General features: G+C 41.4%; 7 protein-coding genes across 14 annotated transcripts; 3 read left to right on the top strand and 4 right to left on the bottom strand.

The window, feature by feature from the left end:
- Positions 1-32061: 32061 nt before the first annotated feature.
- On the top strand, positions 32062-54111 carry alx4a (ALX homeobox 4a). The gene is made up of 4 exons (XM_037095877.1): positions 32062-32424; positions 45751-46070; positions 51610-51738; positions 53233-54111. Exons 1-4 carry the CDS (start codon positions 32073-32075, stop codon positions 53551-53553), a joined length of 1122 nt encoding a protein of 373 aa, XP_036951772.1. The 5' UTR covers positions 32062-32072; the 3' UTR covers positions 53554-54111.
- A 4083-nt stretch (positions 54112-58194) lies between these two features.
- On the bottom strand, positions 58195-80399 carry ext2 (exostosin glycosyltransferase 2). 2 transcript variants are annotated; one of them, XM_037094382.1, is made up of 15 exons: positions 80180-80399; positions 79241-79581; positions 78933-79156; positions 78406-78495; positions 76717-76833; positions 76319-76514; positions 76072-76211; positions 75878-75971; positions 70177-70308; positions 65337-65526; positions 63079-63245; positions 62371-62514; positions 61241-61369; positions 60503-60585; positions 58195-59664 (listed from the first exon to the last, which is right to left on the bottom strand). In XM_037094382.1, the coding sequence occupies exons 2-15, from the start codon at positions 79553-79555 to the stop codon at positions 59526-59528; spliced, it is 2160 nt and encodes a 719-aa protein (XP_036950277.1). In that variant the 5' UTR covers positions 79556-79581; positions 80180-80399; the 3' UTR covers positions 58195-59525. The 2 variants fall into 2 exon arrangements, with proteins under 2 accessions (XP_036950277.1, XP_036950278.1); XM_037094383.1 differs by lacking the exon at positions 80180-80399 and adding an exon at positions 79948-80087.
- A 1557-nt stretch (positions 80400-81956) lies between these two features.
- Positions 81957-117971, bottom strand: dagla (diacylglycerol lipase, alpha). Of its 3 annotated transcripts, XM_037094379.1 has the most exons (22): positions 117837-117971; positions 116915-117296; positions 102067-102168; positions 101762-101973; positions 101470-101571; positions 101251-101389; positions 101035-101122; positions 100359-100493; positions 100190-100267; positions 99547-99671; positions 99098-99248; positions 97452-97535; positions 96545-96622; positions 96206-96286; positions 95816-95958; positions 92833-92901; positions 92668-92740; positions 92044-92252; positions 90706-90832; positions 86362-86528; positions 86071-86088; positions 81957-85588 (listed from the first exon to the last, which is right to left on the bottom strand). In XM_037094379.1, exons 3-22 carry the CDS (start codon positions 102159-102161, stop codon positions 84514-84516), a joined length of 3249 nt encoding a protein of 1082 aa, XP_036950274.1. In that variant the 5' UTR covers positions 102162-102168; positions 116915-117296; positions 117837-117971; the 3' UTR covers positions 81957-84513. The 3 variants fall into 3 exon arrangements, with proteins under 3 accessions (XP_036950274.1, XP_036950276.1, XP_036950275.1); XM_037094381.1 differs by lacking the exon at positions 86071-86088; XM_037094380.1 differs by lacking the exon at positions 116915-117296 and having other exon boundaries at positions 117837-117968.
- Positions 117972-124925: 6954 nt separating this feature from the next.
- Positions 124926-126355, top strand: polr2l (RNA polymerase II, I and III subunit L). Its single transcript, XM_037094384.1, has 3 exons — positions 124926-125046; positions 125610-125714; positions 126056-126355. Exons 2-3 carry the CDS (start codon positions 125620-125622, stop codon positions 126162-126164), a joined length of 204 nt encoding a protein of 67 aa, XP_036950279.1. The 5' UTR covers positions 124926-125046; positions 125610-125619; the 3' UTR covers positions 126165-126355.
- A 584-nt stretch (positions 126356-126939) lies between these two features.
- On the bottom strand, positions 126940-133732 carry LOC119018373 (cleavage and polyadenylation specificity factor subunit 7-like). 2 transcript variants are annotated; one of them, XM_037095974.1, is made up of 9 exons: positions 133196-133732; positions 132393-132596; positions 131363-131466; positions 131104-131249; positions 130670-131000; positions 130306-130403; positions 128702-128846; positions 128313-128572; positions 126940-127260 (listed from the first exon to the last, which is right to left on the bottom strand). In XM_037095974.1, the coding sequence occupies exons 1-8, from the start codon at positions 133280-133282 to the stop codon at positions 128317-128319; spliced, it is 1371 nt and encodes a 456-aa protein (XP_036951869.1). In that variant the 5' UTR covers positions 133283-133732; the 3' UTR covers positions 126940-127260; positions 128313-128316. The 2 variants fall into 2 exon arrangements, with proteins under 2 accessions (XP_036951869.1, XP_036951870.1); XM_037095975.1 differs by having other exon boundaries at positions 128313-128569.
- On the top strand, positions 133197-138359 carry sdhaf2 (succinate dehydrogenase complex assembly factor 2). 2 transcript variants are annotated; one of them, XM_037095977.1, is made up of 5 exons: positions 133197-133328; positions 134030-134135; positions 135316-135539; positions 136205-136314; positions 137679-138359. In XM_037095977.1, the coding sequence occupies exons 2-5, from the start codon at positions 134109-134111 to the stop codon at positions 137807-137809; spliced, it is 492 nt and encodes a 163-aa protein (XP_036951872.1). In that variant the 5' UTR covers positions 133197-133328; positions 134030-134108; the 3' UTR covers positions 137810-138359. The 2 variants fall into 2 exon arrangements, with proteins under 2 accessions (XP_036951872.1, XP_036951871.1); XM_037095976.1 differs by lacking the exon at positions 133197-133328 and having other exon boundaries at positions 133933-134135.
- A 4925-nt stretch (positions 138360-143284) lies between these two features.
- syt7b (synaptotagmin VIIb) lies at positions 143285-254783 on the bottom strand. Of its 3 annotated transcripts, XM_037096225.1 has the most exons (13): positions 254011-254779; positions 202433-202536; positions 193414-193493; positions 190676-190810; positions 186777-186977; positions 180500-180847; positions 174019-174141; positions 155522-155645; positions 150421-150688; positions 150145-150314; positions 149712-149826; positions 149298-149497; positions 143285-147543 (listed from the first exon to the last, which is right to left on the bottom strand). In XM_037096225.1, exons 1-13 carry the CDS (start codon positions 254042-254044, stop codon positions 147439-147441), a joined length of 2007 nt encoding a protein of 668 aa, XP_036952120.1. In that variant the 5' UTR covers positions 254045-254779; the 3' UTR covers positions 143285-147438. The 3 variants fall into 3 exon arrangements, with proteins under 3 accessions (XP_036952120.1, XP_036952121.1, XP_036952122.1); XM_037096226.1 differs by lacking the exon at positions 186777-186977 and having other exon boundaries at positions 254011-254783; XM_037096227.1 differs by lacking the exon at positions 202433-202536 and having other exon boundaries at positions 254011-254770.
- Between the last annotated feature and the right edge of the window lie 12147 nt (positions 254784-266930).

Raw genomic sequence — 266930 nt, 5'->3', positions numbered from 1 at the left:
CCTCTTCATCATTTATTATTTCTCTTTGTTTGAGCCCCTTACAACAGCTCAAGCTATAACCTAACCTGAAACACAGTATCACAATAGTGAGAGCGTCTCATCAGCTCCACACTGACCTGAAATCGATCAGATATCCATCCCTCTGTTAGAAGACATACACCTGTATGTGTACAGAAAAGTTTACCTCTCATAATTGGAACTACACAATATTTTTTTACAGACCATAATCACACAGCAGCCATTTTCTCGCTCAGGGTGGTAAGCTGAAATGCCGGGATAATGTTAAAGCTCTATTCCAAAGTTAAATATTTGATACCCATTGGGCTAAAGTGATAGTCCAAATACGTATGATTCAAATCCAAGCTAACATTACATATGATTACAGTGTGTTTCATTTCCAAGCTTAAATTAATGTGCCCAAGATGTGTGTTGATGATTTAAAATGTATAATTTAATGTAATACTGCACAATACACACACAGTAATTTTAGCTTGGAAGTGGTTGAATCCTAACGTCAGCTGATGTCTAACAGAAGCTAATGTGATATTGAAAATGTTGTTTTATCCTGAAATATGGCCTGATGTCCCTCCAGATTTTCACTTTCTATTGTCTTTCCAGTAGCTACTCAATCGTGAAGTGACACGATGACAAGAACTAAGATGTTTGTGGATCTTGGAACCTGGAACACAGTAATACAACATTTGAGCTTCCCATCCCGAGCCTGATGTCAGATGAAAATGGCCGCGTGTTAATATGGTCTATTGGGTTATCCTCCATAACCTCATGGCTTCAGAGGAGGACTTGTCTCTAAATCAGCCAAATTGGGTACAATTATATCTTGTACAAAACAAATTGGATGGTACACATATTATGACATTCAGGTGACACCTGTAACAGGTGAAATCAATTATGATACATGTAATTAGTTGCGCATCTGGCTATAATTAACACTCCAGTGTTTCAAACATAGAATTGAATGTCATCAACTTAGTACATTTACTGTTTTACCACAATTGTTGCATTGTATCTTACTGAAGCCCAACACACTGGAGTTGTATGTGTGTATACAGTAGTCGAGTACATGGGCCATTGCTTATTGTGTGGTGTGTAGCTTTCTATTTACTAACAGAGAATATGTACATGTCTGACAAATATTCATTTTATTTCTTGCTACTTTTTAAGATGCCAATATGGTGCCCGACATCTTGTGTTTATTTCAAAGTCAAATTGGTAGCTTGTTTCCACAACAACAAAACAAAGTTGGTAGCTTGTATACTTCATACGTTTCAGCTTTCAGGTTGCTCTTCCAAGCTGCAAGTGTTCCCATTTTCCACTTGTTTGCATGTTTAGGTCTTCTTTCATCACAATTCCATAATCTGCATCAGAAAGCCACAAGGAAGTCACTGAATTCAGTCAACCCATTATAGACATCAGGGTTTGATATGCGTGACAGATTCTTGAAAAGTGATTACGTTGAGTGTCAGTTCACAACATCTGCTTTTCATATTACGTACTTCAGTTTGCATATTCTATATCTTGTTCCTATCAACTTAAAAAAAAAAGTTTGCACTTAATATAAAATATTAAGTCAGAACCAGGATTAAGGGTGGAGATCAGTGAAACTTGCATTCTGGCCAAATTTGTATTCGACACAAGAAGTATGTAGCCATGACTCACTGAATTAGACTAGAAGTAGTTGCAGCAGACAGGAACATTTGTTATTCTCCACTTAATTATACCAAAAATCCACATATTCTCCATCAGTGTCACTGGAAACTGGGATGAGAAGAATCTGGCGTATTTAAGTGGCTGGTGTCTGATGCAGATTCAAATGAAATTTTGGATCTAGTGGGTTTGAAAATGTATTATTTCAAAACAGATGGCTTGTTTGAATTTAAGGGGACTATTAGCCCTTGTGCCATTCTAGTTTGTAATGATTTTTTTTGTCCTGTGTGTGTGTTCCAACATAACACATATAGCATCTCAGCAAAAATCTAATATGTCTGACTGAAATATGCATTAGACTCATTCAATCCAAACCTTGGCTGAAAAAGCTTTCAGAGCATCAAAAGTAGTCTTATTAGCTGTGATTAAATGTCATGGTTTCAAACTACTCTTGCTCTCCAATACTATAATACTGAAACATCGTACATGCACGAAGAGAAGTTTGTTTTGTTGTTGTTAGATCGTCAGCTATCCCCACAAGGACTGAAGTCAGTGAGACGGTGGATGAAAGGTAAACTTCGACCTTTGACTTCCTGTTCTGCATTGCGTGACTAGTGTTGGCTCCTGAAGCCCAAACTTTGGTACTGGGTCAGCGCTAACCTGGTCTGCTCAGTAACAGGAATTCAACGCACAAGCTGATCTTATCTGACAGTGTGAAACCAGAGCAGACCAGGCACTCCTGTCCCACAGAGGCGGGCCCAGAGGGCATCATGGGAACTCATGTGAAGCCAGCTCAGGGATGAAACACCAACAGCGATTTACAGACCTTCGACCACCTCAGAGATTTAGAATAACATCTGTCAGTCATGGACATCGTGATGGCAGCTCTCCAATTTCAGCCATATGATTATAAAATGTCAGAAGTTCCACCATTTTGTAAATGCAGGAGAGATTAACGAATATTGCACAATAAACCTGAAGTTCTTTTACCTGAGTAAAATATTTTAAATGAAATTAAGGTCCTAAAAATTAATTCTGGGTTATTTCAAATAACATTTTCAAAGAATACTCATGAGCAGGCATGTTAATGTTAATATATGTTGAAGAAGGAATAACGGGTGATGACAAGATGTAAAATAAGTTAACACATATGAGCAGACGTGACAAGCATAGTGTATTATGATGCAGTCATGATGCTTTATGGCAGCACTCATAAACACACAATACTTTCTGATGCACTAGATCACCATTCATCATAGATGTGACTTAAAATGATTGATATGTTCAAGTGTCTTATGGAGACCCGTGACTACATTTAAACTTGAGGTTGACTAAAGGAGTTTATAATATGTTCTGACTACCTATACTAACTTATAAATTATAAACATCCAAACAATCAACTCTAGTATAGTAACTATAATAGTCTGTGCAGTATCACAAGTTATCTTTGTATGTGTTAATTGAAGTGAAGTACATATCAATGCATCATGAGCTGTCATTGTTGGTGGTCAGTAAAATCAAATGCATTTTCATTAATTTAAAAGAATCTATGCTGCATCATAAGTGATTATTACACATTATTATGTATTATATAAACTGCAGAAAAATACAAGTTAAATTTGTCTGATTTCGGAATGCACACAGAAGATTTATTGATTGGTTGACTGATTGATTAACTGATATTTTTCATTTGTAGCAGATAGAAAATAAAAGGGGTATATTAGCACCTCATATCAATATAAACATATCAGTGATGCCAAATGTTATGCAATTTTTTTAACTGCCTTATTATTCAATTTTTTGGTTAATCATGAATATGTATGCATATCTATGAAACGTGTTGAACGTTTTGAGATCAGAGAACTGTTTTGACCATGGACATGATATATGTTTGATGCAAAATCAGAGCAGGCTATTTAAGTAGTTAAAAGAAAAGAATAAATTTACTTGAATGATAAACTTAACAACACAAACTAATTACTTCATTTTAATTTCCCAGCTCATGTCTTTCCTTATTCAACTGGACCAACAAAGTCCAACCCATATTGAGGCTACTAAATGGCTAAAATGTAATAATGTCAGTCTTCTCGTCATTTTCAAGTAACAAATTATTTGTGTTTTAATTAAATACATCTTCTCAAACCAGTATTTTATATCTTATTTAGGTGTATTTAATAAGCAAGTACTTGTAACAAGATACCTTCGATGTACTTTTGCCCACCTGATCATCAGTCAATAGATTTTAATCAGTTCAATTCAATTCAATCAATGAATGATTATCATTAACATCCCTAACACATGTATATACATATATAACAAGAATAACACAGAGGCTACACACAGTCAAAATAGTAAAAATAGACAGATGCCAGATTGAAGTAGATCCTCACCAGAGATGACAGGAGATGACATGATCTGAAATTCATATATTGTGCACCACTCAGAAACATTTTTTTTTTGTTAAAACTCAATCCATTTTTGCTGTAAAGCAGATGGAATGTGTCGTGTTTACTCTGCGTTTAGATTCAGATCAATTTGGATGAAAATCTAAACCTAAATTCAGAGCCAAATAACTTCCCCTGTCAGTCTGTGTATTCCAAAGTTATAGCAGACTCTTGGACTTCCACTGTTACCTCGGGTGAAATCCATCCTCGCTCAAAAACCAAAACAAAAGCGATGTGGAGATAATAATACAGCATGTTTCATCCAAGCAAGTCAAACTCGAAACATACTTGGATGTAGCCTGACCGTGAAGATGGTATCAACCACCAACTGCGAATGGCCACAGAAATGTCCGACCTCCGCGAATATTAGCTCAAATCAAACTGCTTATGTTTCAACAGTAGAAATAAGTCAGTAAAATCTTAAGTGAAGGTATTACTTCAAGGTATAGAAACATAACTTTCAGGTCAGGACGAGAAGAGGCTCTCATAAACAGAGCTTCAATAGCAGGCTTAAATCTAATGTCTGGATAAATAAAGAAGCAGACAGGAGATGAGAACTTGTACAGAAACAGCCCATATGACTGGCCTGGAAACATGGAGCCTAAATGAGAAATATAATACACATTCATCATGTGCCAAGTCAGAGCTTAGACAAACAAGTACAGACCTGGACAATGACAAATGTGCGACTGTTTTAAACGAGTGTGCGCGGAGCTCTGATACATGCACGATTGTTTCCCATAAGCACTCGTGCCACATCAGAACACACAGACGGTTGACGTCTGGTTTACATCCTCAACAGAAGTGTGTGTCACGACTGCCCCGTATCCCAGAATCCACCGTGCTTCTGGTGAGACTTTTGCTCAGAAAGAGAGAGTATCTGGACCCTGTCAGAATTTCCCCAAAGACCTCAATTATACAGACTGGCTAATTAGATCAGCTTTGATTGCTATTTCAAATGACAGGAATAACATGAAGCTGTGTGTTTGTCATACACACCCGTCTCTCGCTGCCGTTGCGCCGTGTACAATTCTGTCCGGTTCCATGTCTGTCATGTCTGGAGCTGGTGAGCGAGTGGGCGTTGTGCCGGTGATGAATGGCTGATGTGGCAGGTGCTCTGCGGATGGTCTGGGGTCAGACTCTGGATTGAACCTGAAGAGCTTTTAAGGAAAGGCAGGCTTTATGTCATTATGCACCCGGCATCTGTCACAGTGCGTGGAGCTGTACAGACCTTTATAGTACACCACAGTGACCAGGACTGAGTTTGGTCACCCGGAGTTCCACAACAGGTCTTCATCTTGGTTATATCCGTGTGCATGTGTACAAGAGGCCATGTGTTTTTGGTCTAACAGTAAATACACTATATGTTATGCTGTGTTCTGTTTAGTTTTGCTGCCTGCCTTATATGTGTAATGAAGACGACAAGCACATGTACTACATCAGCCCAGTCGCCAGGAGATAATGTTGGCATTTAATGTTTTTGCACACTACTGATGTGTTCACATCTGTAGGTGTCTTAGGCTACATACCAAACTGACATCTCTTCAAAAAGTATCGGATCACATTCACATTAAATGTTAATGACCTGACCTTCATACTGTGGAGACGGAGGGGATGGTGGTGCCAAGCCACTGACCGCAGTTCAAGACTGCATTTTAACATTTGTAATTGTGACATCACTGGATATTATTTAAGAGGACCTCGGGACAATTTCCAGTTGTGTTTGTTCTGACAAAAAACTAAAACTTTTCTGGCAGTAATTTCGGGCATTTTCCAGCTATGTCTGTGGCAAACACATATTTTACACCAAAACATAAGAAAAAACTTAACCAATCTTTGTGCCTTAACCTCACTTGACATAAGCCACAGAAGAGTAAAGTTGCAACATATCCATGCTTTCCAGAAACATTCATTGCCAACATTTATTTCGGCAATGGGTTTTGGGCTTCCAGCAAGGGTATGAGATGAGGAAAACAACACTATTGTGCAAATATATTGGTATTTGTAGTTACGTATTGTTAGTACTGGATGATAATCATTTAAACACAATTTAGTGGTGATAGTTACACTGTGTATCTTAGATTACTTTGGTATTCGTATTAACTCATTCCACCAACTTTCCAAGACTATCAAAATTGTTGATGTATAAATCATTTAAAAATGTGCTGTTAAAGAAATGGCACATGGTATTTTATCCGATATGTATTTGTTGATCCTCTGCTTCAAACATTGGACCAACACTAATTAAAAGCACACATACACAAAATACAATTGTATATCAAACTAATTGTTAATTCTCATTTATGAAACATTCAACATGGATTGGTGTGTAAAACAAATCAAACAGACTGTGATCATTTGCCAATCTGTTTTGACATAATTGAAAACAGTAAAGCAGTGTTCATGTATATTTCTATATTAAGGTGTTAACCTTTCATTTTGTTATACAACCGTGTATTGTACCTTGTATAAAGACAAGCTGTAAAGCTGTTTCAAAACACAATGTTTTCCATGCTATTTACTTGTTACTGTACTTTTTTAGTACAACAGTTATAGTCTTATATTTAAAAGTGTTCCTGCTAAAAAATGAAATAAAATATCATATCTTTGGTTCTTGTTCATAATACAGTAGATACTGTAGATGCATCAAATACATGTTTTCATAATAACTCTATCCTTGAATAGAGACTGTGGATTGAGATACAGGCAGGGAACCAGTGGGAGAGGGAGACAGTGTGTGACTGACATCTGAGGCCAGCAGTTCATTATGTAGTTAGAGCTGCAGATCAAGTGGTATTGGTGGTGGTGTGACTATGCATTCATTGTGAGGCAGCTGTCTGTTACATCAGGTAGAGAAAAACAGGCCACAGAAAAATTGAGCTTGGCTGCGTTCCCATCGTCAACCATTTAATTGAGCTGGTTTATTAAATCTGAGGCAAAGATACCGTCAGCGTTTCATTTTAAAACTGATAACAGAGCAGATCTTACAGAGAGCCGCCCTGTCCTCAACGCCCCCTCTAAAGCAAATCATTTGTGTGCGGCAACCATCCTGAATATGAATTGAGTTGAGCTTTGGGGTTAAAAATTTTCTTTGAGCAAGTGACCAAACACTACATATTTCTTTGACTAATTAAGCCCACTAAACTCGATACAGATGTCAACAACTTTGGCAAGAATAACCTAAGATAAGTGCTGCATACGCAAGTAAGAATGCTTGGAGGAGACATATCACACTCATTTTCAGGCTCGTTATTTATTTAATTTTGGGTCACCACTAGAGTAGGTTTTCATAATCTAATGCTCAAAAAACTAATCAGTTTTCTTAAACTGTCCAGTGCTGCAGCACTGTATTCCCCCTTCTGCGTGAAATGCTTTATTTGAATCATGCGAATATGGGACATGTTTACACGGTGTGGTGTCAGGGAGTCACAGAATTAAAGAGACTACTGATGAGGCGTTTAAGGTACTTCAGGAGCAGTGTTTTCTGTGGGAGAGAGGAGCTTCTGTTGGTGCGGACTTTGACCTATTTAACTTAACAAAACCTTCTACATGCACAATAAACTATATAAAATACAGGGGTGGAAAATGAAAAAAAAAGCATTATAGGTCCTCTTCAAACGAATGAATAAATAACTGAACAAAGAAATTAGGCTTTCGCAAAATAATATTTTTCCTCGTCCAACTGCCCTGTAATGTGCCGATGGGAGAGCTGCTTCTCTCTGGCTCGATAAACGGCTGGCTGTGTCACTAACCAGACCAATCATCACGTATCGCTGCAGTAGCCTCCATATGTGCTAACCGTATGTATCTTGGTCAAACTTGACATCTGCTTGGCTTGTCTTGCTTTGACTCGTGTCAAGCTGCGGCTGAGCCCTCCTGTTGTTCTGTATCTGCATGGTATAGAGGAGGCTACAGAGATGCCTGGGTATTTTGCACAAGCTGAGGCCTTTGATGTCCTTAAAATAATTCTTTATTGTTTATTCGGCGATTCTTTTTTTTTTTCTCTTGATTTTAGCCTCCAAAAATGAACTGTCACTCTCACTCCTTCTCTGTTTTCCTGCCTTGACTCGGACAAAGAGAACTCTTTCTTTGCAGAATTATAACAAAGCCTTCATCGTGCCCACTATGTTCATATCAATAAACATTTAAGGGGGTCAGGGGGTACGCGTCTGGGACCCTCAGGATAGGAACAGAGCTGTGGTTCTGGTTTTAAACACACTGTAACTACCACAGGAGGAACAGAGAGTTCTTCAGAGAACGCAGACTCTCCTGTCAGTGAAATAAGGCCAAGCCATGCAGATCGCCAGCAGGGCTTGTTTCCCCCTGTCAGTGAAGAGAGGAGGCCATGAGCAGCGTAAATACAGCACTTCCTCCTCCTCATGGTTTTCATTCTCGGCGGCATTCTCCTTCCACTCTGTGCATCTCCTCCCAGATCCTACACAGACAAAAAAAAAAAAAAACAACACCCACCAGATATATATGCCCACGCTCCCAATTAGGCAGGACGTTGTGTTCCCTCTTAAGAAAGACATGAAAACACAGTCCAGTCACATGCTGACGGAACTAAACCAGCGAGAATTAACTTCACATATTTGATGTGTGCATTTTTTGGGGGGACGAAAAAAACAAAGCTATCTCCTCCATAATTAGGATTGACATTGTTCTGCTGCAGTGTACTTCAGGACAAAACATGCAGTAATTACAGTGACCTTCGAGATGCAATCAGGAGCCCAGTGTCCTGAAGCACTTCTCTTCTCTTTGTTCCACAAGACCGTCTTAAGCGCTTGTGTTTGCTGCTTGTTCTGCAAAACAAACAAAGACAAGCAGAGCTGGAACAGTGATTAGAGAAATCAACAAATCCTCGACAGGACATGAGCGCATGGGCCTCTGGGCCGGATCGGGTTCTTCGGAAAGGGTGAGTCAGTGAGGTTAAAGGACGAAGGGTGAGAGAGGAAGGGGGCGCAGGGGGGAGGGGGGGGGACCAGAGGTGTGAACAGAGCCGCCTCTCTCAATTCAGTTTACCATATCCGTCATGGGAACATCACCTCTATTTTCTTTTCATTACGAGACCAATCTCCTCACAATCCTTCCAAACAACACTGGAATAACAGCTTATTTTCTCTGTGTGGCCTCGGTCTGCAGGATTCTCTTTGTTGTCGCTCTCAGTGCGCGCTGAAGGTGGAAACAATCTTTCACTCATTGTGAAATTTTAATTTTTTTTCCGCAACGGCACTCAGCGATTATACAGGTGCACATGATGCTGCAAAGAAAACAAATAAACAAGCAAAATAGAAAAAAGGAATAACTAGAGACGTGCAGTGACCGTGATTTCAAACACAAAACAGACAGTAAACAGGCAGCAATAACGATATTACGACCATATTTTTGTGATTAATGCTCGCAGAAGTTAGTGATGCGACGTCGCAGCACAAAGCTAAAATAGACCATGTTTTTGCTGCAAAGCTTCAAAACCCCCCCAAAATAAAACGGGACAGACATTTTTGCCCAGTTTGAAAACATGAGCAGATGTTTCCCTGTCTCGGTTTATTTGGCCAGACAGGTGAGTGATGCATTATGCCACGGCTTGGCACGCCCGAGCCTGGCTCAACGCTGCCTCTGCCTAATTGTCCTTCCCACACATAGCCTGGTTCAGATCAGATCTGACAAGAGTGTGCGCGGCAGACATACAGAATCCCTCTCTGCGTACGTGTGAAACACTTTGGGGTCTGTTTAGAGTTTCCCTGAGGAATTGTTTAAGATGTGTTTAACTCTTCAGATGGCCCTGGCTTTGAGGCTGGGTGGGGTGGCTTCTAGCATATCAAAAGAAGATAAAGACGATGATGGCGGCATATCGGTTGTGAGACAAATGGCGCCACTGAAGGAGTCTGTGGAGCTGTCAAGGATAGGATAGGACTGACTGGTAAATGTGATGACAGGCCTTAATGCCGTATGGAAATTGCATCAAAATGAAGGAGTTGTCGGAGTCGAAAGCCTCCATCAATACACTCCAAAGATCCACCGAAAATGGATTTAAATGAGTTAAAGTAAGGGTGACATTCAAATCTGTAGAGATAAATCTCCACATGATCAAAAGCGTGTGTTCCTCAGCGAGTGTGGTCTGAAAAAGTTAATAAATCAGTGCCGTATTAGAGGAAATACAATAATCCTTAAGGATGGTTTTTCTGTGTGATATCCAGTGCTTTCGCTTGCTGAACTGTGTACGGTGTATCTCTGCCAGGAGTCCTTGAGATAGTTTCCTGCCATGTGTGAAAAAGAGGAACATGAACCGCTCATTTTGGAAATCACGTTAACACCAGAGTGGAACTGGAAAATGTCTGTTTTGAAATAATAAATCCAGGACTTATCTTATGAGTGAATCAAAGGCATGTTTTGAACATTATGTCTGCAATTATTGTCTGCTGACTGTGGTGCTATCCTGCTATTCAACGAGCCAGACACTCCGTGTACCCCGTTTTTGTTTTTTTTTCTTTTTTTGTCCCGGCTTAGCTTTTAATGTAGCTGCAATCAACCACAACAAGATTTTTGAGGCCCAGCATTCATCCCTCAGAAATCCCACCAAACGTGAGTAGTATTGGAATTCCGGAGCACCATGCCAACCGTGAAGCCTCCCTGCCTCACACAAGCGCTGCACGGAGGGGCAATTTTCCTCCGGCTGAACTTCCCAAAGCTGCCTCACCTGGAACCAATCTGTAACACAATCGAAGGGTCCTAACTTGAAAGCCCATTCCTTCCCTTTGATAGTCTCTTCTTGGTAGCCTGCGCGGCGCTGGAAACAGGCCTTTTGTAATCGGCAGATACAAAAGAGCCAGGGATTCAGATGAGTATCCACCCATCAAAGTGCATTATGCAAATAACGGAGAAACAAAGCTCAGATGCCCTCCGTGTTTTTCTGTCTTTTTTGCCGGGATGAGGGTGAAATTGGGCTGGCGTTTGGCAATTTTCAGTGTAGCTGTCGTCCACTATTTTCCCCCTCTTACAATTTCCTTTAATATCAAAACTCCTGTGATGAACGACGTTGTGTGGATGATTGTCAGCGCCTCTCTCTCCTGACCTTTTAGCGACAGGTGTTAGTCAAGCCGTGAACTCTTTCAGCAGCTCTTCCTGCCCACAGTAGCTCCAACATGTACTCCACCAGGGCTCTCACAGCTCTACCAATTGGCAATTAAACTTTAATAGCTGTCCGTTTATGCCTCCAGGGAAATTTAGTCTTGAGTCAACATGCCAAACCTTATTTCCTTTTTCACTTCCTTCAGTGTAAGCCGATGCTCCCAAAAGCAAAACTGTATCAAAGCCTTACTGAAGGAATTTGTGGCTGCCCTAGTGTCCCGTAGTCTGGGGAAATAAATACAAATTAGACTGTTTTAGACTTGATAAACTACGAACTTTCTCGTTAAGACGCACCAGAACCCACTTCTTTCTCAGCCATCCGAGGGAAGTAAAAGTTATTTCTGTGCACAAGCCTTTGAATAGGTTATTTACTTGCTCATACATGTGATTGCAATTGAGTGATTAGCAGCAATTGAATCAGCAGTGTACGGGTGTAAAAAGCATGAAATGAAAAGGACGTTTGTTCAAGGAGCCGTGCTTCCACACAGTCACAGTCACTAACTTTGACAGTCAGTAAGTCACAAGCTGGTGTCAGCACTCGGCCAACAGTCTGCCCTTTGCTGCTCTACCCAGAAAAGAAGTCGGGCTAGATTGTACACCGCTTTGTTCATTCAGCATAATCAACTTATTCCGTCCGCCTTTCATGTTCCTCGTTCTCACATGAGAATCCAGCACATCTGTCATTCTCTCTCATACCAAAAGGCCCTAAACTTACAAAATAGTTACCATCTCTCTGTGGGTACAATTTGTGTTGATTTGACATGCTGAGGAGTGAATGTCTTGAATGATGAAAACGAAAACGGCACAGAGTGTGTCTACATGTGCAGCAATAACCCATTAGGGTCAATTTTTCGGAGTGTCCCCCGTTTGTTGTTGTTGTGTATGTGAGTATCAGATCACAGCCCGTCCCGTCCGAACTGTTCAAGCAGCGTAGCACAACCCATGTTTGTGTTTATTGTTAGTAAAGTTGTCAGCTCTTGTTGTTTGGGTGAATGGATGATTCAAACAAACACAGGGCTGCTGTTCATGTCCCGCTGTAAACCAGAAGTCAACGGTGAGTGACATATTGTGATGTAACCCAAGGTGTGATCTTTTTCTAAACTACCTATGACTAGGTGTGGATGTGTGTTGATCAGAGTTGTGATTAAAACTTTGTGTGGACCCCAGAGGATATTCCGATTTTGAAATTGGGCAGCATCTCTCTTAAATGTTGGAATGGCTGTGTTACTTGAAGTAGGTGCATTACTTTAATTACCCTCAACCATGGTTCTGGTCATTTTCTGCCAATGTGCGTGCATCCTCAGCACACACTCTATAATTATAAGTTAATAAAAAGAACATATATACATACATATACTTGGAAATGATGTTACAAGGTTACAGATGCTTAAATAAAAGTGAAAATCTATGTTTTGTTTCATTAACTACCACTGGTCAGCTCTGGATTTTGCTGTTGAATTGTCAAATTGGAATCCATTTTTTTAATTCATTCCGTAAAAAGACCACTAAATTAAAACTTGACTGTAAAATTACAGACAAAATGACACCAAAATAAACTTAATGAAAACACAATCCTAAAGAGCAGTTGACCTTGGCACTTGCAAACATTTTATAAACATGTCAGCTCTGTACAGAATAGGCCCCAGCTGGCCGTTGGAAGCTGGATTCTTGATTTGTTTTATTGTGTGGCAACTGGGCTAACCACCGAGCCACCATGCCATTCATATTTTAGAGTTACAACGTTGGGAGTTCGGCTGCCAACAATAGAAAACTAACCCTGAGAAAGTCTTTTATAATGACCATCGGTGCTGCAATATGTCTAGAAAAATCCTTAAAATGTATGTTTCAAGATAGCCATAGCCTATTTTGGGGGGGAATCTGCAGTAGAGCACAGCGGAGCTCATCTGGTGACACTCACTCTTTGTGAATTGAAATAGCACAATTGAACCCTTTGAGATGCCCTGCGCACTGCATGTTTTCACTTGTCATATAAAATATATGTTCACGAATGTTTTCATCTCTAACTAGTTCTTTTTGTGTTTGTGGCATTTTCTTGTCTATGTGACAAATGTACCTTTGAATCTGTAAATCCTTTAGACCTTAGATTTAGCTTTATTTTGTATCACTGCCACTGAGCGGTCAGCACTGCGAGGGGGAAGATGCAGGACTTTGACCAGTATATGCTGCTTTGTTGTGTCATTCATGTAAAGGCACAAACTCTGAGATGTTATGGCTACAAAAAGTGACACAGCTTCATGAGCAATAGTTCAAATGAAGCTTGGACAACAGAGCGTAATGATAAGATTCTGCCAGAGCATCTGTAAGCTCCATTTCTCAGTGCTGTGTATGTTTTTTTTTCCTTCAGGCACTCTAGACTTTCTCACAGTCAGAGGAAGCCATATTGTATAAAACAATAAAAGATTTGATTTGTTTTCCTTTTTTTCTGCCTCTGATCAAGTTCGCTGATAGTGTTTGAGTTCCGTTCAGTTGGTCGGTCTCGTTTTCTGTATTTCAGAGGCGGAAGACTGGCAAGCATGGCTGTTTATGCATTTGGTGCTGTTCCTTTTAAGCATTTTAAGCTGTAGGGGCACTGCGTATGGAAATCAAGTAGAAAACGTGCGTACAAACATACTGTGAACATTGAAACGGACTGCTTTAATCGCCCGTGTTGAGAAAAGAAAAAACAGACTCCAGTCAGACTGATCCAAGGTTCTGCTCTCTACCAGTAAGATCAGACTCATTCAGGTTTGACTTGCACGACCCCAGCCTCAGTAAACAACACATGCAGCTCTAATTGGAATCACTTGGTCACCCTGAAGCGGGATGAACAGGGCTTTGTTGTCAGCATGGCAGCTCCCACAACCTGACGTGCATATCTCCAAAGATATGTTGGACCACAGAAACCATATGGAGGTCCTACCTATGCTCTCAACAATCCTAACCTGGAGCAGCACTTATAGCACTACTGCTTCTACTGCCAGTAGTAAACGTATTACAACTAATAAAGATCAATGTTGATATCATGGGCATTACTTATATTTTATTGACACAATTATTTTATTCTTCAGGCCTCTGACCTGAAATGTACTCCTGATTTACAGAATACATTTTCGGAATAACAAAAGGAAAGCATGTCTTGTGAGTGGTTGAGGGATCACTCAGGAGAATTATAGGATCATTCATCAAATAAACATATAAATAGAATTTTGATTTTCACTGAGCTATAGTACGAGAGACGCCAGGAAAACAATGCAAGACTTTTTTTTTTTTTTTTTTTTTTTAAGGGAAAACAATGACACAATTTTCCATGACTAACTCCACGGAAGGATGTTTTCAATTACGATACGCACTTGCTGGTAAAAGTGGACTGTTACTTAAGGAAATGTTTCCCTACTGAAATAATGGCGCAGAAGAAGCAGACACAACTGAATTTTAAACACAATTTAAAGGTTTAATCCGTGTTGGATGTGGACCAATCTTTATGCTTTTCAATAAAGGTTTTACACAATGTTTGTGGTTTGTGAGGCCATATGTGCATATGAATAATTACATATATGCTACATTATGATAGTCGTCATATGATAGTCAATTCAAAAGTCTGTTTAGGTGCAACATTGTCTTAATTAACATGTTCAAATCACCTTTACACACAACAAAGCCTGAAGAAGACGATGAGCTAGGCAGTACTTATAATATGATTTGATTTATGAAACACAAAAGGAACACGTGTCTCTATTGTTATTGCTGCTGCTGATGCATGTGTAGGACACAATGACACACAATAACCTGGGCAATGTAAGAAAATACAATGGAGTAAATCATCACTTGGTGAAGGTTACGTAATGTGTGTTGATTTTTTCAACTTATTTCAGACCAGTGACCTCTAAGCTGATGGCGATGCAGAGCAGGGACCACCAACTACATATACTGTGTAAAATGATGTTGCATATTAAATGGAGCCTACGATAATGGGTAGCTAACCGGCTATCATGGCCAGTATATTTTTGAAAATGCATAGTTAGCCACATGATCTCATCCCAAGTAATCCAAAAACAATCAGCCCTTTGGCAGCGATACACACACAGCCTCCCTGCGCGAAAGCCTCATGGAAGACGACAAAATCTCAGTATTTGACACCCTGGGAGCGAGCGCGACCTGAGGATCTGCTTCATCTGCCTGTATCTGTTTCACATCGTTCTTATCGTTTAATTGAATGTTTGGATCCACTGCAGAAGAATAAGTTAAGTTAAGTTAGGAGGAAAGGCCTCAGGACGGACTTATGAACACTGAGACACCATAGTGTATGTGTGGCAGAAAATAGCAGCCATTCATTCTCTTATGATTCCTTAAACTTCCTTAAGTTAATAAATGGAATGGGGCATCTGCGTCTGTGTGACTCAAATCTCAAATTAAATAAAGAACATGACTCTGATTAAGACCCTGTTTGAATGCCGCGCCCCCCCCCCCTTCCAGCTTCCAGGACATTCCAGGATGTTAGACCAGTGAGTGAGCTCTCTGTTTTCTCTTGCTGCTGACCTTTGCTCAGAAGGTCACTCGGGTTTCACTGCTGGTCATCGATGCTGTTTCCCCGCTCGATGTCTCATCAGCTCAACAATGCATATGACCACCAATTCTTGTCACTGACTCTCGTCAAAGAGGAATAGATGCGCTCAACTGATGGGAAGCGCTAAGAGAGATTTTGTATCATTGGAATTAATTTAAAGAAACAGGGTTTCTTACTTCCTGTGGATGACTGCGTAGGGCCTGGTCTCATTTTGTGGCCCCTTTTTTTGAGTTGAGCATCAGCACGGACATGAACGAAGCACACACAAAATGCATACATTTAAAGCATTCAGCGCAGTCATGCACCTCTTAACGAATTCTTGTTTTTACTAGACCATGATAGACGGTGAAGATAAAGCGTACACACTGTAGATAAAAGGAGGATTTCCTGATGCAGCTGTAAGCAGAGCTTCTGACATGGCATTTTTATGAGACAGCATAAGCTCCACGACTCTAACGATACTGAGATATAAGCTTTAAACACTGCCTACCTTTTTTTTTTTGGCGGGGGTGTGGGGGGGGGGAAACTTCAGTTCTGTTTTTCCATTGGACAATTCATGATTGTTGAAAACGGCATTTACGTACGTATGTTTTCCACTTGTCGCCCTGGTATTTATGGCCGGACAACTTGTGCTGCCTCTGGTGACTTTTTGCTCTTGTGATACTTTGTTGAAGCTCGTGATTCGTTTTTTCGAAATCTCCTATCATTCCCGAGCCCCTGCTACCTCTGAGCTCCAGCTCCACTGCCTTTCTGCTGCCCAGCCTCCTGCACCTCTGCCGCCAGACGGAATTTCTCCGTGGATCCACCTGCGTCTCACTCACCTGTGCCTCCGCCGCAGCCTCGACCTCCCAGTGCTGTGAGCCCCAGCTACAGCCTCTGCTGTGCCACCAGCCTGAGCCCTTTATTTACAACCCTGAGCAACATAAATAAATACCTTTCAACCTTTCCCCTGTCTTGGTGTTCGCTTTTGGGTCCAACATATAAAACCTAAAATTTGTAACACCATCATACTCATGATGCAACAGAAGAAACCAAACCAATGACATTACAGTGACTCTTTTCCTCTGTTGTTTGTAGACTGAATCAGCTCCAGTAGTTGCCACATAAAATGTTTACTGTGCCTCCATGCTTGTTAAACCAAAGTGAACAGAAACAGCCACCATGTCAAAGCCTTTGATAAACACTCTGTGGCACCATACAAGTGCTTCACGTGGAAACCCTGTGTAAAGTTATAGAGAAAACCCTTTCAACCTTCGCCCAAAGGGTACTAATAGACAACACCCACCACAGCCAGAGCCTGTTCACCCTGCTGCCGTTCAGAAGTATCCTGACGATGGAGTGGCTTCTTTCACCACATTCAATTCATCTTCATCTTCGGCCCACCATAAATAAATAGAAAGGGTTTTGTTTTACCATTCATTCATCTATTTACGTACCCAAGGAGACTACAACATAATCATATCATTGTCTGGCTAGTTGCCAGGATATAATGTTAGACGTTGATGTTTCTGCAAACCACAGATACATTCAGGTTTAAGGCTACATACCATGCTGACATTTGTGCTAAAAGAGTTGTGAACGTCAAGGCGGCAGCATCGCACCACCGGCTATTTGTAAGGTAAAATGAGGAACTGTTTGTGTCGATCAGAACTGGATATTTCTGATTGGAAGTCTGGCAATGTCTCCTTTTGTTTGTGGTGATAAACTGTATGTTTCTTAAGGAGACATTTGTTGCGACCAAAACTTTTCACAGGAAGTCATCACTAGCCGTGTTTGTTGTATCAGAAATCAGTGTTTTGAAGGAGACCTCAGGACATGTCCAGACATGTTTGAGGCGGCCAAAAGAGATATTCTAAGTCCAACCTTGACATTAAAGCAAAGCATAAACATCAATTGAACAGAGAGAAACTTACACTTGCAGCATAAAGAAACATACAGCTTGAACTTCTTGGTTTTACAGAAACTTGCTTAGCTTAACATTGATTCTATCGATTGGGTCGATCATCATACAAGGCTGGTTGTGTAATCATAATTAAACTTTCCTGGTTGTTGTGTCAAGCAAATAAACGGATCAACATCAAAATGCAATGCTGGTTCTGTGAGTTCAAATGTTCACTTTCATTCAAACACAGTGCTGTCAAGTGACTCTTTAACGTCAGCGTCCCCCATTTCAGGCTGCTGTTTCAGCTAGATGGTTACTCACACCTTCACAACCAAAACTGCACGAATTCAAAGACAATTCAGTGAAGCTATTTCTTGACATCTGTGCATATGTGCAGCAGCAGCCCTGCCCTTTGACCTCTTCACTGAGCATCCCACATGCTGCTGTGGTCCTCTTCTCTGGAGTCTTGGTGATGTCCGGCGGCCTGAGGTTCGTAGGTCACGGCGATGACAGCAAGCACCTTGCTGGGAGACTCCTATCTGCCCACCAAAATAAACACAGCGAGGCCTGTTCCAGCCCTCCCACAACACCCCCCGCCCAGAACTGACTGAGCCTTAGACATTAAACGCGCAGGATCTTGCCTCCTCTAATCCAAATACTGTCAGGGCCAAAGGTCGAACTGGGAGATCACAGTCAACTTTTATCCCAGCGACATTGTTCTGGAGAATGGGGCCTTAGTCTTGGGCTGTTTTTCTTTCCTGGACTCCCGTTTGAGGAGCTTTTCAACACAACCTGTTTGTCTTTCTCTCTTTTATCTGCTAGTACACAAGCAGCCAGTGTGCCGCATGGAAAAGGTTAAACATGCATTGATGCATCATCATCATGCGGTACTTGATGGTCCAAATCAGTCACTGTCCTGAAAAACATATCAAAAACAGCCCTGTAACACATCTGTAGCATGTGTCACTGTACTGTCAGTGAGCCAATTACACCAGAAAAGTGGAAACACAGTAGTACCATGTGTGAAAAAAACACATTCACATTGAATTGATCTGGCAAAAGATACAGTGACTGGATGAAGGTAAACCTCCTCAGGAAAAACTGAGAAAAGTCCAAAAGAGGGAAACAACTTGGCTTGCTCTCACTCCCCCGTGCACTGTCACCTGTAATGAAACACCCAATTGTCCTCACACAGCTCCAGTGATTTTACAACTGACTGAACTGTTTGCCTCTTCTTGAATGAGCTTGTTGGACTTGTCACACAGTAAAAACAAATAATAATAAAACAAGACAACGACAGTTACAGTGCAGTTAAAAACTGATCAAAGCCTTAAGTATCTTCAGCAAAAGGCTGCATCAAACAATAACGTCTTCGGAATTGATTTAGAGGAGGTGGGAGTGGGAGCGAATATCTGGTGGGAGTTTGTACCAGATATGTGACACAAATAACTCAAATCAGAGCTGAAACAAATCAACACCCTTGGCCTTGAGGAACACCTGATATCTACTGAAAAGACTTATTTGTAAGGGCTGCTGTCCTCCACTGTCACCTGAAATGAAAAAAAAAAAAATTGCCCTCACACATTTCCAATTAATTTTGGCTGACTGAGCTCTCAGCCTCCACGTGTGTTAACTTGGAAGACTTGACACAAAGACCAGATGTCCTGTGGAGAGATAAATAATGGAACATCCAGGGTGCAAATTGAATCAACTTGGTATTAAATGGTCAAATTTCATTCAATAGATTATCATTCTTTCTGCTCTGTGCTCTGCAGGGCTCAAAGTAGACAAACACAGGGTTGACAGTAAAGGTGCATTATGTAGTTTTTTGGGGGGAATGAGAGAAAAGGGGAAGAATACCATCAGTCAAAAACACAGTACAACTTCAAATGTGAGATGGAGGGTTTTGTTGGGCATCAAGACATGGTTTTATGACACCTTTCCTTTGGTACTGTCCTGAATTTTCAGTAACAAGGTTGAGGATTGTACGAGGCAGCATTATTATTTACATGTAAAAGAATGAAAGTGATAGAAGGTTGTTCAGCATGTGAAACAAACCTGCATAATAAAAGAAGAGCCAGTGAAACCAAAAAGCTGACAGCATCAACCAACACTTAAGCATCTGGACATTTACCAACACAGGGGTGGTAGGGAGGGAGACAACAAATTGCAGGTCATTTGTGTAATTTATTCAGAATACAGTGCCCTCTAGATTGCAGCCTGCAAACTATTTGCACAGCATTATCTCTCAGAAGTGGTTGGAGTTGGGTGAGGTGCCAGTACAGTGTTCCTGAAGTATCTTCATACTGGTGCACATTAGTATCACATGTCTCTACTGCTTGGATTTTTTGTTCGTTTGTTTATTTCATTTTTTACATAGTATGAACTTAGTTATATATATATATATAGTTATATACTTATTTATATATATATATATATATATATATATATATATATATATATATATATATATATATATATATATATATATATATATAAAGAAAAGACAGTTATCTGGGAAAATGTCCAGTTCACGTGGCATTGATTTATTTTCACATATTCAAATTTAAGTTCTTCACACATGAAATAAGCAAATTTCATGGGCTTTTTGAATGTGTGAAAGTGGAGCAAAAGTGAACTTGTGATTCCAACATGTGACATTTTCATAAGACAGGGTACGAGTTGACCAGTTCTTGACAATACACACAGTAGCACACACAATGTGATAGCAACACTGCTATCACATTAGTTGCAGCAGAATCACCATGTTCACGTGTCAATATCCTATGTGGAGTCCTGTGGACATACTTGTGGCAGTGGTTTTTCAGAGATTGTAAAGGCCAAGTGAAAACCTCCAGAAAAGCTTTCTGCCCTGTAGAGCCAGCATGGGTGTTCTCGGGAACTAAATTATAGGTGGGGGAACGCTAGGAACGAGAGGATACCAAACATGCCAAGCATCAGACATAAATACTGGTGGGTGATTGCAGAATTTGATTAATGGGAACAGATTTTTCTGTCTCATCTGTTATTAATAGCTTTTTTGTGGTGTATTCCAAGACAGCAGTCACAAACAACTGTGTGTTCTGTGGCGGGAGTGAGCTGCAACATGGTGTGAAGGCAGCTACAGCTCAGGTGGAGGGTTCAGTCCTGCAGTCAGAGCCAGATATCAAACCCTAGACTGGTCCCACCGAGCAGGGGAAAATAAATGCTGCTCGAGACAAAAAGCATCTGCTGAATTTATGCGAGCCTGATGTGAAAGCTGGGCAAGTCTTGACCTATCTTAATAGTGCCTTGTCAGTGCTGGAGAAACGCCTGGCTGCACCAATTACCATTCTAGCGAGGGGGGCAAGTTTATCTGTATGTCTTTAAACCAATCACAGTTGTCTTGGGCGGGGCCAAACCCAGGATGTCCCTGCAAAATAGTGCTGGAGAGAACTTATCTGCCATGTGGGGAGGTGTGCCCTGACATTGAAATGGCTAAATCATTGCAAAAGAAAAAGTCTAGCGGCCAGCTTGATTACGTCCATACCATTAGCAACCAGGTGAGTGTACATAGAAACTATTATCAGTGTGTAAGCTGCTAGGATAGAGGTTGCTGTTTTCTGCTGCAATAGGGATGTTGAAACAGTAACAAGCAGACAGTTGAAGGCAGGAGGATGTAGCCTTAAATTGGTGCCCAATGGCAGGTTTATACCAACAGTCTAACTGGCTAAGTCAGACTTTAATGGCACGCTACTAGGAAATAAATAAATGATTATGATGATCACTTCCTCAATCTGCGAATCACAACAACATGCCTGGCAGCTCAAAAGGTGCTTTGAAAGGAGGCACATTTAAAGCTTGATTATATCACATAAAACACTTTAAATCAGTCAACAATGCCACGGTTAAACCAAGGCAATTGGCAGCTTGTAAGCAGCTTAATCCTTGACTGCAGGCTTCCATGTTTTTCTCATCTTTGGAGATCAAATGCAAAGAGGCTATAAGTCAAGTTTTTCCCACTAACAGCTTCTCTTCTTCAAGCACAAATGAGCACAGCAACAGTGCAGGATGGCACAGTGGACAAGTGAACATACACTCTCCCTAAATCTGCAACCTACTAACTCAGAACTAAATAGTTTTCTGCTCAGAGACACACACACACGCAAACCTCCCTGTGTGTACGCTGTGTGTGCCAGCCCAGCTGGGTGTGCTCTGAATTTGATAAAGCAGGATAATTCTCCCAACTGATCATATCACCGAAGGAGGAATCCCAACATCAGCACCAGATCGGGGGGGGGTATAGTCACATGTGGGAAACATTTTTTCGAGATCCTATTAAACTTTCATCTGTGGATTTTGTGCATGTAGAGGGTCTGGATGGGCTGGGCACCGTCTCATGGCCTCCTGCGAGTTTTGCAAGAGCCTGAAAGTCAAGATGTTTTCAAGAGGGAAGATTGAAAATAACAAGCTGGAACATACACATGCATAGGAGTGCTTGCACACACTATAAAAACAGTGTGTTTGATGGGGGTCCACGATGTGGTAAAAAGTCATACTGCGATTATTTTGACAGATAATGCTTTTATGATATGATTCATGACTAGTTACTTCATTATGAAGCTTTTTGTCACACATTGTACTATACATACATTATTTTATGTCAAAATTGCAGCATCTTGTGATTTGGATACTTCACGTATTGCCATTTGATAATATTTTAATTCATGCCTAAACATGTAAGACAAAGGACAGAGTGCAACTGAATGAAAGATCTTAAATCATGTTATGAAAAGTGGTGCCCTCACATTTTCTTTTAGATCATATGTGCATTTACTGAACCACAAGAGCACATTTGGAGATCCAGTTGTGTGCCTATGACCTAGAAACACGGCAGTCCACTGGGAGTTTACCTGTTCTAACTTTGAACCTGCCATACATACAGCACCAGATGTTGGAGCTCCTCCACAGGAAGTCAAGCAGATGTTTTGCTGGCACTGTGAGCAGTGGAGGTGCAGACTGTTGCCCTGACTGAGCACCTACATTACACACCAGCCAGACACTCAAAGTGAGGAAGAAGAAAGCAAGACCAGATGATTTTTTTTTTTTTCCTATCTCTGCCTCCCTGGGCACTTATATTAAATTCAAGATAAGTGCAACCGCTGGGTCGTTTTTTGTTTTTTGTTTTTTTACTTTCCCTTCTTTCTTCATTTAATTTGATCAGAAAATCTGCTGATGCAGTTCAATCCCCCGCTCATGTGAAACCAATTTCAGCAGTGCATAAAAGTCTGCAGCAGTGCCTCAAACAGGCCGAGGCTCATCTCATCACAACCCAGAGGACCCTCGGTCAGACTGGGCATGCGTGTGTGTGAGCCTGCAGGTGTGTTTCTTACCACCGCTCACCGCAGGGGTCAGAGAGAGGGAGCTGAAGGCGTGGGTGTCACATGTTGAGTAAACCCCGAGTTTATTGCAAAATCTGACCCACACACGAACACAAAGCAACAGTGAATTCAGTACGTCTGGTGTCACGCAGTCAGGGCCACAGAAAGACGATACTGTGGCAAAGACAAAACAAAAAAAGAAATCTGTGTACCACTGTGAAGGGGAGACAAACCAGACCACCTACCAGATTAACATGACACTCACACACACACACACACACACACACACACACACACACACACACACGCACACACACGCACACACACACAGAGCACTATGGATCTCAAAGCTAAAACTTAGGTCTGAACAACTAACAGCACATGAACTGTTGCTTATTACCATTATTACCATTACTAAAGTACCTGCACTTTCTCCATTTTGAAGAAAAATATTGTACTTTCACTCCACGACATGTATTTGATTAACTAAAGGGATCAAATACTTGTCATGTTACTTTGGTAGTGTAAGTATGCATAATTTCAAACTGATTTATTTAATAAGCAACTGGATTTGAACAACTAATTCAGATAAGAAAAATGCTGAATATTGATCCAATAACCAACTGACCCATAATATGCAGTGTGCTGTATACATACATGTAAATATATATGTATTTTTTAAATTTTACTTAAGTCTACTCAATCAGTCACTATTTGTACGGGTGACTTTCACTTAGACCGAAGTAATATTTTAACACAATATCTCTGACTTAAAGGGAGCTTTTAATGATGCTGCTTATTGCTCAGCAGCTTTTCGGTTTGTTGAGTTTTTAAAGAAAACATTCAAATGTGCGAGACCTTAAAGTACACAGAGAAGGCAGCTGAACTTTAATCCCAATCAGAAAACATTCATTTGCTGCAGACCCCTTTTCTTTTCTCATGGCAGTAAAAAGTACAGATAAAATACTATTATGAAAGGTACGTACTGGACAAAGTGCCCTGAAATAACTGCTGGTATGATCTGGCGCCACATAGATAAAACTGACTTGACAAAGAGGGTGGCTGAAAATGTCTGTAAACACATTTCTATTTGTGGGCAGTTTGTTTATTTGAAGTTAAAAATACGTGTTTTAATACAAGTTCAGCTTTAAATGGTTATTTGGATTTGGCCTCATCACCCACCAAATGAACATCAAATGATGTTGCAAATACACAGAGATGAAAGACATTAAATTCAAAAATGTAATTCATTTTATCCTTTCTTCTGCTTGCTTGTTTTAGGAGAACTGAATCAAAGTAAGATTAATATTCATCTATCTGTGTTTAATCTGGTGAATCAGACAGCTTCGATTGTGATCTATTGTTCACTGATGTACGAATCAGCTTTCATACAGCTGTGTGGAGTTTTCTTTCTCTGACATTCATCAACACACGCAGCGTGTTAACGCAGCCCGTCGTGCCAAAATCCACAGCGAGCACTCACACAGAAGCACAGCTGAGAGTCAAAACTGAAAGATATTGACACCATACAAATATGAGTGCCGTCGCAGAAATGTGGTCACATGCCGATAAAGAGTCGGTTCCCAAAAGTTACTTGTAACTTCTGGCTGACATCAGCGGCAGTGTTTCACTACAGCTTCAGTATTTAAAGCTGCTGCGAGGAGCTTTCATTTCCGTTGCCTCTGGCGGCCCCTGTGGACAAATCTGGTATGTGAACTGCTGCCTCCTGTAGAACTTGACCTGGCTAGTGTGTGCATTTGCTTTTGACACAAGTAAAAGAAAAAATTATTTTGATTTGTATTACTTCTTTAAACACAGCTGAGGGTGTGATGTAAGATCAATATCTGTAATATGGTGATAGTTTCAGTTATGTTACCATTTATACACCTGAGCTACAGCTAAAGTTACCAATATTCCCTTATGTATTGATGATTAGCCAAAACCACCATACAGCCAGCTTGCCTCCCCCAGTCTCTTCAATTCATCCTCAGCATGCCACCAAAAAAATCCTCTTGCTTGTTTGCTTATTTAGCACAGAGGTATCAGTATTACATTAAGGATGTTTCATAACCAGTTTGAAACTTGCAGTATGTTTAATGTAGAAGAATGTAGAAAATATAACATTTTAGTATATTTGGAGAGTTTGATTGAGCCAAACTAAATGGAATTTTGAAAGTGACAAAATCTCCAGTGCACTGTAAAACATTGTAAGCTTTAAATGTTACTTTAGCCAGCTGCCTTCATAGTTAACTAAACTAACTAAACGTGAACGATTACTTCATCGTCTGCTTATGAGTTGACTGACTTTTATTCACAGGGTCTGAGATGAAAACCCTCAATGAATCTTCTCACACACCAACACATTTTATTCAGACTTGCCCTCCAAATTCATTGTTCTAGTTGTTGTTCAGTTGCTGCAGATGTCTTACAGCTGTGGCAGGAGAACGACACATGTGGCCGTTGATTTTAAAACAATTACTGGTAGAGATTAATATGGATTCCAAACGTCATCATGGTTCACCTTCATCAACACTCAAACAACGCACGCTGGGAAGTCTGTGAAAGTTCAAATAATGTTTTCTTTTGATCCGTGTTTCAACGAGCGGCTTGGAAACACAGCAGCGAATTCAACCAACTCATCATTCAGGTCGAAAGTCTCAGATGTTTCGATTGGCTCTGATAATATCAACTAGACATTATAATTTGACATGATTGAATCATGTTGACGACAAAAGACGAGCAGATCCCAGTAAATCCCTGCAGGTATTTCTTTTGAACCCAATTTGTGTCATAGAGTAAAATCACATTTAGCATCTTTATCTGCACTATTGACAATATGACCACAAACAGCATTGTTAAAGTTCATTTTGTTCAAATGTAATTACCTCTATCTTTTGAGGTCCATGTTGTGTTTGTTCTCTGCAGGGTGAGTTGTTAAGAAAATATGAGATTCAGAGGTCTCTGCTCTTAATCCTCAATTCAGAGAGTCTGTCTCAACTGACTCCTTCACAACCTCAATCTCTAACAGTGTGTTGTGTTCAACTTTGGCTTTGAAAAAGATTCTAGATTCACTCTCATTAGAAATCCCCCCGTGCCGCATCCATAACAAAGCACGAGACGTTCATGCAGTTAAGGCCAAAGCAAGAAAATAAAGATGGAAGTGTTCATATGTCAGAATACACGTGCAGTCAAAAGATGTTGGAAATGGATTGTAAAAACAAGCCTGCGTTGAAAATACAAGAACTGGTTTGACTCAAGCCGTCATCAAAGAGTCCGACGCTCCACCACCGCAGCGCTGTTGTTCCACACTCAACAACAGTTTAAAAGGATATGACAGCAGGGTAATCTTTGATTCAGTCAGACACACTGCAGATATTTGCATGTCACGAAGATGAAACACTTGAGCAGAGTTTAGCTCATTCTCCACACTGTAAAAGACAGAGAATGTGGTCAAGACTAATTTACAGATGTTTTGCCTGTGGGCAGGGCCGTCTGTCATTATACCAGGTAGTGGCTCCAAACTCTCCTGATCTGGCCAGCGCCACTGACATTTCTTTAACTGCCATGTGGGATATGTTCAAAATGGCCCAGCCTGTGCTTTTTTGGCTTCATAAGCTAAGCTTAACAAATCTCTGCTGTGCATACACACACACTCACACGCACACCATATACGATCCCCAGTATGTTGAGGGAGTCTGAAATGCCCAAACAGGCTCTGTGAAGATGGAATGCCTCTTTTATGTGAAATTAAATAAGATCAGCTTGTGGGCCTCTCTCCTTCCTTTTCCGCTTTCCGTTTTATGTTCACTTCCATTCCCGAACAAAGCCGTCTCTCCACGGTGTATTAATGCCCATCAAAGGCCTCAATCAAGTTGCTTTGCCACAGGCTAGAGCCAAACGGCAGAGGCTAAAGTTTAATGTTGTCAGTGCAGTGAGGATGTGGGCTCATGTCTCCTCCGTGTCCTCCTTGTGTTTTCTTTTAACCCCCATATGCGCAAATATCTTGCATGTTCACTTAGTGGAACCCTGGCTGTGACAACAGTCTTACCCATTGTGCCGTTAGGACAATGTCTTTATGTATTTCACTGGGAGGAAAATTCAGAAAATAAAACATAATTACACACGGCTTCCTAAAAAATTTGTCACGGCCGTGAGTCAATAGGCTCTCAGTTCAGAAGTTTCCGGCGGTGAGAAATATTTAGGAAGACGCTGACGACTGTCTGCTGACATTTTCTCTTCTTGAAAACTTCCTTTGCACTTATTAACCCCGTCTATTGTGTGCTCTCACCAGAGGTTTTCTAAACAGTGCATGCACAGTTTATGTTTTTAACAACAGGGGTAGATTTCTTTTTAGTAGCAGATTCCCTTTTTTCCCTTCATTGAACCGGTAAACTTAAAATCTTGTGAGTATAAGTCATGGCAAGAAATGCTAAAAACACTAAACATCACTGATGATCCATTCAAATAAAAATGCATTAAAACAGTCAGAGTCCTCAACCAAGCAGTCTGTCTTTCTGCTGCCAATGAATGTTTAAGTCTTCATAATAAAATTCAGTAACATGTATCATACGGTCCTTGTAAACTAGCAGATTTCAAACTGTTTTTCTCCTCACAGGAGAATTAACAGTCAGATTAAATGTACAATTTTATGTGACTTCCAATCACCACAGTCAGTGAATTTAGATATAATAAATCTGTCATGAATGGTTCCTTCTTTTTAAAGGAATTTGGCTGAAAATCGTCTTTCTCAATGTAAAATATGATCATGTTTATTTTCTTTGTGTGTATGCATGAATTAATGCTGTGAGTGTATATCTGTATGCGTGTGTGTGTGTGTGTGTGTGTGTGTGTGTGTGTGTGTGTGTGTGTGTGTGTGTGTGTGCGTGTGTGTTTTAATGCTCCCTTATTCACTGCAGGTGGGCCTACTACTGGGAAGCTTTCACCCACAGCGCCAGAAAACTGACACGTAAATAATTTTTAAATAGCGAGGAACACGGTCCCTTTCTCTCTCTCTCTCTCTCCCTCTCTTTCTCCCTCGCTGACCATCCCTTGCTGAAAAGGAAAAAAAAAAAAGGAAATCGTGGATGGTTCTTATAACAAAGCAATTACAGCCTGAGAAACTGGGGACACATTTCCCTGTGAAATAAAAGGAGATCAAACCGTGCTTGTGGCCAAAGCATGAACCACATTCTAAACATGCCAATGGAAATATAAAGCACGCTATATTCCATCTTTATTTACAGCGGTCGCAGACTTCCTGGAGCTACACTGGAGATAAAAACAGACTGGACGATATTCAGGCACATACAGCGTTTCAGACTCCTGCTGCACTTCCTGCTCGATACAACGTTTAACCTATAAAATGACTCATTAATGACCTTTCAGTTTAGGTGGAAAAGAGTCTTTAAATACATAAAACCACACCAGACAAAGGCGACAAACATTATAAGAGGGGCCTTTCCGCTTTCTTACTTAAATGGTAAATTCACCCAGAAATGAAAATTCTGCCATTATCTTCTCGACCTCATGTTGATGGAAAACCGGGTTGAAGTTTTTTTTCGTCCACGAAACATTTCTGGAGCTTCACCGCAAGACAACATCGCAGCATTCTCCTACACAACTGAAATAGACGGGCTATGACTTGGTTAGAAATGTCAAAAAAGCAACCAGAGAAAAACAGGAAACTGCTCCAAACAGCTTGTCTGCTGTAGTCCAAGTCTCTGGAAGCCTGGAGATCCAAAACTGAGTTGAAAAAACGTTATTTACACGCTTGACGTCAGTCAGGCTCATGCACCTGTGTCAGATTGGGTACGCGCTAACGCTTTTAGCTTAGCAGCTAGAGTAAAGTTTTGGCTTCAAAACATTGAGCAAAAACATATTTTTTTGCAAACCAATTTGAGAACTTGGAGCTCACCGAGACTGAGCCAGTGAGCTGTATGAAGCCATTTTATGATTTTGGTTTTTTTGGCTATTTTTAAAACAAGAGCCCATCTCCAGCAGTTGTTTTGAAGAGTTCTGCGACACTGAAACGTTTTGTGGACGATAAAACAAATCACCTGACTCGAGCAGATAATGACCAAACGTTCCCTTTTTTGGGGTGAACTTATCCTTTAACAGGTACACCTGTGTAACATTATTACATGACATCATCATTACCTAACATCCGCTCACGGCTAAGAATAGCACAGACAGCAGAGCACCGCTCCAGCAGGTTGCAAACTTCAGCTAAGTGATCATTAAGTCTGGTTCACTGCCATAAATCATGCTGCTGACATTAGGAGAGAAAGTTCAAAGCAATTATATATTTGTTCAACTGTATTAGAGGAAACATGAACGGATGTGAAATTTAATTTAATTTAATTTAATCCCCCCCTCTGCGAGACAGTCACTCTACTGCCGAACTTGAGCCAGTTTTTTTTTTTTTTTTTTTTACAGAGCATGAACATTACATCAGACGTACAAGTATGGACACCTTTCAGCCTGATGGACTTCATTTGAAATCAAATTATGCAAACAGAGCAGACTTCTACTCCTCTTCCTCTCTGCTGCTGCTGCCTTCCTTTCCTCTCGCACATGTGCTTGTATGTGTGCATGTGTGGACCATGTGTGCATGACTGCACGGATATGTTTGTGTGTTTGTTGCAGTGCGTGCACGACTATAGCGCACCAGAGTCTGTCACTCTTTTCTGCCGGCTGCTTTAAAGAGTGTGTGAGCGTTACGGCGGATCTGCTCATTCTCCAAAGGCGGAAGACCAGCCGGTGTGACAGGGGACGGACAAACACCTGCAGCACGGGAAGGATCAAACTGCTCACTGTTTAACTCTCACGTTGTCAATCCAGAGTTTTAAAAAGTCTGGACGAACTGACAAGTTTCTGAAATCACAGTCACCTTCAGTCCCTGTACACACTGACAAAATGTGTCTGAATGCACCACACAAAAAGATAGATTGCTGCGTGATCGTGAAATGTACTCTTTGAAATAAACAGAGGATTGTGACTGTAGGCTGCCTTTTATAAATCAAGGGGTGTTTTGCAAGTGTGGTATATCATTTTTTTTTTTTTAAATTATTATTATTGACTGATGCACAGGTCAGAAGAAGTCAAGGCAAAAGGCAAAACTGGTCATTCAAATTAAGACTGAATGATTTTTCACTGCACATTGAACATCGTCTGAGTTTCACCTTATTCTCATTATATTTCTGTCCTCTTGTTATTTTTCTGACTGTTTAACTTTTAACTGGTGTTTTTCATTGTAAAATGTGTCTTGTGCTGTTTATCCTCATTTTCCCATCCTTTTAAATAACATTAACTTTCTCTAGATTAAATGGACTATGGGAGTCTTTCAGGAGCCCCTCAGAGGGTTTTTTTTCCCTTTTCTTGCATCTCTGGCTCACATCGCATGCACATAATCTGTATTATTTCTTCTGTTGTAATCGGTTTTCTTATGATCTGCTCTATCTTGTCTATTTATATTCTTTAATCAGTTTTGCTGTTTGAATGGCCTGACGCTTCATTTGACCTCACCTGTTCAACACTTTGTGAGCTTGCTCTGTGAAAGGTGCCATTTCAGAATAAACTCACTTGTGTAAGTGGAAACCCAAAAAGGAAACACATTACAAGAAAAGCGTGTCTTCCTTTAGTTTACTGACGTTAAAACTGCTTTCAGAAACAATTGAAAAACAGGTAATTGTGGCATTGTGTCGATTTGAATTGCACCAGTTCACCTACTGAACATGAAATGCCCACATGAAAACTGTAAAAAAAAAAAAAAAAGAAAAGAAAAAGAAAAAACAAACAAACAAACAAACAAAAAACTCTGGATTCCAGTTTTTTTTAATATATATAAAAAGCAGAAAATAAACTGATCATCCGATATCATGTGTTGATGCACGTTTCAACTTGTCTCTTGTTATTATCCAGTTAACTGTCCCTCAGCATTATCTCATTATCTATAAAGGTAATCATTCGATTTTTCGTGGCAGGGTGACGTCACCCTTTCACTTAACGCGCGACGTTTAGGCTCCAAACAACTTATTTCAATGGCTGCACGTGCAAAACAGTATTTACACATAACGAACCACCTCAGCTGTAGATTCACACCGATCATCTCATCTCACGACGACTTCATGTTGCATTTTTGAGATGATTTGCCGTCGGTCAACAAAGATTCCCAGCGAAAATATGTTGGGAGAGTCAAAAAAAAAATGATATCATTAATTGATAATCGAAGTCAAAATACAAAATAATTTCAGTGACAACATTGTCATTATTTTATGAATATATCATACAACCTCCTTTGTTTGGCATCACGCCAAATGATGCTTCAAATCAATAATTGGTATGCAAATGAGCCTAAAATCCGTTTCAGATGATTATTATCAATGTATTCAAAAGATGTTGTAAACGAACTCAGTTGTGTTCGGAAGCCACACAGTTGGCGGCGGGGACACAATCGGCTCAGTATGGATGATTTGCCCCTGATGAACCATCGCGAATGAAGCGTGAAATCGTGCCCTCTCCGCCCCAGTGCCATCACTCACGGGCTATATTCATATCCAAATTGCATTAATGTCATGTGTTTAACCCGCCCCCGCCCCAACTTTGCGAACTTTTTTTTTTTTTTTTTCCTCCCCCACCTAATAAGCGACCTAACTCGTTCATGTCATCAGCATGACCACTTGGGAGAAGTCCCGCAGCCAGCAGATCTCGGTCCCCTTTCCTCCGAGGAGAAGACGGGTTTGTGTAACTCTGCTCAAACCTGAGGGGGAGTTCGGAGTGTTTGGTCAACGACAGTGGTTCCTGGAAAAGATCTGAATCGTTTTATAACCAAAGCCAGCTGCGGTGTGGTGTGCGCTGCAGTCTCTGCGTGCGTGCGTGCAAGCGTGTGTGTGTGTGTGTGTGCGTTCATCTGTATGAGGTAGAGGAGAGGAGAGGAGGGGGTGTCTGCGCTTCCCTTTCCAAGAGAGAGAGAGAGAGAGCAAGAAGAAAAAACTTTGCTCCTTTTTTCTCCCCCCGACTCGTTTTTAGGCATGAACGCCGAGACCTGCGTTTCATACAGCGACATGACATCCATGGATTCATATTATAGCCCCTCTGCAGCGCAAGGTAGGGATCACCACGCGGACCACTTTAGGACATTCCCAGCTACTGACACCAAATACAGCCCCACCGCCTTCCTGCCCAACAAAGGTCAGGCTTACGGAGAAAAGTCCCGGAGCCCCTTCCAGCAGGAGTGCCAGTCATTGGATGCCGCCGCAGCTGGGCAAGGCACTTTCAGCAAATACCACCTCTTCATGCAGAGGTCTTCTTGCAAAACACCCCCCGAGGAGGGCAAACTGCACCAGGAGAGCGGACACAACGGAGCGCTCGTCCCGTGTTATGGTGAGTTCAAAAAAAGAAAGAAAGAAAAAACGCGCAGAGGGGATTGAGTTACAGTCCGGGGCTGTTTTATCATAAAGGAGACGAATAACCGTGAAGATATCAGCAGAAATGTCCCATAAAGATGTTTCTCTGGAGCTGCGCTGTGTCTGATATTCTCTTGTACCTGCGCGGATCATTTTTTTTTTTTCAGCCAGCCATCGCTCTTCTCTGCTCCACTTGTTACCACAAAATCCGCAGATGTAGCCAGATTGGTTTGGAAGTTTCGATGCGTAAAACTCGACATTGTGGTTCCAGAGCTCAGATGCTTGATCCCGGATGGTCTCTCTGATATCTGACTGTTGAAATTGCACTTGTTGCGTGTTTAGTGCATTAAAATAAATAAAATAGAGTAACATAAAGTTTAAAAAAAAAAACTTTCGTGTTGTTTTCCTGACACGGGAAACCTCCTCCGCGCGTAAAAAGGCATCAGGGCATCCCGGCTCGTAACGAGGCGGCCCAGCAGTCATGTGCGTAACACAGTTAAGAAGAGGCATAATCTTCCCGACTATCAAATTGGCCCTTTGGCCATCAAAATTAAATTAGGGCGCATTTAATGCGATAATCTGCATTACAATCCTTAATATTGGAGCTGAGTCGGACAATTGAATTAACAGGTTTTCAGATGACACAAATAGTGAGCTCCAAACTGATAATATTTTCATTTCATTGCTCTGCCTGATTGGCCCCACTTAGATTTAATTGCGCGGGGACGCTGCTGTAACGGCTGAATGATGAGGGTGTAAATAAAACTTTGACCCTCGCGAGGCAGGCGGCCACTTTGAAGCAGCTTATTCCTGTTTTGTTTTTTTGGGTTTTTTTTTTCTCAAACACACACGGCAGCAAAATGAAAAATGGAAGATTTAAAAGAGACGCGTAAAAGGCCTTTAAATAAAAAATGGAGGTTGACCTTCAACTGCATCCCCTCCTGCTCTCTGAGGAGAACACACACACACACACACACACACACACACACACACACACACACAGCCGTCAGTCTGACTAATAAATGATATCGTGAGAGTAAATTCGTTGTGTTTTAATCCAGATTTGACTCGTCTTCAGTTTTGAGCCACAGGTTGTAAAGCTTAAGCGACAGAAATCAAAATAACTCGATCTGATGCGTAAAGGATGAGGAGATACATGCTTCATCATCTTCATTTCATTCGTTTCTTTGTTTTTAAATGAAATTTTGCAAAACGCACGTATGCATCTGAAGTCTGAAAGTGTCGCAGTTTTGAGGTTTTGTGCACAATAGAGCCACTCTGGACGTGAATGCAGCCACAAAGCCTCCGGGCCTGTTTCTCTCACACGCTCTCTCTTTACATTTATGAATGAATTCAGGATACCTCACATGTGAATTTAGCCCACCGAGGAGTACATTTTTGTAAATAAGAGATTAAAGTAGTGTTTTAAAAAAAAAAAAAACATCGTCAAATTAAAATCAGATCAAGATCCAATTATGTAACAAGATTAAAAAAACTTTAAATGGTTTGTGTGACCAACCAGAACAGGAAGATGCAGTTACAATAATAATAATAATAATAATAATAATAATAATAATAATAATAATAATAACGTCATTCTGCCTTTACGCACGGCGTTATCGCGCCATCGGTGTCCTCGATCTGTCCGTCTGTCTGTCAGTGTTAAACTGAAACGGTTTAAATATGTTTTGGCAGTTTCTGGAAATCGGCCTTAGCAGAAAAAAAGAAAAGAAAGAAAAAATAAGTTCATTGCTCCAAAAACGTCAAGAACGGTGATCAGTCTTCCCCAAAGAGTCTTTTTTTATAATGGCTGTTAAGTTTTTATCACCCATTAACCCTGAAACAGATCCGGTAAATCCAGATGGAATAAAAATGTTATATCGTGTTGTAAATAAACCGCAGTTATTAGACTGAGAGTGAGCTGACATTCTAGTTCGGACAATGAAGAAAGACAGAAAGCAAACGAATTATTATTATTATTATTATTATTATTATTATTATTATTATTATTATTATTATTATTATTATTATTATTATTATATGTTTTAAATATCGGCTCTTCCCAAAACATAATTTAGAGAAGATAGAGGAAGTCATGACTTCGTGTTTGGAGCAGATTTTAAGTTGTGAGTTAGTTAAATTACATACAATTTTATATTTTATGTCATTTATAAATTTTACTTTACCACCAGGGTTGGACTCCAGGATGGGTCAGGTTGTCCTTTTACAACAAAGACCCCTTAATAATAATGATGATGATGATGATGATGATGATGATGATAACAATGACTGGATCCACAGTGGATAAGGCAGAAAAACAGCTCGGTGCTGCAGACAGCAGGAGCTCTGGCATTAATCCGACTCAGATGTCCACTTCTCTGTTCTCCTGCTCAGTGACTCGGCCCGCAGAGATAAAACTCCTTCAGCTCTTCAGCCTGGGATCACAGGAGACGCTGTTTTTGAAAAAAATCACATTTTTAGAATTCATGTTTTTATCACCTCGTATTCGACACATTTCTTCAAAAACTAAATTTAACTTGTAAATGTGACTTTGAGACTTTAAAAGCCAGATAGAACTTGAGAGTGGTGGCAGTTTTCCTCTCACTGGAGTCTCCAGTTAACTTTATCTTTTTACTGACTTCTACAGTGACGACTGGACCTAAATTGAAAGCAGCAGTGAAATATGCTGAACGCCCAAGCTGGGGAGAAAAATGATAAATGATTCCTGATGTGTTTATTGGCGAAAAAATTCTGGTGTATTTTACTTCCTGCCCCATTTCTTTTATCAGCCCTGTATTTTACACAATCAGCGGGGAGTTTCAGATTGTCAGAGAGCGCTTCCTTGTTTTAATTTGTGGCTTGATCCCTGCAGTCAAAGGTGATGTGATGGCTGGTGTCAGAGTTGTCAGAGGTTCGGCCTGCCCACACTGTGACAGAGACATTCCAGGTCAGGTAAAAAACAGAGCGTCCGCCTGATAAACATTTACATACACTGGAGTGACTACAAACACATCGCCAATCACGGTGTTATGTGAAATCAACAGGGCAGCTCGGAGAGTGAGAACAGCTCTCAGCTCAGCTCTGACAGCAGCAGACTGACTAGAAGTGAGAGAAATGTGACGGTGTGGTTCAGAAGGCTGTTGGTAGGATTCCTAACATCAACAGCGATGGAGGTATTAGAGCCCAAAAAGCAGCAAAGGTTACAGATTGATGAAGTGCTCAGACCTGTTTCCTTCAATAAAACTGGCAATACAACAATGAAAAACTACTTTTTATACAAATGAAAGTCCGGCGTTCATCATATGACTTCAGTGTCTAACATTTAAATATCAGAGGCAAAACAAGCAATACAGCCATGTACAGCTCCTTTAATATAAATAAAAGTCCTGTATTTTATGTTTTACTGAAGTGAAAGTACAGAAATATTACCGGCAAACTGTACTTAAAGTATCAAAAGTAGAATATGCTATATAACAAGATTAAACTACTTTATCACAAGCAGTGTTGTAGAAAGTACTCACAGTCATTGTGTTAAAATATTACATCAGTAAAAGTGGAAGTCACCCGTATGAATAGTACTTGAGTAGAAGTTCTAAAGTATCTGATGTACTTCAGTGATGTATGTATGTACTGTAAACTATGAGGTCGGTCATCTGATCTGATACTCCGCATGTCAGAATCAGTGTTTTTTGTTTTCTTTTCCAATTTCTCATGAAATAAGTGAACTGAAAAATGTGCTGCTTTTGGCTCTGTTACGACATGTAATCAGCAAAGTAACTTGTAACTTAAGATATCAGAGTATCTCAATATTGTATTTAAGTACGGTACTTGAGTAAATTTGATTTAGTTCCGTCACTGATTACTAGTAAAGGCCTATTTCTGACATATATGATTTTACATTAGTGAAGGTTTAACATTAAAATATCAAAAGTAAATCAAGTAATACAACAATATTGAACTACTTCATTACAAGTAAATGTCCAACATTTAACATTTTACTAAAGCGAAAATATTATATTAAAGTATACCCCTCAGAACACTGTTTGAGGCTAGCAAGGTGGCAGGGTCCGCCACATATAAACACAGTAAAACAGTGTGACAATGTGCAGTCCTTTAACGTCAGCACAAGGCCATTTCTGTTGTTTAGGCATAAAATCAGTCAGTGAAGCTCTTTCTCTTCTGATTAAACTGAACAGTGCACCTTTCAAATGAAAGTATAATATTTTCAGCAAAATGGTCTTAAAGTCTCAAAAGTAAAAATGCGCGTTCGGGAGGCCCATTTTAAGTACATGTAATTTGGGATTATCATTATCACTGAGGCACATTTTCACTAGATGATAAAGTCACTTGTAACTACAGCTGTAAATAAATGCAGTCATTTAAAAGTATTTCTCTCCTGAATGCAGAAGATTAAAGTCATATCAAGTGGGAACATAAGTAAAAGCTATATTTCAGTTAAAGACACCAAATAGTAAAAAAAAAGAAAGAAAACATAAACTGTAAAATGTAAGCTAATGCATTTACTGTATCAATATAAAACTGGTTGAAATGTAGAAGGACTTCTTCGTTGGATAAAACAGGCCCCAGAGAATGACTCGATCAGCCACCTTCACGCGTCCTCTTTTGATGTGTCCGTCTCTTCCCTCAGCGTCCGACCTTTGGCTCGGCTCTCCTGCCCCCGTCTGTTTGGAGGGCAGGGCGAGTTCCCCGGCATGCACACAGCAGAGAGAATCCATTCGAAACCCTCTGATTGAAACTCTCCGGTGTCAAGGTCGAGCCCTTTGCAACATTCGGGATCCAGTTTTACGTTGTAAACACTCGACTGCACCAATAAGACGGAGGACGCTCCTTTGTTGTCGCATGGGTTTTAAATCGCAGGTCTAACTGCAGCGGGATCGTGCCTTTTTATCCCCTTTTTTGTGTTAAACGGCGACTGATTTTGTAGTGTAATGACATCTTAGCACCACGAAACACACACTGCTGGTGGAATTTGAAGACATAAAAGGCTGCAGTTTATTCCAGTTTAAACCATAATTTATCTTTAGGGCAAAGCGAGAATTCGATCCAGCTCTTCTGCCCTGCATGTGGAGATATTACTTTCCCTGCTGGAGCACTGAACGCACCAGTATTCAGGACATGATTGCACTGGCTTGTAAGATTTTGTCACTGCCATCCCCTGGCTTTTTTTTTTTTTTTTTCTTGTTCCTTCACCATCTTTAACCCGGCACAACCATTTCAGCCTCTCGTAATGGCCGTCTGTGCTGATTGGTTCGAGCAGGGAGTAATGGGAACCAGCCATGCGGCCCAGACAACTGAGGCACACTTCAGCCAGTCAATGACATGAGTGGAGGTGACAAGGACTCAGGATCATTTTACCATTTAGCTTAAAGTTTGGCAGGGCAATTTACATTAGGCTCGGCTTGCATGGCCGAGTGAGAGCAGCAGGGCAAAAAAAGGGCTCACGCGGTCCAGGACTCGCTTTGGTCTCATTGACACCGCGTCATGTAAACCGAACGGCGAGACAGAAACCAACCGTGGACGACTGATCACAGTGTTTCGGTAGGTTTCTGTGCCCCGTACAGTCGATGACTTTCTCACTGCACTCACTTGACTTTAATTGGTGTGATTTAGAGACTTATATTCTATTTTCCTCGCCAGGCTGAATTTTCTTTTTTTTATTTTTTTGGTATATGCTCATCAGTAATGGCCCGACATCTTAAGGTAATACCTCAAAGGTTTCTCAAGGCCTTGTGTACAGTCACCAAAAAGCTTAATCACTTCTTGGTTTTAGTACAGCTGCGCAATCGCTTTGACTATAGATTCATCTTAAGATTGTTTTCTTTGATTTATCTAGTTGTTGTTTTTCTTTAAAATGCAAGAAAATTGTTGAATATATCGATCTGTGTTTTCCAAAGCCCAAGATGGCGTCCTCTTGTTTTGCCTACAACCTAAATATATTCAGTTTACTGTCACAGAGGAGTAAAAGAATTTACATTTAAAATGCATTCACAATTCACATTTTCACTTTATTACTTAAGAAAATCACTCAAACCAGTCAGTCAATTATAAAAAATAGCTGACAACTAATTGATTGATCAATTAATTGTTACGACTCCAGTTTCTAGTAGACAAAAATGTTTAAACACTGAAGGCAATTGATTTTCGAAACTTGACTTTTGACAAGTTCAGTAGTGACTCGCCTGACCACTTAAAACAGGATCGGATTGAATATGTCAACTAAAGATACACATGATTACATTAACACAAATGGATTTAAAGTTTCTCTTCAGCAACAGTAATACTGATTCCTGCAACTATTATGTTCAAAATGTTTCCTCCTTTGTTCAATTCTGATTCCACCAGTAGTTGGACAGATATGTATACTATATTACTGCTAATATTTAGTGTTTTGCCACTAGTTATTGGCAAAACACGTAAGTATCTGATATGATATGTATTGAAGTATCATGTTGTTTCTATGTAATTATTGGATTTGATATTCAGCTGTTTTCTCAGTTGCATTTCTTTGACAGTTAACATTTCTAATCCATAACTATGAACTCGACAGAGTGAAGAGTTGTGATTCATTCTTAGGACTGACGTCTGGAAATCTTGCATTCTTTTTTTTGTTTTGTTTTACGTGCGTGCGCACGAAATACGTACTCTCGCAAGTTTTTCCCACTCGCATGGAATGTTCACTTTCGATCAGACAACAAAAACACAAGATGAAGGAGATTCTGCTCCAGCAACGTCTGAGAGAAACATTTGGAAGAGAGCGGGAGGGAGCGAGGGAGGAACGGAGGGAGATACAGAGGGGGGAGAGCACAAAGAAGACAAAGGGTGCGTGAGAGGTGATTTATCAGTCCTCAGCTTTATGGGTTTTTTTTTTTTTTTCTTTTTCGCAGTCTGAGTTTTGCGCGGCCTGCTGAGATGGATCATCGCAGCGCTCAGTCAGCAGAGTTAAATTTCAAAGTGAATGGCAACCTATCAGATGGTCACTGAAGAACATTTTTCGTAAAGAAAAAAAACAATAAATGTGATGTGCTGATGTCTGCTGAGGTTCTCTCTGGGAGACACATCGACTCCTCTGTGTGGATACGCACTTTGGCGTGAAGGGCAGTTTGTGTCCGTGTGTGTGTGTGTGTGTGTGTGTTTACAGTATACAAGAGTGTGTATTGTCCAAAAATGTTTTGATGAACGCACCTGACACCACACGGAGCAAGAATAGTATCAGGCTATTTATAGTCATCTGATATCTGCTTCCAGAAGAGACGAGAGTAGATTTCACGAACAGAAGGTCAGAGAAACTTTGACTCCGTCTTCAGCTGTGATGGAGGAAAAACTGAGATGCTTTACTTAGAGTGGCTATAATAGCTGATTTTAGAATATCAAGTAACAATATGAGCAACAGGCATGCAGAGAATTATCACCTGACTGAGCAGCTCCCAGAAGCATTACTAAGCTTATGGAGAGTTTCAGCTCATTGTTTCGCTGTCTGGATGCAACTTTACTGTTTGGCTCTGTTATAGTCGCTTGTTTTTTCTACCTGTTCATCGCCAGGCAGCAGACGGATGATGTTTGCGGTGATCATAGCGGAACATTTAGCAGCTGAAAAGCCAGACACTTCCCTCAGGAGTTGGTGGGGACCAAAAACAGAGCTAAAAGAGAGTTAACATAATAGCTAGTAGACGTGCGTTCATCAGGGCCCAGAAACAGTTTTAACATTGCACTTATAAAGTTGCCCAGTAACCGCGGGATGTCAAATTAAAATGTGACGATGAGTCGATGGGTTTGCATCTTGCCCCCAAAATGTCCAAAAACTTGCCAATGTAGAAACACATTTAAAGTCCTGCTTTCTGAAGGTAAATAGACATGTTTTTTTACTTTAATGTATCATCATGAAGTCAATTTTAATTGCACAATATAATGGATATAAAATAATGACACTGTGACACTTCCACTGTGCAATCATGCCAGCCACAGGCTGACTCCTGATCCACCATAGCACCATTTATATCTGCTTTCACGTCTCCATTATTGGCTGAATGAGTAATAAACTCGCATCTTCTTCTGCATTGTTGGTAGTGACTACTTTGATAAAAAAAAAAAAAAAAAAAAAAAACCACAAAACAATCCGGTTGTCTTTGCAACAGTGGCACCAAAATAATACCAAATGCTATAAGGGCAGCAGCTATCTGTTTCATTAAAAAAAAAAAAAAAGGTATTATCAACAAAATAAATATAATGATAAAAGATAAATAATAAAACATTTTAACTACCTAATAATTACTCTGTAACAATAACACCAGTCTTCTTGAGCTAAAAATTTGTAAAGAAAGAAAGAGTATAACTGTCAGATAAATGGAGTAAAAAGTACAATGTTTCCCTCTGAAATGTTGTGAAGGAGGTGTAGATAAACAAATACAGCAAAAACAATTACATGCACATAAAATTGTTCTCAAACTTCAGATGTCATGTTTAGCATATCAATACTGCCTTGGCTTGATTGTCAGGTCCACAGAGTGTCAGGCGAACTGTAGATTATAAGAGTTGACTTTCCTTCAAAAAATCAGGAAACCGATTACCTCAGAATGACCAAGAAGACTATTACATTTAAGCTGCACAAGCTGAGGAGCTTTAAAAACCTAAAAAAAAAAAAAAACATTGTTGAGTAAAGTAGACTAATAATTTTTACGTACGATCGCCTTGTCAGATTTTACAGTGCATCAGTGTCGCGGCATGTCTCTGTCTCTACAGCCGAGCAGGACTTAAGAGTTATCCACTGTTCAAAGCTCCATGTTACGTCCCGATCCACATTTTTAAGTCAGTAAAACAAATCCCAAAAACATGTACAAATAAATACTCTGCTCAAACACCTCTTCTCTCCTCTCTTCTCTGCGTTTCGTTTACATCCTCTCTCTTTCCTCTCCCCTCTTTTCGCTCCGCTGTTTATGTTCCCTCCCCCCCTTTTCGGATATTTCTCCTTTCAGTTTGAGCAACATGTTGTTAATCTCTCCCAGTCGCCGCGTGGTGCGTAATTTATAGTGTTTCCTCTTAACACCGTGAGCTGACCCCAGTCATCCCAGTCAATAAAGAGGCAGGGAAGGTGCCCTGTCGCTTTACAGCCAGTTAAACTGCACTTTGATGTTGCCCCCTCGTTCTCAACTGTGAATTAATAGCTGTCCGCGCTGAGTGTCTGCCCCGCAAGGATGTCATTTTGACTCCATGATCCACAGGGGAAGTGCCACGCGATATTAAAAATGAGGTGCGACGGAAGGTCTTAAATCAAACTTTAGATTTGATGTCAGTGCCAGCAATGACATAATAATGTGTAAAAATAAATATTGCCTCGGATGTATGTTTTAACATGAATTTTCTAGACTCGGGTGGAAATATTCACACGACTCGAGCTCGAGCTTGTTCCGAAGAAGTTTTGGGTTTTTTTGTGCGAGGAGCTTTTCTCTGAGCGGCGGACTCTCTCGCTCTTCTTTCTCTGTTCGCTGTAATTGGAACAGATGCTGAGCGCTGGATCCCTCCAGAGCACTCGCTGCAGTGGAAATAGAACATTCTGTGGTTGCAACTCAAAACATTTTGCATGGCGTGTTCGCCTGAAAAGAAAAGGAGAAGAAGAGGAAAAAAAAAAAAATAAAGACTTTTGGTTTGTGAGTTTGCTGGATGTTTGTTGGGACGTGCTTTTTGTTGAAAGGCAGAAGTGCAGGTGTAAGCTGAAGTTGTCATTTGTGTGATGGAAAGGGAGCCCGGCAGAAAGAGGTTTCGACGTAGCGTGTGTTTCACAGATCATTTCCTGACATGCTCGCGGAGAGACTTTCTCAGTTCTTCATACATGTGGCGTTCGCTGCAGGGGGGCCCACTGCTGTTCACCTTGGACGGCGTTGGCGCGATTGTCACAATATCCCTCTCCTGCAGAAAAAACATCAGCGACATCCGATATAAACAATGTGCTTTGATCAGCGAGAGGCCTCATGGTTTCAAACAGCTCCTGCCCTTGTGGGGACTGCGGGTCCAGGCCAGGGAAATATGATGAAATAACCAGAGCGTATTTACGCTGGGATAAAACACGTTTGCTCCCTTCGAACCTAACAGGATGTTTTAGTCATGGACAGCAGGACGATGTTTCAGGCCTTTAGACCCCCCGGCGAGCAGCCTGCCACCAAAACGCGGCCTGAGATCGAGGCTCGGCGAATCTGCAGGGCTGAAATGCATCCGGTCTGATATATGGTTCTTTAATACCATACAACAGAATGCACTCTGTACGGAGAGACAGGTTTTATTAATCCTCTCGCAAGGCTGGATCAAATAAAGTCGGTGTGATAACTTTATTTTACAGTGGGCATCTGCAGGCTCTCCTCAGCGAGGCTTCAGTTGGATGGAATAAAAACATGAACCATTTCTCGAACCCTTGTACTGTTCTGGTACTGAGCAAAATGGGATTGTAGCACTGAGGGTCAAAAAGTGTCAAAGCTGTGTCAACTACTGAAAGCTGGTATTTATTTTCCTTCAAAAAATGTGTCCATGGTCTAAAATGCTTTTTTGATGGGTTGTTATTCCTCAAGACAATAAGGTATAATTCGTCTCATAAAGTATTAACCCATTTTGGTTTCCTTAACTTGGGTATTGTTTTGGCTCTGGTAGCATAAATCTTCATGCAAACCCAGCCCTGACCACTCAATCACAATCACAAGTCCTCAGTGAATTCATAAAATAAAAGTTCACTGACATCAGTATGTCTAAAAAAAGCATAATTTGCCACCCACCAGTGATATGCACTGTCAATCTGTGCTTGAGTACAATTTTGAGGTACTTAGTCTTCTCTTTCATACTTCCACTTCACTACATTATGTAGAGGAATGTTGTACTTTTTACTCACAGCATTTATTTGTTAACTTAAGTCAACTAGTTACTTTGCAGATTGCGTGCTCCATCAGAGCCAAAGTGAGGCACTTTTACTCAGACCAGCATACTTTTAAGTATATTTATTGATAAAAATGACTTCTGATGGTTTGACTCGAGTACTATTCATATGGGTAAATTAATTATTTTACTTTATTTTGACTCAACATTTTACAACACCGACAACAAGTTCACGTGACACTGGGCCTCTGCATTCAAGCCTTAAAGGAGGAAAGAGGGTCAAAGGTCCCATGATGATGATGACAGGAAATAAAACTAAAGAATCCCCAGAATATAGCCACAAACAAATATATGCCTAAAAATAGCCTACATCTGGGTACTTTGATTTATATGATGACATCACTAAGAGATGCACTTGAAATACACTCATCCGTGCACGTTTCTGTGACAAACGCTGTCAGCCTATGACAAGCTATCCATTCGCCTCACCTTGCAGCACATTACCCAACATGGCAGTGGACTGGGGGTCACCGGCTGTGTGAGATCTCCTGTGCTGACTGTGCTCTCCTGTGTACTGAAAATCTGCTCACACCGACGCACACACCTCCGGGTTCTAACCTGACAAATCGCTGGATGGGCACATGAGCGGAGACGGCCTCCATCCTGAAAATAACCTCACCTCAGATGGTGTCGAGGCAGCGGGAGCGTGCAGCGCTGCGAGTCGCCACTAGACTGAGCCAGAGAGAGACGGCCTGCAGGATGTTGTGGATGTGTATTAATCCAAAGATGTGTGTGTGTGAGCTGGATTGACTGGCGAAGGGAGAGAAGAGCTGCCAGCTTAGACAAGAACACTGGCAGGGACACGGCTGTGGAAATTTATAATCAGAGAGCTGCCTGAGGTTTTACAGTTAAGCTGCAGCCATGAAGAAAACAAGTGTGTGTGTGTGTGTGTGTGTGTGTGTGTGTGTGTGTGTGTGTGTGTGTGTGTGTGTGTGTGTGTGAGTGTGTGTGACAGGGGAAGAAAGAGAGAGTACAAAGATGGGTCTTTCTCCCGTTTTGCATGCTTTCAAATCACTCCCCAGTTAAATTAATTGCGACAGTCTTGCTGCCAGGTGACTCTGCAGCCACATGATAGACCTCATCCACATGCAGGACTGATAAACAGCTGAGTGGAAGAGAGTGTGTGTATGTGTGTGTGAGTGTGAGTGTGTGTGTGTTCACAACTTTTTGTCAGTTATGGCCAGGATGTCACAAGATGATCTACGAACTACAACTGGATCCTGTAAGCAGTCAGTGATCCAGGCCATCCATTACACAGACAGACAAACAAATCGACACATAGTCGAGAATGTGTGCCAACGGATTTCACAACTGTTTTCCCTTTGTTCCATCCTATCAAACCCCGTGAATTATTATACCAATCCTACAAACAAATCTCCAGTTGTGACTATTCTGCCAGAGGCAAGCGACTGAATATTAGAGACCCAAAAATATTTTTAAAATGTGTTGGCTTTCTGAAAATGAATGAAAATGTCTCTCATTTTTGACAAAGAAAGAAAGAGAGACTCCTCTTTCAGCGATCTCGTTTTACGATTTAAAGGAGACCTATTATTATTTTACTCCTTTCTTTCAGTGCTCCTCTCTCCCACAGAAAACACTGCTCCTGAAACTCCTCACACATGGTGACATAGTGTGATGTCACTAAGTCGCGCCTTTTATTCCGTGACTTAGTGACATCACACTACGTCACCATGTCACACATTTGCTTAATTTATGCTTAGTGGCTAGTTTATCACATAAGGATTAACTTAGTAAAACTGCTTTATTGTTATTAGCAGGTGGCTCAAGCCTGTGTGAGCTGACCAATCAGAGCAGACTGGGTATTTTGGATGGGGGGGGGGTCTTAAAGAGACAGGAACCAAAACGAAACATTTCAGATAGAGGGGAACACAGTGCTGCAACACTGGACAATATGTGAAAATCAGTTGGTTTTTTTTAATTTATTAAAGCATGTAAATCTGTTCTAGTAGTATCCCAAAGTAAAATGATGTGTCTTTAAAAGCAGTATGTTGACAAACTGAAAAGTGAAAAACAGCTGTCATTATTTTTGACTAAGGCACCATGAGTTGAGAATCTTTGTAGTCTGACTATCAACAGCCTTCCCAGCTCATTTTATCACCTTATTCATCTGAAGACACATGACAGCTGAAATCCTGAAGAATAGCAGTAGAATGTAAGGCCTTAGATAGGCATCTACCTTCGTTTAATTTTGTAGGCTAAAACAGACAGATTGTAAAGTGAAATAACAATCTTACACTTTTTTCTGAACATCATGTCATGATCTTCAGACTTCTAACACATTTACAGACATCTATTTTGAATCCATCCTGAACCTCTTCTAACAGTTTCCATGTCCTCCCTGTGCCTACAGGTAAAGACAGTTCAGGCTTGACAGACTCAGACTTGGCTCCAGACTCCGACCCACCTGGGATGGACACCAGCTACCTGGCTGTGAAGGATCAGGGCGTGAAGGTTGCCTCTGATAGGCCACCGGGCACAGACTTGTCGAGCCCTCTGGACAAGGGCGATGGGGGCGAAAGCAACAAGGGCAAGAAGAGGCGCAACCGCACAACCTTTACAAGCTACCAGCTGGAGGAACTGGAGAAGGTTTTCCAGAAGACGCACTATCCTGATGTTTATGCCCGGGAGCAGCTGGCGCTGAGGACTGACTTGACGGAAGCTCGTGTGCAGGTAATGAAGGACGCTCAACAACAGTGTTCTGGTCAATCTCATATGCAGCTTATCAGGCAAAAACACGGCTGATAGCAAAGAATAAACGTTGCCGCAAAACCACAGAGAAGCTCAAACTAAATGTTTCTTTATGTTGCAACTTGATGGTTGTTGAGGCTGAATTTTCTTTTTCTCTCCTGTCACAACTCCATGTCCTGTTGTGATATGTGGCTAATAAGCACATAATGAGAACATGATATGCCACACTTGGCACGAACGTCAACCTTGGAAGTATCTGTGATTTGCAGAAATCTTTACTGTTAACATTAGATAAACTGTCTAGAAACACTCTTAAGAAACACTTGGTTAGGGTTAGGGAAAGATCGTGTTTTTGCTTAGCTGGTTCTGTTGCCACAAGCATGTTTAAATTACTAGTTTGTTGGCTCGAACATGCTCCAATGCCAGCTGAAACGCTGACTCGTACAGTGGTCCCTCGCTTGTCTCGCTGGCTGTATGAACATGATATGACACGTATTGTGGAACTGTTGATATGGTACACATGAAACTTACAACTATAATACATCTATGGTTTGCGGAGGAACGTACAATGCCAACATTTTTAGTCCTGCAACTGCATCTCCGGCAGTGACGTGCCTGTCCTATCCACAGGTAAAAAAAAGTCGCTTCGTCACAGCAGAACAGACGATGTTTAAACAACATAACCTCATGGATCCTTCAACATCTGCAGCTCGGCATAGATAACGTCACTCACAGAACAACATGAGAGATTTATCTGGTAATGTGGGAGTGGAGGGGGAGAGAGTGGGGGAGTGGGAGCTCACAGAGGCCAGGGGGCCCATGGGGCTGAGGTTTGAGCTGCCTGGGCCTCATATGTGCAGTTGCAGGAGAGCAGACTTTCATCAACATGCGAGGAGGCTTGTTTGACTGTGCTGTGTGGGATCGATGGGATTGTTTCCGTGGCCTTTCTCTTTGTACCTGTAGCTGTTTGGTTTCCTGAATTTGTGAGTTCAGTTCTGCCGGTATTAGCCGAGCCTGGGGCGTACAGCACCACTCTGACTGAACCCCTTCCAGTGACCTTCTGGCCCAATTTACATACAATTCGTGACTGCCGCTGTAATGCATTCCGGCAACGGTGAACATAGACAGGCCTCCGCCATTTCTGCACATATGTGTGGTGTATGTGTGTGTGTGTGTGTGTGTGTGTGTGTGCACCATGAACTACCAAAGCCCCTGGATTTTCTGTGTTTTTCTTTCATTAACATCCTGTTCAGACAAGAATGTGTCCCTGCTGTGGCGTCCAGGGTGGGTGTGAAACCTTTCCCATGAGCTTTGAGCAAGTTAGCAACTGAGATACCGAGTCATATCTGAATTTCGTGCATTTTAGGAGCGCGTGATGAATTCTAGTACGCTACAGTCCTTTATATTGCTGCAGTGCTGTACACGGGATAGGGATAAGAACCACGATTAAAGCCAATCTTTTACATGACAAGCTGGAACGGTGACCAGAAAGTCTACGCAGTGAAACACAGGAAGTCTGTGCAGCCACAGGGTTATAACTCAAGGGTATGGTGCTCTGCTCCGCAGCTCACACTATCACAGACCTGCCCGCCTCAGATGGATGCAGCTTTACAGCCCTCGGCTCTCCCAGCGGCCCTCTTAAACACTCAAGTTAAAAAGATAAAAGACACGAGATGCCTAGTCTGTCAGAGGACGGGGTTCTGTGCTCTATTCGGGTCATTCACAAGCAAAGGACTCACAGCTCATGAATTCTGTGTCTGGAGGAAAAAATATCAAGGAACCTTTAAAACTTTAAGCATATTGCACTTAAAACCAAAAAAAAAGAAAAAAAAAGTCTATGTGAGTGTAGTTCTGAGGAGGGTGATATTACACCTCACTATCTGATGGTTCTCACACAAAAAAACAACTTTGAATAAAAAAAAGGGGAAAAAAAATGTCAGGGTCTGGAGTTGTTTGCTTTTTCAGTCTCAGTCTTTCAAAGGGAGAAAGTAAGTTCAGATCCGAGTCATATGCACTACAGATACATGGGAAGGTCAGGGGTCAAGGGTCGGGGTTTCAACAACATCGCATTTCTCAGATTTGGCGTTCTGTTCGCGCAGAGAGCTGAGATAGCGTCTGACATGTGGAGTTCAGCACGCAAACACAGGTGTCCGCCAGAGTTTATAGATCCAAACAGTTAACGAAAGATTAAATAGCAGGAAAGCCTGATCGGACCAACGGGGAAGGAGACGATGGTTCCTTCAAACACCGGATTAGATCAGCTTGCAGATAGAAAAAAAGGGTCAAAAATAGTTTGAAATTGATAAAAACATTTTTGAAAACCAAGAAGCGAGAGGAATCATGACGAAGACCATCATGAAGACTAAAAATACTACTGAAACGTGCTTTAGATATGTATTATAACACATTCATAAAGTTTTAGACATTTAGAAACGAATTGACGTTTCATAAAAATGTCTATAACCAGCCAGACCTCTTGCTATATGTTGTTGGATTTGTGTGCTCACATTATAAACAAATGTTTCCAACAATGTTCAACCCCCCAAAAAGTTATTCAAGGTAATGGTGTTTTTCATTTGGCCGCCTGTTGTTTTAACTTCCAGGAGAGAGTCAGGAGTGTGAGGAAGGAAGTCGGCGAACATGACTAAATGTAACATGAATAAGAGGCAAAAGACTAAAAGATCTCACTGTGAACATTTTTGGCCTGAGTCACTGGTTGTTAAACAATGAAAACATCAACTCTCACGATCCAGCGTGATTTATGGCAGAAATTACATGCTGTGTGTTTGACATACTACTATTCTAAGTTAGGAATTAAATTCATTGATGAAGTCATCATGATATTTGGATAATATATAAATCATTTAAGACATTTTACGAATAGTCCCTGGTGTAAGATTAAGTGCATCTTTTTTTGTGATACTGCATGGATTATTTTTAAAGGGGCATGATGTGGTTTTGGAAAGGAAATTCTCAAAACATTCAGAAAGGTAATATTTACGATATCAATAAGGTAATAACACAAAACTCATGATATGCCTCCGTAACTGAGAAAACAATTTTCCTCTGGTCCACAGAATGCTGTGTCCAGTCCAGTCTACTCAGTCATGAAAATCAATCAATGAGGATTTTTCACCTCTGATTAAAATGTTACCTCCCAAAACTACGTAGTGCACCTTTAAGGTTTGAACAGTCGAACAAAACCAGCGATGAAGACATCGCTCAGGCCCGGGGGAATGTCCTTTCTATGAACATGTTTGGACAATTTATAGACCAAAAAATTGTAATCAGCAGTGAAAATAATTGTTACCTTCAGCCATTATCAGATTGTCAGGAACGAATCAGGGTGAGCTGAATATATAAATGATTGGGCTGTTAACAACTAGTGGAAATGACGACGGCAGCATCAGGGGAGGCAAACCAGTCAGACTTTTGGGGACCCCACCAAAGAAATTTGAAAAAAGAGGCCCCTGATGGCCGCTCATACTGGCATATTTTACAATAATAGAAATACAAATCTATCAACCCCCTGAAACATTCAATAAAGACACTATACTCTGCACTGCTGCTGCCTTCAAATCAACGCTTCATATGATGATGATCACTTACAGCCTTATAATGTGGCATATTTACAATCTGACAGTTTGAGTATCAGTTGTTTTGGTTTTTAAATACAAATGTTATTAATTTTTGAGAATCCTACTAATGTGAATGATGGAAATAAAAGGAAAAAGGTTTGAATTTCGTGCATTTTGTTTTTTCAATTTTTTCACTGGTGTCAGATTATTGATAACATACCGGTGATGAACGATGGTTGGAGGAGCCTCCGGGGAATTTTTATGCCTCGGGTCCCAACAGACTCAAGGATCTCCACCGGACAACAGGTCCATATTACGTGCACGAAAAAACTTCTGTGCACCATTTTGCACCGTGTGAATCTCTTTGTGTCGCTCCACTTACCTTCAATTGACAGGGAAAATAAGACATTATGTGCTGGGGGATTTTGGAGAAAATAGAACAAACCTTGTTTAATGAACAACAACAGCGGTCAGAGGTGTTTCCATGATATTTTTAGTGCTTTGGGGGTGTTGGAAAACTGAAGCCAGGCTCAGCCTCGGATTTCTTTTTTACTTTGGTATGGAAGCTGACATGAGTGACAGCAGAGGCGGGTTATCAATCCTCTGAGCCGCTCTCTCACTTCAAAGTGTTTTCAGCCCCATACAGCTCTCCTGCTGGGGCCAGTATGGCATTTCTCTGCTCTTTCTCTCTGGGGCTGTAACATAAATAAAGCCTCATTGAAAGTCCACCAGCTACTTAAGCTGTCAGGGTCTTTACCAATTACTGTCACGACGCAGTGTGTGCAACACAAAAATATGTTCTCCCTGTATAATAGCCAACAGACTGGGCACAGGGTGGAGAGAGAGCAGATGAGAGCTGCCGGTGCCACCGTATGAAGAGAAATAGAGACACCGCACAAGCATCTTTAATGTGCAATAATCATAAAGCAACTCAGGAGCGATGTTGTTCCAGACAGCGCTGCGGAAGATGTATGAAAACATCAAGGAAAGAAGGATTACATCCTCTGGCCTGTGTGCTTCTTTAACTTAGGAGGAGACAGCATCTCAAAGCCAAGAGCTTCAGGCTTCAGGAAATTAAAAAGGAAAATGCAAACAAACCCCGGTTCTAATCCCATCTCGCTTTTCAATTTCCCATAATACCTCCTTAGACTTACGACAAAGTGTGCGAGCAAGGAGCAGATGAAATGAAATTAGAGGAATCCTATCAGAGAAAAGTGAGAGAGAAAAAGCTTTCTGTTGAGTAATTTGTCCGATCATCAGTCCAGTCGGGGGGCAGTTAAGGCTTGTACAACAAACCATTATGTTTTGATGTAAGAAAAGCACAAGTTAATGTATTTGGAGTACCCTAACACTCTCTGATGGTAATTTAAACACAATAATGCTTTCAATAAACAAAAGTTTCAGATTTAGATGTCGATGACGATTGCAGAAAACATCGGTGGGGAGAAAAAGTCCCTCTCTTGTCAGACAACAAATAGTCAAAGGTGAGGGGGAGGAGATCTGATTACACTTTGTTGAAGTGAAGCGAAGGTTGCGGCGCACTGTTTCTCTGTTTTGTTTGCTCTCTCAGCTCTGTAATGACTTAATGTACATCGCCAGAACTTCCACTGCTCTCTGAATTGTGTCTGTTCGCGTGCACCGTGAGAAAAGATATTTGATGTGCTGCAGATTTCTTGATATTCAACCTTCAGTCTTCTGGCTGTGCTGCACGGGATCATTTTAAAGGGAAAGTTAGATTTTTATCTACAGAAAAGTATTTCCCCCAGATTTGGTGGAAACTTCCTGTCGAAGGGTTTAGGTGCTCCATTTTCCCTCCTCTTGAGTTTTAAACCTCACATTGGCCCAGGACCAAGGCTTGGTAGGTGAGAGTACAGATCCTTCATTCTTTCAGACAAAACGATCCTGCCAGTTGTTGTGACGTTCACACATCTTTCTATCTGCAGGTGTGGTTCCAGAACCGACGGGCAAAGTGGAGGAAAAGGGAGCGTTTTGGTCAAATGCAGCAGGTCCGGACACATTTCTCGACTGCATATGAGCTGCCGCTTCTGACGCGTCCTGAGAACTATGCACAGGTATAAAATTATTATTTTTTTATTTCTTTCAACCCAAGCAAGAGCAGATAAGGTTGATTGTCCTACTTACTTCCTGCCTTGCAAATTTCATTTCTACTTGCAGATTGTAAATTTAAAAGAGCTGGTTAATAGCCCACTTTTTGTAAAAAGTAAGTCATTTTATTATAGTGTAATCATGCAATTATCAGCTAATTTATGTATTTATTTGAAAGGAATGTTTAAAACGTTGGGAAATATGCTTATTTAATTTCCCTCCTAATTGATATGACTGTTATGTTTGTACCCAAAACATGAAGTTAAGTTCATTGTCCTGCAGACAATTAGCATAGCTTAGCACAAAGACTGGAAGCAGAGGGAAACAGCTAGCCTGACTCAAAGGTGTGCAAAGGTAACAACATCTGCCTATGAGAATCCCAAAAGCTCAGAAATTAACTTGTCAGATGCCTTGTTTGTCCAATCTATAGAAAAACAGAACAGAAAATAAAATATTAACATCACATGCCCTCTCAACTGCCTGGCAATCATCATCTTACACTCAGCAAGAATGTTAACACCTATATATCGAAAAAGTTGAATTATTTTGGATTGTTCAAGAATTTTGCTAACACATTATGGTGTGATGTCTCATAACTGCGAAACCATGCAACAGTAACAGAATGATACTGGCAGACTTGCCTACTCACATGGATTGCTTTTCTAAAGCAAGTCTGAAACCAAATGGAAAAAAAAAATCCTGCCAGTGATAAACTGGCTCAGATTTGACCACAGACCTCAATCTGATAGGAATTTTGCTTTAAGCTGTGTTATTACAAGAAGTGTAAAACCAGTAACCAAAATAGTCATCATGTCAGCAGCTGCATTTACATGGAGCCTAATATTTACATTGTAAATGGTTTAAAAGCATTAAACGGAATAATAATTTTTTTAAAAAAAGCTCCATATAAACACCTCCAAACCAAATGAAATTTCGATCGGTTGCAGACGAGAAGTTTAACTGTGTAGTGACGTTTGTTTCTTCACTTACCAAAGATGGCGGCTTCTGAGGAGAGCTGGTCTGCTGCGGAGAGTTTGTCTCTAATACAAACTCTTAGAGAGCCTAACATAATAGGATGCCTCAGTGGAATGTATGACGTAACGTCACTTTTGCGCACGTCACACAAACTGCTCCGATAACAATGGCTGTTGCATGTAAACACCAGACCCCATTAATCCCATCACATGTAAACAGTTTACCCCAAATTTCAAAGGAAGACATCCATGAAAACAAGCTGCTGTGTTATCTACAGATAATCTGTGACAGTAAGCGAAAAGTGAAAATAGATTATTGCACTGCCCCTGGATCCCACTTGCGGCCCTCACATTCGACACCACTGATCTAGTGTATACACAAGTTGTAGTAGGTTCCTCTCTGTCTAGATGAAACAGAACAGTGTAATATGTAAGAAACCAGTGGACCTAATGCCAGTCAATGTTGATTTCCCATCAATATTTCAGATTCAGAACCCCTCCTGGATCGGCAGCAGCAGCGCAGCGTCTCCTGTGCCGGGCTGCGTCGTGTCCTGCGACACCGTGACGCCCTGCATGACACCTCACCCCCACTCTGCCAGCGGGGTGTCTGATTTTCTCGGCGTGCCGAGCCCTGGCGGCCACATGGGACAGGCTCACATGGGCAGCCTGTTCGGAGGATCTCCCGGCATGCCTACGGGCATGAACACGTACGATCTAAACATGGACCCTGACCGCAAGTCCTCCAGTATCGCCGCCTTGCGCATGAAGGCCAAGGAGCACAGTGCAGCCATATCTTGGGCCACATGATGTGCTGATACCTGCTGGATGGGGGACCTTGTCGGCCCCCCGAGATGTCTGCAAACACCCCAGCGTGGGGTGAGGGAGGACTAGACTGGAAAACTCTAAAGGCAACAGTGACTACCTTCATAAATGTTGCAATAAAAATAATTATGTAAATAAACGGATGGGTGAGGATTAATGGAGGAGAAAACAACGAGAGATCTTGCAAAAGATAAGTGATGTGACACCGCCATGTTTCTCAACCCCACTGGTGGGAGGGTGAGCTCTGTGGAGAGCTGGTGGGAGGCGATGCTGTACTGTATTAGATGTGTTGCAGTGTAGAAGTGATGATAGGAAAGGAAAATGTTAGGAAAAGGTTAATAATTTCAAACAAATCCATGCACTTATTTGATAAAAAAACAAAACCAAACCAAAAACAGGAGATTTTGTTTGTACAGTGCTTTCAGTGTCATAGTTTTCTGTTCAGGTGCTGTTTTATTCCTACCTTATTATTTAAATTTTGAGTGTTTTTTTTGTTTGTTTGTTTGTTTTTTTGTCATTTTTGTTATGCAAGCATCCTTAAAAAAAAAACTGAAATTCAGCTTTATTCGTTTTATGCTTTGTACATATTATTCTAAGGCAATCTTTATCAGCAGTAGTGTGTGACAGTCTATCCTGCAAATCTGTTGCATCTTGAAGCCTCTCGGATTCAACGCAAACATTTCAGCTGCAAAAAAAAAAAAAAAGAAAAAAAAAAAAAAGCTAGAAGTGGTTGGAACCTGCCGGCACTTAAAAGTCAAACAGATTCGCTGCGGTTTGTTTCAGCGCGGTCGGGGTGAGGGATCCACCTGCCGCACTGACTCAGCCTGCTGATGGCCAAGCGAGAGGAAGGGATGGAGGGACGGAGGAGGAAGTGGTGTGTGGGAGTACGAGAGGGGCACAGCGGGCCTGCTGCTCTCGGGGCTGAAGAGCCTGGGAGCGCCAGCCCTCCGAACAGAGCCAGCTCTTGTTTTCAGGAGAACATGACTTCCAAGTGGACATGACTGTGCCCCGTGCGTTTTAAGGTCTCGGGAGTTTGGGAGAGAGAAGTGCCTACTAGTCAGTCGGGATTCTGCCAGAAATAACAGCGAAAAACCAGCAGCAGCCACCTTTGAAACAGAGGAGGCTGGCGGAGTGTGTTGACACTTTGAAGCACTGAAAGGATGTCAGTGTTCAGCAGCCCCCCCCTTTTTTTTCTGGACTTTAGACCCAATCAGTGAATGGCAACGAAGCGGCGCTGCCGTGTTATTGTTTTCTTTCTCTCATTATTTTCTGTCAGATCCAAACCAGAGGAAGACACCGACCGGATGACTCAGCACAGGCTTGAGAAAATACCAGCTTAATCTTCCATCTTCAGACACCCTCAAGTCCAGTCTTACCACAAAAAAACATGCTTCTGTTCAAACGGTAAACCATGTTGGACGGCAGATTTCAACTCTAACGAGTGAGGAAGAGTTTCGGCGGGGTTTACGTTACAGCTCCTAGATTTGCCGTGCGTGTCGGCCGATTTTTGGTTATTTGATCACTTTAACGTTTGTTTGTGAATTCACACCACATACGACGCTACGTCAGCTGTGACCTGCAGCGCTGCCAGATGGGAAATGTTAAACTACCATGCCGTGCCATTAACCCAATTTGGGGAAAATAAGCATATGTGAGTCATAACCTGGAGAACAATTAAGGGGGTGAGGGGGGGATCAGATTTTTTTATCGACGCGTTGTGTGTTCCTCGACTTTGTGTCTCCTCGGCAGGAATTCGTCGGACCTGTCCCGTTTGATCACAGTATCATCAGCCTCGTAAAAAAATAAAAAATAAATGCTGCATTATTATAATGTGGCCTGATCTTACAAAGGAGCCATGTGTCAGAATCTAGTTTTACAACCTTCATTATTTTTTTTATTTCACATCGTCCTCACATGGTGTTTGATGAACTTACTGGACCACAAAGTTATTCCCACTAAAGAAATCTGGGAACAGGGAATATTCAAGTGTAGGTGTACTGGCCGGTTTCTGGCTCTCGGGGCGAAATGTAATGAAGCCACTCTATAGCAAGCTGTGTGCACTGTCTCTGAGGAAAACCTGGAGAACGCCTACAACCAGAGCTAACCCCAAACAAGTTAATCCTGCCATGTTTACAGATAGAAACTTTGTAGACACAGTGACTATGCAGGTACTGTCCCAAAATGTCATCTGTTAGAAGTTTGAGCCTCTACTGGAGTGATATTTGAGCAGGACCCGTTTTTTTTCTGTGAAACCACGAACATGACAAGGTAAAACACCATCAGGAATTGTCCCCCCCGTCCCCGCCCCCGTCCCCGCATCTTCCTGTTTACCTCTATCAAGGCCTGGAACAATATGCCTGTGTTTGTGTCTCTGTAGAAAGAGGAGGGGGCAAGGCAGAGGTTAATTGAGCTGGACCCAGCCATAGACCATCTCTTCGAGCCCATATCATTTTCTTCTAAACACAACTGTCCATCATTCAAACATTGAACAGTAACGCGTGTTTTTCCCCCCTGGGTAACAGTAACTGCCTCCTCCGGTGACAGAAATAGCAGACGAGGTTTACTTTGAGGTGATGCATGTTCTTCCTTTGTTTCCAGGCCCTGATTTAGGCCTTAGGCAGAACGAGGGCTGTCATGGTTTTGGAAAGCCAAAACGAAACCTTGTAGTTCACCTCCAGGCAGAGCAACCATTGCTAATTCTCTAAACTGAACCACATTCACCGCCCTCCTGGCCAGGTAGGCGACGCGGGGCGCGGGCTATAACCTGTCAGCGGAGCAGATCACCCCGGAGTCCTCCAAATTACATCCAGAATTACATCCAGTTTGACCCAAATCGAACACATGTGCATGATCCCTGCTATTGAGTGCACATCTCAAAACTGAGAGGGTCCCCTCTCTAATGTGGATGCGGGGGCCCCCAGTGCTCCGGCTGAGGGGGCTGGACGGAGGGCGAGCCGCGAGGGCGTCTGCTGTGTTCCGGTGTTCTGGGAAAAGGACAGTGCACACAGCTGCGCTCGGGGGGTAAATGCAAAACAAACATGCCTCACACATGCTTCCCTCTCAGCTGTCATGGCTCTGCTTTCAAAAAAGATCCTTCCCCTCCTCCTCCTCCTCCTCCCGACCCACCTCTACACACACATACACATTGCACTGCGCCTCTCCCTTTTTTCGCTCACTTCCACCACTATAGTCCACCGGCTCAAAGCTGCAGGGTCCGAGGCACAGCCGTGCGGGCCAGCCCAGGAAGGCTTTTTAATTAACACTGAGCCGTGTGGAGGTTCTGGACTGCAGTATTGTGTGTCAGGACAGACAGGGCCGCCTGTCTTCTTGTTGGCTGCGCGCACATAATGGCATTCGGTAGCTCAGGTTTACACAATACAGCTCGCAGTTTTGGTTTTTTTTTTTACTCTTTTTTTCTCTTCATTATGATCGAATTGAAACATCTCCAGTGAACAATCACACGAGGTCCGTTCACCTAACGATTGCCTAGAAAACGCTTCTTCCTCCAGAATGCTGTGTAACTCCATCCATAAGTGATGATCATTATCCTCCTTTTCTCATTTTTCTAATACTACTGAAGTCGGGCGATCAGTATAAGAGTAAATATATGATAAATGCGTGTGCCGTTGTGTGCATGTACAGTGTTGTGCATGCAGAGTTGGTTGAAGTGTTTTTAAGACTCCTGGAAATGTTACTAATTAGATGTCACGTTTTATTCTGTGAGACAATTTATCAAGTATTTGAGTGCCTGATCCCCCTCCCCATCATGTTAAAATTGCATTTCCAGTTGCGTTTGAACATATTTCTCTCGATATGTAATTCTTACGAGTTTCAAAAGTTTGTTTTTTCCAAGTTTTTTCTGTGGCTTCAAGCCGTCTTTTGAAATGAGTGTATGAATTTTACCCATGCCTGTGTTACATTTCGCGTGTGATTAAAGTACAATAAGTTATTGCTCTTCTACTCAGAATCTTGTCCCTTAATTTGTTTGGAAATTTTACTCATGCCTGACATGGTTTATACAGCAAAAGCCAGAGTTTAAAGGATAGAATTTCGTGCAAGGTAATGGTGGTTGCCTCCGGCTTTCTCTGAGACCACAGAATTCTGAAACCGCCGTTACCACACGGTACAGAGTAAAAGCAGGACAACTATTCTTCTATTAGTATTTAGAGGTCACTCAAGTCACTCCCAGTTTCAAGAAAAGCCTTTCAAATCATCAGCTAAACATACTGGTCTGGCCACAACTTGTAAAAAAAAAAAAAAAGTTGTCTGCTGCTGCTAGAAAACCAATGAATTTGCAGCGTCTTATTGCATCGCTCCACCCTGCCAAAATATTGTGTCATCCCTGCAGTCGCATACTAAAATCCCCACGCATTTCAGTGCCTTTGAAGGGACTTGAGTGGTGAAATGAGATCGCACAACCCGCAAGAGTATCACACTAATTGAAGCTGACAAAAATACGAACTGCGCCCTTTTGAACTGCTGACATTGAACAGGGAGGATTAAGCAGCGTATATTAACAACAGGTGACAGGCTGGAGGGAACAGCGGAGCGTCCGTGTCACGGAGGGTCCACTCCGGACGGGTTTGAGGTTGGACATGACAAAAAAAGAAAAAGAAAAACGTCATCTTCAGACATATTAGTGTGGTCTTTACTTATGTATTACAAAGTCATATATACACTTAGATACATAAACTCAGTCAAAAAATTTAAAACAATTTCCCCGACCTTATGAAAAAAAAAAGAAAAAAAAAAAAAGAAATTGGGCAAACAAAAACACCACGAGGCAAAGTTAACATGTCAAAGACTGCGCTGCTTTCAGTGTTGAAGCCTACATACCAGAGATGGTGATGAAAAAGACAGAAATATAAACACACACACACACACACACACAGAACAGGCATAATGGAGAGAAAAAAAAAAAAAAGCATTGCATCAACAGTTTATACACGTGTTTTGAAAAGTGTGGATTTGTCCATTATTCCCTGTACATTATGTTTTCAAAGGCATGGCACATAACACTTGTTCAACTCTTGAAATGAAAAGATGGATGCTTCAATTAGCTCCGCTCCTTTTTTTAAAATATATATATTAATATAATGAAAGGCTTGCTCAGGCAGTATAAAATTACAATTCAAGATGTTCCAGTAGCTTAGCATCAACATTTCAAAATCAGCAGTTACTCGCCCTGAAAAATAAGATTTATGGCGTCAGCCTGGCCCAATCTGATTGTGTAAAACAGACCGTATGTGAGACGTTCACTGTACATCATCTGTTAGCCACCATGCTTGGTTTTATCACATTAGATAAAGCCCTCATAGATATGTCACTGAAGCATTTAATATATCTCATGTGAATTAAACATTTATTACGTTTCCTTTTCAGACAGTACAGCTAAAAGAATCAGGTCTGTGTCAGCTTTTGAAAAGGAGAGATAGAAAGAAAGACAAAAAGACAATCCTAGTTGGTGCATCATAAATTATAACTATTATACAGCACTGCTGCAAAATACAAATATATACACTGTATACGCTGATTCCAGAGCAGCTGGAGCACAAAGTTTCCAGCTCAGTAACAGTGAGGGAGCGCAAGACCTCAATCAGTCAGCCTGTCCATCAAACTTCAGACTCCAGTAGCAGTTCATGTAACTTTAGTCTAGGTATTGGCATTGGTTAACCTTTATAATAAAATCATTTACTTTAAGCCTAATTATTCCCATCACACTCACCACCATCCCTAGATTTCAACATCCTCTTTCATTCAAGATTTCCTGTACAATGCGTTTTACATTCATTTTGGAAACTCAAAAAATCTAAGTAAAAGTAATTTGAGCTGAGAGGGGACAACACGCATGCACCACTTTAGTCTGAATGTTGCCGTCCCGATATGAAAGATGATGTTGGTGACGAATTTTGAAGTCTTGAGGCTGTGACGAGGTCGACACATCTGTTACAGGCTGGTCAGAGGCTGCCGATGTTGGGGAAGCTCTTGAGCTTCTCTGGGAAGTCGTCTTTGTAGAGTACTGGGTCTGCACGGTGTTCCACCACCTTTAGAGGCATTGTACCAAAAACTGAGGCAAACTTGTTGATGCACTCAGATCTAGGGGTGAAAAAAAAAAACAATTTATTCAATTGAAAAGCAGGAGAAAAACATGGATTTATTTGGCAGCTTATGACTAGTAATGTTTGCAAGTGTGTAGGTAGATGAGGTGTTTTTCTTTCTTTTTAATCAATGTAAGATGCAGTTTTTCCTCAAATACAATTTCCCACTAAAATATTCACGTCTTTTACAGGCATGTGGAGGCTATAACCAGGCAGTGGTCTTGTGTGTTTATATTTGCACAGCTTGTAGATCATTCCCTATATATATAAATCATCTAGGTCTTTAATTTAGTGGTTGCATCTAATGGTAAAGTTGTAACTAGAAAAACAAAAAACTTATCAAGGTGTAAAAACTTTTTTTTTTAGTGTATGTCCCAGATTAATACTGCAAGTTTTCTTTATAAAAAGGGAGCAGATTGTTTAAACACAAGACACAAGATAGTACTGACTTCAGTTTACTGTAAACAAGGTTCTCTTGCAGTGAATATTTTCTAATTATATAAAGTGTCCAAAAACAAATGGTGGGGATAAATGGAAATGCACAAAGATATATGTGCAGCATTCCTAAGATATGATTTCTACTCTGTTTTTCACACAACACATTTAACTGATTATAACATGTTTTAGCATCCAGATAAAATTTTCATAAGATAAAAAGAAATTTATTACAAGATTTTTCTACAACTAAACCTCTGCATAAACCCAAGCCAAAGTAATGTCAGAGGAGTAATACACATACAAGAATGCTTTAGCTACAGACAAAGTAAAAAAAATAAGGAAACAAAAAAAGATTATTGTGCTCCTTTTATACTAGACTTCCAAAACAAGTGTCATACCTCTCCACCATGTGTGTCTGATCCAGGGACAGTCCATCAATGGCAGTACACTCGGGGCACTTGAACTTTTTCCTGGGGGTCACCTACACAGAAGCAGAACAAAGTCACACCAGTAACGTCAGCTCACTCCTGTGTTAAAACCTCAGCAACTGTCCAGTGTGATGAAATGAGTCTGTGACATCCTACAACAAGTTTTGTCAAACGCAGTGTGTGTCTGAATTATCATCGGTGGAGATGGAGAAAGATGATGTATGGCTTTCCTCTGTCTAACCTCCGTCACATCTAGTATACCCCTGACACATGCCTGGACCAAACGCTCTGAACCTGTGAATGTACGTGTGTGTGGAGGAAAGTGTGAGACACAGAGAGGAAAGACAGGGATGGCTGGAGACGGTGAGTGTTTCCTGAAGGAACCGGTTGGAGATATGGTGGGAGGTGGGTGCAGGCGTAAGGAAGTGAGGAGCTTGTGATTTGATGGCAGGGTGTGCGTGAGCCTCAGTGAGCTTAAGAAAACACACTCAGAGGGGGAGTGCCAGTGAGTGACACCCAGATAAGGGAGGTTAAGGCCAGGCTTTAGCTCAGGCCCCTGCACCTGGGCACAGTCAGCGTGATGGGGAGGAGGGTTAGGGCCGAAGGGTGAGAGCTGATCAAACCCAGAGATGCTGGTCCGCTCTGTCAGGCTCTCAGCCTCCCCCGGTAAGCTTAAAGCACACAGGCCGATCAGAGCCGTGAATGTACCTTTATGGGGGCTTTGCCGGTGATGTTAGCCACCAGGAAGTTCATGGCAATGTCCTCGCAGTTCATGTGAGCGTCCACCCAGTTCTTGATGTCTCCAGGCATCTTGTAAGTGTACAAATAGTTGAAGTACTGGAAAAGAAAACAAAACAAGAGATTACAGGGTGTCATATAAAGAGTCTGAAGAAGCGTTACGTACAGACACTGTCAGAAGAGTATGTAGGAGGAACCACTGCGCTAGAATTTTCTTTGAACTTAAATGAGTGTGTGAGGTTTAAGAAGAAGGGAGATAACCTTGCTCTGCCTTTGACACTCTGCTCATCTATCACTGCAATCTCCACATACCCAAAACAGAGGTCCTTCATTTATCTGATTTATACATATTGAGCAATTCAGGGCTCAACAATAATGATTGACTGATAGCCCAGAACATGTTGAGTGCCACTTTGGACTAATAATTCGATTGCTTTATCTTGTATATTTTTGTTGTACATATTTCTTTTTACGTTTTTGGCATTCTGTGGACAGCAAAAGAAGAATTTCATTGTACAGGGAACCATATTTCCTTCCTGTGCATATAACAATAAACACTTTGAATATTGAATCATTCAAGCAAGTCACTTGTCCAATCAGGACATCGGTGAAAAGGAATTTGACACATTATTTTTTTCAAGGGCTGATAATGGAAGTATAATGTGGGAGACATCTCGCTTGCATCTAATCTCTGTTGAGAACTGCAGATGAGGCACTTGTGAGAATATGAGAGAAATAGACATGACTAAGCTAAATTGCAATCAAACATTTTAATTATCCTGGAATGAGGAATTAACATTTGTGATTTGCCAGAATGTTTTTTTTTGCATCACATTCTTGTTGATTCATCTACTTCAAGATTAAACATGATGATTAACATTAGCCTTTGTTGTTACTTGTTAACTGGTAATAAAACTGTTTGCACTGGTACAAGTAAAAACTGCCATTGGGCAACAACATTTATTTTCTGAATTGGCTCTGTGTCCATCATTATTTATAAGAAAAATTCTAACATGAGCCGCTCTGAGGGAAAGAGTGTGAAAGTAGCAGAGCTCAAGCAGCAAAAACTACTCAATTTCAGCCAAGCGTTTTCAGGTCACCTTGTGGTAGAAGGCGGCTCCTGTTAGAACCATGGAGACCTCGTTGGTCCACTCTGACTCATACTTCCACTTCCCCATTTCATGGTCCCAGAGGTGCAGTCGGCCTGGGTAGCCCACCAGCCTGTCTGGGAACTCCCTCCACACCTGGAGCAGGACAGATTGTAGACGTGTTCAGGAGAAACAAACCAAGATAAGAACTGGTGGCTTACAATGTGATCGGTAGATTTACAATATCTAGTCTTGTGTTTCCAAATATTTCTGAATATTTTCACAATACAAATTCACATGAAAATATTTTTATTTTCAAGTAGCTTTGTGATTGGCTGAATATAAATGGCTCGACACCAGCAGCCAGTCTGCGGCACTGTCATCTATTTAGACCGACAGCTCCTCCATCCCGCCTGCAATTCCATGTAATTATCCTTAAACTGAGCACAATTTTATTAAATGGCTCCTAAATGGATTCAGGTGAATGTGCTGAGCTAAGTGGGGCCGGGCAGGTATGTTGGCATGGAAAGCATCAGCTCTATACCTGTCATCATTCATCACACATCAAACACATTCAGCCGGCAGTCAAATCCCCGTCTTATGGAGAATGAGCCTGCAATCTCCCTGAATGACTTTAAACACCGGGATCAACCTGAAATGGCTCCCTGCCAACAGAGGAAGGACGGGTGAGTATGTTTTTTTAAAATGTCTTTTTCTCACCTCGTAGCCAAACTGTAGTTCATCTGATGTCAGCATGATGATGTCATCATCGATAGCTAGCACAGCCTCCGTCTCGATCTCGTCGTAGGGGAAGAAGCGGTTGCTCAGCTTGTTCTCTTTGGTACGCACGACTTTGAGAGGAACACCGATCTTCGGCCAAAGAGACTCTGCCAAACAAATAACAATAAGCAACCAAATCTCTACACACACAGATCTAGAACCTTAAATTGTCAACAATTCTGATAATAAACCATTTTTTAACAAATAATGTGTGAATTGTTACTTTTCATAAAGTATTTTTTTAATCAATGGATTATATACCTTTAGACATGTTTTATTTATAAATGACCAGTTGACAAAAAATGTGTGTCTTTAAAGTTTTCAAATGTGAAATTTAGTAGTTGTGATTGTCATTTATGAATTTATTTAGATTCTGGACTGTTTTTTGAACAAAGAAAGCCATATGAAAATGTCACCTTGGGCTCTGGACAATCCAAATGGCATTTTCACTTTGTTTCACCTATCTTTCATTTCAATTACTTAAGAAAATAATCTGCAAATCAACTAAGTAAAAATTGTTTTCAGTCGCAGCCCAACATCAATACATTTATACAGTATGCAACACGATGATACTCATTTTTCATACACTTTTAGTGGTTTCACAGGATTATAAATATGGCCACTTTCAATGTCTAAAGATGGGCGAGAGATTATGATGTCATTCACCACTGACAGAGACATTTGAAGTCTCTCCTGGCAGTGGAAAATAGTGCTCTGAGAGTTTAACTTCACTCACTGACTCGTATAGCTACGCTAACCTCAAGCACGTGCAAATCTAACCACAGTACGATTCATGAGGTAGATCAACAAAGTCGTTTTTTCAGGGGAGCATTTCAAACATCTTGGGCAGTGTCCATGGCACGGACTATGGCACAGACAGATCACACACACTGTGTCCCCTCATTAATGGGCTAACTGGGGCTTGGCAGCCTATAAGAGGAGCTGTGGGTCCTTCTAACCACGTCTGAGGTCTCCTGTCAAAAGCTATTGTCAGGAAAAGTGCTATGTTAAATGCCCAGATTTTCTTCTTTCAATCCATCCATGTTGCTGTCATCCTTTCTTTTATTTCCAAGGTTGGACAGAGGCAGTAGGATTTAGGGAATTAAAGGCTATTATCTTTTTTGAAACTTTTGCTCCACTTTGGCATGGGTCAAATCACAGCTATGTTTTTAGGAATACTCTATGGCTGTTATGCACGACTTCTGCATTTACAGATGCTCTGTGGCAGTTAATCTTGTCAACACAATTTAACAAACATAATGTCATCTGAGCCTGTTACGCAACATATTTAGACTCATGAACACAAAAATACTTGATTGTGTTAGAAAAACATTGTTACTTGGTCTTTATTGTCTTAAAAGAAATCCAGGAGGAAGTAAAAATAGGAGCCTGTAAACACATCAGATCAAGGCCTGGTGTGAATGGGGAGGAACTCTGCCTCCATGTTGGACTGAGCCCTGTGAGTCTGACCCGTCAATGGCCCCTTGTTAATTCTAATGGGTCACAAAGCTCCAGCCAGGCGCCGCTGATGCCTCTAATGAAAAGGCAAGTCACAGCCACGAGGGAGCACTTCAAAGTCCTCTCATTACTTCATTACATTATCCAACTCTTACAGCGGCAGGACCGATTTAATTCCTGGTGCAGAACAGTCTTGGTCTGAGTTAAGCCATCAGTGGGGTATGGCACGATGAACTGTTGTGTACTTAATTGCAACATTAAGGTAAATAATTACAGTGCAAGGTGCAATAAATAACCACTAATAAGAGCTTACTAACTATGACACAACTCTGACAGACTACCAGTGACATGGACAGTAATGAAGACAGAAAAAACATTGACAGACAGGTAACAAGGAAAATATGTGAGACAGATCTGATGGTCAGCCAGAACTAAGACCTACTGATGGCTTCTTTGGATTTTATTAACACAAATACCTTTAGTATGGATACATGTGCTCAGGGTTCCTAGTAAAGTATTTAAATCTAAGCTCAACAGTACCACAACCACAGACAAAAACATTATAACCTTTTCAAAGGTAGGATTTATTGTAGCATTGTGACATGGGACTGCAGAGGTTTCATCTAATTTTGTTAGTTTAACCTCATAAACTGGCAAAAAAGTGTATATGCAACCATACATTTTGTAAAAAGTTTCATGAACTTGCATTATTTTTTTCGATGAGAATGTGTTATACTCACCCTCAGGAGGACTCTTGTTCTGGTTATTCCACACCACCAGCAGCTTAGCCAAGCTGGGCACCTTTGAGATTTCTGTGATAACCCGGAAGAGACTCTCAACGCGATCGTAGGTCAGCACCACTGCTGTGAACCCAGGTGCCCTTGGTGGGATAAGTGGCAAGAACAGAGGGCTGTTCACACTGGACCACTTCTGCATGAGACAGGAAACAAAGGAAAAACACGGTGGTTGTTGAGGCCGCAAACATCTCGTTTCATTCATTCCTTCAGTTTTTTCATTTTCATGAGTAGAGCTAGCGTCATGTCTTCTATGTCCACCACTGTCTGTCATGTTTTCCATGATTTAATACACTATAATAGTGCTTCAGTGGACAGTGAGGTCACCTGCAGTAATTTCCAGATGATGGATTTTATTGTGGAGCAAGAATCATTCAATAATGTGTCTCAGGGGCTAAAAGAGCGACGAAAGCTTCCAGTAAGAAAGCCAAGTAAACCTTACTGAAGCAGCAGTACAGAGGGATAAGAAAGACCACGAGGGAGACTGCAAACAAGACGGGCTGTCTAGCCTCTTGAGTCTCCTGCCCCTGTGATGTTATTATGATGAGTCTTCTGGGATGTAGGAGAAACAGGAGCAGTGAGGGAGTAAAGTTTGCAATGTAGTGAACAGTGGCCGTCTGTCGTCAATGTGGAACTTGGCTTTTCTGTCAATGCTCCCCTTTAAAAAGTCTCATAAACCCTGGAAGCTGCACTGACTTCAGCTAAGATCGAGTGACACCGTTTAAAGCAGAAATCCACAGGAGATGGTCTCTGATGGTCTGTGTGTGCTACATACAAAACACAGTCATCTGGATCAGAGGAGACAACTAATGTTAGTCTGTAGGCAGCAAAAACATTTTTCTTAGGTGAAGTAAAATTAAAAGACAAAGTGTGTCTGTCATTTACGAGCACATGCTACTGTAACACTAGCAGATATAGGAGCATCAGGGTTCGTAAGTGTGTTAACTTCATCAAAGCCTCTAAAACTGTTCCACCCTTGTTACAGTGACAATCTGAGAAGGGCAAAGACAGCATATCTAACACAGTAAATCTGTGGGCTTCTTGAAGTACATATAAAACCTGTGTCTCCTCTGGTCCCAGGTGGCCACACAGCGATTATGTGGCTCCTTCCATAGCATCAACACAAGTCTGTCAACACAGACACAGCCGCTGCCTTTTACACAACATCAGTCACTCCTCCACCAATAAAAAGTCACTTTATTGGCAAGTGGAAACTTCCTTGTGGTCATTCTCACATTGTCAAACAAGCGAAGGGGGAAATAATTAAACTAACACGTATACGCAGCAGAGGTGCATTAAAACAGACTAAAAAAAGGCAGAGACCACTTAAGTCATTTGTCAAACTGAATAAACGGGATGAAAAGAAAGCCACAGCTCAACGTAACCAACAGATCTGAAGGAGTTTATACTTTACACTAAGAAAGAAGAACCTTATCTGGTTTTTTTAAATGCTTAAGTGGTTCTTTAATACACTTGAGCCCCATCAAAGATATGTAGATTATAAGCAAGAGAAATATAGAAGTTAAAAAGCCTGTCTCTCCTGTCTTTTTATCTGTATAAACATTTCTACATTTACATTTTACGTTAATCTTTTAACAGCACACACAAGTACCACTATTCAGCCAACTGGATTCCAAAAGAAGTGAGTGACTGTAGTGTGAAGTAGACCTTGGAGCCCAAATCAATTCTATAATATACAGTGCTATGAAAAAGTATTTGCACCCTTACAGATTTCTTTGGTTTTTGCTTTTTTGTCACACTTACATGTTTCAGATCATCAAACAAATCATATCAGACAAAGATAACCTGAGAAAATACAAAAAGCAATTTTTAAACAATAATTTCATTTATTAAGGGAAAAAAGCTATCCAAACCAACCTGACCCTATGTGAAAAAGTGAATGCCCCCCCCTTCTTAAATCAGGAATTAACTGTGATTAACCACATTTTTTGGAGAGCCGAGTTCAATTTCACTAGCTGAAATCTGTCTGACAACATAAAGTAAGCCACAAGATCTCAAAAAAGCAACACATCATGCCCCAATCCAAAGAAATTCAAGAACAGATGAGAAACAAAGTCACTGACATCTATCAGTCTGGAAAAGGTTACAAAGCCATTTGTAATGCTTTGGAACTCCAGTGAACCCCAGTGAGAGACATTATAAACAAATGGAGAAAACATGGAACAATGGTGAATCTTCTCCAGACTGGCCAGCCCACCAAAATTACTCCAGGAGCACATCGACTATCATCACTTGCCTCAGTTAAGGTCAGTGTTCATGATTCAACAATGAAAAAGAGACTGGGCAAAAATGGCATCCATGGGGGGATTCCAAAGCGAAAACCACTACTGGCCAAAAAGAACACAAAAGGCCCATCTAACATTTGTCAAAAAACATCTTGATGATCCCGAAGACTTACAGGGAAATATTTTGTGGACGGACGAGACAAGAGTGGAACTTTTTGGAAGGTGCATGTCCCGTTACATCTAGTGTAAAATTAACACAGCAATTCAGAAAAAGAACAAACCTGTCAAACCTGGTGATAGTAGTGTTATGGTCTAGGGCTGCTTTGCTGCTTCAGGACCTGGATGACTTGCTGTAATTGGTGGAGCCATGAATTCTGCTCTCTACCAGAAAATCTTTAAGGAGTCCAGCCACCAGTTTGTGACCTTAAGGCCAAGTGCACTTGGTTTATGCAGCAAGAAAATGAGCCAAAGCACAACAGCAAGTCCATCTCTGAATGGCTAAAGGAGTGGCCTAGTCAAAGTCCACACTTAAATCCGTGGTGAATTAAAACAATACTGCGAAGAATAGTGGGCCAAAATTCCTCCTCACTGATGTGAAAGACTCATTGTCAGTTATCGTAAATGCTTGATTGCAGTTTTTGCCGCCAAAGGATGGCACAACCAGTTATTAGGTTTAGGGGGCCATTACTTTTTCACATAGGGCCAGGTGGGTTTGGATAGGATTTTTTCAACTACTAAATGAAATCATCATTTAAAAACTGCATTTTGTATTTTCTCAGGTTATCTTTGTATGATATCAAAATTTGTTTGATGGTCTGAAACATGTAAGTGTGACACAAAAGCAAAAACCAAAGAAACTGGTAAGGGGGCAAATACTTTTTCCACAGCACTGTATGTTTCATCTTTATTTTGACGGTGTTCACATTCACATCTGATGAAAGTCTGCACTGTGACTTCATAGCAATACTTTTCATTTTCAAATCAGATGTGTATGATGAAAAAAAAACAATAAAATCCAAATACTTACAGACTTCACCCAAACTGTTAAACCAGACATTGATAAAGTAAGATTTCCATATGAGTGGGTGCCAATCACCACAAAATGTTAAACTCTGGCACCTTCATAGGTCTGATATGCCTCAATTCTTGTCATGTAAAACCTTGCAAGTATGCCCACTACCTACAACTCCAAAACAAAAAGCAGCTTGTCCCTTATTCTGAACCCCCGTCTTCCAACGGCACCAGCAATCCTGGGAAATGTGCTTTCAATTACCAGCCTTAAGACTACAGGAGGAGAGGGGGAGAAAAATGTCTGCCTGATTTATTTAGTGCTCTGCGCAAGTTCTTCTCACCATCCATTCACTGAATCCATCGAGAAAACACTTCATCTCCCATCCCAGGCAACAGTGGCCAAAGGTCTCTACCCTAACACAATTAACCTACTCTGGGTCTGGACAAACACTGAGACCTGAGTGATTCTGATTGACTGGCCTGGAGGTTTGACACTCTGACAAAACATTTTGAAATAAGTGGCCAATTACAAGTGTAACTGCTGATTAACAAGCTACCTGTTCAGAGTAAAACAGGCAACCATGGTCAACATTGAGAGCCTACTTGACTATAACCCTTGTGATCCTAAGTAACTGTACAGTTTGTAGCAGAACTGAAATAAAACATCAGAAAACAGCACTCGGAACACTGATTTGTTTTGACCGCCATCTCTCTAATCTTAGCATTTCAGTGGAAATTCAAATTTCAGTCTTATAGTGGGATACTTCTAGACATTTGACAGATCCTTTTATGCATCCACACACATTGCTCACATGCACAAGCCTCTACCCCACAGGCTGAGGATGGAGGAGCCTCTACATCAGACCCGGCTGATTAACAACTCCTGAGAGATGGTCGCCCAGCCAAGCTGTCTACAGCCACAAACTCCCACAACCGCAGGGATGCTTAACACACACACACACAGACACACACACACACACTATTCTTCGCATTGAGCGCACTCTCTACAAACACAATGACTCAGACATGCAAGAACTTATTTTTCACCACAACGGAGGAATCCTCCTAGTGCAGAACTGCTGACACAAACTGGCTGCCTCAGAGCTAGCTGGGTGTATACCAAACTGTGAAGCGCAGCATGTGTGGCGCGCTTCAGAAAGAGCAAAGGCATCTACTGTCACTCTTCCACAGAGGCATGGATTTACAAGGCACAGGAGAGTGGAATAAGCTTAATGTGGCACTGTGAGCGTATGTATGGTCAAAGCTACATAGTGTCAGATAATAACAGACAACAAATAGACTTCTAGGAATACAACTGAGTGGCTCAGCACAGTAGAGCATAGATCTATACAGACTGTATAGATTATGTGGCTGTTTGTAGAAAGAGATCAGTGCTGGGGCAATAAATATACTTTTGAAAGACAACAATGAAGGGTTAGAGTACAATAATACAATAAATAATGTTCAGGTTCAAAGTTTAAAACAATTGAAAAAAAGCATATCAACACTGAGTCGAAACAATTACATACCACCACAGGTGGATTGTTCCACTGCTCGTACGTGCGCGCAGCGTATGGGTAGATGCGGTCATTGATGATCTGGAGTGTTGTCAAACCGATAGCCTTCATGGAGCTGAAGTAGGCCTCCCAGAACCAGCGAGCCTGTGGACAAATGGAACAAACTTGTTTTATACCGAGAAAAAATCAAATGGGCAAAAAGAAAACGTGATTTGAGGACCAACACTAAACTGCTACTGTAACAAATATTAACCACACATGCTTTTTTTTGCTCAACTTTCAGAGATATTTGCTTTACAGATAGTGATAATACGGAAATGCAAAGTTGGATATTTGCAGTGATTGATTGAAAGATTCCATGACAATCTTGTCATTACCACAATATGTTGCATACAGGTGTAAGAGAGCCCTGTTGTTAATATCAATTACAAAGTAATACAGAACAATTTAACTTTTTATGTCTCCCCTGACGGCAATGACAACATTTACATGAACTACATTAAATGATCTTAACTTGAAGAGGTTGGTATTTAATTTAAAGGGACTCTGTAACAAATTGTAAAAATTAACATGCATTAACCACTCTTTTTAAAGGCCATATTAGAGAGAATTGTACCGTGACATGAAAAATGACACCTTCCCTGTTTGTTTTCGTGGCCATTAGTAGTCTGTGGGTGATTTGTTTGACTTGATTTGTTTGATGCTGCTGGACTGTGTATTTCTTTGTGAAGGACTGAGGTCAGATATCCGTGACAGAAGGATGTGACTTTATGCACATTCTCGGTCTCGGTCTCACTGCCACTCTCTGCTCCGCTAGCAGAAAACAACAGTAGCTAACAGCTTGTTGGGAATCCAATAACAAACTAACAACTGGCTTTCAGCACAACTCACAAGTTCCACAGAGCCCCCTTAACTGCTGGCCTGTTGTTATTGCTTTTTTAACACCATTTTCACAGTTTTGGAATTTTTATTTCATGATATAGTCATTACACGACTGAAGATAACACAGCAGTGTGAAGTCATGACTGTAAAATCCAGATTTTTTCCCTCCGGTCCAACTCTTAAAAGCCCACTTTGCAGCTCTCTTCAAGCTCTTGACCTTCAACAGCTCTTCTTCTGAGGCTCTCTAAAATCGCTTTTGACAGTGCCTGTTTCACTTCAACAGAACTCTGATGTGAAAAGCAGACTTTAATGATAACTGAACTCTTAACCCATAACTTAATGTTATCACATTGGCTGCTGGGATACCAATCTCACACTGCCTTCATTCGTGGTTCATTTCACATCGTCTTTTCAGCTGAGGCCACAAAGATGAAAGAGAATATGTACACTCAATTTGTTTAGTCAGTTGCAGAAAATAAGAAATTCAAGTTGAAGTTATTGCAACAAACCTGTAAATTCTGGGGTTCATTAATTCCTTCTCACTTTTTGTACCATAAAACACAAAAGTTACAATGACCTCATTGATCTAGAATGGTGTTACTGACCAGAAGATATGTGTCTGGCCTTCTTGCCTCCTGCAGGCCACTCTTCTATTAAGCAACTTCAAGGAACATCTTAGGGCAAGAGAACCCTATAAGAGTTAATGAAGCTTCAAACAACATTGTCTCCTGCCAGGAAGCACCATGTTACACTGACCCGACTCTAGCTCCTCAATGGCCAACAGTTCTGGGGGGAAGAGGATGTGAATATCTTACTTGTTTGAGCTAAATATCTGTCTCTTATAGAAACGAAACAAAGACAGCCCTTAGTGGCACATGACCATATGACCACTGCCTAAATCACCCATGTCTGATATATAGGACGGAGCTTCAGAGATGTACAACAACACAAACACAGCATTTATTTTTACAGAGGGGGTGAGGAGAATCCAAAAGGACTTTACTAATCTCAGGGGGGAATCCCAACGGCCCATAAATCACTCAGTGATGAAAGTTTCTTTTCTGACCGGGAGGCATAAAGAAAACTGTGCTGGCCCGAGGGCTCATCCCTCCACCCTCCACCCTCTCCCAGCGCCTGCAGGAATTTTTATGAGCAGGGAAGAAGAACCGGCATTGCTAGAGAGGAAGAGAACCTCTTACTTCATCTTCCAACAGCAGCATCTAGTCTGCAGTTAATTCTGACCTACAGGATCCACAAACTATCTAAAGTGTAGTTCACCAAAAAAGAACATCAAGTGTAATTTAAACTGTAGCTGTAAATATTTGTAGAGAAATATTGCAAAACAATCCTAAGACCAAACTGGGTCAGAAATCTATTCCTCTGTAAGCCAAATGTACCAGTCATCCAATGTAATGCTTGGTTAAAACTACATTAACTCATTTCCTTCTAGTTTACATATCTCGCCCAGCAACTGCCACTCTTTAGCGGCTGAAATTCAGTTTAAATAAAAAGGTCAAACAGATGATCAGAAGCAGTTTAGATCACAGCAGTCTGCCTCACTTTCTTTAACTCAGTGGAAGTTGTCAAGTGCCTGATAGATGATTCAACCTATAGAGCAGAATTGGCAGCAAGTGAGCTGTGGACAGAACCAGGCAATCATTAGTGTTTCTGACATAATCAGAAACAGCAGTGAAACCGAGCCCGCTTCAATCATGTGGGCTGCTCACTGGGAATATTGTTTTGCTCGAGATTTATTAGCACTTTACTTTTAACCGTGATCAAAACATTTCTACACACACACGCGCGCGCTCACACACACAAAACAAAACTTGCCCAAATAATCATCCTGTCTCCAAGGTGTAAATCGTCCTTATTAGAGCGGCTTCAACAAAAACTAGCAGGATTTGGGATCTTGAGGATCTTCAAGCTTTAGCAGCAGGTTTCATGTGGGATTACACAGTCTTGGTACTACTGAGCCCCAAGGTTTTCTGGATAATGGAATACCTCACAGACATGTCATATTTTGTGTGGCTCTAAAGATTCTGCATTGCAACATAGATGCACATATACGTACACTCATATTTAACTTTAGGCTGTGATATTCTGACAAATCCTGCCTTTGTGAGGAAAGAGAATTGTTTACTTCTGTATAGGAAGACTGGTCTGAAGAGAAGCAAAACAACATTTTCTTTAAATCAGCTGCAGAAAGTGTACAGTTTTGCACAGTGGAGAGCTGGGGAGACTACAACAAAGCTGAGAGGACAGGTACAATCAAGAGACTAAAAGAAAAAAAGATGGCTGTCCGGTTTTAGTTCAAGGCAAGAGTAGCAGAAAGAAAGTTGGACTCTCTCCTCCCATTTTCTACATTATAATCTAATAACAGAATGGATTTGGCTGTGCTAATCTAATAAATGTGTCATATTTTGAGGGTATGACCCAAACAAGGCTCATGAAAGTCAGTACACAAACACGGGCTCAGCGGTCTCATCTTGCAGCTGTTTACTGTGCGGCCTTTTAATATTTGACCTAAATGGAGGCTATTACATCATCTCAAATCTGAAAACGAGTTGTGCTGTCTGGACCAAGTCTGCTGACTACTGATGGAGGTTCAACAGTAGTCTGTCACAATCTGACCTGCTCTCTAATAAAGTTAACCATAAGTTCTGTCTCTGCAGGATGAACTGAATACTTAACTGATGAAAAACACTGAAAACCACCTTTTTAGGTTTGTTGTTTTTGTCGATTTCTAGCCTCAGACAGGTAAAAAAGTAACTTTAATTTACTTCACTAAAACCTTAAACTAAAGCAAATACATATGATATTGCTCTTTATTACATTGCATCTGTCTATTTGATTTTTTTTTTATAAACTACATGAGAACGAAACAAAAGCAAAGACTGTTGAGCCCTCTGCTGGCTAAACCAATGAAATTCATCAGCTCAACCACAAAAGAAATCTTTGTTAAATTTTTCCTACACCAGCTGCTTGGAAAAACAAATGGCACTCAGTAGGGATAAAAATGTTTTTCGCATGAAGACTAGAGTATTTTACAGAGTATCCATAAGGAACATCTCCAGATTTATGCTGGCAAGAGTACAACATACATCAACCAATCCTTATAGAACTACATATATCTCTATATTTACATTTTTATATACATTTCTGTCCCTGCAGTGTGCTCTGGTAATAAACAAGTACTTCCTAGGCCAGGAAAATACTAATACATAGTCAACTTAATAAACACTTGATGCAAACCTTTCCTAATACTGCTTCAAAGGGCATTCAGAGTTAGGTCTATCCTACAATTCACCACTGTTTACAACACCACATTAGATTAGCTTGAATATTATCATTTGTGTTCAGACATAAACAAAATTAAGGCAGAACCCCCACAGAGGGTTATCATGTAATAGCAATAATCTGTTGTTATTTTGTAATACCTGAGTGATTCTAGATAATGTAATTGCCCTAACTGAGTCTTTGTTTGCCATCATCCGATTGTAATTAGAATACCGTATGGTTGATTGCAATTATTTGTTTTTATTTGTTTCAACAAATCATATGAGCTTCACTGAGCCATGTACGGTAATTGTACTTGTGTGACTGACCAGATGTTTTTAATCCATCAAATGGATCCTGGTGAGCCTCGCTTGGAGTCTTAGCACTTGGGAACTGTTACCAGAAATGTGTGACACGTGTGTAGGTACTTGACTACTAAAAATTACTACGAGCGCTGATATTATAATAGACCCATTATCTTCAAGAGATAGATCTATAATGAGGGGTAAACAAGCTTTTAACATTTGGATTCATTTTTAACATGAAGTGCTCTGTAGGCCCATCAGGTCTATCATGTCTTACAAAGTAAAAATAGCATGAGCACCTAGCTTTCAGTTTATGCAGTGCATTTATCAACTCGTGCTCTTGCAGTGTGAGCTTAACATTTCCATCTGTTCTAGTCTTACTATTTCAATAATAAGCTATGTGCTGAAAGGAGAACACACTTTAATGCTTTTAGTGTCTGTTTAGAGTGTGACCTGTGCACAACGGTACACAGTGATATAATATTACTTTCACCAAATTCATAGTACAATTATATACGTCGAGAAATGTCTTGGATAACAATCAACTTGCAACCAAGTCAATCCATCTGTAGACCATTAAAGCAGGCAGAGGAGTACTGTGATCAACAGAAAACAATATAAAATCTATGCTACCATGTTAGCTGTGAGCTACACACAGCAGAATACAATCCCATCTACAGGCTAGCCATGTATTTCAGCCTGTCTGGTGTAATCCAACCCTGAGCCCATCACTGAGCCCTTGGCCTAAAATGTGTGTTTGGGCAGTATAATTAGTAAATGGACTTGAGTTGATACAAGGGAATGAGGAGCAGCTGAACCAGTGCACTTCTCTCATAGCTGCTTTCACTTTTGTTTATTGTGGCTCAGCGCAGATATCAAATGGAGAGCGAGGGAGAGCAGTCTTCCGAGCATTTCACTCAAGCTAAAATCAACATAGTTGAGTCTTCTGAAAGCTGTTTAAAATCTAGACTGCGCAATGGAGGACATTCAAACGTACTAAAAGTGAGGTTGGTGTCCAAATTTCTGTCTTTTGGACACATCAAATAAAATTTGTTTCGGCTTCCACACACTTGATTTATTGGTTGGTACAGGCATAACTTAGATGTGACATCCAAGCGCGCTAACCCAACTGACAGCACCTCTGACCACAGAGTCAATCTAAGTCACAATGTCACTTAGTGTAAGACACTTGAAATAAGCTGTACTAAAAGATGTTTTTGTCTTCAGATATACATTGTGCCTGTTACCTGTCTCTGCATCTCTTCAACCTGTCTGTGAGGAATACTCTTTAGGATGGTGTACATCTCTGACAGCTTCTCCTCTGGAATAACCACAGACGCCCTGTGCAGGAACAGAAACTTTAAATCAGTCAACTGAAAAGGGCTGTCAGACTGTCAAACCGTTTACTTGTTTTTCCCACTGCTCAGCGATTTTGGCAGACCTTTTCCAGTCAAGTACTTCAGAGAACGGCAGAATGTAGGAGTCAGCGAGGATAACGGGGACACAGCCAGCCTGCAGCACGTCACTGAGGGCAGCCTGACCCAATCGTGCCCCCCGCAGAACCACACAGAATGAAGACTCCTGAATGAGGAAAAATGAAAGATTGAACATTTACTTTTAATATTTCACATGAATCACTTGCACATGCAGTTGAAATAAATGGTTTTTAATGCAGTTGTGCTTCCTACCTGCAGGATCTGAGGGTAGTCATACACCTGCCCCTTGTAGCAGCGTTTTCGTGCAGCGGCGGCACCCTGTGAAAGGTTGCTACACTTGTCCAGGAGGAGCAGTGCTTCTCCATTTTCTTCCTTCAAGCGCTCCAGTTCAGCACGGTACTCTCGGTGGATGGCAGTTTGAGAGGACAGAATAAAGTAGCGTCTTGGCCTGGGGGAATGGAGACAGGAGATATACAGAGGAATACTTCACTGCTGACTATAAATAACTTCTTGATAGGGATTAGCCTAAAGAGTGTTGATAAACCACAATTATTTCCACAGTCTGTGAATACATTAGATAAATAAACTAATGTCGGCATGATGTGATCCTAAAACAAGATAATGGGAGATAATGTGCGAGAAGTGCTCACCCAGGCTGTCTCTCAGGCAGCTCAACATCTGCAGAGAGGGGGCTGTACACCGGGATGCTGACATCATAACCTTGTCTGTAAGTCCATGTAGAGAAACCACCTCCAGCAAGCAGAGCTCTGAAACAAATACCGGTAGACCTGGTTTATAACAATGCTTCAACATACTTGGGACTCAACAGAAATGAGCTGCAAAGAAAGACTTTAAAAACACAAAATCATAAATTTGTTATTTTTCTTCCTTTGAGAACTTTTGCGATGGACAATGTTGATGTGGAGCACAAAGTGACATCAAACAAGGCTGAGTGCCCTGGGTAATAGAGCCCATATAGTCCCCTAAGTGGCAAAATGTATTTTGGATTATATTCTACTCTCAGGCAAGGTGAATATAAAGTGGAAACACACTGTCAGTCAAACACACACACCTGGTTCTGATGAGGCTCCATGTCAAATGGACTCCAGCTGGATGAGCCCAGGAAATTCCTTGCAGCTAAAGATAGTGTTCATTGTCTCAAGGCTGCCTGTTCACAAACCCAACCATCACTCCATCCTACAGGACATCTTGAGACATACAGGCTCTTTGCTGGTAAATACAACCAGATTTGAAACGTCTCCTCAAGGACTTTTGACAATATGTTATCTCCCAATTGCTTGTAAATATCTCTTTCATCTTTATCAAATAATCATTCTTAAAATGAAAGCTCATTCCAAAATCAAAACCCCATGTGTTCACTCTAACCTGTTGTGACATTTATCAGTCTAGATCGAGTTGCTGAATTTTTGAGATATCGGCTGTAGAGGTGTCTGCCTTCTCTTGAATATGATAAAAATAACAAGAGATTAGGCTAACTGAGCTCGCAAATGTTAAGTTCAGCAGTGGAGGATGATGTTTGCATTCTGCGCTATTATGAGCGCAGGATTCTCGTCCACGAGTGGATAAATACTTCCTTCTGCGCGGTAATGCAATTAAAGAGCTGTAGTTTAGTCCCAAGAAAATAGTTCTTACATGCTCACAACAAGGCCTATGGATTATCTCAACTAACTGGATCATTCATTTTTGAGAGGGAAATTGGTGTTGAGGTTTTCAAATGTACTTTTTGGCACCTCATGCACCACATGACGAGTACTATCTTGTTCCATTATAATCAAGAGAAGGCAACTCTCAAACTCACACCAAAACAATCTAGATGGACAAGAAGCACATAAGATAATATTTAACCATGCATTTTTGTTCTTGGGGTGAACTGTCCCTTTAACACTTTGTGACAGCACTTCTGGTAAATGCTACTTACTTTTAAATGATCTATTGTAGCATAAAAAATAATTTATTTTGTCCAACAAAAACGAACATAGTTTATCCTTTTGATTTGTAACTACTCATTCAAAGTTGCTTGCTTCCCTCCTGTCTAGTATTAGGGACTAAAGTTTGCAGTTTCAGATCATTTTTAGACTGGAGGTGTATGACAGCTGATCAACACTATCTGGTGGTGACGTTTACATTTGATCTAGACATGTTTGTTTTTGTTTCATATATTTCCTGCACCTGGATTACTACAGTGTACTTATCATTTATACAGACTACACCATAGTGGAAGTGTGCTACTTCTGAAGATTTTAGATGTGACAATGATTCAAATTTTAATGAACCCATTCTTAATCAACAGGATAGCTTTAAGGATGTACTGTAGCTACCTGTCTCTGGGCACATCCAAGGCAGTGTTGTAGTCTGGAGGGCCTCCAGGTAACATGTTGAAAAGTAGATGATTCATTCCTTTGTCCCATCTACAAAAACATACACAAGATTTGATCAGTTAGTTTACAGAATAATTGAACAAAAGAAAATTAAATGACGGCAGTTTTGCAGTTTTTGTGTAAAATTGGCTTCTTTTCTCTATTTCTATCTCCATTTCTCTATTACTAATGTGTATTACAAAACATTGTGTGTGTGTCTTAGTTTTTGTAAGCTGGCCAGAAAATATACATTTCAAAGCATTACTTTGGTCTCTTGTGACATTTCCATCTTATACAGGCAGTGGCTTTTATTTCTGACATTTTAGGATGTTAATGATGAATTTATATATTATCATCTGGTATTCAAAAATAATTGTTCATTTCTATCCTACACAACTATATATATATATATATATATATATATATACACGGTGTGCACAGCAAAGTGTCAAAGCTGTATAACTTTCAATAATGTTTTCATGACTAACCTGGGTAGCAGTGCCAGAGCCTGGGCAGTCTCTCTGATTCGCAGGGAGTTCTGATTCAGCACATCAATAGATGGGATAAAAAGACAAGCCCGGGTGACATCATCGGTGTAAAAGTCACTGTCAGAGATGGCACTGAGCAGGTCATTGTATTCTCGAGACAGGCCGGTGCTGCTGATGGGAACCCCCAGTTCATCCACAAATTTCTGCAGAGGGTAGATATAGACCTGCCAGAACAAACATGTCAACAGTGAGCCAAAATTTCACCCGGAAATGAAAAGCTGTACAGGCTTGCTCTGAGAGTCGGTTACCTTGATTCTGTTTTTGGGATTGTAGCCACATCTGTACACATCAAAACAGGTGTGCATGCGACAGCCCAGGTCACCCCTCTCAGGAATGGGACTGGACACAGGCAGGCGGACCAGAGGTGCGTCGTGAACGCTGCGTTTATCGAGGCTCCAGTCAGCTGCCGACTCTATGGAGTGGGGCCAGAACTGAAACATCCCTGTGGCAATCAGTCCCAGCAGCACCACCGAGAAGAGGGTGATGTAGTAGATGCGGTGCTTGGTTTTCATCCGCGGGATAAGGGCTGGGCCCCGAGAGCTGTACTTCCCAGTGGCGTACATGCCTGACACCTCTCCTCAACCGGTCACTGTACATATAAAGCCAGATTTTGAATCAGTGACAGCTCAGGATACTGTTTATATGAGGAAGTGAAGAAACAGATGTCCCTACATCAAAAAACAATCGTTGCCTGTAACGTTAATTCACAAACTAGATAGGTCCATAAGCCACGACACAAATCTTAATATGTGCGATACATCATTTTAAGTTCACACTAATCGATTTTATTAATACAACATCAACGTTACTAATTTCAACGTATTCGCTGTCAACGACTTGAATATCTAATTCGAGCTAAAATATCCTTAGCCGCTATTGAGCCAATATCAACAGCGGAAATCCCCCCAAAATTTATCAAAGCCCGTAGGAAATATCGCACAAATCGTGCAGCTACCTGTAAATTTCCAGGTGTTCTATAAGAGCAGTGATGACAGTAGCTGTTTTATCTTAAATGAACAAGGAAGCTAACTTGACTAACCGCAGCTCACGTAGCAGTTAGCTAGCTAAACCAGCTGTGTAAACACTCCTGCTATTAGCGCTTAAGTTAGCTTACTAATGTCAGTTGGCATAATCAAACGTTATTGGACGTGTTCAAAATAATACAATTATTCTGTATGTTTACTCACCGACACGTTTAATTGAAAGGGGGGTCGACAGTTCGGTCTTAATTCATGGCAACGATTAGAAAACAGGCAACACTTCTACATACAGTGTTAATGTTAGCCTAGCATCAAGCTAACGCTAGCGTCCCAGGAACTCTTGCAGTGATTTCCGGAAGTCATTCTTCTTCACTTCTGACATGTTTGTGACTCCTGTGTTGATACACTGCTTCCCTCCAGTGGAAGAGTTAGGTACATCTTTTATACGTTTCTTTCTTTCTTTCTTTCTTTCTTTCTTTCTTTCTTTCTTTCTTTCTTTCTTTCTTTCTTTCTTTCTTTCTTTCTCATCAACGGTTTTGAAAACATTTCATGTAATTGAAGCTGAGGTCCTCTTTTCTGATCTTTCAATCACACCTCGTGGTCTTCCTCAACACCTGACACTGGTTAAAAATGTTACATTGTCAAACTAGCAAGTGATTTTGTGATTTCTGGAATGGGCTGATCAGCCATTATCCTATATTCAAGGATAACTCCCTGGAGTGAATAATCTTGTTTTCAAATGGGGTCCTTCCTTACTAGATCCTTCCTGTGATATTTTATTGCAAATTCAGTGCTGACGCTATAATTGGGGTCATTAAGTATAAGTTATTCCCTAGTATAATGTAAATTACTGGCAGTAAAACTCCGGAAGTGTAGAATAAATTACAACAAGTTTTACTGGTCTCTACGCTGCAACCAGTCCTCACATCATCATGTTTATAGTTAACTAAAACAGAGATGTTACTAATCTGCACTGCCTTGAGTTGGGGAGTGATAAAGAGATTTCACAAAAAAATAGCACATGTGAACAACACTACTTAGTGACACAGGGCCATCCGAGGTTTGTCATCTTAGTCATCAAACAGACACCTCCCATCCACACTGTGTCTATTGACCCCTGACACCTCTATAAGGCTCAACAGTAGATTCTGATCACCTGCTGCACACTCATCATACACCGCGGCACCCACACATGGGCTTAAGTATAGCTCTGGACACCTCATGCCACCTTTACTCAAAATCCACCTGCACTCAGCAGTTTTAAAACTCTTCTTTACATCTAATCTAAAGCACAAATGTTTTCAGGATGGGTTTATCCGGCTTATATCCGCAGTACCTGGCAGAATATGTAATACCTTTAAAACTATAATCTTTCAGAAATGAGTCTTTTCATTTTAGGAATTCTAAATCATTCCTATATTTTCCCTTTAACCTACACAATCGAACCTTGATTACACATTCATAAAAAACGCATTTATAGTCTCATTACAGTTTTGAATCTCAGGGTATGTGGGAACTGAAATTGGAGCCATGTCATGTTTTTAAAACAAGTCCCCATCTACCTTGGTTGCTTAAGAGAATGCTGCAACTCTAGCCCATTTCACACAGGAGAAGAGCATTATCTCCGCAGCGGTGGTTCGCAAATTCTCTGCCGATGGTGAGATGGAGGCGGGCAATTGCCGCATTAACCCTGCATCCAAGCGCCAGTGTGAACGGGGCTAATGTTTCACAGTGAAGCTCCTGAAAAGTTTTGTGGGTTACGAAACTTCACCAGACCTTCTGTCGGCATGAACAAGAGATAATGCCTACATTAAATGTTTTTGGGTTAACTTGTTCTTTAATATAAACTACATCAGTGGCAGTGAGGAAAACAAGCCGACCAACAAAACTGACATGAAAAACAGTTTGTGGCTTATTTTCAATGGCAGTCATCAAAACGTTGACAGAATGAAATCAGCAGTGAACATATGACATAAATTCATAGTTATTTTCGTAGTTTGCAGTTTATTCCATTACAGGCAGGGCAGTGCGGGGGAGGGAGTAAATACATTCTCATTGTGGGGCAGGAAAGGAGGGGAAGCAAACCAGGTAAACATGGACAAGACATAGTTGAATTATTTCTCTTTCAATATAGACCAATTTGTAATTCTGCCAATAGTTTGAATAAATAACTTTCAGATGAAATATCTGCTTTTTTTCCTATATGTCAATACTGATATCTTTTAATATATTCTTTATCTCCTTATTGTTATATAGTTGTTTTCTACATGACTCTATTGGAATTCATCTTTTTTTTCCTTAGACATCTGCATAAATAATTACACATAGAAGATGGTGCTGTACACATCATGGTGGAAAGTATTACAGTGTTTTTTTTTCCCCCTTCCAGCAGTGTTTAGTGTATGACCGGCTGCGAGCAAAGCTACTGAACGTAGGAAATCGCTGGCCCAACCTTAGTGTATTTTGTGAGAGACTACTGGGACAGGCAGCATGATTTGAGCAGTGTCAGACTGTAAACTGGCTGGAACAGTCTGCTGTGAGTAACCACAGCAAATCTTATTCCAAATAGAGAGTGAGCAGATCACTATGGTGACTCCGGGCTTGACGGTGGCGCTGCACCAAAAAGGTCACTGTGAGCAGGCTGTCACTCAGCAGCATGTCTCACCACTAATGAAACATTTGTAAAAAGAGCATATTGTCACCATGCCATGGCAGAATGTCAAATAGTTTTCCACTCGGACAGAAAAAAAGCTGAAATATATAACTCCTTACATTTGGGAAAGTCTTAAAAAGTTTTGCCACACTGTCCCCAACAAAAAAAAAAAAAAAACTGAGATAAAAACCACTGACATCAAACCAATCTGTTGCAAGAGCAATAAGGATAATAATACCATCAAATATAGCAATAGAAGTGATAACAACATTAATGGTAATAAATAATGCAAACGGTGAGCCACCTGTTAACACCCAGAGTGATATGGAAGATTTGGATGCCACGTACAGTATTTAGAATTGGCTGACGAAATGTTCCAGCCCATATATTTGTTCAGTCCAACCTCAGAGATGTTCCAGATCAACCACATTAAAGGGAAGCAAACACCTTGACGTCCAAGATGACGGAGAGCACCTTGAGAGCAACAGAAATGATATCCTGGGACACTTTTAGGATATACAGTTTGGACCTGTCTGGTGACATTTAACAAGCCTCTCCAGAATGGTTTGACTTTACATATAATATAAATTCTGGACATGTTTAGAGCTTATTTACTGTAATTTCATGACAAGACTTGTTCTATACCAGCCATGCTACTCTGAAAATGCATAAAAGCATGCAGACCTTGACCTGGGCACATTGCTAATAGCTCTCTAAAGAGAAAAAGTATAGTAGTTATGAGTCTCGGACAACTATTAGCAAGTTCGTTATTGGTTCAAACCCAAGGTACAGAGGTTGTATTTTAAAAAAATGAAAGCCATGGCAGTGTTTTAAGGTCAGGATGGCATCTTCTCTGTGGTGTTGCTGTGTAACAGTCTATATGGGAACCAACATAATGGCTAGGGCAAGAGATAATGAACTTAGCTTGTGTTTAAATAAAGCAATATCCATTTACATATACAAAAGTACATCTCATAAATACATTTGGCAATACAATGTATTAAATTTTTTGGCAAAGGGGGGGTAAATTGAGCAATATGACATGTGCAAGAGTATCCGAATGTCAATCTATGTGGCTTATTGACAATTTCTCTTTAAAAATAAAAGGAGAAAAAAAAAAAAAAAAACTTTTTCATGCACTATAAAGAGTAACCAAAAGACTCAAAAACATCCATAGGCGTCTGTAATAACTTTTGTCACAATCACTACATTTTTAAGACACATGAATTCTCACCAATGTAACACACTTACTCTCTTTCTCAAAGTCAATTCATTATAGACCTGAGGATCATTTCATAATGTCTTCTCACTTCTACTGATTGACGAACATGTCCATCTTCACATTCCTGATTTTTTTTTCAAAATAAAAAATATAAAGTAAAAGCTGGAGCTGCTGAGGGTGCAGGAAGTTGTGCGGTACATCAACCGAGATGCTGATGTGCCTACGCTAACCTCGTCTACAGTGTTAGTTTTTTTTGTTTCCCTGCTCAGTTAACTGTTCTCCCTTTGATTTTGTTAAGTCAGGGAATCGATGTAATGCTGACACGTCCCTACGTGGGTGAGACGGCATTGTTTTGGAATGGCATTGTGAAGCTACAGTTAGATTATATTCACCCAAAAGCAGTACAGCCCCCTGGCATGCAGAGAGAGGTATCTTTTTTTTTTTTCTTAGTCATTGCAATAGTGTGAAAATGCTATAAACAGCGTTCGGAGGAGACACCTGAAGAATGGAAACAGTTTGTGAGTTGGTCCGTAGAGTTCTGTCACTGGATCTCTGATGAGTGACTGCATTCCATCGCATGCACATACTGTGATATGTTTTTAAAATTTGGATGACCGCACCTCTTGATTTAGAGCAAAAGGACCCGCTGGAGTCTCTGGAAGCACACTACACCATAGACGATAGTGTGTTCTCTTCAGGACAGTGGCAAGGGGGAGATGTTCGTAGGGAGTGTATGGCTGGCGGGGCTCCCTCGCCGGGGGAAAGGTCGTTGAGCTCCTCTGACGATGAGAGAGGGAAGGATGGGGACAAAGAGATGCCCGAAGAGGGGTCAGCAGATCCAGCAAAAGTGCGTGGGGGTTTGGGGACGAGGTTAGGCTCCAGTGTTGCTCTGGCCAGGAGCTGTTTGTCATCCAACTGCTGTCCGTCTCCGAGACACTCACCCTGCCCAAAGGAGCCCCGGCCAGACTCGGACTCCCCGTCAGACAGCTCAAGAGGCGGTGAGCTGCTGCCGTCCAATCTGAATAGAGAGTCTAAGTACTGGGCGAACTCCAGCACTGCCTGGCTGGGGTTCCCATTGGATAGTTGGGGCGGAGGAGTAGAAGCCGGTAACTGTTTCTCTGCTGTCTCCAGCTCCCAGTCATCTTTTTCTCCATCGACTGGTCTCAAACCTGCTTGCGGGCTGAGGGGAGCGTTGGGAGTGCTCCCCGGGCTGTAAACACCCGGCATCTGTTGGTGATCCCCATCAGGAAGCATGTTTGGGTTGGCGTTAACCTCTGGCTTGAGGACGCTCTGGTTTAGCAGAGCTGGGGAATGGTTTCCACTGTAGCGAGGTGTGGCGGGAGACAGCCGCATGGGGTAATCCGGGGTGGATCTGGATTCCACTGGGGTGAAGAAGGGCCCGACCTCACCAAGGTGCTCTGGTGTTGCCGCGCAGAGGCAGTCGGCAGCCAGGAGTTCAGTGCGAGAGCTGAGAGACGGGTTCTCCTCTGGGATCGGCGCATCCAAAGGGAACGGGAGGCTGCTCAGCATTGGTGAACCCCTTAGCGCCGCAGAGGAGCGTCGGGAATCCAGACTATAGAGCGATTCGGCGTCTGAGAGACTCTCCATGACGGCCAGCGGAGCTTTGCGGTCCCTCAGCTCCACGGCCAGCCGCTCCCGTGCTCCACGTAGCACTACAGGCACTGGGGGAGGAGGGCACTCAGAGAAACCATCCAGAGATATTTCAGACTGGGCACATGAACTAGAGGAGAGTAGAAGAAGGGGTTGGAGAGCAGCGACAGGGAAAGGAGGGGGAGAGGGGATCCAAAACACAAGACAGACGTAAAAAAATGGGTCAACACAACTCATGGGGGGGTTAAAGAAGGGAAATGGGTACTTGTTAGTATTTCAAACATATCTAGAGTCGACAGACTAGGTGAACACCGGCAAAACATAACAGAAATGGAATAAAAACTGACAAAAGGTGAGACTGGGAGGCCAGGAGTGAATCCTAGTAACAGTTTTGCTCTTGTATTAGCATCTAATACAGGAGAGGTAACATCATAATCCAGCCATCACTACCAGGAGTTCACACTGACTTTGGACAGGGGCTAAACCAGAGAGGGCGAGGTGGGAACTGAATACTACCATACGTCGCAACTGCTCTGTGGTCAGACAGCGTGCATGCGTGCATGAGAGAAGGGAGCACATTATGCAAAATTAGTATTGGCATGCTTTCCTTACCGTAGCAATGTTTTTTGTCTTGTTTTTTTTAAAACCAAACAGAACAGACAGAAACGATGATTTTGAGAAAACAATAAAGTAGCAGTTAGTAGCAGTCGTATTGTTTAGTTGTGGCTAGATCATTAAATAGAAAATAGACATGTCCCCATGATTATCCCTACAGTTAAGGCAGAGATTTGCTCCATCACATGTTAAGTTAGAGGGGGAACCAACTATACAGAGGATCAAACAATCTGTTTCATATATTCTTGTAGGCTCCAACACACCCACAGTGGTGCCTGGTGTACTAACCGAACACTACTGTTCCTGCGGTGGTGGGTTGTAGGCGTCGGCTGCTGAGAAGTTGTTGATGCATCCATGAAAATGGACTCTGGGTTCAAGTCCACTTCTGTGGGGCTCACCATGATTTTGGCTGCCGACAGCAAAGCCGTTTTCCCTTTGTTATAGTTCTCCAGCACCTGTCACAAGCACAGAGGTATACACAGACACGTGACTGGACAGATAGAGGTACAATGATCGCAAGAACGCAGGATGATGAACAGAGAAACGATGCACAAGCTCAGTTCTAAATGGAAAAAAAAAATATCCAACTTTTATTGGTTTAAATTCTATTACTGCTGCATTAAACAGACAGATTTTGCTTACTAGTTGATTATTTTTTACCAAAACCCCCCAAAAAAAAATGTAAAAAAAAAAAAAACAGATGTCTATGCATCTCAATTTACAACTCTTTCGAAAAACAAGGTTGAGAAAAATCAAGAGATCAATATCTAATCCACTGGCCATTAACGGTTCTGGAACGCATCATCAACACACACAGTTTTCATGATTAAGACACTTGTGTCAAATGTCACAAATGTCTCGTTATGCATTTGGACCACCTCTGTTGAGATTATAATGGTTTTCAGTGACTTTTGCCAAGAAACCACTACATCTTTATTCAGCTGCAGATATGATTACAGCTATTATTAAAGTGCAGCGACTTTCAGATAAATGTAAGTGCAATCTAAAGGTGAGCTTACACCTACTCCAACTGACATTTAACACCCACGATGGAGTCATAAAGCCTGAGCGAGGACCAACACTATGATAAGGAATAGTAAAGCATAAGCCAACTGCATGTGCAACTTCAAAAACATTCAAGAAAACAATGTAACCCACTCATTTCTTTTAGTTGTGTTAATACATAAGTGAGGAGAACAAACACTAACACCAAATCACATCAACACACAATGACATATATTTGGTTAACTTTAATGAGTTGAAATACTTGGTGGAAGCACAATGTGATATTAAAACAACTGGAACAGTAACGGGACATGAAAACACCCAAATAAACATACAACTGATGTGTCACAGGAACATGAAAGTGTTAAATTAAATGGAAATGTATGTATATTTTTATTATGTTTGGAGTTATGCAGATGGTTGTGGATCACAAATGAAAACATGGCGATGTTACATGGATGAGTGTGAAGTACAGAGGAGATAGACTACAGAAGATATTTGGCACAAACAATATCAAACATTTCACCTGCAAGTGTAGGCACAAAAAACACAAACTAAACTAAAAAAACTCTGCACCCAGAGAGAAAAAAATCGTTCTTGGAGTTTTGCATTATGCAATAATGTACTGCAAACCCCTACAGCCAAGGATTCATATGACATATATAATTTATGAAGGCACATCAAGAAATGCACGATGGAAGGCATAAAAAATATATACAATTCCAGTTCCCAGAGTCTCGTTAATAAAAGCCCTCCACTGTAACAAATCAGTAATAAGAAGAAATTAGAAATTTGTCTCTGAGCAATTTTTCAGAATTTTTCAATTGAGCAGAGTACTCTATATTTACACATTTGTTCCTTGTGCCATTCCATCTGCTGCTGATGAGTAATTGACTATTCCTTGAAGGGATTGAAGATTGAAGGAAAAGCTGAATATGCACTCACAAAAAAAAAAAGAAAAAGGAGAAGAGCTGCAGCTACTGAAACACCCAGCCAAGAAGGAAGAAAGAGCAGTTAATGTGGAAGAAATTAGGTTACCATGGAAACCTCGTGAATACAAAGAAAACTTGTTAGCTCGAGGAATGGGGTTAGCAAGTTCATGCCACAGCACTTGACCAAATGTACCAGAGCTGTGAGATGGATGGAAGGAAGACTGAAGGGTTGATTTGAGCAAATTCATCATTAAGGGGAGAAAGAATGCAGGTGGGTTTGGACTCATCATGCCGGGGTTAGAAAAGGCTTCTCTGCTGTACTCTAAAGTTTAACACGATTGCATATCCCTGGTCTGTTATATACACCTTTAACCTGTGAAATGTACCACATCACATCCATTGCCTCAGCTTGCTTCCCTGAACGCCTTTACATGGCATTCAGTGAGCTTGTCTGGACATGCTGCACCCAGCCACCAGCTTTATGTGCAAGTGGAAAGAAAGCCAGGAGGAATTCTTAATGGCAAGAGAGAATGTTTTTCCAGAATTTCCTCAAGTGCTATACCAGTTGTGCTGCTTTGCATCCCGGTGTTTTGTGGCTTCTTTTAGAAGTGGAAAAGGCGCCGTTTCCGCCTCTATGATGACTTATTAAATGTCCTTACCAGTCTCTTAAAAAAAAGCCTTTCAGACACCCTATCCTGAGTTTTACTGAAGAGCAATACTGAGTATCATAAAGTCTATGCAAGAGAATAAGAAGGACTGTTTGGCACTTCTTTTATAGAGCTATGTGATGTTACTATCTCAAGAGAGGGATTTTCTATCTGAGTGCTGTCCGACTCATCAGATACGATTTCAGAAAGAGGAGCAGCAATCACATCGACACAAGAGTGAGAGTTGGGTGGGTCTGACTGGGTTTGTGGTGGTGAATCATCGTGAACTGAAAGTGCTGCTGGCTGAGGGTCGGAGGGACTGTTAGAAAGTGTGGGGACAGACACCGAGCTCGGCTGTGAGGAGGAAGTAGAGTCTGACAGAGGAGGAGTAGGAGGAGGAAGATCAGACCCAGTGTCTGAAAGAGAAGGAGAAGCAACGACAGTCAAAGGCACAGAGACAGCCTCGGTCTCTGTGAGGGAGGTGACGGAAGACTGGTCGTTGTGTGTGGGAGCCGAGGAATCAGAGGGAAGAGGATGAGAGTTTAATTCGGTTTGTGAGGTTATCAACATAGTGGTGCTGCTGGCATGATGATTGACCTCCACGTCCTCTGGTTCTGAGCTTTCCTGCTCAAACAGGGGACAAAATGGTTCCAGTACCTGCAGAAACACCAGAGGTATCATACTACAGACTAGGCACAGCAGTCAACAACGCACACACACACACACACAAACTCAAACTTAAACAAGACCTATTATGCTTTTTTATTTGCATAATTTATGCTCTGTTGTTGTTAGCAGTGCTGGCTCATGCATGTGTGAGCTGACCAATCAGAGCGGACTGGATGTCCAGGAGGAGGGGCCTTAAAAAGACAGGAGCTAAAACTGAGCTTTTTAGACAGAGGGGGAATACAGTGCTGCAAAACTGGATGGTATAAGAAAACTGATACGTTTTTTGAGCATTAATGCATTTAAACCTGTTCTAGTAGTAACACACAATAAAATTATGATCCTGGAAATGAACATCACATGTCTCCTTCAAAACATCCATCCAGACACATACTGACAAAAGGACAAACAAGTGCAAAAATTAAGTACAAACACATTATACACACAGAGATGAACAAACTTACAACATTAACTCTTCATTCACAAGAAAAGTGCAATTCCCAAAGTGAATCTGCCACATGCAAACATACACATTAATACCCAGTTATCTGAAGAGATGCTCAATGCTTGTAATTCATACACTCATAAAGACCAGAGGATACAATGAAACCACCTAGGTGTGAACATTTCCCATGCTTAGAAACCGAAGCAACGTGAAGAAAACAAAAGGGTGTTTGGTAAGTTGTATGTTAATGATTGGTCCCATGCAAAATTAACTGGATACAATACTCAGATTCAATCCAAATCATTCAAAAGATATTCTTTAACTGAACACTTAAAGGGCACAAAGTTTTTCCTGTGCCTTTACAATAGTGTGTTTCCACCAGAAAAAGTAAATAAATCACTACAATGAATCTGATAATGGTCTTTTTGAGTTCCAATGTGCAATCAGGAATAAGAAGCTTCGTAGGCCAGAGTAACAATAAATTGAACAGCCTTCAAATGAGTTTTCTCTACAAATGACAGCAGGCCTTCCCTTCAATCACTAATATTAACTGGAACTCTCTATAAGAAAACATATCGATAAATGCAATACATTTACATGAGCATGTAGCTAGATAACCACAGATTGTGTCAGTTTCTAGTTTAGGATAAAGTTTTTTTAAACAAAGTGGATCAGTTTCAATCTGTCTGCATTAGTTCCTACTTCACACAGTACAAAATGTGTTTTGGTATGGTGGTATGCCCCTCTATGAACAATCGTTAAAAAATATTTGTGAATGCATCTGGATTTTTATAGAAAGAGACGTTTCACATATACTCGTCATCCATCAAATTCAGTTATCCAGTGGTGGAAATCAGGGACAAGATTTAAAAACCATTTCACCAGCATTTCAAAAACACCCACACCCATCAAATCCATGCACACGCATAAAACAGACCTTGTTTAGGCCCTCCATCACCATGTGGGGCATGTGCTCATTAAGCATAGCGGGTGATATGATGACCTCATCGAAGGCCTTGTTGTCCCCCCACAGGGCTGAGTAGGTTGGCTCCTCCTGGCTACAGCTGCAGGGAGGAAGAGATAAGGTCTGTCAAACATGGTTGAAGACAAATGAACACACATATTGATTGATTTTCCCTCATTTACAGTCCAGTTCATGTGACTCTATCACGCCAGACTCGCAAGTTGGGGCAAAAAGCTCAGTAGCTAAATATGGTAAACTGAAGAATGACTCAAATCTGATCAGATTGTTGCACCTTCACCCTTTATTCAAAAAAGAGAGAGAAAAAAACCACTCTTCATTTGTGCTGCTACACATGGGTTGCTACTCACATGGGTAGCTCATTCTTTAATGCACTTCATAGAATTTCAGTTTGAAATGACCATCTAAATAAAGGCTTCTTTTTTAACCTTTTCATCCCACCTTTTGGATTTTTCTCGTTTTTGCAGGTGCAAAAAACAAACAATACTAAAAATAATCAAAAGATATAATAAAAATATAAATAGGAGTGTAAATATAGTATAAATAGCATGTGATTGATTTTAAATAGGTGAAGACTGTCCAGATTTATGCAGTAGTGCAAAATCTTTGACCTGGATTATGCAATGTCACAGTAGAGATGGATATTGCAATGTGCAAAACAAGAGTGTCTGGTGACTAAAAATCACTTGAATGTATTGTAGGTGAAGGAAGCCACACAGAGCTAAAATCTGACAGTGATATAACTTGACAAGAGCATAAGGTAAGAAAAATAAAATCATTTTCAGATGCTTAACAACTGTATCACAGATACCTCTTTTATCTTTTTTAAGATTAAGAATGACATCCATCTGTTAGTCATAGGATCTTTGAATGTATTCTGGCCTTGGATTACAGCTCAGTTGATGGAAGATGTGTATGTTTGATAACAGTGTCAAAGAGAATCTGGAAAATGTTAATATCTCTAAACTCTCTGAAAATATTTCCACACTGCACAAAATTAAAAACACTAGGTATAAAGAAACAGGCACAAGAAACAGGAAGACTATAAAATAAAAGATATAAGACAGTGCTGCAGAAGGAGGAGGGCAGCGCCACGTGAACACTTCAAACCCACACTGTCCCAAGTATTCAGTGTATACCTTTTCCCACTGAGCTGCCAGCTCTTTTAAGTCACAAGTGTGAAACAAACATAAAGATTTGCTTTGAGGTAACTGTGTCCACGCATCAGTTACACAACCGCTTCAGCAGACAGCAAAACAGAAACAGCCACAGCTTTCAAATCAATTTCCTCACCATGTCTCTGGAGGATGGTTGTGCACCACGTGGATGATCCTGCCAGGAGGGTAGAGGGGGGTCGAGGCTGAAAGGGCAATGCTGAGGTCACTGGGGTGGAGCCAAAGGCGACTACTTGGGGGCGCTGCTGGCTGAGACTGAGGATCATCATCCTCGAGTGGAAGCTCTGATTTTGGGATGCATTTGGTGCCTCCCGCAATGATCCTCCACTGGTGCAAAGAAAAACACAGTTTAGTTATGCAACCTAACTTCTCTAAATCTGTCTTGTGTAGTTTTATATGTATAGATTCAGCAGCAGGCTGGGGTTAACTAAATTATGTTTTAATTACAGCAGAGATATTCTAATTGCAGTGTTGCGAGAGGTTGTTTGGAGGCCTGTAGTTTCTTCTCATCAGACATTGCAAAACGAGTGTGACGGTGGTGGAATTTGATGATTGTAAATGCAACCTGAACCTGATAACTACTCAATCAATCATTAGCACAAAGACAAGAGATATGACTTTTTACCCATAAACAATTCCCCCAAATTACTGTGAGACGGCACAGTGTCAATTTCTTTTCTTTCTTTTTGATATTTAAGGGTTGATCCGACTCATTATGCAAAGTGTCAAGAGATGAAGTCACCTTTGGCTTGTTACTTTTCTGTAAGACTTCCAGAAGGTGGCGTCGGAAACCCTCCAGCTGTGACAGGCCGAGCCTAAGAGAGAGTAGCAGCAGATGTGTCTATTATGGAATTACTGCAGCAAGGTAATGTTAATCACAGTGTACTATATATATTAGAAGAGATACCTTGGTACCAGGTCTTTTCCTAATACCACAGATGTGACAAACTCTTTGGAGTACTCCATGGCCTCCTCGCTGGGTAAATAAAAGAAGAACACAGATAATGACAACAGGACATGAGGGGAGATTAAATGATGTGAATGGAGAAGAAACCATCTTCTCTGCACACATTTCAATATATATATATATATATATATATATATATATATATATATATATATATATATATATATACATATATATATATATATATATATATATACATATATATATATATATATATATATATATATATACATATATATATATATATATATATATACATATATATATATATATATATATATATATATATATATATATACATATATATATATATATATATATATATATATATATATATATATATATATATATATACACAGTAAATGTATTATGTGAAGTAGAGTAGCACAGTCTATCAAAGAACTTTTGGCATTAGTTGGCTTCTGGTTGTTTTGAGTTTTGGATTAAAACAGGTGTCTTTATATATATATATATATATATATATATATATATATATTTATATATATATATATATATATATATATATATATATTTTTTTTTTATACATAATATATATCTATATATATTTTTTATATATATATATATATATATATATATATATATATATATATATATATATATATATATATATATATGTATATATATATATATATATATATATATATATATATTTATATATATATATATATATATATATATAAATATATAAAGACACCTGTTTTAATCCAAAACTCAAAACAACCAGAAGCCAACTAATGCCAAAAGTTCTTTGATAGACTGTGCTACTCTACTTCACATAATACATTTACTGAATATATCCACAATAAGAGATACAATATTGGAAATTATTGACGGAGGAAAGTGCAGTAAAATAATTACTGAAACCCTGCCCCTGCAGAAGAAGTGGACCCTCCCTTCTAATTTGCTTGTGTCATAACAAAAACAGGTGCAAACAGCAAATAAATTTCCACAGGTGATTTGCATTTGAACAGAAGACCTGAAAAAGAGCATCAAGCGTGATCTCACAGACTTTGAACAAATGATCAAGGGCGCCTGAAAAACAGGTTTAAGCGTTGCTGCTTTTTGAATGGGGCAACCAAGAAAAGAGAATAATGAATGCACTTGAGCACAGAAAACATTATCAAAGCTTTTGCTATGTAAGCAGTGGCTGTTGATTGATATATATGGGTAGCCACAGCACAGTGCAGCTGTGGTGCACAATAACAGAAGCATTTATCTTTTGCTTTTATGGCCTCTAACTGTTGATGACTGAAAATACGTTGCCCTGTCTGATGGATGGGGCTGCCACTGTACCACTTCCGCAGCACTGTGTGTGCTATAGAAGTGGTGCAGAAGTGGCCTATTAATACCAAAGATTAAAGTTTTGATACCAGAGTAAACCTTAACATCATCGTATACACGAAAATGGGGATTGTGAATAGAATAGTGTTCCTGGATCCAGGATGTTACCTGATTATAGTATGTGTAAAAATGATTAGTTTCAGTATAGTCTGTTCTGACTATTCTGATAGTTCCTTATTTTTTTCATCTTTTGATGATGGAGAGTCTACCTGATATCCACATGTTGGGGTTGATCCTAAAAAATAATCAATGTTGCTACAGGACCACAATTTGTACTTAGTAGTCTACTTTTTGACAAAGCTTCATTGCCTCATGAGTTGAGTACAGGCCATTCACAAAACAGAGTTTCATACCACCAATGGAACACGTCATTATACTGTTCACTTATCATTTTTACGCCAAGCTCCCTTACTTTATGTTTCTTTTCAATTATCTGTTGCTTTTTTGGTCAGATTTGCCCAACAAAAAAACTTCAAACAGACCCTTTAACACATTTAACACATTTGACAAAGGACAACTTAACGTAAATGCGTATTTTGCATCATCCCTCAGTCTTAAAGCAACATATTACAAAATTGTGATTGTTCAGTTTAAATTATAGTCCTGGATAAACATTTATTATAATGTTCCAGGAAGAACACGAACACAGGGATATCAGATCGCTGCTTAATCTGAATTTGTTATGGTTCTCCGCTGATTTATTATTTACATTCTTTATTTTGTCACTTACCTAGTATTGTCTAATCAAAGCCTGACAAATAATATGTCTTAACTTTAAGGAAACACCAAAGGTGCACTCAGGATGCAAATTAACTTTTTGGTCCACTGGCCAAATGGCTAGTGATTGTGAATGTTTAAATACTGATGGCCATTCACTAGATTATCACTGTTTTTTTTGTGAGAGAAATCTACCTGCTACTTGTATGTGCTATTGTGCCAGTATTTGGCTGGTGGCTGTTGCAAATTTTGAGCCCTTGGTGCACTGCAGCATTTTAGTTATCTCTTGGTACAGGCTCTCTTCCAGCATGATTTGCATAGGAAACACAGCTAACCACTGCAGCCAGCTGTATGGCAGGGTGTTGGATTGTGCTCAAGTGTGCTAATGAACTCGGAACCACTGGACCAGAAATAAACTATATTAGAGAAATAAAAAAAGGAAAATGACAGTGCACTCCACAGCTTGTGGGGACATTGTGAGGTCTGAAACACACACAAAAAAATAATTACTCCTGTTTAGTCCCCAGATTAAACACTGCAGGGATCATTTCTGATTAACTTAACATGCGCAGTTCTATTGAGCAAAAATATTTACACAAGTGTGCTTGAGGTTTAGCTATGCTGTGTACTGAGAAACAGATACAGACTCTGGTCTTTAGTAAACAGTGGTGACCAAAGTAAACCCGCAACTGCAGTCTGATCTGAAACTTAAACATAAACACGGGATTTGTGAGTGAAAGTGGCAAACAGGTATTCAATAACTTCCTGCACAGTGTACTCAGCAAAACTGACTGATGCTCTCCTGTAAAGTCTTCTGTATATACACACACACAGATTGACTCACCTAAGAAGGCCACCAGGTGGGGAGTAAGAGTAGCAGTGAAGTGTTGGGTACTGAGGTCTCAGCAGGAAGGAGAGGATAGCAGCAGTGCCTGCACCGAGAGAGTGGCCGACTATCACCAGCCCATAGTGCATGGTGCCCTTGTTCTGTGAGAGACAGCAAGAGTCATTTCACTTGCAAAAGCACAACTTTGTCACCACAGTGAGCATAATCACTTCAACAAGTTGCCTCGACTGCTAATTGTAGAATTCTTCTCATACAGTAGGAATAATGTGAATAGTGCAGCCTTGAGTAATGGACTACAGTGGTGTTGACACAAATTCAAAGTGCAAATGAACAGAAAATGTTATTATTGAGCCCACTATACTTTATATAATATATTGAGTCTTTTACCAAGTCTCTTCCAAATGCTTGTGACAAGATCATTTCCTGCTCCAGTTTCTTCTTGATGTATTCTGCTGAGTAAACCATCCCCTGAGAGAGTGGAAAGAAAGAGAAGTGAGTGGAGAGAAGGAAAGAAAGAAATACGGACAGGAAGTCTGTGTCATTAATCTCTTATTAAAATACCCATGACAATTACTCTTCTATTAGCAAGTGAAATGACCTTTGGAGTCTGGTATAATGTTACTTGTTGAACCTGCACTATGGAGAACATGAAACCTAATAGGAAAATCTAAGTGGAGCATACTGTGCGTATAATATAGTGAGTGGTTTTAGACAGTAAGCTCTGACCTTATGGCCGAGCCAGGTCCCATGCTGCTCCTCTACAGGCAAACGTTCAGAATCCCCCGTCAGATCAGTCAAGGCGTCCTAATACACACGGGACAAATTTTGTTAAGACAAATCCACAAAGACAGAAAAAGTGTTTGACTGTCATATGCACACAGTGCAATGAATGAACAATTACAGTGAAGGACAGTCGTAATAACCTTTTTTCTTTGAACGATATGTCCCAGAAAAAAATAATATTTGTCACTTTTAAATGTGCAAAGATCAGGCACAGGAATCAAAAATAACATCTATCATTTCCAATGCAAATTTGTTATTTTGTGTCTACTACACCTGAACTGCTGTACCAAGAGCTAGAGATGATGTATACATGTCTTATATAAGAAATAACCATTAACAATTCCAAAGCATTTGGGAACTACTCCGCTGCCACTTGAGGCAGTATCTTAGATTTATATATTCAAATCTGTAATCTAATTCTTCTTTAAAATATGTACTCTATGGATTTTATAAAAGTAGCGGCTTTCTGTACATGTGATGTTGCAAACTGTTTGTCGAGTTGGTAGCTAAACATCAGCAGTCAATAAGATGAGAATTAATTGTCCTCTTGTAAGACATTTTCCCTTTGTTAAAATGGCACGATTGGTTTGATCGAGTTCTCAAACCACTACACAAACTTCTCACATGCTTATGTAAAAAAATGGAGAGGACATTTATTTCTAGAAGTGGACAGTCATGTTTCTGCTCTATCTGTGAAGGGTGTAGGAGTTTGAGTACACTGCATTAAACTTGGATAACTTCACCTGCTCTGGAGGTGTTGGTGTTGTGAGGGACTGAAGGGAAAAGGGTCAGCTAATGTTAAGAGGGAGAAAAATTGCTGCATACACAAGATCAGAAAGTTAAAATTCACCTTTGGCGATAGGGTTCCTCTGATACTGATGACAACCTTTTTTTTCGCGTGATCCACTGCCACAAAAAAGGGAGTTTCATAAACCTGTATGGAGGAGCGGAGAGTAAATGGAGGCTAGAGAATTAGAGGAACAGTGAAGGGAGACAAATGCTAGTTTATCATAGTTTCACTTCCACTTCTTAAGTATTTGACGTCAAACCTTTCACCACTTGGCACAGTATGCCACTGTATAAGTCATTCCATGAGAGAAATTTATAGGTGGAAACTCAGCGCTAACCTCACTGAGAAGTTCTTTGCTTTATAATTCATCATGTGGCTCAAGTGCAGGAGTGAATGCTATGGAAACTCTGTATAAAAATAGTTATTTAATATCCACCGTGATATGGAAAAGAGTTATGTATGATTGAACCACTTCAATAATAAAGGTACTTAAATGCTTTTTTTTGTTCATTTTTTATGATCATTAATTCCATTTGTATTTTTGACCATCATGCCAACCAGTTCGATATTTACACACTGACATAATTGCCTGGACACGAGGATTCAGCAGCTTTACTAGATACAGCTTTACAACAAAAGTGGACAAGGCAATGTTAAGGTAAGGATACATTAAATCATGCAAGCAAAAATAAAGACTCATCAGGAGGTGAAATCAAAAAGTGAATGAAAATGTCTGTTAAAAAAAAAAAAAAAAAAAGCAATACAGTTTCAACTTCTTTACTCAAGTAAAACTAAGGACATACAGGCTAAGTAAGTAAAAAAGTAAAACGTATTCCTCTAAAGGTCATTTTGACCAGCCATTGTTTCTTTGCGATGTTTCGTCTTTCTATGTCTGCTGTGCGTAATCACATTAAAATCTGTATTGTGATGTTGTGATAGCGGTCTGCAAATGTAAGGTGTTGAAAGTAAAAGTAGTAAGTAAAGTACAGTTACCTGAAAAATCAATGTAAGCACAGGAACAAAGTGTTTGTGTGTGTTACTTTCCAACTTTGGTCTTATTGATAACTCTGTGATCATGAATTGTTTTTGCATGGACCTCAGAGGACTAGCAACCATTTTGTGGAAGCTAATAGGTTTCCACGAAGAATATAAAGAACCTATATGACATTCTCATGGCTGCTGACAATGCAACAAAAGCCAGCAATACTGAATCAAAATTTGAGAGCAGAAGTGGGCCATCTCTCCTCTTCAGCTACACCTTAAGATTCTGTCCATGACTATCACAAACAGCCTTGGCGGAGTCCGACACCTACTGGGAACAAACTTGACGTACTGAAGAGGATGTGGACACAGCAATTTGGCAACCCATTTCTCAGCAAATAATCTGGTCAATCAAGTGTAACCAAAACAGATTAAAAAAAATCAAAATGACACAATAAAACCACAGGCTTCTAGTTTGTGGATGTGCAGCACTGCACCACACTATTGTGTTAAGTGAAGGATTATTGTCTGGTTTTCAGTCAAGGAATGAGGAAGGGACAGGGTAAGAAAGGGCTGTATTGTACAAAAGGTGATATACATTAACAATTTTAAAAAATCCTGACACTGTTCCTCAGACTCCTCCACACAACCCATCCTTTGTCTTATTCAGGAAGTAAAGCCAAAACTCCTCTAACAGCATGTTAGCCAGTTGTCAGAATACTCACAGCATCGTGGCAGGAAGTGTAGACAATGTGGACCTGCTTGAGTTCCCTATCCAGGAAGTGTCTTCGTATGGCCAGGACATTACAGCCGCAACAGTTGTCCTCCTCCACTGTCACAGACTGAGACAACCGAGAGCCAGACACTGATGTACACCTGGGAAGGGGATTGGGAATGCAGATTCTTATGTAAAAAAGCAAACATTAGAACAAAACAATGAACAAGTAAGACTACAGAGATTTAATCTAGTATTGCAATGCACGAAATCTGGATGAGAGTTTGTGATTAATTTTTGCTAGTGTCAGTGAGTGAGACTAACTAGAGTGTTATTGTCTCTGTGGATTACCACTTGGCAAGTGTTGACGCATGTGAAATCTGATCCGCACTGAAGAGGCTCAAGAGACACAGAAGCCAGATAGATCAAAACTGTGCGGGCGAGTGTTTGAGTGCTTACGGGCAGGAGCTGGCGAGGCGGCACAGCCCACAGGCAGGCTTCCTCATTAGGTACATGGGCCAACCGTATGCAGCCAGGGCAAAGAGCATGTAATAACACACATCCTTGTACATGTTCATCTCGCCCTGGGAGAAAAGCGAGGCAGACAGACGGACACAAGTGTCAGAACAACTGAGGAATGAGAGTAACAACAAATTTAGAGATCCTGAGTAACTCAAATCTGCAGATATCTGCTTGGACGAATACATCATTAGTTCTCATCAGATCAAGTGGTGGCTCTGGTTCACTACTATTGTTTTGTTTGTATGGTGTGAAATTTACACAGAACAGCTTTGTATGGTGCCAAACACAATTGATGTTCTTTTTTAGAAAAATAATGATGTCCTTTTTAATTGTTGTCAGCTACAAGTAAACCCTCTCCTGGTGTATTGTTTGCTATAATTTACCACACTTTAAGCAATAAAAATGATTAAAAGAGCTTTTAACAATTAGATTTAGAATGCATGCTGTATTTTTGAAATCCAGCATTTCATTGTTAATCTGAATTTGAAACCTTTCAACTTCCAGTCCACTGTTCATGTGATTTAGCATACAGATAAAACCACCTTGATTTTACCCATTTGTCACAAGGATTAAAACTCACCGAGTTCTTAAGGTCCAGGTATCTAGTGTTACGAGTGACAGGCATTCCAGATAAGAAGGCCAAAATGTCATTGTTGGCCTTAGAAAGAGAAAACAAAATAGCAATGTTATTTTCATCACAGCTGCACAAACATACAGACATCAACATTCTTTTCCACGGATAACGATACCTGGTCCAGGATAGAAGATCTCTTAGACCTCTGTCTCTGTCGGAGAAGCACCAGGCCAGCAATGATATCACTTGGCACAATGTCCAGATCTCTGAAGAACTCTGCAAAAAGGCTCGCCACTTCTGAATACGCATCCTGCACAAGAGAGTAGCGTAACAAGAGTAACAAGTAGTAGATTTAATGTTTCTACTCCCCTAAAATGCAGTGTTCTAGGGCTTATAGGTTAGGCTTACAAACTATAGCTATAGTTTGTCATGTCCCCTGGATTTGAACCTACTCACAGAGGACTGCATGCCTTGCTCAAGTCTCAGTTTTAGGAAAATGCACTGGGTTGTTGGCTAAAAGCTGACAGCAAAATTCAGTTCTGCAGTCTAGCTAAGTGAATGGTGAAATGTCCATGGCTGCAGTTGTGCTTTATTTGTCTGCAGACAGCTTATAAATGGAATTAGCCTCCAATGAAATAATTTCCCATTCATATTTTATATGAAATTCTTTATGCTAGCAGTAAGCAGTTGAGCAATGAGCTCCATTGTGTCACAGTTTTGATTCATCCTGTCAGGGCCTATTTTAATGACTCGCTCACTGGACGTTATGCCTGACATATTTCTGGTTTCAGTCCTTTTCGAGTTTACTTTCAGCACAGAGAGGAAATGGGTAAGCGTGTGCTGTGACTCACTGATTGTGTATCCTGGGCTCTTGTGCAGCACATGAAGAATTTTAGTCTCCTGCTCCAGCTGCTGGCTTGGCCTTCCTCTAGCCTGTGTCTATGGAGAGAAAAAGGCAAAGAATACTGTTAAGACTAAATTTGTTTGAACAAGCCTGGAAGCTGTGTTTTTATCTGACACAAGGTAAGAGAAAGAGAAAGAAACAGGATCCATGAACCCATTAATACCTGAGTGTGTATGTAGTGAGGTTACGCTGGCGCCGACGGGTGGCTTTCAGTTTGACAAAAGTCCGACCCGTAGGATCAAAGGTGCACATGAGGGTGATGCAGACGCTGAATATCACCAGCCAGTTGCATGCAACAATTCCTGCAGAGAACATTTAAACATATTTCAAACTCAAGCATAAGTTGAAATGCCTCATTCCCTTTATATCCTCTTGCACTCACCCAAAGCCAAGTTTTTGGCAGTGACATCAGAGCACGGCTGGTAATACTGGACAAGCCAGGCAATTCCCACCACAGCATATACCAACTCGACCAACAGAATAGCTACAGAGAGTCAGAGGGAGACGGGGTGAAGAGAGTTATAATCAATAACTGTCCAGTCAATATAAACAGTATTCCAATGATAACTGGGAGACACAGTAAGTAATCCTCACAACCACCTCCTCCAGTTCTCCCAAATATCAAGAGGTAATCCTGTTTCAAAGAGAGCCTTAGACAGAATAGTGAATCTCACCTAGCCGTATATAAAGGACATACTGCACAGCTTCTCTGGGCTGCGTGTACAGAATGCTGCCTCTCATGCTCAGCCACATGATGGCGCTCTCACAGATAAGGCAGCTGACCAGGATGCCCAGGTACCCTCGGCCATGGTCAACCAGCGTTACAGAGCAGGACTGGTCTGAGCCATACGGGAGACCGAACAGAACCACGGACAGAACCACCAACCTGAGGATGAGAGTTAAACATGTAATCGTTATTTTAGAATAAAATATGTAAATATGAAAAAAGGCAAAAAAATTGTACAAAATTCAGACTCACCAGACGCAGTGTAATAGAAAAAGGAAGAGGGCGGGCAGCACCAGGTCATCACTGCCTACTGACCAGCGCCGCCGAAACATCACCATGCCAGGCATCACTGCCCTGTGGGACGACCAGAGGAAGAAAGAACTTCAGAGACATGATTTAAAATCTTTGCCTGAAAAGTCATTATAGCTTGATTCTGCACAGGTGCATGTCCGAAATCAGCTGTCAGAAGGTGTGTATGCATTTGTACACAGTTACATAGAAGTTATGTGTTGTTGCAGTACTCATGTCTTTTATTCTGCGGCTGTGGCTCAGGAGGTAGAGCGGAGCAATTGGGTCAAAAAAGCTCCTGATGGCTGTTCCATTGGTGGTGTGAGTGTGTGTGAATAGCTGAGAGCAAAAATATGGTTAGGAAGCGCTGTGTTGCTCATGTTGAGCAGGTCAGCACCTTGTATGCCTTTGAGGGGATGATATAGAGGCTACATAAATGCTAGTTCATTTACCATTCACAAATCAGTCCGGACCTCTACAGCAAACACTTTCATTAATAAATGAAATTAGTTGTTCAATTGCTTTCTTCAACACTATCCACTATGTCCACTATGAATCTATAAAACTGTAATTTCCCACCTTATCACACCCTGATTAGATTACTACAATCTGCCCTATTCCTGTCTCACTCAATACAATCTTATACTACTACAACTAGGTCAAGATGTTGTAGTAAGACTACCCAGAGAGAATTGAACAGAGTTCACGTAACTCCTCTTTTAGGATCTCCGCATTGGTTACCTGTTTGTTTTAGATTTGGGGTCAGCCCCTGATTATATCACAGACCCCACAATGCCGAAAAGAAAATCAGGCTGGCTAGCTCTGCTTCTGCTTTTAAATCTCTCTTAAAAACACATCTTTTCAGAATGGCTATCTCCTCAATTTCTCTCTTCCTTTTTTGTTTGTTTTTATTATGTTTGAGTCATTCTTACCTCACTTCTTATATCTATTCTTTTAACACTGTTTAAATTGTGCTATTGTTTATCAGTTTTCTGTTATCATTCCTGTTTTATGTCTTTGTAAAGCACTCTGTAACTACGATAGTTTTTGAAAAGTGCCAGATAAAGTTATCATTGTTACCATTATTACTATTATATCATCATTATTATCAAAGTTCTTTCCTTATCTTACATGCAGTTGAGCTTCAAAACAACTTAAGAAGTACACATGATAATGAACAAACACACTCCACTGATGCATCAACTGGTCGGATCTTGCTAATAGCTTGGCATCATCAGGCCAATGTTTCACTTTCTGTTTAAACACATGAAAACTGAGAGAGGGCTACAGGGATAGTAACGGAAATAGACTTTCACAGAGGACAACAGTGAAAGATAATGGGATGTGGACAAGATGAGGCTAAGTGGGTGAAGGGATGCAGAGAAAATGCACCACTTAATGAACAAAAGAAGGAGGACCAGCATCCATATATGATGGCACCACACTGGTTATGGTCCACGTGATAAACCCTCTTTTACGTCACCATGTTGGTTCTATTTTTTGCAATAGCATTGTGAAGTTGCCTGTGGGTGCAACTGAAATGAAACGTAAAAGGCATGTGAGGGAGGAAATAGTAGGGAGAGAAAGAGCCACAGAGATGCTGATGTGGGCCTTATGGTGCTGATACAGGCTGATACAGCCTTTACTGTTAGCTGCTCCTACATATTTGCTGAAAACACAAGGACACTTTTTGTTTTACTTTTGGTCAAAAAAGTATGCCATTCATCTTGCCAAAAACACTGTCTAAAAAACATGAACCATCTCGCCATAGGGTGATAATGAAGTAGGACAGAGATGAGTTTTGCAGCAGACGAAGCCACTTAATTTCAAAAGTTCTCGCTGGTCATTATCCAGCACTCCTCTGCTTTTTAGTCTAGTTTCAGAACACTTTTTCACATTTTTTTAGTTATCAAGAACCTGGCAGCACCTTCCCTGTTTCGCCCTTAAATACCACACTCATCAAAGTTGTTAAAGTCTCACTCTGCATCGTGCCTGCATAAAATAGCACGAGGGACAGTTGCATCATTCCTCAGTGTGGTATCATACTACACCAAGAATGCAGTATTATGAAGAACTTCCTGTTTAGAATGGATAAATACCACAGCGAAGGGGCAGTGATCTACATTTCCACAATGGCCGTAGCTGCTGAGGCAATATCGTAGGTGTTAACTACAGTGGCAACTGGTCAGATTGGACCGACATAGTCAAGTACTGATAAAACAACTTGGAGGTGCAGAAAAACACTTCCCTTGGCATTCATTTGTTTTTCATGTTTTGTTTTTTTTGTTTGTTCACACTTCTGTTCCCTGACATTGTGTGTCTTGTTTGCGTTGAAAGTCTTACACCGATCTGTTGAAATTACCTGGACTAGAATGTATGATTGTGTTGTCTTTTCCTTGTGCATGTCAGCTAGCGGCCAGACAACATGTGTACCATTCCACTTCTAGTGTGAGTCTAACCAGTGACGTACTCTTTTATAGGGCGATACTGTAAGGTGAGAATGCAGCTGAACAACTGTTGAAAAAAAGCTGTCTTCAGAACCTGTGGTCCTTGTGATTTGTATTTCATGATGTCCTGTGTAGTGCATCCTTTATGCATCAAACAACAAAGAAGATCATTTGCTATGGGTTTTTCTGGGTAACTGCGAGCCTCAATAGTGATTATAGATGCCCAGATGACAGTCTTTGAAAGCACTCGCTTTTAAGCAAGATAACAAGTGTCCTCATCGCCCTACACGAACATGAGTAAGAATTTGAAAAGAAAAAGCATCTGCGCTGCTAATTATAAATGATAGGCTAACTGCCAAGTTACAGATCAGACTTTGAACAGACCAAAAGGAGCTTCTCCTTCAAATATCCACATAAGACTTCAAATTCTTCTACTGCTCTATACCAAACCATGTATTGCATGTGTCCAAAATGCTAGCTCAGCACCTCTTCATAAATTAAACGGGGTCTAAGGTTTCTTTAAAAAAGGACAAGAAAGGACAACACTCACCCGCACTAATCTAGAGAAATACCCATAAAATATATAACAATTCTTGTGCAGAGAGTATACTATTCCCAGTTTGTACTTCAACAACATTGAACCTCATTACCTCTGAAGGGAAAAAAAGAAATGAAAACATTCATTGAAGCATTTGTGCTACCACCTACATGGCTCTCAGCAGAGACGTGTGAGTATTACAGAAAAACATTGGCATTTCCTCTGTGCAGATCTGGTGGAGAAATACCTTTTTACAAGCCTTCTCTTTTCTATCACTAGTCACACAGAAACGGAGACCTGGCTTAGAGCAATGATCTAAACCTCCCAAGTTCACTGTTTTTTTTTTACTTGGAACAAAATTCAATAGCCACAGTCCTAGAGCTTTGCATTGGCCAAATATAAGTCTTAACGTCATGTAAGGTCTATAAACATGTTAAATCATAACATATATTCTTCTTGAATTTGTACCCCACATGTTTAATGATAAACATTTGGAAAAATGTGTTGTGCCAGTTCCCTTAATTCTCCAGAGGGTGCTTATTGAGCATAAACACCTGCCCTGATTTGCATTTTGTCTAAAAACAGACCGAAGCATTTCCCTGGTTGTTGGGTTCTTCCTGTGACTGTGACTTTTCTCTGTCAGACCTATCACTTGATTTGGATTGACTATGACCAGCCACAATTATTTTTTCACAAAACAAATGTGGGCCTGTTTGGTTCAGCTTTTCCTGTTTTATATCTATATGTGCACAAACACAAGGTGATGTAGCCTAGCAACATATGCTAGATGTATGGTTCTTCCTTCACACAGATCACAAGCAGTTTCTGACAGCTATGTGTTTTGCGTATTGGAGAAGAGAGGACAAGAACAGTTACACAAGTTTAGAGGGAAGAAAGACAGGTTTTTAATGTTCTGGCTACTGATGATTTGCTTTGATGATTGCTTTGTCGGTCCTAACAGTCGCTTGATGTGCTCTTCAGAGCAGTCTTTGATGAACAACTTAATAACTGTGTCTACAATTACACAGTATATTGATTATCTTTGCACTACAACATAAAAAAATAAAGGAAAAATATTGAAAAAAACATCTTTTGTTCTGGACTGTTATTTAGGCAAAGGCCAATAATAGCACTATGGATTTTTCAGGTTGTAGTGAACCAAGAAAGTCTGCAATTCACCAGCAAAGTCAAGGAGTACTACACAGACGTAAACAATAGAGGTTGAAAATTGTTCGAAATCTGGCTTCTCGCTAGTTTTATCGAGGAAGAAAATGCATTAAATGCAGTTCTTTTTTTCTATTGTGATACTCAATTGATCGTTTAAACTCTTTTTAAAGAAAAAACATCCACACTGTTCGATTTCTGCCTCTCAAGTTTCTTAAGTCTTATGGCTATGACAGTTTATAGTGGATCCTTTGGGTCCTGCATGCTTTGGGGGGTGGGGCCTCCATGGATTGAACTTGTTCTGACATGTCCCACAGAAAGTGAATCAGATTTTTATCTGGGGAATTTGAACGCCACCTTGAGCTCTTTGTCATGTCCCCTGAGCCATTCCTGAGCAGTTTTTGTGGTGTGGCAGGGTGCATTGTACTGCTGGGGTGGGTCAATGTTACATCACCTGTTAGTGGTTTTAATGGTGTGGCTGATGGGTGCATATGGGTTGTAGACAAAACAAAAGGACGTCTTCGGGTTTTGGGAAACACTAATCAACATCTTTCACCATATTCCGACATTTAATTAACAAACTAACTGATTAATGGAAAAAATTTGAACAACATATTAATCAATAATGAAAATTGTTAGTTCAAGGAAACCCATACTGTCTTTTGGTGACAAACACTGAATGTAAATAGGCCCTCGTAAACATGAAACATCAATATGACATTTTTTAGCCATATTACCCAACTGTACTATTGTGCAGCACTGAGCTTGAAATTAGTAATGGACTTAATATGCACACATGTATTATGGGTCTGGCTGGGTATCATGACAAATTATGCATAGTCATGAGCTAAACGTGAATCACAGATAATTGGGTGACATGCACTTGGCAATTATCATCCCCTTTTCTATTCTACTTGAAACAAAGAAATGACTGGTGGAACATTGCAGGTTGCAAGCATTCAAAAGAATCAAAACTCTCAACCACGGAAACACGCACGCAGTCTGTAAACAAGCCACCAGGACTTCTGTAAACTTGTGATGTCACAACTATACAGTCACCACCTTCAGCCATGCCTCCAACATGGCTGTGGTTGCAAAAACACAGACAGTATTTGACACGTCGAAGCTCAGGAGGTAGAAGCTCAACAGTAATGAAAAATCAAACTCCTCACCTTCTTTGAATAATGCACCAGAAGGACATGATAACACACCAAGAAACTGTGATTTCACAGAGCAAGCCCAAATATTAAAGGACAATCTAAGCTCAGTAACAGCAAAATGTTTCAGTGTTTTAGTAACACAAAACTTGTTTTCACAGCAACTTAGACTGAGTGGTGTTGGCAGGTGATTACAACTGGCTAACTGTGTCAAAGGCAGAGGGGTGAAACCATGAGCAGTGTGGTGACAGTATGAAGGTTTTCCTTCCAATCAAAGCACCACAGCTGGCAGGCCAACTGATTGGCCTCAAAGAGGCAGGACAATGAAGTGAAATCAGCTGCAGGAGTGTTTGGTTGAAGACAAACCTGTTTACTCTCAGCACTCCACAGCAAATGATTGAATGCCCAAAGATAAAGCTGAATGTTTGCTGTTATTATTTCTAAAAAGCCAATGCTTCAGAGGAGGCTGGGATCCTGAGGAAACACTATAGACATAGAGCAACTCTTTGCCAACAGATTCCAGATCTTAAGATTTATCCTACTATGCAGCTCCTCAGATTTAATGTAACATGAGAGACTTGAAGAAAAAAAAAAAAAAACAGGGATGTGTGAATGGGTTCATGTGACTGAGGCCACTTCACAGCTACTTGTAAAACTCTATCTGGGTTGGAGTGACATTAAAGAGGGCAGTAGAAGGAAGGAAGAAAGAGGGGACAAGAAAAGAACTCCCCCTCAAATCTCATTAAGGCCAAAACCAATCAGGCCGGGGAAATCAAGCAGATCTCTTAAATGCAGAAGGCGTGCATGCACCAGACCACCAGGGACACTCTTATCAGCACAGTCCTTCAGGCCTGTTGTTACAATATGGCTAAAACTCCCAGCAGAGACCGGAGAGAACAGTGGAAAAAAACATTATGACATAATTATAAATTGCTTGGGATGACCTTGTTGTTACAGTAGAAGTAAAAAGTCCACTGCCAGGTCCCCCCATCTATCCATACATCCATCTCTGACACCTACCCGTTCAGGATTACAGAGGACCGAGCCTATCTCAGCTTCACACTGGATGATTTATGGTTTCCAAATTAAGATTTTTGTTGCACGGCAAACTGCCTTGTAACTAACTGTTGCCCAATCCCTACAACAAAACACTGTTGGAACAGATTATCTTGTCACTTTTTAAGCAAATCATTATTTTAGCTTGTACTAATTTACACTACTGTCCAATCTGTCCAATATAATGCAATACTAATTACAACTTTGCATTATGTAAACATACATATCAATTCAGTTTTATCAGTGCTGAGCAGGTTAAGTCATTCATAACTGCTACATTCATGGAATCAGGACCAAAACTTTGGCTGTAGTATAGTTGTATTACAAGACGTCATGACTGATTCATCTGCAAACAATTTCATATTTCTCTAATTATTTGGACTGTGTCTTCCTCATTAATACCTTCTATTGGTGGCCTATTGTTTTCCAACTTTTTTTGATTAATGGGTAAATATTTTAAATGCCATGACAATTATCCAGATCCCTCAGTGATGCTTTTAAGAAAGGAAGCATATCTTCATTGGCGCTGCTGTTGAATGTTTTATGTTTTTGCTTAATTAGACAGTGACAAAATCAATCAAAAATGGGAGATTGGGATTAATCTACCAATAGTTTCTGCTAATATGAGCCACTTTGTAAATTGCTTTGAGACATGAAATATTATAACCATAATGATTGTAATTTACAACCATTATCATTGTCAATTTTCTTTGGTGCAATGTAATCAATAACAATCAAGTTAATCATTTTTAACACAACCAGAAGCAGGCCGGACTATGCTACATTTATTTTGTCTGTATTCTCGCTTTTTAGGCCTGTGTCAATAGACAACGTTAACCACAGATTCTGAGGTTGATCAATACTTCTGTTTCATTATTCCTGAGGTTCAGAGTAGATCAACGTGTGAAAAACACCTAAAAAAAGTGTACCAGTGAACTATACTTATAACTAAATATCAGTGAACTATCCACATCCAGCTGCAGAAGAATTGGATAAGCACAACAATTAACCTTGCTTTTTATTTCTATTTACAATAGATTAGTACACTATCCCAACAATCTCAGTATCATGAATCTATCAGGTTGCACAGTGACGGAGACACATTCCAGCCAAAAATCAAAATCAGCTCTTCTAGCCTGAATTTACAGAGGAAGACTCTGGCCAATTTCACGGAAGAAGGCTCTGGCCATCAGTACACGTCTCCACCCAGCATCCTCACTAATAGCTGTTGCCTCCTCAAGGGCTTTCCCATCCATCAGCCCAGGGAATGTTAGCCTATTAGTGGTGCTGTTTAGCCTCCACTGTAGACATTAGGAGAGGCACTTAGACTTTTGATTGCACCACAGTGAAATCCTAACAGATCACAACGGCATTAACAGTAATGCACTGACATGTTACATGGTTGTAGTAAACTCCCTTAAACCACTGATAATTTGTGACCAGGAAGGTGGAGATATTTATTCACTTAGATAGATGTTTACAATCAGAAACTGCATATCTTCATAAAATAAAGACAATGGGTTTAAGAGTAGAATAGTTTGCAAGTAAGCCTACCTACTATCTTCAACCAATGACACTTAAAATTAAGAAATAGACAAGAATGCTACCAAATCCAATCTACAAAAAAGATTTCTACATGTTTTTTTTTTCTTTACAATGTTTAATCGAGCCAGCAAACACCAGAATACACACTTTCTGACAGACTAGCTGACTAATGCTGTTTCAGCATCCATCCACTTCACTCAAAGAGCAGAATATACACAGCTTAAGTTGGATACCTGACACTCTGAACTGGCTTTTTAAGACATTTTGAGAGGCATGTTTGTTGATGTTTTAAAATGGCCCGTGTCTCCTGTCCTACATATTAATACAATTTATTGTCATCTGTTGATGTTAAAGGCAAATACTGACCCTCTGGGTTAGCGACTAATTGAGGCCACGACCCAAAGCATCAGAATTTGAAGGGGAAATTAAAATATCGGGTTATAAACTATATCATGTATTGCAATATAGCCAAAACATATTGTAATATGATTTTCGAGCCATATCACCAAACCTTCCTCTAAAGCAAAGAATACATCCAGCACCTGAAGCTGGCCCACACCACACACCCTGCTGTGTTTCTAACCTGAGATCAAAGAGTGTCTAAATGCTTAAAACCTGACCTTTAGGGCAACTCGGCTACACAGACAACTCCAGGAAGCGCTCCTGTGCCTGACTCTACTATGATAGTGCTTTCTGCATACGGCATGAGTCATGCACACTCTTGACTCTCAATCTGAGCTAGTGACTCTGTCTGAATCCAAAATGACATGTGTTCTGTCAAAAGAGTATGACATATTCCTGCATGTGAGCAATGCTTTTGTGCTTCACACAGCGTGCTACTGTGTGCCAGGCCCAGGCTCGTACCCACGTGGTGCAACAACAATGATGTAACAACAATGACAGGGCTCCCCGACCGTCATTATGGCTTTGTCTTTGACATGGACTTATTGAAACAGAGGCACAGGCATGCAGCACAGCCTCCAAAATGATAATGCTTTTGAACTGCCTGCTGCATCTTCTACACATGCTGTAACAGCAAAATCCATGATAATCTGATTTTGTCTTGCATGTGGTCTGACTGCTCTCTTATCTCTTTATTCTGTTAGTGGACACTCTAATCCAACTATGCTTATAAAAAGTTAAAACTCACCTGTCTCACGGTTCAAAGGATTCCACAGAACATCTTCAAGAGACCAACACACTGTTTCTGAGGTCTGAAACTAATATTTGCACCAATGGAAAAACTCGGCTCCCATCTGAACTCAACATATATTTCTCATGTTACAGACAGCGGGTTGCTCTGATTTGACTAGCAGCAGGTGTTTAAGTAGTCCCACTCTTCCATCTCACTTGCAGCAAGCGTGCTGCAGCAACAGCAGCATGAAGCCAAGCTGTGTCACACAGCCTGTTGGTTATAGCTTCTTTATTTCCATCACATTCTCTCCCATCCATCACCACTGTAACTGAGCTCTGGAAGAGGAATATTTACATTCTCAAACATATCCTTTCAACACACAGGAGAGAGAAAAAACTGGTTTAAAAACAAACAGGTGATCAATTCTGGTCCATTATAAGACCCAGCTCTTACAAGGGATTAAGATGTTACTGCAATATAATCATTTATCTTAAACTGTTATATTTACATTAAATATGATAAAACACTGTTGTCTTAAAAGATAATTGTACACAGTGCTTCCTCAACCTCAAATTTGACTTGACTGACTTTGTTAGTTATTCTTGATTCAAAAAATATCAAAGTTTTCTATGTTGGAAAAAGTAAGGACATCAAAATGTCCATATCAACCTTCCGAAAACAATCAAGAACGATATCAGAATTTTGTAAGCATATTTTTCTTAATGAACTGGCAAAATAAGCAGCTTCTATAATGAATTACTGCCCCTAAAAGCTTTGAAGCTGCTTGAACTCTTGAGGTTATGCACCATTGTGAGCACATTCATGGACAGTCAAGTTTCAGCAAGTTTCTAGATGTTTTTGACTTTTCTTCTGCTATGAAAACCACTTGACTAACAAGCAGCTTTCTGGCAACAGGTACAGATACTCAAGACAGATTTGGGGTTGAGCACCCCTTCTAAAAGCTTTGGACTTATTATTATAGTTCAAACATATTTATGCTGGTACAGCCACCAACAAACAACAGCTGTCTTGCAGGGAAGCAGTACCAGTGTAGGAATGTGCAGTCTATTTTGTAGCACTTGATTAAACAAACATGAAACTGTTCCCCTTTTGCTTTGTCAAGTGGGTGATAGTACTACACACCATTCTGAAGCTGTGTGTGTTTCCGTGGGTGTCCATCTAAAATAGGGATGATCTGCTCTGATGCAGTCAGCATGAATTGCCTAAGGTGTGCTTCAAAATGCATCACATTTTGACCTCACTTCTTCTCCAGGAATCATGCATGGATCAAAAAGGTTTTCGCAGAACATTTCAAACATCTATTCCATTTCTGAAATATACAACTGCAGTAAGGAGCTGATTAATCAATTAGTCTAGTGGAAGAAAAGTTGATAACTATTTCAATTAAAGATGAATTCTTTGGCATTTTTCAAAATAAATGTGAAGCATTTGCTGCTTTCAGCTTCTTAAATGAAAAGATTTGTTACTTTTCCTTGTAATTCATGCTTTTAACTGAAGAGACTTTTTATACATAGATTAAATATAAATCAATTAATCATCAATATAGTCTGCAGATTAATAACACTGAGGTGCATTCCCTTGCATACGACAGAGCTACATTTCTGAATTGTCTTTGACCAACGGATACAGAAATCCTTGTGGACATGTTTAAGTAATCAATAAGGATGTGATTCTTTCCTCACAAGTGCCACTCTTTCCACACTCTGACTCTAAATGTCAGTATTGAATACTGAGGCTTTCACTCACAGCACCCTGTAGGGGAATAGATCATCTATGTAAACTAAGGTGTGTCTGACAAAACACAGGTGAACAAAGATCCGGAATTTACATAAGCTTCTGAACACATCCTTGTATAATATACATTTAGTTTCTGCTGCAGATAGGGATGTCATGTGCTGATCTATGGGGTTAGAATGCCAACATAGGGCTTTTATTTTCAAAGTAGGAGTATGTATGTATTTTTTATGTCAACGTCATGGTGTCAGTACACATTATACTGACAGACCATGTGCAGATGTGAGAGTCAAAGTTCAACCAGGACTGACTCACATCAAAATACTGTGATAAAGGGTTATAAAACTGTATTAAATTGTACTGTATTAAACTTTCTTGTAATTAAAGGAATTAAAAGAAAGAAGAAAAGCTTAACAGATGTGTGTATGTCCACATAGTGACTTCCCTGTCTTCCCCTATCCTGCAGGTAGCTTGTTATGGTGTCACGATCAATAGGACTCAACAAGGAAGGGGACACATTTGCTCGGTGGGGTTAAAATGATGAGGCTATGCCGGGGTTGGCGCGGCTGCAGCACAGTCCCAAATATCTCTGTCTCCTGCTCTCTGTCATACATCCATCTGTTCCAGTCTCTCTCTTTTTCTGCCTGGGTCAGTGTTACACTCAGCTCGGATCAAGATTGTCTCCAGCATTTGTCACATCCCTGGATCCGCTCCTGCTGTCTCTAATGATCCTGTCTCTCCCTGTTCTGTCACACTACGGCAGTAATTCTGTCCATCCTCAAGAATGTCACCCTCTGCTGTCTCCATCTCACCTTCTGTCTTTCTCATCTTCTGTCTTCCCATCCTCACGCTCTCTCCTCCTTCTCCTACCATCCACACACACACGCTCATTCAGTATTCATATTTAAGAGGACATTTATGAGCATGAAACCGAGCATGTGCATCTGCACCATTTTCAGTGCGGGAGAAACCTACATTTTCTCCTCGAGCCTTCCCTTGTCCCCTTCCTCTTCCTTATCTAGCTAATCCAGATTCTGGTTTTGGTTTCGTGTTGCTCATCTTTTTTTAGACTGAAAGCCATGTGCCACTCACTCCTACTCTCCCTCTGCCTCTTTCTCCATCTTTTTCTCCCACTGCCACCCACTCAATCCCTTTCACCTCTTCCCACTCCATTTTCTCTTCTTTCAGTTGATGTGATAGTATGTGCACTGCAGATTGAATGTCTGTGTTTGTGTATACATTCATGTGTCTTTATACTGGGTGGTTAACATATGCGCTCTGCCAACCTGTCTGTGGCTAGCTGCCACTAACCATGTACAGATCTGTATCTGGTCAGTTGCTGAAAATAACTGCAGCATCACACTACTGCAGCCACAGGTTTTCAGCAGTGTGCTGAATGTATTGTGGTACTTGAACAGCTTTCTATTAATGGCTTCGCTGTATAATCACATGATTTCAGTTCTGCGGCTTATAGATTTTGCAATACGTGCACGTCTGTCAGGGAGGGGACATGCACGAACACACTCTCACTTGCGAGGCATCTGCCACAGCATCAATACTTTCTCACGGACGTTATCAAGACGTAATGCCATTTTCTATATGGCTTTTTTTACCCATGATGCACTGTCATACTCAAAAAAGAGCAAGTCTGAAACTATGATGCATGCAATGACACCTACATCTCCACAAGCCAAAGCAAAGACCTTACACAAATCATTGGACTGGATAGAACACAACTGTAAGCGCTGTTAACTCGGCATGCTATCTCTCATAAACTTGCATATTCAAGCTGTCTGTCTGACAAATGAGCACAAATTAAACCAAATTTTCAGAACAAACTATCTTTGCTGCAAGTTTTACAGAAATAAGGGTTGCTTTTCATGCTGACATGTGTTCAGCACACAGACAATCAAATTATCTTCCGTTTCAAGGGCCTGTGGCATTATATTCACAGACTACAAGAATATCACATTTTGTCTGAGGTAATTCTCTCAGACAAAGAATTACATTTACACCTGAGCTGAATATTTGCAGTGTATCTATGAGTGTAAAATTTTAATGAAATCACTCCTCAGTTTAGCTGATATGTGTAAATATATCAATTTAGTAGAGGCATATTTCCCTGAATGAGGGAATAAACGTGTCTTGGTGTTTTCCTATATCCATTCTCCTCTCACGAGCACTCACCTACACATCATCACGACATGGCACGACAATAAAGACAGTCTGTTGAGGTCATACAGGCCTACAACTTTTCCAACAAAACATATGCCCATTGTTTGTCGATAAAACTGCAACTTATATTCTTCTACATGGTGTTTGTTACAGCATATTCACGCATATACTGTGCATCAACATGAGTTTATGATTATTGAGACTTCACATATACAAAGACAACATCCACGTTGTATTAAAATTTATATGATGGTCAATGAAAATTACAGTACGTGTGCATTATTTCCAGATAATTGCACGGCTCTAATGGAGTGTGAATTATTTTCTTAATAAAAATTAGACCCACTCAAATTGTACAAGTAAGTAATTTCAAGTTACAATTGCAAGGTACAACAGCAGATTTTAACAAAGTCTTTGGCCTTTCAGGCTAGAACAACATATATGATAAAAGGTGAACTGAGGACGAAACAAAAATTAGAAAATTAGAAGAGAAACCTTAACACAAAACAAATACCAGCCCAGGCAGCATTTTATCACAGGACTTCTTTCTTTTTGAAGCAGCGACCTCACATCTGCAGAATGATTATATCTAAATCTTAGGCCACAGTGTAGTCGTATTATACTCTTTCTAATCCCACTGAAACAGGTGGTTCTGAAAAGCTGCATTATGCCATGTCCATGTCACATACCTCTGGATCCAAACTCTTATCATCACTGATGAACACACTCAACAGGATTTTAAAAATGCTTTTCAGGGCTGTTTTCCAAATTGCTTTTATTTTAGATTTGCTCCATCATTTTTGATACTAGTCACTGCTGGACCAAAGCATCACATATCGCAAAATTAATTATTCTGCTGCCGCTTCATCCCAAATCAGTGCCATTCCTAAACTACATGATGTGGATGGGCAATATATCCATACTATATTTTCATCAAGATATAAAGCTATATATGGTCTTAGATTTTGCAAATTTCTGTATTGTGATACAGTGTTTTATTTTCCTGGTGTTGAAGGCTGCAATACAGCAAAGTGATGTAATTTTCACCAAGCTGTTCTGATACTCAGTGACCCACTACGTCATTATATCCACATCATTGATGATCATTTATCAGAAACTGTATTATTTCCAGTACAAAACAGTCATCCCTACAATGTTGTTGCAATATCAGTAGAGGTATTCAGTCATAAAATAAATCTTGTCGCTTGTGAAAGTAAGATCAGTAGTCTGTCATTTATACATCCAGTCGTAGCATCTGTGATGTGCTTTTCAGGAGATTTCAAAGCATTGACACACATATTGCATATCAACATATAGCCTAATGATATTGTAATAATATCTTAAGGCCATATCGCCCAGCCTTACTACCTGTTAACAGCCAAATCAAAAAACCCAAAACAATAGGTAAATATTTGAGCAGAGGAGAAGGTTGCCTGGCACAAGAAGAGGTCAGACATGCACACTGCAGAGGAAAACAGAAAGAGAACACACTGTATCTGCTAGCACTCCCTGGAGGTTAATGGTATCCACTAGGGCTGAAGCCTTCAGGGAAACCAGAGAACAAAGCGTAAACACTGGTGTTGATTGGCACTTTATCAACGGCTTGGCTTGGATTGATTTTTTTTATATATTTTATTTATCATTTGCAGACATCCATTTTATTGTACAAGACTTAGGGACATAGTCCCCTACTTATCTGTGTAACATAAAAACACCCTTTGCTCATAACAAACTTATCCGGTGCCTCATCATATCACAGGAGACCACAAAAGGTCTAGACTACAGTTTGTGTAATGACTGACAATTCCTACTGTTCCACATTCTTCTTCCATGAACTCACCTCTTGTCAGCTCTTGAAATACCATATCATTCATGGTGTCTTATTCCTCGTAGCTCTTAGAGGTGTTCACTAAAGGCGAAACACTGCTTAGTGATGGCATTTGCGCTTTGGAGCGGCATGAGCATAACGACAACAGGGAAAAACAGTATCCACAACTGGGAATCGTGAGAAAAGGAGGGCCCAAGTTATCAGTGAATATATTCTCGGTGTGCATGATAAACAGGTGTGACATTCCCCTTACTGTCGCTGTGCCAGCTCCTTCATTTAAAAGGGAGGCATGTCATCTATTGCATAAACCAAGAGCAGAGAGTCCTGATCATGGGAAGGCTATGGTTTATGTCTGGTTTGTCAAGTCTTCTAGTGATGTTGACTGATCAGTCACCTAAAAAAAAGAAAGAAAGAAAAAAAAAAGGGTTCACACCTATATTTACTCATTCATGTGAATGCTTGGGGGTAATGAACTGCACATCAACAGGCCAATAAACTGCCACATTACTTTAGACTCTTGCAAACTTGTGATTGGCATCTGTCATCATTATATCCTGTATAATAACTTACAATTACACAATAACTCAGAAGAAATCGTAGTGAGCTGCAGCCTGGGTGTTTAAATGTGCAACAGCATTCAAATGTACGATTCCGACAAGTCCGACTGGCAGCAGCGGCAGTAGTGTCTAATCTGATTTAAATCAGGACAGCTGCTTAAGGTGGCATCCTGTGGGCCTAGCTAATGTGGATGTGGCCTAAGTAATGTGTCTCAAACGAGCGCTAAAAAAAAAAACAAAAAAAACGTGAACGGAACGGGAGCCGGGTCACGCTGTCCGTGCCGCTGGCTTGCCCTGCATGTGCACAAAACTACAGGCAGGTAATCGCTCAGATCCGTCAGTCTCCGGATCCGGTAGCTGCTGCTGCTGCTGCTCACCTGAATTTTGACGATGCCTTGCCAAAGCCCACTGCATTGGTTCCGCTCGCTCTCCCATATCCTTCCGACTGCCGACCCGCCTCAGCCTCGCTTCTCCCCGACACCGGCTCGGGGTTTTTTGGGGGGAGGGTATGAATTCACAAATGTCTCACGGATAGAATTATAATAACCGTACAGACGTCATTACAACGGCGGGATGAATGGACCAGGAGACATCAAAGAGCCGGGGCTTTCCTCGGTTATCTGTCGGGTGTCAGGCAGACCCGGTACATGCCATCAAGGAGCCGAATCAATCACACGGTCGCTTTTCAAACCGCCGGAGACTTGACGGCTCGCTCCTCCGCTCAGCGGCAACACGTCGTCGGCTGCTGGCAGTCCAGCTGAGTACGGGGTCGTCTTCAAGTCCCTCCGTCGGAGCTCTGCATAATTTCTTGTCCACAGAAAGATGACAGTGCCTCGGGTTTGACGAGCAAGACGAGCCCTTCGGTCTTCACGTAGTAGTCAGTAGCTTGTGTGTGTGCCATCAGCCGGACAACTCCCGAACCTCCGCAAGGGTAGCCTGAGCGGAGGGAGCATTTCCCGTGAAGCTGACCCAACCCCTCGGACGTTTGCTCCCGACAACAAAAAAAAAATAAAAAAAATAAATACGTAAGAATTCTCTGTATCCCCCCTTCCGTGTTTGGCTGCGCAAATCCCATACAGTGTTCTGTTTACGCACACCTGACTCCGTCTTCGTAAATGGCAGCCCGCAGACACTTTGGAGAATCCTGCGGAGAAAGGGCGCCACTGGTGGTTTGTGAATATCAGGGATTCGGTGGCTGACTCAAAGAGAGCAGTGTTTTTCGAGAGGCTGCCGCTCCCCTTTGTGAAGTCACCCAGAGAGACCCCGGGGGGATTTGACGGCCTACTCTGCCTGTTTGTTCGGTTACTTGAACATTTTAAGGGAGACGTCTGTTTGTAACACTACCTATCATTTAAAAAAATGAATGACACTACCTTAAATTCAAAAACAAATGTAATCGTGTTTGATGTTGTGATGAAATGCGCATGCGCAATGGAGCATTTTATTACAGAGGTCGTTGCCACAGCGACGGAAAGGCGATGCATGCAAAGATTGACTCGTGCGGTGAGTAAACTTGGGTTTTTGGCAGCATTTTGTACAAAACATTTACAAACTATCGTTACAACTATAAAAAGAAAAAAAAAAAAAACCCTCTATGAAAGTCCCATCAGCCACATGTATAAGCTGCCTTATATTATCTCAAAACTAAATCATTTAATCAGCCCGTTCTCCATATTGTCTACATTTTGTTCACAGCCCTTGTATTTTCATCTTCGTCACACATTTTCTCATGCGATATTACACACGTATATTTCAAGGGTAAACATATTGACACACACAAAAATAGGTTCGATTTTGATTGACTTTAGAATTCTTTTCGACACTGTGGGGCTTCCATCTCGTCTTAACAACTTTATTCTACTTTATATAATCAAAAAATACATTTGGGAGTCCCGATGACTCACCGTGGCAGTGTGTTTTACGTCATCCAGCAAGCCTACGCGTTTGACCGTCAACTCTATCGTCATTTTACCGATTACTATCTTGGCATTACAACGTTCTTTGGGTCTGCGTATACTGGGCGTGGATCTGCGTCACGTCATAAAATCTACACATGAAATAGGTGTAGTGTCATCTGTCAGAAATGCGGGCGAGCAAGCAAATTATACGCCAACAATTTCATACAAATATAGATTTTTTTTCTTTGTTGTAAAATCAGAGAAAAAGAAACCCTCATCACAAATCTCGTCCTTACATTCGCAGGGATTTCTCACTTTCACATGACCTCCTGCTAAGACTGCTGACCTCATGGCGCGGGGTTATGTGGCACGCATCTGCTGTCTGCAAATAGATTGAAAGCTGCCTTTATCTGGTGTGTCAACAGCAACAAGATCCATTTTCTATGATGAATCCATGAAATGATTGTTTGTGGAAGGAAAGAGTATAATGTCACAAACAATTCAACATTTCCCACAAAATAAAGCTGTTTAAACAGGGGAACTATGATATAGAATGGATCCCCTTAATAGCTAAGATTAAAACATGGCTAATTTCCTTATAACATGACCTAATAAGTTTTATGGGAGGATGATGGTGAGTGGTGTGCCTGGGGTGTACGCTGTTGGGCTGCACATGCCCATTGCATGCTGGGTATAGAAAATAAATGCATAATAGAGAAAGAGATTTGCTTTTATTCATTTAGCACATTGGCTTTGAAATGCAACAGCGAGGCTAAAGTTCTGATTTTCAGCTTTAGTTGAGAGTTTACATCCACAGATGAGCAGTATATGACCTGCAGCCCTGTCATTCTGCCCTTTAGCAGAAAAGTATGGGATTGCGTATAAAATTGATTGATTCCTTCACATTCCTTCCAACATTGTGGACCCTTAAACCCATCCAGGGGTGAAGGTCAGCACTTAAACCTCAGCAAAAACATGAAAAATGTAATTTTCTGGATACTTGCTTCTTCTGCACGATACCTCAAACATCACAGTGCCAACTTGTTTTCACATAAATCAAGTGTAACACGTATTATATCTCTAAATTGGAAAGCTAATTGGACAAAAAGGCTTAGCCATCTTTAAATAATACTTTCTCGTTTAAGATTCAAGAAGGCTTTAAAACCCAGGATGTAATCAAAGAATAGTCTCCCCCTATTTTGTGGACCAGGTGGTACATCCCAGTCTCTCCTCCACTCCCTTGCTCATTCTCCTCCCTCCTGCTCTGTGTCCTCCATCTATTCGCTTTCCCTCATTTTCTTATATTAAGGACATTCTCACTCCCAGAGACCACTGCAGTTCCTCCCGTATCTGTTATCCTTGTCATCTCTACAGAGCTGTTGGACAGGTATGTAATTCTCATAATTTTTCCTCTCAACACATCACTGCAGGATTTAGTGGGAAGCATTTTTATTTAAAGTCAGCCTACATTCTGGAAAGTGCTAGCTGCTATAAATGTCAGCAGTGCATACTTCTCTTCATTCTTTTTCCCCATTTGCATTTATACTGATTTCCTTAGTCACCACAGTCCTTATTCTCTCCTCCATCTTGTCCTCCATTTATAGCACAAATGACTCATGCAGTTTTTACAGTGAGAGAACAGAGCGCAAGACAGAGGAAGGGCTCTGTTTTTTCTCCCTGCATGTTATTGCATCTGGATTACTTTCTTGTCGGGGATCAAAGAAATAGAGATTCAGTTCTGGCTATGTATACGGTCTGCAGCTGCAATACCATTCCCTCTTCCTCCTTTACAGATCTAGCAATTGAAAAAGCTTTACACAGGAAGCTGTTGTAGCATCTTTTTTTTTTTTTATCAGTGGAGGTTATGTCACAGCTGCTGTGACCAAAATAAACAGTTCCTTGTCCTCTGAGCATCGGAGTGTTCCCATCAATGTCATCTTTTTCCAAGGTCACATTTAAGGCCTCGCTGCCACATGACTGCTTCAGTGCCGTGCAGTGATTCGTGGATTTCATGGGCTCGCTCCTATGTCACTGTCTCTACATTCAGCAGAGCAGATAACATGAACATGAGCCAAATTTAGTGGGATCATCTGGCTGTGTCTGTTTGCTGTTTTTCCTCAGTGAAGCAGCACAAAGCTAACCTTATAAAGACTCCTGCTGACCAGACCACACCTCTGTCCCTGAGTCCATGGAAGCCAAGGCCAAGACCGGGGCTCCAGCGCCCAAAGCAGCATCCAAAGCAGAGAAGCCGACAGCCCCACGCAAGTCTGAGCCTGCCCCTGCAGCCCCCGAGCCAGAGAATCCTCCTCCCCAGGATGGGGAAGCAGAAGCTGAAGCAGCAGCAGCGGCGGCAGGTGACGAGGCTGCGTCCTGCTGCACAGACTCTCTGGAACACCTGAAACCCTTTCTCATTGGTGGTGCTGTCATTGCTGCAGGAGCCATCTTGTTGGGAATGTTGCTACTGGTGAAGAGGAATTAAACCAAACCATTATCTCAAATTAAAGTGTTTATTGGTTGATTAGTTACAGCATCATTGTTGAGTGGTTCACAGACTATGATGGTACACATGGGGGATGGGGAGCCACTGTGCAACTTTTATTTTTGACCTGCTTTCACTTGTAGTGAATCGAACCATTCAAGTTTTGATCAAGGCTGTATATGGAGCATAATTACACATAGTATATGCATGAAGTTGCTTCAGAATCGCATCTGAATTGTAATAATCTTTAAAAAAAAAAAAAAAGCCTCACACTGTAGTACTGGGCTTAAAAGCCTAAACTCTCTAAATATAACTTTTCCAACTGCTTTATCTCTTTTAATCCAGTTTGCACAAATATTGATACAAGCTTGCAATATTTGTGCAGTCTCACACTGAAAATGAGCTTGGTTCACGATCATGAAAAACTGTATAAACTTCATAATACTGAAATGTATCGATATTAATACTGGCAATTAGGAGTTGTAGGTTTTATTTTACTTTCAAATAAGACAATTGAAAGAGTATGCCTGAAAACAGGTGGGAATATGCATTGTGAGGTATTGCACATTCTGGCCACATCATTGCCAAAGTGAAGGGATTTCACTTTCTCTTTTTTCCCAAAGTACCAGAAGAGAGACACTGAATCCCTGCATATCTAAAAACAAAAATCTGATGGAGAAGAGCAAAGTGCAATTTTAAAAAATCAACCTTTTCTGAGAGAGAAAATATTAGCATGCAGTGGTTTAGGAAAGGTACGTAGAGGACTGTTGGAGATGCAAGTGTGCTGCAGAGAATAATAGTAAAGTTAGTTATTGCTTTAGAATAAGAGAGTTTTATTTTATCGTCAAATGATGTCACAAATCAATAACCTTTCATGTCGTACAACAACAGCCACAGTTATGCTGGTTTGATCTGTTTACATCCTACAGTCGATGTAGCTGTAGCAGGCTGAACGGCCATTAGTGTTGCAGTATCAGGTTTAAAGCCTGCTGCCAAAACATTAGAGTTGTTTCTGTCTTCACTGTGTTCCCCTCATGTGGTTTTAGGAAAAATCCTTGTTTTTAAAAACCTCATTAATAACTCAGTACAACTATAATGTAATGACAGCATCCTAGGGCTGTAGGGAAAGTGGGATGTAGATGAACTACTGTTGTGTAGTTAACTCAAAGGTTAAAAAAAAAAAAAAAAAAAAAACCTGAACTAGTCACGATGCTGATGCTGCACACACTCAACTGTACAGCTGTACACAATATTGTCGACTCATATGTAAAGCTCATGGAGACCTTGCATAAGTAGATAGCGGAAAGAGAGCTGACGCACCCCATTACTCGATTTTAGTTGTAAGGGCGAGTATGAATTTTACCACGCATTACTGGCCAAATATATTGTACAAACATAGCACATTCACCATAGTCAACACCCCAAACACATCCAAAAGATAGTATGCCAACACCAAACAAACTTCACCTCACATTGTACGATACAGTTTACCAAATGAAAAAAAAAGAAAAAGAAAAAATCCTATTTTCATAATTTCAACAGCGTATAAATGCAATAATTCAGATAGGACTCCTCATTTAGCACATGTGCTGTAGCAAGTTAAATTACATTAAACATGTAATAATACTGTAGAAGATGATGTATGATGTTGTTGATGGCAATGACGGCGATGTAAGATGATGATGATGGAAATGGTTATGTTTTTTTTCATGATGACTGTAATGATGATAATGATTGGTTATGATATATTTTTGATATATTTCTAACATATTTTCCTTCTGCACACTCCCCTCTGCCCCCAAACGCCGAAATGTAAAATGTAAAAAAAGAAAGAGGTTATAATCTTACCTTTATTAAAGTCAGTGAACCAGTGACTATTTATTGTCTAATAATTTTCAAATTAATTAATTTGGCATCATACCTTTGAAGACAGAGCCTCAGCTCTATTAATCAGTTGGAGGTAAAAATGTTTTTCAGTTACACTCATCAGTCATTTGAGTTAACATGATTAATTTACACCAACAAACAATTCCCTTTTGGAATTTTTGACTCAATCTAGTTTAATTATCTGTACTCTGTGATTAATGGTGAGTGCTTTTTGTTGTTGTAACTACATCTCCAATTTTGAATTACAAAGGACAAGTCATACCGCCATGCTGACAACCATTAAATCTTTTAGAGTTGGTAATTTTTATGTATGACATTTTACTGGATGGCTCTTAATAAACCTTTCTCTAAGCTTCAAAAAAATATTTCTAAAAAAGCACAATCCTCAAAACTCAGCTGAAAAGTCATAGTAAATTATAATTAGGGGTGAGCTGAATTCGTTTATTTTTCACAACAGTTTGTGATTTAACTTTAATCACTCTTTAATGACCACATGTGAGAGATACTTGCTAAAATATTTATGTTTGGTCAGTGTGGGTATTTCTGTCCTCAATTGTCAATATGTGCTACGGATGTGCTGCTCTACTGTGCTCTACCTGAAGAGCCATGAAGATGTTTCTTTAGTCTTGATGATAAGACTTTTCACTTGGGAAGAAGCTGTGTGAGCTATGCTTTTCTGAGGTTGAAACTTTTAAACTCCCATTCAATACCTTTAGGATTTTTTTGTGTATTCTCAAAAGAATACACACAAAAGAAATCAATAATATACTGGCCTAGACTTTCCATGACAGGTGCAGCAAAACTCAGCGATTTTTCAATAAAGCATGCACGGTCTGTATTATATACTGTCACACTTCTGAGGTGTACTTGGCCAACAAAAGTGAGGATTGCACTCCTGGCAGGATTATTTGTTTGGTGACATCTGCCAATTATCATTCTACTTAGCATATTTACAATGTGACAGCTTTGGGTAAATTCCTTGTGTGCCAGATTTTAACTCAATTGCCTTTTCAGTAGTTACAACTGTTTTAAAGGATTTGTTAAATGAACCTTATAGTGATTTGGGAGGCTGTAGTTAAAATGTATTGCGTTACACTATAAGCTGTTTCAAATATTTTGTCCATCCAATCCAAAACAATGATATATAATTTGGTAAACAGTTCAAATATACTAATAATATATTGTGGAAATAACGCTTTTATTCTGAAAGATGTAGACCGGAAGTATTGCTGTTGTTGAAACTGGAGAAAACGAGGGAAGCTGCGAGAACTCTCCCGCAGATAATTTCATTGAAAATAACATAACATTTAAGCTTTGGTGACGGTGAGTAAATACAAGTCGTCGTTATTGTAGCCACTGCTTTTTGACCGGCGAATAACATTACGTCAACTCGTGGAAACATGCAACTAGCGGCTAACGTTAGCTGACACTCTACTGTTGTGCTAATCTCGTGGCTACAGTAAGGGCTAGCTTGAAATTGCACCATGGGATTTAGCTAACGTTACATGTTAATCCGCTGTGAAAAAACAGCTTTAAAACCCTCCTTAGTATAGCAAATCCTGTGAGTAAAGACTTACGTTGGGTTTATCCTTTCAACAAAAACAAGTTGTAGAACTACTACGCAGAAAACATTTGGCTAGGTAGCATTGCTAGCTAACAGACAGACGTTACCACAGCTATACTTCCGCTCGTTTTACTTCTAAACGTGAACACATACAGTTTAAACATGTCTATATGCTAACCTCAATGGTACTTTTGGTATGGAAATCAAATTAGTTGTTTTGCTAACATGAATTAACTAATTGATGCCAACCGGCTGAATTAGCTACTGTGAAACTATACACTTGAGTGTGAATGTGAACAGTCTGACGTGCCTCTGTGTCCAGGTGTCCGACAATGATCATCCCTGTCCGGTGCTTCACTTGTGGGAAGATCGTGGGTAACAAGTGGGAGGCATACCTCGGTCTACTCCAGGCAGAGTATACTGAGGGGTGAGATGAACATCTTTGGTTTCTGTCATTCTGCTGGTGGTAGTGGTTCGTGGCAATGTAATAAGGCTTAGCCAAGTCAAAACCCAAACAGTGTCATTTGCCAAGGGTGAAGCTGTGCCAAAAGAAGCTTCTAGGAAACAGTACACCACAGAGAAACCTTTTATCCTGTTCAGCTGTCTCAAGCCATGTTAATTTCATCCACAGTTTAGAGTTGTCTAAATTTAGACACAAATAATGGTGATTACCTGCAGTAACTTCCATGGCCTTTGCTTCTACGTATTCATTCGTGATTTGTATCTCATGCATTAGGACTAACATTCCTTCCTCTCTCGCTTTTTAAGAGATGCCCTTGATGCCCTTGGCCTGAAGAGATACTGTTGTCGGAGGATGCTCCTATCTCACGTGGATCTTATTGAGAAATTGTTGAATTATGCTCCACTGGAAAAATGATTCTGACTAGCCACCTTCAACTATTGCAAGGACTTTGTGGGGCTGTGGCATGGACAGATTAATGTTATATTATTGATGTGCGACAACAAACACCGACTACAGTGAAGACGTTTTGAACAATTATGTGTGCACAAATGTCATGTTTTGTTTTTTTTTCTAAATAAAGCTATTAAATGAAATGTGTAACTTGTTACTGGTTTGTCTATTTATCACACATTTTTCTCCAGAACTATGAGGTGAAAATGACCTCTCTGTTGCACCTCAAGTCTTGGAGAAAATTACTGCAAGTAATTTCACATAATCTCTGTCTCGGGATCAGACTCTCTGAAAATGAATTTATACTGAGTGTGTCAATTACTGTCTCAGATAAAATGATAAAGGTGTAAGAATGGTCAAAAGTATTAAGTTACTGGGGTGTTTCTAACTGCACTGACAATACCATATCAGTGACGTATAAAAATCAAAATTTGGATCATTATTAGATAATCCATGAAGGTGCACTGTATAGTATTGAAAAAATATCAAACTCAGAAATTGTGTTGATATATTTTTCTATACAAACAAGCTGTCTTTGAGGGAATAAGGTTGCCAGACAACTGAACCAAGAAAGGTAGCTTTAGAAGGCCCCTCAAAGTAAAACCGTATGAAATGGTTTGTTCAGTTTTTTTCAGTCATGAAAATCAAACTGTGAAGATCTTTCTCCGTAAAAGTTTCTTCTCAGATACTATAGGGTACCTCTAATGACCTAAATGTCTGAGTAAATGAAACACTAGAATTACATTGTCGGAATGTTTTTTTTAATTTGTAATTTAATACAAAAGAAAGTGATGAAAATGTTACACTACATTACATAAGTTAATCAGCAGTGTTCCTGTGCATGCAAGCATTGGATCACATGTGCCAGCAACAGGTCTACAACCACATGTTGTCCTTGAAAGTCCCAGTATGTACAGATGAACGAGGAACAAATAACAGTACACTTTAGGCTGTTGGAGATACATCTTCAGTCTCACAATTTATAACTCCAGATTTTACAAAGTTTGATGCACAAACAAAAGGTCCTGTCTTCAGTCTGCTTCACAAACACTCGATCAGTCTGGGGAAAAAAGAAACATACTTTTTAGAGCAGTATTTACATAAATCATGTGGACTGTATTGGCCATCAACTGAGGATGCGTCTAAAGTATCCTCAGTTTTTTTTTAGCATTTCGTGCAGTTAATGTGACTTAAACTAGAAAACATTATGAACCTTTGTATTGACTGATAGGCTTTCTTTAATATATCACTGTAAAGTTCCGCATACGCTCCATCTCATGATGTATATTAACAAGACCCTCCAGGCCAGGTCTGTTCATCCACATACTGACAAGGAGACAAAATGTGGTGATGATGATGATGATGATGATGATGTATTAGAGTCTGGTGACATAATGGGTTGCTGACTTTTAACAGTTCATTGCACATTATGAACTTTGTACTAAAAATAAGCACTTGACTGACCTTCGGTTCATGAATGGTAATCTGTCAAAAAGGTTTGGGATGTGATGAAATGTTCTTTTAACGGTTTATCCAATAGAGCTTAAAACTCTAATTCCCAACAATCTGCACTTTTGAGCCATATAAATAAATATATGGAGGACTATAAGATGCATTATTGAAATTAATCACATGCTAAAAACTAAATTACGGTCATTAAGTGACTTAATATATATGTGTACAAAACTAATTTATTCAGTCACAATTACAAGATGATTTTAACCAAGACCAATTCTCTACCTCACTGACTTTGTGAAATACAAGATGAAACATTGTATCACGTTTGTTGGGACATTTAATGAACATTTGGACTTATGCTTAGATCCAACATCTGTAGCAAAATTATTCTATAAGTGTTACTTAAATTCTGCATTATTGGGGTGACCTAGCAAGCAAGCTAAAGGATGTTATGTGAAACACATTAAGCAGGGCCAGTAATTACTTTTACCAATCTTTAGGCAGTCTCTTCTGTTGTGGCCTTAATGTACTTCAAAGCACTAAAACATATTATGATGTAAACAAAACCCAACAATAGAACGGACAATAAAATGCATGCCAAAAAATTAAATGGTCTGGTGGGTGAAAAAGTTTATAAATAAGAGGTAAACTTACCAAATTAACGGTAACGGTCTCTGTGCTCTCTGTGCTCTCTGTAATCTCTGTGCCTTTCCCGTTCTCGTGAGCGTTCCTTGTCCCTCTCCCTACTCGAGGAGCTTTCTTTGCGTCTTCGACTTTCCCAACCAGAGGAATCTTCCCTGTCGCGTTCTCTATCACGCTCTCGTTCTCTGTCACGCACCCGGTCCCTATCCCGGTCCCTATCCCGGTCCCGGTCTCTTTCTCTTTCTTCATCCCCAGAACGACTGCTGCTTCTGCTGAAAAATGTGTATATTTATTTTTGCATGAAACAGACTGATAAGAAGAAGCAGCTTATGCCACTTTTTGCATAGACAACAAGATCCATCATGTCTTGGGAGTCCTGACACATCATTACATTAACTGACCTGTAGCCGTAGTTGCCCTGGATAGAGACGAGACAGTCTTTGAGTGAGGTGACCAGGGCTTGGCAGCGTTCATCTCCAAACACTTTGGACTGCTTTATGATGGCGATGGCAGTTAGAAGAGTCTCCATAGCCACCCGCAGTTCTCCTGCATTAGCAATTGCACAAATCAGTTATAAATGAAAGTTGCTTTATGTAGTTAAACACCCCAGAGCTCACATTAACACCAACGACAAGTCTGGACATCAATATCAGTAATTAGTTTTGATTCACCATATTCCATCACAAAACGCTGATAGCCAATTTCAATTTGTTTCAACCTGACAAGATTATACACCTGTCATACCACACCATTGTTTTTTAGAACAAAAGTACTGCATTTGCATCCAGATGTACTCTGTTACCATTTATTGTGAGGAATTTGAGAGTCTGGTTTAAGATGTGAAACATCTACATTCTCCTAAACTCAGACATCCAGAAAAGATTACTATGCTATAATCCTTTCAGCCTTTATTTGAACATCTTTGCCACATTTTATTGTTAACTCTAGGATCTTGAAAGCTTCATGCCTGTGTACATGAAGTCTAAGGAACCATCTGTAGACTTCTGAGATAACAACTGTGCCAAAGCACAGGATCAAGCAAAAGCATCAGTGTTGCGAGTAGCACACTAGGCTCATGTAAAACCAACTCTGCAACACTCCATCAATCAAGTGTTAATGGTATGAAACTCAGCTAAGGCCACTCTGTACCTCGAGTTTGCTAAAAAAGTAATAAACAGACATTGACTGCCTACTCTTGTGCATTAATGCCATACTATGTGAAAACCACAACTACCCGTCATCTGTCTACTATAAGTCCTATATTTCATTGGAGATTTTCAGTGGCGAGAACTAGAACTTTTAGGATTACAGAAACAACACATAGGAACAAAGACAAGGAGGTCTGTTACAGAAAGCTGCACCTGAACACACAAAACCTGGACTGGAGTGGGACCCTTGACCATCGCAGTTTTGCAAGAGAGAACTGAGGCATTTCCTGTTTTGTCAGAGTGATTCTCTCTGGTTTGACATATTAGAATTTAGTAACATTTGAATTAAACATGATGACAACTGTGGGGTTTTCTGTTTGTGTTTCTAGGCCACCGACTATCAAATCTGATCAAACCACCACCACATAGTCCTGGTGAAGCAAATTTAGTGAGTTTTTTGAGTGTTAAGCTAAACGTGACAACTACAGATGATTATTTCCAAATTTTACTTTTAGATTTTTGCTTATTTAGTTATGTTTTCAAAGGCTTTAAGTAATAGTAATAGTTCACTGAATAAAGAGTCGGAATACTTATGTAAATGGGAAAGTATTCTACTATTGTAAGAACTGTGTTTAAAATTTCCATTTAATATACCGTTACATAAAAAATACCACAAAATGAGGCTACATGTATTTACTTTCCAATTCCATTGTAAGATTAATGAGGAATAGCTTTTTAAAAATATTTTGCCACATGCCTGTCAGTCACAGGTAAGAACCAGTTCTTTCTCCACATGGCTTATTAAGCTCTGTGCTGTTTCTTCCACTTCACTGAATCTGATCATTAGCTGTACTTACCAGCTGTTGCTCCAGACACAGCCTTGGTGATAGCAGTGCTGGCAACAGCTCGGTTTCTGTTCATCAGCTCCTCAAATTCTGCATCTGTATGTGTGTGTCTGGAAAAATACACAGATTGTTATCAGGGATAGAATTATACAAGCATCACAAGCTCTTAATAAAAATGTCATTTAATTGATATGGCAAAGATGCTGAATAATGTGTTATATTATGCATAATATTTCAATGTGCTTAATTATTTGGGTATGTCTATTCTGTTTATTACTCCCTGTGTCTTGGTGTTTTGAGTTTCATCTTATCTCATAAGAAAAAGATATATTACTGTTTATGGTTTGCAAAAGTTATGAATATAAAAGAATCTCACTTTTGTTGGCTGTAAGATTTGCTGCTGTGACCGTCTTGTGCCGGATTGACCAATGCTGGATTCGTATGCAGACTGGGAGGTGGTTGGCCAAGAACATGAACTGGAGGAGGAGGAAACAAAGGGGGTGGCAGTGGTGGAGGGATGTTGGGCAGCATATGTGGGAAGAGAGGAGGAGGCCGACCAAGGAAAGGGCTGGGTAATGAGGGAAACCTGTTTGATGGAAAAAGTGGAGGTATAGGGGGAGGGCTGGGCTCCTGCGATAATAATGAGGGAATCTTTTCCAAAGGCTCTGTGTCGTTAGGGTCTTTGGATTGTGCACGCATGGGTATACCTGCAGAGAATACATTGTCTTTGTGAGAAATGACAATTTATATTGATTATTCGCAGCATAGCGTAAAATGAAGAGTATTTTCTCAACATCATGATGCTCTTACGTTTATTAGCTGTGTCCTCAAACATGGTGAGGTTCTGGCGAGTGGCAAAGCGACAGTCTATCCTTTCCCCATGGAGTTCACAGTGGGGTACTTTTTCCAACAATATTTTTAATGACTCTTCTGAGGTTACAACCACCTCTGCATATCTGTATTATAGAGTAGAAGAAACAAAACACGTGACTACACACACAGAGTGATACAAAGCTTGGAGAAATCAAACACAAACTTCAAAGATTTCTCTAAATCGACAGCTACTCACCCTCTTGACTGGCCATTAATTCTGTTCTCAGCAAATTTGATGTCTATCATGTCCATTACACCCAACGTTTGAGCCATGCTAAGGAGGTCCTTATCAGATGTCCACTGGAGGTAAGAGCAGTTTTTTGGGAGAGGGGATGAAAATATGACAGGAGGGTAGATAGTTACTTGTGATATTGGTAAAAAGGACCTGAAGAAACAGATATTGAGCTTGAGGAAACAAATGTATCTATTAATTAGTAAAACTTCTCTTTGTTAAGGAGGAGAGATTGTTGAGGATATATTTCAGAATCATTACTGTCATTAAAGAATATTAAGATATCCCTATTTAACTTTTGGCCAAATGTCAGTTTGTGACATGGCCTTTGAAACAAGTTGTGTTGCTAGAGATTCTTGAGAACGGAGGAAATTCATTATATGTAACCAGGTTCATCAAGGTATCTAGTTAACTATGGAAAGACCACTGGATGAGCTTCAATTCTATTTTTCATTGGTGCTCTTTTTAAGGCAACTCAAGGCATAAGCAACTGTATTAACACAAGTGTGAAATAGAGAATGTCTTGCCATTCCACTAAATAGTGTTTAACAAACTCCCTAAAACTTGCATTGAGTTAATTTTGAGAATCCCATTGTGGTGTAAAAGAGGTGCACATCTGAAGACATTCTGAGAAGCGTTTGAAGGATTTATGCTGCGTCATGAAAACAGACAACATACTACTACAGTGCCAAATGTATAAACAAATGGCAAGTCTGGTGGATTGTTTGATTTGACTTTTATTGAAATGAAATGACTCTACAGATGAATCTGTTTTGACTGGGTGAGGTAGTACATAATCACATCCAAGATATTTGAACATGTTTATTGAAAACAAAGACAGACAATGTACATTTCTTTAAATGTGTCATTTGTCAAGTCTACCTTACATGTTGAAAATGTATTTTCATGTTGTTTCATGTGAAGCTGTGTTATGCATGCCCGTATATACATGTAAACATGAAATCAACATTAACACAGAAAGGGTGGTACTCACCCAGGGGAAATTTCCAATATACAAAGACAGCTTCCTCAGTGAATTTCCTGCTTTTTTACAATTCTCTGTTGTTGTTTTTGCCTTCTCTTGAGCTGATGTGTCTGTCGGAGGTGCCACATTTGTTGTAACTTTCTTGTCCTGATTGACTGCCCCCGTCAGAACTGCATCAAAAAGTTCATTTGCTTCAGCGATTCTGTCCAGTTCCTGTGAGGGATAGGAAAAAAGCAACCCAGGCATTATATACTGTCACCCCGTGAGTCTCAGATGTTTGTAGAGCATCAGTGAACAAAACACACTGCCAGGGGAAATGTAAATACAAGCAAATGCAGCAGCGGGAGGCAGTGTGAAGTGACAGGGGATTGTTCCCATATTTTCTAAAAATCCCTAAATACTACGGGAGTTTTGACAGAAGAAGAAAGAAGAAAACCTGATTGATTCAGTTAAGTTTCTACTGGGGGTATCTGAAGTTGTCAGAAAAACTATAACAACAATCCTGGATGAAAGTACATTCACTTTCACTCAAAGGCAAGTCTCGAACATGGGAACATATGATATCACAACTTTTCTGCTAGACTTGAGTATTACCTGAAGCAACATATGCCTGAAAGACACAACGTGAACTAAATGTACGGTCCCTATTCAGTAAGAGACTGAAATTTTTAACATCTGATCAGTTCGCAAATGAAAAAGGTGCATTTAAACTCCATCAAGGGCTGCAGACTACTTTACATCGCGGACACACCCCTGCATTGACCTCATTGATGCATCTGCAGCGGTGCAAAGACCGTCAACTTCAGACTCACCTCGTCGGTGTGATTCAGATCACCGTAAAGATCTATGAGATCCGTATTGGAGGTGCTTGGTCCAGCCGCACGTCCTGCAGCAGCCATCCTGCGGGCCTAAGATGATCCAGTTGATGGCACTGCAGTTAACCTAGTTAGTCTTGTGTTTTTAGTGCAACTTAGTGACGTTACACTTAGCAAATTACCACTACCAGTAGCGTTACACCTAGCCAAATATTAGTGCATGCCGACAAGTGCATGGTCAACATACAGCCATTGTTGTTGTCGTTACGCCTTGTTTCTATCGACAGCTAACGTTAAACAACGTTCCGCTCGAGACCGCTAAAATAACACCGTTACTAGCTAGGACAGGCAAAAATGACCAACCGAGAACACAAGCGGACATTACTCAGGCCATAATGTTTTAATTAACACGTTGATAACACGTGCACGGTGTTTCGTGAGTGAATGCTCATTTAAATGGATTCGGACTACCATGGGCTCGCTCTTTGATCTGCTAATGCTAATGTAGCTAACCGTTGGCTACGTGAACATTGCGGTGCGTCAGGGATATGTTACCGGCTTACAACATACAACATTCAGTTCCTACGGTCGAGCCCCTTCGAATTCTGATGCGAGGGAATATGTTGAGCCAACGCACTCATTATATAAATTAACTGAAAATACTCAAATTAAATATTAACAATAATTATTTTTTTTGCAGCTTAACATTACCTTTACCTTAACGTCACGTGCGCGCTGTTGTGTATCCGGTCCCCGCTCGTTAGTGCCCCGTGTGCTCCTGTGTGACGTGAACCGCTTGTGTAAGCCCTGTGTTATGTGTTTGACTTTCAGACATCACGAACATTTCTTTCCACGGCGAGGAAGCAGCTCATAGCCCAACTCCCAAACGTCCCAAGAAAAAAAGGTTAAAATGCTGTCGTCTATTGTTGCAAGAAGAGTGAGTAATCTAGCAAACGTTGCATTTATTTGTACATGTCTTGGTTCAAGTTTGAACGCTGCGCCGTCTGAATGTTAGAGCTCTTCGAGGACTTTCGAAAGCTCTGCCTCTAATTTGATCTATTTAGTGTAAGAAAACGATGTAGCAGCCTATTAATGTTGCACATAACTACTCGTGACAGCAGCTCAGTCTTTTGGTGTCGTAGTGTTGTCTGCTGAGGGACAGGAGTAGCTGAACAGAAGCGTGCGATATTATTATGTAACTCCCCTCTGTGTCGATCCCTGTTTTCGTCTGTGTCGATAAATTGATCAAATATCTAAACTTTGTGAACTTGAGGTTATATGTTTGATGAAAGAGACTGTGACCTCCATTAACGAAACGAAGACGTAATAATTTAAAGAGGATTTTGTACGTTGGCGTGATGTTAGGATACATTATGTATGTAAAGTATATGTGTTTCTTTCTCGGTTTTAATTAATCTATTTTTGTTGTGCCAGTCAGCCATTAGCCAAATCCAAGCCACAGACATTTTCCTCTTCAAGATAATATAGGATATATTACATGAACTGTATCTTATCCTAAGATCTTATCCTTTTACTAAATATCTTAAGGAATCAATGGATTGAGCAATATAAAGAATAGTAGAGCCTGACTGATTACGTTTTTTTTTTTTAAGAAGTTTTCAATAAGTGCATATCAGACTAAAAATATGGCAATGACATTCTCATGTTCTCATAGACGGTCATGATGAATATAAGAATACAACCCTTAAAACCGTCAAATATTACTCATTATAAACCATTAGCTTTATAAGATTTGAACATTTAAGACTTAAAATGACCTTCACAGAGTCAACATGAAGCAACATTCAGGCATGCACTGTTACACAAATATGACGATTGTTAAACATGTTGATCTAATGTTTGAGTAATGATGGATGCTTTAAGGTAAAAGTCCAAATGGTAATACAAAATAAAAGCAGTGTTTTAGAATGTAACTTGGACAATCAGATGTAGTGACAAACAAAAATGGGATATATCAGTTCAAGAACAGCACTGCCTTTCTTTAACAGACTTTAAACATATTCCTCAGTTATTAGTTTAACTCATCACATTTATTGGATGAAATGCTAGGAAAAAAAAGGCTATCTGTTCTAACATGTATGTTTATTGCTTGTCAGCTTGTTACAGGGTTACACCGGGCAGCATGGAGACCAGCGGTCACAGGGCTGGTATCATCTCGTGGTTACCGTGGAGATGCGCCCGATGACACCAGAGGTGACCTGATTGAGATCCCTCTGCCCCCTTGGGAGGAGAAGCCCAGCGAGCCCATTGACATCAAGAGGCGCCGCCTGCTGTATGAGAGCCGCAAGAGGGGGATGTTGGAGAACTGCATTCTGCTCAGGTTGTTCAACTGCACTGTGTTTGTCTGTGTGTTGGTGACAGTTTTTTCTTTCATCTCATGTACACACTTTCGAGCAGTGGTACAGTACAGGTGTGTGATCGGTTTTCGTGACAAACTCTTCAGGTTTCATTTGTACAAGATTCTAGTTCAAGTACACAGTGTTGAATAGGCTGGGGTTTGTGGGGGGGAACATTGGAAAGAGCAGGCAACATGTGTGTGGATACGGGCCCTAAGAATCTGATTTCGTAGTCTTCTCAACACATCTTTTTGGGATTATATTATGAACAGTGTCAAGAGTGATATCAGGAATGATAAAACATGTACTTGTATCATGTAGGAAGTATGCATTAGAAAAACTGAAATGTCTAGTTGTTGTTTTCACAACTACAGAGATTAGGATTCTTAGAGATCTGTGTAAAAAGTATTTTAAGATATGAAGGTTGTGTTTTTTTGAGTGCCACCAGATGGTTTAAACAAATATAGAATAACGGGACACAGACAAGAGATTAAAACCAGGATGAAGCATTGATGCGATATGAAGGAGCCCAAAGAGGAAGAAGCTCCTAGCATGCAGCCCATTCACCAGCTGCTCAGATAATTAACAGCACAGCTACAGCTTTCCATTTAAAGAAAACATCCAAATGAGTTCCCTGTCTCTCTTGCAGCCTTTTTGCAAAGCGATACCTGAACACAATGAGTGAGATCCAGCTGCAGCAGTACGACAGACTGATTAATGAACCAAGCAACGACTGGGACATCTACTACTGGGCAACACGTAAGAGAATTATTATTATTCTCTCTTTATTTTTTTTTCTTTTTGATGAGTTTCCCCTCTACATTTGAAAATTGCCTGTAAAATCTCATCCAGTACATTAGATGTAATATGTTAAAGTCAGAAGTTAGTGGCCTGGCAACCAGTCCATAGGCATTTCAGACACTGAAGGGAATGTAGGTACACGTTAAATGTTAATATTTGTACAAATTACAACTAACAAATATTTGGTTTTACTTGTTGTTTTGTGTTAAAAGCAAGAAGAAGTCAGGTATTCTAATTCATATTCAGCCTGCAACAAAATGTGAAAAAGTCCCACTGGCATGATAATAATAATATATATATTTTTTATTTTTATAACTGGCAATCACAACTTATGACTCTGAAATAATGAAATCCCAGGTCTTCTACCTTTCTTTGCTCACCCTGGGAGCAACTTCAACGTCCCAGTTGGACCTACTATTTTAGTCTTCTGATTTCCTCTTAATTTGATTAAATTACGTGTCTGTTTTGTTGCGTGCAACAGCCGAGCAACAGAATCTGTGTGAGAGCGGCACAGATCAACACACATCCAGTTGGCAGCAACACTCTTGAAAACCAAACAAAAAGCAGTTGCATGCAATCTGACTTTACTGAAACAAATACTCATGGTGTTAAGTTATTAAGTGTTATGAATAAATGAGCCCTTTATTTCTTAAGTTGAGGGAAACTCTTGCTCTTACTCATGCTCAAAGTTGCCTTATCCAGTTTCCACAAATGACACAAATACAAATGTTGATGTCCATTTTCTTTTTTTTTTTATTATCATCAGGAGGGAAATATCATGATGAATCAGCTAACGTCAGCCTTTCACTTTTACGTTGTCAGCTTGTCCTAAAATAGACCACTGTGATGTCAGAAGGGCTCCCCTCTGTGTGCTCATTGCTCTCCAGCCATCTGCCTCATCATTAATCCTCTCAATGAAATAAAGAATCTGAAATCTAATTGTATAATTATTTTTATTTACTTACACACATAAGATTAGATAAAATCAGATAATCAAAAGATAAGAGATGTGTGAGAGAATGTCAAGAAGCCATCAGGATAATACAATGGACCCCCCTCCCTTCCAGTGAAATAAAAACAGTAAAAACCAATCCATATACAAAATTTGACTATGTGAATTAATATTAGAAGCTCTTAAAGATGTGTCTTTTATAATTCCTTATTTGCACACCATGATATGTAATAAAGGGGGGACTGGCCATGTTTCCTTTTATAAAAAGGAAGGTGAAGACGATCAACTTAGAGGCCTCAATATTTAAGATTTTAATGGTCATGGGTTGGAATGTGAAAATAATTAATTCTGTTTTTCTTTTTGCTTACAGAAGCTCAGCCTACCCCTGACGTTTATAAGGGCGAGGTCATGGACATGCTGCAGGAGTTCACAAAGAATCGAGACCATGAACAGAGGTTGGACGCGCCCAACTTAGAGTACCTGGACAAGGAAAGTCAATGAGGTCCAAGGCCTTGCCGACCTTCTCAGAGACTCATTTTTGGTGGAGCGCTGGGCTAAATATCAGTGTTATAACCCACCTCAAACATCTTTCAGAAGACAGCAGCTGTGTCTCTCCAGTAATATGCAGCAGAGTGTACAAAATATTAACCATCCATGACTACGGTACATCTCTCTGTGAAATATTCTCACCATCAAAGCCTCTGTGCACTGCTTTTTCTGTTATTATAGATTTGCGGGAGCTGAGGGACATTTGCAGACTGTGAAAAGTCGAATGCAAGACAATATTTGGAAGGTTTTTCCGAAGATTGTACATTAATTTTATTGTAAATTTGTGATTCAAGACTGTAAATGTAAACTATGAGACACATACTAATCAAGACAAGTGTTGATAAATGGATACATTTGTTTCTAAACTTCACAAGTGAATAGAAATGCATTGAGTCACTCATTAGCGTAACATGTTGAACTGTCACGTTTTGGCTGTTGATGATGTCACTGTGCCTATTACAGATATTATGGGTTATTTAATAAATGTTGATGCTTGGGAAAAGCCTTTCATTAATATATTAACGTATAACTAAGGGTTGAAAAGACACGCTATGACTGACTGTTAACTTTATTTATTACACTATGACGATTGCATTGCGTGCAGTATCAGCTCACTGACACCAGATGGAAGCAGATCACCTTATTTTCAGTGACTCAAATTCAAGCATCTGCTGATCACCTGTAAACCACATACATCTCACATTCCTCTTATTTCAAGCAGGATGCAGTGTCAAAACATCAGCCCACAGCTGGTGTATTTATTCAAATGATCATTTGCTGTGGATCTTTCAAAACCAAGGTGCAGCTTCCTGACAGAACAAAAATGCTCAGTGTTTCTTCATGATTGGATTTATGATGAAAGGAACCGATGCCATGAGATGAGAAGTGCATTTTTTTAACAACTTTTATGAAAGAACACATTCATTCTCTCTGAGAAACAGAGTTTCCACTTAAACCGCATACATTTTTTCTGCTTAAAGCCGTGCCAACAAGGTCATAATAATCTCCTCCACCAGCAGATCAGTGTGTTGACTGCGGGGAAAATATCGTGCCTGGCTGTGTGTCATGTCGGTTCAGTGGAACCTTGTACTGAGAGCAGGAGGGAAATGCCCTCTGGCCGGGAGATGTGCACAGAATCTCAAAACAGATGACAAGGCTGCTTGCGTACGCCCATAGAATCGTAATGTACACATGATCCACCAGCTGGGTGTTACACAAACAAGGCAGTTCCACACATGGGAGACGAATGTTGATGTGTTGTTTGTTTCTTATCGCTTTAAAGGGTAAATATGTCGAGTAAGAATCCCAGCCTTCGATTTTTATGTCCTAAAATAGCCTGGGGTGATGTCAGAAGGGTTCCCCTCTGTGTTCTTCGCTGCTCAGCCATCTGTCTCGCCATATATCTTAATCAGTGTTATAGTCCATTACGTTTTAGAGGAAAGTATGTTTTTCACCCTCCTGATGTTTTTACACACATTTCTGCTACTAGTTAGTTGAGATATAAAGATTTGCATTATAGAATATTTGAAATGCTTATAAAATACAATTAAACTAGTGGCTCTGAACTTTTTAGCTTTTATGATCCTTTAAAGAAAAGCAGGGTATGATTGGTGCCATTTGTGTCTATTATTTCTGGGTAGTCAACCAAAGTGAGATGAGATTAGTCTGAATCCGAGTCAAAAAGATGAATATAAATATATAGCAGAACATTATTTTTCTTTTTTTCCTTCTCCACCTCCCCTCAGAATTACCTTGTGACATAGACCAGACTTATCATTATGTACTTTATAGCTCTACTTGAATGGCTGCAGTAAAAGTCTGCGTACATACTGAAGCCCCTATTTTACCCTTACCCCTATCTTATGACAGCTCCATTTTTACACATATCAGTCATAGGTGTCATTACATGCAAAACGTGACTTTAATTATTTCGCCCAGTTTTACCTATTATGTTGCAGGTCAAACCGACCCTTCTTAAGGTTTAACAATCTCGGAAACATGTTCAAGTATTTTAGCTGGATGACACGTCTTCTGCTAGCCTTAATTGGTGTGAAAATGATGGTAATTGCACATCTCATATATTTGCCGTTCGGGTCAATTTGACATGGAACCCAAATTATTCCACCTCCTCTTTCTCCCTATTCTCCCCACCTCACCTGTAAAGTGTGAGAAAGTGCAGATGTTATTATGACTTTGATGGGAACCTTTTATCTTCTCATGGGAAAACTGCCCACACAGAGCTTCAGAGGGGCGAGATAGACTAAAGGGTCTCTGCAGCATTACTCTCCGCTGCTACATACAGTATACTCACTGTCAGGGCCTGACAAAATGATTGTTGATCTCAACAGTGAAGTAAAAGAGGATGTGTCTGAAGATGGAAACCATCCTGACTTCACTTCACTCTGATTTTAAGATGAGGAAACAGCTGTTCCTGTTCCTCCAACCAAGACATTCATGTCAACAAATTGTAAAACGCAGCACTTCATCATCCACATGTCTAGATAAGACTTTATGGAAACTTCTGATTCACTCTGAACATCCTACAGGTGAAACATGTAAGAATTTTAGTTTAAAACATCCAGTAAACTCACAACTATCTAAAATTATCATTAGAATGTAAAGAAATTACTATTAATGTACATTTGGTGTTGCTGAAGTTAGCATGCTAACCAGCTAGCCCCGGGCCTGAAAACCTATTTCTCCCAGCAGTCCAACACTCCTTTGCCAGCAGTGTAAACATCATCAGTAGTCCGATTAGCTTCATGGCTAACTGAGCTAACAAGCTAACTGCCATCTTTTTGTTGGGGGTATGAATTCAGCAGGTGGCCAATTCTTATCTATTGCACCCTTTAAGTTGTATGATAAACTTTAACATTTAAATGATTGAAGTTTAATCTAAGACTTAATTTACGTCAACGTTTTTCACATTAAATAAATAGTTGGACGTTATTAAGACAAGTGAATTACCCCAATGGAACCAGGATCTGTGTGAGCTGAGTCACACAACTGCACGGTTGAAAATTTAGTAACAGTTTAGAAATGAGGTAAACAATTTTATTGCACCAGGTCAAATCAACCCACGAACATCTTTGCTGCCAGCCAACTGACCATAACAGGACGGTAAAATACACGTGGCTGCTAATACTTACTATTTTCTTCCATTTCTATTTTGTACGTTCTGTCTTGCTTGTAATTAAGTTATTTTGCTTTGTTGCGTTGCTACATTTACAAGTAGCTAAATGATTTTAATATTTCTTCAGACACTGAAATGAATGCGGTGGTAATTTAAACAGTTTGAAACAACAGTCACCTAAGTGTAACTGTGTGAATGCCCTGCACTACACACGATCATTTATTTGACAGTAGTTGGACGTGATCCTTCCTCACTGTCACAACTTCCCGCCTTGAAGGAAAAAAAAATAAAAAAATACACCACCTGTGGATCCGACGTGGAGCAAAACTCACATCTTCATTGCTGTGAGGCTTGTTTAGAGTGTGTGTATTCATCAGTTGCCCACGCACACCCACTGTGCCTATCTGTAGCCTGGCGCTCCTGTCATCCTCCACCGCTGCTTCCTGTGTCGTGACAGCTCTCTGTTTTATCCTCAGCCCTGCCGTCACCCTCTGCTCCCCTGGAATTTCAATCTCATGTTCTCTTGTTTCCTCTTCCCACCACCATCACCAGCATCCCCAGCCTTCATCTTGTCTTCCCATGTCTGCTGGAGAGTCGTGAGCGGAGGAGTGCAAAGGGAATCAGCTCTCACCGAACGAGATGCTCCTGCCAGCTTCAACTTTGAGGATGTTGGAAGTTGGTAAATTAAACACGCTCTCTCAGTGCAAGCAGATATTTGCCCTCAGATGTTATCTCGCGACGAAGGTGCAGTGACACGTAGGGTGTAGGAGGCAGAGCAGCCAATTTCCTTAATTCTAGAGATCAGCTCCAATTCTAAAGATCCGCGTTAATTACCCTTAAAATCCTGGCCCTGTCTCCGCAGGAGCTGGAAGAGAGAGCAAATCGTCGAAAGTAAATGCATTTCCTGCGGTGGCTGTAATAACTGTGGCTTTATCAGTTGGTCCAAGTATTCGCAATTAAAGTCTCACAAAAGAAGTAGATGCTATCAACACCCAAAATCAGACTGAATTGGGATCGGAAGAGTTAGCAGCAAGTCTCTGTGAAATTTGTTTCTTAGATGAAAAACTGCATATAAGTCAGAACATTTACAGTCTCTTTGCTATCTTGGGTTATAGGTTGAGCCATGTGCCACTTACTGAAGTGTAATTTTCTTCACTAGAGTACTATTTCATAGTGCTTCATACTCCTGTATGTAGCTGCCCATCTGTTTTACATGAGATTTTACATGGCAGAGAAAATACAGTTATAAGCTTACACGATGGCACGTTTTCTTGAGGATTTCCTAACATCTCTTGCTTTTTGAACCCTTACAAAAAAGAGCAGTATGTAGTTGAGACCTTTTGATGGAGTTACTAAAATACCTTATGGTGTATTAGTTGCTAGTTAACCTATATAATGATCTAATGTTCACATTAAATAATCATTCAAATAATCAAGGGGAATTACTTCTCACACAAAAGCTGAGAAAAAAAGCATAAAAACTGTAGCAGACATTGTTTTTTCTTTGCATCCTGTCGAAGGAGGCCTGATTGTTATGTTGCCAACCATTCAACTAAAATACCTCACCGTGTAAAGTTGATAAAACTAAATGAATGATAAAAGTGTAAAAAGAAAACACACCCAGGGCCGTTTCATAACTTTCTACCTCAATTGTCTTTTGTCACTTTCATTACCTTTGTGGATAATATTTACGCACTTTAAGGATATTGTGAATGGACATACGTATTACCTGTAATAGAGTATTTGTAAATGAGAGTACTCTCATGGGTCTGAGTACTTCCTCTGTCTCCACCTTCTCATAAAGAATCTGCAGTGGAAAAACCCTTTACTTGTTGTCATACCATCATGGGTGATACTTTATAATAACAATCATTAATTCATGGCAAATGTATAGTTGATAAACTTTAGTTAATATCTAACTGTGAAAAAAACATGCTTCATAAGCCATTCATTAAGAAACTGTTAAGCTTTATAAACGCTAGTTACGACTGTATAATGGGCATTTAAATAACGTTATAAATGAACTACACAGTGTTTTTTTACCATCTACAAAGTATTACAGACATCAGTTGCGATTTTACAACAAACAACTACTACTTAAATGGTTTATAAAGCATTTCATTGTTTGTTAACAGTTAACTAACTGTTAAAAAAAACAATGAAATGCAGTTAACTGTTAACCACCATGAACTTACCACTTATGAATGATGTTTATTATAAAGTGTTTTTCATGACTGCAAGAAATGAACACTAAAACACAGCTTTCTGAAAAAAAATCATACCCACACCAGAAGTATCTTTGTTTTATATACACATTTATATTTTTTTATATACACTGTACAGATTTCAAAAAAATAAATGGTTGATATTTAACATTGTGCACCCCACAGATGTTTAACTACAAAGAGAAAAGGGAGTGAAAGAGGGGGGGCTGAGTGATACCAAGGACAGACATATCAACAACCCCAGTAAATACTGATGATTTTTTTTCTTTTTTTCTTTTTTTTCATACAGGACACTTCACACAATCATTTGTACAGTATATAAATTAAAATGTTGCTGGTTAACCTCTCTTTGCCTCAAGCAGTCCCCCAACAGAATGCCCTAAATCAGAAATGCGAGCTTATCCTGTAAAATTTGGCCAGTGCAGAGTGTAGACAGACAAAATCTAGCTCGATTTCTTACAACTAAAACGTACCAAACCCTGACTGTTATTTAACTTGCATCGATTTAATGTGACTTTCACCAAGCCTTTGGAATGTAATGCTTTGTCAGCAACACTCAAAAATAATGCCTTGTTTAAACACACCGGGCCAGCAGGACACGCGGATGACGGTGTCCCTGGTTATTTTGGGATATGCTCCGATGCTTTGCTCTGACCTGAGACGTAGCTAACAGTGATGCAAAGAGGTGATGATTATCTCCTATCTCACCTCCCCCCCCCCTCCCGTCCCCTCCCTGACACTTGGAGAGGGAGCACATATGGTGGAAGAGCAAGGCGTGGCAGGGTTTTTATAAGGCACACACAGAACACTTCGTGTCAGAAAGCATGTGTGCACGACAGGGGTGTTTCGCGGGAGCTGTGATGCTCAGGTGCCACCCTTCATTTATTTATTTTTTTTGGTCACGGTGAATCAGATCTGATAGGAAGGACAAGAGAGGACGAAATGTCGGTAGCTGCTTCTGTCTGAACTGAAAAAAAAATCTGTTGTATGATGGTCAAAGAAAAGGGGTTTTTATCTTGTAAAGTTTGCTTGTGACATTTTCCCTTTGACCCTCACTCTCACGCTCACGTACAGCAGATCTGCCTCGTCCTCCCAAACCGTACGTCTATGTTTGAACCACACATGAGGAAAAATAAACCCTGCTATGAAGAGAGGTTTGTTCCAGCATCGTCGTCAACGAGTGCAGTGATTCTTAAAGAAGTGACAACTGTTAAAAAAACACACCTCTTTGTACATCTGGATCATTTCATACGGAATAAAAACGGTAAACAATGTTGTTCTGTATTAAACTGGCAAAATAGAACTTAGTGCAGATATATACACACACAGAGGGACTCACGGCAAGTACAATCACACAACCTAAACTGCGATGACACTCACCCACAGTGCAAACACACGCACATACACACATCCAGTAGACAAAAACGAACAGTGGAATGTAAAAAGACCCCCCCTCCCCTCCCGTACAGGTATTATTACTCTCATTTGTTTCCATTCATCCAATCAGCACACGTCTGCATGGGACTTGGGGGAGGTCACATTCAGGCAGTGAATCAGGCAGTGAGGCTAAAAGCGTCTTGAGTCAACTCTGACTTGCATCTGGTTTAAAAGCCATAAAACAACACTGAAAGGTTTGATATCACCTTTGGACTCTGAAAAAATGTTTGCTTTGACTTTTTTCACCTACATCTGATTTTCTAAACACAATACCATCCATAACCCTAACAAAGCCACTAACTGCCCACATTCATAAATTGTCAGTCACCCCCCACCCCCACCCAAAAAAAATCCCCAAATATTAGTTGCATTTCAAGAAAAATAAAACTCAAGGTCCAGTTTCCCTCATTTTCCTTTCAACTGCATCTCATGGGCCTCCTCGTCAGTGAGAGTTTGCTGAGTTGAATCAAAGATCTCATAGTAGAAAAACCACTGGGACGTGGGGTGGATCTGATTGGTGCAAGGCCTCTGCAGGTGTGCAAGTTTACCATGTGACCATGGATTCAACTAAGCAAACTGTGGGTCGAAATCAAAAAGACATACCAGTGAAAAGCTAGTGAGGGGACAGTGAGTTTACTGCAAAAAATGTCTGTTTAATTTCTGCGGTGCCACTGAGAAATCTCTATGATGGAGGCAAGTGCAGGTTTGTTTGTGATGCTCGAGTAATCGATGTTGCTCAGGACAGATGCTGTTGTCAGATGTTTTCAGCGATCTTTTGTAGTTCCAATGAAAAATCGTTCACTAAAGGGTTTGTGGATCATCTGATTAACTGTTTTTTTTCTTTCTGGAAAGAAAATCTCCTGCTGGATTTTTCAGAATTCACTAAACCACAACGAAATCCTATTGATCTCTTTTGTATTTGGGGTGGCAGCAGCGATCCGAGGGGATCGAACCAACGACTTCTGAAACGATCTGCCTGGCCGCCTTAATGTTCGCCCCTTGTCAGACTTGATGATATGACATTTTGAACATTGTTCAGTCGGCGGTCAGTTTGAAAGAGAGACTGAAGAGAAAGATATTTTATACAGCAAACTGTCAGCTGCCTGGTCGGCACTGCGCATATGTAACTCAACACAGATGAGAAAGAAGCGAGATGTCTCACTCTTTAGCAACCACCATTATCAGCTCCATAAAAACATCATTCTATCTAATTTAGTTTATTGATTAAGACTTTTCTTAGATGACCTGGATGTAGTCCTGATCTGCTACTTTCTACTGATCCCTGCTTTCCTGGTGCATTTGTGACAACGGATGTGATACACAAGGGGATAAAAAAATACTGACAATCAAACTTATCTCCTGGCAGTGTGAAAAAGACAAATGCCTGTTTTTAGCAGGTACCAAACAAAAAACATACATGTAAATTTAGTGTATCCGGCTGTGATTTGGATGGACTGACCCTTTAACTAGCCTCTGTGACCTCCCCTGCATCTTCAGCTAACTTCAATATCACAAATCCCAACAATACCATCATTATCATGAAGGGCAATGATGTTTTCAAATATATCTTTAATTTAGCCTCTACAAGTCCAAAGTACTCCCGCTTTCTCTCTCTCACACACACACACACACACACACACACACACACACACACACACACACACACACACACACACACACAGGCATAGGCACACACACAGGCACACACACATCCATTAACCCACACCTCCACGCTTATGGAAGCTGGCTTTTTGCTTATTTTCTGTGTCTGGAAGAACAGGTTGATTCTCTTAAGTTCTTTTGAAAACCCAAAAAATAAAACACAACATTAATCACTTTACTCGTTTTTTTCTGTCCATCTGGATTTCTTTTCCAAGAAAATAAGAACGCCCTCCTGGACCAGCGTTTAATGTTCATGTTCATATCCTTTTTTTTTTTTTTTTTCAGTTGTTAGAGAACTCCATTTGGGATTACATCACATCACCCACAGCACGCACGGACAACGAAGGGTTCCAGCCAAGGGAGAATTATTACAGTGGTGCCAGAGAAAGGGTGAAAAGTGGAAAAAAAAACGTTTGAACATGGGTTGAGTGACAAGAGTCCAATTCCAGTCTAATTCCATTTCAAATACAGCACTTTTCCATCACCTGCGTTGGTCTTTCCGAATTTTTCAGGCATACTGAGGGTATGTGGAATAGTGACGGTGACGGAAAAATGGACGCGAGGAGCGGGGTGAAAGATTCCTCACCGCGACACCAGTTGAGGGTAGTAAATGGGTCGCACAGGTCAGCGCTGATCACACTCACATGCATGTTTGAACACGGCCCGTCTTGCCACTGCAGAGCGTGGATGGAATATCAGTTTGAACCCATTTTTGGTTGGTAGTTTGTATTCACGGGTGGCAAGAAAGGTACCGCTCTGATGCTTAACACTAGGAATGTTTGACAAGGCGGAGGAAAGACTGAGGGGTATCTTGGAAAAAAAAAAAGAGGGCACAAGAAGGACGTAGGTAAAGACATCAAAGACATTTTTTTAAGTTCAGACAAAAGGGATGGGGGGGTCATGTGGGAATGAGAACTTGACAAGGGTGAAATTTAAGGATGGTGTCACGAGGACTGAGGGCAGAGGATATCAAAGAGGCCTGAGAACAAAGAGATGACACACATTATCTGCCGCCCGAGACCCCGGTTATAACGGAGTAGGGGATGTGTGGGGGTTGAGAGGCGGATGCTGAATTCTGAGGAGAGAAAAAAAAAACACCGTGGGCAGGTCGTTCACTGGCTTCCTCAGGCCTTGAGAGCATGCCACTGGGACACGGCAGTGCGGGGACGACCCATCATGTCTTTCCAGTGTTTTACTTCCGCAGGGCCGCTCTTCCATGAAAGATAGATCTGTGATAGAGAGAGAGAGAGAGAGAGAGAGAGAGAGAGTCAGTGTAGCACATGTAATGCCGAGCAGAGACTGATGTAATGTGTACAAAAAAACCAAAAATAGTGGGGTATTAAGTAACGAAAAAAAAACCTGACTGCGAGTCTTAATGCTGGCCCTGCTCTCAACACTAAGCCTGCCACTCCAGTCGGAATTTAACTGGAATCCAAGTCGCCAAAATGAGCCTTTAGAGGAGGAGATTTCACTCTGAGAGAGGCTAATGCCGACGCTAATGAAGATCAGGCACTGAGTCTTGAAGTAATTCTCGTGTGGAGAGAAACCCCCTGAAATACTGTACAAGATTTCACTGTCCCCTGACCAGCTTCAAGTTATTTCTGGACGGGGATATAATAGGCGACATATTATTACCGCTGTGTGTGGGCAGATAATATTATGGTTCAGAGTAGCACCTGTAATTATTCTCGATGTGAATGAATGACAAGGAGCATAATAGCTCATCCATGTAGCGCACAGATTATTCTTGGAGTGTCTGAAGGAAAATGGACAGAAAGGATAAAATTATAAACCGTGAGAGTTCTGTGCTCCCTTGTACCTCATCTGTGCTTATAGAGACGCAGTTTGAAACAAACAAATCATGCACAAAGAACTGGGTCAGCTGTGGCTACAGTCGAGGTGAGTACGGATGTATGAACCAGTAATGGGATAAAATTGACGTAAATTAAATAATGGAATAGCGGAAACTGTGGCCATGTTTTGTTTTACGGTTCTGCAAGTTCCCAATCATTTTCTCTGAAGTTTCCCGAAAACGAACAAATTAATTTGGCAACAATAACAGCTGAAGCAGAGACGATGAGCTGGTCGACTTCTAATGAATTAATTCTAATTAATTCTTGAGCTAGCTTAGCCGCGGCTCTTTCAGTCAGTGCACAGAAGGTCAACAGAACATGCAAAAATGGGACGGTGCACAGGAAACCACACAGTTGAACATATTGGAATGATTAAGTTTCCAATAATGAAACAGTAATGAATGAAACTAAATGAAAACCATGATGATTTTCTAACCCTATCTGTATCCAGCCCCTCTATGCATACATCTAACCAGACCGTCAGCACGGCATTATGACGAGAGAAAAAGACCTAAACAGATGTAAAGTTGCAACATAAAGAAACATTCGGTTTTAATTTATGTGCTGTGCTCTTGCAGAAATGTACTGAGCAAACATTTACTCTGGCAACTGGATCGAAAACACATCAACACATTGACTTGGAATCAGCAAGTTAAACATTAAAGTTCATTTGGACTTGCCAGTCTTCTCCAAGGGGCATTAGATGTGTTTTTTTTTTGTTAGAGCCCATAATGTAATTAACAGCGGAATCATTACTGAAATGTTCAGGCAACGAATGAACAATAATACGATGTGCCTAAAATCAAAATCCAAAAAGCATATAACAGTTGGGGGCGGGGATGGGGGTGGGGGGGTGCACTACATACAAGTCCATGCATCATTTTTTTTTAAAATGTTGTGATTAGTCATTGGTGTAGTCTGAAGAAATGCAATTGTTCAATCTCGAAATGAAGTGTTTTCAATTCCTCTCATTTCTGCTTATTCATATACAATGCAGAAGATGTGTGTTCCAGCAGGGGTCAGTAGAGACTGGCTCAGCGACCACTTGCTGATGGTCTGTCACAGGGTCAGAAGAAGAAGAAGGAGGAGGAGGAGGAAGAAGAAGAAGAAAAGAAGAGGGAAGGGGATACCTTTCCAATGACATCATTGCGACTGAGCCTGTCCTTGTCCATGACGGTGATAATTATGGTGGTCTCCCTCAGCACGTGGGCAGGCACGTCGAAGGGGAAGGACTCGTTGAAAACAGGGTTGAGGCAGCGCTTCATCACCACCGTCTTCTTCTTCTCCACACGCTTGTCCTTGTGCATCAACCACACTTTTACATAGGGGTCTGCGGAGAGGGGAAATGTGGCAGTTTGCGTGCTGTTTGCAATATCTTATTCCTGTTTCCAATGCATGCGTGCTATTGCAGATTTCATGTCATTTTGTAGTGACTGGACAAAATAAAACAAAAACAAAACAAAAAGCCAAACAGTTTTCTCATTTTCATTTTGAAGCAGAAGGGCAGCAATGAAAGGACATGCAAGATGAAGGAGCATCTATACCAGAAGTGCCTCCGATGTCCATGGCTTTGAGGTTGCGGGCTTTGATGATGCTCACAGTGATGGTGTTGGCTGTGGGGTTGTAGCACAGAGACACCAGCAGATCCCCTCGACTCCCCTAGAGAAATTATAAACAACGACAGCTGAATTTGACTTTTTTTTTTTTTTAATCCCCTCTCTCACATTTTTCTCTGTTCTATTGCTTACTGTGTGTTTTTTTCCGGCTGCCTGTGTTCTCTCCCCCCGCCCCCCACGTCTACCTGTCAGCCTCTCCATATTCCCCTTCTATCTCTTCTCACACCAGCACGCTGCCACATCTCCCCCGGGAGCGTCAAGGCAGCCAGGAATGACATCACCCGTTACATTCTGTCCCATCTTCTCTGTCCCCTCCTCCCTCTCCTCCCTGTTCTGTCTTCTTTCCTCCCCCTTTACTCACGCTGCCATCGCTGCATGGTTTCAGCTCCTTCCAGAAAGTCTGCATGTTGGCCAGGTCCAGTTTGTTGAGGGGGATGGACACCTCTCCTATGGGGTCGTTCCTGCTGAAGCGGTCGTAGTCGAGAACCTGCAGGTAGAGAGTCCGCTGGACCACCTTCTCATATGGGAAGCCTAAGGAAGAAATTGACAAAAAACCCCCCAAAAAACTAAGACACAGCGATTCAAACACGTAAAGGTGTGGTGCCTGCATGCTTTAAAGCGGCGCCCTCTGTCGAACCTTCAAACAGGAAGGTCTCATTCCAGTGGGGGTTCAGATTCTTCCTCTTGACCTTGGTCTCCAGTTTGTGCTTCTTGTCTGGCAGCAGGTAGAGTTTGACAAACGGATCAGAGGTGCCGGAAAAGTCCTTCGCGGGCAAATCCTGGCCCTTGAGGATTTTGACAGTGAGGGTGGAGTCCTGAAAGCTGTATCCGACACTGAACTGAATACGACCCAGTTTCTCACACACTGGACCCTCGTGATCGTCTTCCTCCGAACCTGGAGACAACTAAAAGATACAGGTGGAAGAGGAGATACATTTTATTCATTCTTTTTTGTTGTATTATTGATGGTGTTATGGGCTTATTTCTCATTCTGAAGCAAAATAAGATATAAATCTGGGGTTGATGTAGTGTAGTGATGGGCAAACCACATTTCACTTGAGGTGAGTGCACTATTACACTTGCACTATGTAGTTTTAGAGAGGAAATTCAAACACAGAATGTTAATATTTGCAATATTAATGAGGTAAATAAAACAAACACATACGTATTTGTCTTTTCAACAACTAAATAAACAAGCTGCTCTCAGAGGAAAATCCACAGAACACTGTTTGAAGCTAGAAAGGTGGCAGGGTCCGCCAAATATTAACAAAGTGACACAGTATGAAATTATGCTGTCCTTTAAGGTCAACAAAGGTCATCAATCAAATGGAGTTTGCTTATTTAGTTTGTATTTACTAGATCCATTCAGTGGCTACTTTACTGATACATGCAGATTGTGGTGCAGTCAAATTATGTCAGTAAACTAGCAGGGGTTTCCAATATTTACTCTACTTTCTATGATACGTCTAAATGAGGTGGACAAAACATTAATTACACCTCAGTAAAAACACCTCTCAGAGTAAGACTAAACAATCGGCAGCACCAGCAGCTGCGGCAGAATAATTTTGAGATAAACTCAAGATCAGTTTACTAGTTTGTTCTAGAGCAGGGGTGCCAAAACTGAAACTCTATGATGGGCATAGGGCTGAAAGCAAGCACCTATCATGTTGTGTTATTTAGTTATAAAACTCACTCTGCCAGCCGGGCTCAGATTATGAAAAATGATCAATAATAAAAGGTCCCTAAATAACTAAAGAGCCCTTTTATCGCACAAAAGTAAAACAGCATAAATTATTATACACTGTAAATTAATCTTTCACTGTTCTACATCTGGCAGGCCAAACTGAGCCTCATGGGGCCCTCATCTTTGGCATGACTGTTCTAGAGCCTTTGAACACATCACACCCTCCTCCTGTCTGCAGACGTTCAAACTGTCCACGCCTCTCAGCAACCTCCAGGACTCATCCATGTTGATTTACGTCCAAATTCTTAGTGTAAAACGTGTGCGCTGCATTCATCATTCGCCCATTCACACACATTCACACACAGAGGCGGCCATGCAAGCTGCCACCTTGTCTGCGGGGCAATTTGGAGTTCAGTGTCTCGCCCAAGGGCACTTTCATACGTAGACTGCAGGGGGGCTGGGCATCGAACCACCGATCGGAGGATCGGTGGACGAGGCTATAGTCTTACAAATGCCATGTATGGCTTGTTATAAATGCAATGAAATACAGTTACGCAAGAATACATCTGTCAGTGATGAGGCAAAATGAGGGTAATTTCTTAGTTTCTACAGTCTCAATATATTAATCACTAGAGAGTGTCTGGAAGTGAATGAGGAAGTTGTTCAGAATCATGGACAGTTTGAAAAAGTCAAACTCAGTATCTTGGTAATGCCCGTGCGGTACAGTTGAAAGCTCCAGGGCCATACAAGTGAGTGGACATGAGTTGAGATAGTTTGGTCTCCTGCGGTTTCCAAGGACAAGAATAAACTGATACAGACTCAGCAGAAACTGACCATTAAAACTTTCATGAAGGTAGGTTAAATGCAGGATTGTTATATTCACTACAGTTTCCTAGTTTAGCTCATGAGCTGGGGTGTATAAAGGTATACAAAATCTCCATATTGACAGCATATTCACACACAAGAGCTGATAGGTCGCCTCACGCTAAATAGAAATCTTGGGCTCCAGTCCACAGGGGGCACTAATTCTGCAAAACCCTGCTCCTAACTGGCAAGCTAGCATAATGTTATGTCACATGGCCGCTGTCTGCTGCAGGATAGAGGCAGAAGGCGTCCATGGCTCTGTGCAGATGAGAGTCAGATAATCTGTTGGTAGACAGATCCTCTGACTGATGGTGACGTGGCCCAGAGGGAGGGAGAGAAATCCAGTTTAAAAGGTGCTATCTGATGGTGCAGGAGCCAGAGGCATTACTCAAGGAGCAGTTCCAGAAATTTAATATCCAATTCTATATTCCCTCACATATTTCTGGAGGTGCTGCTCAGCCTCATTCTCCATGCTGAATATGATCACTTTTCATTATGCCGGTCCTCCAACCAACAACTGGCCTAAATTGCTTTTCCCTATTTTTCCGCATTGGCCGCTTTCTCTTTATTTCCCACCAAGCGTTCCCCCCTCTCATTCATTTCTTAAATTCTGCTGACAAATTTCTATTTCTGAAATCAAAACATCTCACGTGCACTAGATGCAAATTCTCTAAGAGCACAAAAGACTGGCAGAGTACATCTGATGAATCAAGTTTAAAATGTAGAGTCAGACACTTCTTCTCCCTTTGTGCTATTAATAAACATTTTTGTCCAGAAAACGCAAAAATTGGCCACAGTGCTGACATATACTTTCATTACAATAAAGTATGAGCACTTTGAGTCAATCCCACATACACCATTCTGCTGCTGTAAAGAAGCAATAATCCACAAAATGTCTATCCATCCGCAGCTGAAAGTAGTCCCCCACAAGTTCACCACTTGTCGTTCGAACAATGTCTGTTGAAGGCCACAGTGTCTGGCTGTTCAAGGGAGTTATTCAGCCTTTTTTTGAAAATTGAAAATATATTTCACGACTATTTTTTTTTTTTTTTTTTTTTTTAAGATTTAGAGATGGGAACAAACAGCCTTGGCTGGTTGGCTGATTTAGTTGTTTTTTCAGGGGATTTGGTGATAGTGACAAAAAACAGAATACCTTCCACCTTATCAAACAAAGAAAGCACACATAAGAAAGCACACATAAGCTCTGCAAAGGTGTGGATGTGTGAGGCAAAGATGCACTCACACCACGCTATTCACGGCATCACAAAAAAAAAAAAAAATGGAAGCGGTGTCAGAGTACATCCTGATAAGAACCACGTGATGCTGACAAGACCCCCTCCTCCCCCAGTCGCTATCACCTGAGACGCTTCAGGGGGTTGGATGTATATATACTCTGATCCTCGGCATCCTTTCTTCTCATTATCGTGAGTGTGAAATAAAGTCTGCCATCGCTTTTTACAGCAGCACGAGTGGCACAAAAGTACCGGATGGGTATTTTCAGCATGAAAGGAGGGTTGTGTAATATATAGACGCCTTTGGCAAAACTGTCCAGAATGAGTATTATCATTAGGCACCACCACTGTGAATTCCACAGACACACCACGAGACCCACATAATTGCACACTGCTCATACCCATCGCCGCTATATTCTCGCACAGCACCCACAGCACTGCTTGTTCCCCCACAGCTAATTACAGAACCTCGCCAAAGTAAAGGCGCACGGCCCCTCCCATCCCAGTGTCTCACTTCAGGGTGATGATTACTGTATGTTTCAGATACTGTATGGCAATAACTAGCTGCGATGCTCCACAGGTGGGTGAGCTGAGCTGAGTGGGATGAAGACAGTACTTTGTGAGGAGGAAACACTTCTCCTCGGACTTCGCTCAATTGAACTGATGTGTGTAGGCTTTCTTTTCTCACTGTCCTCTACAGAACCAACACAACAGTGGATAATCAACAGTAGATGGTAGACATAAAGATGTAGATGCACAGGACAAACCTGGTTATCACAACTTTGATCTTATTTTTGTAGCCAGTGAATGCAGTTTCAGCATTTGTTAGTGTGACACTACTGGATTGTTTTGAGGAGACCTCGGGACACCCATGTTTGTGGTGATGAAAAGAGGTAATTTAAGCCAAAACATGATTCTTCTTAACCCCAAGCACAGAGCTGTCACAAGTTTGAATGGAAACTAAAAGAAATGTAAAGTTGCTATGTATCCGTGGATTGCAGAAATGCACACTGCACACTGCACTAACTCTGGCGACTGGGTTGCAGGCTCATTGGGGAAAATCTACAGTTCTTGACAAGGTACTGACCATTAAAAAATGGTAAAAAGAGATTTGGAAAGTCTCTGCTCTCTGAATGGGCTCTTAAAGAATGTGATCATAAATCACCATTAGCAAAATGAACGACCCCGGTTGGAGGAGAGAGCTGCGGCAAACAATGTTGGCATGAGTGTCTCAGCGGTGTAGCAGTGATAAGTGTAAGGTCACGATGGCTGCACCTGCACGAACACGGCAGGATGTTACTTGCCACAGAGCTGTGAATGAGACAGCCATTGTGAGGCATGTATGAAACTGATTTCCCAATATAGCGCTGTGACTGTGGTGCTTGGCCTGAGCTGAAGCTTCATTTCCGTGCAAACCCCCCCATCTGCTGAAACACTTTGGACTTCGAGAGGAGATTGTTTGGTCAGCTGCTGTTTCCAAGGTCAAGAATCAGCTGTCAAACTGCATCACGCAGGAGGATTAGTTGCTGTGAAACAAATACATGAAGCATATACGCCGCAATATGTGCTGCTAAATTCTATTGAGGCTAATACAATCTGCTTTTATACCAATGTTTACAATGGTGATTAACTTAAATAACGTATGGTCCTATTTTGAGTTTTGTTTTTTTTAGATTATTTCACCCATCCGTTTGACTCGTCTTCGACATCTTCGTATCAGGGCCTCCATGCAACTTTCATCTTAGATTAGAAAAGATGAACTGGAAGCACCATTCAACTCTTTCAGCCATCTCATTTATTATGATTTAAAAGGCTTCGCTGACAGCAGTGCTCCTGCTCTTAATATAGATGAGTTCGGCAATGCGGGAAAGAGACAGAGCACGGATGAGTTAGTGGCGTGTCAATAAAACGCGTCTCACGGAGCTGCAGCTATACTCTGTTGGTAGTGTGTGTGTTACCATGAGCATGTCACTGGTGACCGAGTTGGCCAAGTCAGAAACAGAGGAGTTGGCGTCGTGGCGGCGACCGGTCTCGTCTGGGGTTTGACCTCTGGGGCTGCTGCCTGGTTTGTTACCTGGAGTCCTGTTAAAACACACACACACACACAAACACACACACATTCACATAAACATGACAATCTATGTTGAAAATGACCTTTTGGACTATAAAGAAATGTCCACCCCCAAGTTTGGTGTGGAAGAATTCAACAACACATTTTGGATGAACTGGAACACCGATTATGATCACAGGCCTCCGACATCAGTACCTGACATCTCTGGTAGTCTCCTGGCTGAATGGGAGCAAAATGTTCCAAAATGTTGGGTAAGAGTTCATTTTACAAATCATAGCTGTGTTGATGGATTGCTGCAGCCTGCATGGTAAGGATTGTCTGACAGAAGGAGGCGTGTAAGTCGCCTACTTTTCAGTAACCAGTCCTAGCGAGGCTGTTTGTTCTCTAACAATGTAAAAACAAGGCCAAACTTTTCACAGGGTCAAACACAAAGAGAAAAAAAAGCTGCTTCTGCTCTTTAAGCTCTGCAGTGTTAGTTTTAATAAAGCAGTATCTTCTTTCTTTGAGTCAGTAAAGTCAGGGTTAGGGTTAGGGTTTGGGAAGTACACTTATTTATTGCCAAGAGCTGAATATGTAGCTGTAGCCAGCAGCCTGTTAGCTTAGCTTAGCATTCAGGCTGGAGAAAATGAAGTCTCCATGAACAGTGATGATCAATTTGACATAGTGGCCAAGCCGTATTATAACAACATCACATGACACACACCAGCTCAAAGATATTTTTTTTCCTCATAAGCTCACATTATGAAAGAAGCAGCAGTAATAAAATAAGTGAGTAAATATTTTAGAGCATCTCAACAAAGACCATATTTCACCATCAGAATTTGGTCCATTGGGTGTAATAACATTTGGAAAGTCTAGAGGAGCAGCACCATTAAATTGTTGTATTCCCGTTCAACTTAGCAGAGGGCTAAACCGGAAGTTAGCCACTCGACCAGCAGGGGTCTCTAGTGACCTAATCAGCTAGCTAAACTTGCCCTGTCTTTAAGTACCACTTTGAACGAGAGGCTTTAGTCTGATACATTAGTTCAGGCCACCCCAGGACTCCAAACTCGCAGTCCGAGCAGACTCGAATAAGTTAACAAAACTGCAAACTGCATAGCTAACTGAGCTATCTAACTCATTGCAGTTAGCAGTAACTCTGGTGATATGCTGCCCCTATTTCTCCAGAGTATGCGCTTGACAGGAGGCAACATCTTACATATTGCACCTTTAATAATATATTTCCCAAAATGGTGAAATGTCACTTTAATGTCCACGATTTGGGATCTGGTTGTTCAAATGTCCACATACTTCTGGCAGCGTCCATAAAGCGACAGAGGCTGCGATAAACCCTGCTGCTGGACCGCAGCACTAATAAACATGCAAACCATCATATGGAAACAATTCATTATAATTTAAACTGTCAGCTAAAAAACTAGTTTACACCACGAGGCCTCTGGAAAGAAACAATAATACTTTCAACTGATGAGCCATGAAACAAAAAACATTAAAAAAAAAGGAAAATACAAAATTTAGCAAAGGGTGGAAATTGCTCACGGTTCATATTATGTAACAATTTGGTGAACAGGGAAAATACAGAGATCTGATACCGGTCTAGGTGTATTGACAAATAAGACTAATGAGCACTTATCGCTGTGCGAGAGACAGGACCGGGAGAAAAAACAGAGGGAATCAGAGAGACGGAAACAGTGAGCGAAGGAGCAGGTGAGCTGTAAAACACAAAGGTAAAAGCAGAGGTGAGATTAGATGACGGTACTGTGGGAAAGATGATCCGAGAAGCAAAGATAAATTTGAAGACTTATCGGTGCACGGGGGTTGAGAAAAAGTGAAGGAGAGGATTTGTCTTTGTTAAGACTCGGAGGATTAAAAGAATGAACAAAGTGAGGTTACTGACTCAAATTAATGTGAGACTGAGACGTCGGCAGACACACACAATAACACACACAAGCGTTATCTGAAAGGGAACTGAGCAGAGTGGGGAGATAAAAGCCTGGAAACGAAACAGAGCAGATTTGGTTCTGGGGTAAAGAGTCAGATGCTTTAAAGCAGAGAGGAGAGGAAGCGAACTGACACATTGCATGAGCAAACTAAATAGAAGGAGGCTGGAGAAGGAGGGAGGAGAGATGGACAGGGCTCGTACAGCAAAGAGACAAGCGAGAGTGAGCAGAGAAACCGAGAGGAGGAGAAAAGGATACGGTGTGGAGGAGAAAAGAATTGATTCGTCACTCTGCGTTTATTTCCTGTGATCTGCAGGTCGGAGCAGCAACAATGCAGCGCGGCCTTAATTTCCAAATGTAATGGTTTCTGTTTCAGAGGTCTGACGAATGCAGCTCGCTGTTTTATGTATCTGCAGATAATGACATCTGAAACATTATTTCTCTGACCGGTCAAAGTGACGTGTGCGGAGGAAGCTAAAAATGTCCAGCTTCTAATATCAACTGCTAACATAGCAGGGAACGATGTGTTGTACTTGAAAATAATTACATAACACATGGCAGTCACGCACATAACACCTGGCGGTCTCGCTGTGACTTGACTCCCACCTGAACTGTGGTGTTCCGCGTTTGAGGGCCTACTGTTTTTGGCTATTTTAGCTCTTTTGCTAAAAATCATCTAAACTCTACATAATACCGGATCACTGAACCTGAACATACGGGGAAGGTTAGATGTGTCTTTCTTTCAGGCAGCCTTCAAGAACCAAAATTATACTTTGCGCTGCAGCAGAGGGCAAACTAGAACAGCAAGCAACATATTATAGGTCAAAGCAGCCAAATCAACTACAGTCACCAGCAGAAAGGAGATGAAGAGGGAGATAAATTCCCCCAGTTTCCCTGATGACATTGCTAATTTTTGAGAGTTGTTGAGTTAGGACTAAATTGATCAACTTTGTATAACATTCACATGTGAAAACTCCTTAATTATGTCCTAGCCCACTGAACTACTAGAAACACATTGTTCTTAAATGTAATTATTTTGTTTTTGGCCTTTGTTCATGACTTAATTTTGATAGTTTAGCTGAAAAGAGACAGGAAACAGGATGAGAAAGGGGGGGGGGGGGACATGCAGGGGAACATGCAGCAAGATCCAGTTTACTATCACAATCACCTTTCTTTAATTACGGTATTCCATCCCTGTTTTTATATTCATTTTATTTCTTTTGTATGTAAGGCACTTATCATCATTTGTTGTTGCTGTTGCTGTTAGGTATGTCTGTAATTTATTCTGTTTTTGCAGGGATTCTTACTGGAGGCTTCCTGAATCACTAATTCTCAAGGTCAAAGCGTTCAACCTTACCGGTATCTTCAAGGATGAGATTTCGCCCCAGCGCAGCTCTGTGTTATCCATTTATTTTCTTCGGAATGAAAGTCAGTACGCAAACACTTAAAACATGCTTGTAATCCAACAGTCATTTGGTGACTTTATGACTCTTTTCACCACGATTATACCCGGTTCGTTGTTTATCCTCCAGTTAGATTCACGGTACAGCAGCCGCCACCTGAAGTTACAAACTTTTTTTGTCGAGATGAGAACAAATGTGTTTCCAGCCCCTCCAAACAGCAGCTCAGCTACATGTAGGACTCTTAAGAGGCATTCCCCACTTTGACTTTAGAGAACATAATATATGCCTGTCAGCTGGGTCTCTATCCAAAGAGTCTATAAACACTTACTTGTAGGAGGTGTTGGCTCAGTGACAGCCCATTGAACCCTAGTAAATCACCGGCCAACACACAAGACAGAGACCACATGAATCTTGAGAAATCAACCTTACACAGACACAGTCGGGAATTCTCTCCATTATTTACAATGGCGGTCTGCATTTCATTCTCCTGAGCTACTGTGAATATTTCACAACAAATCATCTCAGTCATGAAATTCCTTGACACAGTGCATGTGAAAACTCTTCTAATTAATGCCAGCCTGCGTGTGCCAGTATTATGCATCTTTTTTTCTCTCCTGTAAACATATTCATGCCTCTGTCTGCTAACCAGAACTTCTGTTTTTGTTTTTTTTTTGTTAAGTCCTTGCTTAAAATTGTGAAGACTGTCAGTAAAAGTAACCACATAAAAGCTAGAGAGATTGTTGTGAGTCCAGGAAGATAAATCAGTCTAATAAAACACATATTTCAACACCCTCCATTCCAAAATGATACGTTTTAGACAAGTACGGTTGTTGTGTCTGTTTGTCACAGTCACCACAAATTCATGCACGGTGAAATGAAAAAGCAAACAAAATCTGCTGCGTCGCAAAGCATCCTCCAGCCACAGCCTGGGGGTTATGAGACCACCCAAGTGGGGTGTGCATGCAAGCAAAGATGCATATTTATGCACCAATGTGGCGACTGAGAGAAGAAAAAACACATAAAGGCCATGTTATACAATACTGATTCCCATGTTTTGGTTCATTCCGCCTCTTTCTAGTTTATGGCAGCAATGGAAGCAAAACAAAAAAAAAACTAGAAATATCATTGAAACAGTAACGGTTAGGGGGGAAAGCTTTATGCAGAAAGGGAGACAGTACCATTAGTAAATACAAAATGTCTGGAGTGTGTCTTTAAATCATGCAGTGTGGGGAAATCTTAATTCTGAAACTTTTTCAATGGGGTTTGGTACATTTTACCTCTGGGTGCTATTGAACCAAGTTGTCTTTTACATTTGTGGTGAAAGCCAGTGATGCGGTCTGTGGGTGTTAGTGTCCACCTGCTCACATGCACAACTGACATGCAGGAGCTGTAGTTGCAAATCTACCTCTAAAGCTCTGTCACTGTGCACTTCATGCTTTGGGGGGAACAAAGGCAGGTCTCATTGAAATGTGATAATGACTTGTATCTTGCACGCATGCAATAGTGTGTTGATTGCACAATATGGTAAAACGTGGCCTTGATATATTGTTTGTTTCTCTCTGTGGCCACTCCAGGCCTCCATACATATTTACTCACTGCACACACACACACACACACACACACACACACACACACACACACACACACACACACAAACAGATACTAGGGCTGCATTAGGGCGCTGGTGCTGCTTAATATCTCAACCAGACATGATAACGTCCTCAAATTAGCCTTTTGTTCAGAGATAAAGACAACGTGCTGCAGAAACATTCCTGTGAGGACTTATTCTTTTTCCACTCGATAAATTCCCACTGAATTTTTCTCACTGCATCGATTCACTGACGACAAAGCACACAAACGAAACATTTAAGCCATGGTCAGAAAGTAAAAACCAGTGCACATGCGTCGTGGTGCATTGATAAACTTTGGGATACGCCCGAACAGAGGGAGAAAAATATCTGCAGCTGTGAGTTGCCCCCTTTTTTTGCCTGCTTGTGACTATCTCGTCTAAAACACAACACCAGTTACATAATTCATTCTTTAGAGGTTGTTGTAACCATGACTACTGAAATGTGTGCTCCCACTTCAGGTTGTACTCACTACCATCATGTATTTTACTCGGGGGTTGCAGTAACCATGGTAACAGGAGCCTTCAAAAGAGGACAGTAAAAATCCAAGGAAGTTCCACCGAGAGGGGCATATATTGAAAATAGCAAAAAGCCCACAGGGTGAAGGGACCAAACATTGAGAAAAGCCTTTGAAAACACACTCCTGGAACGCACTTTTTTTTTTTTTTATTGGCTACTTTTCTCATATACCTACACTTCTCGAACCTCAGTTGACCTTGCAAACACACCACAGCACATACCACTGGGTATGTGTGAGCTCAGGCAGAAAATGGCTGATTCATAAATGCCAAAAAAAAAAGAAGACAAAGGTGCAGAAAGACCTCCAGCCATGATACTCACAGCGAGCAGCAGCAGAAAATAAGCAAGTATGGAGTTCGCATTCTTTCCTCTGTGAATCTGGATTATCAGATTGACAAAAGAGGTCGATGGCGAAGGGAAAATGCCAATGACAAGTCTGTAAAATAAGACAAATGATCACACGCACACACATGTGCAATCCTCCTCGAGGTCGAGGGCAGCGTCCCTTAGAGAATAAACACTTCGATCTGATGTATAGAATCTCAAAACCCCGAATTTTGACCTTATGACCTCAATCTGGCAAAAAGCAGTCGTTACATCCCAGGGGGAAACGCAGAAAAATCTTATCTCCGCCTACGTCACGCGCGAGATGTCTTTTGGAAAGTCTGTTTAGCACCGATTCAGAAAACTGCATGCTTTGCTCATCCATTTGATATCATGTAAGTAATTACAGGAGAAGAGATTAGTGTCAAAAAACAGATCTTTACTCTGTGGACCATATTTCCCTCCTGTGTGCCTCTGCATTGCTCCGACACTTGCAACTATGGGATGCCTGTTGTGCACCCACATCTAACTGCCATCTGTTTGCTTAGAGAAAGTATCTGGATGCAAACTTTAGGAAGCAGACGTGGAGTTCAAAGTTCAATTTTCAAACCAATCTCAAGTGTAAGAAATACCGAACGCTTAGAAATACAACGTTCAGCAGAATAACCATCTGTCTTTAATTATCATTCATATATTTATAATTAGTTATACATGTACATGTTAGCACCGTGCAATGAGACCCTGTCTCCTACAGCTTCTGTTTATATACATTCATTTACAACAATGACTATGTTTTGGCTCATTGCATAGTGGAATTGGTCTCAATCCAAAAATGTAAATTGTAAGTCTCCTTCAGAATTGTTCCAACAAACACTGTAGGACTTGTTGCTGAACTGAAATGTGTCTAAATGTATCTATTATGCTGTATATGGCTCCCTGTGTTATGGTTTGAGTTTGTGGTGTAATTATTACCTGTTTTATTTTGTAGTTCTGTGCTTATGTGTCATGTTTTCCTTTTCATTTCGTCCCTTTGTCCTTTTTCCGTCTTTCCTCACATTCACCTGTTCTGTTCATTAGTCCTGTCGATTGAAACCCTGTGTCTCCTTTTCCTGTTCTGTGTCCCTGTGTCAGTCCTGTTCCTCGTGTTTACTTTGATTTTGGACCATCAGCTTATTACTGAAGCTTGCTTTATGTTTCAACATGCCCGCTCTTTTGTGTCATGTGTTTGTTTGCCTTTTGATCAACCATGACACCCTGTTTGTTTCAGAAATGATTTTAAGATATTATTGGTTGGCTGGCCTGGTTTCAGATTGTATTTCAGACCTTTTAAATTTTGTTATGAACCTGTGCGCAGATCATCATTCAGAGAACTTCTCTCCTCCATTGTCCAGGCTGAAAACTACAGGGGATAGAGTTTAAACTATTAGGGCCTCAGGGCTCCGGACCGACCTGCCTGAGGAAATAAGGACAGAGTCAGTGTCGTCTCTTAAGTCTCTTCTAAAAGCTTAGTTTAGCTGAAAGCATATCTTGAGTTGATCCTATTTGCCTGCATATTTAATGGGTTTGTTTATTGCTTAAGATGTTAGCTTCTTCTATATTTCATTAATTCATTTCATTTCATCTATGTAAAGCCATTTGTAATTTGGTTTGATAAATGCTCTAATGTTTAATATAATATTATCAATTATGTCGCAATTTGCATTTAAAATAGCCAACATGATGCGACTGATTTGTTGGTCACAACCTTTTTAACTAATTTTTGACCCATGCAATGAACCCTTCACAAGCTTGAGTAAGCAGTGCCACCCGGGTTACATTACATACACACAGTACTGACTATCGACATGAGGGGGAAATGTTAATAAACATGATTCCTACAACTCATTTCATGGCTTTGTTAAGGGAACTGAGCACAAGATCATGGTTTTGGTGTATTACAAAACATCAACAGTAACTTGAAGTATGAGACACAATGTGTTATCATTAACTTTGAACTGAGACCACAATCTTGTTCCAACTCTACACGCCACACTGTGGTTTTGTGACAATACCTTCTTTGTGTTGTAACACTTGTCATAGGGAAAATGTCCTTGTAACTGTTGAATTCTTCCACAAGACAAACACTGTCTCCTGGAGTGAACAGAGATAAGTGGTTTGACTTGGTGCTCGTTCAGAAAGAATCTATGTTTACCCCGAATTCACAGAAACTTTGTCCTACTTTAGAATGTCAAGAACTAATCTATCTAAAATCAATGCGTTTCATCTAAGCTGTAGAAAGTCTGTCTTTGTGAAGCCGACCTCAGGTCTCAAGAAACAAAGCCCTGTGTTTTCAACAACCATCATACAGCCCGACTACCTCCTTGCGACTTACTTTCGGTATAAACACAAAAATGTTGCCCGCGAACACAAAGCAGCAATAACATTTTGTGTCAAACCAAATCAGTGGTATAAAAAAATTTACAGAGACGGGGGAATACTTTCACTATTTTTACCTCTGTGTGTATGAATTTAATAATAATAAAAAATAACTATGACACATGCGTGCAGTTCAGCTGTCCACTGTGTATGAGCCAACAAATACTGATCACCCAGAGAAAACTCAGCTTGTAATAGAAGTGTGTCAAAGTGCGGGAGCTATTATTGTTGGTATATTACCCTCCTTCAATTTCAGTTATCATTCTCTGAAGTCATGCCGAAATAATTAAGTTAACCTGCCTTAGGATATGAGATAACTTTTAAAGTGACAAAGATTTATTGCATGTATTTTCATAGCCAGTGAGGAGAACAATATGAAATAATATTGACTTCATCTTTTTGGTGAATTAAACAATCAAGAGACAGAGCCGAGACTGGGTGAGTATAAAACTGTGATGTGTTTCTAAAAACTTGACGCTCGCAGCTAGTAGAGACTTCTAAACTTAAACCTACTGACTGTGGTACCTTTGTTTTATCTGTTTAATTTTTCATGACTGTCAGTCAGTTTCTTCCTGGTGACTTCATTTTATTGTTTTCTGTTTCTGTTTTGTTTTTATTTCTTATAATATACCAATGTATCAGGGTCTTGGGAGACGCCAGTCAGAAACACCCTATTCCACCTATGCATTTTAAACAGATGGAGTCAATTATTGAGTTCATGTCTGACATTGGTCCTAGACCCAATTTAAATAACATGCAAAAATGTCAAAATGACCCTGGCTGGTTTTACCTGACTGTACCACAAATAACATTGACTTGAAGGTACTAAAAACTAAATCATACCAGAGCAGTATGGGGATGGTATGTAAATAAGCTTTAAAATGCATGTGTACCTTCTGCCGGGGGGCCACTCTATCTGTTTGTCTATCTGTATCTGTTGTGTGTGTGGACGGTGCGATGGAGCAGGAGGAATAGCTGCAGAGAATCAGCTGCAGAGCCAGAGCTTCTGGAGGAATAAACACAGATGTCAAATAAGATTCTACTCTGAAATGGCTTTTTCACAGCCAATACTGACAGGATATTTAGAAATCAAGGAGACTGAAAACCAATATATGGGGCTGCTATTCATTTGCAGCACAAATGACACATATTCGGTGTTTAGAGGCTATTAATCATTTAGTGTTACGCATCAGATATTGTTGTGGGTGGGACATTGTCTAAGAACATAGTGCATTGATGCCAAAGTAGCACGTTTTTTAAAATTAGCTCATTTCATCTGCATTCTGACAGAAAAATCACCCATAAAAAGAAAATGCTGAATAATTACCAAATAACTGGTCTACCCCCCACTAGAGATCACATTTTTAACTTTTTGGATTTAAAAAGTGGATTTATCTTCCCTCTCGTTTATCAACCTGACTGCAGCAGCAATCCGCGGAGGTGACCTCAATCTTTGGGTGTGTTTTTCACTGTAATGTTGAACACCGACCGGAGCTGGTGGGAAAATGTCCTTTGCTCGTGAATGTAACGTTACAGAGACAAACGTGGAGAAGAGAGAGAACCAAAATCTCTGGTGAGTGCTGAGATCAGTGAGAGTTGACCTGGATTCAAACACACAGACGCACATGCACCCTCAATGTGTGCTGTTGCTTGCCAATGTGAGCTCACGGCTAATACACAATTTTGTAATCTGGCTATTTGCAGCAGACATGTCTGTGTGAGTAATGTGAATAAACACAAACGATCCCATGGACAAGCTGGCTTGGTGTTGGGAAAACACACCATTAAACTGCCACCGGTGCTGATGAAAATCTATCTACTGTCTCATGTGCAAATGCTCATGAACAAGATAATGTCCTGGAGTTTAATACATGTTGCATTTAGCCTTGTTGTTGACTTTGAAATGAGACACACCATAAACCTTTTAAGCGTATATTGTCTTTTGGAACAAAGGTCATGGTCATTTTGACATTGCAATGCATAATTTCCACATATTATATATTTCAGTAATCATGTTGATTTTGAATGTATATATTCTATTTTGTATGGAAATTAACTGACACTCTCATGAAATAATACTATAATCATGTTTCTCTTTTCTGATTACACTATCATATAATAAATAGTGGATTGAGAGGTAATAAGTTAACATTTTGCTGCAATTGTTGTTTCTTACAGCGGTCCTCGGGACCCTAGCTGTCTTTTAACATAATGCGTCGGTAGTGTGAGGGGTTAAAGCTCATATAGGGATGTCACAGAAAGCTCACTGGCGTGTGAGCAAATGAATATACCAATGCATGAAAACTGTCCGCATCTTGGCCGAGCTGACAGTCATCTGCGCTGACAGAGGAGCGCTGACATCATCCCATCACTGCGCCAGTCAACAACCTCAGGGAACAGTGGATTAGGTGAATATGTAAATCACTGAATGGAAAAGAAAGAAGAAAGAAGAGGAGACAAACTGGCATAAAAAAGATCAAAATGAGAAAGAAAAAAACGTTTAACAGATGCAATTAAGTAAAGCGTTGGAGGAGCTCAGAGAGGTGGAGGGGGAATGAAGCAGTGACGGGGAGACAAAAATCTTATTGAGAAACAAAATGAGGGCTCCAGAGGGTAGAGGGGAAATTGATGAGAGGATGCGGAGAGGAATGGGAAGCGGCGGGCGAGGGGGGGAAAGTGGATGGACGGATGAGAACATGAGGGATGAGGGTTAGCAGCAGGGTCTGGATAGGAAGTGTGTCTCCATAAACATACTGTATCTGGGTCTTGCTGATCATACAATAGCCTGAGGAGACGGCGAAACACAATATAGGTCCCACGTCCCGTGATGGATGAGGGGCCAGGTTCCAGTGTCAGCCCACTCAGCGCTCCCCACCAACAGGGACAAATCACTGGGCCACCTCCCCCATCAACACGCTGGTTAATACAACTAATGGAGCCATCTACAGTGTTCGACTGGCTCCATGCTGTTTGAATAGACTTTTGCTTGTCCTGGAGATTTATCCACATGCGAAGTCGGTGTTTTTACACTCCGTGCATAAATAACCCGTGGTGATGTCATATCCTTTGCAAAAATAGAGATAAAAGTCAATAGAATTTGTTAAATGACTTCGAGAAAAATCATTTTTTTCTTTCTACCACCAATCACTGTCACCACTGCTGTGACGTCCTCCTCACTTTTCCTTTCATGGGCTCTCTTAAATCAGCTCCCTGCTCGTGGCCATGAGCAGCAACCAGGGAAATGGTGAATGAGCTCCAGACTTAGATCTGACAGGTTTTTTTTAAAAAAGATGCCTCGTTTGTGCTGACCTACATTGCTTTTTCCTTCCAATCATCTTTCCCCCCGGGCCACTGCCGGCTCCAGGGGCTGCCATGGGGACCAGAGGCCGGCCTGGAGAGTCATTAAGAGGTTTGACTCACTGTGATTGCTGGCTCGGACACACAATCGAAAAAGTCAGATATGCCAGATGATGAAGGGTGGCAACAGCTTCCTGCTTGATTAATACTGTACACTGTGGCGTTGTGCTACTCAGCGAGTGCAGTATAAAGTTACCACTGCCAAGATTAGAGCTCTGACTCCCACCAAGGACACCAGCAATGTACATTTACACCAGTTACTATAACAGCACCATCAAATGATCAACATATTGTTCATCTTTAAGAGTTTAATCTCATCCTCAAATAATCTACTCTTCTTAAGACTCAACAACAAGAACAATATATCAAATATAAGCTCCCACTGTCAGTGCAGTGAAGCAAACTGTTGATGCATAATTACCCACATGCAGCACTACGATCACCAGATAGTTGCTAACTTTGGTTGATATTTGGCGACTCGTTTTAGCTTATTATTATTATTATTCTCATAGTTTTTTAATCCATCCAAGAAAATCCATTCGTGATTGATTAACAAGTGGGCACACTGCAGACCTATCTGGCTTTGCCGCTCCTGGAGAAGCAGCACCAATTCTGGTAACGGTGGGAAAAACATCTTTAAACCAATCGCAGTCTTCTTTGACAGTGTTTTACCCAGAATGCAGCGATGGTGCTGCTGCGAAATGGCATCAGGGGAATCTTGGTTTGCACATGGGGAGATGAATCCTGGCATTAAAATGGCAAAATGCCCGCAAACGAAAATCAACAGCTGCTAGCTAGTTCAAGTTGGTGCCGTTAGCAGCCAGGTTAGTGTTAGATAACTCGCCGTTTCCAACATGTTGCTTCCAGGTTGGAGGTGGTTTGTTTCACCTAGCTATGGACATTTTTGAAAAAAAAGTTTGGGCAGATAGTAAAAAGAAGATGGGAAATGGCCCCCAATGATGGGTTTGGTGCCACAGTCTACATCCAGTCAATCACTAAACAACAAGCTTCCTCCACACGCAGCTCTCGTGCTGTTAAGACAATGTAATTTGTGGGTGAAAAAAATCCCAAACACGAGACTAACGTTGGTGGGAGAGAGAGAACACAGAAAGGTGAGGCAAGTCCCAGTCTCATTAAGTCTTGTTTAGTCTCATTACCAGGCCGCAAAATACTGACGACTCGGGAAAAAGTCTAAACCAAAACAAATAATAAACAACGATCATTGCAGTAACTACCCAGAAACAAGATAACAAAGCAAAGGGGGTGAATTCTGAAAGAAAGACGACATACAGTAAACAGCATCATATGCGGTGATAATGCCTGACAGAGGTTGTTTTAATATAGTTTTAAAAACGTTATGGTAATTGATAACTGCTGACAGGACGTGGGTGCTTGTTTTTGATATTTTCACTGACATATTCTCCGTGTGTGCATGTGCTTCTGCTGTGCAAAGCCCACTTTTCGTTCTGGTTGTTTAGACCTCGGCAATTTATTTCTCTCTTAGTCCTCGTGACATTTCTCGGAGATGATGTCAGCGAGGTTTGTCTCTCTCCTTCCCACCGGAGCGTTCGGCTTCTCGAGCGTACATTTTTTTGGTGCATGTTTCTTATTTAAAGGTTACGAATGGTCAACCACACTGAAGAGCAAATGTGCCACTCGGGCTTTATATTTACACTTTTCCCCAGTGTTGACAGTATAATATATAAACCAATACACACAGTGTGGAAGACCTCAGTATCGGTGAATTATCAACTGTGAAAGCAACAAAAAGAAATGTGACAGAGGATGACATTCTTGACTTTCAAAGTGATCCGCAATCTGCTATTTGAACATCCCATTATTGACAGCCTGTGCGATCGGCTTGTATTGAATGGAGGCGGGCTTTGGCATGCTCCATTTCAGAAACCGCTGCACGTTTTTGCAGCTTTTTACAAACTCCTGTGTCGAGCGGAGGTTTTCCGTGTCCAGTAAGCTCTTTTGGGTTTATTCATATTTATTTCCCTGTTGCGTCTCTCTGTGTGGCGAATCTCTGAGCTCATTAAGATGCAGCCCCTCCATGTGACGGCAGCTTTCGGAGATGATAATAACACAAACAGCTCCAGCGCTTCCATCACAGTTATCTGCAGGTGGGTGATTATGTCCGGCCCACCGCGGGGCTTTGGCTGGACTACCACAGTGACCCAAACCGACTTACGTAACAAGAAGCTCCACAGAAGAGATTAGAGGACCTTTGACTTACATCACAGAGTGAAAAAAAAACACTGCCTTTGTCTGGAGATAACAGATCAGCAAGAAACAAAAATGTGTCCTCTGACAATAATATAATTAACTGTAATCACAGCTGCATTGGTGTCTTATGAGATTTTATCTCTAAGATGTAATTAGTACAAGATGGGTTTTATAAGCTCCAAATCACAGATTAACATTAAACTTCTCTCACAACACACGGCTGACGGTGAACTAATATTAAATAGTAAATTTGTTCAGAGGTAATTTTACTGTGCGTTCAGCTGTCATTGACTAAAACCAGCTCTTCTGCAAACATTCAGTTCTTCTGCTTTAGATGAGTGACAGGCGGTAAAAATAGATCATATCTCGATGCTGCTTTGCAAGCTTTGATGAGCAGTTCTTAGCGTCTGAGTGCACACCACAACAGTATCTGCCTGTATATCACAGACCTGCAGTATGAACAGACAACTCGTACGTCTCTTCTCTTATTTAAGCAGAATCTCCTTTTAACAAGGGAAACGACGCTGCTGTTTTATGAGATAATGACGATTCAAGTGACAGAACGCACGTTCCCCGAAACAGCCGTGATGTAGATTAGTGACAAATGATTTCATCCACGAGTGATGAACTGACAAAGAGAAACCACCAGCTCTGCAGCTCCCCTCAGCTCTATGGAGCTCTGTAACATATCTCTCGCGGATATGTTGTGACAGCACTGTGTTTAGGATGCAGTCAGGTTAGGCCAGAAAAAAAACAACTGTTTAATACCTGTTTTTGATGCCACGAACACGGCAGGAAATTGTCCCATGGGCTCCTTAAAAATATTTTTATCACAATAAAGCAGGGAAGGTGGACCCACGTGCACGAGAGGGCAGGGAGTGCAACGGATTCAGTTTTATTCATGGTCACAGCAACAGAAGGAACAAGGCAAACATGAAGACACATCAGCGAAGCACAAGGCTCAGGGATACTCGACAGCAGGAACGGAAAACAGCAGCAGCAGGATCATGGAAACTCGGCAGGATGACTTGACATGACTGAACAAAAGACCGGACTTAAACACAAACTAAACTGATGAAGGGGGTGGGGTGCAGGTGGAGGAATCTGCTCAGTTTTTCCAAATAAAACACCCCGTGCAGACTCGGGATCCGCCGTGCGATATAAACAATAAACACACTTAAATCCCCTGAAAAATAACAAAATGATTTGACTTTGTAGCCTGTGAATAGAAGAGGACAGAAATCAAGGGAAAAAAATAGTAAATGACAGCATCAGGCTCTGCTTCTAAAACGCTCGTGGTGGGAGGCCTGCACATGCAGAACTGTTGCTGGAGATGTGCGTAGAGCATCCCAGTTTTAAAACTTGTTGCCACCGACCAAGTTGATGTGTTTGGTAAGTTGGCAGTGCAAACATGTTGGTGCCTCCTCAGCCAGTCAGGGACAAGCTGGTCAACACTTAAAAAAATAGCTAAACATGGAATATCTGAAGGGGTTGGTGGCTACATTTGTCAGATGTTGTCCTGTGACAGATGGTCGCGAACATGTTCACCACAACAACGCTAATGTTTTGTTTACAGTTTGTTTCTGCAGCCCCGAGGTGGACAAAAACACTTATCAGCTTTAATTATAAATGTCTAAATATCTAAAAAGCTGTTGCGTAAGGCCAGCGTGCCGCTCGGTCTGCTTGTTTACTGTCCATATTTAGAAGGATTGGCTGAACAAATATAGATTTGACCCAACACGCAGCGCACACAGCTTTTGCTTTCATCCCATTATTTCTCTATTATCAGATTTTTTTGGTGTTTGTAGATATTGGCGCTCCGAGCTGCATTTGATTTCATTAATAAACCAACAGATTCCCAAACCTCTACGGGCGCTATCTATTTTTATCGCGTAGCATATTTTCTCTAGAAAGCGGAGTGCAAAGGCTTCCCACTCTTTCTGTCTCCCTTTCACTGTCTTGACAGCGTCTTGTCTTGTCACATATATTCTTGGCCGGATCATCCTGTTCCATCGTTTTCAGTCCGCTGGGCTCCATGAAAACGGCCGGGAGCAGGCCAGCAGACGGGCCCAGGGAGCTTAGGGTGTAACCACAGAGACAGAGAGATGAGAGAGACGGACAGAGATGATGATGGAGAGCTGTTATTAGTTGTGGAAGGACACTAGACGACTTGGCCCACGTGACCCCTCGGGGTAGAGGCTCACTGGCTGGCTGTGATTAGAGTTAGGTGGCTGACAGACCTCCAGACAGTGAGCGGGAGAGAGGATGATTGGAGGGGACAAGAGGTAAGCAGGTCCCCTCATCCCCTGGCTGACCCCTTAAATTCAATTCTAAAGGCATAAAAAAGGTCATAATTGTTGCAATGAGATCAAAAACAAGACGGATGTGTCCCTCTAATGATACGTTCTTTTCCTGCAAGACATACTATTTTTCATCAAGCGCAAATTCACAGATGACCTAGTTAGAGCAGCACGCTCGAATGCACTGCAGAGAACTCCGTGCATTTCAAGAAATTTGGGGGGATTTTCTGAAAAGAAAGAAAAAAAAAAAGGCGGAACCCTCAACAAAAATGGATCAGCCTGGTGATCAGCCTACCAGTGATAAAACATAAGGTTAAGCACTCCCAGTCCCTCGCACACTGCGATGCGATGAGCGGGCAGCCACTTCAGTCCCTTTGTTCGCTGATGGAGGGATCGTGTTAGTCGCTGACAGTTGCTCTGAGATCACTGCTAGATGAGAGGTTAGCATATTTTTAGACGAGCGTTTCATGTGAGGAACCCTTTTCGTCTAAATAATGAGGGTGCCCTTCTCCTGTGCCTACGACTCCCTGATCAAGCAGTGAGGAGCTGCGGACGAGCAGACTTACAGAGGTCTGGATGGAGCGCACAGAGGACATGGAGAAAAAAGAAAGTGTCAAGAGGACCCAAAATGTGGAGTTGGAAAATAGAAAATGCGGCGAAATGCAAAAATAACAATTTGAGGAAACATCAAGCAAAATAAACAGAGGGAAAAGGACTGAGCAAGAGTTCTAGTTTGGTGCCGGGAGTCACTGAACAGCATAATGGTCAGAGAAAACCAACTAATAGAACATATGAAGCGGGGCTATAGCTGCCACAGAAGAACACCAAGGTCATGTCTTTTTGTATGGCTCACAGGAATGTGGAGGATTGAATGAACTGCGGAGGAGTTCACATACAATTCAATCAACGATACAGGACACATGGTCGGGTTTCAGAGACTGAGTGTGATTTCTTTTTCTTTTTTTTTTTTTTTAACTTGGTTTAGGGAATGGAAAAAATCCTTCACCAGAATATAACCCTATTTAAAGCCTCCCTCCAGTCAAAAATGTGTTTTTCCTGCAGTTGAATGTTTCAGCTACACTGTGTAGAGTGATGTACGTGCAGAGTTTGACACTACAATGGTGTTTTCACATCCGTCGATTAAAGTTGAAGTTTTTCTCTGTATTGAGGCCAGCCTATCAGTATTAAGAGTAGAAAAGCTTGATATGTGACAATGGACTTTGTAAACTTTTTGTGACGTAGGAGTCATCTCCTCTGAAGCAGTAAGACTTTTGAAATGACACATACTTGCATAATTACAGATTCAGAATTTTTAATTGCGGTAGAGGAAGTACATGTTATTTTAAGGAGTTTAATAAGATCCTCTCTTTCTGTGAATACTTTTGTCTTTTTATCTATATCTTGTTTATAATATGTAAATATATATATTTATTTCTATTTAAATTTAAGTCTGTCATCTTATTCTCTTTTTCAGTTTTATTTTCTCATTTAAATGTTATTTTCTTGGTGCGCTATTTTCTTGCACAGTTAACGGAGTGGTTGCAATTTCATTTCACTGCTGCTGTTCTTGTATAATTGCATGTGATAATTAAACCTCTGAATTGAATTGAACTGAAGATTATAGAACATTTTGTGGAAAAAACCTTATCAGAAATCACATTATCATTCAAAGTGCAGTCAAGACCCTGTAGGTTGCTCCGGGGAAAGCCATGTTTATATTACTGTGAATATTTTAACTTCTTTACTGATTGTTTTCAAACGTGACGACACAGGGAAACAGTATTTAAGATTCATATGCTCCTGTCTCTTTAAGGCCCCCTTCCTGAATACCCAGTCTGCTCTGATTGGTCAGCTCATACACGCCTGAGCCAGCAACTAAACTAGTCAGATGCATCAATCATGTGTGTCTCTCTGATGTAGAGAGATTTCAAAAAGTCACAGGATTAACGGCTACTGGTGCTTCAGGAGCAGTGTTTTCTGTGGGAGAGAGGAGCTTCTGTTGGAGCAGACTTTGACCTTTCTAACTGTCAAGATCTTTTACATGCACAACAGCATATATAAAATACTGAGGGAAGGGAAAAAACACAGTAGTTCTTCTGATATACTGGTGTCTTTAAATCCAACATTTTGAAACATTGTTAGTTATTAAAAGTTCAGTCAGTCCTGCTCTGCGTCCACACACAAACGGTCCTGCAACACTTCACGTCATTATCAGCATCACCATGCATCTCCCTCTCTCTCTCTCTCTCTCTCTCTCTCTCTCTCTCTTTACCTCTTTTCTGGAGTGGTGTCGTTCTCTTTGCTCGCCGGCGCTTCCTGCAGATCTGGGAGGTTCGCAAAGTCGTCCTGTTCAGCGAGCCCAATTGCTAGAGACAGAACAACCATCTTCCCCTCGCTGGACACACAAGACAAACGAGAAACATCACCAGAGCACACAGGTGTGACGACAAACAGGCACGGTGACACGGGGCACACAACAAAAGGCACGCTCGCGGGCGGTGACAGAGACGCACACAGCACACATTCAGTTTCGCGCACAAAGAGAGAGCGGGAGAGACGTCTCAGTCAACGCTTCACATTACAGTGCATCTTCACCTGTGTGCTACCAGGTGATTAAGAATACAATACAGACTTCATCAATCTAAGACTGTAGTTACACCTCACCGCAGGCATTTCTTTTCATTTTGAGTTTTACTATTTTAATTGTTAATGGGGAATTCCTGCATGTTCTGGTGCGTAACCGATTCCTACTTAGCAAAATCTTTGAAATCAGTCCAGTAGATTACCTCGGATGCTACGTATTCCTGCGGGGCAACTGTGACTGTCAAGTTATGTCAACTAAACCTGCCGTTTTTGCCAACGACATGCTGAGGTTGTCTGACAATATTAGGGGAACAAGTTCAACAGAGACAGACCTTTTTCTTAAATGAAAAGATCTGTTTTGTCATGGAGAAGTCTCGCTCTGGAATCTTGCGGGTTGTTGCAAGAAGGCGACGAGAAGTCGCAAGCACTCTTCTCTCCGACTCTGACTCACTTTTTGTGAGTCAGAGTCGGAGAGAAGAGTGCTTGCTGTTGCCACTGACAGGGTGAGGCTGTTATTCTAACTGTCATCATTACGGAAATGCTCACTGTGGAAGCGTACGACCATATTTTTGTAACTAGGAACGCAATTCTTGTCAAGGAAAGTCGCTCTGAAATCTCGCAAGGGGAGCAGTTACAGTTGTTGCCTCATCTGTAATGTCAAAATCAGTCAGCTGTGACTTTGGAAATACAGTTTTTGATGGCAATTTCTGTAGGTAAACTCCAAAACTCTTCTCTCCAACTCTGACTCACATTTCCACGGTCATCCTCCCGCAGCAGCTCGCGGCTTGCGAGATCTCAGAGCAAGATTTGCGTTTCTGGTCACAAAAAGGATCTTATTACATAACAGGAAGGTCTCTCTGTGTAGGAATCATTTCCATGTTGTCAGACACTTAGAATAACAACTTCAGCCTGACAGCGGCAAACACAACCACTTTTTAGTGGATGTTACTTTGACAGTCGCAGCCGTCCCAGAGGATTGCATTGCAGCGGTGTTGCATCTGCCAGCCGAGGCGATCTACTGGACTGACTCCAAAACCTTTAAATGTGTAAATATGGAGTTCAGATTTGAAAAACACCAGAATTCCACTTTAACATAATTGAACATTATCACTAACAAAACATGTCAGTCATCGTTTTTGTGCACAAGAAAAACCATGATACCAAACACTAACTTACAAAGGCAGCTTACAGAATATGGATTTGAGTTTGACTTTACAACAGATGTTCATGGAGATTCTGCTTTACATGCACAGTATATACACAATATGATGTCCATATCTTAACACCTACATTATGTAAATATATGAAAGGCAACTGTTCATTTTATGGCTTGTAAAGTCATATTATGTCATTGCCATTGTCCTCATCAGTGCTGTCCACCCTCATTTTTTGTAAAAGCAAAATACACTTCATTAGAGGTCAGAAGAAAAATAGTTCCATTGTGGAGATCTGAAAGAAAGATGTTTTTTTTTCTTTCTGTACCTTTCTTGTAACAGACTGTGAGTTTCAGAGTGTGCTATTAAAAGACGCCCAGCCCTTTGAATTACTACAAGGTCTAATTCTCACATTTTGGATAATGTGTTGTGCCTATGATTACTTAATGTACCGTATGCTGTCAGATTAGCATGAGCAGTTTCTACCGGAGGAACGGATGATTTTGGTGCCAATTTATGTCTCACACGCAGGGTTGATTCTTCTTTTAGATAGTTAAAGCTGGTGTTAAATGGATAAAATTACAGTCACTCTGGCACTTATAATATCATTTGTTTTATATGATAAAGGATCTAATTACAAACACATAATCACTGGCTTTGTACACAACATATATGAGGTTATATAATGCATCAGGGAACAGTGTGTACCCCAAGCTCAGGGTTGCGTTCAATATCTTATGAGTGTTTTCTTTTATAATTCACTGTTAGTAGGCACAGAAATGTGTTTGACTGAAATTAGCATCATTAGCAGAGAGGCTGAGAACCACTGATGCCTCCGTGGCTCTATCGTTTCCTGTTATCTGCTTCCTAGAAAAAAAAAAGAAAAAAAAAAAAGAACATTTTAAAACTAGAAAAGCAAAAGCCTGACAGAAGAGCCTGGATTGTTTCCGAGAAGAAAAAAATAGGAGCAATTGAAAAGACATGCAGAAAAAAAACAAAAACGTGCCAAAATAACAAAACTGAAAAACCAACAGAAATCCATGAAAATCGAGGTGGCCTGAACAAAAACCTGCGACAGAGAAACATTTCACGTCGATTTTCTGCTGTTATTCTCCCACTCAACGTGCCAGAAGTAATTTAAATAATGTCTCACTGCAGCAGCGTGAATTCAACAGGCCGTGCTAACGCTGACCTTAACTAATGAACATTTGCCCACATGACCTTCCAACTCACAGTCACAAATGACAGCCCACATGAAGGCACATACTGAACACTGCCCTGACTTCTATGCCTTCTACAACACTCTCTCACAGCCTCTAACCTAGTGGTGCTCCTTCAAGGACAACCCGCATGTGTTTCCTTTTAATTCCTCAATGCTATTCTGACACATTTTTTTTTCTCTTTTCTTGCCTCCCTTCAAGGATAAGTTCACCCCAAAAAGTAAAAAAAATCAGTCATTACACTCAGCTTCATAGCAAAACAGAGTTGAAGCATTCTCCTATAGAAATAGAAAGTAGATTTGAGGGAGGAGATACAAGTTACAAGTTTGTGCTAATGCTCTTAGCGTGAGTAGCTACATTAAGCAATTTGGCTTAAACAAGGGTGTAAATAACGTCTTTTCAGATCAATTAGGGATCCCAGGACTTCCTGACACTTGGAAGCTTTATGGAGCCATTTAATTTTCTTTCTGTTTTTGTTTGGTTTGGAGTGTCCATCGACTTCAGTTGTTTAGGAGACTATTTCAACACGGTTTTTCTGCTCAAGAAATGTTTTTATTAAACTTTCCATCAGCACAAGGGTGAGTAGATGATGATTTAATTTTGGTTTTTGGGTGGACTTATCCTTTCATTTTCCCTTTGTTAATTGTGTGGAAATGTAGCTGTCCTGCTTTGGTTTGAATGTCGACTAATGTCAGTGGTTTTAAACCTGAGACACACCAAATACCCAGCCAAAATCTAAACAGAGAGAGAGAAAAAAAAAGATATTTCTTTTTATATTAGCCTCTGTGTTAGAAAATGAAAGTATACAAAGTGTGATAAAGTAAATTAAAATCTCATTTATTACTTCTTGCAGTAATAACCTGTGCTCGGAACAAAATGTCATGGCACAGCTGGACTGTCATCTAAAATGTCTGTATGTGAAATGGTGATCACAACTTCTTTCAACATGTAAATTGTAAGTTCAAGTGTAGAAATGTTTAAATCAAGCTTGACACTACTGCAGGACCTGAGTTCTAACATGGAACTGTGCACACAGTCGAGTGCAAACAACAATCAGCAGAATCAAAAGATTAAAAGAGTGTTGTGTCGTCCTTGTTTGCCTGCATGCTCTTTTTGATTTTTTATCGCTTTCATCTGTTTCTCCCCAGTTTTCCTCCTCTCATCTCTCCACATCTCACTCCTCTGATTTATTTTACCGGCCTGCGATCGCTCTCTGCGATGCATTCCCCTCTCTAACAAGAGGCTGTTTGTTGGAGCGATATCGACAACAAGAGGGAACACATTAGCACTTGAGAGACAGCGGACCACTGGGGATGTGTAAACAGTAGCAACATGATGCTCATCGATAAGGTGAATGGATCTGTATAGATGACCGAAAAAAAGACACGCGCACTCCATCGGGAGGGCCCTGTAATCATGACAACCTACGCTGGCTCTATTGATCTGAAATGTAAGCGGGGAGGCTCAGTTGCCTCGATGTGTGACAGCCGTGGAAGGTGAAACTGCTGCATTTGGTTGTTCACACCCCACTGATTACAAACACATGATATTCCCACCCCCCACAGTGTGTTTCCTTGCCCCCCTCGGGGCCGACGGCTGACGTATCTGGTTCCGCTGAGATTCATGAGGACGGGAGACGACGGCCGAGACCACCTCCCTATCTACTACGAGCCCGGCCTTATTTGAGTGATGATTCACATGGGCGGGGAGGTCACTGGCCCGGAGACACTGTTAATGGGGGAGACACGCAAAATAGTACAGGAGTGTAGAGCTGCGTGTGTGGATGTGTGTGAATGTCTCCGAAGAGGAGGGTTGGCGTTCACGTGAGGCTGCTTTGTGGAGCACATCATCTGTAATCTATCATTCAAGTCAAGCGGAGGAGGAGAGCTCTCCGTGCTTGGTGTCTCAAACAATCGGTAGCCTTCGCACACCAGCAGCCGTGCTACTGAGTAGTGAACAAATTGAAAATCGTTGACATATTTAGAACTGTTAAGGTCTTTGTAAACTATGACAGAATATTTCTTTTGACCATGGTCAGTTTTTGGATTAAGGTTATTTTAATTAATGTTGATGGAGAGAGATCAAGTCTGTAGACTGTATTAAAAAAAAGGCTTTTTACTCAACAAACTAAATCTCTTTTTAGGGAGTAGTATTCTAATAACTTTTCAATAAAGGGCACTTATTTAACGGTCCTTTATGTGATTTTGGAGAGACAGAGTCGAGTGTTGAGTCTCAGTCCGAGCTAGTGAAATACAGATGCTTTAAGAGATTTAAAGACTGATTGTTGTTCAGGTTAAACCACACTTAACCAAAAGAAATGTACACCAAATCTGTATTTGATGAGCTGGTAATGAGACTCAACTATCAAATATCTTTCTCCAGAATCATCTCTTGCATGCTGCAGCTATTTTATACCTCTCCCATGGTGATAATACTAATAAATCACTGCTGTATTGATGTACAGAAATCTAGATGATGTGCCACAGAGAAATTCATTCTGCACAGCTTGGATACATCAAATCTTTTCAAATCCTGTTGGAGAAATCCACTAATACATGAGCACTTTGTTAAAAACAAGTTTGTTTTTCTCAGAGTTAGGTTTTACAATTACCTTACATTACAATATACACAATACAAATATATATTATGGTATTCAGAGGTTATACCTTCACCTCTGCATTCAGCAGTGCTTTTTTAAAAACATTTTTTTACAGTGTGTGCAAACAAATTCACACCAATTAAAGACAGTGACACACAGAAATATAAATAAGGACTGAAAGGCCAGGAAAATAATTTTCTTGAATCAGTATCTCAGGCACAGCCTTAACAATAGCTAGAGTTCTGCAAAGGTCGTGTTTATTGCAGGGCTGCTTTACAGGATCACATGCACTTTACATATAGGCGTACATATTGTGCTGTTAATGAGATACAACTAGCTGAAAAACTCCAGCTGACTTTATTATCAAGCCTACAGTAAATCTTACCTTCAGGAAGATTGGCATTTCAGAGAGACTGTTTATCTACCATGATTTTTGTTTTAGCTGCTAATGACTGTAAAATAAGATTCAACATACAAAGATAACTTACAATACGCACTTAAGCATAAAATGTGTTGCATTGTAAGAGATCAACTACCAAAGTGCATATTAACAGCTGAGATGAGCTCCAACTCGACCAATGACACCATCAAGATGCTATTTAACAGTCCAGGTTCCTGGATTGAGAAGGATCTTTTATCAGAAAATGTAATATAATATTCCTAATTATGTTTTCATTTGTCTTTAAAGACTTGAATGAGCCCCTCTGAATATTTGAAGCGGGAGCGTGTACTATTCTAAAGGGTCGACTGTATTTCTACAGGTGCCCAGAGTGGACAAACCAAACACTGGCTCTAGAGCGGGCCTTTCACATTTTTTAGCGGCCACAGTAGCTATTTTCCTGCACAGTGCTTTAATGTTTTTAGAGCTACTTTTACTTAAGTAAAGCATCTAAATGCTCCTTCCAACACTGCCAACAACAACAGAGCAGCCTCCAAAATGGCAATGAGGTTCAATCACCCCTGCCATAAACAGACCGCAGGATTTATTGCAGTAGTGTTGAATTAGACTGCAATACGTTTGAGTTCCTAATAAACTGGCAGGTGCGTTATGTTGAAATGAAAAAAAAACAAAAAACGAGATCAGTTGTGCAGGATATAAATAATTAGGATGTCATGCATGCTGTGCCACTGATAAGAGAAACATTCATTCAGCAGGTTCATATTCAACAGTCTGATGTAACAGGGTAGAAAACTCACAAGAATGACTTGACATCCAGCCCTCTGTGGCGGATCTGCTCCACCATGTGATCCCAGCTGCCAGGATTTGACCTTGATCGGCCTGCCCCTCCTCCTCTGTACCGGGAGGCTCCAGCCGGACTCCCCCGGACCCCGCGCGGGCCCCCGCGATGGCCTCCGCCGCCTGGGCCCGTGTGCAGCTGGCCCAGGCTCTGTGAGGTGACTGGGGGGTCGTTAGGACCCGGCGGGGGCTGGTGAGTGAGGGGCTGTTGGAGGCTCTGCTGCCGGACCAGGGGCCGGGGGCGCGCCACAGCCGAGGACGGGATGTGCTCCAGGGTGGACGCGGTCGAGAGGGAAGCATCCCCAAAACTGAGCAGACACATGGAAGCGTTGAGGGAAAGAGAGACGGATGAAACAAGGAAGACATCGGAGTTAGAGGGGACACGAGGGACACAGGAGAGGACGGGGCAGGTCGGAAGGATCAAAGAAAATATGAAAGTGTGAAAAGAATTTGGGAACACGTGATCGTGTGAATATCAAATGGAAGACGTTGCGGATAAAGATGGCAAAAAAAAAAAAAAATACAGCACAGATTGAAATGTGGGAGCAGAGTGTTCGCAGTGAATATCAAAGGAAGAGACGCTCAAGAGAGAACAAACAACCAAGAAGATCAGTGGACGAAAGAGAGACAGGAAGGGAGACAGAAAGAAGAACAGAGTTTTGAAAAAGATTCAGATTACAGTAAAACATCTGCATGAAAACAACTGTGTAGGGCTTCGAGCTGATGCTGCATGACAGTGTGGGAGTGTTTGCTGGCATGCAGCACGTAAACATTCAATTATTCTTCTCCAACCCGGTGTAAAAACAAACCTCTGCTTAAGTGGGATTAGATTCATGCTCAAGTCAAAGTATCATAGTCACTGACTTGAATTTGTGCTCGCGATCTGCGGCCGCTAAATTGTTTCTGTGCGTTACCTCGCTCCCTAATTAGCCGTGACCTACTTCTACCTTCTCGCCTTGACGCCTTTCTCACTCCTACCAGTCGATCTCTGAGGTCCTTTTTTTCGGCTCCTGCGCTGTTTTCCCTCCCCACTCTTCCCCTTTACCTTCGTGCTCCTGAGCTCAACTGCTCTCCATCTCCTGAGTCCATTCATCTTTTCTACACCCTCAGCCCCTCACATCAATCTTTCTCCACACCATCCCCAGCCGCTGTTCTTTAAGTCTGCAGTCTAATTACCGGTCTGCTACTCTTACAATCATGTAATAGTGCTTCACCCCTTATCCTCCCTTCAATCACTGCCCTGCCTGATAACTGTAAGCTTGTGCTAAACAGCTCTGTCTGAAAGCTAATGCTGCGAGGGAGGATTTACTGCCTGGACTTGAGTTGTGTTCGCAGCGCTCTTAAGCATTAACTCGGCTCTAACTCTGCTGGAGAGCCAGGAGACAAACCCCCCTGTGGTCTGTCTCAGCCATGCTGGATCAAGTAAATACAAGGCAGAGCTCATATACATGCACTCATGCAGGCACGCATTCTCTCATACACACTCACATATTGCACGCCATTAGGTATTTCCCGGGGATGGGCTTTGATCAGAATGTTTATTTACTTGTGCATAAAATTTTCACTGAATTAATGAACCGACGCATAAAAGTCGTTTGCTGGATTTGCGTCAAACAGAAGTGTTTTGGGAGTTTTGAAGCGGGAGGAGGGCATTCTGGGGCATTTAGGGGTTCAGAAGTAAAAGTCTCATTTATGTTTTTGCATAGATAACATTAGGCAACTGTTGGTTGGCGCACCTCCAAGGCTTGGATGAAGCTCCAGTACGAACCATGAGAACAAAAGATGAGCAACTGCATTCAAAAAACATCTGGTTCTTTGATAAAACGCCGGCGGTACAAGCCTGTGTACTCAAAAAAAAAAAACCTGACTGGGGAAGTTAACGTTGAGGTGCATTTCATTAAAAAGAAAATACCCCAAGAGCTTAAAACTTACGTGAGCTGCTGACTGCAAGTGTAAACCGAGGTCTCCACTTCACTTCAAAAGTATGACAAATTCCATTTCAGCACAAAACAGTTCAACTTTCGGTTCCTTGGAAATATTGGTTGACTTGGGCATTTTGGACACAATGTTTCGTTTCCAAAAGCAAAAAAAAAAAAAGAACTGTTGCTGTTTCGCACCTCCTCGCCATAGAAACTGCACCCGGGGCTGTTGGGTTTTGTTAGTAGAGCCACTCACCAAAAAGGCACCCGAAAGACACAGTTTCTCAGAACCATTTCACTTCAGTGAAGAAGTAATTAGTTTTCATGAACCTTACACTGTTGTGAATCATCCAGGAGACTCTGTTGGGAAGCACTGAGGACATCATTAGAAGAAAACTGACAATAAGTCACAGCAGGGGGTAAAAAAAACTTCACAGCCAAAACCTCCTCACCCTGTATTAAAGATGTCAAAAATGTGTTCTGTCATTGGTGGTAGTGTGCAGTATTCATCTTCACGCTCACAGAGCTGTATAGCTTCAGCGGTGGAATGATAGATCTAGTTAAAGATTAAAAATCGATTGACGTCAATGCATAGTGAAAACATCGAACCATTTTTAGTTTGTGTCTTTATTTGGAAATTTCCCTGGCACACGACGTCAGCTTTGCCATCTAAGTGCACCTTCTTCCTAAACATTAGAATACTGCTAGTGCCACACAGGTAATGGCAAGCAGCCAAAAGAAAAGACAAAAGAGGATATTTACTCTGCTCTCAGGAATTAATCAGCAGTGTGGAAATATTCTGGACTTTGGAGAAAAGACGAGTGAACAGAATAATGGGGCATCTCACTCAGCAGTCTAACTTCACTAACTTCAGTCGACCTGTTCCAATAAAGCTGGGCCGAAAAAAATCGTGCCTGCTGGCTGAAACTCAAGTCTGCTGTTCTGTGGTAAGATAACAGAGACAGAAAGAAAGCTGAAATGAATAAAACATGTGATTGATGTGAATATATCAAAAGGTCCAGTGACACACGTAGAAATCTGGATACATGGTGGCATTAGCCAGACATCTGGGAGCCAGTCCACATGCTAATACATTTTGTCAGTCGGTGTCTTTTGAAATGTATTCATGAATAATTTATTCAGAAAATGCCAAATGCCACAACACAGAGTCCGTTCCTCACTGTGATATCCTTGATTCTTGTATCTCACTGTACATCTTTATTATCTCCTGTATCCCTCTGTACAGCACCAGCAGCAGTCATTCACATGCCCTGAGCGTGAGCGCTCCTTATCGGCTGTATCCTATTACTGACTTAGAGGGTTATTTTCACATTTCTTCGTGCTTGAAAGTCAATTAAGATGACTATAAACCTTGAATGATTTTGTAATTAAGGAAAATTGAGGAGGGTGAAAAACAAGGAGACAGAGTCAGAGAGAGAGAAAAAAAATACCAACAGTGAACAGTGAATGAGAGAGAGAGAGAGAGGGAGAGACAGAGCAGGTGGGAGAGAGAGGTTAATGCCCAAAAATAGAAACCAATTCCAGAGGAGAAATGGAAATACAGGTAGATCTGAAAGAAGGAGTAGAAAGGGAGCAAAACAGAAGAGTGACAGAGGAGGATAATACAGGAGGAGAAGTGAAATTCAAATTCTATTTCACGTCTAATTGTCATATTGCTTAAAAGCCACGCACTGTATAATTATAAGATTTATCTAAAGCTTTATGAATATCAGTCAAAAATGCACAGTGATTCATTCATAATGTGTGGAGGTGGTGTATAATGTCACACTGAGGGAAAAATATTAGTTCTGAAGGCAGAGTTTTGCTCTTTTGTTTCCCGTGGATCTTCAGTATCATGGACAGATTATCAACACAAAGCTGGCTGACAACTAACGGATGAGTCAGTGAATGAATGAATGGAAGGACGACTGTAACTGCTCCACCGTGCAGCTACACTCAACTTTGCTCTAGATTTACTGAATCAACTGTTTACGCAACAGTTAGGTTATCTGGGCTACGATTTACATATTGAGATCTTGTATCTATTATTCAGTGCGGCTGCTGCTGATATTTCCCAAAAAGCACCAAGCTCTCCACAACCAACTCATACATATGGGACAGATTTTATTTGAGCTCAGTGCGTTTAGACAGTTTTGTTTGCAGCATCTCGGCTCTGATCTCATCACTGCTTGGGAGAGGACGTTTAAAGTTCAGCACAGCTGGGGATCAGGAAGTGATGAGAGCAAACCTTTGGGTTATTTTGTTTTGCTCAGTGTTTGTCTGCAGCCTCTTGTTTACTTCTGCGATTTGAAGGTGGTGTTGCTAAAGGACCGTGTGAACTGTCTGATGTCAGTTGGGGTAAACCACGTGGACTGAAGCCAAGGCGCCCAACAAAGGTGTCCCAGAATCAATCTGGTTGGTTCTGACATGGTTAAAAACAGGTTGTCAGGTTTTTTCGGGGCCAGTCGTCAGGATATAATGTTGCCAGTTGCCGTTTCTGCAAACAGCACATACATCCAAGAATAACATTTGGACCAAACTTGGCATATCAAGTTCACATTATGTCTTTATTTGCCACCTTTCACATCAGGAGGTGGAGGGGTTGGTAAGTGGCATTATTACAAGCCATCAAGGCTACCCAACGGCTGATGGTAATTCTGTCCACACCACTTGATACTTTTAAGGACACCCGGGGACATTTCCATCCATTTTTGTATCGACCAAAACTGGCTGTTTTTCACAGGAGGTCGGATCTTTTAATCTGTGAACAGATATAATAGAAAATTCAGCTGAAACAAATGTAAATTTGCAACAATGGGAAACATTCAATTCGGGTTGACTATTCCATGATTTCAGAATTTGTACTTTTCATTGAAACGTGAGACTCTCCTGGATTATGTAACAATCTATAGGTTTAAGTTGTGAATGGCAGTTTTTATTACTTCTCTTTTGGTCATGATTTAGGCACGATGGACAGATCTGAATCCTACAGTAGTTAACATCTACCTCAAAGATTCTATGTACACAGGCTTGTACCTTCAACTTTTTATAAAGGAACCAGATACCAAAGAACCAGAGCAAAGAACAACACTGAGGATATTTAGTTTCATGCTTATCCGAATGCTCAAAGAAATACTTGGGACGTTTGTTTCAGGAATCAAGGGTCGGAAACAGCTCAGAATAATTTGCAACTCAGTTACCATTCCTTGTTGTTTAGTACATGTGTTACCTTGTGAGGCAGCTGGATTCGCAAGGTCACAGGATCAAGTGTGAATCCATCTTGCCAAGCTTCAAAATGTGTGCTTGCAGTGGTTTGGACCAGTCAGCGTCCTTTGGGGAAGTACTGGAAGCTTAGGGGTTAGGTGAAGTGACTGTGAGAGGCAACCGTTCGTTCAAAGACCAGAATGGCGACTTGTAAAGAGGTTAGCTTCTATAACATCAGTTAAATCTGTACTCATTAAAAGTTGGCCAGTGATAGACAGATGGTCATCCAATCATCTGCTATCAAGTAGTCTCTGAAAGTGCCTGCCCTTTCCAAACAGTTTCCAAGGACGACTTCTCTGATTATTCTGTTTAAGAAACCATCTGGTGTGTCAGGATAAACAATTGGCTGATTAAATTAAATATCAGCTGGCTCTACTGGTAACCAGCAGAGAATCCATTTGACGGACTTGTTGTTGAAACATAACTGCAGAAACAGCGCACCTTCTCGGCTATTTGCAGAGGTTGGTACACTGTGAACTCTGGTTGAAATGAAGCTGCACGGTTTTATTTGTATCGCTGGCCCTAATAAAACTGCTCTCCTGCTGTTTATGAAACCACCCACACTGAGTTTAAGAAGCTGCTACTTCAGATGAGCAAGCACGCCATATTTGAAGATTCTTCTGTGGGCATCTGTTTCGTTTGAAATCCTGAAAAGTGTCACAGCCTTCAGTAAATTGGAGCCTGCAGTGGAGCAGTATGACCGTGTGGATTCACTTTGCCTGAGACTGGCCTGACATCAGCTGGTGGAAGGTTGGCAGCTGACATAAAAATTGTTTTGTTGTGTGAGTGACGAAGCGCTCTGTAGTCAAGAGACTTCAACCAGTCGCTACTCATGCATCACGGGTACATTCCACAAAGCGGCTGCTTTCTCTTGCAGGCCTGCCGTGTGTTGTTTTCATCTGCATGGTGTCAAAAATAGCTTCCGCTGATGTCCATCTTTAACTGTACATGCAACAATGCCATTCATGGTGTCTTTCCAAACTCCTATTTGATTTCCACACCATGCTGTCGTCGTGCCCCTCATGCGTGCCCCCTGTCACCATGCGCCACTCACTTGCCAAACCGCAGGCCTCCGGCATGCATGTGGCTCTGGACCGTCTGCCAGCGCCCGGCCTTGCTGCCCCCCGTCACCATGCTCCGAACGCTGTCACTGCGACTGGGCCCTGCCCCAGTACTAGAGCAAGCACCACCCCCGCCGTCGCTGGCCCCTGGCGAGGGTCCAGCACCGCCCTGCCCACCCTTATCCATGGCCCCACTGGGGAGGAACAGTGGGGTGGATCGGATACAAAGAAACACCGACAGACAGAGAGGAGAGGATACAAAGAGGAGAGAGACAGAGAGAGAGAGAGAGAGAGAGAGGGAGAGGGAGAGAGAGATAGAGACGGACAGACGAGAGACAGACGCACAGACGTACAGAGCCGGAGAGCAAAAATTCATCAGTAAAGTTAGTCACACCAGTGAGTAAGACACTTTGTGAGCTCTCGATCCAGCCACAAGTGTCCTGTACACAACAAAAAACAGGAGAAGCCACTGCTGGTCAGCCAGACAGTCACTAAAACAGCAGTGAAGAGGTCTGGGCTGGGATTTACTGTGAAGCTGTGTGAGTAAATTGGACAGCACAGTTGCTTTTTTTCTGAGGACACTTGGCTTAGAGTAAAACACAGCTTCCAAGGTACAAATGTTCTGTTCAAAGCTGCAAACAGTTGATGGCCAACGAATTACTTTCCTCGCTGTATTGTGAAGCCCAAATCACTCGTAGTGCAAAACATTAGCAAAGCAAAGAGGCAGAATACATTTGTCCTTGAGGCAACTTCGTCTAACTGCAGCTGCTTAGTCCATTAAAAACAATTTCGTGAAGATCTGAAAATAGGCCACAGAGTACTGGGAGTTTGGATATACAGCAGGTCCAGCTTTCCACTCCACACAGGGGACAGCAATGACCAATCTGCTGTCTCCGTGAATTGCGCATAATGGCTGAGTAATGATGCAGATGCATCGTCTTCAAATTCTAACCTGCAGATGCAGGTGATGATAACAGAGCACTAATGTCTCCGTAATCTCACAGCAACTCACCGACAGCTCATGATGAAAACTCATTATCTAATGACTTTGTGTAAACAATTTTCCACGGTAAGATCCTGCAAATTATTTTTCATAATGCATCCTAACCCACCCCGGCAGACCTCGATTGAGACGTCACAGAGACAAGTGCAAACACAACGTCGACTCCAACACAGGGACCCTCTGCTGAGTGAGGACACACCATGGAACACACAGCTGCACACTGGAACAATGTCTTCAACAACATTCAGACATTTGGAGTAGACTGACGGTAAAATGAATGAAATCTCACTGAGCAATGAGATATTTTCTGGCTACCTTGCTTCTACTACCACTCGCACATTTCCACACCCCAAACATCTCTTTTGTTTAATTGTATTCATCTCTTCTATTTCTTTGTTGATTTGATTCTTCTTTTGAGTTTTTAATGGTCTAACGCATTGTTTTTGAATTGTATCTGAGTTTGAAATGTGACAAGCAAAGAACCTTGTCTTGCCCATATCTGCTATCCGCCAATATCTCGATAGCACGGGGAAATAAATAGTTGAATCACTGACTTGCGATTATTATTAAATTATTGCCATTATTATCATCTTATTAATCACACAAACTCCCTGCTGATTCTAAATAGTTTAAACGACACTGTTTTGTGTAGGGTGATGGAAGTTCATACGTAACTGATGTCTTACCATCCAAACACTTAACTGCTGTACTGCACATGATGGACAAATTTCCAATATCAATGGAAAAGGGCTCAGTAGACCAGGATAAGGACAGTACTCTACAGTACCATGGGAACAGTGACAAACACAGAGGGAGTTGGGAAAAGGAGAAAGGAGCAAATACACAAAGGAGCAAATACACAAATACACGACTTCACACTCACCAAAAAACACAACACAACACTGAGAGAAGTAGAACAGAGACCACCCCATTAAAAGAACAGTTGAACATTTTGGGAAATCTGCTTATTAGCTTTCTGGTGTAGAGTTCGATGAGAATATTGATACCACTTTTAAATCAGTTTGTTAAATATGAAGCTCCAGACAGTTGCCGTAAAGCTTAGAATAGCATAATGACTGGAAATATAACAAAACAGCTCTTTAAATGTAACACAAAAAAATAAAATAATTCACTGTGAAAACTGTCACAGCTTTTCAACAATATGATTTGGTATGATGTGACGCAATAACACACAGTACCATACAACACAGGACGGTACAGTTGTTACGACACGATGTGATGCAATACGATAGGATACGGCAGTACGCGATAAAATATGATACTGTATGCTGTGCAACAACACAATTTGGTATACTATAATACAATACGATACGATAGGACACAATAACATATAATACAGTATGGTACGAACGATACAATACAATGCAGTAAGGTACAAAATGATACGACATGGTACGATATCATAATATAGGGGGATGATATGTCACAGTACAGTGCGGTATGATACGATATGACACATTACAATATCATTTGATACATTACAAAACAATGTGGTAAGTTATGATACGATACGATATGTTACGTCACGTCACGTTACGATAACATACAATATAGCTTCCTTGTCATCGTTTACACTGGTATTTATTTTGCATCCAACAATGAAAGCAGTCAGAAAATATCCTATTAGCAACTAGCCCAGGTTCACGGTTCACACCAGAGCAGCCCACCAGATGTGTGGATTAAACAAACAAGACACTGGACAGAAACCAGGGCAGTTTATCCTTGTCCCCACAGTCTTTATGCTAAACTGAGAAGCTGCTGGCTGTAACTTTCAATTCGATGAAACAAAGTGAGAAATGGGAATTGATCTTCTCATCTAACCCTCTGCCAAAAAGAAAACAACTAAATACACCCCAAAATGTCAAACAGTTCTTTTAAACCAACCCATTCAATTAATAATCAACAGCAGTCAACCCTCTGTGGAGACCCTGATGTCTTAGGTAAGTCAGTGTCAGGCGAGAGCAGGAGATGTGAATGCTCTGAGTTGAAAGGCTGGCTTGTATGAAAAAAAGGTTCACGTGAAACAGTGAGATCTGCTCCCTGAGGGTTGTCCATTGCCATGGTAACATTCCATGGGCTGCAGGTGAGAGGTAAAAAAGGGTCTGATGAGGCTAGCAGGGCTGTAGGGAATGGGGCTATCAAACCTTTAACACCAAGCAAAAGCAAAATAATAATAATGTTGTTTCCCAGATTTTATTTGTTTTTGTGTTTGGGGTTTTCGTCTAAAAGAAACGTCTCTCTAGAATCCTCCTCTAACGGTTTGATTATTATTTATTTTATTTTATTTCTTTTTGGTTATCTGATTTGCAGTATCCACTCTTTCATGTCACAGCTGTCAGAATAACACTGTCTTTCTATCATCCTATCATTTATAAGATTACAGGTATAAGATTATAAGGTTGTAGTTTCTGTCAATGTTAGGGGGGAGTCCTATGTCTCGCAGTAATATTCAGGGATGGTGCTGCACGTCTCCATCAGGTGCTGCATGACCAGCGGTGCATACTAAACACCAGCTCACTGTGGATATGCCTGAAAGCAAAAACATGAGGATTACCAGGGATGAGAGGAGACTTCTGTTTAAAGATATGTGGCCAGACAGTGTTACAAAATGAGGCTTTCTGCCCCCCTTTAGGCTATTAAACACGACCTTTTCACTGCTCAGGGTGATACAGTCTGTTGATCCACTCTTTCCTGTGATTCTAAGTGTTTTCTGTGTTATTTTGTCAGGATACTTATGCGATCAGAAAGCCAAATTTAGTGTTTACTCGAATAGATTTGGGGGAGTTTTTCCAAGGTGCACTCGAGCCCCTGTTCATTACAGCCCTGCCCAGATAGAGGGTTCCCTTACCAGCCATGACTGAGACTCACTTGGGCGTGAGGCGAGGGTCTCCGTAGGGTGCGTAGGGAGACATGTTTAAGAGAAACTCCTTGGGCGGGTAGGAGCTCCACCTCTGTTGCACGCTGCTGCTGTCATTGTTGTTCCAAAAGTCTCTGTCTAGATCACTGAGAGAGAGAGAGAGAGAGAGAGAGAGAGATGGAGCAGTGAGAGCAGGGAACAATCAAAGGCAGTAAAGCAGAAGAATAACATGGCAAGAAGAGATAATGATAATTCAGGGAAAAAACAACATAAAAAGAGCAAAGTTAGAATACTGTCATTAATCTAAAGGTCAGGTAGAGAGTGTTAAAGGGATATTCCTGTGTGAGTTTAGTCCATGGTCTAACACACCGTGACACAGAATAAGACCCCCCCGCCCCGAGAGATCAAGTTTGCAGACCGCTAGCTTATGTAGTTTTAGCAACCTCAGAAAAAGACCACACGATAACAATACACTGCAGTATACGCCTCCAACAAGAAAGCACCATCAAAAAGCCACAAATAATGCTCAGAACAGCACCAAACTTCAGCAACAGTAGGTCAAGACATACATAGGTCAAGGTGTCAAACAACAGCTAGCTTCACTGGATTGCTATGGTAAAGTGAACACAACTCACCACTCTCCTGCCGCAGCTTACTCTTGGGAAGCCTTGATGAGTCGATTACAGAGCACGGTTAGAAATGCTCGATTCCGTTCTTTTACCTGTCCAGTAATAACTGTTAGGCAAGACACATATGAACTTTGATTGCATTTCCATGGAGTAATAATCATACATTTTCATCCTTGAGCTGCAGAAGTCTTCTGCACTCTGTAATCGACTCACAGGGCTTCCTTGCAACAGGAAGCTGCTGCAGGAGAGTGGTGAGTTGTGTTCACTTTACAATAGGAACCCGGCTTAGCTAGATGTTGTTTGATGCCTCGAACTATGTTCTGAGACCCTGTTTGTACTGTTGCTGAAGTTTGGTGCTGTTTTGAGCATTATTTGTGGCTTTTTGATGGCGTTTCTTGTTGGAGGCATATACTGCAATGTATTGCTATCGTGCAGTCTTTTCTGAGGTTTCTAAAACCACGTAAACTAGCGGTCTGCAAACTTGATCTCTGGGGGGGGGGGGGGTCTTATTTGGTGTAACAGTGTGTTAGACTATGGATTAAATTTACACTGGAACATCCCTTTAATAGTTATGAAATATGCGACCGTGTCAGTGCCTGTGATGTTATGTTTTGCACAGTGAGCTGTTCGTTGAGAACATAGATGCTGAATACATCTGTTCAGGAAGTACAAGGTGAGTGAAACACTACATACGACATACGCTCCCACGGGGTAAAAATGTGGGTTTAAAGATAAGTCCATTGTAATTTCTATGTCCAAAAAAACCTGATAGCAATGAAATGCTGGTGCAAGATAAAACACCGACAATGGAGAGGAAAGAAGTGACCTGCACGTTCTATCACTCTGTCGGGGATGACAAGTAAAACTGAGGAGGCAAAAAAAAAAAAAGTCAGTTTAGAGCAAAAAACAACAGGTTATTGTAGAACCACACATTGAATATAAATTGAGAGCATAACATTTGGGAGACAGCGAATTAAATACCAATAAAGAGTGATATAAATGACACATCATTAGCTGCACACCCTTCAGAACCACTGATCTGTAATAATTTTAATAACAACATAAAATCAATGTGCCCCCCAGTCGCCAGGGTAAAATGTTGGCAGTGAATTACTCATACGTTAACATTTGTACGTGCCATAGGCTTCGTACCACGCTGCCTTTTTTTTCTCTACAAAACATGTCATATCACATTCATATGACATGTTCATGATCTTACTTTCACATTCAGAAGAGGAGGGGATGGAAATGGAGTTGTGTTTGCAAGTGGAAAACCACTGGATATTCTTAAAGAGACCTTGGGAGCATTTTAGCCCTGATTCGAGGCAACAAAATCCAGATATTTCTGGAGCATCACAAGTCATATTTTTGGTAACAAAACCGGGTGTTTTTAAGGAGACCTTGGGATGTCTCCAGCCATGTTTGTGGTGAATAACAAAGGTATTTTAAACAAAAGCATGATCTTTCCTTAACCCTAACCATGTGTCTTTTTGATGTGACCATAAAAAAAACATAAGCACAGTGTTGTCACATGAAAAAAATGGAAACTGAACCTAAAGAACGTGTCAAGTTTCCACCTAGCAGTGATTCCAATGTTCATTCAGATGACTGGGTTTAAATATTACTGTCCAGAGTCAAAGCACTGTACCAATCAAACACAGCAGCACAGTTTAAGTGCACCGGCATTTTCAAAAAGACAGTTATAGTTTTGAATGTTCTGAATTTAACTCAACTCAGTGAACATACAGTGTTCAACATATATTTGTATATAAAAGTGTTTTCGAGTTGTGTTTTGTGTGCGACCACTGTATCTGACTGTTGGAGCCATGCCTGGATGTACATTTAATATTGAGCCAAAACTTATTTATCCGTAATCCAACCTCTGATTTATACAAACGGAATACACTTTCGCCCCACTGTGTGTTAAATTCAGCCTCTCTAATAAATGAAAACTATATAACACTGTCTCGGGGCATCATGTCATGCTGGAAATTTCGGGCCACGTAGGGGGTGCGACAAGATTAGCTTTCAAATCAGAAAACGGCTGTTAAAATGCAATACTATCACCACATCATAGATCATTTCCATATGCCTCCGTCCAAACCGTCCCTGACACCTACTTGATGGCTTTATTTTCCCCTCGACCTCTCACAGAATCTGGAGAGCTGGCAGCCTCCACCCCGGGCTTATTCCTCTTCCCCTGCAAAGACACGAAATAGAGAGAGAGAGAGAGAGAGAGAGAGACAGAGAGAGAGAGAGAGAGAGAGACAGAGAGTGACAGATTTTAGAGCAGTGTCTTGATCGTTGTGTACAAAGGCATTTTTGCAAGTGAAGTGCTCATTATAGAGGCTTGAGAACAGCATCAGGTTCCAAACATGTTGTAAAATAAGATAAATGAGGGAAAGAGCAACAGCTGGTCGGATGCCAGGACCACAGCCGGCTGCCGAGGATCAAAACCTGACGAGGGACCACTTCACTACAATGAGATGCAAAAACACACTCTCACATGCACCAACATGTCACACACGAACAAAGGAAACGCGCATGCTTAGACAGTTCGCTGAGCAAACTGGACATCAGACGCACAATGAAATCAGGCACGGTGAGACATATCTGCACATAAACTGTACAAAAATATGATTTAAATATGAAAGACATTAAAACCGAGCATTTAGGAGACTTAAATAAATATGTAGCTGATGCGCATCAGTGTAACCTCATGTCAGGGCTGCCGCAGCTACAGATACCGCTCAAGGCCACAAGAATACTTTGGCAGTGAGCGTGAAAGTTTCTAACGCTGTTGGTGATTGTGAAGACAACATGAAGAAGTCTCAGTAGATTCTTTCCTTTTAGAGACACACATCTATCAAAGCATCGTCTTCAGCTCACCACAGCTGTTGTTCTCCATCACAGAGAAAAGAATGCAAGCAGTATCCGTGTCAAGATTTACTTTATTGTTCCACATCGCAGGAGGCTTTGGATTGGGGCTCTCCCCCTTGCTGCATCAATAAAAAAAATACTCCAGACAGATATGAGACATGTAAGAGATGGGGATATACAGCTTCCCCTGAACGACAAAGTAATTAAATCATACAGTGCAAGTGAGTAAAGAGGCAGAGAAAAAGCATATGAAACACATGATACGTCACATGTGACCTGACTCATATCAGGAGATGGAGGGGAGGGTGGTTGAGTTATAGGTGAGACGGCTGCCTAACGAGTAGACACAGTTCAAGACAGCATTTCAACATTTGTAAGTGTGACACCACTGGATATATCTAAGGAGACCACATTTCCTGTTACTGAAGCAGGCATTTTTTTTAGCCACAACATGATCTTTTCCTATCCCATAACCAAGTGATCTTCGTGTCAGGTCATTAGTGCAGAATTGTCACGACATAAACTGGAAAACTGAACTTAAAGAAACTTCAAGTTTAAGTTTTAGTTTGAAGGAATGCACACTGCCAAAATGTATTCTGTCAATTTAGGGTTGCTGATATTCGATCGCTTTGGGCCCGTGTCCAAATAACATTTTTTTTTCTGAGTCCTTTTCTGAATCTTTTTTCAGTTGTTCCCAATGAGGAGAGAGTGTATGTGGCACTGCGCCGACGCATGCTTTCTTTTTCTTTTTCTTTTTTTTTTCAGAGCACTCCGCCTTGTTTGTGCGGCCGATCCAAGTGCCTCTAATTGAAAATCTCTGAACTTTTCAGAAAGGCATCGGGGATGTCACTGTTGCTCTGTTTCAGCCAGCCAATCGTATAATAGATCAGGTGGGACTTGTCATCCGTCACCCTGTTAATCAAGAAAATGTAGGAGAAGCTTGCTCGGGTCGTGTCTGTTTATCATTAGCTTTAGCAGACAGAAACTCAGAACAAAACAAAACATAAACAGTGCTACAACTGAAAAATCACCAAGAAATAAGTCAATCGCCAATAAACCAATAGGCAAATTATGTAAATAGCTGATTATGTAAAATACTTCAATCCAGCGTGGTGGACCTCATGACTGGGTGAAATCTAAACTATAACAAAATTGTTGTGGGTATAGTATCAATAGCAGGACTGCCACTGAACCATCGCGTCACGTATAAATCCAGTTTATGAACTGAAGAAAAGACACCCCAGGAGAAAAGAAAAAAGGACAATTTTTTTTACGAATCAGAAATCCAAATACATTTTTCTCAGAGCACACAAGAGACAAGAGAGCTCATCTGAGCAGGAACAAGATCATTAGGAGACAGAGGAAACATTAGATAAACTACATTTCTTTTGAAATGCACTATACGGCTTATTTTACCTACTCTCTGCAAACGTTTATCGCTTAATGGATGGCACTTTCAGCAGTGCAGAATACAGTTGTTAGATATTGACCTCTACGTTTTTATTGAACTCTATATTTACGGAGCTCTAGAGGGTGACACCACTGAGCTGAGTCACACGGATCCTCTCCTCTTACATAATGTTTTTTTTTTTTTTTTCCTCCATGGTAAACCCACAACAAGGACATGAAGAGCACATAGGCCATAAAATGTCCTCTCGTCGTTTCTCAACCACCTGAAGTGGAGTTTTATTCATAATCAAGGAATCAACATTCTGGACTTGATCCCGTTTGGACATCTCCGCTACATCGCCATCTGTTGCTGCGGGTAATTATCAACCTCATCAACTTGACTGAGTTTTAATCACATATGTCATATTTTGACTAAATATGCAGCACTGTGCACATGACTCCTCCACCTCAGCTACGAATGAGAAATATTACATCCTCTCAGACCGACTCAGATCTGAGAAACTGTGCGCCTGGACGACAGGAAACTATTTTGGTCACATTCTGATGAGTTTTATATAATATTAATTTCAAATCTTGCATAAGAGCTGTGTGATGAAAGGAGAATTATTTACTTTTTTTTTGTTACGTAAGCCATTATTGGTTTCTTCCTTTTTATAGCACTGAGTGGTGTTGTTTCTACACCCTGACGGGCCTGCTATAGTCTTGACTCCTTCGAGAGCTGTTCCAGTATGAAGGTGTGTCTCGTTCCCTCCTACACTCTCCACGCTGCTCTTTTTGATTTTACAAGAGCTGTCACACACACACACACACACACACACACACACACACACACACACACACACACAGCGGTCTACTAACTCATTACGTCACTATTTCAAGTGTCATTTTAACTCCTTCCCTCACTTTGCTCGAAACTGAGATTCTTCAGCTAGAAATTAGTCGCAAATAGCTTTCAACAAGGAATGATTATGCTAAATTAAAGCAAAGCTATTGAATGGCAATCATCATCACAAGAGGGAGCAAAAGAAACCTGTCCTTTCTCAGTGCTTTTATACAAGGCGTCTGTTCTGCTGTCCGCTATCAGCATCCGATGGTCACTTCAAGTCACGAGGGTCCGTTTTTATAGTGGACTCGCTTTAAAAATCCCCCTATTTTCACAAACCGGAGTAATATGCACATCCTGTTACACGACTCGTGCTTTTCTTGCAGTTTAAGGTGTTAAGCCCCTGCCTCAGGGACACTAAGTAGACCTTGGTGTGCAGTCACATCTTCTCTTGAATATCTCTTTCAAGCCATGCTGGAAGTGTTTCATATTCACAGGCTATTTTTAGCTCCCGGTCCACCATGACCTGCATGTCTTTGGACTAAACTGAAGAGAACAATACACACACACACACACAGAGAACATACAAATTCGAAACTCCCCCAGCTGAGCAGGGGGTTCAACCCAAGGACCATCCTGCTGTAAGTGCGAGCGTCCGTGTCACCACGCAAGAGGTGGGAGACAACATAAAGTCTGAAAACCAGGGCAGTCTGGCATCATGATTTGCCGAGCTGACTGGATTTGTGTTCCTTTAATTATTCACAGCATGAAGAGTCACAGAGGAGTGACTGTCAGTGAGCACAGATTCACTAAAGACAAGTATAAACCCAATCATCTGGTCATGACACCTTATAGGAAACAGTGATTTTATGAATGACCTTTATGGAACCCTTAACAAAAGCTGTTAAAATAAGAGAGAAGGGAAAAAAAACCAAGCACCTGAAGCAGCTTCTAGGGGACACGAGGGAGGTTTAAAGACTCTGGGTAGAATCAGGCACTTCACATATGGAGAGTCTATAATGCAACCTTATAAATATTTAAGAGCTGTATGAACAGCCTCGGCACAGATGTCTCCAGATGTACACGAAGAACACTAACAGCCTCTGGATTCCTCACACCTAAACAGACGAAAGAGGTCGCTCGCTGCTGTTGTCCACAGTGACCCACATGGCCGAAAAACAAATTCGGCACATGTTTCTGATCGAACACCTCGACGGTAAAGGTTTAAGAATGTCACATGTGTTCACATTTTTGAGAAAATAGTTGCGCGAGCAGTGTGACAGTCGGGTAAACATAACGATACAGTCAGTTGTCTTCAGTGTTTCAACAAACTACCAGCACTGTATATCTTCGTCCAGGGGCCATATCTCGATTTTATATGACCTCTAACATGAATCAGAATTACTTTATGATCCACCTGGGGAAAGTTGCGTATGTTACAGTTTCTCCTTCTAGCACAGAAAATATGACACTATAGATATATTAAATAAGATTTAAACATAGTAAGATAATAAAGTAAGAATAAAATATGCACCTCAAACTGTAATATGTCCTGTACTTTGTACATATGTTTCTTTCGAGATATATTCAAGACAACTTAATGTCAGAGAGAAGAGAGAGTAAGAAAGCACAGCTGGCACCTGAGTATCGATACTGCAAAAAAAATCAGTATGGACACCATTTCAAACGATCAGAATGAGTCTGTGTTGAAAACGTGTTTTTATTCCAGCACTTGTGTGCAAACGACCCACACCGCTGACTAGCTTTCTTTTCTTGCCCGGTGAATATGTGCATTTTAATAGTATGTTATTGGGAGTTGTTGCTGTGCAATTAGGGGGGAAACATTTTCAAATACCAGCAGCAGCAAATTAGTATATCGGCATGTCGAATATAAAACGAAACATTGTGCACCCCAATTAAAAACACTTGGAACATTCAAAAGGGGAAACCTTTATTTTTAACACGACTGACCTTCCAATCAGACGGCTTCATTTCTTCTCTTGTTGAGATATATTTGCCGCTCAATTTTAAACTCGATGATGAATGCAACTTCGTGCTCTTATTAAAGGGTTTTAAAGCATTGTGCAGCCCCCCCGGGAGGCTTTCAGACACAGTAGCAGCAGCACAGCGGTGACAGGTTGGCCTCTTTATGAATCCTACTGTATCTGTCTCTAATGCATCCACAGTGCTCTCTATTATTTATCATGTCACATCTCTCATGTGACCAAATGTGTACCTACACAACATCCAGCCGCCACCTTGCACACACACACACACACACACACACACACACACACACACTCACGCACACACACACACACACTGTGTATACACACAGGTAAGAATAATATTAGACTCAAGGACTCAGGGAAGGATAGGTTTCTAGCAGTGTAGAATATGCTATCAAGTGCAGCTCATCTATCATTAAACAGAATCATAAAATCTTGAGGAGGCTGGAGAGGAGAGGGTGGAGAAGGTACAATGTTGAGAGAGTGTGGGAGGATGTGAGAAACAGAAGGGAAGATCGAGAGGAGGGGGAGAAACAGGAGTACCAGCGACAGAGTAGGGCAAGTGAGCGAACAGGGAGAGAGAACAGGGTAGAGGAGGGCTGAAACAGAATCGGGAATAATGAAGACGCCGAAGCCGAGCAGAGCAGAGGAATGTGAAGATGCCAAATGAGACGGGCCGGCGACGTGATAGGGAGAGACACATCACGTTTGTCTCACACCCGGACCTTCAACAGCGACCAGCATCACCTTCTCCTCCCGCCTGTCTGTAAGCCCCCGTGGATGTTTCTGCTTCTGGCTCTCACCTCCTCCTCCTCCTCCTCCTCCTCCTCCTCCTCCTCCTCCTCCTCCTCCTCCCTCCTCCTCCTCCCGTTCTCTTCTCCCTCTTCCACTTCCATAAAACAACCAATGGAATGAGACCAGTTCCAGACAGCTTCATCCCTCCTGCAGCAATGAATCGTTTGTCTTTTACAGCCAGAAATGTATCACTAATATTTATGTGAGTCATCAAAGCCAAAAAGTGATTTATCTCTTGAATTACACACGCAAATACGGCTTCACCGACGCAATCTTTGGGAATTATGTTGATATATGACTCATTTGTTTCCCCCTTTGCTTTTTGTACAAAACATAATTGCTTCCTCAGTGATGCTCTCTGGAAACATCAAGGCAACCAAAGTGCTTTGGTTAAAGGGTAAGTTCCCCTAAAAATTACAGTTCAGTCATCGTCTTTTCACCCATGTGCCGACGGAGATTCAGGTGAAGTCTGGAGGTCCACAAAACATTTCTGGAGCTTCGTGGCAAAACAACTTTGCAGCATTCATCCTAGACAACTCAAGTTGCCAGATGGAGACTTGTTCTTAATCATGGCTCTATACAGCTCATCCAGTGTAATCCAAGACTCTGGATGTCATGGGATCCCAAAATGATTTGAGAAGACTGTGAATTATACATAGGATTTCCATTTTGTTCAGTTATGTTATTTTATTTCTCCCTGTTGGTGATCCTTTTCTGTGTCTTACATGATGGGTGAAATATTTGTGTATGTAGCAATATCAAAATGCATCTTCTGTGTGAGGTCATTCATTTTTCTTAACTGTTTTCTGACAGTTTAGATCCTGAAACAACTCCTCCGCACATGAACACATGATGGAAATAATAAATATTAGCAACATCATTCCCGATCTTTTCATATTCCCACTTCTGGCACATTGCTTTGTTATTTTCTTTTTACCTGTAGGTGTTTTTATTTATTCAACCTTTAGGACTGTTAACACAGAAAACAAACATAAGATGATAATATGGCAGATTAAAGAAGGAGAGACACGGGCTACAAAGGAGAAATTACAGTGGCAGCGGGGACAAGAAAAGAAGAGAGGGACGATCCTGGAAAGAAAACTCTGTGACATTCTAACAAGGACATGGAGATAAAGTGACAAAGAGACGAATACAAACCAGACCATTTGGTTTAAAGAAGGGGAAGGGGTGTGACACAAAGACAATGATAGAGACTCAGATAACACAAGGGTAAACAGAAAGATAAGAAAAGGGTTCGGTCGTCAGGTTTGGTGGGTTTTGTTACTCCAAAACCAACGATAGCAATTTGGATTTTATGGAGCATTTAACAAATAAATCTAGGAAGTGATCATAAATATTAAAATAGAAGTCATTTGGCTCAGCTTGGCTTGGCTTTTTTTTCTCGGTCCAGTTTATGCTCGACTTGCGTGCGTTTGATCGACCGCTGTTGTGCAGTCGCTCCTCAAACAGAGGGAAAACAGAGATGAGAGAGAGCGGGGCATGAAGGCGAAGGAGATCTGGACAGTGTGTAGGAAATGCCGGCAGATCAAAATGTATAGGAGGAATTACTGTCGCTCCAGCAGCAGCCCCATAGCTCAGAGTGACGCTCATTAGCATATGAATCATTAGCATGGCTCTGGAGGCCGGAGGCAAGCGGCCATGATGCACAAAGCTGCGAGCGCACAAAGCCGTGTTTACAGAGAGCACTAAGGTCTGTGATCATGTTTACTGTCATGGCCAAACATGCAGCCGCTCCCTGGCTGCTGCACCAGAGAGCACAGGCAGTAGGGAAAAAAAAAACGACGTTTATTCAACAGCAGCACGACAGAGCGGGCAATCACTGCAACTCACGGTCACAGGACTATACAACCTGACTGGCCACCTTCAATTGCAATGGTGTTCAGAGACATGGTAGAAAAGATGATGGTGGACTTTGAAATGTAAAGATGTGGAGGAAGATGTGTTTATAAGAGCCGTTTGCCTTCAGTTATAGAGACGCTGTCAGTGTGTTGAACCTCAGTGTGTTTTTTTTCGTGTCTGTAGCGCTCAGCATCAAAAACTTCAAAATACAGAAAGCTCACAGTGAAAGATTTATGATTCTTTGATCGTAAACGTCCTGATTTAAAACACAATTTTCTAATTGTTGACTTTATTTTATCTATGCAGAGTTCTTTTTGTGTTCTGTTCAGTCACCATTCAATGTTTTGAGTCTTTTGATGAGTGAACAGCCTGTTTAAGCCTTTTAAGGTCAGGTATCAAACAAGCAGTGTTTCTGTGTAGGATGCAACTTGATGTTACTCTGCTTACGATGGGCCACGTCTTGATTATTAAGTCAAGTATTAAATGAGTTAATACGTCTGCCCATCAGTAATTTACTAGGGTGACATCTTTAACCCATTAAAGACCAACAACTGTAGTTAATATGACCCACAGGATTTTTTTTCTGTCAGAAGCAAAACATTTCTGGTTTCACCTTTTACGCATACCTCAGTTGGAAGACAAAGTTGTGTGTTATCATATCATATCAATAGGACCAAAAGTAACAAATCTTCACACTGAAGAGGCTTGGACCAGGGAGTGATTATCAGATCAGTTGCAGTTCATGATGATTGACTAATTAATCAACTAATTGGTCTCAATGTAAATACAAAAAAACAAAAAAACAAAACAAAACACAAAAGGCTAAAAAGATGTGAAACCTGCAGAGTGCGTAGCAGGCAGAGCGTGGTGTAATTATGATTTGTCATCCAATAAAAGACAAGTTACTTTACGATGTGATATATTTACATATATTAGTTCATTAAGAAAAAGGGGGAAGTGGGTGCAAACTCTTATTTTAAAACGACTGAACAAGCTTATCATCAAACCCTCAGTGGTCAGGAGGTCTGAGCAGAATTCTTTACACTGGTGATCTTCAGTGCCTGTCCATGTTGGAGACGTTTACCTGGGTCGCTGTTGAGCCGCAACAGAGCTTGAAGAGACGCTGCTCATTTGAATCCGGTCTGTTGGAGTAGGTAGGGAAACGTTCGATGCAGGGCAGGGGGGGCCAGGACTGAAGAACAACTTTACAAGCTTCACATGATCAGAACTAAAATAACTGTATGGTGGACCCCAGCTCAGAGAAAATAACTTCCTCTCAAACATTTCAAATAACGTGTCATATGTGAGCAGAAATGTATAAACACATCAATAATCACGTGACTGATAAACACTGTGACTTACCAGCTTACGTTGACACCAGGTGCAGACGCCACACAGAGCGACCAGCCAGACGGCACAAACCACAAATGCAACAGACACCAGGAACACACTGAGAGACACTGAGCCTGAGGGAGGGAGACAGAAAACACATCGAGAGAGCAGCGTTAGTGCAGTTCCTGAGGTTTGAAAAGTTCACTTTCCGAACCCCACAAGCGTGTGCTCGAGTTGCAAACGTGTAAACCGCGACAAAACTCTTCACACAGGGGGCAAATGCCCTGTGATGTGCTCTCCTTCCTTCTTCCCTCCTCCTCTCCATTCATCCTCGTCATCTGGCATCTGCCACCAGTGAGCCACGGAGAGAAATGTACCAGGAGTGAGGGGGGGGAAATGACATAAAGGCTCTGAAAGCTGCTTCATGCTCATGTTCCCTGCATGTATCAATGGGAGATGTGCACATGTCAGGAAGAGATAATACCATGGGGCCAGAAGCCATGCAATTACCAGCTTCCGCTTTTCTCGCTTCTATCTTGTAAAAATCCCTCAGCAACTTTGTTCCCCGTCTTGACAGATGAAAAACTTCCTCCACTGCCTTCTATCCCTCCTCGTCTCTATTTCTTTCAATTACTGCCTCCCGATGATGCCGTTCATTCAGTTGTCTGCCACCTTCCCTGCCAAGTCATTTAAAATGCAATGGCACGCTCGCAAAACAATGTCGGCAAACAATGAGCTCATAACTGCTACATCCTCCCTCTCAGCGCCGCAGTCGATCTTTTTCTGAGTCTCTCTACCTGAAAAAAATGCGTCCGACTCCCCTTTCATCCCTCCGTTTCACTTTTCCTGGGCACGTTCTCAACATTTGCACATTTTGGGGGCCAATAACGGAGGAATTAGCTAAGCCAACTTAAACATCCTCATCCACCCTGTTCCTTCACATTTCATTACCTCCTCTCTTTGCCTCCTTCGGGTGTATTATGTACCTTTTAGGCAAAGTTTGCTTTATTTCTACATGCATCAGTCACACGTATTCCTTGGACTCACCTTAGTGCACAGCTCAGCAAAATATGTAACAAAGGTCTATTTGTTTTTAACATTTCTATGCAGAATTATCCCTTTATAACTGAAAACTAAACAGTGGTAACGGATGAAATAAAGCGAAAGCAAGAAAAGAGAAAACAATGTTAGTTGGACAGAAGTTTTAAATGCGCTGCTTGAGGCACATAGCATTCAATAACTTTTATAAGGTTTTCAAACATCATGATTAATTTAAAAAGGAGCTCAAAAGTTGGCTTTTTAACATCCTCTTCCCAAAGAACAAATAACAGCGAGGCTGCCTGCCGCATCTTCATACTGATCTATCCTTGTACCTGTCCCAGAGGCTCATCCACTTTGCATTTATGCAGAGGTTTATACCCTTGCTTTTAGCTGTTTGAATTCCTGCAAATATTAAAGTGTCAGCTTCTTTTTACGCAATAGTCACACGAATAAAGCCTGTCTGATAAGGTATCTGAGTTCAAATCGTGAAATGTATGCATGGCAGAGTACTGTGGCAATTAGGATCACAGGGTCGAGTTCTGAGCCTTTCAGCCTGGGAGCAGAGGCTCTGTTGTGGTGACATCGCCTTCAAAAGTGCTTCAGCGCTGAACAGATAAGTGGTCTCAATCTTACTGGTGTTCTTGCCAAAACATGCCGGAAAACAGAAAGCTCGCTCTGTTGAAACAGCCACAGAAGCTGAAACACTCTCCAGCTGGAGGGAATACAACCAGCTGGAAGGAAGAATGGCTCCTTTCAGACCTTTTAGAACTGCCAGACCTCCATGTGTGGACACACGAGTCTGACAGTTTTTCACTTGGTGGGGTGTCATCAGCAGGGGGACTTTCTGGATTTCTGGCACTAACCCACAGTCTTTTTTTTTCATACCAGTCAAGACATCATATAACCAACCCGGGCCAAATACTTTACTCGTACCCAAACGGTAAGATGGCAAATCATGATTGATAACTGCTCACAGTATGTGCAATACAAAATCATGTGTTATTGTTTTACATCCTGTAACGGCCTCTAAATATAAGCACAAAATTCAAATTGCCTACTCAAGTTCAAGGGAATCGTTCACTTATACGTAAGCTGCTTTTCTCGTTTATCGCATTTGTGACAGAGTCGCTGCTCAACGCTGTTCTGAGTTGTCGATACATTCAAAAGTAACTGTAGAAACTGTAGTTTCCTGCTAGCAAAGTTAGCTTTTTCTCTGGACCTCCACAAGGAGGAGGATTTAGACTCTGAGCAACAGAAGCCGGCTCGGCAGCTTCTCCCCGACATCGTGACAGAGGCGGGGAGGACGAAGACGATGTTGATGGAGGGAGAGGCAGGAAGCGAGGGTATCAGTTAGGCGATATTTGCCTCTGGCGACAGCTTTGCTAAATAAAAGGCCAAAGACAAACACCAAGCTGGACCTGTGGCTGTTGAATATTGTCACCAGTTTGCTCAATTATTGTCCTGTTCTGTTGATGTTTGTCTGTATTAGCAGAATCAACTTGCTGGTCATAAACTAAGTCAGCCTAGTTAAACAGAGGTCTGCTACTGCGACTCAACCCAACCTTGTTTTTGCTCTTGTTCTTCTGCCTCTTCCTCTCTGAACCATTGAGCTTTGACAAGTGATTTCAGCTGCAGGTAATTCAAACCTAAGTTCATCCGCTGGGTGCTTTAATAACTGGAGGAATCCAAACTGCTAAAAGCAAGGATACAAACCTCTGCATCAGTTTTTTTTTCACCTGAATGAGCCTCTGGGAGAAATACAAGGATAGATTCAATATTAGGTTGCACCGGCCTTGCAGTTAGTTTTCAGCTTTTATGAGAGAATGTCAAAGAACAACAAGAGATCACTCCCGAAGCCTCTCTGCAAATGATCTTTCAACAAAGGCCTCGAGTAGTGCTTTTCAAACTTTTCCTCGCGTTATAACGTTTTGAGGATTTGCTTTCTTCTTTCTCAACAAGTCGATTGGCAATTCTTCCTCTCCCTGTTATCTCACATGATACAATCCCTTTCTGCGTCAAAGGAAAAATAATGCTTAAAACAAATCTTCCCATGGACGAGGGACTCAGTTTGCCGACAAGTCCACCAGCTCTGCCCGGCGCATTTGCAGATTGAGATCCGATCACAGCGTGGACTGGAATGACGAGAACACGTTTTAATTACCAGGTGTAAATGCAAAGTCAGACGCCACTGCCCAGATAACGGATCCAGCAGCGTTTTAATTCTTTCAAGAGTATTTATAACCCAGTCGGACCACATTTCAGCACCACGGACAGCATCTGTGCCCACTGGCACTCCAGCTGCAGGCTGAAGTGAAACCTGTGCACAGACAGCCCTGCTTCATCATTCAGGTTTGATTGTAAGAATGTCAAATAAACATCAAGTGAAGTGCAAGTGTAGAAGTCTGAGTTAAAAGGCTTCCTGGCACTTGAGTCATGACAACTGCAGAAAAGAAAAAACAAACAAACAAAAAAAACAACGTACCTACTTGTTTCTGCCTTTATCACGGCAAATACAAAATGGTTGCTTTCAGGCTAATTGATACATAGGTTAGCGAAGTTTCACATGATCAGAATGAACAGGTTCACGTGAGTTGTCTGGACAGTTTGAAGGCCCTGACACACCAGGGTGACAGTCGGCCATCGGGCATTTTAAGGGAGTGTCAGTGGCTCTGGTGGTTTGGCATTAAACGGCCCTTGTTGGCAGCTTTTAGGCCGATGAAGCATGTTGAATCCGCGGCGGCTCATCCATGAGAGGACTCAGTCTAACTGGTATCACAGGTAGGCGGTGGATCAGCACACAGAAAGAGGACGGAAAATGAAAGGGAGAACTCCCTGAGCCTGTCGCTGTTATTTCCATGATTTCACCCAGTTTGCGTCTTATTTTTTACTCCTCTGCCTCTCCGCCAGTGCCATTTGCAAGTTTTTATCAGACATTTTCTCCATTAGAAGCATCTCCATCAGCAGGATTGGTGTCAAAAGGTGCTGCTTAAACATAACAATGGTTTGTATATTGGCGGAGAGGTTTTTGCTTTCGCTCAGAAGGTGCTAGCTTCTTGGCTGTCGGCTTATTCATGCCTAAATAACAAAGAAAGTCATAGGAAAGGAGAGAAGTCCAGTTCAACCCTGTGTGTTGAGTAGCTTTCAGTGCGTACGCTCAAACTTAATCTGAACTGATTGTTTTCGACTGCAATGATGTCCGGATCCTGAAACTGTATCACCTTCAAAGTGCCCTTGTTGAATCTTGACACAAACGATGATTGCAAAGACGTTTCTCATATAGATGGGCCAACGAGCCAACATATGGAGGTACTTGTGTTGGTATTCACAAACCTATGCATTCAAATTTGAGAGAGTAACCTCACTTAGAGTGTCTTTTGTCTGTGATTACAGACGAGGGCTGAACACATGAGGCCTTTGTGGTTCCGCTCGCACTTTGCTGTGATTGTTGGATGCAACTCTCGTGTTACCTCAGCTGCTGCGCCCCGCTGGCAATCTGTATAATCTCTTTCACCCTCACTTGAGAGCAAGATCTTTGCCAAGGAGATGAGCTCATACCCTCCAAAATCCACTACCCCCTGTGACCTCCCTCACTAAATGACCTCTGGAAAAATCTGCTGCAAAAACCGGCCTCATTAAAATGAACTTATCATTGCTGCGAAGCTTCTTTTATTTACTCTAGCAGTGACAATGGATGACGGTGGAAGTAGGGTCCATTTACGCCCTAGTTTCGCTCTCCATGCCTGACAAAGAGTGATATTTATTTTGATTTATCAGTTCCTTAAACTAGCTTTGACTCTGAGGTGTAGTTGTGTGAAAAAGAATCAAAAAAATTTTCCCATGCTTGAGAAACTAACCATCTGAGCTACCGATCAAAGTCTAGGGCTGCAGCTAATGATTATTTTCATTGTGGATTGATCTGTTGACCATGTTCTCATTAACAGAGAAGTTGTTTGGTCTATAAATTTTCAGAAATTGTCCAGTTTTTCCTGAAGCCCAAGAAAATACCTTGTTTTGTCCACGACCCAAAGATATTCAGTTAACCGTCACAGAGGAGTGAAGGAACCAGAACAAATTCACAGCTAAATAGCTGGAATCGGGACTTCTTTTAAGGTTATCTACTGTAAAAAGCCATCACTGCATTTGAAGTGAGCAGGAAATGATAAAATATGCTTTGAAAAATGAAGTCAAAGGAAGCGCCAAATGGACATTAAAATGTTAACACCTCGTGACAGGGCGAGGAGGCTCAGTGAACCAAGTGGACCTCTGTGTCGAGCAACTGCTCCTCCACTGTGAGAGGAGCCAGCTGAGGCGGTTCGGCCTCATGTGGCAAGAAAAACCTCTACTTGGAGTTGAAGTGGCCGAAACTGAGCGGAGGGAAACCTCAGGAGAGGACACACGATGGACATCTCCCATCTGGCTTGGGGGAGTTGCTAACTGGCTAGCCCAGGTGATTTTGAGCTAATTATGATGTAATCTAGATAGATTAAGCAGCTGATTGTTGACATTAGGTAATGTTAGCTTCACCAGTGTTCATTCATTCTGGCTGTGGCCTTTAATTGATGCATTTTGGTGTCGATTTCACTGTTTTGTCTGATTTTCATCGTCCTTGTCATGTCCTGTATCATCTCTTACAGCTGGTACACCATCTACTGCACTATACGGCAAAAATCATTTGACACAGCAACCCCCAACTCAAGGTCCACACACTGTCTTTTTCCAAAACTTCCAACTGTATCACACAATCTTCAAAAGTGTTTGTTCATTTGTCATGAAGGTGGAGAAGCTGTCAGGATTTTATCCTCAGAACTTTTAAGGCATCAGCTTTGGTTTCAGAGTTAGAGATCATGAGGTGCAAACTCCCTCCCGAGATTTAGACTGTGTGATGCATTTAATAGCTCAAAAATATACCTGGTTAGCACATAAAACCAGTTGTGGCTTCTCTATAGGTCAAGATTGAATTGTGATGCTAATCTACAGTAATCATTTCAACACAGTTGTAAAACTTTCATCACATTTAGGGGGAAAAAAAGCTTTTTTCTACAGATAGAAGCTAAAATGTGTGTTAGATGACTTTTTCCTTGGTGATCAATTCATATACTGTATGTCAAAATAGTCACCAAAATAGGATAGAATTTTGGTATGTTATGTTACATGCACATCAACGTTTTACCTTCAGATTACGTGTGTGTGAGCTTTCTAATGAGACGTCGGGACATTTTGCAGCACAAAGAGCCAAAACATGACCTTTTTCTAACCTGTACCCGCTACTGTGGATAAACCTAACCAGAAGGTAACCACATCATTGTCATGACAAAAACGTAAAGTTTCAGCGTACCCATACATGTATCGTAGACATGCTGATATGATACAGTCGGTAGCATATGGCCGTTAAAAGTTTCTCAATCAATCATGTTTTTAAGCTTCTGAGGTTGAACACAGCTAAGATCCGGAAAATGTGACGTGCGATGCTTAAATTCGGCAGGGGGACGTATGTCGGTGGTGACAGGAGACAGTTTTCTCTGCTGAGTGAGTTCAGTTTGATTGACAGTGGGAAATGGCGTTGACTATGCTGCTAAGCTAATGAGCAACTCCCGCCTTACAGCAGCACTGAGGGAACACACTGCTTCAAATTCAGAAATGCACATCCATCACAATATTTCATCGCTGACATTGTTGTATGCCAGTTCGACAGACGTCTCCCAGCCTTAATGATAGGTATGAAATATTATTTTTCAAATTCAAAATATCCATGGTTTACAGACACCAAAGATCACGTTCATTCTAGCGCTTGGGTTGGTAAGGTCTGAGCTAAATTTCACAACAAAAAAAAAAGGGCCTGTTAAAACCAGTCCTTAATGAGTACATGCTCTGCTGATGTAATAATATAATGTCAGGTCATGGGTGGTTCAATAAATGTGGATCACTTCCAGATGCAGCACCTACTGTGCTGTGTTTGGTATCATACCGGGCACCTCCCATGGCTCCGAGTGTAAACAAGAGGCTTGCAGTACTGCTCCCATCGCTCAAACTCTCTCCCTCTTGTTCTCTCTATGTTATTTTGGAATTACTGCATACATAATCTGAGATCATTTAGTTAATAATCACCAGGCACGATGCTAAGCCTGTTTCATAATTAATTACAAGCAGAAGTGTAGTTCCTCTCTCCATGTTCTTTTTATAATTGTTATTCTTGTCGACCATCTTCCTACTTGCAGTGTCTCTGCCAACACGCCGTTAGTTTCACTCACGTGGTAATTATATAATTTATAACACAACTGATTATAAGTGCTCATCAGAGGAGTAGCCTTCATAAAAACTGTTGTCTCTCTCTCCCCACACATGCGGCCCACTCTCTCCTCCCCAATCCCACGCCTGTTATTCCAAATTTTACAGCAATTTACAACACAGGCTTGATAAGACTTAAGTGCTATTAGGTGACATTAAGGTATTAAGTCGCGGTCCATATTCATGAGAGAGGATGATCTTGAAACTGAAACTGTAACTGCCTATATTTTGTTATTCTTAACACTAGACCACCTTGACGAAACTGGGAGGAAAATGAAAATAAATTCAAAATGGCTGACTTCCTGCAAGGTATAAGGTATGGCGACAGAAGGCTGTTTTGTAGATCTTGATGTGATACACATACCTACAAAAATTCAAACTTCTTGGCATAATATATCATATAGGCTGCTTTGCTGAATTTTCCTAAGGGCAGCTATCCTGCCATTCTGCACCACATATGCACACAACCGTTTAAAAATCAACTTCTCATGCCTGTGAAAATTTCTGTGGGTTTCTAATTATTAGAACCACGTGAAAAATGCATTGAAATAGCAAGAAAATGATGATAATAATCTTATTCAATTATATGTAGTAATCTTTCAGCTAAGTACGTTAAGTGCTTGGGACCTAACAGGTTTGCCACCAGGTGTCTACCAAGAAGTAACAATTATTGGCACTTTAGTCGTTTAATGTCATGTTGGCTACGAAACATTTTCCAAGCCACCTTTATGAAAACTGTCAGCTTCAATTTGGACCAAACAAAAAAAACAAAAAACAAAAAAAATAATCTATATATATATATATATATATATATATATATATATATATATATATATATATATATATATATATATATATATATATATATATATATATATATATATGTTGTACATGGGGATTCCGTCTGTACCTGCAGACATCACCTTAAGAGGTTGCACAAGGGTTTTTGCCAATGGGCCTTGAAAGCGACAGCACAAATAAAACATTGCATAGAGCGAGGGTATTACTTCCGATTGAGCGAGAGAGAGGTTGCACTTTCTGTCGGAGCCATACCCACACACACAAACGCTGATTTCCTAAATTAAACTCTGTCCTCCACCGGACAAGAGGTAGATAGAAGTTGCCCGCCACACTTTTACTGTAAAGTCTAAAACTGTCGGCCAAACAACGGGGATGTTGTGATTATTTACCTACAGATGTGGTCTGCGGTGTCCTCTGCTGCTTCAGGCTCTCTCTCAAACACCTCCCCGCGCTGTCCCTCCTAATCCAGTCCGTGCTCTCTCTGTCTTGTGGGCAACCAGTATCTCTCTCTGTCAAAGTGCCCCCTACTCTCTCTGCGTCTCCTCTCTTCTACCTGCTGTGCTTATCTGTTTGTGCTCTGTTCGCTCAGCTCCCGGTGTTAGCGCCTGGCACGACACAGAGAATAAGCTCTGCTATTCACCGGAGACCTCCGTAGGAGCAACTCTAGCCGCGGGTCGTCGCAACATGGAGAGGGCCGCCGCCACGGGAGGTGGCCCTTGACTGGCACAACAGAGGCGCTGCCAGAAGAGTGGCGTCCACTGGGAGGAACACGGACATCCAATTACACAGAAGACCAAAGGGAAGGAATGAGAAAAGCACCTCTCTTTTAAAAAGACTATCAAAGCTCAGCACGGATTCAAACGCAGAGAATGGGCGGGTATAGTTCATTAGCTGTGAAGATTACATTATTCACTCCTCGTGATTCAGTGTCAATGGCAGGAGTGAAGAAGAGGGAGGAAGCTGTGAGAAGGCTGGCAGGTGGAGTAGACAGCCGGCTCAATCTTGAATTCCCAGCTGGTGTTTGTTTGCCTCACCTGTAAGAACCCGACTGCCCAGTTGGCTGGAGATGAGTTTTGCTGAATCTCGCTGGCACGAGTACACGGTCGACCAGTCAGTAAAGCTTTTATTTGTGCCAATTAATCTTGACAAACGTTGCGAATCTGTCAATTTACATCTACTATAAGCTTTCTAATTGCAATCGAGTAAATAGATCGACTCCTTGATTTTGATCAAACAGATATATTTTCTTTAGTTTTACCTCCACTGATAAATCGCTGAGTGTCTAGCAGCTCTTGCTCCACATCTTTGTCCAACAAATACAGGCTGCCTGCGGCGGAGCTCATTCTTCCCACTGCTTCCCCCTGAAGTGCAGCCTGAAGCACAACATTTTTACAGGTGATGGAGGAAAAAAAGAAAAAAAAAACAGTTCTCTTTGAACAATCAAAAGACATGCTATTGGAGATGGAGGTTAGCTTCTTGCATTTTCATCTGAGAATAACTGCATTTTCAGACCTGAGAAGTTTCAAGTGTATAATTATGTATTCTAGGGTTTGACACTTTAAAGTTTCCTTTTACACTAAGTGGCAGGTGGCTGCTCGTCAAGACAACTGTACTTCTGTGGCCAACTGTGGTCAGGAACTGTGATTCGGGCAAATTGCCGGCAGTGTTTCTGTTCCACAAAAACAGTATCTCGCTGACCTTTACCACATGTCAGAAGTTCCAGCAAAATTGCAATAAGTAGTCGTCAACTCTTTGGTGAAATAGATCCCGTGTAGGGTCGTATTTCTTCATGTTTTAGGCATCATAAAGCAAAACTGAGCTACAAACTTGGCTCATTTATTCCTGCATGATCAGGGAGGGACATGAAAATTACGGGAAACAACAAACGCTTCTAGGTTATGCAGGTCTGGCACTAAATCAAAGAGTGACTTTACACCAAATGTGGTTCGTGCAGTTCAAACAAAAACTGTGGTGCAGCTCGTCTGTGGTGTGAAAACAAAGTGGGCCAACAACAGGAATCGGTGATGAGTAAATATCAGCATTGTTTTAGGATCTTAACTATTCATTTTGTCTGGGGATCGTGAACTTTTCGGTCTGAAAAGGATTTAGAGATTTTTGTAATAAACAGGTTGTAACTTTGAAATGTATATACTTATTCAACTATGCTGAACTGCTGAAGCTTCGGTAACTTCAAATTAACTCCCGAATGTGATTTTGCACCCTGGAAGTGCCCTCGGATGGGACCTCTTCAGCTGGGCTCACACCGCAGGACTTTTAAGATCCTCACCCACTGTGAAATCGGGGAAAAGGAAATTCACAGATGGTCTTCTCTCCCATCTTTAACCTGCACACACTGCCAGACTTGAAAATAATGCGGCACCACACACTACAGAGCGCTACTGAGACGACTGTGATGCAGCGCCTCACGTGATCTCAATTCCAGACAATTGGAGGTGACTTGCCCCCTCACATTAACAGATAATCAGGGCCAGCCTCCATGACAGACCAAGCTCTCGCCAAGATTTCTCCTCCAATTGTCCATGAGGGTTTGTGGTCTGAGCCCAGCCTCAGTGTCGACTTTTAGCAGGAAACAGCGGTTTCAGTGTTTAATGAGACACCTGACTATTGTGCTGAGACACAAGATACAATTTGTGAACCGTAATAAAATTATAAGGTGTGAAACAGAGCAGGATTCCTTGGTGTCAGTCAATGGAATTAGATTTTTTTCAACAAACACCAAAACAACTAAAAAATCTGTTTGTCAGCTTCTCGCAAAACAACAACATGGTTTAGGCATCATAACTATATGCTGAGGTTTAGGAGGACATTGTGTGTGGGTTTGTGCGTGTTAGAATCACAACATTAATTCAGTGACTTCCGTTATAATGTGACGTGACTATTACAAAGTTGAGAGAACTCCACTGTCATCATCACCATTGCTGTCCTCCACTGTCGCAGTGGATGCGAACCGGTCACTCTTTATATTACTCCTCCGTTATATTAAATACCACAGCTGCTACAACAAAGAAGAAGCGCAACAATGAAAGTAAGCGCGGGATGTTCGATTTTTCAACAAGCAATAAGAACGCAGGATGGCAGTCGCCGAAGCTGTCCAGTGAAACCATCCTTCCAGAAAGAACAAGAGCGTCGGCTGTTTCAGCAAATAGAAACTAGTCCCCAGTGGCCAAAAGAGGCCCCAAAAAGCAACATAGGACGCAAAGTGACCATATTGTGACAAATGTCCCTTACCTTCAGCGCACAGTGTGTCATTTCTGTCAGCAGGGGTGTCTCAATATTAATGGCAGCACCAGAGTTTTTGTCCCAACCATTTCCATTTCTCACTCTCTGATGTGTGGTCTGACGTTTCCTCCGAAGTTATAGTGACCAAATGACATGGACCCTTACCTTGAATGCAATTATTTATGAGGAGATATTCACAACTCAACATACTTTATATATAAAGACTTAACCCAACCAAATGTTAAGCAGAAGTAGCAGCAAAGTCATTTTGACAGTTCAGTGTGTTGTTATGAAGACACACTGAACTTCAGCTAAAAAAAGTACTAATATGAACGTGTAATATAAAGGACTTACTGAATGTGCATTATGTCAGCTGATATGACTTCATACTTACTCCTGTTGCTATAAATCAGCATGAACGCAGGACCGACTCGAACTAAAAGGCAATAGATGTCTGAAAGTGACAACAGTGTGGGTTGACTGTAAAATCTCACACTGTGAACGTGCGGTGGGAGCGCAGCTTACCTTAACACAGTCCGACATAGCTAGAGGGTGCCACACACAGTCGTTCCAGTCGAAAGGCAGGATTACACTCGGCTATTTTTCACATGTTCGTGAGGGAGACATGAATGAGGCAAATCCCACTAGCTTTCGCTTTGTTCACCGCGAGTCCAATTTTCCATTCCACCTGCTGTTTGTTTACCCTCCCTCTCAGGAAACCATACATCCCGCTTTCACATCATTCCCTAACGCACGCCAGCTGACTTCATTACACTCCTGCCAAACCATCACTGTGACTAACCCTGCAACTCATTCAGCTGAAACGTCAAAAACGCCCGCTCCGTTGCCTTCTTCTTACCCAAGCCGAGCCCCACAGGGGATGGGCATCCACAACACTGGCGACGTTCCAGTTTAACATTCATTTTATCTTTTTGAATAAATAGAATGTGTCTATCAAAGAAGACGTATGACTGCTGCTGGGATCGGGCAGAGAGGGAAACCTCCGAATGAACACTCAGAAGTTTCCCTGTTGATCGTTACAGTCACTAAACACGGGGCGCCATGTGTTTTGTTTCAGCACATGTGAAGAGCAACAAACAGGCTGCCGTTTGCTGTCTCAGAGGGCCGTGATACCACAGACCCATGACAGACTCATAACCTAATACACCTGACTGGCAGGTGTGTTTATCCAGGCACAACAGTCTGCAGGCTGAGCCTTTAAAGCGTGTTTCTGTTAGAGCTGCGATCTGTTGTCCGTAATGAGGAGGATCCAGAGTTGTGCTGTGTGCGACAAGCCAGGCTCTGGGTGAATGGGCACAGCTGAAGAGTCATTCTGACTCACACAGAGATGCTGAAGAGTTGGAGACAAAGAGGGGCTCTCAGGGAGGGTTTTTAACTCCCATAAAGAGGTGGAGGACTGCATGAAAGAAAGACAGAAAGAAAGTGGCACAGCGCGGAAACAGCTGCAGGACTGCGGCGAGGAAAACAAGTGAGTTTTGCAATCGAACTCCATCATCAGACAGTTTCACTAGTATTTCAGCCCAGTCCCCGGGATACAGTGTCATCACTTAACGCCTTTGCAAACCTCAGATACAGAGCACTGACGCTTGTACTAAACTTAACATATCACATTGAATGGTAAGCGTTAGTTAACAGGCTTATAAGCCCCTAATAATCCTATTGGGATGCGTATTGGCATTGATAAGATTGTATAGATAAGCATTAATAATAGCATTGTGAACAGATTCTAAAACACAACATGAGAATGTTAATTAAAACATTATGATTTTCCTATAATTGTTCATAACAGCATTACAAACACAACTATTGAGTGAAGCTAATTTACCTATTATGTCATCATGAAACCTTCACTTTAGTTGCCTCATTAAGATCAATACACACTTTATTATGCATCTATTAGCAGATAACTGTGCAATTATAAACATTTAACAGCTGTTTCTACAGAAACAATGCTTTATTATGGTTATTTAATCCTTTATTATGCACTTATTAACAGTTTTTATGAAAGGCTGGAGGCTACAGGCTGGAGGGATTCAGCCCTGGTACATGGGGTGTGCTCTCTACCAGCAGAGGTAAAAAAAAAAAAAAATCTTTATTATATTGTGCATTCTTTGAATGTTTACGCCTTCAGTAGGAATGTACTCAGACTAATAGTGCAGGGATGGTGGAAAGTATTACCACACTGACTAGCGCAGGAGTTTTTGATCTTTTCATGCCAGCCTTGGCCGTTAATGTTTTCTCTATAAATACTTAATTTTGATATGTGGTGGCCCTGAAGATTTTCTTAATAAATTTGATGCTGCCTCTGAATTCCAAATATCTCACCTCGCTTTTTATCGACCGCTGAAACAGTGAGGAAACTTGAGAGAAACTCTCTACGGTTGCAATTCAGGGATTATTGCAAACTGGACGAAATATTCGCAGCAACAATTTTCATATTTTACTTTAAGAGCCTGTGAAGTCACTCAACAACACAATATGAAGTCTTTAATCTAGTTTGTTCTTCATCAAATGGTCATCATCAGCATACCAATGACAATATATTCTGGGATTACGTTTTCTCAACTGTGCACTTTTTCTTCTGGGTAAAGCACAGACAGTATTTTTGAACATGGGCAGCTTTTCCCTCAGGCAAAACAAAATTACATAACGAGCCTCTCTGTGATATATATAAAGCTGGAATCACCTGCATTTACGATAACTACGATTATCCCTGTGGATTCATATGGTGTGAATAATAACTGCATCATCTCAACAGTTGTTATTTACCAAATTTCCCCCGATCCCGTGAAAATAATCCTGGATTCATCCTCCTTCATTCCAAATGAATTCTTTATGCGCCGTGACACCATTAAATAGCAAATGCTAAAAGCCTGGCTTTGCATTTTTACCACCTTCTATAAAAAAAAAAACATGTAAACCTATTTCACCTCTGTTTAGAAATTAATAAGTGGAATGGTAAATTTCCTCATCTTCACACCTGATTTCCACATTATCGCGCTCGTGTTAGTTGGGCCTGAACTTGTGGCACACTGGCTGCATCCAGTCCAGAACGAATGTCCCTGCAGTGCTTCGTGATTTGGTCGTTGTTTGTTCACTCTGGCCGGCTCAGCTGCAGTTGTGGTTCGTGTGAGAATAATTCCCTGTTGCACTCTTTGCTGACAGAGACGCTGCCTTCAGTGCCTCCAACCCTGGGAATGCAGACTTGTAAGCTGGCATGCTGCAGCCTACTTGGCCAGCCCGAGCTTGAGCCCATCATTTGAGATGAAGGAAGAAGCAGTCCCATGAGCCATTTTCACAGATGCAGTTTCACTCCAAAATCGCACACACATTTTTTTTTATGCTTTTTAGTCGGCGCTGGAGCTGCAGTTGATTTACAGGATGATGGTGACAATGATGATGATATCCTCGCTTATTGCCTGGGGCTGTTTCAAGAGCTGCTGCTGATTAACTCTTTGATTTAAACCTGCGTTAACTAACACTCCGGGGCAGGGGAAACGCGTGAAGAACACAATGTCGACATTGCATCGCCTTTTAAGTTGACACAGTGAGCTTGTTAACAGTGAGCTTGTTTCGCTCACCTGCTGAGAGTCTAATATCTTCCTGTTCGAGCTGAACAAGGAACCTAGAGAGGAAGGAAGGGTCATTACGTCTCCAACGCAAAATTCAGTGATGTAATGACTTTCTCTTTTGTAGGTTTTTTGGTGCTTAACAGGTAATGTCCAGTGGGTTTTTCGAGGCTCCTGCACAGAAAACGGCCGCCCGCTGCGGCTGAATATGACTATGAGAGTGGAGAGAGTGACCCGAATCACCAAAGTTGCATGTGATCTGAAGGCTGTTAAGACTTGCAGTAACTCAGTAAGCATTTAATCACAAAGCACTGCTCCCTTTAATAGACTCCTGGTGCTCCTGAAACTTATTGCAGGTCTTCTGGTGTGAGCAAATAAACAACAGATGTCAGAGTCGACGCCAAACAATACAAGATGTTTGGTGAAGAAATTGCATCTGGCGCCCGAGGTTCGGGACACATCAAATATTTTAACTGTGCTTAAGGTACTGGCTTTTTAATGCTAGTGTGAACAAAACATGAAGATTACTATGTGAACAGACGCTCACAGCAGCAAATAAGTGGGCCAAGAGCCTCTGGATTCTGAAAAAAACCAGTCTGAGTGTGAGTCTTTTTCATACATTTCTCTTAAACTGGACAAAGTCTGAAACAAAGACTAGATTAACAACACACATTAATGTCGAAGCATCACCTCTTCCCTATTCTTCTTCTTCTGCTTCCAGTTCACACTCTTATTAGTCCCTTGCTGTGTCCCAGTTCAGGAGCTGGATCTGAAGTGTCCATTTGGAGACATAATATGTCCAGCCGGTCTGAGTTGAGGGACTCCTCCAAAAGCTACTTGATACATCAGTTTCTCCCACAATCCCTTCAGTAGCAGCTATTGTTCATTAAACAGTCAGCCAGTCCTCGTCAGCTTGTAAATCCAGGAAAGGCCACGTTATGTATGTCACATTTGCAAGGCATATTTGACTCAGATGTTTATGATTCTGGTGTCATGTATGGATTAATATTTTTGCCTTGTAAATAACAGCGGCTGTGACAGTGACATGACAATGAAGCAGTTTCTGCTCTGAAAGGGGTCAGATAAAACAAGTGTGGAAATGTCAAGATGTGTGAGGTAGAAAGCCATTACCAAGATCATCACTAAGTACCAGACTACAATGGGACCTGACAGTGGTACTGCAGGGGTGCAAATATAGAAAAAAAAATCCAAAAAAATCTGACTTTATAGACGAACAGATACAATGAAGTCAGTCAGGAGCAAACATGTGCACCGCCTCTACTGTCCTATAAGCAGGCCTGTGCACAAATACATCAAAGCCAAATATGTAAGGTGACCCTGAAACTCAGAGAATTCAATTTTGAGTTTTTACTACACAAATCCATTTGCAGCCAGCGTGGAGAGAGTGCCAGGAGATGGAGCTGAATAAATTTCACTGCAGAGAGCCAAGTTTGAATCTCTGGTGAGCAGAAAATTTGCCTAACAGGATGGCTCGGCTTCGCCTTCGGGCCACCCGCACATTTCATCTGCGGGCGCCCACTGTTGTTGTTGAGTGAACAAATATTCTCTGTGATGAGGATCCACATGTCATTTCCACATGTTCCTCCAGCAAACATCTTGACTCTATTCAGAGAGTGGTCACAGCTCAGGGCCACACTTCCGCTGGTGAACTAAAGGAAGTCAGAGTTTTGTCCTGCGTCGTGTGAAAAACATCTCTTTCTTACGAGCTCTGTATCTCATTCCTTCTAAATTATTACATCATTCCTCTGCAGTTCGACTTCACAGTCCCAGAGTACATGTTATGTCAAGACACTGAGTCTTATGTAAAGCACGTTGTATTACCTTTTTTGTGAATGATGACATACATATAAAGATGCATTGCCTACATAAATACAGTGCATATATACATGGCTGTAAGTTAGGTTGTCTTTTATTTTCAATGGTACTTTTACTGTGGTGTTTTTCTTATTCTACCTTGGTCTGTTTTTGTTTGATACGGATGGCCATGAAGGTCAAAACAAGGTTCAAGGTAAAGCTTTATTGCCATTATACAAGATGGGATTGGACAGTGAAATGCAGCTGTAGCCCCGTCCATGCCACACACACAAACTTTATAGATACGACAGAGAAATTAAATTAGAAATAAATATAATAATAAAACGAAGGTGGCCCTGAAGGTCAAAACAACAACATTTCACAGAACACAACCTCTGTTGAAGACGATGTTTTCGATGTGACATGACATGCTGTAACGTTCAGGACCACCTTAGTCTTATGTATTTATTTTTTCAATTCTACTTTAATTTCTCTGTCTTACTTATAGAATTTCTGTGTGCGTAGCTTGGACTCTGCTGCAACTCCATTTCACTATAATCCAGTCTTGTACCGCGATGGCAACAAAGCTTTACCTTAAGCTTTTGATGACAAAACCACTGATGTTCCTTAATTATTCTTGCTAGAATTACTCGTTCTCTACTGTGAAATGTTATAGGAAATGAAACAATATTAAACTGGCAAAAGATAGCTTTTGTTCCGTTTTTTTTTTTTTGTTTTCCATTTTTTTCTGTTTGTACACATCAATCTGAAGTAAATGTTAATTGCACAATGTAATAGCTAGTGAATGATGACAACATCTGGCAGCACGGCCCAATTTCTATCTGCTCTAATGTCTTCACTGGAGACTGAACGAACAAATAAAGTCATGTTTTGTTTGTAGTTTCTTTCTCTGAGGAGAACGAAAACGACGCACTTGTCTTTGCAACAGCAGCAACAACAAAAGTACCACTTGTCACAGAACCACCTCACCTGCAGTCAGTTACTAAACTAGCTGCTCTGCATAAGTTATATAACGTATGACATGGTGACGTAGCATGATAAAAGTTAGGGAATTAAAGGCGGGACCACTGACGAGCTGTTTCAGAAGGCCGCTTGCATTCACATGAACCTACACCTAAATGTATTTATTTAAGATTTATTCCTGATTGCATGTGAGTTGGACCGTGTGTGGGAGTTTTTTCTGTTCCGATTTTGTCGACCCTTGTTCTTCTCCTACGCACCTGTCTATCCACAGGTGTGGAGAAGTTTTGCTCTGTAATTATTTTGTTTCACAAAGTCATGTGGTACCTGCACAATAATGAAACTGTCATGTTTGCTTGAAGGGTTTGCACTAAGTCGATAGAATGTTAATCGGCTGTGTGGGGCATAAAAATGGTGAAATACTATTACTTCCATTTATGAATGTCTTGAACTTGATTCTTTGAAATGTGATTTGAAAATGTAGTTTCAGACCTGCTGATTATCTAGTGTGGCCAACTTTTATGTCTGCAGGTTAAAGTGCCCCGAAATCTAACAATATCATACTTCGGAGACTGAAAATTGACTGAGGTTACAGAAGTTTAATGTGGGAACAGATTAGGCAGAGAAATGAAAAAGATGGAGAGCGTTTAAGCTGGGTTCAGCCGGCCAGGCTGCCTGTAGTGCACACACCCTCTGAATATAAACCCCTAGATTCTTTATTGCATTGAAATAAATATCATTACTTGTTCTTTTTGGGGGGAGAATCTCAGAATTGTCCCCGAGAGCTGCTTGACTGCTAGAAATCTAGCGTGCTGCTCACATTTATGTTTCTTTATGTTCCCTTAAAAGACAGATTATATTCTAACATGTGTGGCATCATTAACCCTGATACAACACCTATTTAAAATGTCAGAGATTAACCATCTCTCCTTGTGCTTTTTCTTTGCAACACCATATAGTATAATTTACCTTCAGTAATATAACGTCTGTGCCCTTAATTTCAGAGTGGTGGATTTCTGCCAGGATTCAAATTCTAATCTTCTCAGTGTAACATCACAGCAGCGATAAGATCTGACTTCCATCTCAGCTCTTCCGCCGTCTGTCCGTGTCCTATCTGATCTGTCTATTCTGTATCTTGCCTTCTTTCTCTTCTTTTTTTCAAAGACACAAAGACAGACTCGCACGCACGCGCACACACACGAGCACGCACGCACACTTTCCCCATTACACGATACATTGTATGTTGAAGATATGACTCCAGGGAGTGTCCATTAGGAAGCTCATGTCAGATGTAAACGGAATAATATTAACGGTTGATGAGCACAGAAATCTGACATCCACATCCTCAGATAACTAAATAATCCACTGGAAAATGTTACGGCGGTGGATGTGGAGTTGTTATTAGGTTACGGAGCGCCACCTCCCACCACGCCCTCACTTATTACCAAAAACAGCTACGGACGTCCAGCGGTTTGAGAACATTATGAGCCCACAAAATGAAGCAACATGAAATTGAATGAAGTTATTCTGTTTAGTTGGCTATGAGTCAAGGCTGTACAACTATTTACACACACAGTAGAGCATACACCCTCCATCCTTTTGTATTCTTTCACAGATATAGCCACCTAAATATGCCTGTTTTCTTTCATATGCGCCCATCATACCCTGAGAACTTATTGAAAAAAATGAAAAAAAAATGCCCATCTTGCAATGTTAGAGAAAGTGAGAAAACAATCTCGGATCCCTCCCTTTATCCCTTTATCCAGATCCACACCAAGTGTGACTGGGGTCTATTCTGGACTGAAAACCCATCCGATGCCCAAGTTTCATGGAAAGTCAGTTCAGCAGTTTGTGTGCAATCCTGCTGACAAACCAACCAACCAACTGACAAAAAATTTAGACACGGGTGAAAATATAACCTCCTTGGCGAAGGTAAAAATGGCATTCTGGCAAGAGTTTGCAGCCATGCCAACAGCAGGCACTGAGCAAAATGTTCTTGTCCTACTTTTTCTTTTTTTCTTCTTTTTTTTTTTTTTTTGGAATCAGTAATCAAGTCAGTCGGATTCATCCTCTGGGAACCATAGCTACAAAATTTTATGGCAATCCCTCCAATAATTATTGAGGTATTTCAGGCCAAAAACAGACACCCCCTGAGCCTCAGATTTAATAAAAAAAAAAAAAAAAAAGCTAATGATGAACTGAATAACAGTCAACAGTCAACCTGATCCTCCAAACATCAGTCAGTAATTCCCAAACTGACTGCGGGCCTGAAGAACCTGTCAGGCTGAAAACGGCTTTGAGAAAACATCACACCTCTTGAAGTTTAACTCTGTCAACTTCTTGTCACCCACCCACAGTTTCTGTTTTCTTTTTATTTATTTATTTTAAGCGGTAACATAGCAACAACTGCTCAGTAGCATACTTACTAGCTCGTGCCCCAGAGCAGTGTGACTGGCATTTTTAAACCGTGCTCTCTGACTGTCACCTTAATCACATAAACACAAGAGGAAGGTAGAAACAGAGTCGAGCAGAGCAGACGCAGTCCCCGCTGGCTAGTGTACATGCTGTATACTTTATCACAGCCTCAACCAGCTAAAGCACATTATGCAGGACACAGTTTATCTATTATACGCGCTTTGCTTTGTTGCGTTGATTTCAAGAATGTAAAGCTGACTGAGGATTTATGTCAGGCAGGAGATGTAGGCAAGCTGGTGTGAAGGCTTTTAGGATCCTCACCACGTGCATGCATACTGTAGAGCCTGACCAACTTCAATATTCTAAAGGGTCTTTGTGGAACTTCAATTTTCTAAACTTCAATTAGCTAATGTTGCTCTCTGAGACACTGAGAGGAGGCACTCGAAAAAGTGCAGAAATTTTCATCCCTTCAACTGTCGGGGGAAATCCGACCCGAGTTGATAACAGAGAAATCAACAGTCCAGTAGAGTTAAACAGCTAAAACCAGAGAGAGAGAGACTAACTTACCCGTTATGTTACATTCCATAAAAAAAGATTGATACAAGTAAATTACTACTAAATGTTACACAGAGCCTCTTTAAGGATCACACACATAAGTGTCCATATGAGGTAAAAGTTGTCTGCAATTTAAATATTCAAAGTAAACTATATTACCTCCTATGAAACCTTAACAATTGTTGAATAAGACCTCATCTCCACCAAGCAGACCAGTTCAGTTCAGTCTGCAACACACTGAAACAATTATTTTTGCATTTCCATTGTCAAAAGTTGAGCATGATAACATACTGATCTGATACTTTAGGTGGAGTTATGAGACTGCAGCCCACTGATTGGTCTGTCCAAAGAATCAGCGTCGTCTGCGCTCCGATGAAGAATTCCCCAAACCCCTGTTTCGATTTCAGTGCTCTGTCTCGCTGCTTGCAGACTTTTCTCAATCACAGGTAGTTTCTTCTGCTGGAGTAAACAACCACAGGTGTGCTGAGTGTAGAGAGCGTGCGGTCGAGCAAGGAAGATGGTGAGTGCAAGACGAGTCGAGGGACAAAGGTTATCAGTCGTTGTTGTCACTCGGTATTGGTGGTAATGTAGAGTACAGGTCACAGTGTTTAAAGAGTTAAGAGCAGTCTCTCCTGTTGTCTGCTGGAAGCTCACCCAGCAACAACCCCACTTACATTTAAGAGTACTGTGCAGCAGTGGAAATCTGCTGTTTAGGCGCAGTTAGTGAGGGTTTTGTAGGGTTCAAAGGGTACGACACCCAAAGTGCTTCAGTGGAAACGCAGATTTATTAGAATGTGGGATCTTTAAATACATCTTTATAAGGATACATCAGATGTAGAAGAAAACAGAGTGTGGCTTTGTAAATGTATCATGAAAATATCAAACGCCATCCACCCACCTGGACATTACAAAAAGGCGCACATCAAGGGGGATTCAACCTATTTTGAGAGGAGCAGAAAAGGTTGCCAGACCTTATTAAAGCATTTGGTTAAGCCAACAAGCAACATAAGCTGATGATATTGGCAACGACACGAAGATTCAACACGACCGTTTCATCTGCCACATGCGTCAGCTTAATGAGAATGTGCTGGCACACGTTGCCAGAAAAAAAAAAAAAAAGCAGACAGGTTGAGCCACCTAATGTAGACATGATGCAGACATGAGGCCTTATCACCTCGGTCTTACAGTAATCAGCAGCTGGTTCGTGGCAGTCGCTGTTCCTGGCAGTGTCGTCACTTCTGGATCCCTGTGTGCAGCGTTTTATGACTTCATTACCAGCACTTAGACCCGAGTACAGTGTTAACCCTGCCCCACAGCGCTATGATGGACTGCCCGGCTGAGTGGCTTTGACAGGGAAGTCCATATGGACCAAACCTCCTTGAGCCCCTCTCCGTCCGACTGTCTCTCTGGAGGGGGGGGGGGCGCAGACTGGGTGGCTCTGTCACTGCTCCACCATGCCCGTGTTACTTCAAGTCCACTGTTGGATCTAATGCAGCGACCTTATCAGTGACCCCTGCAACTCACTGAGCAAGGGCATACAGAAGGATCCACAAAGTCACTCATGCGTGAAGACAAAAACAGACACATGTACACCTGGATGAAGTGGGCTGGAGACATCAGTGCAGAAGACAGAGCGATCGGGAGTCTGTGTGTGTTTGTGGATGTCACAGCATGCGGGTCGGACTCTGAACTGCCTCGGGACCAGTCAGATCATCAGTCAAGACATCTGTTTGACAAGAGAGAGTCTTGCTCATTGAGGAGCTGCACTGTCATCCTGCGCTCTATAGTTTGCACCCATGCGACGAGCACACAGGACGCCCTCGTCGCCCATCACATCAGCGCGTTTAATGATGCCAATGATTAGAGATGGCGCAGCCTCAAGGTCAGAATCAGAGACAGGAACTGGATCACGCCATTGCTGTGACATGCTTGTTAGACACCAACAGCATCTTAAAAATAGGATGAAAAGAAGTTGCTGCTCCTGAGAATTCTTACATTTTTTTCCCCACATTCACAAGTATTTTGGAGGTGTTTTTCTTATCAGACTCAAGGGTGTAATGATAGAGTATGCTGTTCAGATTGTAAAGCCCCCTGAGGCACATTGTGATTTGTGATACTGAGCTATATAAATAAAAAAAAACTGACTTGAAAAGGATGTGGAGGCCCCTGACAGTTTTCCCTGTTTGTACAGGTCATGAGAAGAAGTGTCTTTTGTGTTATTTTGAGATAGAGTCGTGAACTCTATGAGGAGCTTTATCAAGTGGGCATCTCCCATTACAGATGTTCTGTTGAACGAGGACCAAAACTCCCAAAGGCGCTATAAAAACCGGTGTTATCCCAGAGTGTTTAACCCCACTTGGCACAAAGTAGACCCGCAACTCAACAACAGTATCTTTGTATCAAAGCCTATTAAGTCGATAACTTCTCCATCATTTCTGATCTTGTTATTTGTCTGAACAAGAATACTGTAGCTGTTGAATTGGCAATTCCTTCAGCCCACTCCGCATCACGAGCTGAAATAAACCTCTGTCACACTGGACAAAAAAACATCCACTGATATTTGGTTTTTGTCCTCGGTGGTAAAGGGTACAATCAGCATTCATTCTCAGGTCAAATGCCTCGGCAGTGGTCATGGATGGTTTTTTGTTTTTATGGGAAATGAGAGCTTATACAAGCAGATCCTGGTTTCTGACTTTCCCTGCCATTTGTCTTCATGTAATGTCAGACATTATTATATCTCCCAAAAGGGTATAAGGTATGAACTACAATGTCCCCAGTTAAAGTCCAACCAGCAACCTGTGTTGCATTTCATTCTCTATCTTTCTCTCTGCCCACATTTTCTGTCATCTCTCTTTTGTCAACAGTCTAAAGATATAAAATACCTTTAAAAAACATAAGAACAACCGATTAAGAAAAGATATATAGTGGTTGAAAAGCAACAGATGCAAGATTTCCTAATTTTTCAGGATTTTCAGCAGCAGGGTTGTTAAGCAGGAGGTTCAGAGGGCCAATGATTATCATCACGGGCATCGACAAGAACGAGGTATGCAAAAAAAAAAACCCTGAACTTTGATGCCTCCAAGTATGATTAATCTACTTCAAGAAATAATCAACACGTTTGATGCATTAAACAAATACACACAGATTGATAAATCAAGACTGCCACCCCATAGGAAGGTGAACAATAACTGAATGGACAGGTGTGCAGGACTTTAACAGGGTATGGAAACAAGACAATAACAGCCTTTACTACAGTTGTGATGAGTGACTGGCACTGTTACCTGGGTTCAAATCCTGCTGGTGAAAGGCCTTTCTGTGGGGAGTTTGCATGTCATCCTTGTGTATATATCAAAAACATGTACATTAGGTTGATTCTCCAGTCAGGGCTCTTGACCAAGTCACTGGCTAAGATCTGGAGTTAGTCCACCTACTCCCTCATGGATCTGTGAAGTGCGGAGTACAGTTTCACTATGAAGTACATTGTATGATGCACTATGTGACCTAAATAAATAGATACCTCTTCTTAACTACAACTGAAATCTCCCAAATTCCACGCCTCTAGTTTGTACCAAAGGGTTTTCCTTAAAAATCAATAGTCTTTAAGCCCTGTTACTCTCCAGAGCCTCAGAAGACATTACACAGCTGTTGTTGCAGGCTGAAAGGTAACAATTTGTTGGAGTGCTCCTTTAAGACTGGAATATAGATTAATTCATGCTTTTCAATAGTAGTTGCTGTTGAATTGAAAGCCATTCATTACAGTTCTTGAGCAGATTGATGCAGGTGAGTCAACATGATTTTTAATCAATGCACCGACGCAGTGAGTGAATCCTTATGCCAGCCGGGTTGTTTGTTATTTTCATGAAACGGGTTGATGTTGCAGGTTTGTGGGAACATTCTATGAAAAACATATTTTCACTGCCAGTCTGCCAGTGGAAGTGACACATCAGTATAGCTGGTGTTAATTGGTGTTTTGTCCAGTAATGGAGCTAATAACAACAGCTCATTTGTTTTCTCCGTTCAAGAGCTCGAACACTGATCCACATGTTTGAACCACAACATTTTGGGATAATTAGATTTTTACCCTGAAATACAAAACGATTGCTAATCATGGACGGGTATAACGTCGGCTCAGTACTTGGATCCCACACAAATCAACAAACTCTCAGGATTTAATCTTCAAAGTAGAGAAGATTATTTCTGTGGCAAAGGTCTATGTGTTGTCTTTTAATAGACACCAGAGACAGACAACCTTTTTTTATGGTTGACTCACCTATTGGCATTTCATATTGGCTTTTGCATTTATATTGCATTCCCCTGCACGGAGATTTTCTCTGGTTAAAAGCCACTTGGAGGCCTGCCAGCAGGCATTTAAGAGAATGTGTTGTTGCTTGTGATAGATGAACCCAGATGAGGACAAAAACATTTAGGCGTGAGAGTGCCTTGTCGGTTTCAATTATTAATTATTTCTTCATCTTAACTGTGAGACTTGGTGCAATCTAAACGTAATTTAAAAACAAAACCTCGGGAATATTAAGTGGTCGCTTTTGATTCCACAGTGAAAACAAGCACTACAAGGCATTTAGGAATCTTAATTACTATGCAAGAAACAATATTTCTAATTGCATCCATGACAATGTGGAACACTCCATTAATTTGAACATTAAACTTCATGCTGGTTAAGGACAATCTTGTGCTCTTTCATGCTTGTTCGTAGCAAAAGCTTTAACCCACATTTACAGTTTGGTGAGGGGGGAGAATGACTCATTCAGTGTTTCAGTGGTAAATGTCTCCACAAGGCAAAGGCCATGTGTCATGTAGGACAGGTGCTCAAAGCAATTTATCAAACGTTGCAGGGAAATAGATGAAAAGGTATGAAACTGGAGACAGGAGACAGCCCAGAAATGTAGAATAGGAAGAAAGGAACAACTAATGATATGCTGCCTCATCACAACAACAATCAATAAAGACCTCAAATGTCATCTGTGTTCAGACAAGGCAACACTTTTGACACATCCTCTCGGAACATGGTGCTTAAAGTGCCAAATCCAGGCTTTTAACTGTCAGCAGTAATTTCTATTGAACAGCTATCAAACCCACATTGTGCATTCTTTTACATAAAAGCCAGCGCAAACACGCCGCCAAGGTTTAACTACTTGTGTCCCGAGAGACTAAAGAGTGCTCGCTCGCATGACTTAGTAATGTGACAACACGTCGGAGCGGATGTTTACTCAGCAGACATTGCATTGCACTGAGAATGTGCAGTCATAGGAGCTATGAATGGAAGAAGCTTAAAATAATGTGAAAGGGCCGTAGAAACTGAACAACAAAACCAAACAAGGTCACACAAAGGTTTAGTGCTGGTACGATGTGGCTTCAAAATACTATCTCAACATTTTCAGGCTATGTCACGATACACATATATATCTTGATGTTGTGAAATCTCTGCAAAAGCACTTCATAAATCCTAAGACTGGGCAGCAAACAAATGTTACAGTATTTTTGACATGATGACTGTTGGTACTTTCACAAAATATTATCAGACTGAGATTGCTGATAAATAATCTTCAGTGATTCAGATATGATGACTAAGTGGTTAAAGGTGGTTAAGCAGTCTGATAAGCTCATAAAATTATATCACTTTAATGTAACGTGACAGAAAATCACTTGTGTTATATATCCAAAATCTAATATAGTCTCATATCACAATAATGATTTAACAATATGATAGTGATATTTTGCCTAGCACTATAAAGGCTTATTGGAAGTGAGGCAACAAAAAAGACAACAAGTAGAGCGCAGGAAACCAAGGCAGTTAAAAAAAAAACAAGGCCAAACCATGAAGCCATTGGGAAGAAATCCAGAACATGAGGAATGAGTAACGGGGTACATAACCCAAGACATGCCTGATGAAAACAGACAAATTGACAAAGAGTAACTGAAAATAAAGAGGGACTGAATACAAATTCATAAACAGATATGCGGAAAAAGAACAAAGACAGAACCAGAAAAATAAAACATGACACATGATCGAGGAACTACAATATATAACGGACAGATCTGGACAAGGAAAAACACACAAAGAAGAAGAAAGGATCAACATTGAGGGAATTAGAAATAAAAGAAGACACATAATAGGCAAAAACAGTGCAACAAGTTGATAACTAAAGTCTAAAACCATGTTAACATCCCCTATAGATCCTACAATACTGTGTTGATCATATGAATAATATTCTGACTGTTGCGTCATTCTTAAAAGTTTTACCACTCATGTGTCTGACAATGTGAAGTTTGTCCTTAGAGTGACACTAGAGGAAAGTCCATGGTTCCACTGAGACGAAAAGGATTGGTCCTGTCAGGAGTATAAATGTGCTCAGTGAATTTTAGAGCAATTTGCCCATGAGATTTTGACATTTGTCAAAAAATGGAAGTGATTTTGTTTTGATGGTAGTGCTACAGGTCACCTAAAACATTAGAAGTACTCATCCATGGATGACTGACTGTCCTCAGGAACTATAATAGAACTTATATTCATTAGTTTCCATGCCGTGGACCGAGGGGATGGCTGAGGGAGGGAGGGATTTGACCTGATGGTGTCACTACATGAAAGTTGGAGGAATCATCAAAATAACTGGGTGACATTCCCTCAAAATGATGAATATCTGAACCACAAAAGTTAAATAATATTGTGTGTATTTTGTTTTTTTTTTTTATATAAAAACAGACATCCCAACTAATTTAGAAACCAGATGTGAACCTGAGGCCGTGTTGTCTTTGTTTGTCTGTGATTGTGAGATGGAACCTTTTTTCGACTCTGTGGTCAGTCAGGCTATTTCTCTGTTGTGGCGCAGCGAGAGATGTTCTTGACTTGAAATTTAAATGGTTGGTTTTGGCGCTGCAACAAAAATCCAAGAGTGCGTGTGAGGTCCAGTTGAGGCAATTCCACCTTATCAGTGCTGGGGGGAGGTACAGCGTTTTGTGTTGGGAAGCTTTAATGATGGATGGTGCTCACGACTGCAATATGTAACCTTTGAGATCAGCACTCACCCTCTGCACATTTTCTTTTTTGTCAGAAAACGCGCGCCAGGTCCCTCTGTAGGCACTCAGCCCCTACAGAAAGAGTTTCATTAAATCCACTAAAAAACTTATGAATGCTTTGCCATGTTTTCAAAAAGCAACCCTTTTTGAAGATCTGAAAGGGTTCAGGGCGAGATATGCCTTAGCGCCGCAGCCAACCTCGTGTATTTTTAGAAAGCAGTAGGTGTTTCCAGTCCAGGATGGTGTACTGCAACTGTTAACAGTCTTGGAGACTTCACAGACTACACAAGACATCAGATGGAGTGCACTGGCTTCATGTTTGCAAATCTAATATCCGTGAAGATGCCTTTTTCATGCCCTCAGTCCACCCATCTTGCCCGCTTTCCTTCATTCCTCCCAGCCAGTTGGCTTTCATCACTCTTGTTAGTCGTATGCTGGGTTCTCGCTGCCTGAGACATGCCCTGTGAATGTGGGAGCCTTATTGAGTTATTTAATCTCGTCTAATCCCCAAAGAGGCTTGAACAGTTTAAGTGACATAAGTGTGACTTAGTGCTGTTTTCTTTTTTTTTTTTGCTCTAAATAAGGATGAAAATCATGTTTGCTTGATCCCGAGTTGGAGGGTGCCCTTAAAGACTAGAGGTGATACTGAATTATGTTTAATCCGTCAGTGCTGTATTATGTCGAATGGCCCAGACTTTTAAGTAGCTGTGGCCAAAGGCATTTGTGCTGAGTTTTTTTTTTTTCATCATACACCCACACTATCACACTGTAGCTACAGTTTCCAAGATCTTAAACTTTTCTTGCGAATTTGATTATTGTACCCACTCCCATTTTTTTTTTCTTTTTTTTTTCACATTAACAGTGTTTCTGCAAGTCACAGAGGCGATCTCTCAGCAGCGGTCTATTACGTCTTGACTGATTGTTCACCAAGCACAGTTTACAATGATAATGGCGACAGAACCATGAAAGATTTTTAATAATATATCTGAAACGGTCGGTGCTTCATTTCAGAACGGAGGAGGATTCTCATTTCAAGCCGCGACCATCAATTTTGATGACTGAATGCAATAAAATGCAACTTCCTAGAGAAAGATAGCTCTGTTGTCGGGTCCCATCCCCAGATACTGACGCTTTGGGTTGGCAGCTCCAGTCGGACGCCAGCCCAAAGTTTCAGTATCTGAAAACCTGGGGATGAAATTTCACACTGAATTATCTTTCGACTGAAGTTGTAGTTTGTTGCGTTAGGGCTCATTCATGTCCACAAAGCATTTTCTCAGGCAGAAAAGTACTACATGGATGTCTCGTCTCTATGACAACAATATCATGAAACCACCACTGTATGATTGACGCTGCCCCTTTGAGGTTTACTATGAGTTTTGTTTTTTATTTGACATTGGGACATCAGAGTGAGGAGGATGTAGTTGCATGACGTCATCCACAGGAGGCCGTGAATATTTTCGACAAGGCCAGGAAGAAGAAAACGAGGGGCAGAGACATCTTCAATTCGAAGTATTCTGAGTGGACGTACAAAAAAGGTGAAGTGCTCGGAAAAAAGACGCTAGGCGCCGTGCCTTTTTCTCTCTGCGGTTTGAAGCTTGAAAGGTGGCGGGGTCCGCCACAAAAAAGGCAAAACAGTATACATTTATGTCGTCCTTTGAGGTCAGTTTGTTTATTCAGCTTATTTAGTCATGAAAATAAAGAGAATTTGTTTATGAAGTTTGTTTATACATAAAAATCAGTTAATGAAGATCTTTCTCGTTTGAATAAATTCTATTTCCCAAAACTCCAAAGTGCACCTTTAAGTATTAAGTCGTTTTTTTGTTTTTTTTTTTCCTTTTAACCTTGTCCACTGAAGCACATATTCATTTAAATCTCCAGATGCCTTTACGGGGACCTAATTAATTGAACACCGCAGAAAAATCGGTCACCAGGGTGGTTACTTCTAATTAATCAGGTCGACAGCATGTAATTTGTCCAACCAACCATCAGTAATACGTCAGCTCCAGGTTTTCCTTTGCAACTAACAGATACGTTTCCAGTGCACAGCAAGATTTGAATAATTGACTTCCTGTTGTTGATAAATATTATCATCTGCGAGTTATACACTCCACACTCAAAAGACAAGGACCACCACCCCCCCCCCCCCCCGATCCTTTGCTGTGATAAACCTCAATGAGCTGCCCTCTAAGACTGTGCAGGCCGACAGGTAATACCGCTGATCAGATGTCATTATTCAAACAAGACAGAATGAGTGTCATTCATTGTGTGATTCGTCAGTATTATGAGTTGAACGGCTCAGAGGTATTTTCCTGTTCCGCTCCAGCGCATTTCCTCCATATGGTATTACTATTATTGCCACTATTCAATTTGGAAATCTCACCCACCTGTGTCTGCACATAGCCATACCATTATCTTTTTTCCAGTTATGAATGAAATGAAAGAGAAAGCTCCACCTGCTGACCTCACCTGGAGAATTGGGACCAGTGCAAAATTGCAAATCCAGGAGTTTTGAAAGTCCAAGGTGTCTTACGGCCTTTTGTGCAGTGCATGATGGGATAGACTATAGCACAGATTCCACCAGGTATTGAAAATAGATGAAAAGGTGGATGGGTGAATTTTAAAGGTGTGCTTTGTCGCAAGAATAGCCATAATTTGAAAGAAGCTCCAAAAGCAAAAGGGGCAGCCTATCACCAGAGTAACTAACAACTGCTGCTCTCTGGTAGCTATCCATAGCTGTAGCTAGCTACAGATAGCTAATTAGCTAATGGCCCAGTTGGCTGTGGAGCACTTGATCACAGGGGTGTCACCACAGGCAACTGGGCCCAGCTCTACTGGACTTGATAGTCTCATATGAGACTAAACACAGCTTCAAAGACTGACGGAGGTCACTTTGACAACTGGGGATTCAGTGCAGAGGTGATTTACAGCAGCTCTGACCAAGACTATGACTTCAGACGACAAGACATAGTAGGTGAGGGATGGGAGATGTAGAGCCAGAATAGTTTCACATCTTACTGAGGATTTTTTTCGAGTGAACCAGAGGTGATGCTGAAAAGACATATGAACACTGTGTTGTTGAGTTTTATCTAACTCGTGTCGAGTTTGAATAAAGTCTGTTTTACTATGAGGTAATAAGGCAATCGCTCTGAGTCTGGTAAAAGAGAGAAATTTGATTTCTGACACTGTACTGGTGTATTTTTGTGTTTAGAGATGCAACAGCACAACTTTGCGTGATGTGATTCAATATCGTTTTCTATGGAGAGAGGGAAGAGTTGCATGGTAATGCAATTTCACAGCTCACTTCTATGCACAAAGCTCAATTTGTTTCAATTTGGGACTTTTATGATGCTGACTTTTCACTGCACAATAACATGATGGCTGTTCGCTACAGAACCTTGAGTGCTTGAAGTAGGTTTCACACAGGTAAACATATCCCAAATCAACTTTTTCTCCAGTGGAAGAAAATAGCCCTAAACCTAATCAAATGCACAAATCACATACAGTCTTTGAATGTTGCTGCAACCTGGGGCACTTAAGTAACATCAGCCTAAGTTATATGTTTTTTTCTGTGCGCTCTGCAGCCCACGTTAGGGCCTGAACACTCCAGCGGAAGGAAAGAGGTGTTGCTTCTGGGAATATAGTTGAACTTTGCTTTGCGACACTGATCAACACTTCCAGTGTGCTGCTGCTGTTGCTGATGCAAAAAAGACATTTTGGGCTGACAAACAGTAACCACAATAAACAGCAGGATTACAGCTATATACTGACACTCCCTGCAGTAACACACATTTTAATGCACTCTCGTTATCCTTGTTGAGAATTGATCTCTGTCCTCCGTGAGGAGCTGGAGGCAGCAGCAAATAAGCCCCAAACTCACTTAAAAAAAAAAACTGGGTTTTGTGGGTTGTTGAGTAAGGAGAAACTTTATAAACTTTGTGAAACATTGTCTGCAACAAATTCGTAATTATTCCCCTACTTGCAAATTCAGCAAGAGTAATATATTAATTCATTTCTCTCTTCAACATGAATTTCTGTCAGGTAGTCCTGGGTTGTTGCAGGACTGGTGTGGAGACTCTGTGACTAGATAAAATATACTGTATGTTGACAGCAGATCAGCGTTCATCATTCATTTTCTACCTGCATCACTTTGATTTTTCACTCAGTTCTGTTAAATAGCACAACTTTTGGCACTTTCACGGCACAAAATCAGCGTTTAATCAGTAACGAGAGCCGTGTCTCTTTCAGCTTTCTAGCTTGCTCACTCTCTAAATTTGCACAACAGCCTATATTTACTTGGCTAAAAACAAATATCTGTATCAGTTTTATGATGCCGACAGATGCCATCATGTTGCAGGGATTGGGTTTACACTTGATTGAGCTCTAAATACAGTGCAAGCCAGACTGCCTACAAATGAGATCGGGCAGATCTGACCATTAACACGCATTTTCCTTATCCGGATACAGACCGTCTTTTAATACCAGGTGGAAATGGGGTGATGGAGCCGCTATCCCAGCTTACTCACAAAACTCTTCAGATCAACACAAATCATAACAGTGCCGTAACTTTAATTCAAGATGGATCATACAGCCGATTACGTGACAGAGGGGGCTTCGGTGTCGTCCACTCTGACAACTAGCTGTGACAGCATTGCAGTGTAGTGTATCAAAAAGTGCTGCACTGCACGGTGTGGACAGAACACCATAAACAGTCAGAGCAAACATGATTATTTCTTGGCTAAAGCCATCTTTAAACACTAACTCGTGGTAGCAACTGAGCCAAACACAATCTATTTTGTACGGCATGGTATTTGCCTTCAGCGTGCACTGTTTCTGGAAACAGTGTGTCATTTTAAAATGCCACATTGTGAGCTGTCGTACAGACACACAAACACAGCATCGTCGCAGTAGCACAGCTCTGTTTGCGTCCATGACTTAGACCTGCTGTTTTCTTGTCTCTCTCAATCATTACACTACCATAAACTACGAGAGATTACAATTTTCTTTCAGTCGTGGGGAGCTGAATATGATGATAGATTTCACACTTAGAAGGCAGGAACTCATTATGGCTGAAAGTACAAACATTGGAGTAGGATTTTCAGGACAAAAAAAAATGAGAATAACCGCTGTGCATCCTGTGTGTGTGTGTGTGTGCGGACAGACAGCAGCCTGATTGACTGGGTTGGCGATTGGCCCATTGTCTGGAGGTGGGGAGCCGAGCGACACTGACCTCATTTGTTGAAGAAGTGTAATTTTAAAATGTTGGATGTGTCATACTGATGGCAGAGGAATAGTGGGGGCGGGCTGCCACTGTAGTGATCTTTAGTCTCCCCTGTTTCTAAGGAGGTAAGTGATTGTAAATGGTTTTCTTTGATGTTGTTAGGTAATTAATTTGCTGCATTATATTCCCTTTGTTTTTAGTATGTTGCAAACTCTAAAGCCTCCTCTGAACCAAGCTGATACAGAATATATGACACTAAGAGCCTGTGAGGAATAAGAGGACATTTCCAGGGTTAAAGTTACTTTTTGAAAAATGTGGAAAATATACGGTTAGTGGTTAAGTGGCTCTATAACATAATGCCGTGTGGAAATCTCTATAAATTTCTAAGCCTGGTAAAGAGGCAGAGAAGGGTTTCATTCTGACTGACTCATCTGGATTTGGTTCTGTGAAATCGTGGCCCTGTGGCGCCCTGTAAATAATTAGTCATTATTAAAGGTAGGCCGTTTTAATATTGGAATCAAGCTGGAAATCCCTTGTCATAATTAATTCAATGCACTCTCTAATATGTCATATTTAATTCATAAGAGAAGTCAAGCTCTTCCAACTGAGCTCTACTTCGCAACACCCGGGGGCAGAACAATGGTAACCTAATGCACCTTGCCATTAAGTGCATGAATCTGCTGGATATTAACTATGATTTCCTTTTTTTTTTTTTTTTCCCAGAGCTGTGGGTCAGTGGACGGCACAGGATTTGCTCCATTGAGACAAACAAGGGCACTGATACTGAAGACACTGGAGCATAAAATGTATATAAATGTCATTATTCTGCCATGCTAATGCTGAACCAACAACACAGCACCTAAAGAGATGATAAATAAAACCACCAATACTTTGACATTTGAACGTACCATGTTGACATTTTGACATTTCTGTATGTGTCATGTCAAGCTCACATCACATGTTTATGACCTGACATTCATACTGGGGGGTGGAGGCAATGGTGATAGCTTAACAGACAACAGGGCTCTAAAACCAGGGACCACAGTTGTCGAGAGTGCATTTTAACATTTATAAGAGCGAAACAGTGAATATTTTTGTTTTAACGTTTGTAGGTGAGAAATCATTGAATGGTTTTGAGGGGACCTCAGGGACAATTTACAGGCAATTTTGAGGTAACAGGAACAAACAAACAAACCCTAACCAAGTGGTTTTTGTGCCTAAATCTGATCAGACCAACCATGAAAAAACTCAGCCTGATGAAACATCGAGCTACAACATCAGGAAATGCCAACTTTTTAACAATCAGCCACCAAATGTGGCATCCCATGCCCTCGCTTTCATTCACTCATGTTACAACACTGCTGTTGTTCAAATCATCTGCCCCCTCATGTGGCTCGTTTGCTAGATAACATTGATAATGTTAGCTATCAGAATCAGAAATCAAAAATCCTTTAATATTCCCGCAGACGGGGAAATTTGTTAGCTAGCAAACACTAACATTGCTGATGCTAGTAAAACATTAGCAAATGCTTATGTCACTAACATTAGCCAACTAACGCTGAGCCAGTAGAGCTGCTGCGGCAAATTCCAAGACTCTTGTTCACTGAAGAAACAGACACTGTTGGGTCACAAGCCATGGCTGACTCTGAAACCAACTGTAACAAACGTTGTAAAATGATTTACTCACACTAATGATGTTGAAGGAAAATATTCTGCACCTCTCTACAAGCTGAAAAAATGATGTGCCTGCATACTTATGTTATGAATATGACTTTTAACATGTCTGTGGCTTGCAGAAACATACATTGCCAACATTTATTATGGTGACCGGGCAGATGAAAGAGGGAAAAGCTTGCTTTTTTTCTACGAAAACAAAGCAACCCCCATGATATTTTAACAAGACCACTGTGTTGACTTGATGCTGACACAGCGCGTGCTGGCTAAAAAGTTGAACCTGGCTCATGACTCACACATTCTTGCGCTGTGCTGCGTTGGCTAATAAAATACATGTAGGACGAACTGTTGAAGAAGTTAGGCCCCACACACCTTTTGATTGTTGAAAAAAAATGTACCATCACATCATTGTGATTGTCATAACAATCCAAATCTTGGCATCTAATTAGGATTCAAAATTATGTAACTCCTCAGACCTCAATGGATCATATTTTATGATCTCACCAACACAGCCTACTAAGTTTTAACTGCAGGGCTGCTTTCAGTCTGAACGCCTCCTAAGTTACATCACACACTCATACATCAAAGACTCAGACGTTTCTCCATGACAGTAATTCAACTTTCATTTACTTATTTAAACATTTTTGCCCGTCACTATGAATAAATATATCCTGTATGATACGTTTGTTTATGTCTGCATTGGTGTGCATGTGTGTGCCCGTGGGTGGGTATAATTACTCAGACATGCAAGGTGACTCAGCAAAGAGCCGCGAGAGATAGCGAGAGATAAAGAGAAAGCGAGTAAAGAGAAGAGACAGCGGGACGGGGGAGACAGAGGGGGGAAATTAAGATGACCTAGAAGTCTTGGCAAAAACGGGAATGGGAACACATCGTATTGTTTTGTTATTGCACGTCCTGAAATGGCAACATTTCTTATACTTTAATAAGTTGTATGCAGACCGGCTTGTAGACATCAAACTAAGCTAATGCTAATAGCATATAACTAGATATGATAATGCTACTTTGCAAAAAACATAAAGTTAACTATTTGCACTGTAATTTCGGTGACTGTTAATGAACAGACTGAGTAGCGAGGACCATGTTGGGGCTTTCCCACTGGCATGTAATGCTTTTCCATTACCAGTTCACCCGCAGAAATTTAAGCCAAGTCACGCCCGGGTTTACTCTCTCCGGAGTGGGCCCAAGGCGCCCATGCCCCCACATCCAAGCTGGCTGTTATGCTGTCTCACGACCAACCCGTGACAACCGCCCTGTCTCTGTAACTGCAACTTCTAACTGAATGTCTTCTCTCCTGTGCCCTCTGTAGTCACACATCTGCTTACTACTTCTTGTTGATGAAACTTGACATTTCCCAATTTCGCCGCCTCACAACGAAAGCGTTTCTGTGAGGAATTTATAGTAACGAAACTTGTCTAAACCAGAGTTAGTGGAACTTTGTCTGGCGGCTTTTCTTCGACAACACGGTGGGGAGGAAGAGTATTTACAGATACTTTGTTGACAACTACACAAGACAAGTCCATCATTAGTTAAAGACTGACAAGCACAGAGCCCTGTTGTTGTGGAAAAGCGAATCCCTGCTGAGGGATTGGGCTGTGGGGACGAGTTAAAGCGAGTTTGGCCGTGGCAGCACGTGGAAATGGAAAAGCCCCATATGTCTTTGAGATTTGTTCCCTGAGAAGTTTCTGACCACTGGTAGCGCTTTGGCTTTAAGATACACAACGTTTGTCGCCCAAGTGTCTGTCCGTGCAGTCTGACAACCTACTGGTGAAGGTTATACTGTACTTACATATCGATGATGTAAAACCGAGCCCTGTTGAAACACTTTTCCCTTATTAACTAATGTACAGTCGGCTATGAGCCGACCAAGGCACCGTCTCAAGTGTCTGGGAGTGTTGAAGCCGAGCTGTTTGATAAATGAACATGAACATGAAACACAAGTGATTCAAAGGTTTTCATCAAGCGAATCTGGATGGATGATGCAACAAGTTGTAACTCGGTTTTTTGGGGTAAGGGTGGACCACCACCCCCCCGAAACAAAGGCTACAACCAAGAGAGTCGCATTGAAACACCAACTCTCAGACTGGATTTGTCTACACTGACTTAGACGCGGCCACATTGCTTTTAGTGTTAACTCCACGTGTGTTTTCGTTTGTCAGGTGGCCTGACGGGGGAATATCTGCGTCGCTCTGCAACAGAGATTCATGCTGTATTCCACGCACCTGTCAGCTGTGCGCCTAAAGGAAAAGACAACAAACAGCAGCTCATTCTGCCTCTTCACCTTTTGTCTATCCGTCGGTTTATCCTCTATAGTGTTTCCATATGCTGCTCTCCTCCCGTCTAACGCATCAGGCAGCGCGCACATCTGCTGCTCCCCTCACACACAGGTTCACCGTCGCACAGTGGCTCACTCCTTCTCTTCTGCTATTTTTTGCCATTCATTTTCTGCCTCTGATTTGTGCTCCTGCGATCCGTTGTTTTGTTTTTTTTTACGATTCTGGGCTCCGGTGCCACCGCATCACCAAGGAGCAGACAGTGGAAATACAGTGGCGTATGTAGATGGAGAGAGACACAAAGAGGCGAGACAGGGGTGAGAAGTGATGTATAGGGAGATTACTTACAACATTTTTTGCTGGCAGAGTTTTTAGGAAGATAGGGGACAAACTGTAGTCTGGTGATGCTATCTGAGGTAATCTTCATAATATCTGTCTGCTTTCTGTCGGGGAAATTGACTGAGTATGTCCCCCCCCACCCAATAAAGCTTCTCTTCCTCAGGTGCACTTTTCTTTTTTTTGAGGACATGACAAACCTGAGAGCAAATTCAGGATTTGTATCCGACTGCTTATCCAATTCGTGAGTAGCCCACGTGGTCTCTCGATGGTTCCTCTAAATTATTCAAAGCATTTATTTATAAATAAACACTGACTGGGCCTGTACCCAGCTGTCTGGTTTCCTCCTCTGTTACTCTATAACCTCCAGCAACCGGTCCATCCGACCAAGTAAACAGCCAGAAAAACCCACTGATCGGCCCCAGAACTTCCCTCTTTACGTCCTGTTCTCTGTAGCTCTCCATAAATCTGATGCTCTCCCCGTCCTTTTTCCAATGGCTCTCTCATACATTTTTTAACAACATTTGCAGCTCGGTAATGTCGGTCGGTCGGTCAGTGTGACAGCCGGTCCACCACTTTGCCCTTGAAATATTTCAACGACCGCTGGCTGAATTGCCTCGACATTTTGTACACTCATGCTCTCAAGAGGATAAATTTTGACGACTTTCCCTCTGGGGCCTCTGTGACATTAACATGTATGGCCTGGGGTCTTGAGTCTAAATAACCACTTAATGGAATGCAATTAATGACTTCACTGACTTTTTTTGTTGCTTATTTTGAGTTTCTTGATTATGCAAGGTGGTGCAGTGTGCATGATTATACTTCATGTCCACTTTGCTAACCCCTGCTCGTGCTCGTGCATGAGCAGCAGTATCACGCTGCAGCAGGACCAAGAAAGTGTACCTTGCTTGAGTGCAGACTTTGGACTTTTGGACTTTGTGGGTCAAACATGCTTGGGCACGGTACAGATTGCGCGGTGTGAGTGCGGCCTTGTTGTTCCCATCATCATCGCTACTGCACTTTCATACTTTTGACATTCTAAAAGTATGGACGCGACATCCAGCATTTACTTTTCGTGTTTAGATGAGCTGTGCCATCATGCTGTGACTGTGAGCATATTGCACAGGTGGTAAAGTAGTAGCCTGTTGGTCTTCCTCTGTACTTAGCGCTCAAATTTAATTTCCCTCACAGTCGGCTTCACCGTGTACCTGTAGATTACAGAACACAACATGCTCCACCCTTTCAGATGGGGTTTGTTTGATGGGTTTGAAATGAGCAGACTAGATGGGGGCAAAGAATGCCACCGTGGAGAGAGACGCCTGAGCGGACTTCCAAAAGTGCATTACCGTGCATACGTTGTACCCGGGCATAAAGTATAGCTCTAGTAATCCCATGAAACCCAAAGCAATCATTTCTTCATGCACAAGCCGAGCAGTGTCAGACCCCTGTTAAACCCTGGTCGGGAGAATGGTCACACATCAGTACATGTTGATTCACATGTTGATTGCATGTGCTGCTTCAGACGGACCTCTAACACGGTTTCATCCCCCGTCACTGTGTCTGTCTGGGAGAGGTAAAAATGTCTGGGCTCGGCAGTGCATGACAGCAGAACTATTGCATATTTAGGGTCTCAGCTGGCCCAGCCTTGGGCTTGTTTTCTGTATTTTCCTACTCTGGATGAATGCAGATATATTGACTCCTGTGTTTCTTCAATCTATCCGTACTTACTCTCAAAACAACCTCCTCTTTTTTCCCCTCTCCAAAAATCCTCAATGGAGTGCCATCGTAGCTCTCAATCCTCCCCCTCTCCCGCCCCTCTCCAACCGTGGCCACTTTCCATCACTATAATTTAAGCATTCTGAAATGTATGATGGCTTTAGACATACGGGGGAAATACAAACAATCCATTAAAAGCAGAGGCAGAGGAAATGGAAGGAGAAGGGGCGCAGAAGGGAGGCTGGAGCAGGAGAACATCAGCTTGACGTTTGATACAGAAAGTGATGCAGACGATGTCACACATCATTGCAGCCGGCGACGCGCGCGTATGCATGAGCAAACATCGTTTACACAGCGACGGGACCCGCCATTATGCTAACCTGTAAACAACACACACACTCATATTTCACTCATCTCATTCCCCCGCGGAGGGAACACTGTATAGATAGCTGATAACAAGAATATGGCAATTACATTCATCAGTGGCAGCGAGCAGGTGGTGGGTGTTTGGTTGTAATGGAAAATATGGACGGCTTGTATGGGGAGGTTGTGCAGGTCCTACCAGGCTTTTAAAAAGCACTTCATATTCTACATGTGTATTTATACCTCACCTTTCTTGCTTTACTTTGTCTCCCTGAAAACACAAATCCACTGCATCCACTGTAAGAAAGACAGCGCTATCTCACAGTGCTGGCCACACAGACAACAGACAGTAAGAGCTGCCCACCAAGAGTGAGCAGACTACTGATGAGAGACGGGAGGAGAGGATACATATTTGGAGTCAATAAAGGCAACTGAGGGAATCCATGGGTCGTACACAAATACAGGGTATATCAAAGGAAAAGAGTAATGTGCTGAAAAATCATGGAGGCTACGTGCCAGAAGAACTGAAGCAACAGATGGGAAATTGGTGCGAGAAGTCCATTTCAATGCAAGCTCTCTAGAATTGTCCTCAATTAATTCACTGCCTCTGCAACAGCCGGTCCAGTCTGTTCTTCGGGAGCGAGGCTGAGTCAACTCCATGCCCTCTGTGCCTCGGGACGAGAACGCTGCAGCAAATCTTCAGCTGCTGTTCAGCGGCCCTGAGACGAAGGCAGCGGCCGCACAGTGACCGGGCGCTGAAGGCTTCAGCAGACATCGTCCTTAAGGGCTCCATCCAAGGCAAGCCACCTCATCCGGCAACTCAGACCGCTGCTTTCAGCAGTTGGGGAGGGGAAAAAAAAAAAACAGAACTTGGGATCGCCAGGCCTCAGAGCAGAGTGAGGCTGGCAGCTGAAGGTTGGCAGCGGGAGGAAGCTCAAATTCTCAGACACTACAGAGTGCTGTTGTGTGGAAAAGCAGGGCAGGAGGGCTTTTTTCTGTTTCATGAAAGGATGAGGCAGGAAAGGCAAAGAGGAGGAAAGAATGGTCGCAACAGAAGAGTCGAAACAAGGTTGCTTAATCAATTGCCGATTGAATTGTGAAGTACATGTTGATTGCACAATTACTGCAACAACTAGAGAACAATGGCACCATCAGCATTCAGAGTGGTTCCCTATAAACTTTCAAGCTTTTCCTTCTGCCGCCAAGCGCGAAATCTCCTGGGAAAAATGAGGCAGTCAGACAGAATAATTATCGGAACGGGAGGAAAAAAATGAACTTGGTCGTAATGAACTAAGATGACATTTGATTTTGGTTATCATCAGTTATCAGTCACTGAGGCCAACTATCCTCTTATTCCAAATCATCCAGCTTCTTGAATTTGAGTAATTATACAAGCCCCCATTTTACAAACTAAACAATGAATCCATTCCTCAAAAAAATAGGCAATAAAGTAACCGATAATTACAACCCATGAATGACAAATATACTGTATACTTACTACATTAGTCTGAAAGTGCAATGACTGAGAAGTTATTGACCCCTGTAAGCCCGAGGCCAGAACAAACAGCACATAATGGGGAGTTATTTAGGTGATGACGTGACTCCGATGATAACTTGATTCTGCAGCTAATCAAGCAAGTTCCGGCAACTGCATGACCGGTACCTCACCCCAGATTTCACAGGAACTGATTCTGGTGAATAAATGTAGGACAAAAAAAAAAAAAAAAAAAAATGACATTGTGCCTTTAAAAGCTGAAACTGAAGATGCAAAGGCCTTCAACAAGCCGGAGGCACACATATATCCAGACAAGTGTAAGGGAGGTTGACGTCGAAGTTTCATCCGTGGAGATTACTTGTCACTAATTTACTGTGCCCCCTGAAATACCTTTTAAAACCAAAATATCTGCTGAGTGTCCTCAGAACGCAGTAAGTGAGCGCTTGAGAAAATAATCTAACTATTGGAATTTGTTGGGAGGCCATGAAGGTGGACTGCAGCAGGTAAACACAGCGGGCCTCCCCACAGGGTCCGCACCTCCTGAGCGGGACAGGCCTCCAGGAAGCGTCCTGGTACTATGTGGACACAAACGTCTAGCTCTATGGCCGATGCTTAGGTTAGGTCTGATGTGCATCAAACAAAGTATAAACTTAATTAACTGTGAACTCAACATTTGTGCTACATTTAATAGTCCCGGAGAGCTTCTTTGCATCAGCTTATTTAATTATATTGCCTCTCTACTACCTGTAATGAATAATTTACCAGTCGGACGTAAATGTTTGTGCCGGGAACAGGAATCCACAACTGGATCGAATGAAAGTGCAGTGTATCAGTCGGGCATCAGGGTTTGTTAGAATTCAAATGCATTACCATAACATTTCAAAGTGATACAATAAAGAAAACTGGAGGATGGATGGAGAGAGTAAGTGGAAGTAGATGAGGGTTGGTAAAGCACTGAAAAGGAGAGGAAACCGAACAGGGAAGAGGGAAGAAATGAGGGGCTGGGGGTGCGACAGTGACAGCGATGTAGCCTCAGAGATCGCCGACGCTCCCTCATCAAGACTTACACGTCAAAGTCTGTGTTTGTGTGTGTCTGTGCATGTACGAGCTGACACTATTCTCTGTCAGTCCTGTATTGGCAGGAAGATCCTGTCTGTGCGTAGCTCTGTCTCACCATCTGTTCCTGGCTAGACTGCTGATATCTGTTCTTATAATATCCTGTTCGCCTCTCTCAGCTGAGGTGTGGCGCACATGTCTTCTATCTGTATTATTTCCTATTCTTATTTTCCACTCTTTTTCATCCATCCATCCATCCATCCATAGTCCAGGATAAAATGTTGGGGGTTAGCGTTTCTCCAAGCTGCAGATACTTCCAATATTGTATGTGGCATAGGCTATGTACTATATTGACATTTCTACAAAACGTGACACATCCCATTCAAATTACATGTATATTATCCCGTTATTAGAGGAGCTGCAGGCAAACAGACGACTACAGTTGAAGTCTGCATTTGTAAGCGTGATATCACTTGGTATGTTTCAAGATAACTCTGGGCAATTTCCAGCCATGTTTGTTCTGACCAAATCAGACATCTTAAACGAAAGTCAGGCCTTCTCCAGCTGTGTTTGTGGAGACAGAATTGGGTGATTTAAGGGAGACTTTTCCAGCCGTGTTTGATGCAACCAAAACAGGTAATTTAACCACCAGAGCACAAGCACGGTGTTGTGACAAGAGAGACATAGAAAGCCTTGCAGAAATGTGCTTGGCAAATGTTTTTCCATCAGCCGGCAATCAATCCACCACTTAAACTATTAATTTTTGTGATCTGTTCAATAGTATGGAGGGAGCCAAGTCGCACCCTCACTCTTGATGCGACACTGCTCCCTCTTTTAAGCAATCATTCTGGGCAGGAGTACAAACCACAAATAGAACTCTGCCTTACTCATCCTGAGAGATTTTCAGAGTCACACAAGGCCACTGTGGGTTGAGACAGGAGTCCCAAAAATTTCTGTCCGACCTCTCCCACATATCTATCAAAATAATCACCAGTTTCAGTTACTGACAGCAGGTTTTTCTGGCAGGTTTTGTTCCGCCAGTAGCTCAAGAGGTCAACACTGAATGCCAATCAGATGGCCTGTAAGAAGGGCGCCCTGATCCAAGACGCCTTACTGTTCATTCAGCTGTTAGAAAAGCAGGATGGGTGCCCGAGTGGCAGAGAGGCCAGAAAAGAAATGTCTTCAGCACCAAGATATGGTGCATGTAGCACTCCAACAGTCAACTGGCAGAGTTGGTCAGGTCTTTGCAACCCACCGCCAAAACTGGAAACTTGATATTGGACAACTCTACGTAAACTTTGTGGTAAAACATTTAAGATTGACTTGTATTACTTTTAATAATGCGTTTACTCTCCCAGTGCCAATGTATTGAAAAGTTCTTACTTTCTACAAATAACTGTTGCAGAGGCCAACATAAACATTTGGTTAAGGTTAGAAAACGCTTGTGGTTACAGTTTAAGGGTAACTCCACCAAGCTAATCAAGCAAGTCCCGGCAACTGCATGACCGGTACCTCACCCCAGTTTTATGAGAAACTGATTCTGATGCATAGTCTAACACAAGATTTTGACATTGCACCCAGAACGGCTGAACCCCAAAGAAGCAAAGTCCTTCGACAGCCCAGCGAGTGGTACATTTATCCGGACAGCTGTAAGACAGTTTGATGATGAAGGTTCATCCATGGAGACTACTTGTCAGTCATTTACTGTGGACTCTGAAATACCTTTTAAAGCACACAGGCGCTGAGTGTCCTCAGACCTCAATAAGTGAAAGCTTGCAATAAAACTGAAACATGGGAATTTGTTGGGAGCGGGCCAGAGCCGGCAGTGTGGTGAGTCTGCTCCTGCAATGTCACTGACTGTCAGCATTGGACGTACATCATGAGGCACAGCATCGTCCATTGCGTGTAGCGGTTTGGATCTTTGGGTTTGGACATTTCCTGTTTTATTTTGTCGATTTTATCCTCATGTGTCATCTGTGGGTCAGGACCCTAGTCCTTGTGTGTCCTTCTTTTTCTGATTTGTTTCACATGGCTATAAGGTTTGTCCTCCGTTTTTTGTGTTGCTCTTTTGTTTGGATTCTTTTCGATGCCTGCATTTTTGATGTCTGACTTCAGCTTTTACATTAAATCTCACTTTATGTTTTTCTACCTGCCTGCCTGCCTCTGCGTGTCTTGCGTTTGTCACTGTGACTGGCAAGATGGATGGAAATCCGGATGGGCCTCTGCATGCATTACAACCTTGTGGCTGACAAAGGCAAAGAGGTGGCTTGTGCAGCCTCAGCCCTGCAGGGGCTTTAGAGACATAATGGCTTTGATGGAACATGGACGCTCATAAAAGAATATATAAATAAGAGGCATTTAGTTTTCCAGATTTAAAGCCAGCGCAATCAATACAAACCTGAACCTTGTAAGAAGAGCGCAAGTTTATGATATTCATATCTTTTTGTCTTTGTGCTGTTTGAATTTGGACTTTTTCTTTTATGTGGGAACCAGCAGGAGGCAAGAAGCAGAAAGAGAACTGGCAACGCCAAATTCAGGGGTAAATAAAAATAGCCATAGAGGTAACAATCGCATGAGCATCATTTGCACGTGCTTTGACAGTGCACAGACGTCTCATGATCTGTGAAGTGTGGACAGAACATGTGAAGCTTAAACATTGTCTTGTTGTTTGCATCACGCTCGAGATGATGCTCAAGTAAATCTGTCATGTATGTTAATTCTACACATCCTTCTGTTGCTCATCGAGACATCGGCCTGTTCAGACGGGAAGAGATTATATTTAGTTGAGTAAAGAAACTCAAATGTGCTGTCGTAGTGTTCATCGTTTTACCAAGAGAACATCTTCTCCAGATCCTCAAGCATAAATCAGTATGTACATTTAAAAAAAGGGAGATCCAACATGCTTCTTTCCTCTGTTTTTACTCTTTACTGTCTCCATGTACAGTACCAGGAGACCAGCGTTGCTTTGATGAGTTCACTGATTAAAAGGCATAGTGTATGTCTCTTTCTCTCTTCTGCTTCCTCTTCAAAAGTACTCACAACTCAGAGGCATAACATAGATATTCGCTCAAAATCTAGACAGCCTCCCTCTCTTCCTCTCTGCCTCTATCTCCAATTATCTATTTCTGTCTTTCTCAACCAGCCCCCTATATCTGCCAGTAACATTTTCAGCCCACACTGTTGGTACAGCGGTAGGCTACTTTCTTGATGCAACCTCATCCAGATATTCCAAGATCTTCTCCGCCGTCTCTGGCCGTCTCTGTGGTGCCTTGTTCTCGGCTGCTTATCAATAATTGTGAGGCAAAAGCAAAAAGCAAAAAAACCCAGACGTGATGGTACACAGGGTCAAGTAGGAGGAGAGGCAGAAGCAAAGCGCATGCAGAGAACAATTAGGGTGCTGTCTTTGGCATGGGCATGCTGCTGTGAAGAGTTATGTAAGAGCACAGGGGAGTTTAAAACCAACTATAATACACACAGAAACACAGCACACAGACACACACGTACATTAAATCTTGGAATGTGTTTGTCTTTCCAGTGATCAGATTTAGGGTTAGGGACATAAATCATCAGAAAATGAACAGATATGAACAGAAAACTCCGTATTTTTTGTTGTAATACTTCTCCTCATCATGTGGCAGAATAAAAAAACGGATGAGCTGAAGTGAGGGACAGTTCCAAAAATGTTTAAAAAATGGTCAAAAGGGTTTTCAGGCAAAACAGCTTCCGTTTCAAGGACGTCCGTTTTTTACGTTGACCAACAAGCCCTGCAAATTGAAGGACGTGATATGCTGTATTGTTACGACCCAGCTCTCTAGGGGAGGCAACATAAAAACCAGATGGATTTGATTAAAATAGATAATAAAAAGTTCTTCCTTTGTTGGATTGGTCAAGGTAAAGGTTAGATTTACAAATAACAAAAAAAAGGAAGCGAACCAGAGAGGACCAAAAGGACTGAAGGGTGCTACTTGAATCAAACAAATACTCCTGCTCCTAGTGCTCCTAAACATACACATATCTGAGTGTGTGTGTGTGTGTGTGTAGTTTAACTAAAAAAGTGAATACATCAAAACAAAAGTTACATTTTAACACTGATAGCCAAGCAGCTACTTTGCAGAGAGCATAATACATCATCTTAAACGGTACCTGGACCAGGAGCCTCTACAAAAAGAAGACCTCAGGGTAGCAGCAGGGAAGTGACGGCACCTCAGCATCACCAGAGGATCGAGCGCTGGCAGAGGTTGTAACGCCCCTCACCTTGACGGACAAACCGATCACAAATCATACAAATTGACAAATCTAAACTCAAGACAGGGAACCTGGGAACACATTTTCTAAACTTTGCATGGCCAAAGACAACCACATAAATCAGTTGCTGTGATTGTACATCCAGGACACAAAAGATGCAAGGGTTGGATTCAGAATCCGATGCAGGCCACATAAACAGCATGTTTTGTTGGCATTCACCATGTAAACAACACAGTCAGAATGGAGTCTTTTTCGGAGTCAGGGCAAAAAAGTCTGAATATTGTGCGCGAATGTTTGCAAACACGTATCTGAAGTGATCCACGACAGCAATAAAAAAAAAACAATTTTTTTTCACAAATCTCGGACGGCCGACTCTGCGCACATTTTCCAGTGTGACGCATTAATCAGAGAAAAAAAAGGCATTGTGTTTTGGGATCCTCTCATCTCACACGGTTCGCCGTGAAAGAAATCGATGTGACAGTTTTCTGAAACACTGAAGAATTTATTTGTCTAGCCCGGCTCACCACACACAAACCCATCTCTGTCCCTCTCTCTGTGACACGTTGCTTCTTTTGCATCGGCATCCTCCTTGTCTGATTCTTCTTATTCAGTTATCATTCTGATGTGATCTTCTATCACACTCCTCCTCAGGTGTAAATATGCGCGCAGCTAAGTAGAACGGAGCAATATTCCCCCGTTCACGGCCCCACAGTCTTGTCCCACCAGTGTGTAAATCTAAGTGGCGTGCTTCCCAACAGTGCGTCTCAGAGTTAAAACTGTGAATGCACATACCTTTGTTTCAGAACTCCGTTAATTACTCTTCGGTCTCTCCCTGCACTCTCGCTGCTTGTCTCAAACCACTAATAAGATTCCAGCCCATTAGTTTTGAACCATAACATTAATTAAACGTTTTCCTCTGAATCAGAATGCGACTAATATTACGCAATTATCTCTGACCGCTGACGTGCCAGATTAATAAGGGTTCTCTTTTGCACCTTGCATCGTGGCCTACTTGACACCTGACATTTACACCTGGCCTGCTCGGGAGAGATTACAACAACACTCCAATAAAGAGCCAGACAAACGCCGCCGCACGAACACATAAATCTCTGCTCATGATCCATGATGTAGTCATTCCTCTCACTCATCATAAATCTTTTCTGGAAAAAGACTCTTCTAAAGTAATACATAATAACACTGTGTCGATTTCAGGCTATGTATTCTATTCTCGCTGCATAGCCGAGAGCAGCCTGAAGGAAATCTCCTTAGACACAACAGACCCATAATGAGTCGCCCATTCACTTTTGGATTTTGAACAGTGAATGTCGTGGGATTGACACCTCTAGAATAAGTACAACAGAATGAGAAGCCGCCACAGCATCAGGATTTTTTTTTTTTTTTTCATCCTGACAAAATTAAAGGCCACCGCATTTGTATTGTTAATGATACTACACTGTCGTAACTGTCAAATATATAATTATAAGAAATAAGCAGGGAAGGAAGCAGAATAAAGTGTTATCAGGCTGTCATCCTTCTAGTGAATTAACACATGAAGACAGGCAACTATTTTCTTGTGCTCACACCTGCTGGCGATTAAGAATCTGCAGTTAAACTATACGATGCATGTCACAAGTCATTCCTGCTCCAGCTGTTGTGATATGCATACAAAATGTTCTCATAGAAGTGTTGGTACTCGGTATCTGCATTTACCCTGAGATCAGATGTTAAAACTGATACCAAGAGGAATAAACTTGGCCCGATGCATCATTATTCTTGCTGTGGGGTACTAATGCTTTTTTCGGCACCACGTGCCGTTCATTATCCAGTAAACAGCGACACACGAGCGAAGTGATCCTGCTGCATGAGCCTCGGGCATTAAAGGAGCCACACGCAAGAATTATAGTTTAAAACATTGACAAATTACCTATTATTATCAACACAATATGTCTCATGACACCACTTTGTAACTCAATTTGCAATATTCACTCTGATGTCTGGTCTGTCTTCCGTCTTTATGTGACAGAATAAGAAGGTAGGACCGTCCAGAGAGTAGAGGAAAACCAAAGGTTTGTGTTGCTGGGATGAAAGTGGTGAAATCTGAGGCTGATTCTTCTAAACTAGGAGTTAAACTTGATTTTTATTCCCTTAGCACGCAGACCCGGCCCTGCTCTGCCTCTGATTAGCTAGATTTTATTGCCTTCAAAGGTTTGGTTGGTGTTGGTTAGCTTAGCCACAAAGAGGCAGAGTGCGGGGCATGCCTTCATGGAATACACGTGGGATCAAAATGTCCAGGGAGCAAACAGATTTTTATGATAAAGTTGGCTATCCAGCAATAACTTACAAAGGAAGCTAATCATCTAACATTACTGATTATGTTAATGAGTTTGCTAGTCAGCATTTTGTTGAAAGAGAGACCTCTTGAGACTCTGTGCATTTCATTTTTTACCTTTGTTTTCAGGGTGGACACCCCAGCTTTCTGATTAAAAATGCTACCCCAGTTAGTTTGGAGTATGAATCCGTCAGGTGGCCGATTCTTACACAAACTTGGTTACATAGCACATGATAACAAACACAATGCTCAGGCATATTGATTACTCCTCATTCTCAATGTCTCACTTCACAGATGGGTACAATTTGTAAGGGAGTTAAATCTACAGCTCATTCCTGCCAACAGGAGAAGAAAAAAAAAAAAAAAGGCGATTTAACTCACCAGCTTAAATGTAAATGACCAGACGAATCTCACCATTCTCTGGGGTATCACATCAGGTTTGATAGACAGCATCCTGTTCGCCTTAGATCACGAGCTAACGACGGCTGAAATGGATTTACACCGGTGTGTTTATGCACCTGCAGATGCACATTTTAGTCACAGTCACTTTTGTTTATTTTAACATAACTCAAAATCACTTTTGTTCATCTTAAAATAAAGAAAAAGATTTCCACCTCAGTATCTCCTCTTGGAGTATCCAGGGTAACGCAACATGGCAATTAAAGCTGGACGCTGAGCTATAAAATTGGGGGTAACTGTGGCTCTGATTCAGTTTGACACAGTAGATGGCCGTGAAGCTTAAAACACCATCTGTTTAAGTGTTAAAACAGGCTATAGCCTTACAGGACTTCAGGCATCTTTAATATGTCACATACAGTAAGTTACACTGCTGGGAACGCTGCGTCAGAGCGACAGACTCGTCGTTTAAAGACAGATAAAAACAGTCAGCTGGCTTCTTCTTCCACGCTTCAAGTGTTTCACCACAGCTGTTTGTTTTTGTTTGGTCAAAGAAGGATCTTTACTTGATGATATGAATCTACTTGCAAGTGAGGTTTACCAGAGTCTAATAAACTCGCTGTTTAAATGTGAATTATTTGTAGATCATTAAAAATATCAAAATCAGCACTTTCCTATATTATGCATTTTTAAATATTCAGCTAGCCCTGTATGTTTTATTGAAACTGTATGGTATGTTTTTCTCTTCTGCTGGGGTCTGAATAAACTTACTAAAGACATGTTTCCTTATGGGGGCATTGTGTCATTTTGGAGAAGAGATTAAAACACAGAATTTTAATATTTACAATATTAAAGAGGTAATAATACAAACTCAGAGACGTACATTTTTTCCTTTTGCTATTCTCAGAGAAAAATAAGGTCCCCCAGAGCACAGTTTGATGCATGGCAGGTGGCAGGGTACGCTACATATAAACAAGGTTAAACAGCACGTGATTATGTCAGTTTGTTTAGTCACTTTGCTCAGTCGTGAAAACAGAGAGAGTTTTCTGAGTGGTTAGGTATGAAAGTAAATCAGTCGAAGAAGATCTTTTTCCTCTGATTAAAATGTTTTCCCCAAAGCTACAGTGCACCTTTAAATGTCTATTAGCAATCAAGTTATTGCCTGCTGTAATACTCTCTGTGTATATCATATTATTAATAATTGTAGCGATGTGGTCAAAGTTGCTTCAGCTGCATTTATAGAAAACTTTTGCATCAGTACTTTTTAAAATGAAGCTCCTGTCCTTCAGCGCGGCTCTTATATTTCACCTTTTCACTGATGCTTTTTGACTTGCAAGCCTCAATCTCACACATTCCCTCTCACATTCACACACACTCTCTCTCTTTCTGTGTGTGTCTCTCTCTCTCTCTGAAACAGACACACACATGCCTGTCATGTAATCATGAAATCACTTCTAGTTGCAGATGGTGACTCATCTTTTGTCCCTGGTTGAAACCATATCTGGCAACGAGGTCGTAAGACATTTTGGATGGGGGCGCACCGCAGTGTGCCACTGTGCTCGGCACCACTCACCACATGGGGAACTCCTCGCTAAACAGCATGCCTTACAGCTGGTAAAAACAAAGATATTAACCGCCCATAAAGCTTGACAGCTGCCCGTTAAAAAAAAAGAGAGAGAAAAAAAAAGAAAGTTGTATCCCCTTGCCAGCAATATTACATCATTATCTGCAAGCTGCTAAGATTTGACAAAAGGAGAGTTTACATAGATCAGTTATCAGATTGATAACGCTAACAATGTGGGATTCTACTGATATCTTACTTATTATTTATGTTTTTTTACATCTGCATGTGCAGTTGAAGAGGTTTTCTTATACATGACCTCCAATCAAAGTGGTGAATCTGACACAAGTCTGCAGGTGCAGCAGTGCAAATGATGGTCATGCTGCATGTCAAGTCGTCAGAGGATGCTTGACTTACTCCATGTGGGTGTGGTGGACACGAGACAAGTCCTATTGGTGTTTACTTAATGCATAATTACACAGGAGCTGCGTCATGTCGACGGGCATTCAGAGGCGAATCTCCTTCAGCATCAGGTGTTAGCCGGTGACCTCGACCTCGGTCCGAAGATTGGGAGTAAAAATACCCAGTATGGCTCTGTCTGGCAGAGGCATCATCATTACTTATCCTGATGGGAGGCTCGTGTCATTACACACCGTCTGCTCTCTAATTCTCCCCTCCGACCACAACGGAGGACACACACACGCACACACACGCATACACACATCCAGGGCGACTCAATCACAGACAACAATACAAACACACGCACCTCGCAGCTGCACAGAAACACGGCGGGCTGCTCGAGGATGGATGACCTTGTGCGTTTTATGCTCAGGTCACCTCGTGCAAGAGCGAGCGGATCGAGCACAACAAGTGCCCAAGTGTGTGTGTGTGTGTGTGTGTGTGTGTGTGTGTGTGTGTGTGTGTGTGTGTCTGTCTCACAGACAGTCACCACATTGCCACCTTTGGGTGTACCATCCCTTCTCACTGCCGCCGTGCGAGGCAGACAAGAGGCACCACAGCAGCTTGTTGGAATGACCCCCAGCATCATTACTTGACATCAACGTGACAAACTCAAGGGCATCTGGCAACCAACGCGAGAGCTTTTCAACTACACACACACTGTCTGGACTGAAAGCGTCCACTGATGGCCGCTGAGATCTTTTTGCTCACCTTTGCTGTTGTCTTCTTCTCTGTTCAGATGCATGACTCTTCTTACCGTGTACTCATTTAGGCTGTCTTGTTCTTGCAGCAGGGAAAAAAAAAAATCAGAGAGAAAGAAGCTGTGCTCTTTTCCAAAGAGTTCTCAAGATAAACTCCCACTTCCAATTTCGGATCTGTGGTCCTCTCGCCCGCTTATTGTCTTGTTCGGCTGGCACGCGTGGACGCGCCTGCACTTGTGCGTCCTCCTCCCCTTGTTGTGCCGGAGGAGCAGGTAGTCTAGGTGATGTTGGAAGTCTGCGTGTATATTGGCTCTCTCACTTTCTCCCTCTCCGTCTCTCCCGGTGTCTCTTTTTCTTTTCCCCCTCCCCTCAGCCCAGAGTCGCTCAAAGGGATGGTGCTGGCGGAGGTTTTAGGGAGGAGACGGCAGGCAGACGGGCGGGGTGACGTGAAGTAAGTCGGTAGGAGGTCGTCTACTCAGCTGAGGCGAGGAATCCGTGCGCCCTCGGAGCTGTTGACCGTTTCATCAGAGGTTCCCGTGTCCAACATCACAGCACGGCGTGTTTTTTTGTTTTTTTTCTATCCCACTTCCAAACTACACGTCGATGGTGACATTTGAGAGGAGGGGAAGACACTGTATTTCTTATCCATTATCGCTCAGATTTACAAAGAGAAAAACGCCCATGTGAGCATGAAACACAGCTTCCAGCCTTATATATTTTGACTATAGTGTTAATTATGACACACAGCCGATTCCATTCTTGTACACACAGTGTGGTATAAAAGCCTGTCGCTGCTCTGTGACATGAGAAAAAAAAGCGCATGTGAAAACAGCAGATAAAGATAAAAACGCTGGCAATGTGACCAGCAGTGCCATCCACTCAACGTTTTAACACTAAATCTAACATCTTTGTACATCATTACCATGCTCGTTTCAATATGGAATCAATAATCAGTGGGATTGATCTGAAAACACCCTTGCGCACGTTACGCACGACCTGCCCAACTTGTGGCGCACGTTTCCAACTGTCGCTCACGTGTTGAGCCCCCTTTTAACGCTCTTCATCGGTGTCAATGTCATGAGCCGCCTGTGTGCTTTCATTACGACCATCATGCCATTACAGCCAATAGGCCCGTGCAGTCGATAAGGCGCATTTACTCACCATTCACGTCCGCCCGGAGCCGCGCGTGCAGCACGGCTCACTGGCGGTCTCTAGTGTTGCGCATCCACCAGTGGCAGTCATCGCGAGGCTGGTGGGGAGATCGTTGCCCTCATAAGAATATAACCAGCAGGTGATGTATGTAAGATACACCATACAGAGTCAAAGTTAGGGGTCATTGTGAACAGGCCAACTGTTCAAAGGAGGAGTTTATCACATTTGATTGACATTAGTGACCTTGAAATGTATGTAGTGGAAGGAAAATGGCATCATGTTATCCAAAAAAAAACAAAACACCAAACTATATATAAATGATGATGAACACAGAGGCATTTATCTCAGGAGATCTGAGAATGACAAGGAAGTGCTTTAAGAATCCATTGCTTGAATGTTTTGTGCTTAAAGGAAAAGTTCACCCAAACAGGAAAATTCAGTCATTGGTGCTGCGTCAACCAAAATGGATAAGCATTCTCTGTGAGCCCCCGAGTTCCCAAATTGATTTGACCCGTGACGGGCTCTCCAACTCATGCACCCGCTCCACAGTGCTGACGCTCTCAGCTTAGCTGCTACGGGGAAGATGTTGAAAAAATGTGCAAGAAACACCTTTTCAAATCAATTTGGGATCTCAGAACTCAAGAACTAGATCCTCGAAGAGAGATCTAATAATGATGTTGCTGTGGTTTCTGCATTTCTTCTGCAAAGGTTCTATAAATAGAAGTCGTCGCATGTGGTGACGTTTTGTAAACTGTTTTAAGGCAAAACAACAAACAAAAAAATATGAATAAGATCCAGAAGCTGACACGACGCTTAAATCATATCACCTGTTTTCACCTGTGTCAGTTTGTTGGTCAGCTGGTCTGTCAGCAGGATTGAACAAAAACTACTGAACAGATTTCCACTGAACTTGGATGTAGGATGTGTCTCAGCCCAGAAGCGGCCTGGATCAACATAGATACTGAGGTTGCTGTTATCTATGAGGGAGCAGAATCTGATGCAGATCCATCTCCCTGATTCATAAAAAATGTTTTGTTCGATATTGGATTAGGCTTGATTGAATTAAAGGGTACTGCTGGACTTTGGCAGCTCGGAGGCACGCAGTCCACTGAGTGCCATTCTTGGATCTTGGCTGCAGTTGGCCGTAGGCTTCGATTAATCATCCACGCGCGTTATTTTATGGGGAAAAGCCCAAAGAAATCTTTATCTGCGGAAATGACTTGACTGACAAAACGTAAAAGGCGATTTCAGGGAAAGAACATTTTTCAATTTGTCACATCCTTATCTTGGATTACTGTATTTTATAGCTCAGCACCAATTCAGTGCTCTGCTATGGTGAGTCTCTCACACACCCCTGTAACTTCTGTCTGACGCCTCTCTTGTGATCGCACCTTTGACATCTTGTGTGATGTTGGTGCACATGTATGGAGCAGGTAGTGTTCTGGCACGGCCCTGTGCTGTTTCTACCTCATGGCATGTGAGGAATCTGTTAATCTCTCTCATACACAGAGCATTCATTCTGGGAAAAAAAAAAAAAAATTATGCTTTCCTCTGTGTATCAGACATTTCGACAAAAACAGCTTTTCCTCTTCCAAACCTCGCATTGCGTCAGCCCTCAGCCTCGCACCCTCCCCTCTTCCCCACACTATCTTTGCGATGAATATTTATTAGCCTGTCACAGTGTCGTCTCTGAACTCAAAACAACACATTCATCAACACATAACTCGAGCCGCGCTTTAATCCTCCGGAGGGGGATGGGGGGTTCGGTGACGTCGTGTAATTTCTTCACTAAGATTTGGGAAGTTGTTTTATTTGAAAGCGTGAGCCCTCACTGATTTCAGGTAATTTAAGATTTTCATTATGCCACAGTCAACGCCATTATTGTGAAAAGCATTAAAGGCACCCAGCTTAGCTTGGTGCACAGCAGTTTTGGGAATAAAGTGCCATATTGTTGCAGTATACTTATAGGGCCAGCAAATACAACAGCATTCGTCATACACGTCATTGTTGAGCTTACGTGTGTTAACATCTTTGTCTTTATTTCATCAGTGAAATGCACACTGTCAGAGAAAGAGAGAAGATGCGAAATATGACCTTTGACCCGTCTCACCCATAAAACCACTTCTGTTGATTTCTGTGGCGGACTAACAGATGAGGTATTCATATTTCAAGAGCGAAAAGCATCAGAAGCAGTCATTTCAAGATGTCAAAATGGTTCTTAATTATTGGTTATTCTTTTCTCATTGAAATCTTATAATTAAATGAAATACAATCCAGTGTATTACCAAAGAGAAAGGATTTAATTCTGTCCATATTCCCGATGAATGAGGAAGAAATGACGGTCCACAGACTGGTGCAAATCCAGTACAATCAACACACACTGGCAAGAAAATGTGAACATGATTTTGAATTAAACACAATCAGCACAACAACAGAAGAGAGATTTCCCTTCTTCTGTTGCTAAAGAGTGCAAATTAGCTAAGTGAGAGCTGTGGTTCAGTGAAAGGCCACCCTTTCGGTGAAGTGTTTGGAGCGTTGAAGTGCCGTGAGTTATTCGCAATCGCATCTGAAAAATTTATCCACCTGCAAGTGCAAGTCTTTTGGAGTCTCGTGTTTCGTATGCAGGACATGTATATGATCTGTCTGATTGGTGAGGAGATCTCTATTCATCTACATTTTATTTTACAAAGTACGGTATTCTCTGCAAATGTGAATCCAACCAGTGTTTAATGTCTCTCCTCTAACACTGAATATTTAGCATTCAGCATTCTAGACGATCTGGATCACCGCGGTTTGTCCTTTGGGAATTCATGGGATCTGCAATGGGCTATAACATGAGACCTGCAATGAACTACCTATCAATTGAAAATAAATAGTCCTCCGATGAAAATTAAAGCACCGTCAGAAGCTCAGAGAGCTGGTGCGACCTCACAACTGACAGACTTGGACAGAAAATAGGACTCAGTTGCAGATTGGGCGAAAGTACAATCAAATTTTATTAATCTGATTTTGTTATTCTCCAGGATGAATGAAAACAAAATGACTATGAAAATCTTCATCAGACAAACAAGACAAACAACAAGGAACATGAAATAACAAAAGGCGCTCCCGAAGGAGGAATCTACTCTATTCTAGAATTTCTAAGAAATTAACGATTACAAAATAAAACTCTCCGAAGAGGAAAAGACAGGCTATGAAATGCACTGCTCTAAGTTATCAAAATTAATCAACAAAAAATCACTCACAAGGAGGACAAACAAAAGGCTATGAAAATTCAAACTTCAAACTCAAAACTTCTAACCAGAAAATTTACAAAGAAAAATCACTCTCCTAGAGAGGCAAAATACAGATGAATAAAACAAGATAATACTTAACACGACGAGGTTCAAGGCTGTGGTTCAAGGCTTTAGTATGCGACATGGAAGACGAAATACTTAGGCAACGAAGACAGGGGAAGACAGAGACTATATACACATGAGGGAGGGGAACACAGGTGGAAACAATCAGGAATCAGGGATGACGTCAGACCAGGGACACAGAAGGAAGGGCAAGTGACCTGAAACGAAAGGAGAGTTAATTTCAAAATAAAACAGGAAGTTCACAAGACAGATCCCAAGACAAGACAACCTCACCGCGATGTGACAGTACCCCCCCCTCTAGGGCCGACTCCTGACGGCCCAGGCTGATCGAGATTGTCCTTATGGAAGTCCGTTATCAACTGTGGGTCTACGATATGTCGAGATGGCACCCATTGCCGTTCCTCCGGGCCATATCCTTCCCAGTCCACCAGGTACTGTCTGCCTCGGCCCCGGTTCCGGACTGCTAGTAGACGCTTGACCTTATAAACTGGACCTCCTTCGATGACCTCGGGTGGTGGTGGGGGCGTGGTGGTAGGCACCAACCTACTTTCCTTTACCGGCTTGACCTGGCTGACGTGGAATGTGGGATGTACACGCAGGGACCGAGGCAAACGTAGACGAACTGCTGCAGGTCCAACCTTCCTGGTGACTGGGAATGGCCCTACGAAACGAGGTGCCAGTTTCTTAGAAGGCACATTGAGGTTGAGGTCCTTGGCCGATAACCAAACCCTTTGCCCGGGCTGGTATTCAGGAGCTGGGCGTCTTCTCCGATCTGCATACTTCTTTACACGATCTCCCTGCCGAATGAGAACCTGTCTGGCAGCTGCCCAGATGCGGCGACATCGTTGGATCATGGCATATGCTGAGGGAACCGAGACTTCCTTTTCATTGTCTGGAAAGAGAGGTGGTGCATAACCGAAAGCACAATGAAATGGAGAGAGACCAGTAGCAGAAGTTGGTAGTGAATTATGGGCATACTCAACCCAGACCAGGTGTTTGCTCCATGTCGAGGGGTTCTGGTGGACCACGCATCGGAGGCCGGTTTCCAACTGTTGATTCAGTCGTTCGGTCTGGCCGTTAGCCTCTGGATGGTAACCTGATGTCAGGCTTGCTGTGGCCCCAATCAGCTTGCAGAACTCCTTCCAGAATTTGGATATGAATTGGGGCCCCCGGTCTGATACAATGTCCTTAGGGAATCCGTGGACTCGAAAAACTTGCGTCATCATGAGTTCTGCTGTTTCTTTGGCTGATGGTAGTTTCGGGAGTGCAATGAAACGTACCATCTTAGAGAATCGATCCACCACTGTGAGAACAGTGGTGTTTCCTTGAGAGACCGGGAGCCCAGTGACGAAGTCCAGGGAGATATCCGACCAGGGTCTGGATGGGATGGGTAGAGGCTGTAGGAGTCCTGGTCGGGCCTTGGACGACGATTTGTTGCGAGCACAGACCGAACACGCCTCTATGTACTCCCGGACCTCCGACTCCATTACTGGCCACCAGAATCTCCGGGAGATGACGTACATGGTTCGTTTAACCCCCGGATGGCATGAAAGCAGCGAGGTGTGAGCCCAATGAATCACCTGTGACCGTAGCTCTGCGGGAACAAATAGGCGATTGTCTGGACAGCCACGAGGCGATGGGGCTCCACCATTAGCCTGCTTTACCTCGTTTTCTATAGGCCAGCTCACCGCTCCTACCACACAGTTCAGTGGCAGGATAGGTTCGGTCTGCTTGGCCCTTGGCTCGGGATCAAAGAGTCTGGAAAGCACATCGGGTTTCACGTTTTTGGATCCCGGCCTGTAAGACAAAGTAAAAGAGAAGCGGTTAAAGAACAGCGCCCACCTGGCCTGGCGAGAATTCAATCTTTTGGCCTTCTTAATAAATTCCAGATTTTTATGATCAGTCCAGACAATGAAAGGTATCTCAGCCCCCTCTAGCCAATGTCGCCATTCCTCCAACGCTAGTTTCACAGCCAGCAATTCCCGATTACCCACGTCGTAGTTCCGCTCTGCTGCAGATAGTCGTCGGGACAGGAACGCGCAGGGGTGCATCTTACCGTCCCTCTCAGATCTTTGGGACAGGACTGCTCCAACTCCGTCGTTAGAGGCGTCCACCTCCACCACGAATTGTCTCTGGGGGTCCGGCAGGGTGAGGATAGGGGCTGTGGTGAAGCGATGTTTTAGCTCCTGGAATGCCTTTTCAGCCGCCGAATTCCAAGCAAATGGGACCTGGGTGGAGGTAAGAGCATGGAGAGGAGCAGCTGTTGCGCTAAAACCTCTGACAAACCGCCTGTAAAAGTTAGCAAAACCAAGGAATTGCTGCACCTTTTTGCGGCTGTCTGGGGTAGGCCATTCGGCTACAGCGCTAACTTTAGCCGGATCCATCTGAACTCTTCCAGGAGCTACAATGAAGCCCAGGAACGAGACAGTCTCGGCATGAAAAACACTCTTTTCTGCTTTAACGTACAAATCGTGTTGAAGCAATCTTTCGAGGACTTGTGTTACATGGATCTGATGGGAAGCAAGATCGGGTGAGTATATCAGAATGTCATCCAGATAGACATAGACAAACTGGTCAAGAAAGTCTCTGAGTACGTCATTTATCATGGCTTGAAAAACAGCGGGTGCATTAGTCAGCCCGAAAGGCATAACACAATATTCGTAATGTCCACTCGGTGTGTTGAAACCTGTCTTCCACTCGTCTCCCTCCCGGATTCTGATCAGGTGATAGGCGTTACGAAGATCTAATTTGGTGAATATTTTGGCTTGTTGCAACTGGTCGAAGACAGAAGTCATCAGAGGGAGCGGGTATCGATTCTTGACAGTGATATCGTTCAAAGAACTATAGTCAATACAGGGGCGGAGCGAGCCATCCTTCTTTCCCACGAAAAAGAAGCCGGCTCCTGCTGGTGAAGATGAGGGGCGAATGAGTCCGGCTTTCAGAGATGCGGTGATGTATTCGTTCATTGCCTTCCTCTCGGGTCCGGATATGGAGTAAAGTCGCCCCTTCGGTATGGTGGATCCTGGAATCAGTTCGATGGTGCAGTCATATGGGCGATGAGGAGGCAGAGACAACGCTTTAGCTTTGTTAAAAACTTCTTTTAGATGATGATAACAGCTTGGAACGGCGGTCAGGTCCGGATATTCTGCTTCTGGAACGGGATTGGTGGAGAATAAATTAATTTCTGCAACTGGGTCTGAAGTGCAGTGTTCGGTGCAATCCTCCCCCCACCCTCTGATCTGGCCACTCTTCCAGTCTATGTGAGGATTATGAAGGAAAAGCCAAGGCTGCCCCAGAATTAGAGAGTGAGAGGTGGAAGTGAATAAATGGAATTGGATATTCTCATGATGATGACCTATGGACAATTTAACCGGATTGCTTATGTGCGTGATGACAAAAATATCAGTTCCGTTCAGGGATCGTGCACGAATAGGCCTGGCTAGAGGCTGGTAGTCAATGTTTAGCTTCTTGGCAAGGTTATAGTCCATTAAACTTTCATCCGCTCCTGAGTCAATCATAACATTCATGTCTATGTACGAATTAATGGTAGCTGGAGTGAGAACACGAACAGCAGACTTAGCAACTTGATTGGAACTCACCCCCTGGATCCTTTTGACTGGACAAGAGTTGACGAGGTGACCCATTTCTCCGCAATAAAAGCATCTACCCTCTTGTCTTCTTCTCTGCCTTTCCTCCGAGGATATGCGAGCTCTTCCCAATTGCATGGGTTCCTCTTCGGTGTGGGGAGAAGACTTCTCTGGAGACGCGCGGTGCGGCGTCGGCCATTTTGAATCCATAGACGCCGTTCGGGGTTCCCTGTTGCCTCGTCTACCTTCACGGTGCCTTCTTAGTTGAGTGCGTCGGTTGTCCGTGCGAATGGCGAGAGCGATGAGTCCGTCCAGATCGGTGGGTAAATCCAAGGGAACAAGCAGATCTTGAATTTCCATCGATAACCCTTTTAGAAAGGTATCATACAGAGCAGCATCGTTCCACCCACTTTCCGCAGCCAAAGTGCGAAAATGAATGGCGTAATCACAAGCCGAGTCTTTACCTTGCTTCAGGGTACTTAATTCTTGCGCCTTCTCTCTGCTAGAACTCACGGGGTCAAAAGTCTTTTTCAGCGCCGTCTGGAAGCTCTCAATGGTCTCGCATACAGTTGAATTTCGACTCCATTCGGCCGAAGCCCAAGCTTTAGCCCTCCCGTCAAGATGTGACATCATGAACGCCACCTTAGCTCGGTCGGTCAAAAAGGCTTGTGGCGTAAATTCATAATGTATTGAGCAGTCTATTAGAAATGATTGACAACGTCCAGGCTCACCGGCGTACTTAGTGGGAGCAGCTAGTTTGCATGGAGCTCCTCCAGTTGCCGCTTGTACTTCCGGGATGGCTGGAGGAGGCGGAGTCGGAGTGACGGGGCTTTGGCGAGAGAGCTGTCCCAGCATTTCCTGGATCTGAGACGAGAGTTGCCCCATGTTAACAGCCATGGCGGTCTGGAACTCTTCCTGGCGAGTTAGACGAGCTTCCTGGATCCGCAACAGTTCTGAGAGTCGCCCCGCTTCTGCTGAGTCCATAGCTGGCCTAAGTATACTGACAGACTTGGACAGAAAATAGGACTCAGTTGCAGATTGGGCGAAAGTACAATCAAATTTTATTAATCTGATTTTGTTATTCTCCAGGATGAATGAAAACAAAATGACTATGAAAATCTTCATCAGACAAACAAGACAAACAACAAGGAACATGAAATAACAAAAGGCGCTCCCGAAGGAGGAATCTACTCTATTCTAGAATTTCTAAGAAATTAACGATTACAAAATAAAACTCTCCGAAGAGGAAAAGACAGGCTATGAAATGCACTGCTCTAAGTTATCAAAATTAATCAACAAAAAATCACTCACAAGGAGGACAAACAAAAGGCTATGAAAATTCAAACTTCAAACTCAAAACTTCTAACCAGAAAATTTACAAAGAAAAATCACTCTCCTAGAGAGGCAAAATACAGATGAATAAAACAAGATAATACTTAACACGACGAGGTTCAAGGCTGTGGTTCAAGGCTTTAGTATGCGACATGGAAGACGAAATACTTAGGCAACGAAGACAGGGGAAGACAGAGACTATATACACATGAGGGAGGGGAACACAGGTGGAAACAATCAGGAATCAGGGATGACGTCAGACCAGGGACACAGAAGGAAGGGCAAGTGACCTGAAACGAAAGGAGAGTTAATTTCAAAATAAAACAGGAAGTTCACAAGACAGATCCCAAGACAAGACAACCTCACCGCGATGTGACAACAGCTGCACAAAGAGCAGTTTCAGGGAGGGTGTGATAAGAGGCTTAGAGAGTACAGACGGGTCAGTGTTGTCAGTCAAGCCGCCGTTTCAGTGCGTCATTTAAATTCTCTTGATGGATTTTAATGTGAGCTCTGCTGTGACACATGTTGTTTTAGATTTGATAAATTAAACACGCATAAAATAAAGCACCAAAGGACGCAAACCACTTACCCTCCTAAACAAGATAAACAGGTACAGATAATGATATGATAGATATACTAATAGGTGGTAATTGTATTGTAATTAGAATGACGGTCAAGTGTTTAACAAACTAAATCCCAACAGCTCCGGGATTTGAAACTTGGCAACTAAAGAGTACCAGAGGCTCCAGGTGATTCTGTGCTCCACATACTGCATATTTGTTTGTTCTACAGAGATATTCTTCCTCCCAGATGATGATTTATCCTCTACTCGTATCAAGTACAACAGTCATGTTCTAGAAATTTGATTATTATAAGTTTAATTGATTAAAAGTTGCTAATGACAGTAAGGTGGTGTCATTGTTTATACCAAGATGATATTTAGTTCATATGACCAACTGGGAATTATAGTGTAGTCACTCTAGTCACTTAAAACTGAATATTTGAGGTGATATTATTATGACGATATGTGAAGGTGATGTGATAAACATTATTTTTCTTACATCAACCAAATGTTAAACCAAACTGTTTTTGTGTGTGTGTGTGTGTGTGTGTGTGTGTGTGTGTGTTGATCTTTTTTTTTTTTTTTTTTGCAATCTGGCAGAAACAACCGTTTTGCCAGGATACATTTTTTAAGTTCATTAATTATTTTTCCATCTGTCAAAACGTGTGGGGAAAAATGAGTGGAGAAAAAGGTTTTTCAGTGGAAAAATGTTAATAATTGATCTGACTTGCTGATAATACAGCATCAGTTCCACTCGTGACACTGCCAAGGATGACATATTCCTCGCCAAAAGAAAGACACGACAGTGATGTTACATAACCCGCTAACACATAACAGATGAAACCACAGAATTTACAACTTGGATGCTTTTTGTCCTACTCACAACATGGGGTAGTCGTGCAGTGCAGCTTTATGGTCAAAATAAGAGTTACAGAAACAAACACAAAAATCAGCCCTACAAAGAAAAACTGAAAACTACAACTACAAACTGAAAAACAAAACTCACATGTTTTCACAGATTAATGCAAATTGACGCACTCAGAAAGATTATCCAAAACTTTTTTTCCTTCCAGATCGTGAGAAAATAACCTCAATCAGGTGAGGTCAAATCCCCTAGTAACAGAAAAGGTGTGTATGGGCAGAGGAGTTGTTTACTTGAAAATGTATTGTATATTTCCTTGCTAATATTACTATATTACCATCTAAACAATATCATTGTGCAAATGTGGTAGAATTGAACGTATCATATTACAAAATGTTCCTCCTTGTCATGGTGAACTGATAAACTCTGCTGATTGTTGTTCTTCTTCTGAAGCTCTACATCCTGTTATTATTTCTCTTCCTGGCTGAAGCTGCGCCATCAGTTCTTTCCAGGACCTGTAGCACTCACAAGTTCGTCCAGCTGGAGTCACATTTAGGTCGTCCATCACAGCTGACTACTGCCATCTACTGCTTCGGAGCCGCAGCATGGCAAAATGAAACTAAAACTAAAGCTTGTTGCGTCACCTGGCTTTGACTATTCCAGTGGTTGCATTAATGTCCTCAGTGTGGTATTCCAACATCCCAGAGCCTTTTCCTCAAATGAACTGCAACTTCCATGATTTCTAAATTATACATCCCAGCTTGTTTGGCTGGCTTATCTTAACAAATAAGACACTTAACAATCTAAGTCTCACTGTCAAAGCTGATCTCTTCAGATTCATTTCAAACTGTTATTTTATTATTTGATTTTAATAAATATATGAAACAGCCCTTTACAACACATTTATATGGGCTGGAGTAGTCCCGTGTGTATATTCAAATAAAGGAATAAAAGTATTATAGAGGACTTGTCTGTGATATTTTTTTCATATCATAAATATGTTTGACGTATATGTTGCCTATATGTTCACTGTTTGAAGTGCTGAAGATATTTTATACCAGGACTGCACAATATTGGAATATTGCAATGTTTTTAGTTTTATGCAATATATGCAAAAATGTCCACTAAAGATCAACAAATGTTCACTGTGCATTCCCGAGCAACAAACTCCTGTGTATCCAAGGAGCCAGTCAGAATAACACGTTGTGTAATATTAGGCAGACCTTTCTTAGAGATTAATAATGGAAAATGACAACCTTTTCTGGCTGCAGCTACACCAGCACCTCTTCTCAGGGCCAGATGCAGAACACGGCAAAAAATGAAAATGAAAGCTAAGTGTGTCAGTGTCTTTGTTGTTATGTGCAGTTGCACAACTTGGGAACTCCAAATGTCTGGTGCCATTTTTATGGTCTCAGTCTGGGGTTTCCTTAATGTAAAATGAACAAAACCCAGCTTTCAGGACAGAATAAAAGGGGGGTCTGTCTGTCTGTGACTGTATTCTTGGTGCTTCATCCAGCTTTCTTGTTCATACATGGCCACTCAGCTGGACACCACCTCCATTAGTCACAGAAAATGAGAACCATGTAGGTTTTCCTTTTGCAACAACCAGAAAAAGTTGTTGCAGGACATGTTTGGTGTGGCCTTCCTGAGATGTGACTATCATTGTCGTTGCTGAAAGACTATATTTTGCAGCCCCACGCTTCATCCTGAGGCCAATAACTGGTTTCAGTAAGATAAAATATGCAGGATTGGGAATTAATAATTATGTTTGAATTGATGTTTTCAATACCCAGTCACCTTTACTCACTTCGGTCATAAACTGTTTTCATGACAATGTTTGTTTTAAGAGTTTGTATGAATGTTGATGCACCCATCACTACCATATCAGAACTCATAAGAAGAGAGCAAAAATCCCATAAATAACAACAACTTTTAAGCGCTGTTGACGGTCAAAAACAAGATATTGAGGTCTTATTATTCTATTTTATTCTAATTTTTCCCTGTGTAAGAAATCAGAGAAGTATGCAAAAATAATCAGCATCATATTTTTTCATGCAAACATTATTGTCAGCTGAA

This window comes from Acanthopagrus latus, chromosome 4 (assembly GCF_904848185.1).
Source record: "Acanthopagrus latus isolate v.2019 chromosome 4, fAcaLat1.1, whole genome shotgun sequence".
Lineage (NCBI taxonomy): Eukaryota > Metazoa > Chordata > Actinopteri > Spariformes > Sparidae > Acanthopagrus > Acanthopagrus latus.
This window is presented reverse-complemented; position numbering and strand designations above follow the sequence as displayed.

What these genes read in the sequence shown, in the direction of transcription:
- alx4a (XM_037095877.1), top strand. Translation starts at nt 32,073, where the DNA reads ATGAACGCCGAGACCTGCGTTTCATACAGCGACATGACATCCATGGAT. An exon ending in AGCGCTCGTCCCGTGTTATG is followed by an intron (nt 32,425 to 45,750) that starts GTGAGTTCAAAA and finishes CTGTGCCTACAG; the next exon opens with GTAAAGACAGTTCAGGCTTG. An exon ending in TGACGGAAGCTCGTGTGCAG is followed by an intron (nt 46,071 to 51,609) that starts GTAATGAAGGAC and finishes TTCTATCTGCAG; the next exon opens with GTGTGGTTCCAGAACCGACG.
- ext2 (XM_037094382.1), bottom strand. Translation starts at nt 79,555, where the DNA reads ATGTACGCCACTGGGAAGTACAGCTCTCGGGGCCCAGCCCTTATCCCG. An exon ending in GCTCTGGCACTGCTACCCAG is followed by an intron (nt 78,496 to 78,932) that starts GTTAGTCATGAA and finishes ATGTTTTTGTAG; the next exon opens with ATGGGACAAAGGAATGAATC. An exon ending in AACTACAGTTTGGCTACGAG is followed by an intron (nt 62,515 to 63,078) that starts GTGAGAAAAAGA and finishes GTCCTGCTCCAG; the next exon opens with GTGTGGAGGGAGTTCCCAGA.
- dagla (XM_037094379.1), bottom strand. Translation starts at nt 102,161, where the DNA reads ATGCCTGGCATGGTGATGTTTCGGCGGCGCTGGTCAGTAGGCAGTGAT. An exon ending in CCACCTGGTGGCCTTCTTAG is followed by an intron (nt 92,902 to 95,815) that starts GTGAGTCAATCT and finishes TTATTTACCCAG; the next exon opens with CGAGGAGGCCATGGAGTACT. An exon ending in AACCATCCTCCAGAGACATG is followed by an intron (nt 90,833 to 92,043) that starts GTGAGGAAATTG and finishes TCCTCCCTGCAG; the next exon opens with CTGTAGCCAGGAGGAGCCAA.
- polr2l (XM_037094384.1), top strand. Translation starts at nt 125,620, where the DNA reads ATGATCATCCCTGTCCGGTGCTTCACTTGTGGGAAGATCGTGGGTAAC. An exon ending in CAGGCAGAGTATACTGAGGG is followed by an intron (nt 125,715 to 126,055) that starts GTGAGATGAACA and finishes TCGCTTTTTAAG; the next exon opens with AGATGCCCTTGATGCCCTTG.
- LOC119018373 (XM_037095974.1), bottom strand. Translation starts at nt 133,282, where the DNA reads ATGGCTGCTGCAGGACGTGCGGCTGGACCAAGCACCTCCAATACGGAT. An exon ending in ATCTGAATCACACCGACGAG is followed by an intron (nt 132,597 to 133,195) that starts GTGAGTCTGAAG and finishes TATCCCTCACAG; the next exon opens with GAACTGGACAGAATCGCTGA. An exon ending in AAATCTTACAGCCAACAAAA is followed by an intron (nt 130,404 to 130,669) that starts GTGAGATTCTTT and finishes GTATTTTTCCAG; the next exon opens with ACACACACATACAGATGCAG.
- sdhaf2 (XM_037095977.1), top strand. Translation starts at nt 134,109, where the DNA reads ATGCTGTCGTCTATTGTTGCAAGAAGA. An exon ending in GAGAACTGCATTCTGCTCAG is followed by an intron (nt 135,540 to 136,204) that starts GTTGTTCAACTG and finishes TCTCTCTTGCAG; the next exon opens with CCTTTTTGCAAAGCGATACC. An exon ending in CATCTACTACTGGGCAACAC is followed by an intron (nt 136,315 to 137,678) that starts GTAAGAGAATTA and finishes TTTTGCTTACAG; the next exon opens with AAGCTCAGCCTACCCCTGAC.
- syt7b (XM_037096225.1), bottom strand. Translation starts at nt 254,044, where the DNA reads ATGCATCTGAACAGAGAAGAAGACAACAGCAAAG. An exon ending in CTGGATGTCAAGTCATTCTT is followed by an intron (nt 174,142 to 180,499) that starts GTGAGTTTTCTA and finishes TTGTGTGTCCAG; the next exon opens with CGAGGGGAAGATGGTTGTTC. An exon ending in GCAATGATGTCATTGGAAAG is followed by an intron (nt 147,544 to 149,297) that starts GTATCCCCTTCC and finishes TCTCTATCACAG; the next exon opens with ATCTATCTTTCATGGAAGAG.